This window comes from Sminthopsis crassicaudata, chromosome 1, assembly GCF_048593235.1.
Source record: "Sminthopsis crassicaudata isolate SCR6 chromosome 1, ASM4859323v1, whole genome shotgun sequence".
Taxonomy (NCBI): domain Eukaryota; kingdom Metazoa; phylum Chordata; class Mammalia; order Dasyuromorphia; family Dasyuridae; genus Sminthopsis; species Sminthopsis crassicaudata.
Window position 1 is genome coordinate 233,491,386 of NC_133617.1, and position 288,358 is coordinate 233,779,743.

General features: G+C 34.4%; 1 protein-coding gene and 1 long non-coding RNA gene across 2 annotated transcripts; one reads left to right on the top strand and one right to left on the bottom strand.

The window, feature by feature from the left end:
* The first annotated feature begins 45,591 nt into the window (after window positions 1-45,591).
* MIB1 (MIB E3 ubiquitin protein ligase 1) lies at window positions 45,592-198,299 on the top strand. The gene is made up of 21 exons (XM_074276439.1): window positions 45,592-45,821; window positions 74,301-74,472; window positions 81,693-81,822; window positions 88,325-88,429; window positions 90,983-91,049; window positions 99,530-99,734; window positions 102,022-102,205; window positions 103,848-103,992; window positions 105,007-105,140; window positions 107,486-107,593; window positions 114,863-115,060; window positions 120,292-120,443; window positions 142,727-142,859; window positions 146,271-146,357; window positions 163,255-163,416; window positions 167,408-167,589; window positions 171,292-171,484; window positions 179,351-179,429; window positions 183,345-183,458; window positions 187,678-187,778; window positions 191,501-198,299. The coding sequence occupies exons 1-21, from the start codon at window positions 45,593-45,595 to the stop codon at window positions 191,639-191,641; spliced, it is 3,021 nt and encodes a 1,006-aa protein (XP_074132540.1). The 5' UTR covers window position 45,592; the 3' UTR covers window positions 191,642-198,299.
* LOC141547836 (uncharacterized) lies at window positions 126,368-132,967 on the bottom strand. Its single transcript, XR_012483642.1, has 4 exons — window positions 132,864-132,967; window positions 132,523-132,601; window positions 132,208-132,328; window positions 126,368-131,011 (listed from the first exon to the last, which is right to left on the bottom strand). It is a non-coding gene; the product is annotated as an uncharacterized LOC141547836 (long non-coding RNA).
* Window positions 198,300-288,358: the final 90,059 nt, after the last annotated feature.

The following is a 288,358-nucleotide window of genomic DNA, read 5'->3' on the forward strand; positions in this document are numbered from 1 at the left end:
ATTTGGAAGAATAAAAAGCTATTATTAAAAAAATCTTTAAAAAAATGCCTGGAGTCAGCAGATGGAGCGTCTTATTTGAGGAACTGAAAGGAGGTCAATGTCCCTGAATCAAAGAATATATGAGGGAAGGGAAAGTATAAGACTGGAGAAGTTAGGAGGCAAGTTATAAAAGGTTTTAAATACCAAACATTAGATTGTGAAGTCTTTAAGAGCTCAAAAGACAATTATGATCTTAGCATTTCTCATGGCACCTGGTATATCCTTAGGCACTTAATACATGTTTAATGACTGACTAATAGAGAATTTTATATTTGATAGTGGAAATGATAAGAAGCCTGCTAAAGTTTATTAAAGGAGGACCTGGGAACATTATATGACCAAACTTTTTATTTAGAAAGGCTGTTGTGACAGATGAGTAGAGGATGAACTGAAGTGGGAGAGAGATTTGATGCAGGGAGACCACCAGCAGGCTATTACAACAATGAAGACATGATATGATGAGGGTCTCAGCCAGGATGGTGACAATGTCAAAGGAAAGAAGTGGACATATATGAGACATTAAGGAGGTAAAATCGATGGATCATAGCAATGGATTGGATGCAGGTGATGATAGTGGGGACCTGAGGATGACACAAGGTACCAAGTATAGAGAATTGGAAGATAGCTAAACTCAAAAGTAATAGGTAAATTTTGGAGAGGGGAAGGCTTGAAAGAAGAAAGAAGGGATCTTGAGTTAAGTTTTAGACATTCTGAGTTTGACATCCATAGGTTATCCAGTTCAAGATATCTAATAGTCAAATGGAGATATTAAGACTAGAAGTCAGCAAAGGTCAGAACTAGATCAATATGTTGAAGAATGATCAGCATAGAGATGAAATTGATTCCACAGGAGCAGATGAGATCTCTAAGTGAAATAGTATAGAGGGAGACGGAGAAGAGGGACCAAGACAATAGAATTCTGTGAGATACTTGTAGTTAGTGGGCAAGACCAAGACAAAACCCAGCAAAAGTGATTGAGAAGGAATATTTCTATAAGTAGAAAGAACACCAAGAAAAAATTATGTCCTGAAAACCTAGAGAGAACAGAATAACAAGAAGAGGGTGGTAAATTGTGTCAAAGGATACAAAGAAAATGAGGATGAGGATTGAGCAAAGGCCATTCATTTTGGCAAAAATAACTACTTTCTTTGGAGAGAATAGTTTCAGCTGAATGTTAAGTCAGAAGCCAGATTGTAAAGAGTTAAGAAGAGAATAAGAGGGGAAAAAAAGATGGAGCCACCTATCATGTATGACCTTCTCAAGGAGTCTTGCCCCAAAAGACAGGAAGGAGAGAAGGAACCTATTGATGCATTGGACCTGTGGATCATGGAAAAGCCTGTGAACTTGAGAAGAAATTTGGAATTACACACAAAAAAGTTTCTAAAACGTGTGGGCCCTTTGACTCAACCATACCAATGCTAGGTCTATGTTCAAAAGAGATCAAAGAAAGAGAAAATAGCCCCATGTGTATGAAAATATTTATATCTATCTATATCTATATCTTATAGTGAAAAATAACTGTAAACTTAGAGAGCCATCAAATGGGAAATGGTTGAATATATTATGGTATATAAATTTTAATGGGATACTGTTGTAAAAATTGAAGAAAGAAAGATTTGCACAGACTGACAAAGTGTAAATCCTCTATTTGTCATTTAAAACCCTTCCCAAACTAATTTCTTCCTATATTTCCAGTCTTCTTATAATTTACTCCCTATATATCATTATATACTTCAACAACAATACTATGTGATGATCAATTCTGATGGACGTGGCCCTCTTCAACAATGAGATGAACCAAATCAGTTCCAATAGAGCAGTAATGAACTGAACCAGAGAAAGAACTCTGGGAAATGATTGTGAACCACTACATGGAATTCCCAATCCCTCTATTTTTGTCTGCCTGCATTCTTGATTTCCTTCACAGGTTAATTGTACACTATTTCAAAGTCCGATTCTTTTTGTACAGCAAAATAACTATATGAACATGTATACATATATTGTATTTAATTTATACTTTAACATATTTAACATGTGTTGATCAACCTGCCATCTTGGAGGGGGAAGAAAGGAGGGGAAAAATTGGAACAAAAGGCTTGGCAATTGTCAATGCTGTAAAATTACCCATGGATATATCTTGTAAATAAAAAGCTATAATAAAAAAAATTTACTCCCTATGATCTATGTAAAATGACCTATTTTCTGTTCCTTGAGCACAACATTCCACCTCCAGTCTCTTTGCCTTTGTACTGCCTGTCCCCAATGCCTGGAATGCCTTCTTGATACCCTCACACTTCTTCCCTAACTTCCTTCAGATCAGTTCAAACGCTATAGGTCTTTCCCAATATTCCTAAATGCTAGTGTCTTTTCTTTGAGGTTACCTTTCATATACTCTGCATATATCTTGTGTATAACTAAATGTAAGCTCTCTGAGGGAAGAGATCATGTTATTGCCTTTCTTGGTATACCAAGTGTGTAACAAAATGCCTGGTAACATAATAAGTGTTAAATACATACTTTTTGATTGATTGACTAATTCAGGGGCAGCTAGGTGGCCCAGTGGATAGAGCACCAGCCCTGAATTCAGGAGGACGGGAGTTCAAATCTGGTCTCAGACACTTAACACTTCCTAGCTGTGTGACCCTGAGCAAGTCACTTAACCCCAGCCTCAGGGGGGGAAAAAAAAAAGACTAATTCAGAGTGAAATCACTTTTGAAAAAATCTAAGAGGTATTTCTTCTTTATATCCCTAATTACAATTAACCTGTATAGTCCTTCACATATCTATCCAAATGCATATCTTTGTAGTTATATAAGTATTACTATAAATCAGTTATTTTCATATCAAAAATGCTTTGTTCTAGGATGGGGATGAAAAGATATGATAAGACATCCTCAAGCTACTCCTTTGTAGAAGTGGGAAGTCTGCAAGTGTCAATCATAGCAACATTTTTTCAGACTTTTTCAATGTATCAGCTAATTGTATTGACTTTCTTTTCTCTTATTAAAATATTATTTGTCATATGGAATAGCTCTCTCAGAGAGATAGATGGAGAGATACAAGGAATATTACGGTGATATAATAAACAGAATATTAATTCAAATTTATCTTTATAAAAATAGAGGGGAGAAATCAGCAGAGAGGTTAGAGCGAGATAAAGAGATCGAGATTCATCAGTAAAGAAATGATAATTGAATCTGACAAAAATCACTAAATGAAATAGTGCATTGAAAGGAAGAGAAGAGGGTCCAAGACAAGTCCTATAGATATCCCGAGTTAGTGAACAAGACAAGAAAACTGAAAGGGAATGGTCAGCTGGGTAGAAGGAGGACCAGGAGAGAGTTGTGTCAAGGAGAAAATGATGATCAATAGTGTCAAAAGCTGCAGAGGGGTCAAGGAGCAAGACTGAGAAAAAAATGCTAAATGATTTGTTCATTACGGTATTTTTAGTAATTTTGGAGAGAGAAGTTCCACTTAAATGAAGTTCAAAGCCACCCTATAGAGAATAAAGTAGAAAAGGAAAGAAAGAAAAAGATGAGGAAAGAAAATGAGGGCCGTCTTTTATAGATGACCTCAAGAAGTTTTACTCAAAGTTAGGACGAGAGCTGGCAGGGTTAGACGGATCAAGTAAGGGTTTTTGAGGAGGGGGGAGATATGGGTATGTGTACAGTCAGTAGGGCAGTAGACAATGGACAGTGAGAGATTAAATAAAGATAAAAAGGGATGATAGAAGAGGCAATTTGTTGGGGAAGATGGCATAGAAAAGGGATGTCTCTTCCAGTGAGACAGATGAAGAGGGAGATAGTAACAAAAAGTATCCAGATAATGTAAGATGACAAAAAGAGGAGACAGGCAATGGCCTCAAATTTTTCAATAAAATAGGGGGCAATTCTCTGCCCTGAGAGAGTGGGTGGGTGGAGTCATAGGAGGTTGGAGGAGAGAGAAGACCATTTGGGAGACTTGCTATGGTGAGTGGGAGAGTGAGTTACTCAGGAAGGTAGCAGCAGTTGAGGTTATGTAAACTTGTAGTGGATTCAGTCGGTGCGTTTAATGATTTTATCTCCCATTGTTCAGAAGCACATGCTGAAAGCAGCAAATATTGGAAGTGACCTACATCTGGGGCATGGACTGTAGAGATCGATTATGTGATAAGGAGGCAGGGAACTCCAGAAGAGGGAAAAGGTAGAGCTGAATAGGTTCACCAAGGGATCAAAATAGAGAAAGGAGAGGAACGGATGCTGAGGCGAAGGCCTAGGAGAGAGCCTATCAAAAGAGCAGAAGACTGGAGGTCGTAGGACAGGATTTGGGATTATAGGATAGAGGGAAAGAAGGAACACCAAAACAGTCACCAGATAGGGGGGAGTTCAGAGTTCATGTACATGGAAATGGTGCCTGGAAAGGCCCAGAGTGTGACAATTTTTGTGCATTGCTCAGATGGGGTAGAGGGAGTCATGAGTCATGTAAGGTCATGGGGAGTCTGAGGGGGTAACTCTCTTTGTCTCTCTCTCCTCTGTCTCTGCATCTCTCTCTCCTCTCTCTCTCTCTCTCTCTCTCTGCCTTTCTCCCTCCCTTCCTCTTTATGTGTCTGTCTGTCTCTCTCCCTTTCTCTGTCTCTCTCTCCATTTCTCTCTCTCTGTATCTCTGTCTCTCTCCCTTTCTTTCCCTTTCTCATTCCCTCCCTCTTTCTGTCTCTGTCTCTTTCTCTCTCTGTGTCTCTGTCTGTCTCCATCTGTTTCTGTCTCTCTCCTTTTCCCTCTCCCTCCTTCTCTCTCTCTGTCTCTTTCTGTCTCTCTCCCTTTCTTTCCCTTTCTCCCTCCCTCCCTCTTTCTGTCTCTGTTTCTCTGTCTCTGTCGCTCAGTCTCTTTCTCTCTGTGTGTCTCTGTCTGTCTATCTGTCTGTCTCTCTCCCTTTCTTTCCCTTTCCCCCTCCCTCCCTCTTTCGGTCTCTGCCCTCTGCGTGTCTTTCTCTCTCTGTGTCTCTGTCTGTCCGTTTCTGTCTCCCTCTCCTCCTCTCCTCTCCTCTCCTCTCCTCTCCTCTTTTCTTTTCTTTTCTCTTCTCTTCTCTTCTTTTCTCTTCTTTTCTTTTCTTTTCTCCTCTTTTCTTTTCTTTTCTCCTCTTTTCTTTTCTTTTCTTTTCTCCTCTTTTCTTTTCCTCTCTCTCTCTCTCTCTCTCTCTCTCTCTCTCTCTCTCTCTCTCTCTCTCTCTCTCTCTCTCTCTCTCTCTCTCTCTCTCTCTCTCTCTCTCTCTCTCTCTCTCCTTTTCTTTCCTCCCTAGTATTGGGACAAGGAGATATGGAAGAAAGATTGTGAGCCAGGCACTCACTAAAGAAAGAGGTCAATAAATACCAGCTACCAGAATTTTGATAGGATAATAGACATGGCTTGAGTGAACCTCAAAGGGGAAGAATTTATTAATTCATGGTGGAAGAGGAGAATCTTGAAATGGTAATGGAGAGCAAGCAGAATGCCAACTTCCCTCCTTGACCAGTGAGCGGGGAATGAGTGAAAGCCAGTGCTAGAAAGGGTTATAAGATTAGAGGGGCTGTGTCATCTGGAGGGAGTCAAATGAGGGAAGGAAAGAAGGAGTGAGTAATTTTGGGGTAGTGCATGGGGGATTGGGTTGAGGGCTATAGGAACAAAATATCTTACTAAGGAAATGGAGAATGAGGTTTAAACAGACTGATGAGGTTTCAGAATCACTGGGGAGAGAGGAGGGATGATCAAAGAGGAGTTTATTCATTATTAAGGAGAAAGTTTAGGTAAATTTTCCTTGTCTAGAGGGTTTAGGTTTAGGGTGGAATCCTTTAGGAACTTAGATATTCGGGGAAGGAACTGATGCTTAGAGCTGAAGAAATGGAATTATTCTCCTCCCAAAGCAAAATATAAGGCTGAAGATTTGATGGAATGGCTTTTTTCTTCCCTGGAAAGGAGAAGATAGAATAGTGTTTTTCTTCTTCAGAGGGAGTCAGGCAGGAGATGTGACCAATGGAATAGTGTTTTCTCCCCTTCAAATCAAATGAGATCAAATTTTTAAATTTGTAATTTACAAATATTTGTAAAAGTGTTTGGTACAGTGCCTGGCCATAGTCAGTGCTATATAAATGCTGCTTCTCTTCCCCTCCCCTGAAATATAGGAAAAAGATGAGTAAGTGATGGGGGAAGAACTCCAGGAGAATTGGAGTTATGTAACCACGTTTCTCCCTTTTCCAAGACAAGCTGGAGATTACACAGGAGATCTGGTGCTATAGAATAGTGTTTTCTCTCTATATCCCCAAAGAAGCAGAATGGTGCTTGATGAAATGACTTCCTCCTCTTCCAGCAGTGGTTATAGATATTGTTTTGCTGGTTTGGTTTACTTCACTTTTCATCCATTTATGTCTTTCAAATTTTGTTAAATTCCTCAGAGCAGTTTGTTGGGAAAGAATCTCACAATAAATTTCCAATTAATAAACAAATAAAATGATGAAAGTCATACCATTAAATCATCAAGGAAAGCCAAAAGTTTTATCCTTCACAACTGTGGATAATAGTTGAATTTGTAGTCATAATATAGACTCTAAATGTTATAAAAGTAAAAATATTGAGTACATTGTGAGAATTGAATGAGGGTTTAGTTTTCACAGAGTTATAAAACTTAAATTAGAGAAATGAGACCAATCAGAAAATAATGAAACTGAAATTTAAGAAATGGCATCTAAAAATTAGGAACAAGGAGAAACAAAAACTTATGGAGGGAAGCCATAACTTAGAATAAGAAACACATTTTAAAACATAATCAGGGGGTGAGGATTTCTACTAATGTAGAGAGAAGATGTAATTAGCGGTGGAGACTCACCTGGGGAATTAGGCACTTCAGATGGATTGTAAACTCTGTAGTATCCAGCCAATGTGGGAAAGGGGGCGGGGGTGGGTGGGGGGGAGACTTGCAGTTTGGGATTGGGAATAAAAGGTTTGTTTTTACATTTAAAGGGCATGCCTATAGTTTAAACACTCACTCTTATAAGAACGTAAAATAAAATATTTTCCTGGATTTATCAGCAAGATAGTTTTTGGTAAGATATTTTGTTTCTTAAATACATGAGTGATCTGTAATGTCATCATTTGGGGGAAATCATTTCTCTACCAGCTTACAACATATCCCTATAATTATTAAAGAAATCAAAAAAATCCTAAGGAGCTCCTTGAGGCATAAATGGCTTGCTTAAGATCATACCGCTAGTAGGTGTCAGAGACAGGATTTAGGCCCATATCTTCATGACTTCAAGCTTAGCACTCTATCTCCTAGGTCATTCTGCCTTCAGAAAAGAATAGCTCAAGCAAATGAATATAAAAATTTTGTCACAAATAAAATAAATGCAGCTAGAGTAAAAAGAAAAGTTATAATTTATAGAAAAAGATTTTTTATGAAAAATGAAAAGATTAAAAATCTTTTCATGAAACTTTTCTGATGAAGGTCTGAATCTTAGAGTCGAAAGGGATTATAGAAAGCACATAGGGGATAATCTTTTGGAAAGAGTTTTGGACTTCAAATCAGACCAGGATTTTAATGATAGATTTGATTTTTAAAAGTTGTAGGACTTTCAATTAGTCATTTACTCTATTTAAAACTCATTTTCTTCATGTATAAAATGTAGACAATAATACCTACATTAACTATCTCATAGAATGATTTGGGGGGCAAAGGCTTTGTAAATTCTAAAACATGATTATATTTAAAGGGCATAAGCCAGCAATCACAACTTGTCTACATAGTGATTAGACTACTTCGTGTGGTACTATACTTGAGCAAGTCAATCAGTAACACTCCAAGCCCCAGCTTGAGTAAGTTTGTATACATGGGCTAGACCCTGATATCCAGGATTAGCAGGACCGTGCTCCCTGCATCTTTTAGTCTTTTTCTTCTAATATCTTTTAGTCATTTTTCTATTTCCTAATTCCCAATAGCACTTCATAACTTGCCTAATAACTCTATCCCTTATTCCTATGGGATCTTAAATGGAATGCAAGTTCCTTGAATTTTTGTTGTTATATCCCCTAGCACAGTATAGTAGGTACTTAATGAATGTTTGTTGATTGAACTTAATCTCTGTCCTATGTCAGTATTTCATAGAAAGGATTATGTATTTACAAATAGATTTAAGTACATTTTCTGCAGCAAAACTGAAAATCAATGGGGTAATCAGTCATAGGATCAACAAGATGAAGGACTAGTCCAAATTTTCAAAATTTTCCCAAATAAGAGCTAAAGTAATTGCATCTGTTTCCATAAGCCCAGACACCAAGAAGCCTAATAGGGTAACAATCTGATTGAATTAATATCAGAGAAGACTGATTCCTAATTCTTAATGTATTAATTCAGAAACACTCTTCTGATCATTCAAATGTTCTGGTAGGTTGTCCCAGTCTGACACATAGATTTATGTTTTAGAATCTACTCAGCAATTTCCTCCTACATTCTGCCAGTATATCCTGCACTTGCCCTCACTCCACTATTCTATAGCAATAAACAGCAGAATACCAAGTAGAAGGCCTTCTATAGAAGGTTAAAGCCTGTTCTGCCTCAGGTAGCAGTAGAACTGAAGAACAGTGGGAACTATGGCAGGATGCTAACATGTGCATAGGATGCACAAAGCCTGAAGGGAGAGCTTGGGACCAGTTCTGTTCCCCACCCAGGTCAGTGAAAAGTGAATCCACTGCAGTTGAATAGGGGGAATGACATTGTCAGACCCCTCTGCTTTGGGAAGACCGCTTTGACAATGGAGTGGAGGGTGGACTGGAATAATAAAGGGAGATCAGGCAATAGGCCATTGCAACAATCCAAGGATGGGGTAATAGGAGTGCAAAACCAGGGAGCTGGCAGTGTCAAAGAAAGGAAAAGGGCTTATGCATGAAGTGTTATAAATTTATAGACCTTGGTAAGAGATTGGATATGGGGTAAGGGTGGGGTGATGAATGGAGAGAGAATGAGGAGTTAAAAATGGCATGTAAGCCTGGGTGACTAGGATAATGGCGATAACCTAAAATAAATAGAAAGAAAAAAAGTTTTTTTGAAAGATATAATAACAAAGCAGAATTTAGTGTCTATACAGTAGAAATAATATAAAGAATATAAAAAATTGAATCTATGGTGGGCAATCTCTTTTTTTCTTTTTTTGTGAGGCAATTGGGGATAAATGAGTTGCCCAGCATCACACAGTGAGGCTGTGTAAAGTGCCTGAGACCAGTAATCTCTCTAAAGAAACAAAAGTAAGAACACCAAGTAAAGATACAAATACATAGATTGTAACATGCCCTCTTGGCAGTTACTATTACCAGTCTGTCCTAGGCCCAACAGAGTACCTTTGACCCCTGACCTTTGGAGCGTCAACTCTACCTGGCTCGCCTCCTCTGAGGCCTTCAAAGGTCTCTGGCCACAATCTCTTGAATCTATAATTTAATAACCGGTAGCGCACTCAATAACAGCCATGTGTAATCTTAAAAGCCTTTATTATACCTATTCACATAATGCCCTGACTTGTCAGCTCCCTAGTGAATACCTGGTCAGAAGACCCACGTGTTCACTACCAAACTCCTTACCTCTCAGCTATCCATCAGCTTGGCTCAGCTACCCCAGGCTAGGGAGCCAGCTGTCTGCAGTGGGCTTATAAAGGGCCTGTGAGAGTGAGAGAGTCGTCACCCATTATGAAGCTATCTCAATATGGACAGGATCCCACCCACAGGGCAGTCCTATATCCACAGAGATTACTTCTGTGGCACTCAATCTCCTGTTGCACTGTGGTGCCGCCCATTTAAAGGACCTTCACAATTCCCTTCTCTTGTGTTGCGGGAACCGCATCCTTACAATAGATGTGAAGGACAATCTGAATCTGGAAGGAAAGCAAAAAGCAATAATAATAAAGAATATATGATTTCTGTTCAGATAAAGCATATACATCTCAGAATTTGTGGAGACAACTTAAGGATCATAGCTGTCTCAAGAGAACATGATAAGTTAAAAAAAAAAAAAAAAGACCTACACACCATAATGTGAGAAAAAATGCAACAAAATTAAATCACTGTGACTTAAGTAAGTCATAGCCATGCTATTGTTGGGGGATTTTTCCAGGCTTTATGATGTGTGAGACAAGGCATGGGTGAAGTAAAATAATTTACTTAATTAAAAGTAAAAGTAAAAGTTTATTTTAAATCATCGAGAAATCTCAGTGGACCAGAACTCTCGATGGAATTAGAGTTCTGTCTGTTCTGCCCATCCTACCCATTCTTCTCACCCTGGTATATATGATTTGAGACAATACAGAGCTTTTGGATTTGAATAGGCTTCAGTAAGGCTATAGAAAGTTTGATTAGTGATAGTTCAAATTATATAGAGCTTAAGTGGTGGTACTTAACATTAATTCAGTTCTATTGAGAGTTAAGTAGGGTACTTAGCTTTAGTTTAGCTTTATAGAAAACTTGGGTAGTGTCAGCTGAACTCTATAGAAAGGTAAATTAGTACTTAACAGAGGTGGGGTTAGCTGACTTCCGGGTCAGGATAACTTGGAAAGTGACTTTTTAGGGTCTCCAACCTCAGTTTCTCTCGTCACTATAGTATTAAGAATCTAAACTTTCTAGCTTCCCCCATCCATTATTTTGTGCCTGAGTGCACCACATGTGTATTCAAAGAACTGTGTGAAGAGGAACTCACAGTATTTTCTCCCACATATATCTAAGTCACAATGGAAGGAATAATTATTTCACTACCTCCATGGTGCCACTTTTGGCCAGAAAACTAGGAAAAACCTTTTAATTCTCAATTTTATAACCGCTCTCCACTCTCCCAAGGAGGCAAGCCAGCTAGGACAACTTAGCCAGGTAGTGTAGGAACATGACCAGATTCTTTTTCTGCATCTCCTCACAAGATAAATATTAAATGCCCACTATCAATAGCCATCTTGTTGACCTTGGACATCTCTGTTTTTTATGGTCTGAAAACCTGATAACTTTTATGATCTGACAGAAAGACTGATAACTTTTTAATTTTTCTTTTTCTTCTTTTTTTTTTTTTTTTTTTTTTTTTGAGAGGCAATTGGGGTTAAGTGATTTGCCTAGTAATTGTATCCCCTCCTCCTAACTCCAGGGCTGGGGCTCTATCCACTGGGGCCCCTTAGATGTCCAGTGACTCCTTTTCCATGTCCCTCTCCTTTCATATCATTGGGTCATATCTCTTTATGCTACATGTCCAGAGTCCTCCCTGGCATCAAAGCAACCCAAACAATTTTAAGGAAAAATAATAGTTACTGGCTGATGCAGAAAGTTACATTATAAGTGAAAATCTCTCTTACACTCATAAGACTCAGAATATAGCACATATTCCTTCCTAACAGCCCTGTCTTGTCATTTTCTGGATATTTCCCATATCCTATGCTTGTACTTCCTATTTGATTCAGTGAGTTCTAGCTAGCATTTTACATAACACTTAAAGGTTTGCACAGCAGATTCCATATGTTATCACATCATAGCCCCATGACAATCTTGCAAAGTAGGTGCTATTATTATCTCCATCTAAAGATGAGGAAACTGGGGCTGAAAAAAGTTAAATGACTTGTGCAGGGTCATATGGCTTTAAATGTGAAAGGGAGGTTTTGAACTTGGTCCTCCTGGACTCCAGGCCCATCAATCTATTTACTGAGACACCTATTTGACTTATCCATTACTTCATGACATAATAAGAAACTAGTCAAGTAAGTGACCAATAGCCTCCCTCTCTATTAATCTATAGCTGCGTTTGTGCTTAATTAGAAGCCCCAGATGAATCCGGTATCCTGGATGCCAACTGCAAGTGCACAACTAGTCTGACCAAGCTGAGTATGCTGAATTCAAGAGAAGATTTAAAAAATGGACAGTAGATTCCTCTCCCCTTTCTCATACTGGTCTAAAGACCAGAATTCTCTAGGTTCCAAATGACTTGATAGCATCCTTCCTTTATTGTACTGATTTCTCCACCTTTGGCCCTTAACCTATTCTATCTGAATTCAAATATACTATAATAAAAAGCCAATTACTTTAAACAGAAACATTGGTCTGTATCCTTTTGTAATCTATCCTCTTTCCTTTTTTAAGTCCCTTAATTACTGGGATACCACATAAAGACTAGATAGTTATATAAATATAAACCTTTATAATTTTCCAGAAATCCTCTTTATAGTATATCTAAGAATTGGTCAACCAATTTCTGCCTAAGTATTTCTGGTGACAAAGATCTCACTATTTTACAAGGCATCTATTCCATTTTCAGGTATCTCTAGCTTATTAAAGGTTTGAGTTATATCTCTTTATCTTCTGTTTTAACTTGTATTGTTTTATAAATATTTTAGATATGCTTACTTGTATATGTGCTATTTCTTGATAGAATATAAACCCCTTTAGGGCAGGGATTGTTTACTTTTTGTCTTTGTATGTTCGTGGCGTGACACAAGGTAGATCAGTGATTGACTCTCATTACTGTAGCCTTTGGGAATGCAAGGTTATCTCCATAACATAAGGTACTTATAATAAGGCTTCAAAGGAAAAGCAGTTTACATATAATCTGGAAAAAAATTACTGATTTGGTTCTATTCTTCAAGAGCTTGAATCAATTCCTCAAGACATTCCAGTCTCACTCCATCAAATCAGACATCAAAATAATATTATTTGCATTCTGGGGTGCATATTCATTTAAAGTACAGAATTATCCTTGTACTCTCAGCTGCTCTCACCTTGTCCTGATCTGTTCCATCTACTGTCACTATTTTTAGGTAGAACTATAGGAATTCTTGTATTCTTTTCCTGTTTCTCTATTGGTAACTTCCGCTCTGGACTATAATTATGGTTGCCAGGATTTAAGGGGGAATAGCAAACTGAAACTATACCTTTCTCCACTTCTGTAGGAAAAAAATCATATAAATGCAATATCTATGTTATCAATTCTTCACGTTATGCAATTCCTTATGTTATCTAGTACAGGGATACATATTCTATTTGTCAGTCAGTTTCAGGATGCGCTGATTTTAATGCCTGGAGAAGATGGCAGAAAATTGAGGTGAAGGAGAAAGAAGTTTTCTAACGAGACTGGTCCAAGTGTTGGATAATTAGAGAATGCTAAAGGTTGAGGGGTGGGGATTGGTGATATTTAGAAATTACTGAGATTCAGGGAAGATTTTAGATCTTTTGCAATGACTCAGAACCTTAATATTTCTTGTTCTTTTTTTTATAGTGCAATTGTGATGTCAAGACTCTGTATGACATTTGGCTGAGGATCAAAGGGACTCCAACTTCTGCTTACCTCCACTCCATCTCTGTGATCTCTGTGACAGAATACTCTTAGGGTGACATTCCCTCTCCACAATGGAAAGAACATTGAATCTGAAATCGGAGAACCTGACTTGAATTCTCGTACAATTCTATATGACCTGAATGTCTGTGGACAAATCCTTTGACCTCTCAGGCCCATTCCTGTTTCTTTGAAGTTCTGCATTTGGTGAACCCCTGAAGGGGTACCCTATGATTCTGTATGTTGAATATGTGGAAGGAGATGTAACTCCTGGTTGGTGGAGAATTTTTAGAGAAAAATAGAGTTTGAGAAAGAAACTGAGAAGAGAGATGAAATTAGTAGATGCAAGTCCTCCTTAGATGGCAACCAAGAAGCTTTCACCCCTTGATGCTCAATCCTTGTACCCACTGAGATTACTAAAAGCAGACTTCGTGGGTAAGAGTTTTCTTTCCTTGGATGAGCTGAGATTTCATCTTGTTCCTAAAATGTATGGTCTCATGACTCTTGTGTTTTCTAATACCTAGCCTAATCTGTATAACTTCACCAATTATCTTTTGCTGTTTGCTTTGATACATATTCCTCTTTGATATCTGTGATTATCTAGCATGTAATAATTGTTTGGTGGGAGGGGAACTCATCTATAATTAAGCTGTTACCTTTCCAGCCTAGAGTGACCTGGGAAAGTGGCTTTTATTCCAAACCCCAAAAGAGCTCTATATCCCTAGACTTCAAATGTCTACTTTATAATAAATATAATTCTAAATTCCACATCTCTCTTGAAGACAGAAGAATTCCTGATTGCCCAGTCTTGGCCCTCCTCCACCTAAAATACAATACAACAAGATTCTTGTTTTTTTGTTTTTGTTTTTTTAATCAATCTTACTATAGACATTTTGGTAGTTCACTTTAATTTTTATTTATTATTTGGGTAGTTGCAAATATGTGCTCTACTTTCTTCTGTTATAAGAGCCATGTAAAAAAGTAACTGATACTGGAAGTATTTATTTCTTTAAAATAAAAAAACCCACTGCTCAAAGTCCATTTTCATGGAACTCTCCTTGTTGATGGAAATTTATTATTCAATGCTCTGTGCCTGTGGAAGGGTGAGAATTGGCAAGGACTTAAGAGAGAAGATTTCTGGTTTCTAGTATCAAGAAAGAAAGTGTATGGTATCAGACTCTTTTCAGGTCCCTGAATAAGACATGTAGAGGATCTGGCCTCTCAATCATATCCCTATTCCACTCACTATTCTATGGGCTTCAGAGAATATTCCCTCGGACTTTCTTGATTGAGCTGTTACCTCAATGGGAATGCTCATTCACTTTGAACATTTTTTGATATATTCTCATCTACATATCTTTTCTGATTTCTATTTCCTCTTAGCATGGATAAATAGATTTATTAACTATTTATAGTGTCCCTTCATGGTGGAACTGGCATTTACTGGGAAGTAAGTTAACTTTGGATATATAACTTGGGACATTTCCAAGCTATGAGCTCAGGCTGGACTGAAAAATTATCTCTTGTAGATTAATAATATTGTATGTGCTGTGGTGGTAGAGAACAAATAGATATCATTTTAGTCCAATAGCCTTTCTCAAAGGAGAACAGAGTGGTCAGCCTCTGACTCAAACTTCTTGCTTCTTCTGGCAGGAATTAAAATTGCCCTTGAAGAAGGGTGAATGGAAAAAATACTTTTAATCATCCCTCCCTTCAAGCCACATCTAGATAGACTTATGTGGACACAAACACAGCACACAGCAATCTTACATTTGTTTGCTACAAGCAACTGGTTTATGTTGGTTCCCTCCTGCATTTAGAGATTCTGTGTTGATAGACTTTCAAACCCCAAATAAAGATCACAGAGAGCATTTGCAAATTCTAGTTTGGGAAAATAGGGTTCACACAGAAAACTGTGGACCACTTCTCTTTGATTTCAGTAGGAATCTCTTGATTTGAAATCCTATGAAAATTTTCCTCCACAGGATTTAAAATTTCAGCTCTTCCCGTCAGTCTTTATTCCCAAACTTTTTTTTTTTTTACTTTTCAGTCTTTCAATTTTCTATTCTGCTCATTGCATAGTGAATGATTCTAGGTGCCAAATATAACTGTTGTGAGAGTGAGAAACAAGGTTCTTAAAGGACAAGAAAATCAATAGAATTACAGTTGCAGGCAGAGAAAAATTACTTCATTTTAGTCCACTGTCCTCAAACACAGGATAAATATACACGTACACAAATCATGTAGGATAAAAGCATTAACACAGGTATATAAATATGAAAATAAATATGTATGCATATATATATATATTTATTTTTTAAAATTAAATTAATTTTATAATTATAACTTTTTTTGACAGTACATATGCATAGGTTTTTTTTTTTTTTTTTACAAAATTATCCCTTGTACTCCCTTCTGTTCCGAATTTTTCCCCTCCTTCCCTCCACCCCTTCCCCTAGATGGCAGGCATTCCCATACATATTAAATATCTTATACTAAATATCCTGTATATGTGCAGAACCGAATTTTGTTGTTGTTGTTGTTGTTGCAAAGGAAGAATTGTATTCAGAAGGTAAAAATAATCTGGGAAGAAAAAAAAATTGCTCACAGTTTACACTCATTTCTCAGTATTCCTTTTCTGGGTGTAGCTGATTCTGTCCATCATTGATCAATTGGAATTGGATTAGCTCTTCTCTATGTTGAAGATATCCACTTCCATCAGCATACATCCTCGTACAGTATTGTTGTTGAAGTGTACAGCGATCTCCTAGTTCTGCTCGTTTCATTCAGCATCAGTTGATATAAGTCTCTCCAAGCCTCTCTGTATTCATCCTGTTGGTCATTTCTTACAGAACAATAATATTCCATAACATTCATATACCATAATTTACCCAACCATTCTCCAATTGATGGACATCCATTCATTTTCCAGTTTCTAGCCACTACAAAAAGGGGTGCCACAAACATTTTGGCACATATAGGTCCCTTTCCCCTCTTTAGTATTTCCTTGGGATATAAGCCCAGTAGTAGCACTGCTAGATCAAAGGGTATGTACATTTTGATAACTTTTTGGGCATAATTCCAGATTGCTCTCCAGAATGGTTGGATTCTTTCACAACTCCACCAGCAATGCATCAGTGTCCCAGTTTTTCCACATCCCCTCAAACATTCATCATTATTTGTTCCTGTCATCTTAGCCAATCTGACAGGTGTGTAGTGGTATCTCAGAGTTGTCTTAATTTGCATTTCTCTGATCAATAGTGATTTGGAGCACTCTTTCATATGAGTGGAAAGTTTTAATTTCATCATCTGAAAATTATCTGTTCATATCCTTTGACCATTTATCAATTGGAGAATGACTTGATTTCTTATAAATTAAAGTCAATTCTCTGTATATTTTGGAGATGAGGCCTTTATCAGAACCTTTAACTGTAAAAATGTTTTCCCAATTTGTTACTTCCCTTCTAATCTTGTTTGCATTAGTTTTGTTTGTGCAAAACTTTTTTAATTTGATGTAATCAAAATTTTCTATTTTGTGATCAATAATGATCTCTAGTTTTCCTTTGGACACAAATTCCTTCCTCCTCCACAAGTCTGAGAGGTAAACTATCCTATTTTCCTCTAATTTATTTATGATCTCGTTCTTTATGCCTAAATCTTGGACCCATTTTGATCTTATCTTAGTATGTGGTGTTAAATGTGGGTCCATTCCTAGTTTCTGCCACACTAATTTCCAGTTTTCCCAGCAGCTTTTGTCAAATAATGAATTCTTATCCCAAAAGTTGGGATCTTTGGGTTGGTCAAACACTAGATTGCTATTTTGATTCACTATCTTGCCCTGTGAACCTAACCTATGCCACTGATCAACTAGTCTATTTCTTAGCCAATACCAAATGATTTTGGTGACTGTTGCTTTATAATATAGTTCTAGATCAGGTACAGCTAGATCACTTTCATTTAATTTTTTTTTCATTACTTCCCTTGAAATTCTCGACCTTTTGTTCATCCATATGAATTCTGTTGTTATTTTTTCTAGGTCATTAAAATAATTTCTTGGGAGCCTGATTGGTATAGCACTAAATAAATAGATTAGTTTAGGGAGTATTATCATCTTAATTATATTCACTCGGCCTATCCAAGAGCACTCAATGTCTTTCCAATTATTTAAATCTGACTTTATTTTTGTGGCAAGTGTTATGTAATTTTGCTCATATAATTCCTGACTTTCCGTTGGTAGATATATTCCCAAATATTTTATACTATCGACAGTTATTTTGAATGGAATTTCTCTTTGTATCTCTTGCTGTTGGATTGTGTTGGTAATGTATAAAAATGCTGAGGATTTATGTAGATTTATTTTGTATCCTGCAACTTTGCTAAAGTTGTGAATTATTTTTAGCAGAGTCTTTGTGGTTCTCTAAATATACCATTATGTCATCTGCAAAGAGTGATAGTTTGATTTCCTCATTACTTTTCTAATTCCTTGAATCTCTTTCTTGGCTCTTATTGCTGAGGCTAGCATGTCTAGTACAATATTGAATAGTAATGGTAATAGTGGGCAACCTTGTTTCACTCCTGATCTTACTGGGAAAGGTTCCAGTTTATCGCCATTACATATGATGTTTACTGAAGGTTTTAAATATATGCTCCTTATTATTTTAAGGAATAGTCCATTTATTCCTATACTCTCAAGTGTTTTTAGTAGGAATGGATGTTGGATTTTTATCAAATGCTTTTTCTGCATCTATTGAGATGATCATATGGTTTTTGTTAATTTGGTTATTAATATAGTTGATTATGCTAATAGTTTTCCTAATATTGAACCAGCCCTGCATCCCTGGTATAAATCCCACTTGGTCATAGTGTATTATCCTGGGCATGATTTTCTGTAGTCTTTTTGCTAATATTTTATTTAAGATTTTAGCATCAATATTCATCAGGGAGATTGGTCTATAATTTACTTTTTCTGTTTTCAGTCTACCTGGTTTAGGTATCAGTGCCATGTCTGTGTCATAAAAGGAATTTGGTAGGACTCCTTCAATCCCTATTTTTTCAAATAATTTATATAGCATTGGAGTTAGTTTTTCTTTAAATGTTTGGTAGAATTCACATGTAAATCCATCTGGTCCTGGGGATTTTTTCTTAGGGAGTTGGTTAATAGTTTGTTCTATTTCTTTTTCTGGAATGAAACTATTTAGACTACTTACTTCTTCCTCTGTTAATCTGGGCAAGCTATATTTTTGAAGGTATTCTTCCATTTCATTTAATTTATTGAATTTATTGGCATAAAGTTGAGCAAAGTAGCTCCTAACTATTGTTCTAATTTCCTCTTCATTAGTGATGAGTTCTCCCTTTTCATTTTCAAGACTAACAATTTGCTTTTCCTCTTTCCTTTTTTAAATCAGATTTACTAAGGGTTTGTCTATTTTGTTGGTTTTTTCATAGAACCAACTCTTTGTTTTATTAATTAATTCAATAGTTTTTTTACTTTCAATTTTATTAATCTCAACTTTTATTTTTTGAATTTCAAGTTTTGTGTTTGTCTGGGGATTTTTAATTTGTTCCTTTTCTAGCAATTTTAGTTGTAAGCCCAATTCGTTGACCCTCTCTTTCTCTATTTTATGCAAGTAGGCCTCTAGAGATATAAAACTTCCCCTTATTACTGCTTTGGCTGTATCCCACACATTTTGATATGATGTCTCATTATTTTAATTTTTTGGGTGAAGTTATTAATTATGTCTATGATTTGCTGTTTTACCCAATCATTCTTTAATATAAGATTGTTTAGTTTCCAATTATTTTTTGGTCTATTTTCCCCTGGCTTTTTATTAAATGTAATTTTAATTGCATTGTGGTCTGAAAAGGATGCATTTACTATTTCTGCCTTACTGCATTTGATTTTGAGGTTTTTATGTCCTAGTATATGATCAATTTTTGTATAGGTTCCATGAACTGCTGAGAAGAAAGTATATTCCTTTCTGTCTCCATTTAGCTTTCGCCAAAGATCTATCATATCAAACTTTTCTAATATTCTATTTACCTCTTTGACTTCTTTCTTATTTATTTTGTGGTTTGATTTATCTAATTCTGAGAGTGCAAGGATGAGATCTTCCACTATTATACTTTTGCTTCTATTTCTTTTTGCAGTTCTCTTAATTTCTCTTTTAAGAATTTAGATGCTTCACCACTTGGTGTCTATATGTTTAATATTGATACTGCTTCATTATCTATGCTACCTTTTAGCAGGATATAATGCCTTTCCTTATCTCTTTTAATTAGATCAATTTTTGTTTTTGCTTGATCTGAGATGAGGATGGCTACCCCTGCTTTTTTGGCTTCACCTGAAGCATAGTAGACTCTGCTCCACCCTTTTACTTTTATTTTGAATGTATCACCCTGTTTCAGGTGTGTTTCCTGTAAACAACATATAGTAGGATTCTGACTTTTAATCCAGTCTGCTAACTGTTTCCTCTTTATGAGGGAGTTTACCGCATTCACATTTTTGGTTAGAATGACTAATTTTATATTGCTTGCCATCCTGTTAATCCTTGCTTATGCTTTTCTCCTTTCCTTTTCTCTTACCTCCCTACCCAGTATTAAACTTGTGAGCACCACTTGCTTTTCACAGCCCTCCCTTTTTAGTATCCTTCCCCCACCTTAAAGTTCCTCTTCCATTTTAACCCTTTTTCTCACAATTTCTCTTCCCTTCCTCTTAGCTTACTCCTTCCCTCTCACTTTTCAATGAAGTGAAAGAAGTTTCACCATAAATCAAATACGTCTATTGATACACACTATGTTCATCCCCCTCCTTTCTTTCTCTCAGATATAATAGGTTACCTTTTGCCACTTCATGAGATGTAGTACCACCACTTTACCCTTTTTTTGTGGTATAATTTCCTTTCCACCTCTAGTTTCTAGGACAAATTATACATGTGTTCTTTACATATCTTTATGGCAGAAATATGGTTCTCAAGATTTCTTTTTACCTTTTTAGAAATCTCTTGAGTGATGATGATATTGAAATTATATCCACTCATATGAAAGAGTGTTCCAAATCACTACTGATCAGAGAAATGCAAATTAAAACAACTCTGAGATACCACTACACACCTGTCAGATGGGCTAAGATGACAGGAACAAATAATGATGAATGTTGGAGGGGATGTGGGAAAACTGGGACACTAATACATTGTTGGTGGAGTTGTGAAAGAATCCAACCATTCTGGAGAGCAATTTGGAACTATGCCCAAAAAGTTATCAAACTGTGCATACCCTTTGATCCAGCATTGCTGTTATTGGGCTTATATCTCAAAGAAATACTGAGGAGGGGAAAGCGACCTGTATGTGCCAAAATGTTTGTGGCAGCTCTTTTTGTAGTGGCCAGAAACTGGAAAATGAATGGATGTCCATCAATTGGAGAATGGTTGGGTAAATTATGGTATATGAAGGTTATGGAATATTATTGCTCTGTAAGAAATGACCAGCAGGAGGAATACAGAGAGGCTTGGAGAGACTTACATCAACTGATGCTGTGTGAAATGAATAGAACTAGAAGATCGCTGTACACTTCAATGCTGTATGAAGATGTATTCTGATGGAGGTGGATATCTTCAACATGGAGAAGATCCAACTCACTTCCAGTTGATCAATGATGGACAAAGACAACTACACCCAGAGAAGGAACACTGGGAAGTGAATGTAAACTGTCAGAATTACTGTCTATCTACCCAGGTTACTTATACCTTTGGAATCTAATATTTAATGTGCAACAAGAAAATGGTATTTACACACATGTATTGTATATAGGTTATATTGTAACACATGTAAAATATATGGGATTGCCTGTCATCAGGGGGAGGAGGTGAAGGGAGGGAGGGGATAATTTGGAAAAATGAATACAAGGGATAATGTCATTAAAAAAATTTACTCAGCCATATATAATGTCAAAAAAATTTTATAAATAAATAAAATTTAAACAAACAAACAAATAAACAAAAAAGAAATCTCTTGAGTTCTGTATTTGAAGATCAAACATTTTGTGTAGATCTGGTCTTTTCATCAAGAATAAATGGAATTGATTTATTTTGTTAAACGTCCATCTTCTTCCCTGGAAAACAATGCCCATTTTTGCTGGGTAAGTTATTCTTGGCTGCATACCAAGTTCCTTAGCCTTTCGGAATATCATATTCCAGGCCTTTTGTTCTTTTAATGTGGATGCTGTTAGATCCTGAGTTATCCTTATTGTGGCTCCTCCATATCTGAATTGCTTTTTTCTAGCAGCTTCCAGTATTTTTTCCTTCGTCTGATGGTTCTTGAACTTGGCCACTATATTTCTTGGCGTTTTGATTTTAGGGTCCTTTTCAGGAGGTGATTGATGAATTTTTTCAATGTCTATTTTTACCCTCTGTTTCCAAAACGTCTGGGCAGTTCTCTTTGATAATTTCCTCGAAAATGGTGTCCAAGCTCTTTTTTTCCTCACATTTTTCAGGGAGTCCGATTATTCTCAAGTTGTCTCTCTTGGATCTGTTTTCCAGGTCTGTTGTCTTTCCAATAAGGTACTTTACATTCTTTTCAATTGTTTCTTTTTTCTGGTTTTGCTCGACTACTTCTTGGTTTCTCCTTGAGTCATTCATTTCTATTTGTTCCATTCCAATTTTCAAGGATGTATTTTCTTCACTCACTTTTTTTATATCTTTTTGTAATTGTCTAATTTAGTTTTTATCTTCTATGGAATTTTTTTTCCATTTCATCCATTTTATTCTTTAGAGAGCTGTTTTCTTTTTCCAGCTCACTAATCCTGTTTTCCTTGGAGTTGTTTACCTTTTCCAATTCACTAATTTTATTTCTCAATGATTTGTTTTCTTTGTCCACTCTGTCTTTTAATGTGTGGGATAACTTTTCCAGACTCTCTTGCCAAGCTTCCCTTTTCTTTTCCCATTTCTCTTCTAGCTCTCTTGTGAGAGCCTTTTTGATTTCCTCTATGATATTCTTTTGTGTTGAGGAGCAGATCATATCCCCTGTAAGGGATTCCTCTGGAGACAATCTGCTTTTAGTCTCCTCAGTATTTGAAGTCTGCTCTCTCTCTCCATACAGAAGCTGTCAATGGTTAGAGCCCTTTTAAATTTTTTTGTTCATTTTGTCAGAGCGGGAATCAAAGAAAACAAATTGACAAGAGAAACAATTGGTCTGTTTCTGGGGGGGGAGGGGAGGATGGGGCTGGATGGTGTTACTGAGCTTCCTCTACAGACTGAGGGAGACACAAGGGAGGCACTAACAGGGCAGTGATGGCTGTGCTGCGTCTGGGCTCTGAGCCTCTGAGAACAGGCTGAGTCACTCCAGGTGGGGGTGGGGGTGGCCGGGTCCCGAGAGACGCTGGCTTTTATTCTTCACCTCTGGTGTTTACACCCTCTCTGCTGCTCTTGGCTTGCTGCCAAGATGGAACATCCACACTGGGGTAAAAGTCTTTCTGCAGAAACAGAAGAGATCGTACCCCTCCCCCCTCAGGTCTGAGCTGTGTGAGCTGCCTGCCTCGCTGTCTCTGCCTGCCCTCAGTCTGCGCCCAGTCTGTTCGACCCTCCCCCGAGCAGACACAGACCTCATCTGGTGAATTTCAAGGATGTCTTCCCTTGGTGATTATTTGTGGGTTTCTTTTCTGTTCAAGCATTAACTCCGAGGCTTGTCATGAAGTAAATTCTGAGAGAAAACGCGGAGCTCAAGCAGCTGTCTGCCTCCATGCCTCCATCTTGGCTGGAAGTCTATATATACATTTATATAGAGAGAGGAGAAAGAGACAGAAACAGAGAGAAAGAGAGAGAGGAAAAAAGAAGCAAAAAAGGAAAGAAGGAAAGAAAGAAGTAAGAAAGGACTTCGTAATTCAATGTGTATCAGAAGTTGTGTTAAATACTTCATATACTAATAGAAGCAAAAAGAATACTTTCCATCAAGTTTAAATGTTATTGAAGGAATATATAAAGGGAAACTGAAAAAAGGAGGGAGAGGAGGATGAAGGTAATGGAGGTTTCAGGAGGAACTCACTAATGGAGAAAGAGGTTGGGCCTTGGGAAAGAATATTCCATGATTTCAGGCTGCAGGGATAAAAGGATGCTCCAGAATGGGGAGGCCCAAATGTTCAGAGAAGTTCTAGAGGCAAGGTCAGGAACAGGGCTGGGAGAGAAACAACATTTTTTTTTCCTCCATACAACTATCCATTGGCATCTTTCAAATCCATTACCTAAATATTGTAGGATTGTGAATATTTGGGCTTGAAAAAGCAACATGGGGTACTTTATAGATCATTTCACCAGATTTTAGTTAGAAATCATTCTCATGTTCTTAAATAGCATTTCCTTTAGTGCAATCCCAGGGTCAATTTGCATAGCTCTCAGATGAGATGATGGGCAGCCAGAAGATACAGTGGATACAGTACCAAGTTTAGAGTCAGGAAAACTCAGTTTTTTGAGTTCAAATTTGGCCTCAGGCACTTTTTCTATAACTCTAAGAGTCATTTAACCATGGTTGCCTCACTTTCCATATCTGTAAAAACAGTAAACATTCCAGTATTTGCCAAGAAAATTCTAAATAGGGTTATGAAGGGTCCGTGATAACTTAAATGACTGAACAGATGAGAGGACTGGGCTAAAACTGCCAAACAGTTTGAAACACAGTTAATCAGAGAATACCAAAAGTGGAAAGCAGCCATGTCATGACAATATATATCAGTGGTATCAAATACAAATAGAAACGAAGCCCTTTACACTGAACATAAAGATCCTGTGAGCTTAGAAAAACCCCATATGAGCATTATCTATGTTCTGTTCTGTTTTTATTTATTTTGTTCATTATTTCCTTACATTTTAATCTCATTCTGGCCACACTGGAGAGTGTTGTGGCCCACGGGTTGTATGTTTGTTACATCTGACTGTGGACTATACCTTACCACACCAGATAACCAGATCCTATGTACCATGTCAGCTCTAGAAGATGAAGAATCCTAATTCTTATCGTCAGAAAGAAGGGATGAAGTTCCTGCGCCATGATGACTGGATGACTTCCTGGGCTCCACTTCAGGTTTCTAAGAATGTTTTTTGGATGTTGTGTTTTTTCATCACACTAAGGGGCCTGTTGTTATGGGCAGTATGCTCAGAGTCCCTAGGCCAGGGCAGAGAGGCTGGGTCGGGCCAGCCTGTGTGGGAGGCCCAGGAAGGCCTGGAATTATAGCTCCTCTGAGCCTGAGGTAGCAGTGATCATGGCAGCAGCCAAGGGGCTAAGCTCAGGACCTCCTGAAGAGGTTCTGGGGACCAGGCAGGAGCATCAGCCTTTCTTCCTCTTAGCTCTCATTCTATTGCCTGACTCCTGAATCACAGGAGACCTGGCCACCCAGGGCTTAGCCACCAACCATAGCCCAAAATCTGATTTTAGCAAAGATACTTGTTAAGGTTACATAATGAAAAGAGTGGATATAAAACATCCCCTCCAAAGTCTCAATGCACTCTCCCACAAAGGCTCACGATGTTTCCAGTACAGAAGAGGGGAGAATAGGCTCAAACTTGAAGTACAATAGCAATGATGCACACATATGGAGAACACTTTGGGCAAATGGGTACCTTGGAACTCCTGAACCTTCCCTGGGATGCTGTTTTCTCAGCTGTTCTCCAAAGTACTGTGCCTTTCTGGAGTTTGTCGTTGGAACTTTTTTCTGCCATGATGGGTCATACTCTCTGTAGCTGCCTTTCCTCAAGTGACTACTCTACAGTTCCAGTCCTTGTTGTGTCTTTCGATTCTCAATTCAGAGTTTCTTTCTTTTTTTTATTAAAGATTTTTATTTTTCAAAACATATGCATAGATAATGCTGCGACATTAAAATGCAAAATCTTGTGTTCCAGTTTTCTCCCCTCTCCTAGATGGCAAGTAGTCCAATATATGTTAAACATGGTAGAAATATGTTAAATCCAACATATGCATACATATTTATATTTATACAACTATCTTGCTGTACAAGAAAAATCAAATCAAACCAGAAAAGAAAATAAAATGCAAGCAAATAACAATAAAAAGTGAGAATGCTATGTTGTGAACCATTCTTTGTTCCCATAATTCAGGGTTTCTTTTGTCAGTCGCTGCCCCTTTGTGAGCTCCAAGAAGTCCAAGGAGCCCAGGATGCCTATGAGATGGCAGCTTTGATGTTACCAAAGTCTTCTGGCCTTTCCATCTTGGGATAATCATTAACCAAGAATGAACAAACAGAAAGATTACATGAAAGCCATGTGCTCACATGGCTGCAGAGCAGCATATGTATCAAGCCAGGGGCTTGAACTGAAGGATTGTAGTGATGCATTCAGTCCTTAAATCTACAATGTTTCTTCTTTAATTTATTTTCATGACATGACCCTTTTAATAGTTTTTATTAAAGCTTTTTATTTTCAAAACATATGCATGGATAATTTTTCAATAAATCTTGCAAAACCTTGTGTTTCAATTTTCTCCCTCTTTTCCCCCCACCCCCTCCCCAGATGGCAAGTAATCCAATGTTAAAATGGTAAAAATATATGTTAAATTCAATATATGCATCCATATTAATACAATTATCTTGCTGCATAAGAAAAATCAAATCAAACCAGAAAAAAATGAGAAATAAAATAAAATGCAAGCAAACAACAACGAAAAGAGTGAAATGTTATGTTGTGAAACCTTTTTTTAAATATTAAGATCGTGTAGTCTAGGTCTATTTACCCTTATTCTCTACCCTTTTCCCTGCCTTTCTCCTGCTACTTTTTAAAATTTTCATTTAAAAATGCAGTTTTTGGAAACTGAATGGATGCCCATCAATTGGAGAATGGCTTGGAATAGATTATGGCATATGAATGTTATAGAATATTATTGTTCTGTAAGAAATGACCAGCAGGATGATTTCAGAAAGGCCTGGAGAGACTTACATCAACTGATGCTGAATGAAATGAGCAGAACCAGGAGATCATTATATCAGCAACAACAAGATTATACAATGATGAATTCTGATGGGCGTGACTCTCTTCAACAATGAGATGGTTCAAACCAGTTCCTATTGTTCAGTGATAAAGGGAGCCATCTACAACCAGAGAGAGGACTGGGGGAACTGAATGTGGTTCACAACATAACATTCTCATTCTTTCTGTTGTTGTTTGCTTGCATTTGATTGCATTTTATTTTGCTTCTCTCTTTTTCTGGTTTGATTTGATTTTTCTTGTGCTGCAAGATAATTGTATAAATATTGATGTATATATCGCATTTGACATTTCTAATATGTTTAATATATATTGGAATACTTGCCATCTAGGGGAGAGTGGGGGAAAGGAGGGAAAACTGGAATACAAGGTTTTGTCAGGACTAATATTTAAGAATTGTCCACACATATATTTTGAAAAATAAAAAGCTTTAATTTAAAAAACAAACAAGCAAACAAAAAAACAAAGATGCAGTTTTCTGATTAGTTGTAAAGGGAAGAAAGGCATTTTTTGTTCCTAAAAGTATTTTTATCATAACTTCAGGCTGCACATATCACCTTGATATTTTGTGAAAACTCTACTTCCCTTGAATTCCCAGATAATGGTTTGTTTATTTACATATTTTATAGATAAACTGAGGGAAGTTATATGAATTACTGGGAAGCATATGCTAAAATCAGATCTGAAGTAATGCAACTTCATTGTAGTTGGGAAACAAGTAGAAATGATAGAATCTGCTAATGAGCAGATGGTATTGATGCTCTATAATTACACTAAGAGAACTCCTAGTTAAAAGAATTATTCAGAGTTTTGAAAATAATTCACCCTTATGAGTATAACATATAGGTACGCAAAGGATTTGATTAATCATTCCATAGTATTATAGGTCCAATGACAAAAGGAACTGAACAGTTTCAAAAGTTTTGGGACAACCATTTTCCTTAATGCTGAAGGAAGATGGGGAAAAACTGTTCCATATGTAGGAAGATGAAGAAAAGGATTTTCTTAGAAGATCACCTATTTATGGCAGAAGTAGTGTCTGCCAAGAAACAGCTATGAAGCCCCACAGAGAGACAGAGGTTCAGAAGAGAGAATTACAGTGGAGCAGGGAAGCAAGCAGATCCTAGAGTCAAGACCTTCATATTTTGCATTCTTTATATCATGAATAGGTGTATCCAGGGTGGAATGGAGGAAAAATAAAGAAAGAGGCCGTCCCTCAGATGCCCAAGGCTTGTTTTGGGAATTTACCCTTTTCTCTTCGTGTTACAAGGCTAAAGGACAGAAGGCCTCCAAAATAGAAGAATAGGTATTCTAATAATCTTTCTATGGCAAAGGTATATTCATTAGGGTTCCTGCACTTCCTAGAGTTTCATAAAAAGAAGGGTACTCATCAGCCTTAAACGTGCCAGCTCTCCATGTAGAACCTGCCTTTGGAATGGACTGAAAAGGGAACTGCTTAGAGTATGCATCCTTTCTCTCTTCTCTTAGAAAGACTAAGAAGAAGGGGATGCAAAAACAGATTGCAATCACTCCTCAGTGACTTCCACTAGCACATTGCCTTTAACAGAAATTTATTGTAGTACTGGAGAATCTTGCTTGTTTTGCTGCTTCTAAATATTCTAAAGATCCAGAGTTATTCACCAAATGGGGTTCAGTGGAGAATGAGCATAGAATGGGAAAGGGAGGAAGGAAAGATGGAAGGAAGGAAAGAAGGAAGAGAGGGAGGAAGGAAAGGAAAGGAAGGAAGGAAAGAAAAGAAGAGGAGAGGAGAGGAGAGGAAAGGAAAGAAGAGGAGAGGAGAGGAAAGGAAAGGAAAGAAAAGGAAAGGAAAGAAAAGGAAAGGAAAGAAAAGGAAAGGAAAGGAAAGGAAAGAAAAGGAAAGGAAAGGAGGAGGGAGGAGGAAGTGGGGAGGAAGGAAAGGGGGAAGAAAGGGAAGAATGGAAGGAAGGAGAGGAAGAATGGAGGAAAGAAGGAAAGAAGGAAGAGAGGGACGGAGGAAAGGAAAGGAAGGAAGGAAAGGAAAGGAAAGGAAAGGAAAGGAAAGGAAAGGAAAGGAAAGGAAAGGAAAGGAAAGGAAAGGAAAGGAAAGGAAAGGAAAGGAAAGGAAAGGAAAGGAAAGGAAAGGAAAGGAAAGGAAAGGAAAGGAAAGGAAAGGAAAGGAAAGGAAAGGAAAGGAAAGGAAAGGAAAGGAGGAGGGAGGAGGAAGTGGGGAGGAAGGAAAGGGGGAAGAAAGGGAAGAAGGGAAGGAAGGAGAGGAAGAATGGAGGAAGGAAGGGAAGAAAGGAAGGAAGAAAGGAAAGGTTCTAAAGTTCAAAGGAAGTTAGGAACAGAGTCCTCTGAAGAAGAAGCAAGCCAGCCTCATGCTCCAGGAAGAACACAAACACTTTGAGAAAGGAGGCAGGCCTTGTAAAGGACTAATCCATGGTGTGGGGACCATTGAGGAGATAGGTTCTTGTAGGCAGAGGAAAGCCCACCAGTGAGGGAAGTTCCAGGATGATCTAACAGGTTCTAGAGGAAGTCAGGAGCAATTCTGAGAACTTTTTTTTTTTTTTTTTTTTTTTTTTTTACTCAGAATAGAATTTCTCCTCTTCCCTGTGGTGGGATTTGGGTGAACTAAGGAGTGTAGAATCAGAGCTCAAGCCATATCCCCATGATAAAGGGAATTAGCTCTTTGTTTTGTTAGGACTTCTGGAAGTATTACAGGTCTGTTTTGGAGACCTAGACTATCACCCTGAGCAGCAAATCTCACCCAAAGACTATTGGGCTATTGATGTTTTGACTTGTAGGGAGCGGACCTCCATCTAGAGTCTGCAAAGAGCAGCAACTATAAATGAATTCTATTTGGTCATCACACAGGTTACCTGAAAAGAGCTACTCCTGAATTTTCTTCTTTCTAGAATAGGAAGAGAAAGCCCATTTCACCTCTCCCTCCCCTCTCATCTCTCCGTTATGAACTGCAGGTGTGTTTGCTGAAGAACTTTTTAGTCTTTAGGGAAGATCCAAGATCCAAGAAAGAAGCAGGTGTGGTGGGAAGATAGAATGAGTACTATCTGTTCTGGTGAAGGAGAGTGTTCCTGTTTTTTCTTCACTTAAATTCAGTGTTTTAATAAAGCTGCAATAAATGCACACACTGAGTGTCTGAAGCAATCATTTTGATACAAGGATAAGATACTGTAAGAGTGAACCATTTCAAGATGCAGAGGGCAGAGCAAAATATAATTATATTCCCATTTTAATATTTCATTTTATCCCCTATATTAGGATTTAGAAAAACAAAGAGAAGGAGGCCATGAATATTCTATTCCCTCTCTCTCTCTCTCTCTCCTCTCTCTCTCTCTTTCTCTCTCTCTCTCTCTCTCTCTCTCTCTCTCTCTCTCTCTCTCTCTCTCTCTCTCTCTCTCTCTCTCTCTCTCTCTCTCTCTCTCTCTCTCTCTCTCTCTCTCTCTCTCTCTCCCCCCCTTCTTGCCCCCACTTCATCTCTCCTTCCTTCCTTGGGAAATGGCCTCTCTTCTAGTCAAAACATGGAATCAGCCATCTTTTGTTTGCTCTTGCACTCAAGCCTGTACTACACCTGTTTCTCTACAAGGGTGACAAGCAGATAATCCTGTGTCAGTGCTGCACAAAGAGATAATTCGAGAAGGACATAGGTCAGTCTACAAAGCTAAGGCAGAAAGAAGGTATTTTTCTAAATGTATAACTAGTTCCCCTCAAGCTGTGTTGAGAGGAAATTTCTTTCCTAAGAGTCCTTTTATTGCCGCAGGTGTACATTTTTCTGTACTTCTGAATAAAGGATTCTGCCGACCTGTTCTCAAAAATAGCAAGCTGTGCTCTTTACCACAACAACCCCAAGAAGGAAGGAGCAAAATGACATTAATAATAATTTCTATTTGAGGGGAGAAAGGAACTGCTCAGATAGTTGCTGGTTTCCGGGGTCCTCTAGTGCCCAGAGGAGATACAGCAGCTACCAAGGAAGCCGACCTGTAGAAGATGGGAGAAACATCTTATAGAAGAGTCTCTCCTGGTGGCTAACTCAGATATGGCATGTTGAGTTAATTCAAAAAACTTGACTGGATTTTTACCTATGAGACAATACATTTGAGCCAAAAACAAACAAACAAACAAGCCTCCCCAAACCTCCCAAAACAAAATCCCAGACAAAAAAACCCACCACCAACAAAAAACAAACAAACAAACAAAACCAAATGTAAGTCATACTATTAAAATAATAGAATTTGGTATGGTAAGGGATAGATGTTGTCACTAAAAGCAAATTCTGATAAGTTACCAGGAGCTTTAAAAAATTACCTTTGGAATGCTATCAGGAAGATATAACTTGTTACTTGATTGCCCTGAATTTTTTTCATGGTTAATATAGTACATATCAAGGAATAAACAAAGGGGTAACACAGGGCAGCTTAGGTGGCACAGGTGGTAGGTTGTCAGGTCTGGAGTCAGGAAGACTCATTTTCCTGGATTCACATTTGGCTTCAGACACTTATTATTAGCTATGTGACTATAGTCAAGTCACTTAATTCTGCCTCAGTTTCCTCATCTGTAAATTGAGCTGGAGAAGGAAATAGCAAACCATTCCAGTATCTTTTCCAGGAAAACCCCAAATAGGATCATGAAGAGTTGGACATAACTAAAATGACTGAACCACAACAAAATAGACACAACTGAAGTGGGTAACTGCTTCAAAAATAAAACTTAATATGAGTCATAGCCTCAAAAGTGCTTATTTTTACACATTAATGCATGCTGCAACAGATGATCTCAGGAACCAGGGGGCTCCGAGCATTACACCTGTGTGCAAATTCCACCTTGGTTACTTAGTAGTTGTGTGGCTGTAGGAAAGTCTCTAGTGTCTTATTTTCCATTTCTTCATCTGTAAAACAGTGTTGCTATGAGAATCAAATAAGATAACACGTGTACCTAATTGCATTATTATAAATACTAGCTAGAATATCATTATCATGCAGCCAAAGTAAAAAGATCAGAGAGAAAATGTTGGCTTATTCACTGGGAAACATACCATTTTTGTTCTTGGGGTATGGGTAGGGGTGATTGACCTTAGAGATCATTTAGTCAGTTTTCAATCAAAAAGCATTTCTTAAGTGCTTTCCACAGGCTAAGTGCTGGGCTAAGTGGTGGGGATATTTCAGCAGAGAGGAATGAAAAAACAGAGTGAACAGAGGGAAGTAGAAAAAGCAACTTACCCAAGCTCTCATAATTATTTAATGGCAGATTTAAGATTAGAACCTATGTTTTCCTTAGTCCTTCTCCTGTACACCTTCCCCTTAATGACATTTGCTCTATTTAAACAACTGACATGACCTATTTTGCCATTCAATTCCAAATTTGTTTTGGATTTAATGTAATTTTCACATTTTCCTTGCAGTGACCAATTTAGGCTTTAACTTTCTTTTCCATATTGATCTTCAGTATTCTTTTAAAAATAAAGTTGATTTTTTTTCACATAATTAACTTTAATCTGTGACTTTTGGGTATGTTCACTCTGTTCTTGCTTCTAGCGCCTCTCAATTTAGTATCATCTCTGAATTTCATTAAATTTTTTTCCCTTCTTTTCCCACATCATTAAAAAGGTGTTTCAGTCTTTTTTCAACTATTTTTATTTATGAGAACATTAATAGCTGTTTTCTAGATTTTTAGTCATATTTATAAATTTTACCAACATTTTAATGTATCATTTATAAAATTAGAAAGGTGGAAAAATTTGTTGTGGTATATAAGATCCAAATAAACAAGGAGAAAGCAAGGTGTAGTAGAAAGAACATTGGGAGTGACAGGACTTTGTTCAAATCTCACTTCTGCCAGGTATTGCCTGTGTGACTGAACAAATCACATCCCTTCTCAATTTCATATATAAAAATGGGAGCTTTGGAATAGATGATCCACATTTTAATCCTTTGATTCTGAATTGTGGTGAGATAAATTCCATTAATCTGAGCAGTGTTTCCTTTCCTAAAAAAATCAGATGAAGTTGGCTAAACATGTTTGTGGTTGTTCAGTCTCATTTGGCTCTTAGGATTTTCTTGGCAAAGAAATTAGAGTGGTTTACTGTTTCCTTTTCTAGCCTATTTTGCAGATTAGGAATTTAGGCAAAAGGAATTACGTGATTTATTCAGGGTCACATAGCTGGTATGTGTCTCAGGCCAGATTTGAACTCAGGAAAATAAGCCTTCCTTACTTCAGCACCAGACAGCACTCTATCCACTGCCCCCAAATAAACACATAATAAACAAACAAACAAAAAAAAAAAAAACCATGGTGATAACAAATGCAAACTATTTAACTTAACAATATATACTATTTTGGTTCAGAGTGATCATTCTGACTCAGTTTTCAATTATTAGGAAAACTATTTTTAAAAAAAGTTTTCTTTAAAGGTCAGGTTCTATGTTTGTAATATACATGGAAAACTAGGAGATAAAAATAAAAAAAACCCTAAATCTTTCCATGAAAGCTATTTGATCTTTAAGAGTGCATTTAATTGGATAACTTGGGGAAGGAAAGGAGGGAATAATTGAAACATAAGGTTTTGCAAGAGTCAATGTAAAAAAATTTATCCATCCATACGTTTTGAAAATAAAAAGTTTTAATAAAAAAAAAAAGTGCATTTAAAGAATATTTCAGAGAAGCAAACACAGTGAAAGATTTGTTATGCGGAATTATCTCCAAAATTTCAGGCAATAACTCACATAATTTCTTGAAAGTATTATAATATTCCATTCTTGATTAACTTTTGCCTCAATCATTCAGAGAGTTTTTCATCACTCTGCTCTGGTCTATTTGAAAATCTTTGAGCATAAAAATAATTTTGAAACTATCAGAAACCTTTGGATTTAATATTGCATTCCAAGAGAGCTTTTCTAGGGATAGTTTTCATATTTTAGATGTTTTAATCTGATTGGGAGATTTCCTTGGTTTTATGACAAATGGATAGGCAGGCAAGTAGATGAGTTAGTGGAAGGTAACAGTAGGAAGGAAGCCTATTTGGCTCCTATCCTACCATCATGATACTGGCTTTCCCAATTCCCTACTTTTCTTTCTCAGTGTAATGAGAAATCCTCCGGGATGACGATAGAAGGATGTAAGTATGAATAAATGAGTCCCTACTGTTCAGAGGCATCTCTAAATCCAGTACTCTCTTTGTTATGGTTGATAATGGGATGAAATGAGGCATTCCTAAGTGGATGGGCATTTAACACAAGATTTATTTTGTCCTAACACATCAAGAGTAAGAAACTAGGATATAAGCTTGTGACAAGAACTCACTATTTGACAAAAATTGTTAGGAAAACTAAAAAGCAGTTTGGCAGAAACTAGGTGTAATCCAATATCTTACACTGAATATCACAACAAGGTCAAAATTGGCATGTGATTTGGATTTAAAAGGTGATATCAGGAACAAATTAAGAGAATTGGAACATTTCACCTTTTAGATCTATGAATAAGGGAATAATTTATGACCAAACATGAAATAGAAAGCATTATGGGATATAAAATGGATAATTTTTGGTTACATTAAATTTAAAAAGTTTTCTAGCCAAGATTAGAAGGAAATCAGGAAAAAAAAATTTTTACAGCAAATTTCTCTGAGAAAGGCCATTTCTTAAATAGTTAAAGATTGTCAAATTTATAAGAAAGATACTTTCCTTTTATTTCTTAGCATGAATAGCTTTTGTACTTTGTCAAAGGCTTGTTCTGCATGTATTGATATAATCATATGTTTTTGAATGGTTTGCTTTTTAGGATGATTGTGTTGATTATTTTTCTAATGCAGCCATGCTTGCATCGCTGGGATGTATCTTACTTAATTATTATGAATGATTTCTCAGATAAATTGTTTTAGTCTGTTTGACAGAATTTTGTTTAGAATTTTTGAGTAACTATTAGTGACTCAATAGTAATTGAGTTATTACTCAAATAATTGATTAATAATCAATAGTTATTATTAGTTTTATATTATTATTAATATATAGTGGCCCTTAGTTTTCCTTCTATATTTTACCATTCCTTGGTTTAGATATTAGAAATATATTTTGTCATATAAAAGAATTCTGATAATGTGCTTTCTTTTTCTATTTTTGAGAATAATTTGTGAAATAGGATCACTATTTATTTGTTCTTTCAAAGTTTGATAAAATTCTGTGAATGCATCAGAACCAGATGGTTTTTTTTTTGTTTTTCTTCCCCCTGTGCTTTTTTCTAGATCAATTTTTCTTTTCTGAAATTAGATTATTTTAAACTTATATCTGGACTTTAGATAGTTTGAGCATTTTATATTTTTGAAGAATTTCTTTATCTTTTGTGCTCTTAATTGTTAGCATATAATTGATTATGCATAATATGTTCTATTTTTATTTTTTTCTGGTTTTGTTGTGATTTTATTCTTCCTCGTTTGCTATTTTATTAATCTGATTTATGCCCTCATCTTTTTAATCAGATTACTTAAAAGTTTATTAATTGTTGTAACTCTCCAAAAATAATTAGTTTTGGTTTTGTTGATTTTATCTGTTGTTTTTTTTTTGGGAGATTTCAAATTTATCTATCTCTCCTTTAATTTTCTATATTTTTGGCTTTGTGCCCATTTTAAATTTATTTACTGACTTTCTGGTTTTTGAAAATACATATTCAGTTTGGTAATCCTCTCTTTTATTTTTAAATTTTAAAAAATTAATTTATTTATTTACAAAGGGTAATTTTTCCAACACTGACCATTTCAAAACCTTCTGTTCCAAATTTTCCCCTCCTTCTCCCAATCTCCTCCCCTAGCTGGCAGGTAGTCCAATACATGTTAAATCCATATATGTATACATAGTTATACAGTTATCTTGCTGTGCAAGAAAAATCAGATCAAGAAGGAAAGAAAAGAAAAACTGAGAAAGAAAACAAAATGCAAACAAATAACAACAGAGAGAGTGAGAATTCTATGTTGTTTTGCACACTCAGTTCCCACAGTCCTCTCTCTGGGTGTAGATGGTTCAGCCCCAAATAAGTGGAACTGGTTTGAATCATCTCATTGTTGAAGATAGCCACATCCATCAGAATTGATCATTGTATAGTCTTGTTATTGCCATGTATAATGATCTCCTGCTGCTGCTCATTTCACTCAGCATCAGTTCATGCAAGTCTCTCCAGGCCTTTCTGAATTCATCCTGTTGATCATTTCTTACAGAACAATAATATTCCATAATATTCACATACCACAATTTATTCAGACATTCTCCAATTGATAGGCATCCACCCAGTTTCCAGTTTCTGGCCACTACAAAAAGGGCTGCCAAAAACATTCTTGCACAAACAGGTCCCTTTCCCTTCTTTAAAATCTCTTTGAAATATAAACCCAATAGTAACACTGCTGGGTCAAAGGGTATGTACAGTTTGATAATTTTTTGAGCAGAGTTCCAAATCGCTCTCCAGAATGGCTGGATGTATTCACAATTCCACCAAAAATGTATCAGTGTCCCTGTTTTCCCACATCCCCTTCAACATTCCGCATTATCTTTCCTTGTCATTCTAGCCAATCTGAAAGGTGTGTAGTGGTATCTCAGAGTTGTCTTAATTTGCATTTCTCTGATTAATAATGACTTGGAGCACCTTTTCATATGGTTAGAAATAGTTTCAATTTCTTCATCTGAGAATTGTCTCTTCATATCCTTTGACCATTTATCAATTGGAGATTGGCTTGAACAATTATAAATTTGAGTCAATTCTCTATATATTTTAGAAATGAAGCCTTTATCAGATTTTTAGATGTAAAAATGTTTTCCCAGTTTATTGCTTCCCTTCTAATCTTTTCTGCATTAGTTTTGTTTGTACAAAAACTTTTTAACTTAATATAATCAAAATTATCTATTTTGTGATCAATAATGATTTCTAGTTTTTCTTTGGCCACAAATTCCTTCCTCCTCTACAGATCTGAGAGATAAATTCTACTATGGTCTTCTAATTTGTTTATAATATTATTCTTTATGTCTAAATCATGAACCCATTTCAACCTTATCTTGGTATACGGTGTTAGGTGTGGGTCTATGCCTACTTTTTGCCATACTAGTTTCCAATATTCCCAGTAGTTTTTGGCAAATCGCAAAAGCTGGGGTCTTTGGGTTGTCAAATACTAGATTGCTATACTTATTGACTGTTTTGTTCTGTGAACCTAACCTATTCCATTCATCGACTTCTCTATTTCTTAGCCAGTACCAAATGGTTTTAACGACTGCTGCTTTATAATATAATTTTAGGTTTGATACAGTTAGGTCACCTTCATTTGTTTTTCTCTTCATTAATTCCTTTGAAATTCTTGACCTTTTGTTCTTCCTGATGAATTTTGTTATTTTTTGCAGGTCAGTAAAATAGTTTCTTGGGAGTTTGATTGGTATAGCACTAAATAACCTATCCAAGAGCACTTGATATTTTTCCAATTGCTTAGATCTGACTTTATTTTTATGGAAAGTGTGTAGTTTTGCTCATATTAATTCCTGACTTTCCCTTGGCAGATGAATTCCCAAATATTTTATATTATTGACAATTATTTTAAATGGAATTTCTCTTTGCATCTCTTGCAGTTGGATTTTGTTAGTGATATACAAAAATGCTGATGACTTATGTGGATTTATTTTGTATACTACACCTTTGCTAAAGTTATAGATTATTTCTAATAGTTTTTAGTTGATTCTCTAGGGTTCTCTAAGTATATCATCATATCATCTGCAAAGAATGATAATTTGATTTCCTCATTACCTACTCTAATTCCTTTAATCTCTTTTCTTTCTCTTATTGCCAAAGCTAGCATTTATAATACAATATTGAATAGTAATGGTGATAGTGGGCAACTTTGTTTTACCCCTGATCTTATTGGGAATGGTTCCAGTTTATCCTCATTACATATAATGGTTGCTGATGATTGTAAATAGATGTTACTGACTGTTTTAAGGAAAAGTCCATTTATTCCTATACTTTCTAATGTTTTTATTGGGAATAGATGTTGGATTTTATCAAATGCTTTTTCTCTCTTGAAATAATCATATGCTTTTGTTAATTTGGTTATTGATATAGTCAATTATGCTAATAATTTTCCTAATATTGAATTAGCCCTACATTCCTGGTATAAATCCTACTTGGTCATGGTGTATTATCCTGGGGATGATTTTCTATAATCTCTTTGCTAATATTTTATTTAAGATTTTTGCATCAATATTCGTTAGGGAGATTGGTCTATAATTTTCTTTCTCTCTTTTAATCCTACCTGGTTTAGGTTTCAGTATCATGTCTGTGTCATAAAAGGAATGTGGTAGGAGTCTTTCATTCCCTATTTTTTCAAATAGTTTATATAGTATTGGAGTTAATTGTTCTTTAAATGTTTGGTAGAATTCACATGTAAATCCATCTGGTCCTGGTGATTTTTTTTTAGGGAGTTGATTAATAGCTTGTTCTATTTCTTATTCTAAAATGGGACTATTTAAGTAATTTATTTCCTCTTTCTGTTAATCTGGGCAATCTATATTTTTGTATTTTTCCTCCATTTCACTTAGGTTGTCAAATTTATTGGCATAAAGTTGGGTAAAGTAACTCCTGATAATTGCTCTAATTTCCTTTTCATTGGTGGATAGTTCTCCCTTTTCATTTTTGAGACTAACAATTTGATTTTCCTCTTTCCTTTTTCTAATCAAATTAATTAAAGGTTTATCTATTTTTTTTTCATAAAACCAGCTCTTAGTTTTATTTATTAATTCAATAGTTTTTTTTAGTTTCAATTTTATTGATCTCTCCTTTTATTTTTAGAATTTCAAGTTTGGTATTTGATTGGGGTTTTTTAATTTGTTCTTTTTCTAACTTTTTTAGTTGCAAGCCCAATTCATTGATCTTCTCTTTCTCTGTTTTATGCAAGTAAGCATCTAAAGATATAAAATTTACCCTTATTAGTGCTTTGGCTGCATCCCACACATTTTGGTATGTTGTCTCATTGTCATTCTCTTGGATGAAATTATTGATTGTGTCTATGATTTGCTGTTTCACACATTTATTCTTTAGGATGAGATTAGTTTCCAATTACTTTTTGGTCTATTTTCCTTTTATTGGCCTTTTATTGAATATAATTTTTATTGCATCATGATCTGAAAAAATGCATTTATAATTCTTTCTGCATTTGATTTTGAGGCCTTTATGTCCCCATATATGGTCAATTTTTATATAGGTTCCATGAACTGCAGAAAAGAAAATGCACTCCTTTCTGTCTCCATTCAATTTTCTCCAAAGATCTATCATATTTAGCTTTTCTAGTATTCTATTTACCTTTTTAATTTCTTTCTTATTTCTTTTGTGATTTGATTTATTTAGTTCTGAGAGAGGAAAGTTGAGATCTCCCACTGTTATAGTTTTGCTATCTATTTCTTCTTGCAACTCTCTTAACTTTTCCTTTAGGAATTTAGATACTACACCATTTAGTGCATATATGTTTAATATTGATATTGCTTCATTATCTATGGTACCCTTTAGCAAGATACAGTTTTTTTCCTTATATCTTTTAATTAGATCAGTTTTTGCTTTTGCTTGATCTGAAATAAAGATGGCTAGCCCTGCTTTTTTTTTTTTTTTTTTTTTTTTTTTTTACTTCATCTAAAGCATAGATTCTGCTCTGGCATTTTACCTTTTACCTTTACTCTGTATGTGTTGCTCTGCTTTAAATGTGTTTCTTGTAAATAACATATTGTAGGATTCTGGCTTTTAATCCAATCTGCTATCTGCTTATGTTTTATAGGAGAATTCACCCCATTCACATTTACAGTTAAAATGACTAATTCTGTATTTCCTGCCATCTTCTTAACCCCAAATTATACTTTTCACTTTCCTTTTTCCCTTTATCTCCTCCCCAGTATTTTACTTATGAGCACTACTTGCCTCAAGCAGTCATCTTCCTCTAGAGACCCTCCCCCTTTCTTATACCTTTCCCTTACTATTTCTGTTTTCTCTTCTATTTAGCCTATCCCTTCCTTTTTTGCCTTTCCCCTCTCACTTTTCTATAAGGTGAGAGAAGTTTCTTGGTGAGATCCAATGTATCTAATATTCTTTTTTTGAGCCAAATCTAATGAGAATGAGATTCACATATTTGTTGCCCTCCCTTCTTTCCCTCAATTATAATAGATTTTCTTTGCCTCTTCTTAAGATGTAATTTCCCTCATTTTACCTCCACTTTCCCCTTTTTTCTGTTACAATCTCCTTTCCACTTCTAGTTTCTTTTTTATAACAGTAAAATTAGATTATACATATATTCTCTGTGTATACCCATAACATAAATAGTTCTCTAGAGTTGTTTTTGTTTTTTTTTTTTTTTTCTTTTCACCTTTTTATGTTTCTCTTGAGTTCTATATTTGGAGGTCAAATTTTTTGTTTAGCTCTGGTCTTTTCATCAAAAATAAATGGAATTCATCAGTTTAATTGAATGTCCATCTTTTTCCCTGAAAGAAAATACTCAGTTTAGGAAGGTAATTTATTCTTGGCTGCATTCCAAATTCTTTTGCCTTTTGGAATATCAGATTCCAGGCCCTTCAATCCTTTAAAGTGGAAGCTAGTAGGGCCTGAGTAATCTTTATTTTGGCTCCTCAGTATTTGAATTGTTTCTTTCTGGCTGTTTGTAATATTTTTTCCTTGGTCTGATAGTTCTGAAATTAATCACGATATTCCTTGGAGTTTTAATTTGGGGGTCCCTTTCAGGAGGAATTCAGTCAATTCTTCCTATGGTCATTTTACCTTCTGATTCTATGACATCCAGGCAGTTCTCTTTTGATGATTTCCTGAAAAATAGTGTCTAAGCTCTTTTTTTTCATCATGGATTTCAGAGAGTCCAATAATCCTTAGATTGTCTCTCCTAGATATGTTTTCCAGGTTGGTTGTTTCCCAATTAGATATTTTACATTTTTTTCAATTTTTTCATTTTATTTTTGGTTTTGATTGACTGATTCTTATCTCATTGAATTATTCATTTCCATTTGCTCAATTCTGAATTTTAGTGAATTATTTTCTTCATTTACTTTTACTTCTTTTTGTAATTGTCCAATTGAATTTTTAATGAGTTGTTTTGTTCTATGGAATTTTTTTCCATTTCACAAATTCTGTTTTTTAAAGAGTTATTTCCTTTTTCTATTTCACAAATTCTGTTTTTTAAGGAATTATTTTCTTTTTCTGTTTCACAAACTCTGTTTTTCTGGGAGTTGTTTTCTTTTTCCATTTTATCAAATCTGTCTTCTAATGAGTTATATGCCTTTTCAAAACCCTCTTGCAAAGTTTTCCTTTCCTTTCCCCTTTTTTTCTTCTCTCTCTCTTTTAAGATCCTTTTAATTTCTTCTAGGAGAGCATTGTGTGATGGGGATCAGGTTATATCACCTTTCTGGATTTCATCTGGAGACAATCTGCCTTTAGTCTCCTCGGGGTTTGAAATCTGTTCTTCTGTTTTACCATAAAAGCTGTCTACCATCAGAGTTCTCTTTACTTTTTTTTTTTTTTTTTTTTTAAGATCTGCTTTTAGGTCAGGGGAGGTTTCCAAGCTTCCTCTAAAGCAGTGGCTTCCTCTATAAGCTGCAGTGGCTGTGCTGGGCCAGTGCTGATTCACTCCAGTGCTGAGTGGGTGTGGCCAAGTCCCCTGAGATTCTGGCATTTTGGGATTCACTACTTACCTTTTGTGTTTGTGTTGGATGTTTTCTAACTTCTCTGCTGATCTACTGGCTTGCAACTAGGGCAGAGTGGCCAACACTGCTGCAGATTCCTCCTCATAGATTCTCCACCATGTGGAATCTGCACCACTCTGGTACTCTGCCTGGTGTCTGTGCTCAGCTGTTTGTGTTAGGCTGCCTCCCTCCTGTTTCCAATTGAAACAGTCCTTTTCTGGTGATCTTCAAAATTATCTTCTGCTGATAATTTGTTGCTCTCCCAATATTTGTGGATTCTACCGGTCCAGAGCTAATCCAGAGGCTGGATTTTGTAATTATTGTGTGGGTTGTAACAGGTCAGAGAGAAACGTGTGTTGTCTCTGTATTCTGGGCAATGTCCCTAGAAGTAATCCTCTCTTTATTTTCCTGATGCACGCTTATAGGGATATGATTTTTTTTTTCTCCTGAGGACTGATTTAGCTGCATCCCAGAAATTTTAATATATTTATTTTATCATTATTAATTCCTTTCACATGATTATTGTTTCCATAATTTGTTCTTTGACCCACTATTATTTTAGATTACTTTGTTAAGTTTCCATTTGGGACCACTCCCTTGGTCATGTTTCTTCCTCATGTGTTTCAAACTCTCCTCCCATTGGTCCATGTCTTCCTACTCCCTCAGGTGCCATTGCCATTCGGAGTTCCAAGTTCCCTTTTCACAAAGCAGGAAAAATCCAAAATTTTCAAATACCAATCAGTGCAGATGATACTCAGCATATGGTCTCCTCATCCTTCACAGAACATCTCTCTTGGTCCACTTTCATTAATGGAAGCCTCTCTCAGCACCAAAACAAGGCCTTCCTTTTCCTCATACTTCTTTGATCCTCTCCCCCACCCTCCCCAACTCACTTATTCCCCTTCTATCTCTTCTGCTCCTGAGAGGTCAGAGTATCACCTCACTTATAATATGACTCAGGCATATTATATTTTCCCCTTTATCTGATCAATAATTCTACAGCAACTGCACTTTCTAAAGGTTGTCAAAGGTATCTTAACAGATCCAATAACCTCTTTTCAGTTCTCATTCTAATTGGCTTCTGATACTTTCCACTTGGTAATTCTCTTCTGATTCTCCTTCTAAGTAACTCCTTTCTCCAATATCCTTTGCTGATTCCTCATCCATCTTCTATGCTTCAACATAGATGTCCTTCAAGTCTGTGTGATAGTCCCACTCCTCTATGTTTCTTGATGATCTCATTAGCTCCCATAGGGAGCATCTCTATATGGCTTTTACCTAAGTTTATATATACACAGCATTAACTTTTATTTTGGAAACCAGTTCAGTGAAAGACAAATTGCCATCTCCATCTAAATGATTCATTGTCATCTCAAATCCAAAAAGGGCAATATGGAACTTACTATTTGAGTGACTCCGTATCTGTTGCATTTATTCTTTTTTTCCTCCATTCACAAAGTAACTATCCTATGTCATGATTTCAGAACTAGAATTAGTACATTAGTTCTCTCATTTGGAATATTGGAAACAATCTATTAATTGATATTCCTATTTCCAGTAGCTCTTCTCTTCAAGTAATCATTCACACAGCTGCCAAAATATTTTCCGCTGGATAATTCTGTCATGTCATATCCCTGCTCATAAAATTTTCCCTTTTATTTAAGTCTTTTATTTATTTATTTAAGGGAGATTAGGAAATTTGATTGAGATTAATAAATACTTTTGGGAAAGGGAGTTTCTTCAGAAATAAACAATAATTAGTAAATTGGATTTGAGCTAATTAACAGGATATTGAAATTTTAGTAAGCAGAAAGAAAATATTCAAATATACATATTTCCAGATTATTATAGACCCCTGGATGATAATAAGTATGGTGATTAACCAAGTAGTCATTTCATGGGGCACCATTGCATCTAGGGTATTAGAAAGTGTGGTCAAATACCAAATCTTCCTGTGACAGACTTATGTTTAGGATCTTTGAATATTTTGTAGTTCTTTTTCTCTCATAAGTATTTTCTAGTAGAATAATAAATACGATGACAGAGTGTTGCTGTGGATTAATAATATTAATTTGCCCATTTTAGTTTTATATGTGATATGTATCAATTTTATACATATTTTTGCTCATCATTATATAGGTTGACTGTCTAATGATTAATTTAGCGTTACAGGTTTCCTAAATTTTATATAATCATTACTTTTTAAATGGAAGCTATTTTTAATAAATATTAATGGAGAATGGCAATAATGCAGATTAAATTTAAGTGTTATATCTATACATGTACATATATGTATATAAAATATTTGGAGATCTGGTAGTTAAACATTTACTAACACACCTCTCAAAATAAACCATATCCACCTGGGAAAGCACCATGGGAAATGTGGATCATTCCTATAATTAACTCATTGCCAGGTGTCTGAGAGAAGGGGGATATGTTCGGTAGAGGGAGGGGAAGCCTGATATCATACAGTTAAGAATGCCTGCCACGTTGAGATAGTCAATTTGGTGAGAGACCATGGGAAATACATGCTGTATTCAGCAATCCTACAAGTCATGGGAAAGAGGAAAAATCCACTAGCAGGGTGACTTGGGCAGATGCCAGCTTACAGAGAAGCAGTGGCAGCTGAGGAGGAGGATTTGGTCAGCTTGTGGGAAGAGAAGTTTGGTGTGTGGATAGTGGAAAGAGAAGCGGATACTACCCCATTTCTACCAGGTGATGCACAAACGTGCAGGTATGGAGAGGGATTCCCAATGGGGCGTTCCAATAGGCACTAACTCTAAAGGAGTTGTAGAGCTGTAAAAAAATACAGCAAGATAGTCCCATAAACGAGAGAATCTGTTGAAATATGGAATTGTAAACAATACAGTTCTATTTGTACAGAGAAAAGACCAAGAGAAAAAAGATGACAATAGACTGATGCAAAATAAACACTAGCACAACAGAAGCCAAGAAGCAAAATTATCTTCTGTACATCTGGGGGCTGGATGGATACAGGAAGGCACCCAAGAGGAATGCAGAGCCGGTGTGCGAAGAACGAAAATGGAGCCAGTGATGGAGGTTTTCTCACGCCGCCAAGAATAACCATAACTTCATGTCAGATAATAGCGATTTGACACATTTAAACAGAGAAATACAGAAAATTTTTTCTGCTTTAAATAAGAATTTTAAATATTTTTAAAGGATAAAAATAAAGAACTTTTGGTTTGGTTCAGTATTTAGGGTTTTGTGTGTGTGTGTGTTTGCAAACTAAAGTTTGCCAAGTGCTTGATTCTCAAAACAACTATAAAAATCAAATGTTCTGTTACAGATGTAAAAAAAAAAAAAAAAACTACAAATGTTTTTGTATATTTAGAAACTGTGATGTGTGTGTGTGTGTGTGTGTGTGTGTATGGAATCCTGTCTTTAATTTCCTCAAGGTATATGCTCAAAAGTATTCTCACATTTTCTCTAAGTTTCCGGCTTTCAAAAAAAAATAAGATGTATTTTCAACAAGGGCTTTGCCAGACCGCACGTCCCGTTGCCGGTTTTGAAAAAATAGTCACTAAGCTTTCACCTCGTGACAATCTACCACAGAGTCCATTAAAAAATCAGGACACGTCTACAGCCCCACCCTCTTCCGGTCTAAGCCAATAAGGCGCCGCAGAAACGCCTGCTGTTCCGTGGTGTTTCTCAGGGCCCCAACCCGGGCGCTGCCAGAAACGCTCCCCCGGCAAATCCTAGGGCGAAACTCAGCGGTCCAGCGCGCATGTGTGATCGTTCTCTCCTGGGAGATTTTTTTTTTAATTGATCGATTTAATTCCTTCTTTCTTCCTCGCACCTCCCACCCGTTTCTTTGAACCTTACGGGAAGCTTCCCCATCTCCTCCCCCTTCCCTCTCCCCTCAGGAAAAGCAGCGGCTCCAGCGTTCGGTGCGTCAGTCCCCGGATGTGGAGCAGCCGTCGCTCCGCTGCAGCTCACGGCGAAGAGGCCGCGGTGGGGCGGAGCGCGTCGCCGTGCGCGCGGGGGCTGGGAGCAGGGACGCGTTGGCCGCAAGCGCTCGCCCGACGCTGGGAGGTTCCACCGCCACCGTCCCCTGCCGGGGAGGAGCTGGAGGCGGCGGCGGCGGCTGCTGCTGCAGCTGCAGTTAGGAGCTGGCCCTGGCGAGACGGGGCCGGGGACAAGAGAGCTCAGCTGCAAAGTTTCCCCTCCGCCGCTCCCGTCTCCTCTGTGGGCGAAGGCTCCCCCTCGCTCGCCCGCCCCCCGCGCTCCCGGTCGGGGGATAGCGTTGTCTCCTGGCGGCTGTCGCTGTAGCCTGGCTCCGGAGCCCGGAGGAAGCGGGGGAGTCTCCGCCCACGCCCCCCTTCACTCTCGCAGCCCCCCGCCGCCGAGCCGGGAGCCGGGCTCAGGCCTGAGCGGGGGCCGGGGCGGCGGTGGCAGCGGCCGCGGCGGCGGCTAGGGAGCGGGTGCGTTCGCCGAGGTGACCGCGCCACCGCCCCGCTGAGCAACCCCCGCCTCCCCCGGGCTTCGCTGCTGCAGCCGCCGCCGAGCGTACGGCCTCGGCCCGGTTCCCTCACGGGCCCCCCGGCTGCAGCAGCGGAGCCCCCCGCCCGGGCCCCGATGAGTAACTCCCGGAACAACCGGGTGATGGTGGAAGGGGTCGGGGCTCGGGTGGTCCGGGGCCCGGACTGGAAGTGGGGGAAGCAGGACGGCGGCGAGGGCCATGTGGGCACTGTTCGCAGCTTCGAGAGCCCCGAAGAAGTGGTGGTGGTGTGGGACAACGGTACCGCCGCCAACTACCGCTGCTCCGGGGCCTACGACCTCCGCATCCTGGACAGTGCCCCCACAGGTGAGCTCGAGAGAAGCCGCGGGGAGAGTGGGGGAGGGGAGAGAGCCGTGCGGAATGGGGGTGCGGGGGGGGGGCAGAATCCTCCCCTCATCCGGGCTGCTTTCAGGCTCCGTCCAGACAAAGCTCCTGGAAAGACAGGTGGCCTGTGATTCCCCCCCCCCCCCCTCCACTCCCCGGGAAAGGCCTGGAGGTTGGGGAGCCGGCAGTCTAATGCAAATAAGCTTTTGAAATTAATCAGTGATAACTCCCTGATATGTGAGTGTGTGGAATGGGGGCGTTGCTTTGCCATATGGCAGGCTGGTTTTCTTTGGTCGTGTTGAAGAGGGGGTCGGCTGAGACCCTGAATCTGTTGCGATAATAGAGGTTTTTCCGCTTCATCTCTTGGAGCAGCTTCGTAGCTGAATAGTTGTTGAAAGGTAGAATTGTCTGTGCGCAGTTTTTGATATCCCCAGAGATGTTGCGGGGAGGTGGGAATTGAAAGAGTTGTAGATTTTGGTGTGACTTTTTTGTTTATTTTGACATCCCTCCTCCCAAGTAGTCCTTTGCATGGTCTTTTTGGTTAGTGTCCCAGTCAACAGACTTAATATTAAGTCTGAAAATTTATGAGACTTAAAAAAATGCCACTTAAAAAATTCTGAACTTAGCAAGGCTAACTTTCATTGAGAATATATTAAATTCATAGTTAACATCCTGTTTATAAAGTGAGAGTTTACTTCTTAAATTAATAGCCTGATTCTTTTCTTGTGTACTATAACCTTACCGTTATCTGATAGTAAAAAATAATGATAATCAAATGTGCACTTTTTCAAAGATCTGAATTTTTTTTTAAATTTTGAGGATTTCCAATTCCCTTCCACTCCACTCCCCCTGCTGCTTTTCAAATGATTAGATCGTTCTAAGTTGCAATGCATAAGTTTTAAGAAAAATCATTCAATAAGTATTTATTAAGTGCTTACTACACTGGGGGGTCAAAGAAAAAAAAATCCTTGTTATTAAGGACCTCGAATTCTAAAGGGGAAGACAAATTGCAGACCACTGTATAGATAAGATGTACTGTAGGTAAATTGAAGGTATTCTCAGAGGGAAGGCATCAGCCAATAATGGGGACTGAGAAAGGCTTCTTTTCTGAAGACGGTAAGATTTTAGCTGAGACTTGAAGACAGGGATATATTTTGGGAGTGTATGGTAGATATCTTAATTAGTAAGTAATAGATAATTTTAAACTATTCAGATAAACTAATTTTGATGAAATATAAAATGAAATTATATTTTGATGGTAAAAATTCAGATCTGTTCCCTTACCACAATTCAACCATTTGGTGGGACCCCTGGGATGTAGCTATAATTGTAGGTTATAGGGAAATTAAATATTAACTTAATGTAATATTAAATTATCAGGTAGTGATGTGATTAGTATGTACTTATATTGATTGTTATAATTGCATTTGTCAGAAAACAAAACGTTTTGGAACTCTAACTGATTTTTTTTTTTTTTTAAGACTTTATGGTTCTGATTTACAAGCTAATTTTGCACATAATTCAGTATTCTCTGCAACTGATCCCATTCACCCTAATCATTTTATTAAATATAAAAAATTTCCCTCTAGGAATTTTTTTAAACATGGAAATTACAGACTTTAGTTTTGCTTAAAAATGTGAGAACTTTGGCAAGTCACCGAAGTATTTGTGTACACACATGTTTCTACATGTTTAGTATTGTGTGTCTAATTTGTTTAAACAAATAATTACTTAGTGCCTACTGAATTCAAGGAACTGTCCAAGGTGTTGGGGATATTCCCCTCCCCCCCATTGTAAATTGAAAAAAGAACAAAACACTGCACCCTAGGAATATTCAAGAGCATGTCATCCTATTTGATATTCATTTATATACCATCTTGGAATTCATGATGATAATTCAATAAAATTTTGTCGGGTGTCTAGGCTGTTGAGTAAAAGATAAAGATAAATGATCCCTGGAGCTCCAGGATCTTAACAGTATAGGGGGAATAAAGCATACAAATCAGGGTTACAAAATATGTGCTATAAGATTTTAGAAAATATTAATACATCCTGGAGGCAAAAATTTTTTTTAATATTTTGCAATATTCTAAGATAGTCATCCTTTGATTATTTTAAGGCTCTATACTGTCATTTCATTTCTGTGATTACACCCTCTACCATTATAGATTACAGTCTTAATATGGCTTTCCTCATCATGTGAGACAGTCATACTTATATTAATATAACAACATAAGGGTAAAGAAAAGGCATTCAAGATAGACAGACACTAAAAAAACCCCTGATGTTTGTGTAGTTGATTACCCAATCTTCTAATAATTATTCTTCATCATTGGTAGTCTCTTAAAAATTGCTACTTTAGGAGTGGGAGGCAACAGATCTACTAGATGTAAAAATAAAGTTGCTTGTGCTGATTTATTAATTTTCCTCTTGCTCATAAACGCTCACACAAGAATTTGAAGTGTGCTTTTTAAAGCTTTATTTATTTATTTTTTTTGCTAAGGCAATTGGAGTTAAGTGACTTATCCAGGGTCACACAGCCAGGAAGTATTAAGTGTCTGAGGTCATATTTGAATAATTTTAAATATTTTGCAATGTTCTAAGGGTCATCCTTTGATTATTTTAGGGAGGTATTCTTCCTTACTCAAAGATCTGACAGGCAATTTTCTTCATTATTCCTTTGATTTGCTTATGATGTCACCCTTTTGTATATATCATGTATCATCAGCACTTTGATATTGGTCTAGGTGTTGTGAAATATTGGTCTATGTGTTGTGAAATATTGGTCTATACCAAGTTTCTGCTATACTACATTATTTTACATAGTTCTTGCCTCAGTTAATTGGCATCTTTGGATTTATCAAAAACTAATTAGTATGCTGATTTGCCTCTACAATCTGTTATAGATTGTATAACTGATCATGTAGTTGTACTGATCATTCAGTACATGATCATTCTATTTCTTAACCAGTATCAGTTGTTTAAATGATTATAAGTTTTGATATTGTTTGTGACCTAGTATCTACCCACCCCCACTTAATTTCATTGATATTTTTGACCTTTGCTTTCTTTAAAAATTATTTTTCTAGCTCTCTAAAGTAATCTTTTGGCAGTTTGATTAGTATGATACTTAGTAAATAAATTAATTTAGGTTGCATTATTATTTTTTATTGTATTTGCTAAGCTTATCTTTAGACGACTGATATCTCTCTTAATTATATCTGCTTTTATTTGTGTAAAAAGTGTTCTGTTGTGTTCATATAGTTTCTATGTGTGCCTTGGCATTTAGACTTAAAAGTATTGATGCTGTCTGTAATTATTTTAAATGAACTTTCTCTTCTATTGAATTTTTTTGGTAATATACAGAAATGCTGATGATTTGTATAGGTTTATTTTCTGTTCTGTAATTTTGCTAAAATTGCTGTTTTTATAATGATAACTTTTTGTTTTTCAAAATACATGCAAAGATAGTTTTAAATCTTTTGTTCCAGATTTTTCTCCCTCCGTTACAGAGCAAGTTATTCAATATAGGTTAAACATGTATACTACTATATTTCCACATTTATCATGCTGTGCAAGAAAAATCAGATGAAAAGGGAAAAACCCAAATAAACAAACAACAAGAAAATGGTGAAAATGCTATGCTGTGATCCACATTCACTCTCCATAGTTCTCTCTCTGGATGCCGATTTCATCACAAGTATATTGAAATTGCCTTGAAATCACTTCAGGATTGAAAACAGCCAAGTCTATCACAGTTGATAATCATATAATCCTATTGTTGGTGTGTATGATATGATACTCACGACACTTAGCATCAGTTCATATTAGACTTTCCAGGCTTTTCTGAAATCAGCATTTTGCTAAGATTGATTGTTTCAGTTAAGTTTTTTTAGTTGACTAGGGTTCTCTAAGAAACTATCATATATATATATATATCTGCAATAAAGTAAATGAACATTTTGTTTCTTTTTTGCCTGTGCTTATTTTTGAATTTATTTTTCTTCTCTTTCTAGCACTATATAAAATGGTAATAGTGATAATGCATTCTTGATATATCCTATTTAAAGGACTCTATCATCTCCATTACAGATTATGCTGGTTCTTGGTTTTATTTAGATAGCTACTACTTATTTCAAAGAAAATTTTTCCTAAATTTTCTAGTGTTTTTAACAGGAAGGGGTATTGATCTTGTCAAAGGCTTTTTCTTTATCTAGTGATGTAGTCACATGATTTTTTTTCTTATTTGTTTTTGTTATTAATATGGTCATTTATGTTCCTTGTTTTATTAATTTTGAACCAGCCCCATATTCCTAGTATAAATGCAGCCTGATTATAGTATATGTTGCTGTAGTCTCCTTGGTAATACCTTTATTTAAAAACTTTTGTGTCAGTCTTCATTGTTGGTCTATAGTTTTCTTTCTTTGTTTTCTCTCATAGTTTAGATATCAAGATATTTGTGTGATAGAAGGTATTTGGTAAGATACTCTCTTCTCATTTTTTTTTTTTTTTTTTAGTTTACTATTTGAAATAATTGTTCTTTAAATGGCTTGGTAGAATTTGCTTGTGAATCCATTTATTTTTTATTTTACTTATCTGCGTATTTTATATTTTTGGAATTATTTATTTATTTCATTTAATTGCAGTAAATCCCAGGAAATGAGATTTAATTCACAGTAGGTACATTAGTAGTAGTGGTAGTCAGGCTTCTGTCCTGAGCTATGGGTTATAAACAAGTTCCCCCTCCTGGGATCAGAGCCACACAACTGTTTGATTCTTGAAATTGTTCCTTACTTAATACTCAGCTAAGGTCTAGGACTAATTCTTGATGCCCCATTACTCCTGTTTGCCTTGTACCTGTGACAGGTACAGAGGTAACAGAGCTGCTCATGGCACATATTCCCTGCCCCCTGTTCCAGCTTAGCTCTCCATCCCCTGGTATCACTTTATGCTCCACTACTACTGCTCTCTGACCTAGTCATAGCTCTCTTTCACTTCCTGGTCTGTCATTTGCAGCATGCTTCTGGCTTCTCTCTCCCTAATATGTGTAGACAGACCTTTGTTTTCCCAAGCATCCTAGCCTGGAAAAATGACTCATTGTCATTTTTCTTGGGTTTCCTTCTCAGAATTTAGTTATGTATCTTTTCTAGATCTTTGGAGATTTGATAGGCCAGCTAGTCTGTATTTCTTGCTACCCCACTGTCTTAATTCCACAGGCCACATTAATTTTCAGGAAATGGGATTTAATCCACAGTAGGTACATTAGTGGTATTAAGTGAATCTTATTTAAAAACACATACACACACACACACACACAATTTTTTCATGGAGAGCTTTTCCTGGATAATGAAAATATGACAATAAAACTTTTTTTTTTTTTTTTTTTAGGCTGGGGTTAAGTGACTTGCCCAGGGTCACATAGCTAGGAAGTGTGGCAATAATTAAGTGGCAAAATAGAGCACCAGACCAAGAGAAAGAAGACCTGAGTTCAAATTAGACCTTAGATACTTAATAGCTGTGTGATCCTGGGCAAGTCTCTTAATCCTGTTTGCCTTGTTCTCCTCATTTGTAAAATGAATTGGGGAAAGAAATAGCAAATCACTCCAATACCTTTGCCAAGAAAACCCTAAATTATGTCACAAAAATGGTTACAACTGAAATAACTGAGCAACATCTTTAGTAGAAAGGCATGAGATAAATTAAAGGAGAATTACCAGTATTTAATTTCTCCTGCATATCTGTGGGGTGAGCTAGGGAACAGTTGGTAAAGAGTGATCTTTCAAGAAGAATTTCCTATTTTCTTGGATTCCACCCAATTCTGCAAGTTGGGAAGTAGAAGGAATGGAATACCAAGGCCACACTGTTGGAACAGTGAAAGAATGCTGAACAGCACTCAGATTCATTCCTGTTGAGCATAGTAGGTAGAATCCTGCCTCAGACAATTAATACCTCTTTGACTTTGAACAAGACTCTTAACTTCTCTGAGTCTCAGTTTCTTCATCTCAAAATGGGGCCAATAATAATACCCACCTCAAAGCACAGTAATATGAATCAAATGAGAATATGCATAAACCTTACATGTCAGCTACTTGTGTTACTATATAAAGACTATATACAGGTAAGAAAATTATCAAAGCATTGAATCTGGTCTGTGAGGGTAGGGAAAAATGTGGGGAGCAAACTATCCAGAAAGGAAGGATAAGGCCCCAGAACTCTGAAAGTCTAGTACAGAAGCAGCTCTGGAGAAGAGCTATTTGTTTGTAGCAGAACAAAAGAACAGGAAACCAGCTTTTTCTTGTGTCCAAAGGTCATAGAATCCAAGGGCATCTCAGAAACGATATAGTCCAACCCACAAATTATGCTTCATTTCACAAATGTAATAATGACTCATGCTTATGTAACAATTTAATGTTTGGAAAGGTGTTTCCTATTCACAACTGTGATATAGGAACAAGATCTTTAAAGAATAGAAAATCCTTGCCATATGATTTTCCCCCTAAAAAGCAACAAAACTGTCTTTGAGACTTTTTCAGAGGACTGAGGGCCAAATAGTGGATGTAGCTTCTTTCTTGATTGACACAGTGTAAAAGTCCAGTGCAGGAGATGGAACTCTTCAGTGCTAACATTCTCTAATGAATAGGTGCTAAGATTGGCAAATTCAAAGGCTGTGTCTACTTGAATGCTACATCTTTTCTGAATATCTTTTCCATGCTATTAAATAAATTTCTTTTACGTTAAAGTTATTAGATTTTCTTCGAGAGCTTCATTTCCTTTTTTCCTTTCAATTCCAAGTTGAACAACCAGCTTGAGTTAAGCCTGATTCAAAATGGGTAACCATTTACAGGTATTATCTCAATTTTATTGATACAGAAATTGAGGATTTCAAAAGTTAAATGACCTGTTCATGATCACAGAGCTAACTAAATGCCTGAAGCATTTCAATGTTTGACTTTAGTATTATCCAAAAAGCTAAGGAGTAGGATTTCAACCTAGATTCCCTGACTACAAATTCAATACTCTTTACAATATTTTGTTTAGGAAATGTGGTTCTGAGGACTTAAGAGAAGGTGTTTTCTTGATGTTGCCTATCATGCTGCCCAAATTGCAAAATTGAATAGAACCCAAGACAATATGAGATGCTTCTTGAATGTTCATGTTCTTCCCCACCAATACCCCACTTCCTTCCTTCCAAAGTGGTTCTATAACTCTCTTCCCATTTTTCTGTTCTTGGAATGCATTCTTTATTCTTCTTTTGAAAGACTACTGGTACTTTAAAATTCAACTCAAATGCCATTTTCTTCATGAAAAACCTTCAAACCACATATAAATTTATGTCACTTGCAGTTTTGAATTTTTTTAAAATTAGTGTTCTATGACTTTAATATATATAGAATAGAAAAATAGCATTTTTAATTTTTTTTTTTTTTTTTGCATCAAGTAGCCTGGGATTGTGTTGAAAGTATCACTTATTTTCCCAAATCCAGTCCCACCCATTGGGTTCCTGTTTTTAATTTCTGGGCCTATTTTGTTGTCCATCTGCAGTATCTATGCACAATAAATACACGGACCAGCTGCTTGTTCATTCGCAGGTACTAATCCATCTGCAATTTTTTTGTCTTCTTTGATTTACATGTGGTTAGTTAGGCCAATCTCTTTTAAAGGACCTTGGAGGTTTTGTAACATTTCCGGGCTCAATGAAATTAACACAGTTCTCCTTGCATGTAGAAAATTTTGCTTTATAAAATATTTTGAAGACATTTAGGTAATTCTTTTATTTTGATTTTACTTTGGACATTGTCTATGATTCTGGTGAATGCACCTTAGGTAAACAAGTGCCTCTGTACTGTGCTTTTTATTGATGTTGATACTTAGATTATTAAGAAAGTTACAAGTTATTTTCATATCTGGCATGACATCTTATATAACCTTAACATATGCATCTGTTTGAGGAAACTTCAAGATGGTATTTCTGTTCCACAATGTCAAATGCTATTTAAAGAATTAATAAAAAATAGAATTTTGGAGGAGCTTAATGTTTCCTGTACAGCTTAACTGGGTTATAACTATGAAAATGTGCTGTGAACCCAAATAATCCATATTATTTGGAACTCAAAACTGCTAAAAAAAATTAAAATTGTTTTTAAGATGCATTGGGAGAAACATTATTTTATTTGTAATCTTAAGCTTCATGAGGGCAGGAACTTTCTGCTCGTACTGTATTTATATTCTTCATGCTTATTATTAACACGATTATTATAAATGCTTACTAACAAATAGTAAGCATTTATAATAATGCTTGATGACTACTTTTGTGAATAATTTCCTGATTATATCTGTGTAATTAAGTCAACTTTTGGTTAAAAAAAAATATGCCAAAAAGTATGGTGTGATAGGAAGAATCCTGGTTTTAAAATCATAAGACCTTGATGCTGGGTGATTTTCAAAGATGGAAATAATAGAAGATAATGAAAACTATTAGTTTTTTTCTTAATATTTTAGTTTATATTTTGTATCATGAAGCGTTATTGTTAAGTACTTGTTATGTGTTGAGCATTATGTGAAGTGTGTAAGAGGAGGAGCACAGATCATAAGAAGAAAGATATTCAAAGTGGATTTCATTCAATAACCATTTAATAAAAATTGCCTACTATGTGCCAAGCATTGTGTTTATCATCATTAAAATCACTACAATTTAAAGATATCTGGAAGGACCTCTGTGGAAAGCTGGATTTTAGCTGGGACTTGAAGAAAGCCAGGAGTCAGATAAGGAAAGAAACTTCCCAGGCATGGGACATAGGAGATAGCCAGTGAAAATGCCCAGAGTGAGTGTTTGGTGTAACAATAACAAGGTGACCAGTGTCAGTGGACTGCAGAATATGTGGTAGGGTATGTAAAATGAGGTATGAAGGTATGAAGGTAATAAAGGTATGAAGAGCTCTGAATGTTTAAAAAAAAAAAATTGATCATAGAGGTAATAGGGAGTCAGTGAAGTTCATTGAATTGGGGAAAGACATATGGTCAGACATGCACTTTAGGAAGCTCAATTTTGACAGTTGAATGGAAGCTGGACTGGAGAGAAGAAACTGCCAACCATTAGTCTCAGAGAAAGAGGGGGATGGGAAGGATGAGGATGGATAGAGAAGGCATTAGGAATGAGAAAGGGTGGATAGAAAAGTCCTCCTGCAGAAGGTAGAATCTGAAAAGTATCCAAAAACTAAATCAGGTGAGGAGACAGAGCTTTTGTATCTTCTTTCCCATTTGGCCAGTTTTGCATTTTAAGGCATTCTTATTAGCTTTTTGTATTTGTTTTTGCATCATTCTCATTTCTCTTCCCAATTTTTCCTCTCTCTCTCTCCCCTACTTAATTTTCAAAATCCCTTTTGAGCTCTTCCATATCCTGAGAACAATTCTTACTTTTCTTGGAGACTTTGGTTGGGGGAGCTTTGACTTTATCTTCATCTTCTGAGTATGTATTTTTATCTTCCTTGTCACCATAGTAATTTTCTATGGTTAGAATCTTTTTTCAGTTGTTTACTCATTTCTCCAGCCTATTACTTGGCTTTTAACTCTTTGGTAAGGTAGGGCTCTGTTTCCAGGGTGAATGAATGGTACAATGCCTCAATCTTCAGGGATTTTGTGCGACTGTTTTCAAAGGTCCTTCTAAGAATCACACTATGAGCCAGTACTGCTACCCAGACCTTATTATGGGTAAAGCTACAGAGTCTTGCCATAGTACCAGCAAATTTCCCTTTGTCCACTGTCTGACTCCCTCAACTTGTGAACTGAGATCTGTAGAAGCTGCAGTTGCTGAGGAGCTCAACCCTGTGGCAGATGTTGATTTAATGGCTTCCAAAGCTCAATCCTGGACTGGGATTCCCCTAATGCCCTAGTATGCCAAACCTTTCTTGTTGAATTGTCTTTGGCCTCTGTGGGCTGATGAATCTGGAGATTGTTGCCCTTTCTTGGGGCTTGTACTGCTGCCTCCTGTTCTGAGGTTGCACTCCAGAACCATCCTGATGGAAGGCCACCTTGGTTGGAAAGTTGTTCCACTGTGCCTTTTTGGGTATTCTGACTCAGTAAAATTTATTTAGAGTCATTAATGGTATTTTGGAGGGGGTCTGTGGGGAGAACTTGGTTAAGTCCCTACCTTCATTCCTCTATCTTGACTCCTCTCTTGACTCTGCCTCCCTCAATTTCTTAATTTAAAAAAAAAAAAAAAATAAATAAATATATATATATGTATGTATGTATTCTTTTAAATAGTATTTTATTTTTTCTAATTACACATAAAGACAATTTTTAATATTCATTTTTAAAATAAAAAAAAATATATATATATATATGCAGCCCTATAAATTATATTTGGCCACCTTTGGCTGGAAAGTTGTTCCACTGTGCCTTTTTGTGAGTTCTGACTGTAAAATTTGTTTAGAGTCATTAAAGGTATTTGGAGGGGTCTGGGGGAGAACTTGGTTAAGTCCCTACTTTTACTTCCCTATCTTGACTCCTCCCTCTTGGCTCTGCCTCCCTCAATTTCTAATTAAAAAAAAAAAAAAAAAATATATATATATATATATATATATATATATATATATATTTCTTTTAAATAGCATTTTAAAAAGCTATGCAATTTTAAAAGCACTAAATTAATATTTATAAAATTGCTATAATAATATTTAAAATTATTTTCTCCTTTTTCATATGTATTTGATAAGATCTAACTGGTCTTTCATATCTTGTTTCATTGCTCCTTTTCTTATGTGGTATGTCTGATAGTAGAATAGTAAGAGTCCAACTGTGTGATTCTGCTGACATTGTTAATGAAAATAAATGATTATAGAACACTACGACATCTGTTCCATTTTACATCATTTTTGTTTTCTCTTTTAGCTTTATTGACATATGTTCTTTTTTTAATTGAATCTCAACCCAAGGTCTTTGAAATGTTTTCCTGTCAACTGTCTTTTGCTCTTTAAGAGATTATTCTCTTCCATCTCATTTTCTCAAACTACCTTATATTTATTTTGTATGTAATAAGCAATATATTTATATATTTATGCTGTTTCTTATAGAAAGTAAAGTTCTCAAGATTAGAGATTCACTTCCCATTTGTCTTTGTATTCCAGTGTGTACTGTGCCTGGCACATAATAATTACTTAGTGAGTTCAAATTGATTATCTTCCTCCTTCTTACAAATAAGTTTGTGGAAAAAAACAACAAATTAATTTATGTTCCTGACTAAGGGTGTTTCCCTTGACGGCCATGTTTTTTCTCTTGGCAAAGAGAGCAACTGCTATTGAGATTGTACTTTTAGTCATTCTTTTCATTGGTTAAACTTCAAGAAAACGATGATAGTGTTTGTTCTTCTAGAAATCAGCAGCTTGTTTAAGCAGATCAGCTTTGAATTATTATAATTTTAGCCTTCTGCAATTTCATCTCTCTATCCCCTTTTTTTCTTCTTAATTTGATGCTTAATTCTATCCTTTGCTGTAATTTTTCATATAACTCTGAGATTGGAGTCAGGAAGACTAGAGTTCAGACTTTTCCTCACCTATTTCCTAGCTCTGTGATCCCAGGAAAAGTCACTTAATTGCTGTTTGCTTCAGTTTTCTTAATTGTTAAATAGGGATTAATAACACTACTTATCTCCCAAGATTATTATGCAGATTTAGCAAGTCAGTTGAATTTAATTTTTTTTTAAATTGAAACAGGATATGCCAATTGAAACAATTGGGGTATATGTATGTGTGTTGTGTGTCTCCCATATTTTTGGTCATTTCCTGCCATTATTAATTTTTATTGCTGCTATAACAGCTGAATAAGCTTTTCTGCAATTTAAAAAAAAAGATTTTAATATTTTTTCAATTACATGTAAAAACAATTTCTAATATTTATTTTTTTTTAATTTTGAGTTCCAAATTCTCTCCCTTGTCTCCTTTTTTTTTTTTTTTGAGAAAGAAAACAGTTTGATATAGATTATATATGTGCAGTCATGTGAAACTTTTCCATATTAACTATATTGTGAAAAAACACAAATCAACATCCCCTGCTTAAAAAAAAAACAAAAAAAAAAACCACAAATAAAGTAAAGGGTTTTTTTTTTTTTTTTTTTTTTTTTTTTTTAAAGAAGTAGGCTTTAGTCTATAATATACTCCAATTTTTTTCTCTGTAACTGGAGAGCATTTTTTATATGTCCTTCAAAATTGTCTTGGATCATTGTACTGGTGACTAGATAACCTCTAAGTTCTCATCCAACTCCCAAGTCTATGATCTATGAACTTAAAATAATTTCTTCTTATTTATTTAACAGGAAGTGAGGTGGATATCTATTGTAAAAGGTTTATCTTAATGAATATAGGTTTTAAAAATTATTTTAATAACAAATTATTATTGGTATTGTAGCACTTAATGGGTAGTACATCGCAGGTGCTATGTAAGTGCTTATCCCCTTCTTTATAGTAATAAATATCACTTTTCAGATTATTTATTGATAGTTATGCTAATTTGTATTTGGTTAGGTTTGCCTGGCTTTTGCATAAAACGTTTCTTGAGAGTGTAACACCATTAGGAAATAGCATTTCTTTCTTTCTCTCTCATCTCTTTCTCTTTATCCCTTTCTCCTTTTTTTACTCCTTGTTATGTTCAGCTCCCATCAGGAGCCAGTTTATCTCTGCTTAATAATTGATACATATTGTGTGTGTGTGTGTGTGTGTGTGTGTGTGTGTGTGTGTGTGTGTGTGTGTGTATTTTTTTAGAGATCCAAAAACTGATGAGGGAAAGTAGCTGAATCACACATTTTTTCCCACAGTGGGTGGGTTGATCAGACATCTGCCTTCATTGTCAAAGTTAAATAATCAGATCATCCCTAGCCAGAGTTAACTTCATTATCTTAAGTTTTTTTGAGTTTGTCCTTTTATCTAAAGAAAAACTTGCTAGTAATCTTGACAGAGGAATTATGGGCTTGTCAGGGTGCCTTGAACTGTTAAGGTTAGATTGTTTCTATTGGGAAAAAGAGAAGGAAGGAAGCCTCTTAAGCAGAAAATTATACTATTTCTCCAAAGATTTTAAAAACACACAGTAGCACAAAAAACTGATGGTAGTATAGCCTATGAGACTTTAGACAAATCAATCTCTCTGGGCTTTGCTTATGTATTTATTTTAATAATAGCTTTTTATTTTTAAGACACATGCAAAGAGAGTTTTCAACATTCACCCTTGCAAAACCTTATGTTCCAAAATTTTCTCTCTCTCGCCCTGCCTCGTCCCCTAGAGATCATTAAACCAATATATGGTAAACTTATGCAATTCTTCTATACATATTTATTTTCCCATATATCATGTTAAACAAAAATCAGATCAAAAAGGAAAAAAAATGAGAAAGAAAAAAAAAAGATGAAAACACAATGTTATGATCCACATTCAATCTTCATAGTCCTCATTCTGGATGCAGTTGGTTCTCTCCATCACAAATTTATTGAATTGACCTTAATCACCTCGTTGCTGAAAAGAGCTACATCCATCAGAATTGATCATTCCATAATCTTGTTTCTCTACACAATGTTCACCTGGTTCTACTCACTTCACTTAGCATCAGTTCATGTAAGTCTCTCCAGGTCTCTCTGAAATCGTCTTACTGATTGTGTATAAAGCAGGACAAGAAGCATCAGGGGACTGGATGATATAAAGAGATGCTTCAAAGCAGGTATTTATAGGGAAAAGTAAGGCTGGGGAGGGGTGGTGGTGGCAGAAGATGTTTACTCTTGGCTTATTGGTTAGACCTCAATGGAAATGTGCACTTCTTAACCTTTGGCCAAATTTTGAGAAAAATAAGGAATAGAAACATGTAGTAAGACCCAAGTTTCTTGGTAACATGTTTTCTAGGATGCAAACTCCTCATTGCACTTGGATGTGTGGTTAACCATGCCTTATTTACTATAACCCAAGTCCTCTGCACTTGTCCTGGTGGGCAATAGCAACTTGTTTTTCTTCCCCTGCCCCTAACTAAAAACAGGTTCTTTGTCCCACCATTCCCATCTCTTATGGAGAAGGCAAGTACTTTGATATAGATTATAAAGGTGAAATTATACAAAAAATATTTTGATATTAGTCATGTTATGAAAGAAGACATAGACCAACTCCCTCTCCCCCAAAAAAACCCAAAACAAGAAAAATGAAAAAGTATGTTTTGATCTGCATTCAGACACTATCAATTCTTTCTCTGGAGATGAATAGCAGTTTTCATTGTTAAGTCCTTCAGAACTTTTCATAGATCATTGAATTGCTGGAATAGATAAGTCATTCCCTGTTGATTATCATACAATATTGTTTTCATTTTCTAAAATATTTTCCTGGTTCTGCTCATTTCAGTTTGCATCAGTTATGTAAGAGTTTGGGATCTCTTATGTTTAGGTTCAAATATAACCTTTGTCTTAATTCGTAAAGGTCTTTATAAGTTAACTTATTTATTATTGATATGTTTCTAATTTTTGCAGTCTTCTAACATATTATTCTCTTCCATATACATGATAGTCCAGCCATGGTGGCTCACCTCCTATTCCTGACACATGATAATCTCTTCTCACTTCATCTTCTTTCTCTGTGCTTTCGTACCAGCCCTTCCCCCCATGTTTTTCCTCCTAACTAATGTCTTCTAAAATTACTGGCTTCTTTCAAGACAGTTCAGCATAAAAACTTACAAGAATAAATATTGAAAATTATGTTTACATTTGTTTGGAAAAGTAAAATACTATTGAATGAAAAATTCAGTTCAAATTTTACCTTTTTCAGGTGACCTTTCCAGATTTTTTCTGACTGCTGTTGCTTTTGCCTCCACGACTACCTTATATCTACTCTATCTGTATCATATAATTTTATGTACATGTCATTTCACTTGTTAGAATATAATCTTCTCAAGAGTAGGATATGTTTTTGCTTTTTTTTATCCCTAGCACTTAACCTAGGCTTAATCAGGCACTCCTGATACACACAGTAAGCAGTTAAATCCTTGATTATCAGGTTGCTTTGGGAAGTAGTTGATGAACATACAAATAAAAATAATTATGCAAACATTATTTTGATGCTTTACATGATAGAATAAAATACTCATAATTAAATGTTAATTAAGTTCTCCCTGTCAAGTTAAAATAGCCCCTAAGTTGATAATTTATTCATTTTGGTGGGTTTCTGTTTAAAATAAAGGATGTCTATATTTCTGTAAAGTACCTACATTGTCATGATTTTAAAATAAAATCTCAGTTTAGCAAATCAAAAGGACCTGGCTTCAAAACCCACTTCTGGTGCATGTTGCTTTGTAATTCATTTACTGTTTTGCATTGTAAGAGAATTTTAGAGAGTTTCCTCTGAATAAAAAAAAGAGAGAATTTACTCTTCTGAGATTTCCTTTCACTGATAAAATCACAAATTTGGTCTCCATCTTTATGTGTAAGTATTCATGTTCTTCAGATCTATAGATACAAAAGATGAATAGTCTTTACTCTGTAGAAGATTACATTGCACTGGAAGTGTACATCAATTGGTTTGGTATTGGATGGATAATTTTAGAAAGAAAAGAGCATTAGTAACTAGATCAATCAAGAAAGACTTCAGTACAAAGAGCAGAGCCTTTTAAAAGAAGCTAAAGTTGTTTTTGTTTGTTTGTTTTTTTTAGTTTTTATTTACCAGATATTTGCATGGGTAATTTTACAACATTGAGCATTGCCAAACCATTTGTCCAATTTTTCCTCTCCTCCCCCCCACCCCCCTATGGCAGGTTGACCAATACATGTTAAATATGTTGGAGTATAAATTTAATACAATATATGTATACCTGACCAAACAGTTGTTTTGCTGAACAAAAAGAATCGGACTTTGAAATAGTGTACATTTAGCCTGTGAAGGAAATCTGAAATGCAGGCGGACAAAATGAGAGGGATTGGAAATTCTATGTAGTGGTTCATAGTCATCTCCCAGAGTTCTTTCAAAGAAGCTAAAGTTTTTAAGAGGTAAACGTAGGAAGGGAGTATATTCTAGGCCTGGTGACAATCTTGTGCAGAGGCATATAGACGGGAGATGAAATGTGAGGTTTGGGAACACCAAGGACAGAAGTTTAGCTGAATATAGGGTGCATGAAGTGTATTAATATGAAATTTAAGGTTAGAATAATGGAGCATCAGACTTAGAAAAGTTTTAAATAGCAAATGTGAGGAGTATGTATCTATTGCAATGAAAGATTTTTGAGCAGGGAATGACATGGTGAGGCCTGGGTTTTAAAAAAATTTTGGTGGGGTGGGGTGGGGAGAAGAAGCTATATGGAAGATGAATTGAAGAAGGAAGATCCAAAACAAGGAGGCCAGATAAGTTGTCCCTCCCCCCTAGGAATTCACTATGCATATACAAATGATATACGATGTAAATGGAAGATGATTTCAAAAAGAAAGCACTGGAAGAGTGTGTGTGTGTGTGTGTGTGTGTGTGTGTGTGTGTGTGTGTGTGTGTGTGTGAGAGAGAGAGAGAGAGACAGAGACAGAGACAGAGACAGAGACAGACAGGGTATTTGGAAACTTTTGTGGAAAGTTTTATTTTTTTTTAATAGCTTTTTATTTACTAGATATATGCATAGTAATTTTTCAGCATTGACAATTGCAAAACCTTTGGTTCCAATTTTTCCCCTCCTTCCCCCCACCCCCTTCAGATGGTAGGTTCACCAATACATGTTAAATATGTTAAAGTATAAGTTAAATACAATATATGTATACATGTCGATACATTTATTTTGCTGCACAAGAAGAATCAGACTTTGAAATACTGTACAATTAACCTGTGAAGGAAATCAGAAATGCAGGCGGACAAAAATAGAGGAATTGGGATTTCTATGTAGTGGTTCATAGTCATCTCCCAGAGTTTTTTTTGCTGGGTGTAGCTGGTTCAGTTCCTTACTGCTCTATTGGAACTGATTTGGTTCATCTCATTGTTGAAGAGGGCCATGTCCATCAGAATTGATCATCTAGTAGTGTTGTTGCAGTATATAATGATCTCCTGGTCCTGCTCATTTCCCTCAGCTTCAGTTCATGTAAGTCTCTTCAGGCCTTTCTGAAATCATCCTGCTGGTCATTTCTTACAGAACAGTAATATTTCATTACATCCATATACCACAATTCAGCCATTCTCCAATTGATGGGCATCCACTCTGTTTCCAGTTTTTGGCTACTACAAAGAGGGCTGCTACAAACATTCTTGCACATTCTTTCCCTTTAAGATCTCTTTGGGATATAAGCTCAGTAGTAACATTGCTGGATCAAAGGGTATGCACAATTTGATAACTTTTTGAGCATAGTTCCAAATCGCTATCCAGAATGGCTGGATGTATTCAAAATTCCATCAACACTGATATTCTTTAAAAACATACACACACACACATCTCACAATCTCCTTTTTATGTAGCGAATTTGATTTTTGACACTTTATAAATGTGTAGCTTTGAGAGGATGAGGATAGTAAACATGAAACTTCTAACACAACTGGCACCATAGTTGATCTTAGTTAAGGAAAAATCTTGATGTTTACTGTGCTTTTTGTAAGTCTCAAGAATAATGAATGTGGAACATATTTACCAGCTGACAGGTCATAAAAGGCCTTGTTTTTATTAAAAGTTTTAATTAACTTTGAAACCATCTTAAAATAGTTTACATTAATGCATAGAGAATTTAAAAAACATTAAGAAATATTACGTAAGGCTTTTTTTTTTTTTTAAACAATTTAAATCTTTACCTAGGATTAATTGTCAAAGTTAATAACCTTTTGAGAGGATGACATCTTTGGAGAATCACTGAATGATTAAATAACTATTATAGTTTATAAAGAATGACATCTAAATCTTCTTTCTTCTCAGCCATCCATTTTGCCAGAGATCTTTTTACTTTATAAAAGTTACCTTCTTCATCATTTGATCCATTTTAAGTTACTCTTTTATGAAGTTATTGTTTGTCATCTCACTACCATGTACTACTTTTTGTGAAATTTTCACTAAACCCTCCAATTTATATAGAATCTTTAAATTATTGTTTAACTTAGGATAACATCAAAAACAGGACAGATGGTGGTTTGAATAGTAATAGAATAAGTCAAAAGCTATTGTTTTAGGTAGTTCATTTATCAGTGAAAAGTAGATGGCAGATGTGGTTATAAAACTGAACAAAAAGAGCACAAAGATTCTCCAGGGATCATAGCATTTATAGGAAGCTTTGGAAATGAGAAGAGCTTGAAACTTTGTCAAAGGGAAAGGGATGTAGTCAACTGGTATGAAATGTAAAATTTGTAAGGAGCAATTCTTTTTTTTTTTTTAATTTTATTTTATAATTATAATTTTTTTTACAGTATATATGCATGAGTAAATTTTTTAATAACATTATCCCTTGTATTCATTTTTCCAAATTATTCCCTCCCTCCACTCCCTCCACTAGATGACAGGCAATCTGTAAGGAGCAATTCTTGTAGGGTCATAGAGGATCAGAGTGGGCCTGAATAACTGTGTGAAAAGGCATGAAGGGGGAAAAAAGTGAAAATATTCAAGCTACTTTTCTCCTAATAATTGTGTTTTATGATGCTGTCAAATGGGCAGATTTTCTTTTAGAGCAAATTAATTGTATTCTTGTTTTATCTTCTGTAGTGTTGATTATGGCAGCTTAATGGGTTGCTTTGTTTACTCTTTCAAATTGTTTCACAGCTGTTGAGTAACTTTGTTGGTATTTAAGCTGTAGAAACTTGAGTTTGGATGTGATTGTGTGTGTGTGTGTGTGTGTGTGTGTGTGTGTGTATTGCTTTCTTGCAATATACTTTGAAACCATGAATTATGGAAGATTTTTACCAATTTTTTTTTAACATAGCTGTTTCTAAAAGAAGTTTGGACATTTATTATGAGTTCATGAATTTTATCATCCTTTTGGTTTGAACTAGAAAAATAAAGTATGGAGACTTAAAATATTCAAATAGAGAATTGTGGAAAACACTTTTGGAAAATTTTTGAATAAATGCTTTTTGAGTTTTCTTTCTTATAGTTTTTCCTCAAGTCATCTAGCAAACTGAGAGGCATGCATTGTCAATTTAGAATTTTGATAACTTTATAATGGTACAGCTGCTATCAAATCACTTAACTTTTTAGTTTTCATGCTAAGTATAGATAGAAACTTAAAGATTCCAAAGTTTTGGCATATAGTAATATTACCACTTTATACTTATAAATTGAAGGACTATACAAAATTCTTTAATTTCTGTAATATTATGTAATGATTTGAGGTAGAATAAAAGACCTATTTTATGAGTAAGCAAGTGCACAGAGCACTGGGCTTAGAATTGGGAAGGAAGACTCATCTTCCTGAATTCAAATCTGGCCTCAAACACTTACTAGCTGTGTAACACTGGGCAAATAAGTTAACCCTGTTTGCCTCAGTTTCTTCATATATAAAATGAACTGAAGATGGAAATGGCAAACTACTTCATTATCTTTGCCAAAAAAATCCAAAATAGGGTCAAGCATAGCCAGACAGGCCTGAAAAATGACAGCAACGAACAACTGAACAGGAACTGAGGCACAGAGGTCACTCTTTCTTCCTAAGGTGACACAATAAATAGTAGAGATAAAAAATCTAAAGCTTATATTCCATCACCATATTTGGTGTTTTTTTTCTTTTACATGAGTCAAGATGGATGTTCCAAAAGAGATTGCAGAGCAATAGATGTTTTAAAATTGATGTATGTGATATTTTATAACTGACCCAGAATAAGGTAGTAATGCTTGTTTAGGGTAGCACAGGTAAGGAGTTGTTTTAAGGAAAGGATTTTATAAACTTTTTTTCTTAATAGTATTTTATTTCCCCCCCAATTTCATGTAAAGATAGTGTTCACATTTGCTTTTGTAAGATTTTGAGTTCTAAGTTTTTCTGCCTCCTTCCTTCTCTGCCCTTTTTCTAAGATCATAAGCAGTCTCTGATATAGATTATGCTTGTATGATCATGATAAACATTTCTGTTTTTCATGTTGTGAAGGAGGAATCAAAACAAAAGGCAAAAACCACAAGAAAAGAAAATGTAAACAAAAGTGAAATAGTATGCTTTGATTTTATTTAGGCTATTGGTTCTTTCTCTGGATGTATATAGCATTTTTCATCATGAATCTTTTGGAATTGTCTTGGATCATTGTATTGCTGAGAAGAGCAAAGTCTATCATAGTTGATCATCATATAATGTTGCTGTTACTATTTTCTCATGGTTCTGCTCACTTTTAAAGTGTTTTCAGGTTTTTCTGAAATCTGCCTGTTCATTATTTCTTATAGACCAATAGTATTCTATTTATTTATATATTGTAATTTTTTCAGTCATTCCCCAGTAGATGGACATCCCCACAATTTCTAATTTTTTGCCATTATAAAAAGAGCGACTGCGAGCATTTTTGTGCATGGATGGGAGTCCTTTAACCTTTTTTACATCTTTGGGCTATAGTCAATCCAAACTAGTGGTATTGATAGATAAATGGGTATGCACGGTTTGATTGCCTTTTGGGCATGGTTCTGAATTTCCCTGGAATGATTGAATAACTCCACCAACAAAGCAAAATGTTCCACCTTTCCCACTAGTTCTCCAACATTTATCATTTTCTTTTTCTGTCATATTAGCATATTTGATAAGTGAAGTATTAACTCAGTTTTTTTTTTGCATTTCTCTAATCAATAATAATTTAATTTCCTCTGAGTATGGATACCTTTTAATTTCTTCATCTGAAAATTTTGTCAGAAAACTTTCATATCCTTTGACCATTTATCATTTGGGGAATATCTTGTATTAAAGTTTGATCCAATTTTCTATATGTTTGAGAAATGAGGCCTTTATCAAAAACATTGACTGTAAAAATTAGTTTTCCAGTTTTCTGCTTTCCTTTTAATCTTCATGGCATTACTTTTGTTTGTGCAAAACCTTTTTAATTTAGTGTAATCAAAATTATCCATTTTGTATTTCAAAATGTTCTCTATCACTTGTTTGGTCATAAATTCTTCCCTTCTCCATAATTCTGACAGATAAATGATTCCTTGCTCTCCTACTTTACTTATGATTCCACCCTTTATCTCTAAATCACCCATACCCATTTTGACTGTATGTAGTTTGTGTATGTAGTGTAGTTTATGCCTAGTGTCTCCTGTACTATGACAGAAGCTGCAGTCTTTGGGTTTATCGAATAGTAGATTGCTATAGTTATTTCTACTGTGTCTTTTGAATCTTGCCTGTTCTACCATCACTCTGTTTCTTAGCAGTACAAAATAGTTTTGATGATTGCTGCTTTATAATATAGTTTTAGATCAGGTGTGGCTAGGCCATCTACCTCTACATTTCTTTTTTACCTCTTTCTTCTCTTGAAATTCTTGACCTTTGGTTTTTCCAGATGAATTTTGTTATTTTTTTTTTCTAGCTCTACAAAATAACTTTTTGGCAATTTGGTCTGATACTGAAAAAAATTAATTTAGGTAGAATTATATTAGCTTGGTCTATCTTTGAATAATTTATATTTTTCCAGTTGTTGAAATCTGATTTTATTTATGTGAAAAGTATTTTGTAATTGTGTTCATTTAGTTCCTGAATTTGTCTTAACAGATAAACTCCCATGTTGTCCATAGTTATTTTTAAATGGAATTTCTCTTTATATCTCTTGCTGCTGGGTTTTGTTAGTAATATCTAAAAATGATGTTGATGAACTGATGCTGAGTGAAATGAGCAGAACCAGAAGATCACTATACACTGCAACAGCAATACTGTATGAAGATATATTCTGATGGAAGTGGATATCTTCAACATAAAGAAGATCCAACTCACTTCCAGTAGATCAATGATGGACAGAAACAACTACACCCAGAGAAGGAACACTGGGAATTGAATGTAAACTGTTAGCACTATTGTCTATCTACCCAGGTTACTTATACCTTCGGAGTCCAATACTTAACCTGCAACAAGAAAATTGGATTTACACACATATATTGTATCTAGGTTATACTGTAACACATGTAAAATGTATGGGATTGCCTGTCATCTAGGGGAGGGAGTAGAGGGAGGGAGGGGAAAATTTGGAAAAATGAATACAAGGGATGTTATAAAAAAAATTACTCATGCATATATACTGTCAAAAAATTTATAATTATAAAATTAATTGATTTATATGGGCATAAAAATAATATAAAATAAAATAAATATGGTTTATTTGATATCCTGCAACTTTGCTAAAGCAATTGTTTCAAGAAGTTGAACATAGAATTCTCTATTCCATCTATAAAGAGTGATAGGTTTTTTTTTCCTCATTGCTTATTCTAATTGCTTCAGATTTCTTTTTCTTCTCTTATTGCTGAAGTTAGCATTTCTAGTATATATCCTAGAAATATACTTGTAATAGTAAATAGGTAATAGTAAATAATGGCTATCCTTTTTTAATTCCTGATGTTATCAAGAATGCTTCCTAATTTATCCTTATTACATATAATGCTTGCTGATAGTTTGATACATATTGCTTGTTATTTTAAGAGAAACTCCATTAGTTCTTATGTTCTCTAGTGTTTTTTTTTTTTTTTTAAATTAAGAATGGGTCTTGTATTTTGTCAAAAGCTTTTTCTGTATCGAGATAATTATTTAATTTCTTTTTGTTGATTTTGTTAGTGAAATGGTCAATTATTTGTTTTCCAATATAGTTTTTCTAATATTGATTCCTATGTTTTCCAATATAGTTTTCCTAATATTGAACCATTCCTATATTTCTGGTGTAGAGCCCACTTGGGCATAGTATATTCTTGTGATAAATTGCTATAATCTCTTGGCTATTATTTTATTTCACATTTTTGCATCAATATATTAGGGAAGTTGGTCTATAATTTTCTTTCCATTTTGATTGTTTAGTTATCTACACCATATTTTGTGTCATAAAAAGAATTTGGTAGGATTCCTTCCCCATTTTCCCAAATAATTTATATAGTATTGGAATTAATTGTTCTTTAAAGTTTGATGAAATTCACTTGTAAATCCATCTGGCCTTGTAGATTTTTTTCCCGAGGGAGTTCTTTGATAGCTTGTGTTCAATTTCCCCCCCCCTCCCCAATGGGGTTATTTAAAATACTTTTGTTTCTGTTTCTATTAATCTGAGAAATGTATATTTTTGTAAATATTCATCCATTTCACTTAGATGTTAAGTTTATTGGCATACAGTTGGGCAGAATAGCTCCTAATTATTTCTTTAATTTCCTCTTCATTGTGGCGAGTTCATTCTTTTCAATTTTGATACTGATAATTTGTTTTTCTTTTCTTTTCTTTTCTTTTTAAATCAGTGTAACTAAAAGTTTTATCTAGTTTATTGTTCCCCCTCCCCCCAAAAAAGTTCTTAGTTTTATTTACTTGTGTTCTTTCAGTTTTATTAATTTCTCCTTTGATGTTTAGAATTTCTAATTTGCTATTTAATTGGGGGGAGTTTAAATTGTTCTTTTTCTAGATTTTTTATTTTCGTGCCCAATTCATTGATTTGCTCTTTCTGTTTTATTCATGTAAGCATTTAGAGTTAATTTTCCCTAAGAACAGCTTTAACTGCAAATATAAAAACTTCCATTTTGTCTCATTATTGTCAGATGAAATTTTTGATTCTTTTTATGATTTGTTATTTGACCTATTCATTGTTCAGGATCAGATTAGTTTTCAATTAATTTTTAGTCTATTTTTTCACGGTCCTTTATAATGTAATTTTTATTGCATTGTGATATCATCCGAAAAGGTTGCATTAAATATTTCTGCTTTTCTGCATTTGTTTTTATGCCCTAATATACGCTCCATTTTTGTGTAGGTGCCATGTACCACTGAGAAAAAGGTATATTCTTTTCTGTCCCCACTTAGTTTTTTCCAGAAGTCTATCATATCTAACTTTTCTAAGATTCTCTTCATTTCCTTAACTTCTTTTATTTTGTGATTAGGTTTACATAGTTGTGAAAGGAGTTATGAAAGAAGTTTTGCTATTTTTTCCTATGACTCACTTGAGACTTTCCTATGACTCTCTAAGAATTTGGATGTTATATGACTTGATGAATATATATTGATATTGCTTCATTATCTATAGTACCTTTTTAGTATGATGTATTTCCTTCCTTAACTTTTAATTAGACCTTTTTGCTTTTGATTTGTTTGAGGCCAGTATTTTACCCTGCCTTTTTTTAAAAAAAAAAAAAATTCAGATGGAGCGTAATACATTCTGCTTCAGTCTTTTACCTTTAATATGTGTGTATCTCTATGCTTTAGATGTGTTTCTTGTACACAACATATTGTAGGATTGTTTTTTAATCCATTCTGCTTCCATTTTAAGGGAGAGTTTATGCCATTCACAATCACAGTTATGATTAGTGACTGTATTTCCCTCTATCCTATTTTTCCTTTTGCTTATAATTTCATTATTTATTTATTTGTGATGAGTATGTTATTTATTATATATTCATAATTAATTATAAATTTCACCCTATCCCTCCTCCCCAGTGGTTTTTTTTCCCTTAATCTCGCCTTCCTCAATCTGCCCTCCCTTCTATACACTTCCCTCACTTCTTCCCTCTCTTCTTTTAGCCCCTTCCTTTTCTTTCTTTCCCTTTCCCTTTCTACTTTACCTATAGTATAAGATAAATTTCTATGTCCAATTGAATGTGTTATTAAAGCCAAGGTTTAAGAGCAAGGTTCAAACAATAGTTCTTCCATCCCTTCTTTCTTTCTCCTATGGTAGTTTTTTTGCACCTCTTCATATGATGTAATTAACCTAATCAGCCTCCCCTTTTCTATGCCCCTGTTACAATCCTAATTTTTTAAAAAATCATGTTAAAGTCAACTTAATACATCCGCACCCTCTGTTTCTGTAAACTACTACCTGCCTTAATAGTGATACAATCTCAAGAATTATAAAATATATTCACATGTAGAAATGTACACAGTTTAATCTTATTGAATAACGTGCTTTATTATTTCCTGTTTACCTTTTATGCTTTTTTTAAGTTTTAAGTCTTGAGTATTTGAAGATCATATTTTCTGTTCAGCTTTAGTCTTTTCATCAGGAAAGTTTGAAAGCCTTGTCTTTTATTGAATGTTAATTTTTCCTCCAGAAAGAGTATGCTCAATTTTTCTTGGTTGTATTCTATCCTCTGCCTTCTGGAAGAAATATCATTTTCCAAGTCCTCTGATCATTTACTGTGGAAGGGAAAGCTTGTGTAATCTTAATTGTAGCTCCTTGATATTTAAATTGTTTCTTTTTGGCTGCTTGCAGCATTTTCTCCTTGACCTGATAGTTTTGGAATTTGGCTACAATATTTCTTGGAATTTTCACATAAGAATCTCAAGAAGTGATGAGTGGATTTTTTCAGTGACAATTTTCTCTCTGGTTCTAGGTTATCAGGACAATTTTCCTTGATAATTTCTTGAAAATGTTGTCCAGGTGTTTTTTTTTTTTTTCTTCTTTTTTTATCATGGTACTTCAATAATTCTTAAATTCTCTCTCCTATATTTATTTTTCCAGGTCATCTGTTGTAGAAAAATAATAATTTTTATGATAATCAAGATGATATGTGTAATGAATATACTAATAATTTGGATCTCTCAGAGAAGCCTTTTCTGGTTTAGGAGTCTTGAAGTAATCCATCTTTTTTTTTTTTTTTTTTTTTTTTTTTCCTCCTTTTTGCTGAGGCAATTAGGGTTAAGTGACTTGCCCAGGATCACACAAATAGGAAGAGTTAAATGTCTGAGACCAGATTTAAACTCTGGTCCTCCTGACTTCAGAGCTGGTATCCACTGCACCGCCTAGCTCTGATCCATCAATGCTTCACAACATTGTCCTGTATGTATTAAGTGAATCAAAGACTGTGGAACCTGTTTCTATCAAAATTCTGGGTCTTGTCCCCTCATTAAATAACAATCCCCATGATTTGAAACAATCATTTATGAATTGCTTCTACTGGATTAGAGGGCACCCTTATTCACCCTTATTGTCCTGCATACATGAGTTTGTCATGGGAATCTACTTCTCCCTGCCTTCCCATTTATGATTTATATATAAAACCTCTACCTTTCCTGTAGCAGGAGGAGGTTTCCTGCCCAGCTTCCCTTTTGCAAGTTATATTCTTCACTTCAAAACTGATTAATTAAACTGCTACTTGATCTCTAAAAAAAGCTGTCTGTAGGTTTGCTCTGTGAGCCTCCAGCTATACATAGTTTAGAGACAAAATAGTAAAACTCAATTATCAGTTATTTTTCCAGTGTTTTTTTACATTCTCTTGCCTTTTTTTTTTTCCCCATTCTTTTGGTTTTGTTTCACTGATTCTTGATGCCTCATAGTCATTAGCTTCCACTTGCCTAATTCTAATTTTTAAGGAATCATTTTCTCCAGTTAGCTTTTGTACCTCTTTTTCCATTTGGACAATTCTACTTTTAAAGGAGGTTTTCATCATAGATTCCCACTCCGCCTCCCCAAATTTGACTAATTTTATTTTTTAAGGAGTTGTTTTCTTTAGTCAATTTTTTGAGCTTTCTTTTCTAAACCACTGGCTCTTTTTTCTTAATTCTTCTACATAATTCTAATTTCTTTTCCCAATTTTTCTTCTACCTCTCTTGATTTTTAAAATCCTTTTTGAGCTCTTTAAAGAGCTTTTGAGCTTGAGACCAATTTATATTCCCTTTGGAGGGAGGCTTCACATATAGGGCTTTTGACATTGTTGTTCTCTTCTTCTATGGTTAGGGTTCCTTTTGGGGGTTTTTTTGGTCATTTTTAGAAGTTGAGTTCTGTTTCTGGGGATGGGGGCACTGTCCAAACTTATGCTAGGAACTAGGGGTGTAATTACTGAGTGCCCTGACCTAGTTGTACCTGTTGTGCTGAGGTTCCAGGCTAGCATTTACCCTCTATGCTAGACCTAGAGGCCTCTTAGCTGGCCCCCTGTGCCACTAACCTGCTAAGCCCAGGACAAAGAGATCCTGGTTGGTTGTGTTGTAGTAAGAATCTCCCACTGTCTTGCTTGTATACTATGTGCTTTGGGGCTGTGCTCCCCTTTATCCAAGTGAGAGAGAGCTTTTCTGAATTCATTTTCAATTATCTTAAGGTGAGAAATTGTTTAACTCTGTGTTTTTTTTTTTTTTTTTGTTTTTTTTTTGTGGGTTCTGTTGCTCCTTTCCTAAATCAAGCCTTTAAAGGCTTGATTTAATGTTCCCCTCCCTTTCCCCCCTGGGAAACTCCCTGGCCTCTCTGCCATTTTATCTGTTCTCCATAAACTTTAAAGATCTCTACCGATTTTTGTACTTTAAAAAAAAGATTTGTATCTATTTTGATATTAAACACACAAAAAAAGGGCATTTCCATATACATATATTTTGTATGAAACTGTAGATCTCTATTATATATATTCTTTTTTAAACTAAAACAAATTAACCTGTTGCTTTCAAAGCTCTGCTACTTGTCAATTCTTTCTGATCTTTCTCTATTCTCTTCTGTGAAGAAAAGACATAATAATCTCTTCCTTTCCCTTCATTAACCTTTTTTAAAATTTCTTTTCTCTCTTCCAGTCATTGTCCTTTTCCACCCAAATGTCAAAGCCTCAAAACATTTGCATAATCAAAGACAAATTTGTACTTTGGCTGTGTAAAAAAACAAGTCTTACTATATTCTTGAGTTCATCAAAATGAGTGCTATCTTTGTAATATCATTTTTAATTGTGGTTAATCATTGCATTGGTCAGAATTTTCATCTTTCAGAGTTGTTTTTCTTTAGAATATTATATATTATTCTTTGGTTCTTTCATTATATCGATGCATAACTACCCTTAAATCTTTTTCTTTTCATCTTTTTTGGAGTAGGCCTCCATACTTATCATAATTGAACACTAATTGAAATAACAAGAGAGGATTCAAGTATTCAAATACTTTTTTTTTTTTTTTTTTTTTTTGGTTAAAATGGTTTTTTGTCTTCTTTATTTCTCTAAATTAGGGATGGGGGGAGTCTTCTATGTTCTGCTTGGACAGAATCACAGGCAACTACAACTTCCCACTGCTTTGAATTCTAATAATTTTATATGGCCCATGAATGATGTTATTAATATCACAATGGGCCTTGGCAGAAAAAAGGTTCCCCACTCCTACTCTAAATGAAACTGCCACATTAGGTCAGTTTTGTATAGATGAGGGGAAAAGTGATGAACAATAGCATCTTTTAGTTTGTGAGGTAAAAAGGAATACAATATTGTGGTATATATTAATTAAAATAATGGAATTTTATTAATATTTTATTTTTAAGGAGAATAAACACTCTTATTTACCCATATAATTTGTTACAAATTCTTTAGATATCTTTTGTTTCCCTTGTTCTCAGTAGTGTTCATCGAGTAATAAGTATGCATTATAAAACTTTTAAAAATGTAAGTATGTGTCTTTTTAAAAATAGGCATCAAGCATGATGGAACCATGTGTGATACTTGTCGCCAACAACCAATCATTGGTATCCGATGGAAGTGTGCTGAGTGTACAAATTATGATTTATGCACAGTTTGTTATCATGGAGACAAACATCACTTAAGGCATCGTTTTTACAGAATTACCACACCAGGAAGTGAAAGGTAGGAAGTAAATCTTAATTTTACACACATAAGTTACTTGTATATTGAGAATGTATTTAGTCTTATAAATGACATTAGAAAAATCATGAACTCTTATTATTAATAAGTTTCTAGTGTAATTTTGGATAAGGTTTGCTAGAATGGTAGAGAGAAAAATCACTGAATCTCAAAATTAAAAGGAGCCTCAAAATTCACAGCTGAAATAAGAATACATTTTCTAACATATGTGATAAATGTTCATCTAACTTTTGCCTAGTATGTGAGGAAGAACCTAAGTATACCCAAACAGGCCATTCCACATTTGGACAGCTCTAATTATTAGAAAGGCAGCTAAGCTAGTAAGATGGTAAAATGAATAGAAAGCATTAGGCAGTCTCATCTTCATGAGTTCAAATCTGGCCTCAGACTCTTAACTAGCCTTATAAAGGGAAAGTCACTTCACTCTGTTTGCTTTAGTTCCTCATCTGTAAAGTCATTTAGAGAAGGAAATGGCAACCACTTTAGTATCTTTGTCAAGAAAACCCCACAAGAAAACATGAAATGTTGGACACGATTGAAAAACAATTCAACAAACCAAGAAAGTATTAGGACATTTTTTTCATTCTCTTTCTGTAATCTTGAACATTAATCTTTTTTTAATGAAACCTAACTTTTTTTTTATTTTGACAATAGCTTTTTATTTTCAAAATATATGCAAAGATTTCCCAATATTTCACCCCTGCAAAATCTTGTATTCCAAATTTTTCTCCTTCCCTTCTTTCCTTTCTCTCTCTTTAACCCAATATAGGTTAAACATGTACGATTCTTCTAAACATTTCTATATTTATCATGCTGCACAAGAAAAATCAGATCAAAAAGGGGGAAAAATGAGAAAGGAAAAAAAAGCAGACATATAACAACAAAAGAAACATAAATGCTATGTTGTGATTCACATTCAGTCCCCATAGTTCTCTCTCTAGATGCAGATTGCTCTGCATCACAAGACTGTTTGAATTGGCCTGAATCACCTCATTGGTGAAAAGAGCCACTTCCAACAGTTGATTATCTCATAATCTTGTTGTTGCTGTGCACGATGTTTTCTTGGTTCTGCTCATTTCATTTAGCATCAGATGTTCATTTAAGCCTCTCTGTCCTTTCTGAAACCTTCCTGCTGATCATATCTTATACACCAATAATATTCCATAACACTCATATGCCATAACTTATTCAGTCATTCCTCCACTAAGGGACATCCACTCAGTTTCCAGTTCTTGCCACTACAAAAAGGGGTACTACAAACATTTTTGCACATGTGGATCTTTTCCCCTTTCTTATGATCTCTTTGAGATATGGACCCAGTAGAGATACTGCTAGATCTAGGGGTATGCACAGTTCAAACCTAAATTTGGGTTAGCTTTAGGATGCCCTTTCACATTGTTTACTTGCACTAAATTTGCTGAAATTTGTATCTTAGATTTTTTTGCTTAAATATGTCTGTCTAGCCATGGCAAACCTACAAATACTTATGAATTTCAATTTTTAATTCAAATGTATGATGTTATTTGCCACACCATATTTCTTAATTAGATTTGACCTAATGTTAACTAGGGACAAGCTTTTAAAATGGAAAAGTAGATCAGAAAATTCTAGGTTTTTTAGCTTTCCTCCACAAACAAAACAGAAGATCATAAAATGTAGAGTGGCAAAAATAAACAAAAGTCAGAGTAAAGTATTTGTCTTCCTGAGATTACTTGAGAAGACCTCAAGAAAGATTCTGACTGCTCTAGAGAAGTGCCAACACCTCTACAATGACTTTGTTGTATCAATTAACAACAAACTCTGGGGGCAGGTAGATCTTGAAATAGCCAGGGCCTCAGGAATTTTCGCCTCTCCTGGACAATGTTGGGGTCTGATAGCTGCGTAGGATTTGATTGAAAGATCGACTGTGGATTCCAAATGCCAGGTAATAGCTGTGCTACCAGATGCCATCCTGGGCTGTGGGCACAAAGGAGCTAGCACATACCCAGTGAGTGCAGTAACAAAGGAATTAGAGGGAAAGTGACCCTATTGGGTGGGGTTTTTGCAGGAGATTGGAGTCCCTGATTTAAAGTTATGTAGAGTGGAGAATTGAGCTAAATTTGCAGCTGTTAGGGGACGGAGAAGGAGCATTTGCTGGGCAATGTGCTTAGGGCTTGTGTTAGGGTTAGAGAGAAGTGTCTGAGGTTACAGGTCCTGTTATAAAAATGCAGATTTCTGAATGTAATTGTGAACTCTTTTGACATTCATGTTCATTTTTTTCTTATAATAAGCCTATTTCATATAAGTTTTGATTACCTGTTGACAAATATTGCCAGAAATTATGAAATAAAATTGCCCTTAAGTTTTATAAGAAGAGGGTAAAGTAGATAAAAGAAAAAAATCCACTGATCACTACTTGAAATAGATCTCATGATGAAAATTTACAGGAATAATATAGCCAAGTTTCAAAGTTCCTAGGTTAAGGAGAAAGTATTACAAACAAAACTGTGGCGCTACAATCAGGTAAACATTAAAGACCAGTTATTATAAGGAACTCATTAAGGTCAACCCGTTTACTTCTTATATGTGAAAATGTTACTCCTTTCTTAAGACTATAATTTATTACTTGGATATTTTGGAAGAAAGGTTGTAACTGAGTTGATTATGATTGGATGATTCTAAGTAAGCAAATTGGGTAGGAAAAGTTAAAAAGGAATAATTATCTTGTACAAAGGAAACAGGTGGAGGACTGAAAGTACTCTCATCAGATTAGTGTTAAAGTGGGAACAACATAAACATCTAGGGAAATGAAAAAGTTTTTTAAATGTATAAAGCAATAAAAGGGCATGGTGGAGAATAAAAATGATGACATTTAACTAAATCTATACATTCAATGTCATTCCAATTAAATTGTCAAAATTTTATTTTACTGAATGAGAAGAAATAATAATAAAATTCATTTGGAGGAAGAAAATGTCAAGAACATAAAAGGACCTAATTTAAAAAAATGTAACTGGAGGAGTTTAATAGTACCAGGTCTTAAATTATAGAGCATCAGCAGAACAGAATAGACATGCAATTTACAACAGCAAATCTATAATAACCTTGTGTTTGACAAATTGTAAGATATGTTTTGGGGACAAAAATTATTATTTAATAAAAATTGTTGGGAAAACTGCAGAGCATTCTGACAGAAATTTGGCATAGACCAATATCTTATACTATTTGTTAAGGTAAAGTAAAAATGTATATATGAACTACATATAAAGTTATTGCCAGTAAATTAGGAGAACATGGAACATGATCTTTAGTAGATTTATGAATAGGTGAACAACTTATAAATAAAAAAAGATATAGACAAATAAAACTAATTTAAGATCAGAAGGAAAGCAGAAAATTGAGGAGAAAAATCTTACACAGTTTCTCATATTTCAGCTATATAAAGAACTTTGCCAAATATATAAGAGTACGAGTTATTCCCCAGTTGATAACTGGTCAAGGATATGGCAAATAATTTTTATTGAAGACACCAAAGCATTTTAGTAGTAATTTGAAAAAAATGCTCTAAATCATCATTGATTAGAGAAATATAAATTGAAATAATCTTGAGATATCATTTTACCCTTGTCAGTTTGGGTAACTCATAGAACAGGAAAGTGACAAATGTTGGGAAGGATGTGGAAAAATTGGGACATTAATTCACTGTTTGTGGAATTGTGAAGTAATCCAACCATTTTGGAGAGCAATATGGAATATGCCCAAATTGTTATAAAACTAGTTAAACCCTTTGATCCAGCAATTATCTCTATTAGATCTATTTCCTAAGATGATTAGGGAAAAGAAAAGTAATTTATATATTCTAAAATATGTAATTATAATCATAAAATAAAATAGTTTTCTTTGTGATGGTGAAAAACTGAAAATTGTTGGGATGCTTGTGAATTGGGGAATGGAAAGACTTAACCAAGAAAATGTTTTATATAGTAATAGCAGTACTTAAACAAAAACAATTCTGATTGACTAAATCATTTTTACTATTATAAATACCCAAATGAACTACAGAGGATGTATGAAGGAATATGCTATCTGCATACAGTGAAAGAACTGATAAATTATAAATATTCGCATTCTCATGTGCAACCCTCTTTGTTTAGATTCTGGTTTGTTATAGAAATACTTATTTTATTTTTTAGGTTCAGAATTTTAAAAAAATAATAAATTTTAAAAAGGTATGTAACATCAATAATACGTGACTTTTCAAAGTTCTTATCTGTGCTTCCTTGAGAACGTCTTTTCTTCTTTGCCTTAAAGTGTTTCATTATTCTTCCTTTTTTTTTTTTTTTTTTTCATTTTTGGCATTACATTAGCTAGTTTTCTTTTTCTAAGCCCATTTAAAAATTTTTCAGTAGTATTTTATTTTCTAAATACATGCAAAGATAGTTTTGGACATTCATTTTTTAAATCTTTGTATTTAAAATTTTTTCTCCCTCCCCAAGGTGCAATTCTTTTAAATATATTTCCATATTTGTCATGTTGTATAAGAGAAATCAGACCAAAAAGGAAAAAAAAAAAAACCATGAGAAAGAAAAAAACAAACAAAATATGAAAATACTGTGCTTCAATCCATGCTCACTTTCCATAGTTCTCTCACTGGATATGTATGGCATTTTTCATCCCAAGTCTATTGGAATTGTTTTGAATCACCACATTGTTGAGAAGAGCCGCATCCATCACAGTTGATCATCACATAATCTTGTTGTTGCTGTGCACAATGTTCTTTGATTCTGCTCTTCCAAGCCCAACTTTTGATTTTAAGTCTTTCAGATTTGTTTTGCTGTAAAAATTGTTTTCTTGATTTTTCTTTGGTTCATATATGAAGCCTAAGATTTTCTGAAGTCATTTACTTTCTTATGGTTCAATAATACTCTATTTCAATTATAATTTAATTTGTTCAGCTATTCCCATTGATGGATACCTTTGCTTTTTTTTTCCCCTTTCTTAAAATCTTCCTTTTAGAGTTCAATCTCCAAAGCTAAAATTTGGTTTGTTTGTATCTTTTTCTTAACTAGTTTTAACCTCTCTCTTAAATTTATTCTCTTCCTATTCTTCTTGCTTGCTTTTTTTTTCCTGTTAAATTTGGTATATTTCTGCACCAAACTCTGAACAAGAGTAACATTGGTTAAGGGGGTTTAATTGGATTGAAATCACCATCTGTGGAAGGAACACTTGCACTGATGAAATCACAGGTTCAAGGATAGTTCCGTGAAATGTTCTGTCTGATAAATGGAAACTACAATTATATGATGTTGGATTGAAGGAGAGATACAGTTTACATAATTACTAGTTACTCATTACTGGTTTACCTCACTGTGTGTTCAATTTCTGAAAAGTAACATTGGTGAATTAAATTATTTTAATGTATTCAGGTACTAACCACTGAAGGAAATCCTTTAATTCCTTTTGAAAGCAAATTTTAAAACATTAAACTCTTCCACTAGGTATGAATTCTGTCATCTTTTTTTAAAATGTAAAATTTTATTATTGGTTATTAATTTATTAATAATAATTAATTTATTATTAATTTTACTATATTAAATTTATCAGTAATCATAAAAAATAGTATTTTTTTAAAGAGGACATGTTTTTCTTTATTTTTATTGGCTAGGTTTTCTCTGGCCTTTGTTAGAGAAATAAACAAGGAATACTTTTTGGGGAGTACGGTGGTGGGGGAGCAGGGCCAGAGGGAGAAAAGTACCTTAAATTATGGGACAAATATCAGGAAAAGGTACTCTTGGTTAAATAAGGAATGGAGCCTGCTGTGAAAGGGACTTAAAAGAGTCCCTGGGAACTGCTTCTGAGAAGATTATACCCCTATTCTCAGGAAATCAGCCTGCTTATAGCTTACTATTTTTAACTAATTATTTTGTTACCTAGGTGCTAAGGTCAGTAATTTCATTTTTGGCATTCTAGAAACTTGCTAGAAGGGTAGAAATTGAGAAAAAAAAAATCATAGCAAACAGATGGTTCCTTTTGGGGAGTGGGGCTGGAAGAGGGCTTGATGCTAACATCTTCCAAATTATTGTTAGATCTGCAAAAGACCTTAAGAGGTCATTCGTTCATTGCCTTCCCTCTACAATAAAGGAAACTAAGATCCAAGGCTCACTCAATTTTTAGTGAAATTGAATTGAGCTGAGGTAGAGTCAAATGGGAATCCAAATGCCTTATCACAGATTTTTGGATTTGGAAGGAACTTATAGAAACTACCTTGTAAACATCTCCCCATAAACCCTTGGTCTCATGATCTGCCCTGCCTTGTATGAAATGCACCTTTTCCACCCCATCTGGACAGGTGGTTCTGAGAGATTGACTTTGTTCTGGTGAAATATCTCTCCCTTTCTGGACAATCTGTTATATATAGTTCCCTTGCTATCATAGGTACCTGTTTATACTTAGAGAGGACAGTGTACTGTACTTTTCAACTTGGTCTGCCTTTCCAATTTCTTCCCAAATCAAGCGAGGCTAGAATTCTGCTTCCTACTTTTCCCTTTACTCAAGGAATCTTAGAGTGTTGGGGCCGGGGAGGAGGAGGTGGTCGTATTTCTCCCTAGCAGAGGCCTATTCTTATGCCTGATCCTATGATTCTATTTTCATCATCCTGTCACTGGGCCCTGGCTTTGATTGGCTCCTTATGAAAATCTACTATGTATTGGTGTGAAAATATCTTTTGGGCTATGTGTTGAGAAAAAACATATGCAAAAAACTGAACTAGTTCCCTTCAGTTTAAATTTTTTTTTTTTTTTTTTTTTTTTTTTTTTTGTGGGATGAGGCATTCAGGGATAAATGATTTGCCAAGGTTTCACAGCTAGTGTCTAAAGTCATAATTGAACTCGTGTTTTCTTGAGTCTAGGACCAGTGCTATAATTCACTGCACCATCTAGCTAGCTGCCTGGCTACAGTTTTAATTTTTGAGGGCTTTCTTATCTGAAATTCTGTAATTACAGAGTATTTCTTGGTGGTAAAACATGCTGTTTTACTATTCCCCCTATGTTCTGTTTTGACAAAAAAAATCTAGTGAGAGGATATTTTCAGATCTTCAGTATATAATTTATCTTTAACATCACTTATATTTTAAATGACTTACTCATATTCATATTGTTTTAAAGAACCAATTAGATCTCTTTTTTATTGAATTAATCATATCCACTAAATATTTTTATCTTTAGGGTACTTTTAGAATCTCGTCGAAAATCAAAGAAAATTACAGCCAGAGGAATCTTTGCAGGTGCCAGAGTGGTTCGAGGGGTAGATTGGCAATGGGAAGATCAAGATGGTGGAAATGGAAGAAGAGGGAAGGTAAGGAAGTTTTTTTCAAAATGTCTTGCTCTTGAAAAATCTTGGAATGTTTCATCCAGAATATGTTTTGTTTAACTCATAAGGAATCTTTTATTTCTTTGGCTTAAGGGTATTATTCCCTTTAGCAATATATTTTTTTTAGCAATATATTTTTACCTCTCTGTACTTGAATAAAGTCTTTTTTAACTTGCTTCATAAGTTGTTTTGAATGGAAAAATAAATATCATTAATTAATTAATATTAATTAATATATTAATTAACAATTAATTAATATATTAATGGCCATCTTTTTGGTGATGAGCCTTTTAAGCACTAGACATACTTTTTGTTATCACATCCATACTCAAAAGGCTTTCTTGCTTGAAAAGATTGACCAGAAATTATCTTCTACTAAATTAACTTGAGAGCCCTGAGTCACTAGCATGTTATATAATGAGACATTAGAGAGTAGAATAGATGCTAAAGGTCCTAAAACAATGATAACTTCTCATTAGGTATTTACCTCATGATTTGGTTCAAGTTACCTCATCATTTTGAGGTTCCATTTACCTCATCAATAGTATATCATTTTTGTAATATATTGCTGTAATCTCCTTGCCAGTATTTTATTTAAATTGTTTGCATTGATATTTCCTTATTTCAGTATTCAAATGCAGTGAGCAGTGTCAATTAGAATTCTCAATAAGATTAAGTGAGGTCTAGTGGCAGGATTCGGGGTACAGGGAGTCACATAGAGCTCCCCTGCAACCCCCTTAGGATTCGGCGCAAGGATACAAAGTTAAATCAGGTCTAGTGGCGATGAGAGTCCCCTGCAAATGAATTTACAGGCCGTAAACCTAGATGGGTAAAAAGATGTTTATTGCCAGGTTTGGAAGCAAGGTTAAGGTCTGGTTAGTAAAGGCATTAGATAGAGGAAGATATATGCCGAAAGCGGCGGGGACAGAGAATCTCTGATGGAAACATCTTGGCTGGCATCTTTCAAATCTCTGACCCCCCAAGATGATTCTAGCTTTGCTGTTTTTATCTGCTTGAAGAAGCAATGGGCGGAGCTCAGGTTAATTCCTTGAAGGCCAGATTTTTGGCGGGCTTTATCCAAGTCAGCTCAGATCCGGTGGGGGGGCTGGGTACAAGCCCAAACTAGTTTGACCAGATCTTGTATCAAAGGGGGCTGAAAACCCAAACCAGCTAGGGGCTGGGTACAGCCCAAACTGGCTCAGATATGGATCTTTTCCCCTAGGAATATCTTGTCCCAAAGGTAGATCAGACAAGGAATTTTAAAGGGGCTACGCCTGCAACATAACCCCCCTCAAGCAGTTAACTCAAATTCTTTTAAGAAAAAAATTTTGGGGCAGGGTCTCTTATTTGGGGAAGATTTTCTCCAAGGATCTTCAGAGAAGCAGGGTCCCCTCGTCTTGTTCCCCCCTCAAGCAGTCACCCCCAGATGCATGTGGGAATAGGCATGATGAACTCCTCTTTAACTGCTTCGAGCTGACAAGAGTCGTAGAGATTTGGGGTTTATACCAGGAGGTGAGGCGTGAGGTGTGGGGGATGGCAACAGGGTATCTAGGGGGTGTTCCTGTCAGTTGTCCCATCAATTTTTTCCAAGCTGAAGTCCAGCTGAGAATCCAAGGTTTGAAGCCTAGAGCGGATCTAGGGAACAGATTAAAAGTGGGATGCCATCCAGGGCAGAGATGTTGACACCTGGAAATGGGGAAATATCTCAGATCCCCTCTGTGGGCTGCTGGTAAAATGCTAATGGCCCATCTATTAAAGAGAAGTAGGAGAAAATGCTGAGAAAGTCAAAGCTAATCTCCCACACTGTCTTAGGATAATAGCAATAATTACACAGTTTTAACCACTCCCAACCCAAATTTTCACATACAGTAATAAATAACCCAGACAAGGTTTAAAAGTCATTCATCAACCATTCCTAAAGTCCTCCATAGCAGTCCAAAGTTCACTAGAAGCAGGGTCTATTCCATGGTCTCTTCTAAAACTGCTGCAGGCTGAGAAATGCTTGGAGGCTCTTATTCCATGGGATATGTCTGCAGTGCTTACAATCAAAGCTGATCTAGGTCCCAGAAGCAAGTCAATATCTGTAATTTGGCCCAAAATCTAGAACAAAAACATAAATCTAACAAATAAAGGTTAGAACAGTCTATGATAGAAAGACTTGATCCACAGGAGTGCTGCAAAAATGTGAAGAGGCCAAAATAAATTGGCCAGCAGCTTCCCATGTGAAAAAAATGATTAAAAACCTTAAAACATTTGTGTTTTCTAACAGTAGCAGACAGATGACCAGGCTAAATGCTTATTTGCCCAAGCATTTAGGATACAATGATTGCATATAAAACTGAAAATAGCAAGGTATGACATAATTGAATTGCATTAACAATTCTATTGACCGTTGCTCTTCATAAAATCAGTTACAGGAAGAAAAATGCAACATAATTATAACTTTAGCAGTTAAAACTCAACTTCCAATCAATTGTCCCACTAACTGCCAGAGGGTGGAGCTTTACAACACCCAAAAAAGCATTAACTAATTAATCAACTTTAAGCTCAAGAAAAGTTTTATCGCAATAATAAATTCCATTAATCAGATTTCTGATAAATTTTAAACAGATATTTATCATAACTTTATATTGATAACAGGAATTTGTCTCAATAAGTTCACAACTTAAACAATTATCATATTCAAATAGATGTTTCATAAATAAGCACTATACATACAATTCATATTGCTTTTAAAATGCCCATTACATAGAAAAATATCCCAAATTGCATATTGTCCTTTTGTAGAAACACTTTCAAAAGACAAAGAAAAAAAATTATTACTTTTGAGTCTTAATAAGATGGTCAATAAATTCCTGATAGGGATACATGGTGAACACAGTCTCCTTCCACAAGTCTGGGGTTAGATAGCTGTATGTTTTGAAAATGGCATCAAAGGTAGCTTTAGTAAAGTTGCCCTAGAGTGGCAGTGCACCCTCTTGCAGAAGTGTAGCAGTCATCAATTCCAGCCATCATGAGGAGTTTCTTAGGCACAGGAGTGCCAGTACCAATGCCAGTACCTCTAGGGGCAGGAATGAGGCGCACCAGAACTGATCCACAATGCCCAGTGACCTTGCAAGGCACTGTGTGAGGCTTGCCAATCTTGTATCAAAGGGGGCTGAAAAAACCCAAACCAGCTGGGGGCTGGGTACAGCCCAAACTGGCTCAGATACGAATCTTTTCCCCTAGGAATATCTTGTCCCAAACATAGATCAGACAAGGAATTTTAAAGGGGCCAAGCCCACAACATTATGACTGTTGGAGTTCAGGCGTACAGCAAGATCCCCAAAATATATTGGAATTCCAGACTGGTATTGAAGGTTTCCCAAAAGAATTTGGAAGCTTGGGTAATTTTTAAGTCTAGGGGCAAAGTTTTGTTATAATTGTAATGCTAATTAAAGTGGGCTAAATTCCTAGAGAGAAAAATAACAAATAACAAGAGCAAACAGGTAAATTATAGGGAAAACTGTTAGAGGAGGAGGTGTGGAGTACAAAACAAAGAACAGAGTAGGGAAATGACATCATGGAATTGGGGCTCATATGATTTGGTGGGAGGTTTTGAGAGCTAACAACGATCTCCTTTCTTTTTTCATGAAACCAAAAAGAATACAGTGTCCCAATCCAGGTGTGAGATAGCAGCCCAGACTTTTGGATGACAAACAGACATTCTTGAAGGATTGTTTAGTGGAATAATGATATCAGGTCCAACTCCCTTTTCTTTCAAAAGACACACATTCTCCAAGGTTATGCCATATCATTCCCCAAAGGTATATTCCTATGATGAAATATTTTGAGGATTGGACTACATCATTTTCAAGGCCAGATGGCCTGGGGCTTCTTAAAAAAAATATTGGGGTTTCTGTTACTGTTGGAGTTTCTACTCCATCATGACCAGGTTGGATTTTTTTTCCAGGAATGTATACATAGGACTATACATTAAGAAAACTGTGAGTAATCTATAGAGTTGTATTTCCATATAGGAGCTAGGACTTAGAGAAAGATGATGTTACTGGCCACGTTAGTTGTACAAAATAAGATATTGAGACTCTGAATTGATAAACTGATAAAAATCACCCCAAAACAAGAAGTGGGTTAGAGATAATTGCAAGTACTGAGTGTGCTTGGTTAATAAGTTAATATTAACTTCTCTTCCTTTAAGGAGTTATTTTTCCACCATTTTTGAACTTGGGTTGTGTTATAAGATAGGGGAGAACATGTAAAGGAGGAATATGCAATGGGAGGATCAAGAAATCATAATTTCTTCATTTCATCCCCAGCCAACTGGGGGACCTCGTGCTTCAGGATAGGAAATAAAAGGTTCATTTCTGTCTCTAAGCACAGTTCCACCAGGGACTACCCCTGGGTGGATTGCCTGTTTCTTTCAAGAATCATTTATTTTATTTATTTATTTTTTTCATCTTATTTTTATTTTATTTTATTTTATTTTTTTATTAATTTTTATAATTATAACATTTTTTGACAGTACATATGCATAGGTAATTTTTTTTTTACAACATTATTTCTTGTACTCCCTTCTGTTCCGAATTTTTCCCCCTCCTTCCTTCTACCCCCTCCCCTAGAGGGTAGGCATTCCCATACATATTAAATATATTATAGTATATCCTAGGTACAATATATATGTGCAGAACCGAATTTTTTTATTGTTGTTGCAAAGAAAGAATTGTATTCGGAAGGTAAAAATAATCTGGGAAGAAAAACAAACAAAATGCTCACAGTTTACACTCATTTCCCAGTGTTCCTTTTCTGGATATAGCTGAAGGAATCATTTATTTAAATAAATCAACTTACTTGATATTCTTGAATCATTTTTATTTTTGCAGTGACTTTCTAACAAACTATAAGCATAATTTACCATATCAATAACAAAAAGAACAAGAACCATATGATTTTATCAGTAGATTCAGAAACATCTTTTGACAAAACAAAACACGTTATTAAAAACACTAGAAAGCATAGAAATAAAAGGAGCTTTTCTCAAAATGAAAAAAAGTTCAAAAGTCATTTTCTATTGCCCTCATCCTGGTGTGGAGACTTCTCTTAGTTTCTAAAAGCTATAACAACAGAAAATAAGCCTGCAAATTTTATCATGCTGGGAAGGTTTTGAGTATCAGCATGGTTACAAATTATTTTTGTTAGAAATCCAGTGTAAGTGTGGAGAGTCTTATTACCTGGAGGCTTAAATAGTAGATGGTGAATTTTTTTGACTTGAGGTGACCATTAAGTACTTTAAGTAACATTGTTTAAGCATGTTTGGGATAAATCAACGGAGTTGGAGGTAACCTAAGCAGTTAACTCATCTTTGAAAAGAATCCACGCTAGAATATATCAGACTAGTAGTTACCCTGTCTTTGCTTGAAAGCCTACAATGAAGAGGGGGACTGGTATCTTCTGACATTTGAATAGATCTAATTGTTAAAGTTTTTCTTATGTCTTGCTTAAATTTGCTTCTTTGTAACTTCTGTTCATTCCTCTTTGTTTTGGTCTTTGAAGTTAAAACATGTTTAATCCTTCTCCTAAGTAATAGATAACCTTTTAGATGCATATAAATGGATATAGACAGGTTAGGTGGAAGATAGCATTAGAGAGGAAGGTAGGCACTATCAGCTAAGGGGAAATCAGTAAGCAAGACCACTAGAGTTTTGTCAACTGAAAGAATTCAATGTGACACTGATCACTGCATTTGAATACTGAGATAGATCAAGTTGTCTAAAACCGGGATAAATTAAAATTATGTGAATCTACTATATTTTGCCAAAATTAAAACCACAGGTTGCATCACAATTTGGAAAGATACTATTTTTCTATTTCTTCATAGAATTTCAGAATTTAAAGGTTGGAAGCATCAGCCATTTATCCAACTTATACCTATCACATTCCTGATAAGTGATCATCTAATCTCTCTGCCTGAAGACCTCCAAGAAGGGGAAACCTGTTTTTTGAGGCATCTTGTTCCTGTGGAGTCAGCTTTAATTATTAGGATGATATTTCCTAAATTGAGCCTAAATTTGTCCCTCTGCAATTTCTACCCATCACTTCTAATTCTGCCTGCTGGGGCCAGATATCAGACACCAGGACAATTGTAGTATCCTTATAATTATATGGAAGTAAGCTACTTGAGGCCAAGGTCCCTTTTTTTTTTTTTTTTTTTGTTATCTCCCAGGCCTAGCTGGTGCTGAGGTCATGGTAAGAGCTTTAAAAATACTTCAGTGATTGACTACTAAAATGAAATTTTTTGATTAGCAATATAAGAAAGGCCTGTCTCCATCTGGTCCCTTGATAGTTAGGATTGATCTTACAATGAAATGAATCATTAATGTGACAGTTAACAAAAGGAAATTTTCTTAATCTAAAGCACTAAACTTTACTAAAAGAACTAACTTTTCCTGCCCTCACTGTTGTTTTTTGTTTTCCCCTTAAAACTTATTAGGTAACTGAAATACAGGACTGGAGTGCATCTAGTCCACACAGTGCAGCATATGTTCTATGGGACAATGGTGCTAAGAATCTCTACAGAGTTGGCTTTGAAGGCATGGTAAGTTGGAAAAAAATACAAATGATAAAAATGTTGCATTGGGGAAGGGAAGAATAATAAAAATAGCCCTTCATGTTTTCCTTTTCTTTCTCCTTTTGTTATATCCTTCTGTTCATTTGCTTCCTATTAGGAAGAAGCATATTATTAATTCAATTGGTTATACATGTGCATTGGAATGGAAGTCTGTTCTGTGAAAGAAAATTAGTAAAATGGAAGATGTTTAAACTTTCTCTAAGGCTTAAGCTGAAAGTTTTGATTGTAAACTTGCTATTGTTTTTCTTAGGGAAAATGGGAAACTTTCCTAAGGCTCTTTGCTTACAGCATTATTCTTAATATTTCAGCCAGACCTGACTAAAGTTGCTTAGCATTTCATTTCTATATCTTGTATAACCTGCGTACAAAAATAATTTTTTTTTGTGGCACTTTTTATGTTAGCAAAATATTGTAAAATGCTTATCACAATGCCTGGCACATAAATGTTTGTTCATTGAATGACTGAAAATAGTTGCCTGTCCATTCTGAAATAGCCAAATGTATTGTTATAAATAAATATAGCACAGAGTAAGAAATGATGAATATGAAGAATTAGGAGAAATTTTGGAAGCCTTATGAATTAATTGTAGACTGAAATGAACAGAAGCCAAAGAACAATTTACAAAATGATTAAAATAATGTAAATAAAAATAGAATTGAAAGACATCAGAACTCCATCCTTGAACACTGAGATTATGCTTTTTAACCCCAGCTGTTATCTGGTTGGCTTGCTCCATGCGTATTTTCCTCACTTTTCCCTCTATCTTCTTACTTTTTGCTCTAAATATCATTATTGCAATTTCTTCTATACTGTTGTTCTATTTACCATCCTCCTTTCCTACCCACCTCTTTCCTTTGTTTTGTTTCCAATTGTCAGAATGTAAGCTTTTTGAGGATGAGTATTGTCTCACTTTTGTATTTATGTCTCCAGTGGTTGGGCTGTGTGCATGAGCATGTACACACACATACACACAGTGTTTAATAATCCTTTTAAATTCCTTCACATGTGTACCTATAATGTATTTCCTTCTCACTTTAGTCCTTTAGAATCGTTACCTGTCATGTACATACACCACTTTCTACTTGAAGCCTTTGCTCCTAGTTCTCTTGACCTCCTTAAATTATTTCATGATTTCATACCTGCTTGCATGTGTATATATCTTCCACTAGAATTTAAGTTCCTTAAAAGTCAATGACTGTTCATTTTTCTTACACATTAGAGGTGCTTAATAAATGCTGATTGAAATGGTGTTGTGTTGGACATCATTCTAAGTCATTTTAAACATCGAAAAGATCTCCTCATTAGGGAGGTCAATTGAACACAACTGTGAATGCTGAGGATAGTAGTATTAAGAGTGATAGCCTATTCCCCTATTTATTTCTCTTTTATAATGCTCTTGACTGTTAAATGTATTAGAGGTAAAGGAAAAAAAAAATTAGCTCTCTTTTTATTTAGAAGGTGTGTAGTGTATTTTCTTAATCTTATATCTTATAAGTAATCGTATAAGTGTTTATAACTTATCTTTTAAGTGTTATCTTAAACAACAAAGAAACCACCAGCTAGTGGAGAAGTTGGTTATTGGCAGTATCCAGTGGGATGAAACATACACATCGGTAACTCTTTACACATTCAGCAAGATAATAAGTATAAAACTGAGAATTCTAAATATTCTGGGGTGGGATGATTATAGAGGGGTTGTTTTGTCTTTAGGATTTAATTTTACAATGATATTTTTAAAAGTCAGGATTTTTTTTTAGATAAATGTTTTTTGTCTTTTTTTTTTCTGCTAGTTTAAATGTCCTTTCTTAAAAATGTTAAATTGGATGTGGCTTAAAGTGATAAAGTTATTAAGAAGTGAGGGGAAATAGGTGACAATCAGAGGTTATATAAATATAGTAGGAAGATTTAAAATAGGAGTTAAAATTTTTAAGTTTTAGTGGCTCTTTTATTTATTGATCCTCAGGAAAGTCACTTATTTTTGTTTAACTAGGTTTTCTCATCTTGAAAATAAACATTTCCTTCTAATATCTGCCTTGTCTGCATCATAGTTTTTCACCCTCTAATAAATATTTATTTATTTGTTTTTGCTTAGTAATATTTTATTTTTCCAGTTACACATAATGGTAGATTTCAACGTTCATTTCTGTAATATTTTGAGTTCCAAATTTTTTACTCCTTCCCTCTCCTTTCCCAAGATAACAAGCAGTCTGTTATGGCTATATATGTATATCACTTTAAACATACTTCTATATTAGTTATGTTGTGAAATAAAAATCAAATGAACAAAAGGGAAAAAACGATAAGAAAGACAAAACAAACAAAAAAGGTGAAAATAATATGCTTCAATCCACATTTGGCCTCTGTAGTTTTCTTTTTAGATTCAAATGGCATTTTTCATCCCAAATCTGTTTGAATTGCCTTGGACCATTGTATGGCTGAGAAGAGCTAAGGCCATTATTTCTTCTGTTTTCAGAAATTGTTGAAATTACTCTTTCATATATGCATTTTTTTGCCTTTAGTCTGATTTGAAGTGTGTCCAAGATGCTAAAGGAGGCTCTTTCTACAGAGACCACTGCCCTGTACTAGGTAAGCTAACAGATTATAATAACTTATTGGATAACTGGTTTGGTTTTGCAAGAAATTTAAGTTGAGTATTTTAATTTTTATTAGGCTGACAGTTAATACCTTTGGAAGTTGATTGAAAAAAAACATTATTTCCTAAAACACTTTATTGGCTACTATTTACTTATTAATTTTGGCTCAGTGAGATACATCTTTTCATTTCTGTAGAATTCATATGCTTTTCATGGGTTGAAATAATTTTCTAAAATCTTATTTGTTTTTTTAAACTATAATATGCTAGTCTGACTGCTAAGTAGTTTAATAGTACTTAGACCCCTAAAACTGGAAGTAACAATCATTGCCTGGAGGGATGGGAAGTTGGAATATATGTGATCTTCAGGTAGTAGAGAGTCAGATTAGTCAGTTTTACAGTATATAAGTTTCTTGAGCACAGAGACTATTGTTTAATGTTATGTCTTTGTACTTAGCACAGAACCTTACATATAATAAGTGCTTTTAATAAACAATTATTGGATTGAAAAAAATCATAAAATAGGTCTTATTGATGAGTATTAGGTCTGGGGTAACCCCTTTTGGTTTAGTGCAAGGATACATAGTTAAATGCAGTCTAGTGATGGCTCACAGTCCCCTGTAAAGAAATTTACAGGCCTGAAAAGCTAGATTGATAAAAAAGGTTTATAGTAGGGGTTTAGAAGTAAGGGTAAAGGTAGAAAGACACCAGGACCAAAGTTGGCGCCAGGCAGACAGGAACCCTTACATGGTCAGTGTAAGGACACCATGTTTAGGACTCCTGCAAAAGAGTGGACTCCAAGGTTCTCCTTCTATAATGGGGTTGTGGGGGTTGGGGAAACCTGAGCAGATCATTAGAGTGGGGACTGGGAAAGCCCAAGTTAGCTCAGATCCGGTGGGGGCTAAAGCCGGGATGTCTTTGGAATTCAAAAGGGTGCTTTTGGTGATCTTGAGGATGGGTAGAGTCCCAGATTGGCCTCTGGCTGGAACTTCAGCCAGGGTTAGAATTGAATAGAATTCAATGGGTTTTTAGATAAGGAGGAAACTGTTTGTGGGGATTGGGAATCAGAAAGGAATCTTAAAGCGACCTCAACCCATATCATTTTCTCTTAAAATTTGACTATTAGGAATATTTCATTACATTCCTATAAGATTCTACTCTCCACTCCTAAAGCAACAAAACAACCAAAATTAAGATACCATGTAACACTTACATCATCTATTATAAAGAAACTAATTTAGGCCTTACTGATTTGCTTATTGATGCAAATTGTGCCCAGGGACAATATTTGTAGATTATGTGAACCTTTGCTTAAAATAAGTCTTGTAAAATCCTATTCTCTATAATATCGCATTTTGCTAAAATCCTATAGCTGTTCTTATTGCCCCCCCCCCCCGCCTTTCTAAATTTCTTTTCAAACTTTTCTGAAGATACTTGTCTACAAATGGTAATTTTTTTTTTCCAATGAGAACTATTGGGTGTGCTTATGTTAGCTTAGGTCCTCACTGCTCTTTGGCTTTCAGACTTGATTTTTACCCTTGTATGGAAGAGTAGAAAAAGGCAAGCTGAAAGAGAAAAACAAATTATCCCATTTTTTTTATTTCATAGACATGATAAGCATATTAACTAGCCCTCATACCTGTTTTCATGCTCATAACACATGTAAAGTAAGTAATGCATGTATTTTTATCCCCATTTTACACAAGAAATTATAATTCAGAGATGTTAAATGATTTGTCTCCATTAACATAAAATAACATGGTCAGTGTCAGTATCCAAAGCTGGTTCTTAAGTCTAGTATTCTTTCCTCTTATTCTCCCCTGCCACTGGCAGTGTCTATCTTTCTGCAGGTTATTTTTTTTAATAACATGTACCTAGTTATGCTACTGAAAATAGTCCATGTAATTGGTCTCTGAACATCTCATAATTTGGACTCATAAATAGTCTCATAAAAATGTCTCATATTTATTAGCAGCAGAGACATTTCAAAAAGTTACCCATATGGAAAAGTCACTATGTTCAATAGATAAATAATCAGTAGTTTCATATGAATTCTGTAGTTTTCCTAAAATGTGTTTTTTATGTTTTGTAGTTGACCACCTTTTACTTCTAGTCAACACAATTTAAGCAGAACCCTTGCAGTAAATTATTTGTAAGTGAGCTCTAAAAAAAGTGTCAATTAACATAAGGTTGATTTGAATAAAATATACTTGGAAATATAAGATATTATAAATTGAGTCATAATACAAATAATAGGAAAGTTCTACTGAAGTAGAAGTCACCGAATCCTATAGCTGCTTCTGTAATAGGTCATAGATTTCAAGGATAGTCTTTTCTTCTAGGTGTTTCATATTGTCATTCTCCTTTAATCTTTGACCCCTGGTCTTTGTATTTCCTCTTCCCAACCTGTGACACAGGCTTTTTAAAGGATCCAACTTCACTTTCAACTTGGAAAAACTTGAAGAATTTGCTGCATTGAAGGACCACTGTTGGAGGGGAGGGAGAGGTGTTTAACATATGTACAAATACTAGTATTAGAAGATGCTATAAAAGTATAAAGAAGATTGGTAACTTGCGGGCTAGAATAATAAATTTGAGAATCATTAACATACAGAAAATAACAATCTAATTTGTGGAAGTTAAAGATTAAATATTATAGAGGGAGAAGATGAGGACCCAAAAAGTTCTGTGGAGCACTCAAAGATAGTCCTTGAATGAAGGTCTAGCAAAGAGCAATGATGGGCTGTCATATAGGATGGAGGAAAACGAGAAAAGCTATGACTTTTTATAAAACCTAGGGAGATCAGAATATCAAGGGAAAGAGGGCGATTGACAGTGTCAAAAGTTTCAGAGAACTCAATGGTAAAGATTGAGAAAAGGTCATTATATTTTGCGAGTAAGAGATCACTGGTAATTTTGGAGAGAACAGTTTTAGTTGAAAGATGAAACTGATGTGGGTTCAGGTCCCTTTAAGATTCCTTTCTGATTCCCAACCCTCCCATGGCTGAAGAAGCTAGGATCTTTGATTCACAAATCCTGGTCAAAAGCACTCTTTTGAATTCCAATGAACTTGGGCTTTCCCAGCCCCCACTGGATCTGAGCTAACTTGAGCTTTCCTAGTCCTCCACTATCTTCTCAGGTTTCCCCAACTCCCAAAAACAGCTTCTTCCTTATCTAAAAACCCATTGAATTCTATTCAATGCTAACCCTGGCGGAAACCAGCCAGGAGCCTGGGACTCCACCCATCTTCAAGATCACCAAGAGTCCCCATTATAAAAAGGGAACCCTGGAACCCATTCTTTGCAGGAGCCCAAACTTGGCATTCTTACGTCAGCAATGCCAAGGGTTCCTTTCCACCCGGTGACCAGCTCTGGCCCTGGCGCCTTTCTAACTTTACCCTTCCTTCCAAACCCCTACAATAACCTTTTTTATCAATCTAGGTTTTTGGCCTATAAATTCCTTTACAGGGGACTCTAGACTGCATTTAACAATGTATCCTTGCGCCAAACCAAAAGGGGTTACCCCAGACCTAATTCTCATCATGTGGTGGCCCGTACGGGGAACCCTGAAAACTCCCGAAAACTAATTAACTTTAACCTTTTCTAGTCTCTCAGAACCAATCTGGGTTCTCAGCTGTTCACACAGCTTCAGGAAAGAATATATGTGTTCCTACTCTCATCTCACCCTATCTCTAAAACATAGTGGGCACCCAGACCAGGTCTGGGCTGCAAGCCTTTTGAATATCTAAGATCTGAGATGACCAAGGCAAAGTCTCTAGTGAGAGCAGGATGAGATAGCAAAGAAGGTTTCATTGAAGCACTAAAATTTGATTGGGCTTTAAAATGAAGTTTTAAGAAATGAAGTTTGAGAAAATATTCACAAAGGTATAGATCAGCATTTACAGAGGACATCAAAAATATCCTCTTTTACAAGAACATAGCAAGTGAGGAAGAAAACAAATGTTAAATAAAGCATAAGCCTTTTAAAGCCTTTTGCATAAAAGTGTGATGTGAGTAGATGTCTTTGTGCCATACTTAATGCTAAATGCTAGTGATAAGACATATAGGGGAAAAAAAAAGATAGACCTAGATCTAAAGGAGTTTACAATCTAATGGAAGAGCACAACACAACAATAAGAAGCAGGAACAAAGGAGGGAAAGATGGGGGCATGGTGGAGAAAATGGAGTTGAGTCTAAGGAGTTTAATATGGTAGGGAAAATTTTACAACTTTTATCTAGATGGATTGGAGGGGAGGGGAAGACATAAAGGAATAGATTCCTATTTGGGGAAGTTAATATAATAGTCTTAGCATTTGGTAATAATGAGAAATTGTACTAAAGTAGTGTTAGTGGGAATAGAAGGGGACGGATAGAATAATAGAGGTATTATAGGCAAAATTGAATAGATTAACATATGTCCCTTCAGTTTGGAGCTTTTACTATATATTCCTCAGTTTATAAATGAATCTAAGGCCCCTGAAAGTGAGGAAATAAGTTGTTTAAAGCTTCATGTCTTAAATGGGATTAAACAGAGGGAAAAGTTAAAAGCCTATCTTAAATGATCTATTTTGAATGTGGCAGGTCAGTGGTCAGAAATGCAAACAGATCATCAGGAGTGAAACAGGTTTTGGGAAAAATGAAAGTTTAATCTGAAGTCCTGAGTGACCAATAAGCAATTGGAGATAGGGACTTGGAGGTTGGGAGAAAGTTCCAGGTTGGTTATAAAGATTTAGAAGTCATTTATATGAAAATGATCAGAGTCATGTTAGTGAATGCCTGTCAAAAGAGATAATTTGGAGGGGACAAATTGGATATAGTCTTCTCTTTTTATTGTTTTTTCCATCATAGAGCATTATGCCCTTCATTTTTATCCAGTGGTTTGTTGAATTTATGGTTTATTGTTGATTTACACTTTCTATTACTATGTCAAAGATAGTTCATAGGCGTATATTGCCAGACACGGACAGTGATTTAGTTTGTTTTGCTCAGTTGTAAGTTGTTGCATAGGAGGATATTATGGAGTCAAGGAAAGGGAGGATCATTTAGAAATAATAGTGATGGATAGTAAAGAAATAAAAAAAAAACACAATAAAATACTTGTTTAACATAGCAACAATAACAACAAAATGCTCAATAACTCTTGACTTAATCATCATTCTACTCTTGTTTATTCCTCATCTGACCTGCTTTTCCCAGTAAGAACCTTCCTATTCCCTTACCATATGGTAAATCTTTCTATTTGTATTACTTATGTTGCCTAGGGTTATGATTAAATACTAAATAATTAGGCTAGAATGCCTCTCTTATGGGTGGCCCCAGTGGAGGGAGTAGATGTAAGCAATGAAGATGCTTACCTTATGTTTTTCTTGCTTCCATGGACTCTCTGTGCCCTTAGGCCCTAGGCTTCTGTCTTTTTTTGCCCTTTGGAGGGTTTCAGGGTACAAACACTGTGCCTTGTAGGACCGTAGCTAGCAACTAGGAGCATTTAATTGGGAAGCTTACTTAGGAACAAATATAAATCAATATGTAATACCATAAGTAAAAGTTTGCATTTTACAGTAACTCCCATTGATATGTTGATCATAAAAGAACTTTAAGAATAAGATCCTAGATTTTCATTTTTGTTCTAATATTTATAGTTCTTTTCCATTTCCAGAGATAATACAGTTCATAGTATTTGATTTTTTTTCCTCAATAGTATTTTATTTTTTCAAATAAAGTCAGAGTATTTATTTTGTAAAATTTTGTGTTCCAAATTATTTCTTCTTTACTTCCTCTCTTTCTAAGACAGCAAACAATCTAATATAGGTTATTATATACATACAAAATGTTTTTTAAAAAATGTTTTCTATTGTCATGTCCTCTTCCTAATATGATGAAATTAATGGGTCCTGAGGTTATATGGTACATTGAGGGTTTTTTGGGGGGGGAGGTTGGTTGTATGTTTTCTTCACTTTTAAATTAAAAGGCTTAAACTAGATCTCTCATAGTAATATTTCCATAAGATTATGGTAGAATTTGATTATAATTTAGTAACAATATTAATGTGAAACAGCCATGATTTCATCCTGAGGGTTTCCTGATATGGACATATGCCTGATTATTATTATTTTTTCTTGTGGCTTTGGTTTTCCTTAATAGGCTTTGTGTATATAGGTATCTTTATTAAAATAATGTAAATGGTCTCCTGTACATCATAGAGGTGTCATGTGGCTCAAATGGAGGCAGAATAATAAATGCCTCCAGTCTTTTCTCTTTCTACCCTATTCCAAGGGAGAATTTAATTATTGTCAAAAGGAAAAGACAGAGATTGGAGCCAGAAATTCTCCTCAGGAACATAAATATTATTCATCTAGAACATGGTTTCAGGCTCAAGCTAACTTCTGATAGACACTTTTTAATGGGTTTAATGGGTTTAATGGGTTTTAAAGGAGGACTGAAGTTTATATCCAAGGTTTGACCCCTTTACCACCAAATTCTAGTTTCACAATGAGTATCATATATATATATATATATATATATATATATATATCAGATAACAAAGAAATCCATTTATCTAAGTTGATGATAAAAGAAGCCAGAGAAAATATGCATAGGAAAATATATATATATAATGGGCAGTACAGAGTAAAGGAGCTCTCTGGGAGCAAAGTAACTCAGTTTATCTAAACTAGAATGCTAGATTTCACCCAAGGGGAAATTCCCCAACATTTTGCTTGCTAAAAAAAAAAAATCTTATTCTTCAGCAGCCTGAAGAGAGATGGGCACTTTCCATCTTCTTTCTTGAAAGCTGGAAACCGGAAGTGCCTGAAATGATTTTCTTTAAGAAATTCTTAAAGAAAGGAGCAGAGCTTTCCTTTCTCCTATTCTTACTAACTTTGCTTGCCTTTTACACAGATGTGTGGGGTATTTTGACTTCCACCAGTGAGGCAAGAATCCCTCATTAGTGGACTTTGGGATTCAGTTTACATAAATAAATTATTGGTCAATTAATATCACAAATGTCAGAGAATTTAAACCTCTGGATTAGGTCAGACTCTTAACCAGATTTTCTGGTAATTGCTTATGTGGTATATTCATCTTAATACTTTCCGAGTTTTAGGAGATTGCTTAAAATATCTTTTCTTAGTCTTCTTGTCTCTGCTTAAGTCTTCACAGTGCTTTTGATTCTAAAATACCACTTTGATGATTCTTCAATTCTTTCTATGATTAAAAATAAAAAAAAAATCAAGAAAGTTATTGAAAACCTTTAATAACCTTTTATGTTGCTTATTTCTTGGTTACTTCCTTACACACTTCTTCATTCCAGTCAAAATATTCAGTTAGCTTTTTGTTAACATTTGATCTCTCATTACTGTGCCCTTGGACAGGTTGTCCCCTATCTTTTCAAAGCACTCAGTATATCATCTTTTACAATCTCTGGATTTCTTCAACATGTAGCCCCCATGCCATCTCCTTTAGGGGACCTTCCTCAGTTCTTCCAGTTATAAATTCTGTATTTAAATTACTTGGGATGACTTTGCATTTATTTATCTGTATACATATTCACTGTGTCTCCTGAGTAAAATGTAAGCTGGTTGAGGATTGGGACTGTTTTTGTTTATGTCTTTGTATCCTTGGTGCCTGGAGTAGCTCCTTACAGATAATGGCTACTTAAATATTTGCATTGAACTGAATTGAACTCATTTGAGTTTAATATTTTAAATAAAGGTGTATGAGAGGATGTTTTAGGTTTTTTTAGGGATACTCTTTTCAAAAATTTGGATTTACCAAATTGACAATTAATTGTGAGAACAATTCACCATAAAATTTCTTTTAAAAGTTAGTAAGAGGGGCACGTAGGTGGCTCAGTGGATAGCGCACCAGCCCTGACGTCAGAAAGACGGAAGTTTGAATCTGGTCTCAAGACACTTAACACTTCCTGGTTGTATGACCCTTGAGCAAGTCACTTAACTACAATTGCCTCAGCAAAAAATACAAAAATAAAAGTTAGCAAGAGCTCTTCTGAAGTATGTAATAAAACTTTGTAGAACATACACTTGAATATATACAAGAACATTGTTTGTTTTAAAATTTTAAAATTAGCTACTTCAAATTAACTATATTTTGAGTCATTACCCTATAGCAATATTTCTATTTATTTCATTTTGTAACCATAGAGTAGATTGTGTAATGTTTAAATTTAGGTAGTGAATTGTTTCATTTTTTTCCTCTAATATAAGAGATTTTAGTTAATCACAAAAGGCAAAAAAATGATTTGACTTTTTTTGAAAAATGAGAAGAAATGTTTGATTCAAGCATCTTTTATTTTAGTCTGATTTGATTTTGAGTCTGTTCTTTTTAAACTACAAGATAAAACCCCTCTTCAATGGAGATAGCAGCTAGAATAGTTATTCTGCAGAATGATAATAATTGTGCTTGTTATAATTCAATGGTTATTCTTATGACACCTTCCTTTTGTCCCCCAATTACAGGTGAGCAGAATGGTAACCGGAATCCTGGTGGACTACAGATTGGTGACCTAGTAAACATAGATCTTGATCTAGAGATTGTACAGTCTTTGCAACATGGGCATGGAGGATGGACTGATGGCATGTTTGAGACTTTAACTACAACTGGAACAGTTTGTGGCATTGATGAAGATCATGACATTGTAGTACAATACCCGAGTGGCAATAGGTTGGTGATACTCAATATTAAATAGTGGTACACTTAGAATGTGTACATAAAAGCAAAAAAGAAATGAAATGGATGGAACTAAAAAGCTTTTTAATAATGTAGAGGCCATGTAGAGTTTAACTTAATAGAGGAAAACTGAAAGTATTCCACTTTAGGGGCAAAAAAATAAACCATAAGAAATACTGTTTCAAACTGTGGCTTTGGGCAAGCTTCTTAACCTTTAAGTACCCCAGGCAGCTGTCTAATACTACATATTACAAACATAATGCTGACCTACACTGGTAGAGGAAGTTTCCTTATACCAACAAAATTACAGGTCTATTCCCTCTTTCTATCTCTAAGGAAAAAAAGATTTTATAAGACTAGACAAAAACTAATAAAGTGCCAGAATACTGCTCTGAAATAAGTAATGTTTTACCTTTTTATTTATATTTGCATGTTATTAGAAATATAATAAGAATGTGATATTCAAGAAGTAGAAAATAATTCTGGTTTGGCTTTGATCACGTCCTAAGAGCATCTGATTTGGCAGTCATATTTTAAGAGGCACGATGACCTTGGAAATATAGACAATATAGAAATGAATCAATGTTTTAAAGAGACTTTGTAAAGAAATTGTGAAATAATTTCAAGTTGGTTAGCCATGACAATTTAAAAAACTAGTTATTTTATCCACCTATGCAATAGTTTGAAGAACATAAACTGTAAAAGAATAATAGTAAAATACTGACTTGTCCCAGGACTTTTTTTTTCTGAACTCCAAGGGAAAAGATAGAAAGAGATTATTAATAGTATTAGTTATACAAAGGGACACTTAAAAAGATTTAAGGTTGAAAAAGTACTCTTATGTATATTCTCATTTGACCTTTGAAACAGCCTCTTAAGTCAAGTACTAAAGATATTATCCCTATTTTGTAGATTAATAAATGGAATACAAAAAATTTAATGAAATGCCTAGAGTAATATAGCTAGTATAAGTTAAGGTTGGGGGCAGGGAAGTTAGTTTTTGAACTTGGGTCATAGTAACTTTTATGGCCAACACACTATTGATTATGCTATGTATTATTAAGTGTTATTCAGGTAGAATATTAGCTAGTTTTGTTTTTCCTTATGAAGGCTGAGGCATCTAATTAAATAATTGATTATAGAGACAATTACTGGCTATTTAGGGAAGTTTTGGAATTTCCATTTTTGGAGGTATTTTCAAGATAGAATTGATAGGTATAATATTAATAGTTATTTAAAGTTTATATCATATGTGTCATTTAATATAATGCAAAAACAATGCTTAGAAGAGTTTATTTGTTAGAAATACTATCAGGGTGGAATTTTAATTTCTCAGTAATTGGTAAAGCTCTGAGTCAAATCTGCCTGTGTCTTCCGACTGTAGAATTTTTAGCCATTCTTCTGTGCTGCCTTCTTACATAACTTTGCTTCTGGAATGATTTGCCTTAAACCTGTAGCATAGAATGATCTAGGAGTTACTTTCTGATTCTAATTTTTCTTAATAATTTAAGAATTATTTAGATACTCTAAGAAGATACTTTTTTTGCCCTCCTTTTTGGGAGCCATATGTTGTAGTAAAATTTGTTGCAATGAAATCCCAGTCTGACAGTAAGACAGGAGGAATTTGGGGGTTAATATATTTTGTGTGCAAACCACAAATTATGTTCTGGTGAGTTTAAAAACCACGTGTAAATTATTTTTCACTTAATAGTTTTAGATTTTTTTCTTGCTTATCCATGCTTGTTTTTTTTTTTCCCCCCTAAAATGTGGATAATGAAGAATTGTTATACAGCAGGTGATAAAATCGTCACAGTGAATTTTTTAAAAACAAAGATACTCTAAAAAATTAGTTTTTTCCCTTTAAACTTAAGCTTGTCACCATAAATTTGAATTACAGCCTTTTCATTTTCAACCTGCAGGTTGGTTGTTTCTGTATGCTATTAGATACCATTACTTTTCTTGATCATTTAAGCATGTTTTTTTCATTAACATTATATTGCTTTATGAATTTGCAGCTGTATACTTTAATTTGAGTTTACTTTAAACTTGCATATACCCTACATAATTATATGTAAATTGATTAAATGATTTTTAAAAAATATTATAATAGTTTCTTTTAAAAATTAAAATATTTACAAATATTTTAGAGATTGACTTTGTTACCAACATTTAAAAATATTTTTCTTAGCAAACTCATTGTTTAGAAAAATAGTTCAACAAGTACAATATTTTTAAAAAAATAATTAAATATAGTTTGCCACTTTATTATTTTTATTTGCAGATGGACTTTCAATCCAGCTGTTCTTACTAAAGCTAATGTTGTCCGAAGTGGGGATGCTGCACAGGGTGCAGAAGGGGGCACTTCACAATTTCAAGTGGGTGACCTTGTTCAGGTTTGTTATGATCTAGAAAGAATTAAACTTCTACAAAGAGGTCATGGCGAATGGGCAGAAGCTATGCTTCCTGTAAGTATATAAAAATAGGATATGTGATTAGCCTAACTTGTTTGTTTATATTTTATTAAATTTATAAACAGATAAATTCTCAAAATCATTACAGAGTAAAACTTCCCAGAGTTGGGTGAGCTTTAATTTATTGAAAATGGAGCCTTTAATTTTTTTTTTTAATTAGGATTAATGAAAGGGAGGAAGACAAAGAAAATGAAAAAGTTAAATTTCCTTCCTAGAGACATTTCAGTTATTGCTTTACTTCCTAACAATAGTAATTGCTCAAATTTATCCTGATTTTTACATAAAAGATAACTGAAGTTTTGAGAGGTTAAGTGATTTGATTATGTTTATAAACTACTTTTTAATCTGTCAGATAGAATTCAGACTTAGAATTCACAGATTCCATACTCTCTCATTTTGCCTCATTGATACAAATATGATGCAAATAGAAAAAGGTAGAATTTCCGGTAGCCTTGCTTAGGACATTGAGTAAGAGCATTATTAATTGGTATTTCACATATAAAGTTAATTTTATTTTTGGGAAGTTGTATTTTGGGATTCCTTCTATTGTTACTTATAATGAAAATTTTTGTGACCCTGCTTTGTGATCCTTGAACAATTATTTAGCCTCTCTGGACTTCATTTCCCTCTAAATGCTTTTGAACTACCTGCCTCACAAGAGTGCTGGGAGGAAAGGTCTTGGTAAACCTTAAAGTACTAATAGAAATATGAGTTATGAGAATAATACTTTCTTTTTGAGACTATAGCATTTAGATATTTTCCAGTATTAATAAACACTATTATTGAAGGTTCCAAAGCTTAATTTTTGGTTAAAAAATGCTAGAATTTCAGTATATGTTCCACTTTGAAGATGAGTTTTGCTATAAGACAATATTGTTGTTCTAATTGTATTTTATTGATTTGATACAGTAGTTAGTGTTTCTCCAGATGTACTCACTGTTATGGTGGTTTCTGAGATGAAGAAACATTAACTCTTAATATGATAATATCTCGGTATCTTTTAGGAGAAAACTTGTAATTGTTGTGGTTTAGTTCTTTTAATAATTATTTTATTTGTTTTATGAGAAGATTTCTGCTGCCACTTCAGTGGCAGCTTTACTTGAAGATAGAATATTTTGTATAAACTATGTAACAACCTTAATATGATGTCCTTGAAGAAAAAATCTTAATTGTATAACCTTAATATTTGCTTGTTGTGTGAGGTGTTTGTGGGTTTTTCCCCCCTCCTAATTAATGCAAAAGGTAGGTTGTAAGAAGGAAAAAGGGGTTGTACTCTCTTAGATTTTAAAATAATTTCAGTACCTGATGGGGAATTTTTGTGAAAAATGGTAGATTGAAAGTAAATTAACAAATCAACTTGATTAAATCTTTTGTTTTCATTCTCTGGGAAACTATTCCATAATTATTATTTTATTTCTGTAGTGAGATATTTTAATAAACTACAAGTACTAATTTCTTAGTAAATAGTAGTATTTAGTTCACAGGCATAGAACCTGCTTCAGCAAGAATAACAATTTTTTCTTTTGAGCTAGAAGCTAAAATCAGGTATCATTTAAAAAATGCATTAATATGAAAAGTAAATCATTTTGTAACATTTTATATATGAAAGTTTGCGGCTGTTTGTCATATGTTTCAGACCTTAGGCAAAGTTGGCCGTGTACAGCAGATTTATTCAGACAGTGATTTAAAGGTAGAAGTTTGTGGAACATCTTGGACATATAATCCTGCAGCTGTTTCCAAGGTGGCATCAGCAGGATCAGCTATTAGCAATGCATCTGGAGGTATGTATTTTTTAAAACTTGGTTAATTTAAAAAATATCTTTGAGGACAAGATATAATTTTAGTAATAAATAGTAAGTTACATAAGACAGTTTGGATGATCTACAATTTTACCTTATAGTGTTTTAAATTCTTGTTTCTTTTGTTTTAATTAGGTAAGTTTGCTTCACATTGATATAAATCATCCTCTGGCAATGCTAATTCAATAAAAGAAGTAGATGAAGGGACTACAGTATTGTGTATAATGTCTTTCAATTCTTCTTCTACTTGATTTCCTTTTCAATAATTTTATTTAAAAATGGGGTAGCAAGAAGATTTTTGTTGTTTATTGTGGTTGATGCTATTTTGGTTCCGATTTGCAGGAAGGAAGATTGCTTGTGACAATAGTTTATTTCTAGCTGATTATTCCTTACTTTGATTACCACAAATCAAAGTATAGCTTTAGAAATATATTCTTAGAATTTAGGATTTTATTCTCAACTAAAAAAAGATTGAATTGTCATTTTTACAGAAATGTAATATATGGTATTACAAAGAATTGTTATAATTGTGGAGCTATAAAATTCCTAAAACTTTAAGTAGGACTAACTATAACCCTTGTTGTGCCTGAAAGTGAAAGTTGGGATAATTATTTTCATTTTTTTCAAATACCATTTTAAAGCAATATAAAAAATTTGCTTTTCAATGTAAAATTCTCTCATAGTATGCAGTTTATAATTATCTTGGTTATAAATACTAATTTTTGAATTGCCTTTACAATGCAAATCTGTTTCCAAATTCATGAAACATTAATGGTTTTTGAAGAAACATCTGATGCTGGTTTCTGCAGTTTACTATAATTTCAGGTAGTATAATTATGACTTCTATGATAAATTATTTGTAATAAAGTACCAAAAAATAGGTTGAAGCATAATAATTCTAGAAGTAGTTAAGACATAGGAAAACATGTCTTCTAATGTTTTAAATTATGAGTTTCATCATATTCCTATGCCTGCAATTTTACTTTGTAATTTCAGAGAGACTATCTCAACTCTTGAAGAAACTATTTGAAACTCAAGAGTCTGGGGATCTTAATGAAGAATTAGTTAAAGCTGCTGCTAATGGAGATGTTGCTAAAGTAGAAGATTTGTTAAAGAGACCAGATGTTGATGTGAGCATTGTCTCTAAACTTAACAACCTTCTTCATTTTCACATGGTTCAGTTTTCTTTTGGGGAAGTTTAACATCAAATTTTCTTTTATAAAATATCAATTTGACCTAGTTTTCCCTTTATTTGCTGTTAAGTAACTTGTTCTTGTATTTTCTTAAATAGATGATAAGGTTTTTCTCATTTTTATGTATGAAAACCTGTCAAGCTAAATTGTTTGAATTGAATTTGTGTCTGTGGGTGTGTGTATAAAATAATATATAAGGTATATATGCATTTATAATTACTGTACTGTAAGGTCACAATCAGTAGGACATAGACTTTGGGGTTTTGTTTTGTTTTTCATTAATTTTCTTTGAATCAAATTTATACGCTGTCAAATCCCTTTTGTCATCAAAAACTTTTATGTACAAAATGACTAGCTTGAGTTAAAGGTGAATTCTTTTGTCATTGGAAGTGAATGAAACTGACATTTGGGGAGGTATTTTGAGGGATTAAAAAGAGACAATAGAAGAGTAGTTTGGGAAACAGATCACTAGCCTGACTGGGAAGCATGATCTAGAAGTGGAGGTCTTTGAGGTTTTTTCTTCTTGACTGATCTTTATGATAATTTTATCCTTCAAAATGTGAAGGGACTAACAATGGGAAAAAATACCATTCTGCATCTGATTGTCACTAACAGGGTAGTTCTGTTTGCTGAAGTGGATTTAATGGAGCCACTAGAGGAAATGACCACTTCTCCTAGAATTTTTAGTAGAGGAGAGAAAATCTAGAAATAGATTGCACTCTAGGATTTAGAAAAGCAGATTTCAAAAGATTCAGAGAAAAAAATTAGGTAGAATTCCATGGACTAAAATTTTTGAGGGAAAGAACCATTCCTTTCCAGTCCTTACTTTTTGTATCTAAGCAAAATATAAATTTAGTCTTAGAAACAAATTAATTGTAATTTTCAAGTTTTGCCTTTTTGGTTTTCATCAAGCAGTTGTTATAGACCTAGGCTCTCAATCTTTTCAGATAAAACATTTATTTAACTTTAAAATTTTTTCATATTTCTTACACAGTAGTAATTATAGTAGATGAGACAGTGTATGTAAAAGTGTTTTGCAAATGTTAAAATGCTTCATAAATGATCAGTTATTTGTACTATTAATACCTATTAAGAAAATAGATTGGGATTAAATTCCATTGGCTGTATTCTCCCTTTCACTGTAACATAATATAGTTCCATGGTGATATTTTAATTTAATCCAGTTAAATTGTTTGTGTCTATAAAAAGGGCCTTAATGGAATCGTAATAAACAACTCAAATGGCATAATTTGGGAGGGGTATCTTGGCAAAAGAAAATATCATAGTTTATTCCCAAAGGGCAAAGAAATTTCTTTTCCATGTAGAAAAAGGGAAGCAATTTTAATATAAAATTATTTACAAAAACCCCATTGCAAATATGGTATATTTTTGTGGTGCTAAATAATTAAGTGAATGATAATACTTAGTGCATATAATCAGGTATCACTTGCAATAACTCCTTTGATCCCCCAGGGGTCCTCATCCCACTGTTGAAATTTAAGAGTATAGTTATTAAGTGAGATTGTATCAGCAATAACAGCAGATGACAAAAAGCATTTGTTATATTTATGACACAATGGAATTTCTCAAATTTAAGGGAAGGAGAGAAGTTCTATAAACACTTTTTTGAGTTCCTACAATGTAATAATAATAAATGTAGGAATTCATCTCTTAAGAAGTCATAACTACAAGGAATACTCTTCTGTACATCATACTTGGACTATTTTGGTGGTTTCTGAAAAATATAATTCCTTCATTTTTAGAGTCATGGAATAAAGAATAATGGTTGGGGGAATAATTTCACAGAGGCTTGTTATTTGTTTATGATTTAGAGAATGCTTCTATTAAATCCATTTGAAAACTTCAAAAAAAGATTTATTCTTATATTTAGTAACCATCAACAAAAGCATATTTTTTTAAAAAGCGGAAAAAATGGGATTTCAAAGTATGAATACTATTAAGTGTTTTATTTTGAAATTTTACATTAACTTTAACAAGAAAATAACATAATCTTATTTACTTTCATGACTATGAAGAAACTTTCTGTTAGAAACATAGCTCAGATTTAATAATGCAAATGAAAAAATAAGAATATTATCAAAAACTTTGCTTCATACTGTATTCACACTGCATTTATGGCTGTTAGTAAAGATTTAATTTGTATGCCCACAGATATATAAAAGTAACTGACATTTTAGCATTGTAGAGACCATTGCATATATATTTTGAGTGTTAAGAGTTATGTTTGGATATCCTAACATTTATCTTATTTTGTTTTTCAGGTAAATGGACAATGTGCTGGACACACTGCCATGCAAGCTGCTAGTCAGAATGGACATGTTGACATTTTAAAACTTCTTTTGAAGCAAAATGTGGATGTAGAAGCAGAGGTAATTAAATAACTAGTCTCAACAAAAATATAAGCACATGTGAGATTTGAAGGTAGTTGAATTTAATTTTTACCTTAGGGCCAGTAACTTTTTTTTTTTAATAGCTATTTATTTTCACAATACATGGAAAGATAGTTTTCAGCATTCACGCTTGCAAAACCTTGTGTTCCAAATTTTTCTCCTTCACTTCCTTCCCCCCAGGCAACAAATAATCCAATATATATTAAACATATATAATTCTTCTATATATATTTCCACATTTATCATGCTACACAAGAAAAGTCAGATCAAAAAGGAAAAATAAAATGAGGAAAAAAACTAGCAAACAACAACAAAAAGGTGAAAATGCTATATTGCGATCCATATTCACTTCCCACAATCTTCTCTCTGGGTGTAGATGTCTCTCTTCATCATTGAACAAATGGAACTGATTTGAATCATTTATTGTTTAAAAAAAAAAAGCCACTTCCATCAGAATTGATTATCACAATCTTATTCCAGCAATACTTTTAAAATTGTTTTAAAAGTCAAGTCAATAAGCATATAATAAGTGTCTCCCATGTGTGAGCCTTCAAAGATTCCTCCCCCTTATTCAAAAAAAAATTAAACAAAAAACAAAAAATTCCAAGAAAATAATTACTGTTCTCAAGAAGTTCATAGCCAGTGGGAGTGTCTAGGAGGTGAGGAGGAGGAGAGGGGTATGTATAACAAACAAGATATATTCAGGGTAAATTTGAGATAGTTTTAGAAGCAAGGCATTAATATCAATAAAGAATGGGGGAAAAAATAATCATCCATTTATGTAGTTCTTCAGGGTTTGCAAAGTGCTTTCCTGTGTTGATTCATTTCATCCTTATAACAACCCTGTGAGGTAGGTGATATTATTCTTATTTTGCAGGTAGGGAAATTGAGACACACACAAAAGTTGGAACTTGGCAGGGTCACATAGTTATTAAAAATCTGATCCAAGATCCAAATTCAGTTCTTCCTGATATTATTATAGTATTGATAGTTGAATTTGCTTTAGTAGTATTCATCTTTTTTTTTCTTTTTTCATTAATCCATGAATCTAGTGATTTTTTTTTTTAATGGTCATTGTAAATAGATTTAAGATAACTTGAGCTTTAAGAAGGGAAGGAATTACAAATTTTATTTCATTTTGATCCAGGGTGTGTGAGACAAGATTCCCCATTCTAATTTATGTGTTTCCAAAGTAGGTTGAAAAAAAGTATTGTTTCATCTAATAATATAAAAGGCAATAAAGCTGAGTTCTTTTTATACTTGATTTTTTTTTAAGAATAAAGAAGATTAATTTTCTGATTTTGAATTATGTTATTAAGACTGGTAGCATAGAGGGTGTTGACAAATTTGTATAAACTGCCAGGGTTAGAGTTTTTGAATGATGTGGATTGTGCTATCTGATGGACTTTACTTTTATTTATGTGAACAGAAAGCAAGAAGGGGGTGAAGTCTGTCCTGTGAAGATAAAGAGAACAAAAAAAAAAAAAAGAGTTCTTTTTTTAAAGTGGAGTCTCAAATATAGGCTGAATTGGTTAGCTACTATTAAAAGCCAAGGGAATGATTGTTAATTGTATGAGAAATGGTATAAGATAAAATCTTATGGTTGGAAATCTGAAATTGAGAGAGAAATAGAATATGTGCTATAGTGTTAAAGTTCCTATTTATTATTTTCAGTTTTTTCTTCAAAAATGTGTTGGATTTAGTAGAATAGAAATGATGCAAAAATATTTATAAGTGTGATTAAAATATTCTTTAACAAATTAAAAAATTTTTTTTCACCAAAATAAACAGTTCCATACTATTAAATATACTTTTCTTTGACTAGGATACAAGCATTATTTTTTGAAATCATTAATCAAACGTTATAATATTTTTCATTTTTATAATTCACATTAGTTTGCTAGATCTTTTATGGTTCATTCCTATAATCCATTCATGAGAAGCAACCATATCAACAACTCAATAAAAGAACTTGAAATTTTTATCCGCATTAGCTAGTTTAATTTTTTAAAATTTTGGTTAATTAGTCATCTAGATTTATAGCTTTGGAGATGTCTTTAACTCTTCTTTCTTATCTAATCGTTAGCTAAGTTTTAATTCTACTGCCAAAATAGTTCATATCTATCTCCTCCTCTCAACTCTAATTCAGACTTTTTATCAACCTTTCTAAACTATAGATGAATAATGAATAATAAACATTTATTTATTAAGTACTAATATATGCTAAGGATAATGCTAACACTGTGGATACAAATACAAAAATTGAGATATTCTCTGTTTTAAGAAGCTTATTCTTTAATTGGGGAAGACATCAAATAAAAGAAAATTCACCTGCAGGTTAGATGACAAGGTCCAGGGGTCCTTAGATAATATCATTTGATCAAATGAGAGTGCTGCAGTTCTGCAGGGTGTCAAGGCAGAGCAGAAATGGGCTCAATGGCTTTCTCTCATCAGAAGGAATGGAATTGTTGATTCCCATACATGGATGTGTTGGAGGCAACTAGACTGTGAGAACTGATTGTTAAATGTTCAGGGTGATCATTTATACTAATTAAATCAACAAATGCTTTACATCTGGGCATGGCTTATTGTTTTGTTGCTTGTTATTAAATTTAACTGTCATGTGTATATTCCTCCTATTCCCTTTGACAGTTATTGGTTAAATATGTACCAGGCCATCTCTGCTCTTATCTCTTCTAAGCTGTGAGGTCAGTTAGACAGGCTTAGGAGAGGATAAAAGGGCAGGAAAGCAAGGGAGGAAGGGCAAGTCTCTCTGTCTTCTGGCCATTCTACATGGATTCGGTAGTAGCTTCCTAATTCTTATTTCTCTTCTATCTCATTTTCCATACAACTGCTATGTTTTATTCCTGGGGCATAGCTTCTGCAGTGTCTTTTCCCTGCCCCAAAGTCTTGAATTGCTTCAAATTTTTTGATGCACTCTCACCTTTTCTTTGTGCAACACTCCTTCCATCTCTAATCTCCATGTTTTTGAACTGTCTCTGTGTCAATGATGCTGCCCTGCTGGTTTCTCACTCTGGGAGCATCCCCACTCCAGTGTCCCAGCAGTTACAGTATGCTTGCTCCTGACTTCTACCTTGTGAAACAACTTGCTTTGTTCAGACCTAGCCTATCACTCTCACTTTGAAATACTTTGTATTGTTTTTTGTTCTGTAGCCTTTGTATGTCTGTTTAAATTTGTATCCCCTAGTAGAATGTGAACTTGTTTGTTTTTATTTGGTTAGCATATGTAATAATTTTTAAAGGTTAAAGATTAGACACTTTTCAGCAAATAGCAAGAATAAATTTTATTTTGGTTTGGGAAATATTAGCAAACCAAATAATTTGGTAAATTTTAAATTTTGAGAGGGACAGTTATAGAATGATTATTCTTTCCTATTTCTCTTTAGGGAAAATTCAAAATATTGGGAAATTATCTCTTGGAATTTACATTTCCTTTTCAGTACAGTAAGATATATTATTTCCCTTTTAATTATATAGATATAACTATTGTGGAGTGTGAAAAAATAGCTTAGCTTTCTAAGCATACTAATTTTGGACTCATCAAATTGTCCATATTCCACATAATTGAAATGAAAGCAGTAACTAGCCACAATACAAAGTGTAAGGTGGGACAAAAACATATAGTTTATACTTAAAAAAAAAAAAAATCCAAACCTTCAAGTACATTCTAACCAAGTGCTGCTTAAAATACAAAGTTGAGTGCTGTAAGAGTGTAGCAATTATATACATACCATTGTAGAATTTAATTACAGAAGCACATTATCCAGAGGTCCATACTCCTCAAGCTAGAAGGTTTCTTAGAAATGAGTCTTAATCTCCTATTCTTGTTGAGGAAATAGACTCAGAGAAGTAACTTGACCAGGGTCCCTCAGGTAACAGTTGTCTGACCTGAATCTAAGCACTCTGTAAATCCTTAACATCATAGTGTAGATAAACCCTGGTGCCTGAGAGACTAGGAATCTGTTATGGAATTATTTTATCTATTATTTTATGGTACCTTAAGGTTTTCAAAGTGCTTTCCTCTGGTAGCAACCCTTTGAAATAGATATTGAAAAAAAAGGAAACAGGCTCAGGAAAGATTGTAATGTCCTCAAAATTGTATAACCAGTAAGTATAGGGAGTTCAAATCCAGATTTCTCCTGACTGTATTCTACACCTTTTCCTGTTGTGATATTGCCTCAAATTTACATATCAGTTATAGATTTACAAATGTCTATTCAGAATTCCATGTGTGTCTTTCATCTTATATAAATTATTACAAAACAGTAATAATTACATAAGGCCAGACTATGTGATACTTGTGTTATTTGCAGTGGGAAGAGTGATCCTCTAGAGGGTATGAGGAAAGCTTTCTTGAGAAGGGGGCTTTTGAGTTTGACTTTAAAAAGATGAGGACTCAGGAAGGACCATGGATTTAGCAAATGAATCTTGAGAGAGGAAGTATAACTGGTAGAGGATTTGAAAGGATGATTTTGAGGGGTTAAATAGAAGATTGATGAAAAAAATGAAGGAAATAGTTTTAATGGGCTTGTTTAAAAACTGGCAATGAAAGAAAGGAATGAGATGGACAGTAGCTGAATGAAGGGGGAAAAGAGCAACAAAAGACTTTGAGGGTTGGGGTTGTTTTTTTGGGTTTTTTTTTTTTTTTTGCTTTTAGCATGTTTGTGGGCCTGTTGTAAGGAGTCAGTGGAAATGAAGAGACTAGATAAGATAAATAATTGTTGGAGCAAGGTTTTTTAAGGAGATAGCACAGAATGAAATCAGTGGCACAAGTATACATATTTTTAACAAGAACATTGGCACTTCTGCCTCTCAGGTGGAGGGGAATAGAAATATACTATTGAGGAGGCTCTTGCTGAATGGCCTGAGACTTGATGAAAGTCAGCTAAATTTGTTAAAAATCTTGGGTATGGGATTATATTTTTGGAGATGAGGACGAATATGCATTTGGAACAGTTGCTATGAGCCAGGAGTCAAGATTATAATAGAAGAATTTCTGAGGTGGATTGAGAATCCAGAATTACTGTTTTGAGTCTCAAATTCATATATAGAAAGATTATATACAATATGAAAATGCAAAAAAAAAAGTTTAAGAACATTTTAAATAAATTCTTGCCTACTAGATTAAGGGATGTTTTGTTGTTGGAGCTATATCCCTAGTTTCTTAAGAGTGACCACTTAGAAGGCAATTATTGTTCTTTTTTTCCCACCTAATTCCTGTAACTTAATACTGAGCTTTATTTTTACAACTGAAAAATTTGAAGTGATTATTCAGGAGAGCAATAAAAATTATAAAAAGTTTGAAAAGTAAAGTTGGTAAACAAGTTTAAGAGGAGCTTGAAAAAGAAACTTGGTTATAGTCTTCTAGCTCTTGACAAATAATATATATCCTTGAAACAACACTAAGAGTTAGGTCCCATTGTTATCCCCATTTTCCTGATAGGGAAACCGAGACACAGAGAATTTAAACAACTTACTCAGGATCACACAGCTAGTAAGTGACTTGAGGCCAGATTGGTACTTAACTCTTCCTGACTTTGGGCTCAACACTATCTACTGCACCACCCAGCTTCCTATGCTAAATTAAATATTTCAGTATTCAGTCAGTTAGCAGTTTTTATGAAACATTTGTTCTGTGTCCAGCACTGTGTTGGGCATTGTGGTAAGAATGCAGAGAATAAAATAACTACTTGCCAAGGAGCTTACATTCTAATGGAGACAAGAAATACCTATGTAGATATGAAAAAATATAAAGTTAACATACAAACTTATACAAGGTTGTGAAGTACAAGGTAGTATGTGAGGGTGAACACTAGCAATAACAGTGTTTCATGCAGAAAGTGATGCTTATATTGTGTCTTAAAAGAAGAGCAGTACTCTGATGCAGAGGTAAGAAGGGTATATTTTCCAGGCATTGATTATGGTTAATACAAAAGCAAAAAGAGATTGGAGTATCGGGTGGGAAAATCAAAGAAGGCCATTTTGACTGCATTGAATAATGTTAGAGGGAGGAATATATCCATTGGAAAATAGATTGAGATCAGGTTGTGATATATCTTAAAAGCTAAACAGAAAAGATTATATTTGATTTGAGAGGCAATATGAAGGCATGGATGTTGGTTGAGTAGGGGAGTGACAGTCAAATCTAGGAGAATTCTAGGATGGTCTGAATGAACAAAGACTTAAGTCATAAAGGCTAATTAAAATAGGCAGTAAACTAAGATGCTGAGAGGATTGTATGAGCAGAGACAACAGGTAAGGTGATAGATATGTTGGGAAGCTTTTACAGCGGAATGGATGCATGGGCTGAAGGGAGAGTCAGGAATAAAGGAAAATGATTGGTTACTGTTTGTTTTTTGGTGATCCGATTTATTGTTATTTTGCAATTGGGAGTGAGAAGAGGCAATACTCTTAACTCAGGTTGGGTTAAACAGAAGTAAAGACAAAGTATTTTAGAGAAAGTTACATGCCTCAGTGTTTGCAACACAGGAATTTCATAAGTGCACTGTATTGGAAATGTCTCTCTCCCTATCTTATCTAGCAGGGAAACTGAGGCTTTTCTCTAATATGTATTTTGTCATTTATCTTTCCTTTTAAATGATTCATCCTAAGATAGAAAATTTCAGTCTTACAAATAGATACATTGGGTTTGTCAAGTTCATTACAGAATGATTCTACTTTACAAATCGATTCATTGGGTTTTTAGTTAAAGTTTCTAAACTATTTTAAAATGTTAAATTTATACTCATCTTTTCATTATTATTTAATGTGATGTACTATTCATATTTTTCTTCTGATAGATGACTGGTATTTGATGTTTTAAAAAAGTTATTTTTTCCCCCTTAAAATTCTCTTTATATCACTTCAATTCTTCATATAGTAATGGTCATTTTCCCCCCTTGATTTGAACCTGAAGTCAGAAGGACCTGAGTTCAAATGTGGTCTCTAGCTGTGTTACCCTGGGCGAGTCACTTAACCCCAGTTGCCTCAGCCAAAAAAAAAAAAAAAAAAAAAAAGGACATAGCCTTTAACTGTATACATAACAGGGTCTGTCTATAGACAACTTTTTATATTTGGAAATTACCAGAGTTGGAAATCAGTTTAGAACATGGTGACACTTAATTTTCATTTATAAGCCATTACTGGACTACTCATTAGCAAATTTTAATGATTTTGTTCTGTAAAAACATTTGTCTAACGCAGACTTATTTATTTTTTAATGTTTAGGATAAAGATGGAGATAGAGCTGTTCACCATGCAGCTTTTGGAGATGAAGGTGCTGTCATAGAAGTGTTACACAGAGGTAGTGCAGATTTGAATGCTAGAAACAAACGCAGACAGACTCCACTTCATATTGCTGTGAATAAAGGTCACCTTCAAGTTGTGAAGACGTTATTGGACTTTGGTTGTCATCCTAGCCTTCAGGTAAGATGGGTTTAAAAACATTTCCTTAACTAACTAAAATCTTCATAAAGTGATCATCTTAGATTCCAGTAGCAAATAATCTAATCTTATAAGATTTTACTCTATAAAGCTTTAGAAAAAGTGTGAAATGAAAATAGAATGAGGAATACATAATAAAATTAGCAAATAGTCTTTTAAAATATAGTGTATCTCTTAGGATACATTAGCAGAAAGTAATAAAGTAGGTTTGTGCGAAGGTCTCGGCTAGCTCCTCTGAAGGGCTGAGGGTTTTTGAAAAATATTTAAAATCTTGCATCTTTTGTCAGTCTCACTTATTATTTTAGTTAATTATGTGATTTATGAAAATGAATTCAGGATCTCTCAGCATTTGTGTTGTTTGTCCTGTCCTTCTTGGTAAAATACATATATATATATATATTTCTGTCATTGCCTTCCCATAGTACCCAGAGTATAGAGATTTTTGGTCCAACAACAAATAATCGTCATTTTTGACTGCTGCCAAATTCTGGTACTGAGATGCCTTAGTCCTTGGGATACTATAATAACACATAGGTACTTCCCAGGGATTAAAGTTCAGTATCAGATTCTAGCTTCTTGTGTTCAAACAAAGGAAAAAAGAAAATTGTCTGTTAGCTGTCTTTTATAGATCTTTTATTAAAGGATAGCCTTAAGCTAGTAGGTTGAGCCAATGGATTCTTCCTGAATCGTTGAGACCCATTGAGGACCAGTAGACTTATCCATATCCTCCAATTGAAAATGCATTAAAAGTCCCAAATAAAAACTCTCTCTCTTTAAGCATATCAAATTGATCTGTGAACTTTCATGATCATCCTAGGCTGTTCTTACAAAATACAATAGCTTTTGGCTTTGTGTATGTGTGAGTTTTTTTTTTTTTTTTTTTAAATAGCATTATACCCTCTATTGTTTATATAAAAGGAATTCATCCATTTGAGAAGAAAAGATGAATAAGGACTATTTTTTCCTTCTAATTCTTTTCTTGTTTTCAGTGAACCTTTTTATATATTTCTTGCCATTTTCAGATCTCAACTAAAATTCATATTCTTCTTATAAAATGCATAAGCTTTTTTCCTTGGATTTTTATTTATAATTACAACTGAAACTGTCAAATTGGCAATTACAGTTCAGTTCTTGTTTTCTATTTCTTTGGTAGTAAGATTCTTGGGCCACTATTGTATATCATAGGGACTTTACCCTATGTTGTGTTTTTGTTGCTGTTGTTTTTTTAAAAAGAAGGGGAAAAGAATAAGCAAATGTTACTTTGGGCCAGGTACTGTGCTTATATGTTTTACAGATATGTTTCCTCTTTGCAATACCATATAAAATAGGTGTTATTATTATCTCCATTTGACAGTTGAGGAAACTGAGGCAGAGGTTACTTGAGTTGTCATGGTCTAATCAGTTAATAAGTGAGCTCAGATTGAAACTTAGGTCTTTCCAACTTCCAGTAGTATTGTATATACTACACCATCTCATTGAATGCCTCAGATGATTCATCTTAATTTGTCACATTTATACAATCTTCCCAGACCATTACCCATTATCTCAGGATTACTGAGCTTTCCCTGTCTCTGTAAACAGACTTAGCCAGGAAATCTTCTGGTGGATTACAGCATGTGTACATGTTCCCCAGCATGGATGCAGTGTTTCTTATGCCCAGTGGTAGGTATCATCATAAGTGAAGTCTTGGAGAGTTTTCCCATCTTCATTATAAGTCTCATCCTCTAACCTGCTGAGAAAATGAAAAGAAAAAGGAGAAGGCTCAATAGTTCTCTGCCCCAGAAAGGAAAATGGAAGAGACTTTTCATTCATTTTCTTTTCTGCCAGAACTTGAGGAAAATCATTGTCGACTTTTCTCTAAACACAATTGTGAAACCTCAAGTAATCCCATCATGTCATCTTGGCTCCAAGGCAAACCCTATAGTCATATTCTCAATCATTGTCTTTTATGCCATATATTTTACTCTGTCATTCTTGGGAACAACATGCTAAAGTCTTAACTAAACCACCATTGCTTTTCTATCAACATTTGGGTTATTTGTAATTTCAATTCTTCAGCCATATTTCGCAGCTATATTAATCTCAGGAAGAAAATAATGTTACATGGGGGCTTTTGCAGCAGTAAATAGTATGGGATGATTAAAAACATTTCCTAGGTTTTATCTATCCCCAATTCTGTTAATTTAAATTCTAGGCCCTACTCATTGTCTGTCTGCAATCCCTGCTTAACTTCTGTATTCCTCTTGATGACATAACCATTTCCCAGTCATCTAGCTCAGCTTATTTTTTTCCTTAGTCAAGGGGCAAAGTTTATTATAATTGTAATGCCAATTAAAATGGGCAAAATTCCAAAAGAATTTAGCAGAGAACCAGGAACAAGAAGATAAATTTATAGGAAAATAGATATAATGATCAGATTCAACTCATTTCTTTTAAACGTTGTTCATCTTTTTTCTGTCTCTGTACTCTATAATTTGCTAAGTATAGAGATTTTTCTTCCTCCTTAGCTTATTTTTGTTCTTTTCGTTTCCACCTTCCTTGTTTTACACTTTTGTTACTCTCATCTTAACTACTTTCATAGCTTGTGAATTGATCTTCTATAACCAGTTTCTTATCCCCTGTGGTATATTTTTTCATGCTTCTGGCAAAGTAGTTTTTCTAATTCACAGTTATGATCATTGTCAATTATCTATCCAGATGACTCTCAGTCCTGTATTTCCAAACTTTAATCTTTTTTATTGGATTTTGATGCTTTATCACTAATTACATACAGAACACCTCTACCCAGATGTCCTATTGGCATTTTATATTTGGGATGTTTCTAACTTTTGGAGTCATCCTTGATGCTTGTCTTTCCCACAGTTTTTGTATCCAATCATTGGTGTTTTTTTTAATAGTATTTTATTTTCCCCAATATATGTAAAGATAGTTTTGAACATTCATATCTGTAAAATTTTCTGTTACAAATTTTACTCCCTCCTTCTATCTCCCTTCTGCTCAAGATAGCAAGCAATCCTTTTAAACATATCTCCATATTTGTTATGTTGTGCAAGAAAAAAAATCAGATCAAAAGAAAAAAAAGTACCACAAAAAAGAAAACAAACAAACAAAAAGATGAAAATTTAATGCTTCGATCCACAGTCAGTCTCCATAGTTCTCTTTTTGGATGCGGCATTTTCCTTCCCAAATATATTGGAATTGCTTTGAATTCACCACATTGTTGGGAAGAGCCAAGGCCATCTCAGTTGATCATCACACAATTTTGTTGTTACTATATATAATATTCCCCTAGTTCTGCTCACTTTACTGAGTATCATTTCATATCTTTCCAGATTTTTCTGAAATCATTCTGTTTATCATTCCTTATAGAACAGTAGTATTCCATTACCTTCATTTACCATAATTTATTCTTCCATTCCCCAACTATTCCCCCATATATTACATTCCTCCATATATTCAATTTCCAGTTTTATGCCACTACAAAAAGAGCTGCTGCAAACATTTCTGCATATATGGACCCTTTCCCTTTTTTATGATCTCTATGGAAAATAGACCCAGTAATGAGACTGCTGGATCACAGGATATGCAGAGCTTGATAGCTCTTTAGACATAGTTTGAAATTACTCTCCAGAATGGTTGGATCATTTCACAACTTCACCATCAATGTATTAGTGTTCCAGTTTTTCCACATCTCCTCCAACCAGTCATTTGTTAAATCTTGTCAATTCTGTCTCCATATTTATGTCTTTTATATGTCTCCTATATCTCCTATATATGTCTGTATCATAAGAATAACTTGCTTCTAATTTCTTCCCCTCCATTCTACTCTCTGCTTCCGGAGGCTCAGGCCTTTTACATGAAGCTTTCCTTGATTATCTTGTTGTTAATGTTATCTCCCACCTTAAAATATTTTGAACTTATTTTTGTACATATTATGTCCTCCTAATAGCTGCTTAAGAGTAGGGACTATTTTGTGTATATTTTTGTAACCCTGTTGTCTAACAGTGTTCTATACTACTAGACTGTTATAATAATGAGTGCCTCAATTTCATTTGAATTGAATTGAATTGAAAAACTTTGTTCCTTTGTAATCTGTCCTGATCTTCAGTCTTTTCTCTCTATCTGTTTTGTATTCAGCTTAACTCAGCCCTGTAATTATCTGCTTGAGCTTTCCCACCAGTAAAACCAAAAGGTTCAGATTCAATAATTTTTAACATCAATTCCAGCTTTAAAATCCTATCATTTATACATTTGTGCAAGCCATTGTCTACATTTTTACCCTTTGTCTCCCAGTCTCTTGCCTTTGAAATTCTTCTTTCCCTTCAAGACCCAGCTCAGGTACCAACTCCCAGCCTTCCTTGTATCCTGTAGCTAAGAGCAGCAGTAGTTCCTCACTTAATATTTATGCCATGCTTTTTTTGGGAGGAGTGGGGGTTGTGGTGGTAAATTTTAAAAATTGATTTTAAATTTAAATACAAAACGATAAAGGGGGGATGAGGACATTGCCATACATAGCAGAATTCTCATGCCATGCTTTTTTATCTCTTTTTTTACTTATATTCTAACTTGTAGACTATATTATTTGTCCTTATGTTAAATTATTAACTTCTTTAGGCCAGGGATTATATTTCTTTTCATCTTTGCATGTTTAGCTGGGCAGTTAGAATACACACACACATATACATACACACACATACATACATACATATATGTATGTAGATGAAAAAGACATCTTTTTGATGACTTTAGGTTAATTATATTAGGAGTAGTAACAGACTAATCAAAGGTGGATTCCTGAGGATTTAGGTCAGTGCTAGTCGGGTACCTCTGGACCCAGAGGTACAAATTTGAAAGAGATTTTAAAGGTAGCACAGATAGGGGAAATATTTTCTTGGTCCATTTTCATATTGCTAATTTTTTTGGGAAAACTTTCCATCTCATATTTTACTAGTGAGCTCTAGTGATAGAGATATCTAATGATGGTGATAGTGATAGTGACAGATATTTAGTGATATTTGTGTAAGATAACCTATTTATCTGAAATTCAAAAAACCTCACATATAGTGAAATATTGCATTAATGACAGATGGAATATGATCTTTTCATGCTTTTTTATTAGTTTAATAATTGGATCTCAGTCAAAAACACCATGAAATTAAATATAAAGTTATAAATGGACCTGTAACATTTTTTTTAAAAATTTATTTATTAAGGATTCTGAAGGTGATACTCCTCTCCATGATGCAATAAGTAAAAAACGTGATGATATCCTTGCAGTCCTTCTAGAAGCTGGGGCAGATGTTACAATCACAAACAACAATGGTTTTAATGCTCTACACCATGCTGCATTACGAGGAAACCCCAGGTAAATAATGGAATGTTGCATATTTTATGTTATTATATATACTTGAGTTTTTTTATTTACCAAGTTATGGCTACTGTTAAAGTAACTATAGATTATTTAAAGTGTCCACTGCAAATTTTGGTAATGGTGATTATGATACTGACTAGATTATTTGTTAAATAATCATTCAAACATTCATTATAATTATGCTTAATAATTTTGTTTCCTGTGTATAATCTTTTTCCTTTTGGTTGTTATCCTAACAGAGCTATTGTGAAGCAAATTGAGAGCATAAAAAGCCTTTTTATAAAAATATTTAGTGCATTTATTTAGAACATAATGTTAACTTGAAATTATCTTTTGATATTTGTGTTTTCATGAAATGAATTTTCTCTACTGATGATAGCTATCATAGTTTTAGATAACTGCCTAGTTTTTGTAAGTGGTATTTAAATACTTATTGCCCTCTTATCTTGAACTTTGCTTAGATGTTCCAAAGAATATGTGCCATTTACATTAGCTAGATAAGCTTATAATAAAATAGTTACAAGAAAGGAGAAGTGAAATTCATGTTTATTTACTAGTTCACATCTCTTATGAAGACTAATATTAGACAAATGATTGCAGTTGGAGCTGGTTTTGTATTGTGTGTACTTTGTTTTATTCATGCTACTAAATTAACAGATAGATATTAAATAAACCATAAACATCTTCTTTTCAAAAAATTTCCTTATTTCCATAAATATCACTGCCCTTTTCTCATTCTCCCAACTCACTGGAGTCATCCTTATTTAGTTAGTTGTCAAATCTTGCTAATTTCCATTTTGTAGTATCTTCTACATCTGTCTCCTCCCTCCTCCCCATTCATAAGGCTGTCATTCTGTTTTGGACCCTATTCATATCTTTCAGGGAATATTATAAAAATGTCCTAATTGATCTTCTTGATTCCAGTCTCTTCCTTTTTTTAATCTACCTTGCACATAGATGTCAAAATCTTCTGATAAACATGTTTTACTATTGCACTAGCCTGCCCAGAAACCTTCATTAGCATGTCACTGTAGACTCATGTTTAAAATAAAAAAAATCTATGTTATATATAGTTACATATTACACACACACACACACACACACACACACACACACACACACACACACACACAATTATATACAGTGTACAATGTAGAGGTTGAAGTGAGTTTCATTATTATCATCGTCATCATCATCCTCCTGCATTTATATAGTGGTTTATGGTCTGCAGAGTGATTTAGAAATATTACTTCATTTTACCTTTACCGACAGCTCTTGGAGATAGGTGCTATTATTATCATTATCATCCCTGTTTTACAGATGAGGAAACAAAAGCAGATAATTTGCCTAGGATCACAAATCTAGTTAAGTGATTTAATATCTAGCCTTTGATCTGCTGTTCCATCAAGCTGCTTCCTTTTTGATTAAAGTGTCTGTGTCTGAAAAAAATTATTTTTAAAATCAATTGAAGAAGCACTCTAAGGATGACATTTTTTCTTTCTCCCAAAATTCCTAGATAAAATCCAGATTCCTTCTATTGTCATTTCCCTTACCTCCCCAGTGGAATATAGACTCCTTGAGAAAAGAGACTTTTTTTGGTTTAATCTTTGTGTCTCTTATATCTAATAGTGTCTAAACTATTTCTTGATAAATAGTTATTGAATTGAGAAATTTGAACTTTACTTAGGAGACTCTAGCCTGAATTATCTCAAGCTCCAAATTTTTGGAATTGGGTTAATTTTTATTTTATTGAATAAAGGCAATAATAAAAGATGTTAAGACCATTGGGAAATGCTTTTTTAGATTTCAGAGAGTTTCCTCAGATGTAAAATGCCATTTCAGAAAGCTTGTTAGTGTTTTTTGAATATATATTATATTGCTATATGCTTACACCTACTTCTTACCTCTGTCCTGGCAATCATTCTGGTCATTTCCTCAATGTTAAAATTATTGCAATAGTCTACTGGCTGTTTTTTCTGCCTCAATTCTCTCCCTACTTCAGTATATCTTACACTCAGTTTTCAAAATGATAATCTTAAAATGGAATTCTGACTATATTACCCTCTTATTCAATAAACTTTAGAAGCTCCTCATTAACCTCTAGCATCAAATATGAAATCCTGTGTTAGACTTTCAAACCTTTTCATAATCTGGCCCCTTTATATACTTCATGTATTCTGGGATCCAAGAAATAGTGTCCTCCTGATTGTCCTTGCACATACAAGGTCTGCTCTAATTCTAAGCTTGCTTCTTAAATTGGCACATCTTTAATAAAATATAAACTTCATGTCTTATATTTTGCCATTTCTTTACCTTACTGAACCACGAAAATAACAAGTATTGAATAAAGCCAGAGTAGGAAGAAGAATCTGTTACTGATTGATTTTGAATTTGAGAAAATAATTGTATATGTTCATGTCACTTAGAATTTAGAAAATCAGATTCATATATTCAACAAAAAATTATTAAGTGTCTATTGTGTGTTTAGATTTATTTCTATTTTTCAGATTTATTTTTTCATTTTAGGAAAATTGTTTTGAGTATAGGAAATACCAGAGAATATCTACTTATTTTATTTTGTGTCAGTTTCTTTTATTCCTGTGGTTCTCTGAATTTTCCATATTTATTATTTCTTACTTAAGTGCAGTGATTTTCCATTACTTTTGTGTATTGGAAAATTTTGTGATTATTTGGTTCTAATTTTGTGATTATTATAATTTATACTATTTTATTTGTTTTCTTACACTTTAAGCAAAATGTTTGTTTCCCATGCTTACTTAAATTACTTACATAGTTTAGCAAGATATCAATTTTTAAATTTCCAATATTGATATAAAAATAAAATATTTAATGATAATATAGAATCAGACAAACTACATTCAGCTCAAGGGCCAAATTTACTACCTTTAAATACAATAAAACTTTTTAAAATGCAAAAACTATTATCAGCTTTCTGTGCTGTAATAGAGAAATAGACTATGGGACAAATGAGACTTAGTTTTTCTGACTCCTACCATAGATTATATTCAGACAGGCCTTAGGTAATAAAAAATAACTATTTTTTTTAAATGGATAGCACACATGTATAGTGTTTTAAGATTTGCAGACTGTTTTACATATGTCTGATACAACTCTGGCAGTTGTGTATCCTCATTTTACAAATGAAAAAACCAAGTGAAAAAATTACATGGATTGTTCAGTGTCTGAGGTAGAATTTGGACTCACGTTTTCTTAATCAAAGTTTATTGCATTTTCTACTATGTAGTAGTTAGCAAGTAAACATCTCACTTATTAGCAAAATAACATTTTTATTTACAAATTCATTCCTTAATAGTCCTTTGGGAAAGAAAAATAGGAATTTTGAATTGGATAGGCACTAAGAAATTTGCTTCATATGTTGGCATTTTAAAATTTTCTAGATATGGCAGAAATTACATGTAGCTATTTATAACCTTGGATAAAAATTATTTTAAAAATTACCTTTTTAAAAAACAAATCTGTGATTTTCATTGATGTAAAGAACTAATGATGATTTGGATTTATACCTGAGTTGCCAAACTTTAGAGCATCTCCTGGATTGTTTAGAAGTTGAGGCATGAAAGAGTTTTTAACAAAATTAAAAAAAAAAAAAGTTTTGAGTTCCAAATTCTTTCCCTCTTTCCAGCCCCTTCTTCATCTATTGAGAAAGCAAGCAATATGCTGTCAATTACACATGTCTTTCCCTCATTTTAATCAGCTATTTACAGAAATACTGTTTCTTTATTTTGAGAGTCCCCTGCCTTTAAAAAAAAAAAAAATCGTGTTTTAGGACTAATGATAAATGATGTTATCAGTAGTTTCTTCATTTGTCAGATTGGAATTAAGACATCTATTAAGACTTATCTGAATTGCCAAACAAACTTATAGGCATCCTCTTTTATTTAACTTTTTTTTTTTTTTTTGGGCTGGTAATGGATTTGCTAAAGAGTGTAATATTGTTATTTTTATAATTATTTAACTGTAAGAACTTGAGTCTTTATGTTAATGGTTATATTTTTTTTTCTTTTCTCAAGTAGTCTGTTTTTCTAGGAACTTTACTGATGTTTGATATCTTTTTGATGTAGCAGCTTGTTAGCTAACATTAGAAAAATACTTGAGAAAGGAAATGAAGTTGATATCCTATTCTTATTTGATTGATGCCTGCTTTTATTTTATGTGTAGATATGTCATTAGCATATGAGTCCTTGAAGACATTGATTTTACTGTTTATCTAATTCAAAGCATCCTGAGTTGTATAACATGTAGATATGACATTCAGATAGGCTGTTTTCATCAGCTATCACCTGAAGAAACCTTGTAAATGGAAGGCAGTGTCAAATTACCCATATTTCCTCCTCATAGCTTTTAAGTACACAATGATGGGAATAGATAAATGAAAGGATTATGTGAGCCATTTGTTTGCTGCCCACTTTTCACTAGTTTTCATTAATCTTTGAAATACTTGCCTCCATTTATTAAATAGTTGTTACCTAGAAAGTTTATAGACAAGGGAGTTGCAAAGTTGAATAACAAATGTGTTCTTGTAGGTCTTTTTTGTGAAAAAGAAAGGGGAAGATTTGTCAATGACTGAAAAGTTCTATTTAGCTTTCCCTTCCCCATCACACATGGAGCTTATCTAGCTTATCTTTGTGCCAGGGAAAAGACTTCATAGAATATTGAACAGGGTTGTGGGATGGTATGGTAGTAAGTGAGCCTGGCAGGAATGAACAGAAAGGTTTGGAAGAAATTTAAGTCTGTTGTCCTTTTAGGCAAATGGAAGTTGAGATAATGAGATTCAGCAGGACAGGACTAATTGAATAAAAATTTACTAGTTTTCTGATTCCTTCTTCCTTTCCAGCTTTAAAAAGCTTGCTACTCTTAATTTAGTCCTTTAGCTACCTGGAGAAGGATATAACTTGTTGTGCTTAAAGAGTCTCTGCTACTTTGAATATGCTATTTCAAAGTAAAATTAATTGTTAGGGAGGGTTATGTAGATAAAAACAGTTTTCTGTATTTTTTTTTTATAAAATGTGTTTAATTAAATAGGTAAGAGTTTAAAATTATTGTCTTCAAAACTGTATTTGGAAAAAAAGAAATTTGTACTTATTCCTAGAAATAGATCTTGAAATAGAGCTGAAATGTATAGCTATCTGTTTGGGGAATAATAAATCTGGTAAATTATTTGCATTTAATAGTTAATGAGAATATTTTAGGGGTGTTAGAATTAATCTAACCTCTTTTAATGGTTAAAGATGCATTAACTCAAGGGAGTAATTTTTCCTCAAAGATAATATGGGGCAATCTGGGGCTAGAATCCAGAGCTAAATTATTCCCAGCCTTGTATGTTTTCTTATTTACTATAATTCCTAGGTAGGTATACTGTAGCCTTTAAGTGCCTCTTTCTTTCCTCTCTCTTCACATTCTAATTTTAATCAAGGTGAATTTTAACTGAAAATGAATAATGGCAGAAACTTCAGATTAATGGTATGTAGGCTAAATTCAGTTTTAGAAATTTTGTTTAATCCCTTCTCTAGGTAACCCTTTAAGACTAAGTTGCTCTCAGAATGTGCCAACCTGAACTGTTAAAAGGGAATTTCCTTACCAGAGTTCCATAAAACAGTGAAGTCATAGCTCCAATTCTGATCATTAAGGAAATAAAATCTTTTTTCCCAATATAATTTGATTATGAAATATATAATTTGTCTCAAACTCAAGTATATGTAATGATAAATAGTGTTTTAGTGTGCATAGAGATTTTCAGGTATCTCTATTTTAGAAGAGAAGTTTAGTTTTTTCTGTTATGAAATATGCCTTCATTTCATTACCATTTACCATCTTAAGGATATAAATTTAATGTCAAGAAACACAAAATAAGTAGGTAAAAAGCTATATTTGAGAAACTTAACAGTCAAGATTTATTTTTCATAAAATTTTTAATAAACATGTTTACCATAAAAATTATTCTTAATAAGCATTAACAGAAATATAATTTAAATACAATTTGATAAAATACAAAATCCATATGTTACTGCAAATTATTATCTATACTGTATTTAACCATCTCCTGAAAAACGTAAAACAAGTTGAAAATTGGATGACATATGTTTTTGTTATTATATTCTTTATTAAAAGTTTTTGCTTTCTTGTAGTAATCAATGCATAGCTACAGCTGGTTGAAGGGGACCAAATCCATTGAATAGGTGATTTGGTTCCATTTTACCAGCTTTAGCAAAGCATTGTCATGCTTTAGAGCTGTTTGATTTGAAAGTTTAGGTGTGTGGTGGTTTTGTTTTTTTTTTTTTTTTTTTTTGGTTAGTAACCTGTATGATCTTGTACTCCTCCTGTAAGATTTAGAAATTAACAAGATAGATGTGTACTTTAGTTAAAAGACTTCTGTTTTTAAAATAACTACTGTTTGAATACTTTTTTGTTCAGAAGAATAGAAATGGAGGGATTGTTTCACTATTGCTATTACTGAATCCATCTTTTGAACAACTTAATTATTTTGAAAATAACTTCATTTAGAATAACACACCCTTAATTTAAATCTTTAGGCAGTAGAACAGGTTGCTTAAGCAGTAAAAATTGATGTCTGCATATTTGAAATTGGGATAAGTACTGTTCTTGATTTCAACAGATCACACCTTTACTATCACCACTGCTTTTTTAGTCTTAAAATTGTTGACCAGTAACTAGTAACAAGTTGCTGAAAGGGTGTGGGGGAGAAGGAGGAGGGTGACTTGATGAAGTACCTCTGCCCTTTGCTTTATAAATAGATCATACATATGTTAAAAGTATTGCTTAAGCATATGTGGGTGAAAGGAACTGCCATATAATCCAGGGTTTTTTTCACTTGATTTCACTTATATAATGTTGCTAACCTTATACAGACAGCTAGCTAGTCTTAAAATAATAATTTAATTTCCTTAAATTAATTATATTACCATTTTGGTACAGATACACTAATTTTGAATGCAAGTTACTTAATCCCATCTGATAAGCAAAATGAAGTTTTGGTTAAAAGTAATTTTTCACCAAAAATCTCTGCTACCTTATTTTGTTGTAGAGGTAATCCTGGATTTTTTCAAGGCAAGGCGTGTGGAATAGATCTTGAATCTTGGCAGATCCTACCATGCTGGTGAGATCTAATTAAGGCATAGGATACAGGACTAGTTTTTAACTCTGTAATTTGACAACCTGCTAACTAATTAGTTAAGACTTCATACTAGGTTGACAATCAAGAGACTGATTAGTTTTGATGGAAAGAATACCCTGACCAAAGAAATCTCAATATTAAAAAATAATGTCTTAAAATATAAAGCTATATTCATTTGAACAAGTAAAATTTCACTACTTCATATTAGCATACTGGTGACAATTTTTAGAAATTTTCTAACATGGTTTTCATTTGGATTTGACTTGGCATGGGGTAGAATATCACAACTTGTCTTCTGAAGTATTACTATTTGAATTTAAAGGCTCAAAAAAACCAAAACAGAAAAACAGCCTAAAAGAAGGCCTTAGTTTAGAGGAGTCATACAGGGCTTCAGTAAAAGTTTGTGTTGTTTCTCTTTTGTCTGACCAGAGGGAGTTAAGAAACAAAGGGAGGAGAGGTCAACATTAGTTCAGACTACTTTTGTCAAGTAGACTCTGCATCTGTTGGTAGCTAAGTATAATGTTGCTGAAGATATTTATGTAAATATATTCTTTACACCCTGTATTCTGATAGAAACATAGCAGGTGTCAGGTTGCCTGGACTTAAGCACTGATGATAACTTTAAAATGGGATTCTATTTTTATCAGTTATATGGGAACTACTTAGCAGATCCAGCTGCTCAAGTGTGCTTTTGGATGTCAGTCAGTTCAGTTTCATATACTGGCCATATCGGGGCAAAAAGAGGCCATGGAAAAAAAAAAGAAACACATAGTACAGCATTTGATAATGTCAGCATCTGTTATCCCTGTCAGGGAGACAGTTGAAATGTTTGAGTTACAACAGTGTCAGCAGATGCCCAGAGTTTAATGTGTACTCAGTTAAAAATGAACAGCTGATCTAAGTGATAGATGTGACATTTTAGAATGACCAAATATATTCTTAGATATGTTAAATTGAACTAGTATGCAACAGTATCAATATATATAATTCTACCTTTTGTAATTGATAAGCTATTATTTTGTTTCAAAATATCATGATCTTAATATGAAATAAAAAATAATGGCCATTGGTATGTTTCCAGTAATTTTTAAAAATTACATTTTAGAACATATAAAATAATTTATCTGTAAGATAATCATTGCAAAATTTAAGGAGATAAGCATAGCAAAGTAATAATATTGAGGAATGCTGGAGAAACCACCAACCATTGTTGAGGTGTTAAAGGTTAGCACATATCAGGTAACATAAAATTCTTTAAAAATTGGAATTAAGAAGTGAATATTAGCCTATGTTTGAGGGGAAAAAATGATCTTGGAAATATTTTAAAATGTTAGTTTGGCTATTTCTTCTGTACATATTATTACCCTCAATTAGTCTGAAAAGATTTGTAATACCACAAGATGTTTCTTTTCTCTGCAGATTACAATTTTAATTTATGATTTCTCTATTGATTATTTGACCTTATATTATTGGATGGAAAGAAAATGAACGATAGCAATTTTTAGGCATTTCCATCTGGTTTCTGATACACAAAAAAAGAACACTACTAAAAAGCCAACATTACCCAAACAAAATCCCAAACTCAGGTAAGCTTTTTCCTAGCTGCCCAAAATGAAGTAGTATAACTTGAATAAGTGATACTTTTTTAAGGGGTGAATTGAAATTAAATGAAGGTATTTGTCTCCGAATTTTCTGTGCCTTTGTCTTGCATTAATTTTATAACTTTATTAGTGCTTATTTTTGTTTTTTCTCTTATTGTTTCCTCCCCCATAGTGCATATGCATAATAACTGATGGTTTTAATACTAATTCTTTCTAGATTTTTTGTATTTGTAGTTTTCTACAAATAATTTCTTTAGCACTTATAATAAATTGAATTATAATACTCTACCTTGCAAATAGGGAAATAGTTTAGTATCTAAGAGTTTGATAACTAATAATTAATCCAGTTTGGCTTAGATATAATTTATTGATGTAAAACAAAGCTCAGAGAAACATAGTGAAATTACCTCCCCAAAACTTAGCAATTATACCCTAGAAATCATTGGATTATAATTTTCTGTGTTTAAATCTGACATTTGAGATTATTCCATCAAGACACTCAGTAAAAATTTTTAAGTGGATTTGGTTAATTATCTAATAAATTTAAAAGGCAACAAGGCCAAAACTTTTTTATTTGTTTGTTTTAAGCGGGGCAGAGATTGGGAGAATAAGAGGGTCATTGTTAATCTTCGATCTTTTAGAATTGAAACTATAGCTGTAGTAACAGCTTTAAAAAAAAAAAAAAAAAAAAAAAAAAAAAAAGTCTTTTATTTTAAAATTTCCCCAAATACCTATAGCTCAGATTTGAACAGCTATTTTTATTTCAAGCATTTTGCTAACATTTTTGAGTAAGTAAACCTTTCTTTTGTATGCCAGAATTTGACCAATCAAAAATGTTATTTAAATATGACATACCTAAATTAAAATGTAATGGTTGAATCAAAACATTGTTAGTAGATACCAGATTTAAAAGTAAGCCATTTTCTTTTCTTTTTGTGCTAAGATGACTTTCTCTTTTTTTTTTTGTTTGTTCTTGTTTTAGTCACCTGAATCACTCTGAATCTTTCTTGTTTTAAAAAAGTATTTAAATTGAGAAAGCATGCTTTAAAATGGAAGAAAGTGAACCAAAATATTCATACTTTTCTTTACCTTTTTCTCAAAGAAATCTTTCTTCCTTCACATAAATACAAACTGTTTTTGGAATGGCATATTTTGTTTCATATTTTATTGTGGCAGTACTAAAAACAAAGTCCTCTTTCTTGCCAGTTTAATTTGCCACATGAAGGTCATTCCAAAAGAAATGTTGCTTCTTCCCATCGCAGTCTAGTTCCTTCCCTCTTGGTGGTTTATTACCTACCAAAAATACATACTTCTTTACATTCCATAGCATTATATGTTCATATGGGTACATAAAGAAGTATGTACTCTGAGTAGGTCTAAGTGATTGTCAGATAAACATGGAATGTTTCATTTTCCTTATTCCTTTATCATTAGAGTTACAATTAATTTGCTCATTATTTATACAAATGGTGTAATTATTTGCACAGATTACTTTTTCACAAGATTTGAACTTTAGAGAGTCATTTACCTGCAAATTTGGCATTAAGGCTTACTACACTTCATTGTTCTTGCTGGACATAGTCATTCCAGATATATCTGTTGCTCTTCTTCCTGGTTTGACCACCTTTGTATGATTTATTGATCTGATGAAGTTTTGCAGGGTGTATTTCTGTAATTGGAAAGGTTTCATCTTGGTCTTCTCAGCAGAATTCTTTCATGACTTGTTTGTGCTTCTGAGTTCTAAAAGTACGTAGTCCAGTGGAAAATAGTTTTTCATAAACTACATCCTAATAAAAATTTCCTGCTTTTATTCAATTAATACTTTTTTATAATGTAGATTATATGATTTTTAAGTATTAAAATCTGTCCAAAGTGTCTTACAGACAAAATTTCAAGAGAATGACTATGTTTAAAGAAAAAAGAAATAGTTATTATTGTAAGATTTTAGCTAACAATAGGCTACAGGTCAAAAGTAGTAAATAATGCTTATTTGAAATGCTTTAATTTTTCTTATTGTCATTATTAGTCATTAAACTTATTCAAAGTTTCATGCCATTTTCTAGGATAATTAAAAATTAATTAGATATAAAATATTTATCTAGTTGCTATCAGTTTAAAGTTTCCCTTTTTTTTTTAACCTCTTTGATGAATATGATAGAGCAATAGAACAGTAAATAGAACAGTAAACTAAGTATATGGGTAAGGTCCAATTTAAATGAATTAAAAGGTTTTGGGATAGGATTAGCCCAATTTTATCATCTGCATTTGTCAGACATGAAAATAAGTTATAGTAAGAGAGGACTTAATTCTTTTAACATTGAAGGCTTAATAAAGCATCACAGGAAATTCCATAGTTAAAAGAAGGCCAAGGAAGGCATATTTCCTGCAGCCTGTGACAAAAAAACAAGTGCAGCTGATAGAGAACAAATCAGAATGTAGATATAGAAAGCCCAATACTATAAGAAGAAATAGCAATGCAGTATTAGAATTACAACTTTCATATTCTGAGTTTAAACTGGATTGTCTGTATGGTTATTCAGTGTTAAGCATTTAAAAAAACAACAACAACAACCCATATTTCTTAGTGGCCTGAATCTTGAAATATTCAATTAACAATTTTTAAGATAAAATTTCTGAAAATAGGATATAATTTACTGGAGTGACAGAATGATCCACTACATGACCATTACCAAGAATAAACCTTTAATTTTAGTAATTAATAAATGGCAAGAAAGGACTTTTACATCTTAGAGATAACATCTTTCAAAAAAAGTTGTCTCATGATACGATATTGGGCTGCTTTTTCAAAGCCTCCTTTTTACACTACTAAGGCTTTTTTTTTCCTCTTATCTCAAAAATTAAATTGTGCCCAGATTGTAATTAATTAATAAAAGCAACCATCTAGTAAATTATAGGTAAGCATGCAGAAAGTCAAAGGAATCCGTAAAAGTACAGAATAACATAGGCCTTGTGGTGCTGTTACCTGAAAGCTTAGTATCATGCAGCATTTGCAGTTGGAAGAGAGGTAATGACCTAGAGAGACAGACCATCAGCAGCAGCCATCTCATCCTGAGTATTCGTTCACTCTATTCGCTGATTCAGCTCTTCATTACATAGGATGGGGGAGGTAAGGGGGAAGTGTCGGTGAATACAGTACCTCTCCTTCTTAAATAGATAAAACTTAATCTCTCCCACCCTCCTCATTCCCCCCAAATACTAGTGTCTACAATAAAATTTAATCATCATTGGCTATCTTTCTTGGAATGTCAAATTACTAATACTGCGTAGAAATGAGTACCTTGTGCTTGCTGGACCGAAAGTTAAGGATGCTAGAATGTCCAAGGAAGATGAACCTAACTCATTTCTCAGATGAAGAGCTTCGGAAGAGGGAAAAAAGTTGCAGAGGAAGTTACTTTATAATTTTTAAAAGGCAATAAAGCATACCTTTCTTCCCTCCCCCCCTCAAAGCAACCGCAAACCATTCTCCCCCCAGGCCCTTATTATCCTACCCCCACCATAATGTATTGGATTCTTCTGGCTTCTTAAAAAGTACACTGCATCTTTTCTTGCTTGAGGTTTTGCTTTTGTTTTGTTTTTAGTTTCCAAAATTAATGGATAGGCAGATCTGTATGAAACTACCTTTCCTTCTCCAGAGGTCAAGTCTGCAAGCGAAGTCAGGACTTCCACATAGACACTACAGAGACTAACCATATTTCCCACTCAGAGTGGTGGAGCTAAACTGTTACAGCTTTATAGGCAGCTAAGCATTTAAAACATGCACTCCCAGGCAAACGGGCTCTCTTGTGCCTCTGTCTTCCCTGACCATATTTAGTCAACCATAGCAAAAAATAGTCTCTCAGCTGTCGATTGTCGATCCAGAAGCTGAGGAAGCTTCTATCTTGCTTTCTGCCTATTGATTGTTCATCCTGCAGTCCCAACACACTGCTTTGCCATTTGTCCTGCTATATTTTTTTTTTTTTTTTTTTAGCACTGCCAAATAAAGCGGTCTCTCATGTTTCCACTTATATTTCCCAGATTTTCACTGGGCTTGCACTGTTACTAGTAAAGCCTGATGCTGCTGTCACTATACTTAGAAGCACTGCAGAGCAAAAAGGCAAAGGAAAAAGAAACATATCACCTTGATTAGAGTAACAAGACAGTCTTTAAATATATATGAAACAAGAAATACTCCTTTATTGTCACAAAATGTTTTACATTCTGACTTTTTTTTTTATAGTGATAAGTATTAGTAATATATTATAAAGCTATAGTCCTGAATAATCATAGTTACCTGTTCCTTTATATATTTTTCAATTAATAAATGTTTTGATTCTATTATATTTGAATAGATAAGCTGGTAATATAATTTGTATAGTGGAAGAGAGAAGAAGTCGTAAAAGAAAAAAATGGTCTATTCATATAAAATCGTTAAATTAACCTTGATTAAAATATGCATAATGATAATTTGTAAATAGCTTTTATTTATTTTGGGGAAAATCCCAGGTAATGTTTTTTTCATGGAATAATCTATCTAGTGTACATTTACATTGAAATGAAGTATCAAAGTATATACAGAATATATTTTAATATGAATAAATGCATTGTTATATTTAAAATGTTTTCCTTCAGAAAGAGTTAGAAGTATTTTCATGGCCTTTTTTAATTTAAAAAACAAAATAGAACATTTATTAACATTACAGATTCTTCTACCACAAGACCAAATAACCCACAACTTTATGACATGGAGCTTAATTCTTGACAGCAGTAGTTCTGTTCTAAACATTGGTAGTATATAAAATTTTTTTAATCATTTCTCTCTCTGTCTTCTCACACACTCCTTACCCACCCACCCACTCATGACCATTGCCACCACTACTTCCACCAGGAGGGGGAAAAAAATCATTTCAATCATGATATTTAAAAAAAACAAACCCCAAAACTACAAACCTAGAAAATCAACTGTATCCTTCTTTTGTTAATCAATTTTCTCAGAAAAGAGAACCCTGAAAAAAATGACTTTTCTTGGTTTATTTTGCCCTTGAATCTCTGCCTTTGCAGGTTTAATGCAAATTACAAGAGACATTAGAGGACATCTGATTTAATTCCCTCATTTTACAGATGAACCCAGAGGTTAAAGGATTTGCCTAGGCTCAAATAGTTATTTTGAGGGAGAGCCAGGACTAGAATTCAGTTTATATTGTTGGAGGCTCATTTGGAAAGTTTGAAGGTTTCTATAATATAATCTCCTTGTAGCTTCTGCTATTTGGTTGTTTATTTGTTCATTTCAAAAACTGAACAAATTACACTTATAATATATAATTAAGTAAATAAAAATTTTCAGATTGTTGAAATGCCACAGTTGTGGATCCTTTATAAAATCTTTCCTTGCTACTTATATGTTGTCTCTGCCACAGTGCCTAGTACAATAATCTATAGAAAGACATTTAGTGAATATTGTTGATAAATTAGAAAGGTGGAGAAAGTAACCATGAACAATATATAAAGAAGTGAGTAACCATGTCCTTTGTGCTAACACTAGTGGTGATGGTGGAGGCAGCAGTACTTGGCTATTTAAGATGATTAGTTTTTCTGGTGGGTTGTTCCCATCAGTGAGTGGAAATCTTGGTGTATAGTTACGTCATCTGTCTTTTCCCTCTACCTATTTTATAGAGGAGGCAGCTTGGGCAGATTTTAGAGATTTTTTGTCTGTATGAAGCTATAAATACTGCTTTTTTAAAATGGAATTGAAAAGGATCACCTTCAGTATAGGATGTAGAAATGAGTTCTGGGCTAGGAAAAAAAACTGTATCATTAGAAAGTGGTTGTAGGAAGCAGTGGCAGTTCTGTGATCTATCACCAGTAGATTCTGGCAACAGGAACTTGAGGTTACCATGATGAAAGGTAAGTAGTAGGGTAAGATTATGTGGGTTTTCTGGTGGGCCAGCATTTGGTTGCATTATACTACTGTTCAGCAATTTCTTTTTGGAACAAAAATCACATACCTATCAAATAGTTAATACCGACTAGAGATTTTCAGCCTAGATGAAGTTAAAGATAAGTAACTTGTTCATTTACCTTGCTGTATGCAAATAAGAACTAATTTCAATTGTCTTCAGTGAGAGCATTTATTTATTCATTGTAGAAAAAAATGTATCGAATACCTACAATGTAATTAGCTGACATGGGAAGTTCAAGTAAATAAGACAATTTTTTGGAGTAGTGGAAATAGAAAAGTTCATTTTGCAGGAGAACACCTTTGGCTTTGGGACTGAGAAGATAACTTTTTATTTGAATGTGAAAGAATGAGTGTTATTTTGATAGAAATTTGAAGCAGCATTTCAGGTATAGAAACACCTTTACCTAATAATTTACATAGCATAGTGCCTTATAGTTTACAGGATGCATTCCCATTTTATATATATATATATATATATATATATATATATATATATATATATATATATATATATATAAACTTATTTTTCACATGAAGAAATGGGTTCAAAGAATTTAGATAATTTATTCACACTGCTAGTACTAGAGTCTAGAAACCTTGCCCTGATCTCAGTTTAGTGAGCTTCCTTACTTTCTTGGCTCTTTTTTTGGCTTTTTTTGCTTTGAACCTCTTTTGTGATTTGTATAATATAACATTAATTTGGACTTAACCAATTTAAGAATTTGTGATATTTTAACTGAAGACAGCTAGCATTTTTCTTTATAGTTACAGTGTAGAATTCAATAAACCAAGGTAACAAATAATTAACCCATCAAAGTAAAGAAATACTTAAAGTATTTTAAAAGCTAGTATTATTTGTTTTTTAAAAACTAGTTTGTAGGTATTATAATTAGAATCATTTTCTTAGTGGTTAATTGCTATATTTGGATAGGTGTATTTTTCTCCTTTTGGTGGTTTGAAGGGTACCAACAGACCCAGTCTATTCCATAATTTCTTTTTCTCTATCTTCCTCCTTCATGGTCTACTTTTTTGTGTCTTTCATAGACTAGGTTTGAGACAGTGCCTCCAATTTGTTATTAGTCTTTATTACTTTGCTCTCTCATTATCTCCAGAAGACCTCTATTAAAATTCTGTGTGTTTAAACTAAAAGGGAAAATGCCCAAAATAAATTTAATCTATTTTACAAAATTTCCAAATAATAAAAATATGCTTAAAAATGTTTTTTGTCATTTTCTAATGATTTACCATATACCCTTTGAAGGAGACTAAATTCCTCAAGTAGAATAGAGTTGAAATGAACATTAGTGGTCTCATAGTCCAGTGCTTACTCTTTTAAAGTGAGGCTGTGGCTCAGAGAAATTGTTACTTGTGCATGGTTCAGATAGTAAGTAACAAAGCCAGGATTAATAAATCTAGGTTTTGGCTCTCAAAAAACAGTTCTTTCTCCATCGTTTTACCCTTTCCTTCCTGCAGAAATTGAAAACCACATTGTTTTGATTTTAATTTATATTTCACTTGGTGGAATGAAATGGCAGCCTTTTTGGATGGTGGAGTGGAGAAATTAATGTGTACTTAGAATATTTTCACCTTGCAGTGAAAATATTATACATATTTGAGGCTTGTTTTTTTCTCATTATCCAATTTTTATTTTTATTTCTCAATTCTTTCCCTTTCTCCAACCTTTCCCTATTCATTGAGAAGACAAGAAACCCCTTGTAATTATGAAATCATGTAAAAGATATTTTCTCAGCAATGTTCACAAAAAATTTTTTTTAATGTTTAAACAAAAGAAACGAATTGACAGGGGTCTGCTAGTTTTAATATGATCTTATGTAATAATAAGACATTGATCAAGTTCTTAATGATTGTCATAATTAAAACTTCTTTGAAGTAAATAATTAAGATGGGAGGACTGAATTTTGGGAAAAAATGCCAGTACACTTAATAGTATTCTTATAATGATGTAACTTTTTAGAGGTTGATAGAACATTGTGTAACATAAATAGAATTAGTTTTAAATGCAAAATGTTCTAAGTTCAGGTTTCTCCTTCACTGTAGTCAACCTTCATTTCCTCATCTAAGAAAAAAGGGAATGTTAATGCTTTCATTTCCTATCTTTAAAAATTGCTATAAGAAAATCACTTCATAAATGTTAAAATGCTATATGAATTGGGTTGCTGTCATTACTAGTACCACTAATAATAATAATATAGACTATCCCTATTTTCTCCCTTGAAATTTTTCTAAACATATTTTTCTAACATTCCAGTTTGCTTTAAAAAAATAAACATGTTTTATTCTCTACACATAATTATTCTGAATCATAATTCAGGGGAAAAAACCCAAATTGAATACCTTCGACTTAGTTATACATGCTGAGTCAGTATTTAAAATCCTCTTCTCTTCCCTTTCTCCCCTTCTACTCCCCAATTTTCTTAATCTCCCCCTTTCACTACTGGCTTCTTTTCTGCTGCCTACAAACATACTCAGGTTTCTCTCATCCTAAAAAAAAAACAACAACAAAAAAAACTGTTTCCTTGACCTTGATATCCTTAATCTATAATACTATGTATTCTGTCTTTTAAAGTAATAAACTTGAGTTATCCTTTCTCTTGCCTCTACCTTCTTTTAGAATTTAATTTAAGATTACTTTTTAAAATTATTAGACATCTTTTCTCCCTTCCACCTTAACTATCTCCTCCTTCCCCCCTGCCCCCAACTCAGGAAGTCTTTTTAAAAAACCCTTCTAATAAATAAGTAATCAATCAAAACAAATTCTCACATTAGCCATATCTTAGCTGTATATTTATTTCTGCATGTTAGTTCATTATGTAACATTTTTCACCTGTTCTCTGTATTCTTGCTTAATCATTACATTGCTTTTGTTCATGAATTATTTTTCTCTTTCTCTTTGATCTGTAGGTTTAATAGTGGTATTGCTGGCAAAGGGTTGGCACAGTTTAGTTCTATTTGGGAAATAGTTCTGTATTGTTTTCCAAAATGATTGTACCAATTCATCAATATTGTATCAGTCTTCTTGTTTGCTATACATAATATTATTTTCCCTTTTTGTTGACTTTGCCAATTTGGGAGTAAAGTAGAACCTTAAAAAATTTTAATTTTCCTTTCTTTATTAGTGATTTGAAAATGCTTCTTTATATTTCTATAATTAATTTGGATTTCTTCTCGAGGATTGCTTGCTTTGATCCTGTCTCTATTTTTTAATATCTACTCAACCCCTTGCAATATGGCTTCCAGCTCTACCAAACTATAGATCCAATTCTCTCCAAAGTTTCTAGTGATCTTCCTTGGAGAAAACTAATTATTTTAAGATATTTTATTGATGTTTTTTGAAAGCAAGCACAAGACATCCTAGTGACTTTTCTTTTCCCCTACTCCAAAAAAAAAACAAAAACAAAACAAAACAAAAAAAAAAAAACAATAACTTCTTCTGAGTTCTCATCCTCCTTGATACTGTTTGCCACTTTGTAGTGCATGTATTTTCTTCCTTGACTTTTGTGACACTATCCTAGCCTGCTTTTTCTACTTGTCTCGCCATTCCTTCTTAATTTCTTTTGTTGGTTTCTTCTTCTTCAAGACCCCAAAGTTTGAATATTTCTCAAGACTTTGATCTTCTTTAATTTCTTTGACTCTCTGATCCATTAATATGACTTTGTTTATAATTACTTTATAGATAACTATAGAATCTATGTATCTTGCATCAGTGTATGCTTTGAGTTCAGTCCCTCATCTTATCTCCCATCTATTTCTTGGAATCTACCTTGAAATCTTGTCAGCACTACAACTTGGACTTTTCTAAAGCTAACCTCAGGGAATTTTGATGGAATTCTTATCAGTTGAGCTTAAAAACTAAGTAGCCTTTTACTTTTCTCTTTTATGCACTTCACATCAAAACAATATCAGGTCCTCTCTGCTGTAGTTTGTAGCATTACTACATCATTTTCTGCATGAAAATTTTTTTGTTCTCTCCAATATTTAGTGTTCTCCCGAACTACTACTTTGTATATATTTGTATTTGTTAACTATATACATATGTATGCATAAATATGTGTCATACACACATCTCCCCCACTAGATTGATAGTCTTGGGGAATGTCTAGTTAGAGTGGATGGTTACAGGAAATGACACAGAGAAGGAGTGGCCAGGAGATAGTAAGCTGGAATCATATTGTAAAGTGCTTTAATTGTAAAATAGGAGTGTGTCTTTTATCATAGCCATATCAAGCCACTGGAAATTATGAAGAAGGGAAAGACATGATCATACTTCGTTTAGGAATACCACTTTGGTAGCTGTATAGAGAAAGGATGGATTAGAGAGGGGAGAAATTTGAATCAGAGTCAGAGTCTAATTAGGTTGTTGTAATAATTCAGGGCTTGAATGAGAGTATAGTTATGTGAATGGAAGAAAAGTAGTTGCTTGTGAAAGTAGAGGCTAAATTAGTTTTATTTGACAGCTAATTAATATGGCTGGGTAAAGGAGAATGAAGAATTAGAGGTAACCCATAGATTTGAACTTGTTCTATTGCCTCCAGAATCAAATTCAAATTTTTCTGTGTGACTTTTAAAGGACCTTTATAACCTAGATCCCAGTCTTCTTATAGCTTATTCCCTTCCATTTATTCTGAGATCCAGTGACACAGACCCTCTTGCTGTTTTCTCATAAGACATTTCCTCTCCCAGCCTTACATTCTGTCCCCTATATCTAAAAGTCTTTCCTTTCTCATCTGTCTTCTGCTTTCCTTGATTTAAAATAGAACTCTTTATCTTTCCCCAAAACCTCCCCCTTCTCTTCCTGCCCCACACTTTTTCTTTTTTCTCCTTCAATTTAATTTAATTTATTAAAGCTTTTTATTTACAAAATATATGCATGGGTAATTTTTCAACCTTATGTTCCAAATTTTCCTCTTTCCCGCCACTCCCTCCCCTAAATGACAGGTAATCCAATACATGTTAACTATGTTAAAATATATGTTAAATCCAATATATGTATACATATTTAGTTAACTTGCTGCACAAGAAAAATTGGATCAATAAGGGAAAAAAAAAAACTGAGAGAAAATAGAATGCAAACAAACAACAGCAGAGAAAGTGAAAATGTAATATTGTAGTCCTTACTCAGTTACCACAGTCCTCTCCCCAGCCCACAACTTTTCTTTTACTGCAGAAGATGCCATTCTCTTGTTCCTTCAGGTTTACAACTCAGGAATCTTCCTGGACTTATCACCATCTCTCACCTTCCCTCTTTCCCCCTCCCCCCATCTAAACTATAGTCAAGGTCTGCCCATTTCACTTAGCAACATCTCTCAAATATGCTCCCTTCCTCTTCTCTGACTGCTACTACTCTAGTGCAGGCTTTTATCAAGCCTTATGTCTTGGTTATTACCATAAGCTGGTGGTGGGTCTGCCTGCCACTCTAATCTATTCTCTAAGCCACTAAAGTGATTTTCCTAAAACACAGGTCTGATTATGTCACTCCTTCTACTGAATAAACTCCCCTGGCTTTCTGATGCCTCCAGTAGCAAATACAAAATACTCTGCTTGGCATTCAAAGTTTTCTGTAACTAAGCTTCACTTCTACCTTTCCATTCTACTTATTATGTCTTGTTCCCCAACCTGTACTCTTACATTCAGTGACACTGGCTGCCTGGCTATTCCACCAACAACACAGTTCATTTCTTGGCTCTCCCTCCTCTGTTCTAATTTTTGGCTTCCTTTAAGGCTCCACTAAAATCCCACCTTTTACAGGAAGCCTCTGTTAATTATTTTCTCTTTATCCTACAAAAAGCTGTGTGTGTGTGTGTGTATAAATACACACACACACACATCTGTTTGTATTTTGTCTTTCCTATTAGATTCATTGTAAACTCCTTGAGGTATTTTTTTTTTTTTTTGCCTCTGTATTCCTAGTGCTTTGCTTGAAAAATCTTCATTCATTGATTGATTGACTTCCTTCAAGTCTAAGCTAAAAATTGTGCCTTCAACAGGAAGCATTTCCTGAACTTCTTTAATGCTAATGTCTTTCTTCTCTGATCATTTCCTTTGTATTCTTCAACATAGCTTATTTTCAGATCATTGTTTGTATGTTGTCTTTCTTGTTAGACTGTGTTTCTTAAGAGAGCAAGGACTTTATTTTATTTTTCTTTGTATCCCTGGTGCTTAGCACAGTTCTTGGTACAATATAGTAAGTATTTAATAAATATTTGTTGATGTAGGGCTATCTAGATTGAAATGTCCTGCAGCTAATTGGAGATGTTGGATTGGTGTTCAAAAGGAAGAGGAGGGATAGACGTGTGTAAATTTAAGTCAACTTCAAAGGCAAAGTAATTGAATCCAAGGGAATTGAGATCACCAATCAAAAGCATAGATTTAAAAGAGGGCATAGGACAAAAATGAAAAGTAATAAAAGCCTCAAGCAGAAAAAAAACTTAATCACAAATAAGAAGGCTTTAGAAAAATAATGCCAACTGAAATTAGGAGGACCTTCATATTTGACCTCAGACACTTAACACTTCCTAGCTGTGTGACCCTAGGCAAGTCACTTAACCCCAATTGCCTCAGCAATTTTTGGACACTTAATAAAAATGCAGAAGTATTTTATCCTTTATAATCCTAAGGGAAAGAAATAGCAAATAGAGAAGTTATTATCTTGGAGAAATAGGCTGAAGATGTAGACCAAGAAAAGCCTTTCCATCTCCAGAAAGACTATGAAACATTGAATAGATGATGTCAGAAATGTAGATGTTTTTTCAGGGTACCCTTGAGTCTTAATTTGGGTAGTTGAACAGTAATATTCTTTCATATCATTTAGGATAAAATACTATGTGAACTTGGGTTTGGTAGTTTATGCATTAGAGTCTAATTTTAGTCTGAGATCATATTAGTAGGAATAGGGAGTTAACTTGTGGTTTCCTTGGCTAACACACTTCCTAGATGGGAAAACTTCCTTTAATGATGTAGAGCAGCACATTCTTTGTGATTTATATTCTTAGAGTTGTCTAAAGCACTGTGGGGTTAAGTAACTTATATAGGTTCACATAGGTATTATGTATCAAAAGTAGGCCTTGAACTCAAGTCTTCCTAGTTCTGAGGCTAGCCTTCTTCCTATGTACCACACTGTTTTATAAAGCTAAGAGATGTGATGTTTGAATTTACATTTTTACTTTATTTTATTTATTAGATATAATGAGTAAGATCATTCTCATTTGCAGGTGAAAACCTAAAGCACATGGAAATTAATTAGCTTGATCATTTAGGCAGAATCCACCTCAAAAGGGGAGGTGGTGTTACATTTCCTCATCTCTTCTCCTGAATAATATTGGTTGTCATGATTTCACGGTTTAGGGCTTTCTTCTAGAGTACTTTAGTCTTCCAATGTTTCTCAGAGTTCTTATATTTATTCTTATGGCATAATTATATTAAGTTACATTTATATATTACATGATGATTTTAATATATATGAGAATAGGCTTTTTTAACAAAAAAAAAAGTATTTAAAAAAAACAATCCTATCAAATTTGACTTTCAGTGCCATGCGTGTGTTACTCTCCAAGCTGCCAAGACCATGGATTGTGGATGAGAAGAAAGATGATGGTTACACTGCTTTGCATCTAGCTGCACTAAATAATCATGTAGAAGTGGCCGAACTCTTGGTGCATCAGGTAAAGTATGCAACCTAAGATTTACAGCAAGGTAGTGTAGCAGTAGAACAGTCCCCAAGAGCCAGTTCAGATTCATCTGTGAGCTTAATCTAATAAGATAAACATTCAATTATACTCATAATTTTTTATCATGAAATTCTGTTAGCAGTTTTCATTTTGTAAATTTTAAGCTGGCCAATTAAGAATAATAATAAATAGCATTTATGTAGCTATTTAAGTTATGCAAAACACTTTATATATATCTAATTTTATCCTCAAACCATCCTGATGGGTAGGTACTTGCTGTAAGCCTGGCTATAGCACCAGTACCTATTTGTTCAGTTTTTGATGTTGGGATAAAATGAAGCACTCCAAAAGTCACCACTCATTTAACAGACAAGGTTGATTTTGTCCTAAACCAGTAAGAATGTGCAAGAAGGATAGCTTCTCTGGACAAAACCTCTCTAGTCTCCATTTGGAAATTCCATTTGCTCATTAAGTCTTCACACCGTCATGACTCATGTAATATCTCAGTCACCTACAAGTCTGAAGAGCCCAGATTATATGTATCTTTTTAAAAAATTATAACTTTATTGACAGTACATATGCATGGGTAATTTTTTACAACATTATTCCTTGCACTCACTTCTGTCCCGATTTTTCCTTTCCCTTCCTCTACCCCCTCACCTAGATGGCAGGCAGTCTCATACATGCTAAATATGTTATAGTATATCCTAGATACAATATTTGTGTGCAGAACCAAACACTTCTCTTATTGCACAGGAAGAATTGGATTCAGAAGATAAAAATAATCTGGGGAAAAAAACAAAAATGCAAACAGCAGATTATATGCATCTTGACCAGGAAGCCTTGTGGTAGAAACAAAGCTGGTTCAGAGGAGCTTAGGCCGAAGGAAGTTGTATTAGGAAATTGTTGGTCCTGTCATAGTGCTGTTATTCTTCTCCTTTTACAGATGAGGAAATTTGAAATGGCTGACTTAGGGTCACAAGTTAGTGTCTGATGCTGTATTCGAATTCAAGACTTTCTGATAATAAAAAGTTAATACGTAACTACTTTATATTTATAAAATTTAGACTATAAACAGCCTTTGCCCTTGGGAAATTTACAACATATTAGAGGGAGTAAGATGATGTGAAAAACACAGCATCACATCAGAAAGGAAAGTAGCTAAGAAGTGAATCTGTGCTAGGTTTTCTTGGTTCATTCTAAGCTTCTGTTAAACTAATATAGCCTGAAATTCCAACCATTAGAGGTGATCAATAAAATGAATTTGTCATGAAAACAACTAGAAAATTCATATCATGTCGAATGTATGCATATTTCTTGAGGGCAGAAACTTCTGACTTTGTATTCCCAGGTTTAGAATTATTCCTGGCACACATTATGCACTTGATATATCCTTGTTGATTGATAACCTTTTTTTTTTTCTTTTCATGCTCTGTTTTTGGTCACTTTGTATGAATATTTATTATATTTTAAGGATAAATCATTATTCAAACATCAACAAAAAAGAGGTATTTAGAAGAAGAAAAAATTTCTGAGCCAGACTGCCAGATTCTTTTAATAAAAAATAAGAATACCTTCTTATGATATAATAAATCCCAAAGTAGTTATTAAATTCCTATCCAAGTACCTGGGAATACAAATACAAAATAAGTGAACACATCTCTGCCTTCAGGTAGGTGACATGAACATTTAAAAAAAAAAAGTAAGTGGAAACCAGATAGAAGTTTGTTCAATAAAGAAACTTATCCTTCTCCTAAACCTATCTCTCCTCTAAACAAACTTCTTTGTTTCTCTAGTTACCCTCTCTGTGACCTTCCCACCACCACCCATTCCAACCATTTGCCTAAAGTTTTCTGAAATAGTGTCTTCCTTATTCATTGAATCACTACCCTAGATCAGGCTTTCATAACCCCTGGATTGTGGGATTGTTACATTGCTTTCTTAAGTAGACATTCTCCTCTCATTCATCTTTCACCTCTCTTTCAAACAATTGCCAAAAGAATCCTCTCATGTCATAAGTTAGAACATCATCGTCTTGTTGGAATACTTGGAATGGTTCTTTTTGTCTTTCTGGCAACTTAGCTGGATAGATTGTATATTTAGTTTGCATTTATTATGTACCAGGCACTGTGCTAAGCACTGATGATAGAAAAACCAAAAATGCAATAAAGCCCCTATTCTCAAGGAGCTTACATTTTACAAGACAAAATTTAAAGGAGAGCTAGAAATCAAGGAGGATTTGGGGAACGGGGAGGTGGGCATCAACTTTTTAACAGCCTTAGTCTGAAGTGTTGCTAAGGTACAGCTGACTAGCTTTTTGAAAAGATGGGACAGATTCCTCAGCTTGGTATATAAATGCCTTCATAAATGACTCTAGCTTCCCTTAATAGATTGATTTCCTATTATTCTCCCTCATGCTTAAAGTAATCTCTATGTTTTGGCTAAAGTTGCCTAATCACTGTTTCTTGAACTAAGCACTCTGTCTTGTCTTTGAGCTTTTGTTTAGGCTCCCCAAGGGCCAAATTTTGATGGGAAAATGATTTTTCCCCAGGGGAAAAATTTTCTCCTTATCTGCTCAAGAATTCTTAACTTTACTGGACACTCTGTTCATATGCCATCTCCAATTGGAAGTCTTTCCAGATTTTCCCTCATAATTGATACTATCTCTTTCCTCATAATGTTTTTTGATGCTTATCTAATTATATGCCATATCTTCCTATGAGACAAAATATCTTTGATATCAGGGACTGTTTTAGTTTTTTTCTGTTTGTTAATTCAACATTTAGCACATGAATTATATTCATAGAATTGGCACTTAATAAATGATTATGGCACTGGACTGTGAGCATTCAATGATGTAGACTGAAAGATTTCCCTTAGGATACTCTGAAAAGCTCCTGTGATTCTTCAGTCTGTATGCCTTTTTCCCTTTCTCCATTTCTCTTATCCCTCTCCCAGAATAGTATGATACTATGTTCATTTCAAAGAAGAGAAGAGTAACATTGTTTTATTTTACCTGTTTTGGAAATAAGTATTTATATATGTAAGCTATGTTCTTTCGTAAGGATGTGGCTATGAATTGGAAAAAAAGATAATGGTCCGTAAATAACATTTATTGAATATGTCTGCCTTATGTAACAGGGGCTAAAATGGAAAAGAGAGAAAAAGATATCATTGAGGTCTGATCTGAGGTCTAAATCTGGGGTCTATTTCTGTTCCTTTATTTTTTTTTCTTGTGTATTTGAGGCATTTTCTTCTCTAAATTTTGTTGGTTACCATTGCTTTAATTACTTGTATATTTTTATGAAAGTGAAATTTGAGACATCACTTATATAAAACAATAGTTTTGCTCTTTACTTTTTTCCAGAAATTTGTTATTGTGACATACTTGTCTCCTTTTTTCAGGGAAATGCAAACCTGGATATCCAGAATGTAAACCAGCAAACAGCACTTCACCTTGCTGTTGAACGACAACACACTCAAATAGTCAGGGTAAGGCATTTCTTATATGCACATAGCTATATTTTATTTGGACAGGTATTTTGGACATATCGAATCCTATTTTAGGGTTTATAATTATTGACTTTTTAAGACAGTAGATTTGAGAGTTGGGTAGGCTGATGTTTGGTGTCATTGTGAGAATTGATGTTAATTTTCAGCTAGGAGGAACTGAATAAAATAGTAAAGGGCAATGTGCATCTATAGGAACCTATTAAGTGAAGCATTATTGTGTGACTTCATTATTTTACTAGTCATATTACAAATTCTTTGAATATCAAAAATGTCTGTATTCAAATATCAGATTAAAAATATATTCCCCGAAGTAGCTAGGTGGCACAATGAATAGGGCAAAAAGTCAGGAGGACCTGAGTTCAACTCTGGCCTCAGATACTTAACACTAGGAAGTGTGTGACCCTGTGCAAGTCATTTAGCCCCAATTGCCTCAGAAAAAAAAAATTATATGTAGATATATATTCTCAGTAGTAATATATTTGTTTTTCCCCTTCATTTTTTGGTGCTTCTGTGGATCTGTGGTATCAATGATTTAAGTACTTCTTCCACTCCAACAGTTCATTTCGCAATCTCTCTACCCATTCTTCCTTTCCCATCCTTTGCATCTCTGTCCAAGCTATCAGTGGGGTGCAAGGTGTGTATCCTGTATACCTGGAGGGTAGACGGCTAGGGGAGGAGAATCTTTTGATATCACATGTGCTGGTGGAGCATAGGGTCTGTCGTTTAACTTAAGCTACATGACTGACTGACTTTCTTTTCTGGTAAATATATTTTTTTCTTCCACAGTTATATATTTGTAATATATTGCAGCCTGTATAAGCCTACATAGTATATCTCTCCATTGATCTTTGAGTGAGACTAACAATTGTAATTCTCTGAAGCCTGAGATAGTGTTGGTGTTTTATAATCATATAACATAATATAGAATATATTGGTATTCAAAAAGTGGTCTTCTGTTTCCAGTAAAAGGTAGAAATTTAAAGGACCGAGCAGTTTCCCAAATGTAATGCCATTCCTTCTTCTTTAATTCCATTAAATTTTAAAAAACATTTATTAAGTGTATACTGTGTCTCAAGACTCTCTTATACTAAAGCTATAAAACCAAACAAAATAGACATATCTTCCAAAAAGTAGGTGACTACTCATCTGCACAGTGGATAGAAGACTGGATTTGGAGCCAGGAGGACCCAACTTTGAATTCTGTAACAGATATTAGCTGTGTGAAGTGGGCAAATCACTTAATTGCTATTCGCCTTATTTTCCTCCTGTAACATGGTCATAGTAACAGCGCCTATTATATCAGTTTGTTGGAAGGATCAAATGAGATAATTGTTGCACAGCATTTTGTAATCTTTAAAGCATGGTATAAATGCTACTGCTATCATTATCATCACCAAAATATATTCTAAAATATTGAAGAGTCACCGGTATTCTTATGAATTGAGAGTTGGGCCAAGAATCAAATCCTCACATACAATAGCTTGAGGTCAAGTCCCTTAAAATCTCAGAGTCTCAGGAAATTGTTTTAATTACATTAATTTTAAATTAATTAAATTAATTGAAAAGCCTTTACTGATCTACATTGCTAGAAGAAATTTCTTTACTAAGAATTCTCTATATTACTGAAATTATAGATTGGAACAACAAGAACAACAAAAAACCAAGGAACACAAAATTAATTTAAGAGGGAAGGACAAGGGTTGAGATAAGAATGTTAAGAGAAGGAATAATTGGAATAAGAAAGACCATGTCTATGAGTTGGACAGCCCTGCCTTGAATCAGGCTAAAGATACTGAAATGTGGAGGTGAAAATTGAGTCTATTCTAAACATGGGAAAGCTGCCTTTTAAAGGTAAAGGAGTAAAAGATGGCATGTTCTATATAGGAACAAGCTGATTGGCCAGTTTGGCTTAAATGAAGACCGTAAAAATAAAAAAAAAATCAGTAGTGATTTGGAACACTTTCATATGCGTAGAAATAGTTTCAATTTCATCATCTGAAAATTGTCTGTTCATATCCTTTGACCATTTATCAACTGGAGAATGGCTTGATTTCTTATAAATTTGAGTCAATTCTCTATATATTTTGGAAATGAGGCCTTTATCAGAACTTTTAACTGTAAAAATGTTTTCCCAGTTTATTGCTTTCCTGCTAATCTTGTTTGCATTAGTTTTGTTTGTACAAAGGCTTTTTTTAAATTTGATATAATCAAAATTTTCTATTTTGTGATCAATAATGATCTCTAGTTCTCCTTTTGTCACAAATTCCTTAATCTTCCACAAGTCTGAGAGGTAAACTATCCTATGTTCCTCTAATTTATTTATAATCTCATTCCCCCCCTCCTCCCCCCGCTGGGGTTAAGTGACTAGCCCAGAGTCACACAGCTAGGAAGTGTCTGAGACCACATTTGAACTGGGTCCTCCTGAATTCAGGGCTGGTGCTCTACCCACTGTACCACTAGCTGCCCCCTATAATCTCATTCTTTATACCTAAATCATGGATCCATTTTGATCTTATCTTGGTGTACAATGTTAAGTGTGAGGCCATGCCTAATTTCCGCCATACTAATTTCCAGTTTTCTCAGCAGTTTTTGTCAAACAGCGAATTCTTATCCCAAAAGTTGGGATCTTTGGGTTTGTCAAACACTAGATTGCTATAGTTGTTGACTATTTTGTCTTGTGAACCTAACCTATTCCACTGATCAACTAATCTCTTTCTTAGCCAATATCAAATGATTTTGGTGATCGTAAAACCAATTTTTAATTTTGTTTATTAGTTCAATAGTTTTCTTTCAATTTTATTAATCTCCCCTTTATTTTCAGAATTTCAAATTTGGTAATTAATTGGGGGGGGTGGTAGTTAGTTTGTTCTTTTTCTAGCTTTTTTATTTACATGCTCAATTCATAAATCTTCTCTTTATGTTTTGTACAAGTAAGTGTCTAGAAATATAAAACTTCCCCTAAGAACTACTTTGGCTACATCACATACATTTTGGTATGTTGTCTCATTATTGTCATTCTTTTGGATGAAATTATCAATTATGTCTATTTGTTGTTTCACCCTCTCATTCTTTGAGATGACATTATTTAGTTTCCAATTAATATTTGCTCTATTTTTCCCTGGCCCTTTATTACATGTAATTTTCATTGCATCATGATTTGAAAAAGTTTCATTTATTATTTCTGCCTTTGTGCATTTGATTTTAAGGTTTTTATACTCTACATAGTCAGTTTTTGCATAAGTTTCATGTACTACCAAGAAAAAATTATATTCTTTTCTGTCTCCATTCAGTTTTCTCCAATAGTCTGTCATACCTAACTTGTCTAAAATTCTACTCACTTCATTAACTTCTTTTTATTTTGTGGTTTGGTTTACCTAGTTCTGATAGAACAAGGTTAAAATCCTCTAATAATATAGTTTTGCTGTCTATTTCTTCTTGTAGCTCTCTTAACCTCTCCCCTAGGAACTTGGAAGCTATACCACATTGGTTGATATATGTTTAGTATTGATATTACTTCATTATTTATGGTACCCTTTAGCAAGTATCTCTTTTAAGTAGATCTATTTTTGCTTTATCTGAGATCAGAATCACTACCCCTGCTTTTTTTTACTTCAGCTGAAGCATAATAGATTCTGCTCCAGCCTTTTACCTTTATTCTGTATGTATCATTCTGGTTTAAATGTGTTTCTTGTAAACAATATATTGTAAGATTCTAGCTTAATCCAGTCTGCTGTCTGTTTCTGTTTTTATGGGAGAGTTCATCCTATTCACATTCTCAGGTAAAATGACTAACTGTATTTTCTACCATTTTATTTTCCCCAAGTTATATTTTTCTCTTTCCCCTTCCCCTCCTCACCAGTGTTTTGCTACTGACCACCATCTCCCTCAATCTTCTCTCTCTTTTTATAACCCCTTCCTCAAAAGGGGGTTATATGAGATTAAACAAACTATAAAGAAGGTAGAAGCCAAACTAAGCAGGACTTTAAAAGCCATACTGATTATTTTACTTTTTTTGAAGGTTTTTTTTTTTGAGTGAAGTTATGATATATTCAGCCCTGCTTTAGAAATATCCATTGAACAGCACTGTGAAGAAAAAATTGGAGAGGAGAGCAACTGGAAGTAGAAAGAACAAATATGAAACTATTGCAGTAGGCCAGTTGAAAAGTAATGAGGGCCTTAACTGGTGAAAAGGCTCTGTAGCTCTTTAATCAGTAAGAATTATGAAAGAAGATGCTGAGATAGACTCAAGTTTTTTTTTTTTTTTTTTACAATTGATTGGGTGGGAAGAAGAAAGTGAGAAAGTGGGAAAAGGCCTGGATTACTCGAATATTGCCATAAAATTAGGTGAGTAGAAGGATAATACTGTCCTCAGCAGAAATGGGGAGTTGGGAGGAGGGATAGATTTTTGGGAAATAGAAATTCTGTTTTGAATAGCTAACCTCTCTCTCTCTTCCTTTTAACTCATAATTATAACTTAGTAATCAGGTCATCAGTTTGACTATCTCTGAAAATGAATGTGTCTGTTTATGCATCTAGTTGATTTTTTTTCCAAGGGAGTAGGGGGTATCCTGAAGTCATTGCATTGCTCAGTCCTGAATTCTTTTAAAGTCATTTTTCCTTCTCGTTATTGTGGTCACCTTGTAAATTGTTCTCTTCTTAATTCACATAATATTAATTCATACAAATCTTTATGAATTTGTCTCTCATGTTCATCATTTCTTACATGGCATTTTGTCTCATGTTCATATTTTTATTGTTCAGCAATTTTTTCATTTGTGTACAACTCTGTGTCTCCATTTTGAATTTTCTTGGCAGATATACTGGCGTGGGTTGCCATTTCCTTCTCCAGCTCATTTTACAGATGAGGAGACTGAGGCAAACAGGGTTAAATGACTTGATCAGGGTTATGTAGCTAACAAGTGTCTGAGGCCAGATTTGAACTCAGAATGATAAGTTTTTTCATATACCATATATTATTTAGTCATTCCTCAAGTGAGGGGAGTATCCATTTTGTTTCTAGTTACAGTGGGCAATGTTTACAGACTTGTTATATATATGGATCTTAGGAGGCCTATATTTTCACAGTTGTTCTTGACAACTGTCATTTTTCCTCTTTTGGTCCTCCTTGCTAATATTTTGGGTGTGAAATGCATGCAGATTTGAGTTTGCATCCTGCATTAGCCACTTAGTATCTGGGCAAGTCAAATTAAGCTTTCAGTTTTATAGTCTGTAAAATGGCTATAATAATAGCAGCTATGTTGTGGAGTTGTCAAGTAGCATTTAAGTATTAACTATTACTGTTTTAATTTGCATTTTTTATGAGCAATTATTTCTTTTATATATATATATATATATATATATATATAAATTTTTTTTTTTTTTTTTTTTTTTTGCTGAGGCATTTGGGGTTAAGTGACTTGCCCAGGGTTACACAGCTAGGAAGTATTAAGTGTTTGAATTCAGATTTGAACTCAAGTCCACCTGACTTCAGGACTGGTGCTCTATCCACTGCGCCACCTACCTGTCCCTGAATATTCTTTTATGTGGTTTTGATAACTTGTATTTTTTATTTGAAAAGTATTTATTCAGATCATCTTTTTTCAATAGCAGTAAAATAAATGACTTTTCTAAATGTTATTTTTCCCTCTTTCAGTTATCTTGAAATTTTAATGGTTAATTTAATCTCTTTCAAATTAATCTCCCTAATGCCTTCAAAAAATTATATTACTTTCTAGTATAGACTTCCTTTGTGTTTAGCCAGTTCTTCCTATCTTTATTTTCTTTACTGTCAATTTTACTTTCTCATATAGCACCTTGGAAACTGATGATAGAACCTAAATTTGGTGCTTCATCAATGGAGAATATGTTTTAGTATCATTTTCTGTAAAGTCTGGGCTAGCTCCCTAGAGGCCTCAGGATCAGCCAGAGACAGGATAAGTAAAAGTCCTTGGTCTTTAGGGGAGAAGCAGGCAAACTGCCAGGAGCTTAGTCAAAGACCTCTTCTCATTCTGGAGTCCAGAACCTTTCTCCTCTTCTTCTAATTCTTGCCTATGATTATCTTAACATCAAACATTGAGCCAGCACCAATGGTGAGAAGAGCCATTTTCCCAAACATATGCTAATAGAGTCATTGTCTCATTGCCAATGGGTAATTAGCCTTAAGTCCTTGGTTGTCTGATTCAAGCATACCTTTTTGGAGTTTTAGCCCTTTACAGTTATCTTACTATAACTTTTCCATCATCTTTCCAGTTTAACTTTTAAATGGTCATGGATCAATGAATCAGTGACAGTGTTGGTTTTTTGTTTTGTTTTGTTTTGGTTTTTTCCATTTTATGTTTTAGACATTGTGCTAGGTCCTCAGAATAAAAAGACAAAAAAGTGAAACAGTACTAACATTTCATTTAGTGTGCATAGAGGAAAGAACACACATGCACACATACATGCAAAATTAAAATACAAGCTAACTTTTGTGTCAGAGGGACTAGCTGATAGGGGATTTGCAAAAGGTCTTAAATGGGTCTTTATCTGAATTTTCTTGTTTTTCTCTTCATGATTTCTTATTTTAAGGCCTTACTGTGGTGTGGAGGGAACCCTGGGTTGTTGAAAGCTTTAGCAGTGAATGTCAAATTCTCTCAGGTGCTGGAAAAAAATGAATATCTGCAAAAATCATTCTAGTTAAGTCAGAAAGGGTCATTTTCAGTAGATTGGCCATTAGGTAATAAGTTTGTTGGTCATGGTAATCCATGAATCAAAGAAAAAAACTAAAATGGATTTTAGTTTTGTATAGTCTGTTTCTATTCTTCAGTGATGGTTTCCTAGTAGTGGAAAAGGAGACAGAGAGCAATTAATCATGAAATAGTCAAAAATCTTGCTGTTCCAGATATGAGATCCTTGTTCTGTGACCATTGAGTGAACACACTATTAGTGAAGTTAAATCTTATCAATGTCAATATTCTCACCATGTTTAGTATCAGAAGACAAAAAAGAAGCTACACCTAAATTGAAGGACAGTTCATATTTTCCTAGAAGAAGCTAATAAAAAAAATTGATAGAATCAGTTTGATTGTGTGCCCTAAGCCATAAGAAGAAATATTGGTTGATTATTTTATTTGTCAGTGCTTACAGTTAGCATTTTTAAAAATGTCACCATGAAGATAATGGTACTTAGGTGCCAACATCTTTTTTAGAAGCTGTGAAAAGATGATGAAATTTTATAAAGAATTCAAGATCTTCAAAATTAAATCATCTTAAACTTGAATTTTCAGTGATGTTAGTGTAAAGGTGAGCATAGAAGAGTATGATAAATACACAATGAGGAGGCCACAAAACACCTAGGAATCACTTTAATCAGCAAACAACTAGATATTCTGGCAATTCCAAGCTAGAATAGAAATTAGTTTTAAATTGGAAGGTGACAGATTATAATGAGAATTTGACTATACTTTACAAATCTGGTCTTAATTCATATACTTTTTTAAAAATAATAACTTTTTATTTTCAAAATATATGTAAAGGTAGTTTTCAACATTCATACTTGTAAAACATTGTGTTCTAAAATTTTTTTCCCTTACTTCCCCTCACTCCTTCCCCCTAGACAGCAAGTAATCCATTGTAAGTTAAACATTACACATACACTTTTGCAAATATTAAAATGCTAAAAGATTTATGTTGTAGTAATTTGATTATTGTAATAATGAAATGATTAAATGATTATGTCCTAAAATATTCACCTCAATTATTTTAGATTGCTTATTTTTAATAAGTTTTTCTTTCCTGTTTCTTTAAAAAATTTACCATACCCTATGTAAATATCTGCTATGTAACAGGGATATGAAAATAAAAATGACATTGTAATCCTTGTCCTTAAGGAGTTTCTATCAGGTGAGTTATAAATCTATAAATATAATAGGAAAAAAAGATATAATAGAGACTAAGGAGAAATGTAGCCTAAGTTTTCCAGGAAATCCCTAAAGTACAAATTAGGAAACAAAGAAGAATCAAACCCCATTCTTGTGAGAATATCTTAGAGAGAGAACACTTTCAGCCTTGAGGGTGAGGGAAAACTACAATGAAGAAGGCCACCTGTGCAGAGTTTGATGGAAAATAAGTATTCTGAACAGAGAGCAGAATAAAATATGTAATATTCATGGTTGATTTTTGCTGTGTATGCATAGACATTGAAAATGGGTAGGGGTAAGGACCAGGCTGTGAGAGAATAGTCCATTTTAGCTGGAACTTAGAGAGCTTGAAAGAAAATAATGTGACTTAAGACTAGAAAGGTAGACAAGAAATAAATGTTAGATAAATTTGGCAGTGCTTAGATATCTAAGCAATAAGATACAATACAATGATAGGACAATCTGGGACAATAATGGTATTCAACAGATTGGGGAAGTTGGGAGTAGTGGGTGAGTTTGGGGGGAGGGAAAGGATTATTTTCCTTTTAAACATGTTGAATTTAAGGTACTGGAGCAGATGATAGGAGGAGGAGAAGAAACTAAACATTAAGTACCAGTTAAGAATTTGGGAACTAGTGCTTGGTGGGAGATTAGGGATTGAATATATTAATTTGGAAGTTTTCATATCAATAATGATATTTGACATGTTTCTACATGATTGCAAAGTACTTTATATTTGTTACCTCATTTGATCCTAAAAAGGAAGAGATAGGGATGGTGATACCCTTTAGAACTTGTTTAATAAGTGGTAATTTTTGTTTATTTTTTAACAATAGCTTTTTATTTTCAAAATATATGCATAGTTTCAACAAAACTTTTTATTCCAAATTTTTTCCCTCCTTTCTTTCTTCCCAACCCCCTAGACAGCAAATAATCCAATATAGGTTAAACATGTGCAATTCTTCTAAACATTTAATAAGTTTTAGAGACAGAGTTTGAATCCATGTTTTAATAGTTTAAGTTCTACTTTCTATTAAACTATCTTTGACCTTTCCCTGTAGAGGAACCCATAGAATGGGGGAGAGAGAAGAGAAGACAACCTATGTTGAAACATTGGCAAGAGATGAGTGGTGAGTCAGAACTGAAAAAGGAACTGTCACTGAAGCTAAAGTATCCAAAGGGTAGAGGTTATCAGAAATGAACTACAAAAAGTTCAAGGTACTTGATGACTAAGAAAAAGTCATTGAATGTAGCAATTAAAAGACTGACAACCTTTGAGAGAAATTTCAATTTAATAGTGTGGGGTAGGAGGTGGGGAGGAGATCAATTGCAAGAGATTGAACAATGAAGAAAAAATATCTGAAAGTATAGGGAACAAATGTAAGCTGTTTTAAGCATTGATATAGAAAAGAAATGGACTTAATCCTTATTCTAAAGAACTCACAACTTGGCTCAAAATTTCCTCTAAAATAGAAAGTGAGATGAATAAAAAAAGCTTTCATTGATCTTTTACTTTGTGTAAAAGTACACTACATATAGAAAGACTGTCCCTGCTTTCTGAGAGCTTACTTTCTAATGAGAAAGGTTGTGGTTATAAGACTATAGGAGCTTTTCATGTGCAAATGGTGGAAGCCTGATGCTCCTTAAGTTTAACACCAAGGTATGATGTATTATCTGAAGGGTCATTTATAAGAATCTGGACAGGATAATGCAAATGAGTAGGGTGAAATATTGAGAAAAACAGACCAAATTAGACCCTCCATTATCACAATTAGATTATTAGTATGAAAGTATCAATAGTCTTTTTTACAATTGATGCAATTATCTCACTAGATTTTAATGTTGAAGAGAGAGGCAGAAACTTTCCCAACCTCTCCCTCAACCTGCTCCAAATTCCTTTAAATACTGACTCTAAACAAATTTTGGAGCATCAGAACACCTAAAAAGATGGAGTAGAACATTTTCCAGACAAAGGCAACTTAGAAACTCAGCAAAAAAAAAAGATTTGTAGAACCAGAGTAGGACTCCAGTGTGCGATCTCAGCACAGGCTCAGTGCCAGCTCCAGCCTTGAGCCCAGCATCAGTAAGGTAGTATCTTTGAATCAGCAGCAGTGCTGGAGGCTTCTGGACCTCTGAGCTTGGAGATACCAGGGAGAACTCCAAAGGTCAGTGGAGAGAGTTTATGACAATGGGATGGGAGTCTGGTGTACTATCCAGCACAATCCTGGTCAGCGGAGCCCCAGCTAGCAAAATAGATCTTATAAGTACTGTGGGGAATTGATATTCCTAAAAGCTCCAGGGCAGAAAACAGCTCTGGTCAGTTTCCTAGAAGGATTTCTGAAAACAGCTGCACAAAACTCCTGAACCTTAGGATGGCTCACCCTCCATCCTTGAAATAGAGCCCTACTTTAACAAAAAGTTAAAGTAGAATAGACTAGGAAAATGAGCAGAAAATAAAGTTTCTTACCATTGAAAAGTTATTATGGTGACAAGGAGGATCAAAACACACTTAGAAGATGATAACAAAGTCAAAGGTTCTACATCCTAAGACTCCAAGAAAAACAAGAATTGGGCTCAGGTCCTAGAAGAGCTCAAAAGGGACTTTGAAAATCAAGAGAGACAGAGATGTGGGGGGGGGGGGTGAGAGAGGTGCAAAAGGAAATGCAAAAAACTACTGAGGAGAAGAATGCTTTAAAAAGTAAAATTGGCCAATTAGGAGTGGTCATTTGGGAAAGGAGGTACAAAAGCTCGTTTTGAGGAAAATAATTCCTTAAAAAAAATAGAATTGAACAAATAGAATTTAATGACTCTATGAGAAATCAAGATATAATAAAGTAAACCCCTCTCCCCCCCCCCAAAAAAAAAAAAAACTATGAAATATCTCATTGGAAAAACAACTGACCTGGAAAATAGATCCAGGAGAGATAATTTAAAAATTATGTCTACCTGACTGTTATGATCAAAAAAAAAAAGAACCTTTACATCATCTTTCAAGAAATTGTCAAGGAAAACTATCCTGGTATTCTAGAACCAGAGGGTAAAATAGAAATTGAAAGACTCTACTGATCATTTCCTGAAAGAGAACCCAAAATAAAAACTCAGGAATATTATAGCCAAATTCCAGAACTCCCAGGTCAAGGAGAAAATATCACAAGCATCTAGAAAAAATTCAAGTGTAGTATAGCCACAGTAGAATAACACAAAATCTAGCAGTTTCTACATTAAAGGACAAGAGGACTTGGAATATGATGTTCCAGAGAATAATGGAGCTAAGACTACAGCCAAGGATAACCTATCCCACAAAATTGAGTATAATCCTTCAGCGGAAAAGTTGGTCATTGAAACAGAATTTTCATGTGTTCATGATGAGACCAGAACTGAATGAAAAATTTGATTTTCAGTTACAGGATTCTGGAGAAGCATAATGAAGTAATTAGGAAAGTGATATCATGAATAACTTAATAAAGTTTATTTATTTACATTCCTACAATGATATTTGAAACTTGTTAGAATGTTCTCATTATTATTATTCGAAAGGATATACATACATATATACACATATATACATACACACACACACACAGAGGGCACAGATGGATGTTCAATATGAAAGGATAATATATATATTTTTTTTAATGATGAAATTAAGGGGTGACAGAGGAATGTGCTGGGAGAAGAGGAATGGTGCAAATTATCTGCCATTAAAAAAAAAAGGCAAGAAAACTTTTTTTACAATAAGGGGGAGGGGGAAGGAGAGAGTGAATGAACCTTACTTACTCATCAGAATTGGCTCAAATAGGAAATAATAAACATATTCAATAAGGGTATAGAAATCTATCTTACCCTGCAGAAAGATAGGAGGGGAATGGGTTATAGGAAGGGGGAAAGGGTAATTTTTTTAAAAAGGGCATATTGCAAGGTTGAGATCTCCTACTATTATACTTTTGCTGTCTGTTTCTTTTTGCAGCTCTCTTAATTTCTCTTTTAAGAATTTAGATGTTGCACCACTTGGTGTGTATATGTGTAATATTGATACTGCTTCATTATCTATGCTAACCTTTAGGTATATAATGCCCTTCCTTATCTCTTTTTTTTTCCCAATTTTTTTTTATTAATTTTTATAATTATAACATTTTTTTTGATAGTACATATGCATAGGTAAATTTTTTTTTAACAACATTATCCCTTGTACTCCCTTCTGTTCCGAATTTTTCCCTTCCCCCCCTCCCCTAGATGGTAGGCATTCCCATACATATTCAATATCTTATAGTATATCCTAGGTACAATATATATGTCCCAAACCGAATTTTGTTGTTGTTATTGTTGCAAAGGAAGAATTGTATTCGGAAGGTAAAAATAATCTGGGAAGAAAAATAAAAACAAACAAACAAACAAAAAAAAAAACAATGCTCACAGTTTACACTCATTTCCCAGTGTTCCTTTTCTGGATGTAGCTGATTCTGTCCATCATTGATCAATTGGAATTGGATTAGCTCTTCCCTATGTTGAAGATATCCACTTCCATCAGAATACATCCTCATACAGTATTATTGTTGAAGTGTATAATGATCTCCTAGTTCTGCTCATTTCACTCAGCATCAGTTGATGTAAGTCTCTCCAAGTCTCTCTGTATTCCTCCTGTTGGTATTTTCTTACAGAACAATAATATTCCATAACATTCATATACCATAATTTACCCAACCATTCTCCAATTATTGGGCATCCGTTCATTTTCCAGTTTCTAGCCACTACAAAAAGGGCTGCCACGAACATTTTGGCACATACAGGTCCCTTTCCCTTCTTTAGTATTTCCTTGGGTATCTCTTTTATTTAGATAAATTTTTGTTTTTGCTTGATCTGAGATGAGGATGGCTACCCCTGCTTTTTTGGCTTCACCTGAAGCATAGTAGATTCTGCTGCACCCTTTTACTTTTATTTTGAATGTATCACCCTGTTTCAGGTGTGTTTCCTGTAAACAACATATAGTAGGATTCTGACTTTTAATCCAGTCTGCTAACTGCTTCCTCTTTAAGAGGGAGTTATCCCATTCACATTTATGGTTAAAATGACTAATTCTATATTGCTTGCCATCCTGTTAACCCCTGCTTATGCTTTTCGCCTTTCCTTCCCTCCTACCCCCCTACCCAGTATTAAACTTGTGAACACCACTTGCTTTTCACAGACCTCCCTTTTTAGTATCCCTCCCCCACCTTAAAGTTCCTCTTTCTATTTTACCCTTTTTTCTCACAATTTCTCTTCCCTTTCTCTTAGCTTACTCCTTCCCTCTCACTTTTCAATGAAGTGGAAGAAGTTTCACCATAAATCAAATACGTCTATTGATACACACTATGTTCATCCCCCTCCTTTCTTTCTCTCAGATATAATAGATTACCTTTTGCCACTTCATGAGGTGTAGTATCACCACTTTACCCTTTTTTATGGTATAATTTCCTTTCCACCTCTAGTTTCTAGGACAAATTATACATGTGTTCTTTACATATCTTTATGGCAGAAATATGGTTCTCAAGATTTCTTTTTATCTTTTTAAAAATCTCTTGAGTTCTGTATTTGAAGATTAAACATTTTGTGTAGATCTGTTCTTTTCACCAAGAATAGATGGAATTCATTTATTTTGTTAAATGTCCATCTTCTTCCCTGGAAAACAGTGCTAATTTTTTGCTGGGTAAGTTATTCTTAGCTGCATACCAAGTTCCTTAGCCTTTCAGAATATCATATTCCAGGCCCTTCGTTCTTTTAATGTGGATGCTGCTAGATCCTGGGTTATCCTTATTGTGGCTCTTCCATATCTGAATTGCTTTTTTCTAGCAGCTTCCAGTATTTTTTCCTTCGTTTGATAGTTCTTGAACTTGGCCGCTATATTTCTTGGCGTTTTGATTTTAGGATCCCTTTCAGTAGGTGATTGATGAATTTTTTCAGTGTCTGTTTCTCTCTGTTCCTCTCTGTTTCCAAAACGTCTGGGCAGTTCTCTTTGATAATTTCCTGAAAAATAGTGTCCAGGCTCTTTTTTTCCTCACATTTTTCAGGGAGTCCGGTTATTCTCATATTGTCTCTCCTGGATCTGTTTTCTAGGTCTGTTGTCTTTCCAATAAGGTACTTGACATTCTTTTTAATTTTTTCACTTTTAAGGAGGGACAGGGGAAAGAGAATAAATGGGGGAAATACAGTTCGCAGTAGTAAGTATAAAAAATTTTGAAGCAAGTTTCTCTGGAATATTATTCTCTGGAAAATAATGAGCAGGGTGCTCTCAGGAAAAAACAAAACCTTAAAAAGTCCCCCTTTTATAATATTTTTGTAATATTCTTCTTTAAAATATAGTGTTCTCTGGGAGCAAGTTTCTTTTCAGTTCAATAATCACCTCAAATGCAGCCAGGAGTTAAAAGTCCAAATCCAAATCTTTCCAAGTATTGGGCCCCGTTAGCTTTCTTATAGGCCTCTCTCTCTCCTTGGTTCCAAGAGCTCTTGCCGCTAGTTCTTTGTCTCTGCCAGCTTCTGCCTCTAGCTTTCTCCAAATGTCTCCAACCAGCACAAAGGTGGAAGTTGGAATGAATCTGTCTTCTCCTCTGAGAGTGGACTTGTCCTCTAGTGGGCTTATGTGTCTGGCCCTGAAAGCTTCAGTATACATCAATCATTATATCACTAGGAAACCATTATTTGTTGTAGGATTAAATCAATGCTAAATTAGATTTAACCACTGTCTCCTCAGTTCCACTTAGTATTTTGTTTCAAGTTCTGGCCTATAACCCCTCCTTGTAGGATCAGATCAATCATACTGAACCATGCTAAATTAAATAATTATTGTCTATCAATTCCACTGTCTTAGTACTTTATAAGAATCTTAACACCCTATTGATCAAAGTGAAATATTATATACAAATTAATAGCAATGTTCTGGGATGACCAACTGTAAATAAATGACTGCTATTCTCAGTAGTACAATCATTCATATCTTCTGAAGTACTTAGGATGAAAAATCGTACTTGTATCTAGAGAAGGAACTGATTGAGTCTGAATATAGACTCTATTTCTCTTATCTCTTTATTTTTAACCTAATTTTTCTTGAGTATTTTTATTTTCATTAGGGTAGGAGATCTGTGTTTTCTTTCACAACTTGACTTTTATGGAAATGTTTTATATAATTCCACATGTGGTTTCTTTTTTTTTCCCCCCTGAGGCTGGGGTTAAGTGACTTGCCCAGGGTCACACAGCTAGGAAGTGTTAAGTATCTGAGACCAGATTTGAACTCAGGTCCTCCTGAATTCAAGGCTGGTGCTCTATCCTAGCTGCCCCACACATGTGGTTTCTTAATTTTGGATTGGGAATAGGGAGAGAAACTAGAGCTCAAAAATCTTAAAAACAAAGTAACAAAAATGTTTTGAATGTAACCAGGGGAAAAATATTAAATTAAAAAAAAAAAAAAGGAAAAAGTTAGATCTTAATGTTGCTGCTACCTCTAATCTAATAATATCCTTTCCCCCTTTCTCAGTCAAGTTCTGGAAAGCTTTCTATACCCAGTGCTTCCATTTCCACTTTTTCTAAACACTTTGAAATTTTGCTTCTTTATGCACCTGAAACTTCTTTTTCCAGTTATTTATTTAGGTCTTCCTTTATTTCTGTAAGCGTTTTCTTATAGTTGTATGCCAGTGTAGTTTAGTGGATAAAAAACCAGACTTAAAAGCTAGGACATCTGAGTTTAAGTCCTAGGTCTGACACATTTTGAGCGTGTGAACCCTGGGCAAGTCATTTAATCTACTTGTGTCATAGTTCATTCTCTTAAAACTAAAAGTTGAAGAGGGAATCCTTCACTCCTTCCCTGTTCACTCCCTCCCCCACAAAAAAAGAAAAATCGTACATCTAGCTCTTATTTATATAACATGTAATCTTACCACACAAGTCCTGTGTATAATTAATTTAATTCCTAAGTACTTTATGCTTTTTATGGTTACTTTAATTGGAGTTTAACTTTCTTCCCCCCCTTTTTTTAAATTAACAGTATATACATAAAATGAAGTTAAATTTTGTGGATTTAGTTTGCATTCTTCTATTTTGCTGAATTTAATAATCATCTTCGTTAGTTTTCTTCATTGATTTTCTTAGTTTTTTATGCAAATCATTATATTGCATATAGGGATAATTTTGGTCTATATTGTCTCTGCTTATTTCTTTCCTCCCCATTTAATCTTATTTTAGCTGTCATTTCTGTTATTGTTTCAAATAATTGCAAAAAAGTAAATGTGGTACCAATATAAGCACTCATGATATTTTCCATTTGGAACCCTTTAATGAACTGCAACAGAAGATTGGAAGTAATCCTCTGGGGATACATATAATAGCTACCTGTCTGTCAAAATGTATAAAATTGACATTTGATATAATTTTTAGAATATATATTCAATTTGCTATCTTGATGCTTTGTAGTATCATGCCATAAATTCATTTGTTTTAGATTTTAGAATTTGTATTCAGTGTGAGTGACGTCATTTTGGAGAAAATAGTTTCAAGCCAAGAATTAATGGAGTAGTAGAACATGACTATTATGTCTTGCATATATTTTAACCTGTTTGAAAGGAAATTGACTAGAGAAAAAAATGGATCAATAGCAAGCATTTATAACAAATGAACTAATGATTATTTGCTTTCCTAGTGGAAATTGTTGACATACATTAATTACCCTTCTTCAAAATGAAAATAATAAAACCTGTAGATTATATAATTAATGTGCCCTTGGAGCCAATAGATTAAGTGAATGTGGTTAACATATTTGAGTCATCAAATGTTATCACTCTTCATGTGAAAATCCAGAAATATAAAAAGTAATAGTTGTAATAATAAATAAAAGATATTTACCTTGATGTTAAGGCTTTTTGTCTATCACTTAATGAGACTTTTTATATGCCCTCGATTCTGTATCAACTTTAGTAATTTGCCTTGCCCAAATAAGATTTTTTTCTTCCTTTTAGCTCTTGGTTCGTGCAGGTGCTAAACTGGATATACAAGATAAAGATGGGGATACTCCCTTGCATGAAGCTCTGAGACATCATACTTTATCACAGCTCCGTCAGCTCCAAGATATGCAGGATGTAGGGAAAGTAGATACAGCCTGGGAACCATCTAAAAACACAGTAAGTATATTATTGACTTAAAGTTTCCTTGTTATCATTTTTATAAAATTCTGAAAGTACCTTTATTATTAAATAATTTTACTTAATTCCTCAAAATAATATACTAATACTGTTCTACCTTTTGCCAACTGGCTTTGTAAAAAAACAAACAAAAAATCACCACACACATACACACAACAAAAACATAATGAGTTAATAATTATAGGGTTAATTCATGATCATGAATTTTGATGGTTATTATGGTAACTGATTGGCAACTTTATCCTGGAAAGAGTATTGACTCTAAAGTTAGAGGACTTGAGTTAAGAGCTTAGTCATACTTAATTAATTTTACTCCTTTATGGCATTGAGCAAGACACTTAACTTCCCTGGGTTTCAGTTTTCTTATCTGTAAAATGAGTAAGTTGGACAATATGGCCTGAGGGAATCCTGGGAATGCTTATAGATCTAATATATGATATTCTAGTTTGTTGAACCTTCAAAACATTCATCAGACTTATATTTCCTCTTGAATTCCTGAAGCTAATTCGATTGGTTTTTTTTAAGGCACCTTTGAAACCATTATGGTTTCTTTGTGGTTTTGTCTTGGGGGGGGGGGGGGAAGGTTGAGAAGCTTGATTTGATCACATCACTTCAATTTCTTTTGCATTGTATATATAAGCAGATTTTGATTTGTAGCTTTTGTTGTGACATTATTTCCTTAAAGTTGGCCCAAAGCCTTTGCCCAAAAAATGTTTGCCCATTTGTTATTGCTGATTTCAAGGCTATTTTATCTGCTTCTATTGTTTACTAGCATTCTACACCGTGTATATATAAGCGTGCTCTATACATTTAAAGCTGTGATTCGTCTTAAGCAATTCTCTTTTTCTACCTGTGTGTATACTTTCAGCTCTTCAGAACAGTGTGATATTAGACCGAAAGACACTTGGTTTCTAGAACAAAGAAGTCTGAAGACTATATTATATAAGTATTGGTTAAAGGAACTGAGGGATATTTAACCTTAAAAGTATAAGATTTGCAGGATCAGGGTGGTATCTGATACCATTTAGTAATGTAGTAGAAAACTTGCTGGAAAGAGTTAGATGGTCTGGGTTCTAATCCTGTCTCTACCTCCTAAAATCTTTGCAACCTCAAGTAAATCTCATCTCTTTTCTGATTTCTGTTTCTTGGTCTACAAAATGAGGCTAGTTCCCTCCCATGTATGAATTTGTGATGAGAATGATTACATAATTCTATTTAATATTATTGATTTGTTATATGAAAAAAGAATTAGACATTCTTTCTAACCTACAGAATAGAAATCAAAAGCAATTGGCAGAGCTGTAAAAAGGCAGGCATGTTGACTTAATTGAAGAAAAAAAAAAGCCTTAATACTTAGAACTATCATAAAGCAAAATGGATTGTTTTTGGAATGTTCCCCTTCACTGGAGGTCTTTCAGAAAAGGTTAGAAGACAATATATCGGACATTTTATAGGAAGGATTGATGGGTAGGCATGAATTGAATAACTTGATACCCTTCCAAATCTAAGATTCAATAATTTTATGTTTTGATAAACATTTTAATGCTAGAATTTCATACTTGGCAATGTTCCTAGATATCATTTACTATCCTGTATGGCTGTTTAAATAGTCATTTCTTTTCATTATATCTGCTAAAATTGTAGCCTCAGTGTGGAATGGAAGAACTCCTTTGTCTCACAGGTTATTATAACCTAAGTTCTGGCTATTTATATATATTATCTAAGCAGTGGCTTAGCCGAATATAAAGAGGCCATTCACCAAATCAGCTCCTGGGGGAGTGGCTTAGCTGAATATAGAGGCCATTTAGCTCCTGAGGATTATTTTTACAAAGTTACATAGGAGTTGCAGTCTTGTCTGACAATTGGCCTTTAAGAACTAAAGAGGAAAGTTAGAAGTTTTTAAATTTATGTGTACTGGTTATAGTCATCACAGCTTTAAATAGTAGGATCCCTGTTGCGTGTTTATTCTTTTTCATGTATCATTCTATTAAAAAAAACAAAACCCCAAAATAAAAGGGGAAACCTGATTAATATTTTGAAGGCCTGACAAAATCATAAATTTAGATGTGCTCCCACCAATAAATAAGGGGTCTTCTAAGTACTAGTGAAGTATTCACTGGAAAATTGATGAAATTGTTTAAGAAAACAAAAAAGGTATGAGATATCAGTGATATGTTGTTTTTGGTCCATCTGCGCACATAGTTTGGGAGATCTTGAATTTTCTTTAGAATTTGACATCATGTTAGTAGCAAACTCCCAAACTTCACAACTTTTTGAGTTCTATTTTTATCCTTTCAATTGTTGAGAATTCATAGTTTAAGTATCATTTTAATTAAAGAGTTGATTATGAGATTATAGCTCACATGCAACCAAAAGAGGACTACTTGAATATTTAGCAAAAGTAAGCCAGTAAAAAGTGAAACTTTTTATATATTGAATCTGCTCTTTCTGCTAATACAGATTTTCAGGAACCTTTGATATTCTCCACAGTACCAAAGCAGTGTTACCTTTGGCTTTAAATATTACGGAATTCCAGCAATATCACTTAATTGATGAACTGAGAGCCAGAGTTTTCTGCTAGGAATTGGATTGAGGAGATAGATTAATAGTTACTATATGTGACTCATTCACAGCCCTAGATTTTATTTCTTGATTGGATTTTGTAGATTGGATAGCCTGAATTATTCTGTATCTAGATTTATTTGCCTCTTCCACTATTCCATTTGTTAAAGCTAGAATCTTTCTATCCCATATTTGCAGAGAATTTCATTGATAGTAATTTATTATATAGAAAATGTAAAATAGATAGTTTTTTCTTTAGATTTCTTTAGTTTGTTTTCTAAGAAGTATTAGGAAGTCTTAGGGTTTTTTTTTCCTTTTAAACCTTTGTGTTTCATTTAAGTACTTGATCCTTGAAAAGTCTACAATTGGTCCATATTTTTATCCATACAGCTTAACAAAATCTTTCTTTTAAGTCTTCTGCTGGAAAATTTCTGTTAATACTTTAATGAAATGAGTTCAGAATGCTAATTTTACAAGAATGTTATCATATTTTATTTCAACATAAAAAAGGAACATAACATAATTCAACATTTAAAAAAACCAAGTGATCTTTCTTCTCTCCAAATTATTAAATGAAAATGATGATTGAAAACATTGATTTTTCAGGTAAGATATATATGTACTTCATTCTTGCTAGGAAGTATGTCAAGTTTTCTAGTAATTGTTGGCAGACTTTTAGTAGTTGCCTTTTCCCCCTTCAGCAGTGTTGAAATGAAAGTAATTTATTTAAAATAATGAGAAGGAAATAATTCAGGTGTTGGGCATGGTAGTATTAAATGATTTTGTCAAAGATGTTAACTGAAAGAATACTGTTATACTTAAAAATTTTGTGATTTTCTACTTAAAGGTTAGATTTTAATGTGTGAATAATAAGCACATAACAACGTAAAACTTAATATTTCTGACAAATAGTGTCAGATTAATTTCTTTGCTTTCTACCTCCCCAACTCCCCTGAATTTAACTTGTTCCTACCTCTGTTTATTTGAATCTTATTATTTGTCTATAACTCATTTTCAGGAAACATTTTCTGTTTGTACCTTTGTTCCCTGTCATATTAGAACTTATATGTTCTGTTTATAATACATTAACTTCCCCGTAGTAAGTAAATCACATATTTCTTAAAACAAAACAAAACAAAAAAAAAAAAAAAAACAAAGGTCAGTAAGTCTTTAGTGAATACTAATCAATTTATGATAAATGCATAGAATTTTTTGTCTTAAGGCAAATTATATTGGAAATATAGCTATAAAGCATGTTTTCTCTTTGACTTAGAAAAATAAATTTGAATATATAGAAATTAAACATGAAGGATGAGAAAGCATTTATAACTGTTTTAAAGTTGCCATTTTTTGTGTTAAGATGTGAAACTATATTTTCACAGGGACGATTATTGTTATTTTCTTTCAGTTAATAATGGGACTTGGTACACAAGGGGCAGAGAAGAAGAGCGCAGCATCTATTGCTTGCTTCTTAGCAGCCAATGGAGCTGATCTTAGCATTCGAAATAAGAAGGGTCAGTCTCCACTTGATCTGTGTCCCGATCCTAGCCTCTGTAAAGCCCTGGCCAAGTGTCACAAAGAAAAAGTCAGGTATGGTTAAGTTTTGATCCATTGAATCTAATGTATTTTATAAGAATGTGGTTTCTAGCATTATGCAAGAACTATAAAAAGCTTATTTTTTACTACCAGATTCCAAAATATAAGTCTTTGGAGCTTTTCTCAAGTGAAATGGGAGTCAAAACAAATGCTATGAAATATTTGCTTGAGGTCTCATACTGGATAACCTTGTTTACTGAAATCTTAAAAATTAGTGCATCTAGTAGCCTGCTAATTTATTTCTGTCCTTAAAGATTAGTTGATATTGGTGTCAAGCATGTGTGCACATCAGTAAACATTATCTTCATCACTGAGCAGAATCCAAACTTACACATATTATAGAACTTAAGTCTTTCTCTACCATTTGGATCTTAATAAATATTATGGAGGTGCTTATATCTCTGCCTTTCCTTTATCTGTTTATAATTCATGAGACTCCCTTACTAGTTTAACATGTTAAAAGTATTGCCCATCCTTTTTTTTTTTTTTTTAACCTGTCTCTAACCTCCTCACGATCAATCTGTTGTCAAAGCCTTCTGATTTCACTTTTTTATCTTATGGGTCATGTCAATACCATAATATATACATCAAGATCTCATTTTTTGGAGGATTTTAAGATTAAGATTATGGAAACAATCCTTACAGTCACTGAGTAGCAACTAATGAGTGATTTTGTAAAGTTTGAAAATTAGTGAATGAAACAATAGCACCGTATGATGGTTTTTATTTTAGATTTTAATGAGACTTATGAACATTTAAACAATTAATGTTTCAAATTTTAAAAATAAATTTATAGCCTTTATACTTCCAAAATAAAAAAAAAAAGTATTACCCATCCCTAAGTACTAGTTAAACATGTTAAAGTAATGCCCATCCCTAAGAAACATTTGTCAAACTTACCTGTTCCCTGATGACCAAAAAATTTTGATTTTATCTTTAAAATGTTAGTTCTCAAAGTTAGCACAGCTCTCAATAGATACTATTATTTTCATAATTTCATTTCAGTACCTAATATCGCAGTCTAGTCAAATTTTGTTCACTGTGGATTTTTGTACATGAGCTATCAGTTTTATAATTTATATCTTTTTTTTATGTCATGGTACTCTTTTATTTATTTATTTTATAGTTATAACTTTTTTTTTTTTGACAGTACATATGCATGGGTAATTTTTTACAACATAATCCCTTGCACTCACTTCTGTTCCGAATTTTCCCCTCCTTCCCTCTATCCCCTCCCCTAGATGGTAGGCAGTCCCATGTTAAATATGTTATAGTATATCCTAGATATAATATATGTGTGCAGAACCGAATTTTTTTGTTGCACAGGAAGAATTGGATTCAGAAGGTAAAAATCACCTGGGAAGAAAAACAAAAGTGCAAACAGTTTACACTAATTTCCCAGTATTCCTTCTCTGGGTGTAGCTGATTCTGTCCATCATTGATCAATTTATATCTCTTTTTGTAAATCAAATTTTAAATCTCTTTGACCTAAATTATATAATGCATATTAATACTCCCTCAAATAGCCTAAACTTCAGTATTTCAACTTCTTTTCACATGACCTACTTTTCTATCCTCTCTCAGCAATATAAAAAGATGGTCAAGTCTTTCTCGCTATGCCATTTCCCTTGTTGATTTTATTAGTTCCCATGAGATTTATTAATCATCTTTCTGCTTATAATTCTTTTTTTTTTTTTTTTTTTTTTTTTGCTGAGGCAATTGGGATTAAGTGAGTTGCCCAGGGTCACACAGCCAGGAAGTGTAAGTGATTTTTGAAATCAGATCCTCCTGACTTCAGGGCTGGTGCTTTATCTACTGCACCGCCCAGCTGCCCCCTGCTGATAATTCTTAAATCTACTTATCCAGCCCCAATTTCTCTGCTGATCTCCAAGCTCTGAACAGCTGCCTATTAAACTGTTAAAGACACACACTTCTCCCAGCCCCTCAAGGCTTGAAACTTAGAGGTCTTCAATTCTTTATCACCTTCCCCAAATTCCCTCCCTCCCCCACTCCACTCCCAGAGCCAATTAACAAGGTCTATCAGTTTTGCCTTTGTAACATCTTTCATTTAGGTCTCCCTTGTTTCCTGATGTTGCCACCACCCTCACACGGGTCCTTATTTCCTCATGTTTAGACTATTGTAATAATTTACTGATTGGTCTTCCTGCCACAAATCTTTCTTTACTTCAATCAGCTGTCAAAGTGATATTTCTAAAGTACAGGTTTAGAGATGTTCCACACACTGGCCATTCTGCTCAGTAAATTCCAGTGGCTCCCTGTCACCTTCAAGACCAAATATAAAATCTGTTTGCAGCTCAAAACCCTTCATAGCCTAGCCTTCCCCTTTCCAGTCTTCTCACATCTTATACTTTGATCTTGGCCTCTTTACATTCCTTGAATAAGACACTTCATTTCCTGATTGGGCATTTTCACTGATTGTCCTTTATGTCTAGAATGTTTTCTCTTTCAGTTCTACCTCCTGGCTTCTTTGAATTCCTTCAAGTTTCAGTTAAAATCCTGTATTCTACAGGAAGCCTTTCCCAGTGTCTCTCTCCACCTTACCCCCAATTTCTCTTAATTAGTCTTTCCTCAAAATTTCCTTCTTGTATATAGCATGTTTGTACATAGTTGTCTGCATGCTGCCTTCCAATTTAGATTGTGAACTTCTTGAGGGTAGGGATTATCTTTTGCCTCTTTTTGTATCCCATGTACCCAGTAAGTACATATGTACCCAGTAGCTATGTATAATATTTGCTCAATAAATTGACTCACTGAATAAATTATTGTAATTTAAATTCTTCTGATATTATAATATTCTAGGGAATATTGGGATTTCTTCCCTTCCTCTCCCCCCAGTGTTAGTTACTATATGAATTGTAGGATGGCAGGATTTTATTTCCTTTATATACCTGTAATTCCACGCTGTATCCTTAAGTTCTGTAGCTTTCATCATTTAATAAATATTATTGACTAGCTTCGTTCTATGTAAAGAAATATATGCGTTAGATTTTTAGGTATCTGTGCTCCCTCTGCTGGCTTTATAAGAGATAAAATATTAAGACAGTTTTTAAAAATAACTAAGTTTTACTGGCATCTTTGGTTTTTAACATTACTGCTATTTCATGCTATGATTCTTCCCCCATTCTTTGCAAATTATAGTGATCCTTTCTGGTCCCATATGCAAGAAGCTGCTCTTATAGACTCCTGACTCTGCTGAGAAAAGTAGAATATATTTTATCATCTATTTTATTGGATAATTACAGTGTTTTTTTTTTTTAAGTACTTGAGTTTGGCTTCTCCTTCAAGAAATGTTTTCATTTATGTTGTGTTTAATGAACAGTATTTTTTTGATAATCTTTATCTCTGACTAGTATAATAGTAACTACGTAACTTTTAATTCATTTAAGCAGCCTTCTTCAGTATGACCTAAGTTTTATTTTTTTAAGATTTTTTTTTCAATTTTAAGAAAATTATTTAATAGTAAAAAATGGAGAAACATATACGAGACTCTAAATAAATATTTCTTTTCTCCCATTAAGTAACTAAAATTATTCACCATCCTAAGATTATTTTTAATTTTAATATTTTATTATAATAATTAGATTTACATTGGTTGAAATTTTATTAGAAGTTGTTAAAAGAATAATTAATTGTGATTATGAAGTAACCCTGATTGATGATGTTTTATTTTTTTAGTGGTCAGGTGGGTTCACGGAGTCCTTCTATGATTAGTAATGATTCAGAAACTTTAGAAGAATGTATGGTATGTTCAGATATGAAGCGAGATACTCTTTTTGGTCCATGTGGACATATTGCTACATGTTCTCTGTGTTCTCCACGTGTCAAGAAATGCCTCATTTGTAAAGAACAAGTTCAGTCTAGGACAAAGGTAACTTCTATATATTTTCCTTGGTTTTACCCATTTTTAGCTCTTTAAGGCAGTTTTAATGATAAATGATACTGTTTATGGCTACTCTGTCGATCAAATTATTTCTCAGGTAACAAAGTTCAAGAATGGGAATGGAGTAAGAATATATGTTCCATTACTGTTCTTTGTTTGCATATGTATAGGGTTGGTGCATATTTGAAAAAGGAAAAAATTTATTGTTTCTGTACAAAACCATGATTCTACTTTAGGTATGGCATTTTGAGTAGTCATAACTTTATTTTAAATTTAGAGGTCAGAGCAACAAGCACTGTGTTAAGTGTTGGATATACAAAGAAAGGCAAATAGGCAGTCCTTATTCTCAAGGAATTCACAATCTAATGAGTGCTCCACTAGGATTAAGAAGTATCTATATCTAGTTCATGTAAAAGATGGGATTCTAGGGAGGACTTGTAGAAAACCAAGAGATAGAGATGAAGAAGAAGAGAATCCAGACAAAAGGGAGGGTCAGTAAAAATATTTTGATTTGTGAGGAACAGTAGACATTTAATTTAAATTGACCAGTAAATACTTGGAGATATGAGTTTGGAGTTTAGGACTGAATGTATACATTTTAAAAAATCATTTGCCATGAATCAATGCCATGTTATGCTGAAGGACCTCACATAGTTCAGTGAAACCATGAGCCATCTCATACAGGTTTACCCAAGAGGGACAGGTTGCGCTGGAGAATTCTGACAAAAGGTGATCCCTTAGAGAAGGAAATGGCAAATCACTCTAGTGTTTTTGCCAAGAAAAGCCCAAGGACAGTATTAAAATGATAAAAAATGTCACATTGGAAGATGAATCCCTTAGATTGGAAGGTGCCCAGCATGCTACTGGGGAAGAGTATAAGACAAGTACAAGTAAATTGCTCCAGTTCTTTGAAGCAGCTGGACCAAAATCGAAAGATGTAAATGCATCTGATGACAAAAGAAAAGTCTGATGCTATAAAGATCAATATTGTGAAGGAACCTTGAGTGTAAGATTTATGAATCAAGGTATGCTGGATGTGGTCAACAGAAGATAGAAATATCAAACATCTCAGTGAACCTAAATTTAACTCAGTGATCATTACTTATACTACTATGGGAAAAAAATCCCTTAAAAATGCAGGAAGAAGGAGAAGGGAGTAGCCCACATAATTAATAAAAGAATGAAAAAAGCAATCCTTGGGTATAATCTCAAAAATGACAAAATGATATCTGTTCAAATCTAAAGCAGACTGTTCAAAATCATAGTTATACAAGTCTGTGTTCTAACCACTAATGTCAAAGAGGCCAGAGTTGATCATTTCTGTGAAGATCTATATTGTCTTCTAGCAGTAACACTCAAAAAAGATGTTACATTCATCATAGGAGATTGGCATGTTGAAATAGGAAATCAGAAAATAATTGGAATAAAAGGCTAGTTTGGCCTTGGAATACAAAATGCAAATGAAACCACTCTGAAGACAGAAAGTGAAAAGTAATTAAAAAGTCTCTCAAAATAATTAAGCCTCTTGAGGGTGAAGGAGGAGATTGTGTAAAAGTTGGCTTAGAGTTTAACATTAAAAAAAAACAAAACCTAAAATCTTGACATCTGGTCCCATCACTTCTGGAAAATAAAGGGGAGGAAAAATGGAAGCAGTATCAAATTTTATATTCCTGGGCTCAATGATGCCTGCAGCCATGAAATTAAAAGAAACTTGCTCCTTAGAAAAAGATGGCAAAATCTGAGAGCATATTAAAAAGCAGAGACATCACTACAAAGATCCTTATAGTCAAAGCTCTGAGAGGGCGACTATATGGAGAGCTAAATGCCACAGAATCTATACTTTTGAATTGTGATGCTGAAGAAGACTTGAGATTTCCTTAGACAATAAGGAGTTCAAATCAGTCAATATTTAAATTAATTCAGGCTATTCACTGGAAGGTCAAATACTGAAGCTATAGCTTAAATACTTTTAAATAACACGTAATGAGAAGATGGGACTTGTTAGGAGAGACCTGATGTGAGAAAATATTGAAGGCAAAAGTGGAAGTAGAAGAGGATGAGATGGCTAGTTAGTGTCATGGAAGCATTGAATGTGAATTTGGATATACTTTGGGAAATAGAGGATAGAAGGATCTGGCTTGCTTTAGACTATGAGGTTGCAAAGTGTTGGACACAACTGAATGAATGAATAACAAACGCATAATCAAATCTCCTGGAAGCTGGAGAGATCACCAGGAGAAATAGCATAGAGATGGAAGAGAAAGAAGGTCCAGGAAGAGTTTTGAATAATCCATAGTTATGACCTGAATGAAGATTTGGCAAAGGAGACTGAGAGGGAGTGGTCATACAGGTAGGAGGAGAAGCAGGAGAATGACACAGAAATCTACAGGTAAAAGGAGTATCAAGGAGAAAAGTATGTTCAAAAAAAATCTAGATTGAAGAGAGTGTCAAGAAGATGATTTACAGTGATAAAGGCTATTAGAATTGGTAATTAAAAGCATTGGTAACTTTGGAATGAGCAGGTGAAGTTGGAAACTAGTCTATGGGTATGAGTTTAAAAGAGCATGAGAAGAAATGAAAGTGGAAATGAAGTGGAGGCATCAATGGAAAACAGCCATCTGAGTTTTTTAGCCTAGAAATCTAGTCAAGATGGCCAGGCTAAGTGAAGGCTTTTTGAAGATGGAGGAGACATGGGTGTGTTTGTAGACAATACAAAAATAGCCATTGTCAAGGAGAGATAGAAGATAAGTAAGAGTAGGGGTGCTAAAGATGGGAGACACTGGAGAAGACAGGATAGAACAGTAACCTTTGTGCATATAGAGGGGGTTGGTCTTGAAGGTGAAGGGTTATCTCATTAAGTGGGACAGGGTGAAGAAAGGAATAATGGCAGAACTCATCTCAGTGATGTGTGAGATGAGAAGGGGAGAAGGAGGAGTTCTCAAGGACCTTAAGTTTTTCAGTAAATTATGAGGCAATGATATTTTGGGGAGGAGATACGGGGACACAAATAAGAGCCTTTCTCATGACAGCTTTGTTATTACCTACATTTTATATATGAGTATACTGTTTCTCAAATTTTGTGGCTTCCTCAAGGTAATTCTTGTGGTGGATCTGGAAGATGAAGTCTCTGATTAATTCTTACTTATTATTTTGAAAGGAGAAACTTGCAGTAATCTTTATAAAGTGAATGATGGTTTTGATTTTTTTTTTTTTAAATCTGCAATAGCCAAGTAACTATTTGAGTTGTAGGCATTTTTCCCTTTTATAAGAAAAGGCACAGGGTTGTCTAAAAAATGCAATTTTTCATGCATTGCTTACATGGCTATTCTGTAAAATGTGTATTGTATTAATTGCTGGTGTTACCCCAGAGAAGGAACACTGGGAAATGAATGTAAATTGTTTGCACTATAGTCTTTCTTCCCAGGTTACTTTTACCTTCTGAATCCAATTCTTAACATGCAACAAGAAAATTGGATTTATACACATATATTGTATCTAGGTTATACTGTAACACATTTAATTTGTATGGGATTGCCTGTCATCTAGGGGGAGGGATAGAGGGAAGGAGGGGAAAATTCGGAACAGAAGTGAGTACAAGGGATAATGTTGTAAAAAAAATTACCTATGCATATGTACTGTCAAAAAATTATAATTATAAAATTAATTTTTAAAAATTTTTTAAAATAAATAAAAATATAAAAGACAAGCCATTTAAAAAAAAATTGCTGGCGTTACAAGCAAAACAAAACAAACTGCCTTTATGCATATTAGTCGTATGGAAGAGGGGACCCCAAAACTCTAAAAATCCTTAAAGGAGAAAATCTCTTTCAACTCTGCCTCAGTGAGGGTCCCTGCCCTGAGGGACAAATAATTTCATCCTTGTTATCTGAGTGGAATCTCAGCTCAAGCTGAAACCCAGCAATAAGCCAACTTGGGACTCCACCCAGGAGCCCCATTCAGCTTGTAGCCAAAACCCCTTATTATAAAAAAACCAAACTAAAACCCTTTCTTTGCAGAGGTTCCAAGCATGCCATGCTATGCCATGCTTAGGATGCCAAGGGCCTCTGTCTACTGGAATACTCTTTCCAGTGCCATCCTCTCTTTACCCTCACCTATTTCCTTTTTTTAAAAAAAATTATATATATATATATATATTTTATTAATTTTATAATTATAAAAAAATTTTTGACAGTATATATGCATGAGTAATTTTTTTTATAACATTATCCCTTGTATTCATTTTTCCAAATTTTCCCCTCCCTCCCTTTACTCCCTCCCCTAGATGACAGGCAATCCCATAAATTTTACATGTGTTACAGTATAACCTAGATACAATATATGTGTGTAAATCCAATTTTCTTGTTGCACGTTAAGAATTGGATTCCGAAGGTATAAGTAACCTGGGTAGAAAGACAGTAGTGCTAACAATTTACATTCAATTCCCAGTATTCCTTCTCTGGGTGTAGTTGTTTCTGTCCATCATTGATCAACTGGAAGTTAGTTGGATCTTCTTTATGTTGAAGATATCCACTTCCATCAGAATATATCTTCATACAGTATTGTGTGTATAGTGATTTTCTGATTCTGCTCATTTCAGTCAGCATCAATTCATGTAAGTCTCTCCAAACCTCTCTGTATTCCTTCTATTGGTCATTTCTTACAGAACAATAATATTCCATAACATTCATATACCATAATTTACCCAACCATTCTCCAATTGATGGGCATCCATTCATTTTCCAGTTTCTAGCCACTATGAAAAGGGCTGCCACAAACATTTTGGCACATACAGGTCCCTTTCCCTTCTTTAGTATTTCTTTGGGATATAAGCCCAGTAGTAGCACTGCTGGGTCAAAGGGTATGCACAGTTTGATAACTTTTTGGGCATAGTTCCAAATTGCTCTCCAGAATGGCTGGATTCTTTCACAACTCCACCAACAATGCATCAGTGTCCCAGTTTTCCCACATCCCCTCCAACATTCATCATTATTTGTTCCTGTCATCTTAGCCAATCTGACAGGCTACGTGTAGCCTCACCTATTTCCTAACCAGATTTTATGCCTTTCTGTCAGGATTTCTAATCTTACTTCCAATCCCTGTAATAAACCCTTTTATCAATCAAGGTTTTCAGGTCTGTAAATTCTTTTACAGAGAACCTCTGCGCTGCCAGAAGGGCATCCCCAAAACTTCCTACCCTTGCTCCGAATCCCAAGGGGTTGCAGGGGAGCCAAACCTCTCCATCTGGTTCCCTGAACCCCAAACCTGACATTAGACCTAATCATTTAACTCCCTGACCATCAGAAACCCTAATTTCATTTTGGTTAAAATCTAGACTTTATCAGTATTATATACACAAAGTAAATATAAAATAAATATGAAGCAATTTCAGGGGTAAGAAAAACATAAATAATTGGACAAAAAAATAATTCGATAAATAAGGGAAGATCTCTTGTAGAGATAGAAATTGAGTCAAGCTTTGATGGAAGCTAGGACGTCAGCAAGGTAGAGGCAAGGAGGGGAAAAATTATAGGACAATTGGTACTAAGGCACAGAGGGAAGATGGAAATGTTTGTTTATGGAGTAGCAAAAAGGCCAATTAAACGTGGAACATTGAATGCTCCCCAAGGAGGGAGCATAGTGTGTAGTCACTGTGAAAAAAGTTGGAGCCAAATTGAGGAGGACTTTAAATGCCAAATAAATCCATTTGTATTTTTTCCTGGAGGCCATAAGGAAACCACAGAAACTTGTTGAGCAGAGAAATGATGAAGTCACATTTGTGCTTTATTTAGGAATATACATTTGATAGTTATAGATTGAATAAGGGAAAGAAGGGAATAGAGGAAGGGAGAACAATTGGGAGCATTATAATAATCCCAGAGAGAGGTGTTGAGGGTTGAGCTAGGGTGGTGATTATGTGTAGTGTTCTGGTTGGTTTGCTAGAGGTCTGTAGACCAGCCTTCGTTTCAATTCTGTAATCACCACGAGAGTAGCCAGGTGTTAAAGTCCAAATTCTTTATTGTCTCCTTTCCTGGAGCTGGGCAGCTTTCTGGAGAGCCTTTCAGACCTGCCTTGGTCTCAATGGGAGAAGTGCAGGAGGTCAGCCACCACAGTGTTGTGAGATAAAGTGAATATGTCTTTGAGTTTGTCCCAGCTTTATATGCTCTATTTTAATTACATTATCATAGTTGTGAATCTTGTAGAACTATATTAAGTACTAAGTACATGTATTGAATTACAGAACTGTTAATCACCATGCTAAACTAGATAACCATTGTTATATCAATTCCACTGACTTAACACCTTGTAAGAATCCTTGTTTCAAGTACAAGAGTTCTGGCCCATAACAACTATGAGTGGAGGAAACAGTTTATATTGAGAGAGCTGTGGCTGTAGAATAAAAAACAAATTCCAAAAAAACTCCCCAAACCAAAAAGCTGATTTGTTATATGATAGGTAGTGAGTACAGAGAATGAAGAATAAACATGACTTTGAGGGTCACTAGAACTATAGTGGTGCGCTCACTCAAATAGGGAAATTTAGAGTTAGTATTTGGATTTAGGGGAAAAGAAGTGTGATATGTTTTAGATGCCTACAGGACATCTAGTTGGTATTTGGGATTGATGCTTAGGAGATACCAATTTTAGAGTTATTTTCATAGAAATCATAGTTGAACCTATAGGAACTGATAAGTTCACTTAGAGAGTGTAGAAAAGAAGAAAGCCTAGCATAGAGCCCTGGAATTCACCTACACTTACATGGAGAATGACCTTACATTGGAGACACCAAAGGATGTTAGGTAGGGGGAGAGCCAGGAGAGAGAAATGTTATAAAAACCAGGGAGGAGAGAGACTGTTCAGGAGAAGGTGACACTAAGTTTCAGAGTAGTTAATAGTAATAATAATAGAGACGATACTAATAATTACTCCCATTATAGTATTTGACATTTTGGTCAGCACTTCACTTACATTCTCTCTTAATTGATCTCAACAATCCTGGGAAATAGGTGTAAATGAGGAAATGGAAATTTAATTGTTCTGCCTAGAATCATACAACTAACTATTAAGTATCTGAGGCAAGATTTGAACTTGGGTCTTTCTGACTTCAATTTAAGTGTTTAGTCACTATACCTGGCTGTGATTCAGTTGGGTCAAAAAAAAAAAAAGCACCAAATAAAATACTAACCCAGACAATCTGGAATTGAACTCAGCTGTTAAGAGTAAGAAAAGTGCTCTCTAAACTTAGCTGTTTCTGTGTCTTTATATGAGTTTTATTTTTTCTTAATTTCCTTGAAAAGTTCCTTTAGAAAAATGCCCCATTTTGAGGGGCAGAGAGTATGAATCTAGAACTTAGGGATGATGATGTCAGCAATAGGTGGTGAGTCTGAGGCACAGAGAACTGCCATCATACACTGTTTTGGACTCAGATAACTCCTTCATTTGAGATTTTTGAAATCTTAGTTTTCTACCTGGAATTTATGTGTGTGTGTGTGTGTGTGTGTGTGTGTGTGTGTGTGTGTATGTATGTATATGTGTGTGTATATGTATATATATGTGTATATATGTGTGTATATATGTGTATATGTATATATGTGTGTGTATATATGTATATATTTATTATAAATCCATAAATTTGGATAGAAATGTATGTTAAATCATAGATTTGTGTAATGTTTAGGTTAAATGGAATGAGCTCCTGGAGGGCAGAGATTCTCACATATGTCAGATATATTAAAAATAGCTCCAATATCCAGCACATGTCTTCTACACAGAAAGTTCTTGAATGCATATATATTGCTTGAATGATCTATTGATTAGGATATCTTCCCTAATGCTATGGTTTTCAAAACTCCTGCAGATTGAAGAATGTGTGGTGTGTTCTGACAAGAAAGCTGCTGTTCTGTTTCAACCCTGTGGTCACATGTGTGCTTGCGAGAGTAAGTATTCCTAGGCAATAGTTTACTTACTTTGCAATATGTTGTAATAAAGTTTGGCACCTTGTATCCACATATTGCTTCAGTAAAAACTCTAATTAGTATTTGAAGAGTACTTCACTGTTTAGCATTTACTTCCCTTTGTATTTAGTAAGTCAGTTTTCCCAGTGTTCTTATGTTAGCTAATTCCTACATCCTTCATAGAGTTTCTAAGTAGAACTTACTTACCCTATCTTGCTCAGCATCTGCTGCAGATGTCCAGGACTTCTTAAGCTTTTTCCTCTTACAATCCCTTTTTGTCCTAGAAATTTTTAAGTGACCCTGGATATATAGATATATAAAATAGGTATTCAAATCAAACATTTACTGATAAGTCATAAAGAAATTTATTTTAAAACAATTCTTTGGTATACATATAATTTTACTATTAAAGACCAAAAGAAATTTGCATATTAATGAGATGGATGTACTTGTTTATTTTTAAATAAAGAATTAAATCTTAGTGGAATATTTGATATTTTTACTGCTGCCAATTTTTTCACAACTCCCACATTCAGTTTCATGACCCTATTTGGGGTTGCAAGCCACAATTTAAGAAGCTTTGATATTGTCCACCAAATTCAGGATGCCCCCAAAAGTCTTAGTGCACTGTAATAACTTAAAATTATACTAAGATTCATGGGACATCCTGTATAAATGATCCTTTATCACTCCACAAAGTTTAATTTTAAAAAAAATCTATGCAAAGTACACTTAAAGTGCACTTTGTTTATGTTATTTGTAGTTAATGTCTTACACTAATTTCCTAATGTACCTTTTTTCTTCTCACTTTGCCCTTGTTTCATTTTTCCCTTGTAACAAAGAAAAGCAGGAAAGCATAATTAATTAATATAATAATTAACATTTAGCATCTCTTATCATCTGAGCTCAGAATTCAGTAGCCATCTTCATTTTCATTATGAGTTTAGTGACTTTTTGGTGGTATTTCTAGTTACATTTGTAGGCAGGATTTTGGGGATATTTATTTTTTTTTTTTTAAAGAAAATTATAGATCCACATTTGTATACATATATAGAAATATGTATAAATTTTAATTAATACCATTTTTTTCCACTTTTCTTCTTAAATTTTTTCCTTATTCTTTATAAAAATAAGCCAGTGTGCATGTTGTTTTAATTTTGCTTTCTTTACATCTTTTCATCAAGTTTTCCTGTGTTTACATTCTTTTCATTTGTCATTTCTTATACTATAGTCTTTCAAGTCATATTCTACAATTAACCATTCCACAAACATTGAACATATGGATGATTCTCAGTTTTATGCTGTTATAAATTATGTTGAAATATTTTTGTTAAAAATAAAAAGCTCTTTTCTCCCCTTTGTTTTATACTCTGTGGGTCATATCCTTAGTAGTATGGATACTACCCTACTAGTATGGTTAGAGGTTATTTAAGTTTAAAAAAAAGGTTAAGCCAATCGACAGTCTTATCGATATTGTAAGTGTGCCAGTTAAAGAATATGAACAATTTGGGGTGTGATCTTTAAAAATAATTTATATTATTATAAAGCACACTTTATATATTTTTCTTGCCAATTAATGTATCTACCTGACCAAACTTTGTTTCTGCTCTTAAGCCTTCATCAGCTATTATAACTCTTTACTTTATAATTTTCTGTTACTTTTTGTGCCTTAATAATGTTACAATATAATTTCTTTGGAGATGCTGGCAAAAATTAGATCATTTTATCATGTTTTTTTTTTTCCCCCCTACTCCTCCTAATCCCTGTACTTTTTAGGTCCTATTTTTGTGCTATATACCATGTTTTTCCCTCTATTTTTTTGTTCTTTTCATTAAAGGTTTTTCAAAGTTTTAAAAACCATTCTCCTCACTTGAACAGCCTCAGGGTGAAAGTACAGTAAGTTATACTCTTAAAATAATTTAGTAAGCAGCACTTAATGAACTATCTAAATAAGATAGTAATTAAAGTAGTAAAATGGCCTGATCTTAGCCTATCATTATGAAATATATTTATTAATAGAGACAAAGCTGGAAAGTTTGGGGCTGATCTCTCTATACTACGTGACATACCTTCATTATTGACTTCCCATTTACTGCAGCACTAATCTAAGAATTCAGAATTATTACTAGAATCTCCTGTCAAAATCACAAATAGTAAGGGAAATGTTCTTTGTCAAGTACATTCAGTTAAGATTTCCTATGCCAAAATGAAATTCTGAGTTAGACATAGAGGACAGTGAGCTCATTTTTGTGAGTAGTGAAACTTTTGGAAGATTATAAAAAGTAACTAAAGGAAAGCTCAACTTGAGGTTACAAGTTTATTTGGGGAGTATCCTGTATAGTATCATACCTTTTAAACTTGAAAAATATTTCCCCTAAAACCAGACAATTATTCTACACTAGAGTTTTTCATACTTTGTCATCTATGTAGATATGTTCTACATGAACAGATATGGCTTACCCATTTTCCCCAACTTTCATTGGGTTATATTGTATTTTAGGAGCATATCTTTGTTGCATCCCAAGTCAGAATCCTTTACACTCAGGGAATGTAGAATTAGAGATTGTTTTGTTTATCCCCTGAATAATTTAGTGTCTTTTCCTTTCCAAATACTAATGTGTGATAAGAAACTTCTAGCCAAATTATTCTCCAAGTGAAAGGAATGAGTTTGAAGGCTATGGAATGATCTGCATAGAGTAAAACTTATGTCTAAACTTGTTTTCTCAATTTGTAAAATTAAGAGGATTAAATAAGATCATAATTATGAGTCTTTTTAGCTCTAAATTTTGTGATTTTGTAATTTTCTCCAGTTTTTCCACTTAAGCAGCTTTCACTTTTTCTTTCTTAAGATATGTTTTACATCAATATTTAAATATTGGAAAAGACACTCTTCACTGTGCTTATAATTTTATATATTTGTGATGAATTAAATAAAATATGAATAATATATAAAACTTCTTATTTTATTGTCTTTACCGATGATGTTTTTTTAGGGAGAGAAAAAGTTTTGTTCAAACTTTGTTTACAAGCCATATCTTACCTTATATTTGAGTAGTGGAAAAATGGCATTTTGAGTATGAGTAAGGGGAAAAAAAACCTCAATGGTCATGTAGTTTATCTCCTATTCATATTTTGAATCCATATACAATATTCCTAACAAGTGAAAAGAATTCAGAAGTTGAAAACCTATTATTCCCCATGTGTTCCTCAGCTTCTCCCCCAAGGCAGCCCATTCTATTTTTAAATGGCTTTGTTAAGAATGTTTAATTTTATGGTACTTTTGTGCTATTTTTTTTTTACATAGAAATTATTTTTCTATACATTAGCTTTTTATTTTTACTTTATTGCCTCATTTTGATAGAAACAGCAGGAAGAGAATGGTTCAACATAATGCAGAAATTTTGGAGTACAGTATTTTGCATCAGAAAAGAATTTTAGAGAAAACTACAGTGGGCTTACAAGCAACCAATCACCAACCAGGCAGTACAGTGTATTGGTAAGAGGTGGGGAGTAGCAGGAGTATTCTGGTATTAATTTGCATTTTGAAAGGAAGTCTGCCTTTTCTTTCCTTACTCTATTAAACTCCTGAAGTAAACATATCATTTATTTTTAGAAAAAATGTTTACCAAAAATATTAGGGAGTGTAGTTAATCCTTAAAATATGGACCATCATTGTGGTGTGCTGAAAATATAGGATAGGTTTGATTTTTTTTTTTTTTTTTTTTTGCTCTAGGGTTCACAACATTTTTAGTAGACACAGTTAACCTCCTGGTAGCATATTAGAGTTGTTTAATGGGGCTTATCTTAAAAGTTAGTGAGATTAGAAGAACAGTCAGCTGAAGGGGAAAGAGTAATATGTTTCTTGTCTAAATAATGTGTCTATCCTTGTTTTTTCAGACTGTGCTAACCTCATGAAGAAATGTGTACAATGTCGGGCAGTAGTTGAACGGAGAGTACCTTTCATTATGTGTTGTGGTGGCAAAGGTTCAGAAGATGCCAGTGATGATATTGGTGAGTTTATTTTTTAAAAAATTTTTTCTTCCACTTGAACCCATTTTAATTTAATTTAATTCGATAAGCAATCATTTAGCTCTTGCTTTTAGGAACAAAAGACAAAATTTAAAGCTCTTGTCTTCAAAGAGGTTACACTCTATTCCCTTTTATATCTCCTTATTAATAATAAACTTTTCTCACATATAAAAAAAGATAAAATATGCTTGTTGGTCTGTTGTTATAAATAAAATAGTCAGGAAAGAAAGTTATTTTAATTTCATATGGGGATTACAAAACTTAAAAAGCTTTAACTATGAAGAAAATCTACATTGAAATGAAAAAAGAAAAAAAAGAATATGGTGGGTGGGGCTGGTAATGAAATCAGACACCTTTCTGTCTTCTATTTGATATGAGACTATCTATTTAGCACTCTTTTTTTTTTTTTTTTTTATAATATCTTATACTACTTTTAGCAAGAGTTAAGATTCCTATTAAAAATTATCTCCCTGGAAGGAATTTGTGACCAAAGGAGAACTAGAGATCATTATTGATCACAAAATAGAAAATTTTGATTACATCAAATTAAAAAGCTTTTGTACAAACAAAACTAATGCAAACAAGATTAGAAGGGAAGTAACAAATTGGGAAAACATTTTTACACTTAAAGGTTCCAATAAAGTCCTCATCTCCAAAATATATAGAGAATTGACTCTAATTTATAAGAAATAAAACCATTCTCCAATTGATAAATGGTCAAAGGATATGAACAGACAATTTTCAGATGATGAAATTGAAACTATTTCCACTCATATGAAAGAGTGTTCCAAATCACTATTGATCAGAGAAATGCAAATTAAGACAACTCTGAGATATCATTACACACCTGTCAGATTGGCTAAGATGACAGGAAAAAATAATGATGAATGGTGGAGAGGATATGGGAAAACTGGGACACTGATGCATTGTTGGTGGAGTTGTGAAAGAATCCAACCATTCTGGAGAGCAATCTGGAATTATGCCCAAAAAGTTATCAAACTGTGCATACCCTTTGACCCAGCAGTGCTATTACTGGCCTTATATCCCAAGGAAATACTAAAGAAGGGAAAGGGACCTGTATGTGCCAAAATGTTTGTGGCAGCTCTTTTTGTAGTGGCCAGAAACTGGAAAATGAATGGATGTCCATCAATTGGAGAATAGTTGGATAAATTATGGTGTATGAATGTTATGGAATATTACTGTTCTATAAGAAATGACCAACAGGAGGAATACAGAGAGGTTTGGAGAGACTTACATGAACTGATGCTGAGTGAAATGAGCAGAACTAGGAGATCATTATACACTTCAACAACAATCCTATATGAGGATGTATTCTGATGGAAGTGGATATCTTCAACATAGAGAAGAGCTAATCCAATTCCAACTGATCAATGATGGACAGAATCAGCTACACCCAGAGGAGGAACACTGGTTATTTTTACCTTCTGAATCCAATTCTCCCTTTGCAACAACAACAACAACAAAATTTGGTTCTGCACATACATATTGTACCTAGGATATACTATAACATATTTAATATGTATGGGAATACCTGCCATCTAGGGGAGAGGGTAGAGGGAAGGAGGGAAAAAATTCGAAACAGAAAGGAGTACAAGGGATAATGTTGTAAAAAAATTACTTATGCATATGTACTGTCAAAAAATGTTATAATTATAAAATTAATTTTTAAAAAAATGATCTCTCTGTGCTGAACAAAAGTATTTTTCATATATATGGAAACTAGGAAAATATCCATCCCGTTTGAACCAAAGAGTCCATTACTGGACTTGTATCTCAAGGAAGCCATCAATAAGAAAGTCCTCATTGAACAACAGATTATTTACAACAGCACTTTTTTGTGTTAGCTAAGAATTGGAAATAAAGTAGATATCTATCATTTGGGAAATGGCTAATAAAATTATGGTATGTGAATGTAATAGAATATCACTGGGCTATAAGAAATGATTAATACAGTGACTACTGAAAAGCATGGCAAGGCCTGAATGAATCAATTTAGAGTGAAGTAAGCTGAACCAAGAAAGCAATACACATATTAACTAAAACAACATAAATGGAAAGAACGCCACTTGGGACAACTATAATGATGTTTAAAAAAAAACAAAACCAGAAAATATCAATAAAAATATGTCTTTTAAAAAAAAACAAATAAAAGGAAACTGAACTTTGGGACAGATTATCTTCAATGGCCTCAGTTCAGTCTCTTCCCAAAATCTTCAGATTAATAGTTTTCACTTTTAACTCTTTATATAGCACAGCATATAGAGAGCAAACATAACAGATATTTACGCATCTGACAAGGGGAAGCAAGGAAAGTCATCTTTGTTGAGGCTTATTCTAATTAGGCACTGCAAGTGAAGTAATCTGCTTTTTTATATTGCTGTGCCAAATATGCCCATTATTTAAAAGAGTCTTGTTTTAAAATTCAGCCTAATAATAATGCCCATTTCAATAAAAAATATATATATTTCAATATTAAAAAATTTATGTAAGGGACAGCTAGATGATATAGTGGATAGAACACTGATCCTGAAGTCAGAAGGACCTGAGTGTAAAACCGAAGTTAGACACTTATTTATTTATTTATTCTTAATTTTTATAATTATAACATTTTCTTTGACAGTACATATGCATAGGTAATTTTTTTTAACAACATTATCCCTTGTACTCCCTTCTGTTCCGAATTTTTCCCCTCCTTCCCTCCATCCCCTCCCCTAGATGGCAGGCATTCCCATACATATCAAATGTCTTATAGTATATCCTAGGTACAATATATATATATGCAGAACCGAATTGTTGTTGCAAAGGAAGGATTGTATTCGGAAGGTAAAAATAATCTGGGAAGAAAAATAAAACAAAACAAAACAAAACAAAACAAAACAAAAACCAATGCTCACAGTTTACACTCATTTCCCAGTGTTCCTTTTCTGGATATTGCTGATTCTGTTCATCATTGATCAATTGGAATTGGATTAGCTCTTCTCTATGTTGAAGATATCCACTTCCATCAGAATACATCCTCATATAGTATCATTGTTGAAGTGTATAATGATCTCCTAGTTCTGCTCATTTCACTCAGCATCAGTTGATATAAGTCTCTCCAAGCCTCTCTGTATTCCTCCTGTTGGTCATTTCTTACAGAACAATAATATTCCATAACATTCATATATCATAATTTACCCAACCATTCTCCAATTGATGGACATCCATTCATTTTCCAGTTTCCAGCCATTACAAAAAGGGCTGCCACAAACATTTTGGCACATACAGGTCACTTTCTCTTCTTCAGTATTTCCTTGGGATATAAGCCCAATAGCAGCAATGCTGGGTCAAAGGATATGCACAGTTTGATAACTTTTTGGGCATAATTCCAGATTGCTCTCCAGAATGGCCGGATTCTTTCACAACTCCACCAACAATGCATCAGTGTCCCAGTTTTCCCCACAGCCCTCCAACATTCATCATTATTTGTTCCTGTCATCTTAGCCAATCTGACAGGTGTGTAATGATATCTCAGAATTGTCTTAATTTGCATTTCTCTGATCAATAGTGATTTGGAACACTCTTTCATATGAGTGGAAATAGTTTCAATTTCATCATCTGAAAATTGTCTGTTCATATCCTTTGACCATTTATCAATTGGAGAATGGCTTGATTGCTTATAAATTAAAGTCAATTCTCTGTATATTTTGGAGATGAGGCCTTTATCAGAACTTTTAAGTGTAAAAATGTTTTCCCAATTTGTTACTTTCCTTCTAATCTTGTTTGCATAAACTAATGCAAAACTATGTTTGTGCAGAAACTTTTTAATTTAGTGTAATCAAAATTTTCTATTTTGTGATCAATAATGGTCTCTAGTTCTCCCTTGGACACAAACTCCTAACTCCTCCACAAGTCCGAGAGGTAAACCATCCCATGTTCCTCCAATTTATTTATGATTTCGTTCTTTATGCCTAAATCTTGGACCCATTTTGATCTTATCTTAGTATGTGGTGCTAATTGTGGGTCCATGCCTAGTTTGTGCCATTGAAGTTAGACACTTATTAATACTAATTAGCTGTGTAACCCTAGGCAAATCATTTAACTTCAATTGCCTCTCAAAAAAAAAAAAAAATCATGTAATGATACTATATACTATTAGGGTTAGGAAGAGGAAGATGTAAAGATATTCTCTCTGTTGCAGCAAGTGGAAACATTCCAGTTTTACAGAAGGACAAAGACAATACCAATGTCAATGCTGATGTGCAGAAGTTACAACAGCAGTTACAAGATATCAAAGAGCAGGTAAAAAAAAAATCTTTATGTTAAAATGCTGATTTTTGTGAATAATTTTTAGGAGAAAAGGTCATTTATTTACTTTCTGAAATTAAAGTTCTGTTTCATACCTCAAACATTTGCCCTTTAATCTAAATCTGGTTGATAGGAATTATTGCGTTGGATAAAAACTTGAAATTTCAGTGTTCTCTTGCAGCTGGAAAAAATACTTATCCCTTTCTTTTGTATTTATGCTTATAAAGCAGTCCTAAAATAAATAGTACTATAGAGAAATGCATGTTGTCAGATACTAGATTAGAATTACATATTAAGTACATGCAATCAAGTGATTAAAATTCCTTGACTTAAAATTAACATAATTAGATCCATTTTCTGGATATACTTATGGCCTTGTAAATTCTTGCTTTTGGAAGGAAACTAGATTCATTCTAAAACAAATTTAAAATTGGTGCTAAATTTTCAGAATCTCTTTCATGTAAAAAATTCACATGTACAACCAGCGAGCTAACTTGAAGAAAACAACAGATTTTTCATGAAAGTATTTTGTATTATGTTGGTTTAAAATTTCTTTTACTAGAAGATATAAAAACATATAAAATAGTTTCAAAATTTTTTGAAATAGACTCATAGTGGATTTATAAATTTTGAATTGTAAATAGGGAAAATTTTTATTAAAAGCTCCTCTCTGACATTCAACAATTATGTTTCCATGGCTTATTCACAGACATAATTTTGTATGGAATAGATCCAGGAATTTTGGTTCTTGTGAACTCAATATTATGATCAACAGTCAACAGCCCCCTCTCCCCCCCAAAAAAACCCACGAAAACTTGATGAAATTTTAGACTGCTTTACAAGAAATACATCTTCCAGGAATAAGGAAGTACAGTAGTCTTGTAGGGTGCTGTGCTCACTTCTGTGCACTATGTTTAATGAAAGACAATGAAAAATTAAAGAATAGCTAGAAAAGAATTGTAAGATGACAAAAAATGCCTCAGATTCATGACATGAAGATTGGTTGAAGGAACCAATGAGAGGCAAAATGGTATGGTAGGTGCACAGCATTGTATTTGATCTTTGATCTCCCTATTTTGTATTTGGAGTTAGAAAGACTCGAGTTCAAATTTCATCTCATGATATAACATTGGGCAAATCATTTAATTTTAGTACCTCAATTTCCTCATCTGTAATACAGTAGGAATATTGGTTTTTAATAATATCTGATCTCTTCCATGCTAAGAATTCATGATTCTGTGAGCCATTTCAACTCTAGAGTATGATCCTATGAAATAGAAATGTTTATCTTGGAAGATGAAAAGTGTTGGAGGACATGATAAACTGAAAGTATGTCAGTTGAAGAAATTTTCTGTTTGCCACAGGATGGTAGATTTATGATTTAGGCATTATATAAACATAGCTGACTGATAGTTAAAGCTATCCAAGAATGGAATGAGCTTACTTAGGGAGGTTATAGGTTTGTCCTTGTCAGAGGTCTTTAGACAGAGGCTGTGAATTCTTTTTCAAATATAGGTTGTAATATATAACCAATAAAATTCCTTCCACCTTTGAAATTTCAGGATTCTGTGAGTAGATTTAAGGCATGCAGAGAGATGAAGAGTAGCATGTTGTGATGTTGGGTTACAAAGGATATAGAAGCCCTTGCACCTCTATATATTTAATCTTGGTGGTAACGTCAAAGACACAAAAATCTGTAGTCCATGCCGAATGAAGGAGTAAATCATGAGAGTTGAAGAGATTGACAGATCATAAGTCCAGAATGTTTGAGGGAACTTTGGTGTGTATGTGTACGCACATACACACACACACACACACACACACACACACACACACACACACACACACACACACACACACACACGTTTTCGAGCCAGATTTAGAGTTACTTGAAAAATAAGAGAGGAACAATATGAGACATAGCAGGTGACTACTTAATCATTTAAATAGGGTGATAGAGGTGAAAGTGATGATCTTCAAAGTAAGAGTTGCTGGGTGAAGGTAGCATCTGAAGGGTCTAGTAGTGGCAGTGAAGTCAAAGGGATCGTTTACTTTCTGACTTAGTATATTGGGAGAGATTAGTTTTCCTGAGTTTTAGTTCAGGGAAGGAAAGAACAGGAAAGAGATATAAAGGAAAGATTGTTTATAGAATTGGGGGCTCTGGGGACTTAAAAATTGCTGATATTTTCCATGCTAAACTATCTCTGTTGATTCTGACAATAATTCTGGATATAAGAGACAAGAGATAGTGGTGAATCTAGGGAGACTCTTAGTTTGGAAGCTTGAAGGCGACCTGGAAGATGGTTTTGTCTTTTACAATAATGGGGAAGATAGAAGGTGGGGGGGGAAAGATAAGTTCAGTTTGGGACATATTTAGTTTAACATGTCTTATTGGTCATCTGCTTTGAGATGTCTGAAAGGCATTTGGAGATAAGACTTTGAAAGTCAACAGAGAGATTGGTATAGGACACGTAAATTTGAGAACCATTAGAATAGAGGTGGTAATTACATCCATGGAAGCTGATGTACTTCACCAAGTGAAATAGTGTACAAAAAGAGAAGAGGGCCCAGGACAGAACCCTGAGGTACACCTAAGGATCAAAATAGGTGACTAGGGAATAGTCAGTAGGAGAACCAGGAGAGAAGTGTTGCTTGAAAACTTAAAAGAGATTATCTAGGAGGAAGATGTAATCAGCAGTATTTGAAGCTACAGAAAGTTCAAAGAGAATGAGAATTGCAAAAAGGCCATTAAATTTGTCAGTGAAAAATAAAATTTGGAGAAAGCCAATTTGGTTCAGTGATAAGGCCAGAAGTTTTATTGTAGGGATTAAGAAGAGAGTAAGAATAGAGTAACTGGGGACAACTCTTGTGGAGAAGAAATGTAGATCAACAGTTAGCAAGAGTGGAAGGATCCAAGTGAGTGTTATTTTAGGATAGGGAGGGGAGATAGGATATTGGCATTTTTATAGGCAGTAGGGAATGAATTTAGTAAACAGGAAAAGATTGAAAATAAATAACCGAATGGTGATGACAGAGGGGACAGTCTGTTGGAGGAGAAGGGATGAAATAGGATCACTTGAACAGATATAAGTCTTTGTCTTTTTAAGGTTGAAGCCACCCCATCAAGTGAGAAATTGTCATAAGGCTTCTTAGTGATAGAAGAACGATCTCATTGAATGTCCTCAAATTCATAATTCTTGAAGATAGTGCATTTGTGGATAATGGCCAGATCAAGGAAACCATATTGAACCATTTTTTACATTCTTTATAACATTTCTCATTTTGGTAGCTCTTGTTTTACTTTAGATGTTAAAAGAACATGGGGGGCAACTAGGTGGCGCAGTGGCTAGAGCACCAGACCTGAATTCAGGAGGACCCGAGTTCAAATGTGGTCTCAGACACTTCCTAGCTGTGTGACCCTGGGCAAGTCATTTAATCCCAGCCTCAGGGAAAAAAAAAAAAAAAAAAAAAAGAACGTGGGTATTTTTTCTAAAAATTAAAATTATGGAACCACCCAATAAATACTTTCCACATATAGAGAAGAAAAAAGGATACCTATAATTAAATTCCTTATCAAATTTTTAAAAGGCTATAACAGATTTTCAACAAAAAAAAAAAAAAAAAAAAAAAAGGAAAACTAGTGATATCTCAGTTGTGAGAAGTTGCACTTTAATGTTCCCTCAGTAAATTATTTGTGTTATCAAATTCTTTTATAGACAATGTGTCCTGTGTGTTTGGATCGTCTGAAGAATATGATATTCCTCTGTGGCCATGGAACATGTCAGCTCTGTGGAGATCGGATGAGTGAATGTCCTATTTGCCGGAAAGCCATTGAGCGAAGAATTCTTTTGTATTAAATGAGAAATAGTGTGTTTTGTTAGCTAAATGAAATTTAAATGTATTTGATAAGGCAATTCTAGTGAAATATTGTATAATACCATAGCCTGTGTTCTACATTATAATAACTTTGATTGAATGCGCCAAAACCAAACAAACCACAAAACAGTATTTGGACAGTCATTTTAAAATCTGGATCAAATCCATGTAAGTTACAGTTAATTTAAAACAATTTTTACTACAGACTTGCAGAGTATGGTTTGATTTAAAAATGCATTTAATTCCTAATTCTTTACTACTTCCATTAAATTTTCTTTTACTATTCAGTTTCATCAGCCCTTAGATGATATACTTTTTTTCTGTGTTTTCTCTTATACTTAACATTAATAATCACTTTTTTCCTACACTAAGCCTAACATAGATGCTACAAAATTAACATCTCTTTAAAATGCCATTTACACCAAATGAAGTAGGTAAATCAAACGTTTACCATATTTATATTACATACTCCCAGTAACTTAGTGTTTCAAAAATCTCAGTGTATTTTGAGTGTAGTTCAAAAAAAAGCTTCATTCTGCATTAAGACTTTTGGGACACCCAACATAAAATCATAATTATATAATCTGAACTTTATATAATGTAAGCAAGCTTGAGAAATGTTTTGAGAGAGGTAGTGAGAGAGTAGGAAGACTACTGAACTTAAGAATCATAAGTTTGAATCAGACTTTGCCATATACTACCTGGGTGACACTAGGCCAAGTCCTTTAACCTCATTGGAATTTAGTTACTTTATTTGTAAAATATGGGAATTGAATTAGATGATGTCTAAGGTCCCTTTCAACTCTGGGTGAAAGATCACATAACCTGTACTTTAAAGACATAGAGGTTTCAAATTTAACTTGCACTTTTAACTTTAATTTCCAGTTTTTTTCCCCCAATTTTTCCCCAATAGTATGAGAAAATAATTCAACTTCTTAAGTTCATTTCTTAGATTGTAAAAGAAAAATACATAACTGTTGTTGTCAATTAACCGGAGTAATTGATTGATGATCTTGTTGAAAAAAAATAAGAATGGGCAATCACAGTGGGGAATTGAAGAAAAAAAATTGAGAATTATTTCCCTACAGCATTGCAAAATAGAATTTTGGGGGGGGGGGTGCGCACGCACGCAGCTTCTGGCCATTATTAAAAGATACTGCCCTTCTTCTATGACCTATTATACTGTTATTAAGCCTTATAGAAAAATATGAATACATGGTATATTCACCCCAGTACTCCAGTTACATTATTACCAATTAGTTTTGATCTGACCATTAAGAAGAGTAGTTGCTCCTTTTACAAGCCACTAAGTTTTCTCTTAGTAAATTAACTTTTCCAGCACATTTAGAATAATGAATCTTCCAGAAGGCAGCAAATTTCTTTCTTTTTGCAGATAAGTTCCATTACTTTTGACAGTGTTGCTAATTCTGTGTTATCTGCATAGCTCTTATATGTCATGTTAAAGTTATCTCCCTAAGTTACTGGGAGTATCTTTATGAATTTGCAAGTTTTTGTATCTACATATAATTGCTTCACTCAGTGCTGCTAGCACCCTCCAGAAAATGTTTAAGAACAAAGTAAAAATTTTTTCATCTTTGGGGAAGAGTTGGATTATGGTGGTCATTACAAGCATAGGAATAATTTTTATTGGTGACATCATCTGTTTGGACACTATTGTTGGTTGTGTAGAAAATCTAAAGTTTCTTAGTCTTTAAATGAGCAGAAGCATGTCAAAAAGGAAAATGGACTGAATTATTTTCAGACCTTCCATTGTTGTACAAGTGTGCGTTGTCAGTAGTTTAGAGTAACAACTGGCTGACTTCAATACTCAAGATCTTTGTTTGTGTGTTTGTGTGTGTGTGTGTGTGTATCTTTCTCACACGCATACACCACTCCTCCTGTAGAGTTTAAATTTTTTTAGAAAAATACCTTTATATTAGCAACACTTTCCTTCAAAGTTTTTCTATTATATCTAATTACAAAGTACAAAATCTCTTTATCTGGGGTATATGGATGCCAAATATATCCAATAATAGATTTCAGAAGGTCTGTGAACTTTGATGGGGAAAAAAAGTCTTTATTTCAATATAACTGATTCCTTTGTAAATCCTATGTATTTATATATCTAAAAGCATTATTCTGAGAAAGGGTCCCTAGGCTTCATTAAACTGTCAAAAGGGTCAGTAAAAGTTAAGAAACTTCTATTCTACCAAATACTTTTTTCCAAATATCTAAGTATTATGTTGATTGATTAAGTAAACTCATTTTGGTGAATATAAGGACTGTAGTAATAATTTTAGATATGGAAATAATAATTTTATTCAACAAATCTTTTCTTTGCTCCCTGACTCCTATTTCTGAAATTCACTTTAAAAGTGGAATTTTTGCCCTTTCAAACTATTTTCAGTACTTTTTTTTATGATTTTAAAATACAATATTGTAAACTGCTGTCCCAAGGTTTATAAGTTTTTGTAGTTATTTAATGGATTTATGGATTTGTGTCAGTTATTACATTTATAAAGTTATTTTTGTGAATTGATAACACTTCTGTTTTGATCAATTGAAAGTTTTTATTTTTAATAATTTTGGTTTTGTGAGAGATAATGAGTAGAAATTAACATGTTCTCCAGCTGTTTGAAATTTTGGCCTCCATTTTGTATCTCCCAACAATAGTTCCTAATGAGTTATTTCTCATTCCATTAACCATCTCTTTTTATCCTATTGTCACCAAGGAGATTGTTATTGAAAACAACAATTTTCAGTTGTGTTTAACTCTTACTAGTTGGTCAGAACTCTAGAAAACTCTAGTTTTAGAAAAGATGTAGAAAACTCTAGTTTTAGAAAAGATGTAGTGCCATTTAGATTTTGTTTTGCTTTAATGTTTTTCAGAATCATGGTCACAATTGTGCCATTTCCTTAATTCTTAATTTCTTCAACATAATCAAGTAGTATATATATTCAGTATCAAACTGCACTGAGTTAGGTGACCAACCTTTTTGATGACTTCAATTTGAATTTGGAATTTCCAAACACTAGATATGAAATTGCTATTAAATTGATTTTGAACATCTTTTTCTGTGGTGATGGTTGTTGTTCCTAACTTGAACTAGGGAAGATGGATCTCAAATACTATTAGTGTAACGTTGGTCAATACCATTTTCCCTACTTTTGAAATTTCTGTAGGCATGATCTTCATTTGTGTGTTCCCTTTCCTTCATCACATCCTTCCCAGCAATCTCATTTGATATTCTTTTCAGTGCATTTGATACCTATCTTTTGCGTTTTGGGGTGTTAGGTTTTTGTTTGAGAAAAAATTAAGAAGGGATAAGTATGTTATCATATTTTTACATGCTGTACTACGTAATTTATCCTAGGATAATAAATTATCCCAATTTATTTAGCTGGAAATATGTATTGCATTATCATTAATCCTTTTTATTCATTCCATTAACAAATTAATAAATATCCCAACCTTAAATTATTTCTGTAAGACCTGTCAATCACCAAGCTTTCAAAATCCAGTGATAGATAAAATCTACAGTCCTGATATGTCAGAATTGTCTGAAAGTTGTGTCAGAATCTTAATACTGTCACATTTTTCTGTTAATTATATAATCATACTGTAACTTGATTTGGAATTTTATATTTGACATCTTCTTAAAATTGGCTTTGATAAGAAAAGAGATACAAATTTAACAGCTATTAAGAATCTCTGTATGTTATGCAGAATGCTGGGGAAGATAGAAAATTTAAAGAAAGCATGATCCCTGTTACTTGGATATCATAGAATATGGTTTACACCTTATTTGTCTCTTCTTACAATGTATTATAACTGCAGTTTTCTGTTATAACACTGCCAATTCTTGGAATAATATTAGTAAGTTTAAAATGAGAACTTACTGAAGGTGCTATTCTTTAAAAACAATCATTTTAATGTACTTGTTCCTGTTGCTGTGTACCATATACATATCTTGTAAAAAAACAAAAAACTTTCATTCCCAAGATAAAAACTCTAGTACAAATTAAAATTCTATTAGTATAATATTAGTTCTAACCTATCAGTTAGTTTCATTGGCATAATAGGTAATATAGTTTTAAGTTTGAATTAAGATAATGCTAAACGTTAAAGTGCTACAAATTGATAAATTGTGAAAGTGTTTGTCAAAGTCTAACTTTCCTAAATTATTTTTAAATGACTGATTTGGTTTGCAAGACCATTTTTTAAACATATTTAAATCTGTTACTTTTGTACAACTCAAATTATATCTATATCAAAGCACACTATCTAAGTAACCTAAGAAGTTAATTCTGCCATATGTGCACACAGTGCACCTGTGCCATTTAGATTGTGTATGCTGCCAAATGACTCTTGCCTTGTTCAGTCAGGTTTCCTTCCTTGTTCTCATAGGGTCTCCACTTAAACTTAGAATAATAAAGAAGTGGTAGGATTTCATAAGAGAGATGGTAAAATGCAGAGGAATGGTAGAGTTTGGTGTCTGAACATAGCAAAAAGGGATGGTGGAAGTCTCACCAAGGGGAGCTTGTGAGAAGTATTTAATACCAAAAAAGCCATTTTAATGAATAAAATCAGTTTTTATCATTTTTTATGTTATGGGCTCTTGCTTTGTAAATCACATGCTTAAAATGGCTTTTGATTTGGTCCAAAGGGGAAATAATTAGCCCCTCTCATAAATAACTGAAGTGTTAACAATAATTGTTCATTCTAGAGAAGTTAAATGTTTTTCTTCTGTCTATGTAAATTAGAAAAAAATTCTATCAATAGTAACTTGCTTGTATTTCTTAATGATTTAACTAAAAGATTTAAATTATTGATAAATGTGGTCCTCACAAAAAATTTTTTTGGCATTCCATCAGATTGAAAACAATGTCCTTTCTTTCACTATTAATTACATATTTTCATAGTTATTTTGGAGGAAGTTTAAAAATGTCTCATCTTTGAAACATAGTTGTTTCCTTTCTCCCCCTTCCTTCTTTTTAACCAGAAAAAAATTAAGTTGCAAACAAAAGTTTGGTTAGCTCTGAAATTGAGTGGGGTTATAACATTTTCTCAAATAGATGACTTTTGATAGTAAAAGTGTAAATAGACTTAAAATCTTTGTCAATTTATTTTTGCTGAAACAGAAGAACCTAATTTGGCATTATCCCATATGTTGTAATAGGAATACTCACTGATATCAGTTGATAATCATATAGAGGAGGAATTTTATTCAAGTAAGCAAAATTATAACAGTATTAAGAATATTTTGTGGCTAGTATAAAACAATGTTTGAAGAAGCTTTTTTTTAAGCTGGTTTGATCTGTTTGTTTTCCTATAGTAGAAAAATGTTTAGATTGAATTTTCTCTTTAGTATGTACTGGTGAATAATTTAAGAAACATGGACAATTAGTATTGATCAGTTAATGTTTCTTAGCTTAAGACTTTGAAACTTTCTACCTCCTTTCTGTCAAAGTATTACATTTTGCCGCAATTCTAGTCTTTAGGTCAAAGGAAAATGGAAGTCTGAAGCTGGAGGGTTTGGGTAGTGGTGGTAAAATAAAGCACCATCCCCAAGATACTATTTTGGATTTTTTTAACTTAAGTTTGGTGCCTAAATTCATAATAAAAAGTTAAAACTGATCTTTAAATGTATAATGATAAAATTGCCAAGTATTACACATATTGTTCTCCTCCACTTTGTAGGCTGATTGAATAATTAATTTCCTCCAAAACAAAAAATTTTTTTTGTTTCTTTACATATTTTCTTCCCTCCCCACATGTCACTTCCTTTTAAAATTATAACTGCAGTCATTTAAAATTGACTCAGGGCTTTTTAACAGTTTAAGCAAATTCTTACATGTTTGTTACATTTTTAGAAAACCCCACCTACATCATTGTTTAGTGCCTTGAAAGAATTATTGACTTGGCAACAACTACTAGACTATTACAGTGTGCCTGTGTCTGTCAGTATATGTAGACATATGTGTCTCATCATTTAGATACTGCATATGTGTATTGGGCATTGGTAATTCTGAAAAGGAAGTTTTATAGATTTGAATTTGAAAATCACTCATGTCCATGAAAGCTATACTAGTGGAATATTTCTATGTTTATATTCATACTAAGTCACATGTATGAAATATCTGGGGAGAGGATCTAATTTTATATAATTATGCCTGTGTAGTTTCAAAGGAGGATTCAATCTTTAAACAGTGAGATTTTCCCCTTAACCCTCCTCCCCCCCCCAAAAAAAAAAAGTCTTTTGTGTTCTAACATTAACAATTTTTTAAAAGTCTGCATGGTGTTTCTTAATAATCTTATTTTGTCTTGAGTTCACAAGTTTTTCTTTTTATTAAGTTTAGTATTCTAGTATCATCAATCCAATATACAATATATTCAATAGAAGATAAGTTTTATTGACTCATGGTAACATTTTGTTTCCATCTCCTTCTCTCCCACGATTGTTAGACTTACATGTTCAATGGAATTTGAAGTCTTTTGTGTGCATATAGCTTAATTTCTGTACCAAGAATGATTTTGTTTATTAGTCTGAGTTTTTAAGAAATGCTTAGCAAGTTCTAAGCTTTTAAAATTAAGTGCTAATATCTTTTTGTTAATAAAGTTTTATTATATAATGTCTTAATCTGCTTTTTTGGAAAATATTGTTTTAAAATTATATGCATAAGTGCTGCATACTTAAGGCATTTTTTTTCCTTTCTTACTACACTTGTGATTGAAAACTTTTAACAAGAGAAAGCAAGGAGCTCTTATTGCCTTTTGTGGGCTTTGAGGGAAAAAAATGTCCCTAATTACATTGTAAAAGGAAAAATCCAAAAGAATGTTGTTTGTATACAAAACTGCATTATGAAAAGAATCCAGATTCTTACTTTCATCATAACTGGCCACTTCCCAGCTAGGATTGAGGATAGTGGAAGAGATAAGTAAATGAAGTTGACTTAATAAATATTTTACCTTAGGTGTCATTAATCATCTGGTCTTGATTTAATAATTTTTGATCTTTAAAAAATGTATTATAATTCAAAAGTCAATATGTTTGCTTTTAGGAAATACTTCAGAGCAGTAAGTTATTTTAATATTTTACAAATTCATTTTGTAGCTACATGATAGAATAACAACATTGGACTATTCTGCTTAGTAAAACTAAATGAAAAATGGACCTTTGAAGTCTTTGGGACAAAAAGACCTACCCAAATTAACTACTACAGAGAGCACTCATAACAGAATTATTTATTAGAATCTCGAGAAATGGAACCCATCCTGGTCTGTGAGCCAACTTTCACAACAGGATAGGGGCCAGAGCCTTGAAAATGCTTACAGCTTTTATACATTTCAGACAAAGAACGTCCAAAATCCCACCCTCTATGTTGTGATTGGTCATATAAGTCTACTGTTCTCCTAGTTAGTCAGTGGAATGCAGTAGATAAGGTGATATACAGCTTCTTCAGCCATGTAATCCCTTCTTTGGACAATGGAATGTAGTCCAGGCCTTATATAAAATGACTCCGGAGAAGCCAAAACTGATGCCTATAGGCTTGAACTACTTGGGTAACAGTCTCTGATCAATATGTGCTTAATCTGTAAGTTCTTCACCTTTTCCTACACAGTAGGAACTATTTCTAGGGTAACAAATTAATCATGGATATTTGAAGATGAATTTGCTAACATAGATTAGAATGCTGCTTACTGTAATAACAACAAAATAGATACTTGAACTGCTTAATTAAAGTAAAATTAATGAATACCAGTTCAAGATCTAGTATGTAAGTGAATGATTCATGGTTAATTATATTCTCTTTTTTAACACTGTATAAATCTGTTATGTTTGATTGTATTAAAACTGCATAGGTCTGGTAGGGTTTTTGATTTTTTTTTTTTTTAATGAATACATTTAACAAAATCTTTAAGATGATTTGCATTTTAATTATTGTTTTTTTTTTTAATTTGTGAAGAAAGTTATGAACTTCATGACTTTTGATGTGGAATTTCACATAGCAAAAATTATAAAATGTGGATGATATAATTCTCAATTTGACTGGGAAGTTGAGACTTGGGCAAATTAATGTAATGTAGATCTCATGAACAATAAAATATCTATGACCATGCTTGAAATATTACTAAGGAATCACAGAATCTGAAAATCAGAAGAAACTACAGCACCTCTCTGGCTTGATCCATATACAAAATAATCCCTGCTGTAATTTGCTCAACAAATGGTTTTCCAACTTTTGTTTGAAGATCTCTAAGGAGAGGCAAACCATGACTTCTCAGGGGTTCCAGTTGTAGCAGAGTTTTTTCTGGCCTCAAGCCGAAATTGACCTCCTTTTAAAACTTCACCTATTGCTCCTGATTCTACTCTCAGACTCATCAGAGCAAAGCTAATATTTGATCACAGTTATAGTGTTTCTCCAAGTCTTTTTTTTTTTCAGGTTAAAACATCCTTACTTTCTTCAACTCTTCTTCATGTTACAAACTGGAGATCCTTCACCATCCTGGTTGCCTTTCTCCATATTAGTTTAGCCCAATTGAGGTCTGATAAGCATAGTGCTCTGGGATCATCACAGCCTTATTCCTGGAATCTATGTTCTGCCTAATGTAACCTCAGATTGCTTTTTTTTTTTTTTTTTTTTTTTTGAATGTTGCATCACATTACTGATACATTGAGCTTGCAGTCTATTAAGATCCCCAAATTTTTTTCAGAACAACTATTGTCTTTCCATGGTTTTCTTATATTTGTAGAGTTGAGATTTTTATTCTTTTTTGTTTTTTTAATAAGCTTTTTTTCCCTAAAAACATATGCATAGATAGTTTCCAAAATTCATCTTGCAAAACATGTGCATTTCTTCTATACATACTTCCACAAATATCATGCTGCAAGGAGAAATCGGATCCAAAAGGGAAAAAGTGGGAAAGAAAGCAAAAAGCAAGGAAACCACAAAAAAGTGAAAAGACTATGTTGTGATCCACATTCGGTTCCCACAGTCTTTTCCCTGGGTGCAGATGGCTCTCTCTATCACAAAGACCATTGGAACTGGCCTGAATCACCTCTCTGTTGAAAAGAGCCACATCATGACTTATTATTGATGAAGCTATGTAGGCTCTTTGTAAACACTACTTCCACTTCTATGTAGTTGCTGATCATCTCTTTATTGATTCTAGAATCTTACAAGGAATTGAAGTCAGAACTCACTTGGCCTGTAGTTTCCAGACAAATTTTTTTTAGTCGGAAAATTTGTCCCCCATTTTTATGGTACTAATGTTTTCCATGATATTTCAAATGTTATTGACAGTGGTCAGCAGTCATCTCTTCTAGTTATTTCAGGACCTAAGGATGTAGTTTTTCTGGGTCATGTGACTGGAACTCATAAAGGGGTGATTTGGGTATACACTCTACTTGTTAATAATTTTTGTTCCTTCATTTCCAGAATAAAATAATTTTCTTTTGAATGGAAAACAAAAGAAAATGGGTAGCTTTAATTTTTGTCATGTTACCATTGTCCCATTCATACTAAGCAAACGTCGTATCTCTTCTTTGGTCTCCTTTTCCTTCTAATTTTAAAAGACTTCTCTGCTTTCCTTAGCTTCTTTCTTTGGCTTCAGTCACTTTGTGTTTTGGCACTACTGACATTTCTTATGATATTTTGCCACATATTTATTGTCTTACCTGGCATGTGTTTAAGAATCATAAGTCATGTTTATTACATTTTCTCGTAATGTTAAGAATTATCGAGTGACGATAAGAATAATGATAGGAATCTGGTTGTATGAAGCTTAAATTATCAGCTTGTATTGTAATAGTTTTAATTTGTTAAGTAAATTAAATTATCATACCAATATCAATAATAAAGTAGTTCTCAATTTACTGAAAGCTTAATTTTCCTTTAAGTTTGTGATGTGAAGCTCAGAATTCACTTTTCCTCAAAAACAGTGTTGTATCTAATATACAGGTCCCTACCCAACCAGCAAAAACATTTTAAACATATAATACACTTAAAATTCAGGATTCACTAATTGCAGATAGCTAAGAATTTGTGAGAAGAAGATTCTGGGTGCTCTAAGTTGTAAGTTTTAATGAGTCCACAATTTCATTGCAGCCAGAATACTTCATCTGTGTCTCATAAAGAGAGGCATAATGTTCTGAGAAAAGAATAGTTCCATTATGGCCTTCCTAGTCAAGCAGTATATATAAACTATTGTGTTGAGTTCTAGATATCATAATTTAGGAAGGATAGTGACAAACTGGGAATAGTCCAGAGGAAAGCAACCAGTAAATAAGCATTAAGCATTTGCTATTTGCCAGGTACTTTACAAAGCACTGGAAATGTAAGGTCAATCAATAAGCATTTAAGTGCCTCTTCTGTGCTGGGCACTGAGGTTGCAAAGAAAAGTCTGGCTCTCAACAACCTCATACTTTTATGGAAATATGCAAACAACTATGTACAAGTAAGACGATATACAGAATAAACTTGAGATAATCAGCAGAAGGTTACTCTAGGAGGTGACATTTTAGCTGGATTTAGGGAGGCCAGGAAGCAGATAAGGAGGGAGATTATTCAAAGACATGAGAGACGGCAATAAAAATGGAAAAGTCGGGAGGGTTAAGTCAACAGAACAGCAAAGAGTTTAATGTTATTAGTTTGTATGAGGTGAAGAGAATGATAAAGATGACTCCAAAAGTTAGTTTGGAGTGTGAGGACGATGTCTGGCATCAGTAGGGGAGTTGGGAAAATGGGAGAGTTTAGGGGAAATGAGTTTTATTTTTGATATATTGAGTCCAGATAGTTGGTGATTTGGGGGTAGGGCTCTGGACCACTACTGTGATACAGGAGATTTTGGATAAGAATTTTAATAGGTTTGGTAATTATCTACATGACAAGTGATCCATAGGAATTGATGAGATCACCATGGGATATAGTAAAAAGAGAGGATGACCAATTAGATTTGGCAGTTCAGCTCATTGGTAATTATAAGGAAAGGTCGATTCAGTTGATTGTTGAACTATGAGGCCAGATTTCAGAAAGTTTAGAAAAAAGTGGAAAGAAAAAATAATTGTAGTTGTTCGAAAAATTACTAAACATTATTAGATGGGCTTTTGTGTTTAGTGAAGGGAAAGATTACCATCCATTCACTCGGCCTTATAATTTGGGTATCATCCTCAATTCCTTACTATTACTTTGTACCCTATATTAGTAAATGTTTGTGAAGTGCCTACTGGGTTTCGGGCACTGTGCTAATCCCTAAGGACTCAAGACAAAAAATAGTCCCTGTTCTAAAAGAGCTTACCATCTAATGGGGGAGGAAATATACAAATAGACTATATACAGGATAAGTAGAAAATAACTAAAGAAAAGCACCAGAACTAAGAGGCTAGGAAAGCCTTCCTATAAAAGGTAGAATTTAGTTGCCATATGAAGCAAGGGAAGCCAGTAGGTGGGGGTGAGGAAAGAAAGCATTCCAAGCAGTGTCTTATTCATGGAAGAGTCTTGTGGTCAGTATCAGTGAAGGGCAGATGGTGGGTGATAAGATGTGAAAGACTGGAAAGATAATTACTTGTGATATGGGCGCCACCTGCCAGTGGCTGCTTGAGGTCTAACTCAGACCTGTAGAATGGATCTCTTTATGTGAGAGGAGGATGATGATACAAGGAGACTGAGAGGCAGTTGTGTTCTTTGGCCTGTCTCCTCTTCCCTCTGCCTCCAATTTACTTCATTCCCAATCCACAAGGAACAAATGTGTTAGTAAAGGCTGTTTTACAACTCCTTCAAGTTTATGATTCACAGCTGTGGAAACAGGAGAATTGACTTGCCCCTTCACCTAGGAATGGCTCTTAACAATAAGCTGTTATAATGATAACTGTTATGAGGATAACTTTAAACATATAAAACATGTTAAACAAAATCTATGTGTGTAAGTCTTGTCGATTTGTACCTTCATAATAGCCCCTTCTCTTTTCTGTCAGCCCATGCCTGAACTATTGCAGTAAGCTCCCAGTTGTTCTCCTTGCCTCAATCTGTCTTCAATACATCTACTCAACTGTGAAACTTCTTTGCAGAGTGAAAGTCTGATCAAGTCAGACCTTTATTTAGTAAATTCTAGTGGCTCTTGTTGCCTACAGGATAAAGTCCTCTGTTTGATCTTAAAGCCATTCGTAACTTGGCTACTTCCCCTAGTCGTTTTATCTTCAGTATTCTTATACTTCTCGTCATGTGTTCTGGCATCCAGTGATACAGGTCCCTTACCTAATCTCTAATGGGACACACTATTTCTCAGCTCCATGTATTTTCACTGGCAGTACCTCCTCATCTCTCTTGGCTTCTCTGGCCAAGTGTTTAAATCTCACATTCTACAAGATCCTTCCCTAGTCTTCCTTAATCTTATTGCCTGGGGCAGGTAGGTGGCGCAGTGGATAGAGCACCAGCCTTGAATTCAGGAGGACTGGAGTTCAAATCTTAACACTTCCTATCTGTGAGACCCTGGGCAAGTCACTTAACCCCAGCCTCAGAGGGGAAAAAATCTTATTGCCTGCCTGTGGGGATCATTTCCAATTCATCCTATATATATCTTGTTTGTGTATAGTTATTTGCATCTTGTCTCCCCCTCCCCCCTGCCATTAAACTGTGAACTCCTTAATAAGGACAATTTTGGTGGTGGTGGGTTTTGTTTCCTTTTTTTCCCCCTTTTGTATCCACAGTACTTTGCACACAGGAGGCACTTGATAAACACTCATTGCTTGATTGTGGGGGGAGAGACGTGCTAAGAGGAGACATTGGGGTTACTATCTGAATGAGGGCCAGGGAGTTAGAATGGAGAAGTCACTGTGGGATGGATTCAATAAGTAAAATAAGATTTAAGCTTAGTCTTGAAGTGTAAGGGAGGGGAAAGAACTTTCCACTTGGAGGGAATGGTATCATTGGAATCACATAGGACTAAATATAGAGCAATAGCATGAGGGCCCTAAGACCATTTGATTAAAGCGGAAGATAGGTAGTAGAAAAATAAAATTGGGTATGTAGACTGGGAACCACATTATGAAGAATCTAGAAAGTGTGCCTGTTTAGATCATGTATTGGGGAAACTATTGAAAAATTTTGATCAGAGAACTGAAATGGGCCTAACTCAGGCCAATCCCTTGACAGTTTATGTTCAGTAATGGATTGAAATGAGATGCTCATGGATTTATTCAACAGTTAACAAAAGGAGATTTACTTATATATAAAAAAAAAGATATTTACATTAAGGATACCTTAAGTTTATTCAGCTGAGTGTAGGTCCTGTACCTGACTTGGTTTTCCACCAGTCAAACACTAAATAGGGGTTGTTTTGTACTTAAATAACCTGAAAATGATGCTAGCAGTCTTTAGTTCCCTGAGCCAATCAAAGTGTGAAGATAACTTCAAAACCTTTTAAGGTTTTTAACTTAGCTTGCTTGATCTCACCACAAAAATGCCATGATCTTTAGAAGGCTGCATTGCTTTCCTTTACCATTCTATACCTCATATGTCCTCAACATCTTCCTTTTCTTCTCTTTTTGTTCAAGGCTTTGAGAAAAAGGTAGTTATTCTTGCCAAAGTCAATCACTTTGTGCCTCTTTGAGGAACTTATCCATTCAATTGTCCTCTCTATCCTCTCATTTCCTATTTAAAAGTCTCTTAATTTGCCTCTGCCCTGATATTTAAAAAAAAAAAATCCTTAACTTGATATTTCTATTCCTTCAAACTTCAAATTTCTGCTCTTATTAATGAAAAGCAAAAGATTATGGGCTTAGATAAATGATAAATCAGCAAAACTGAGCATAATGCTTATAAATGAAAAAAAGACATTTAATAAAACAAGGCTTCCAAGAATTCCTCATAAAAAGATCAGAGCTACAAAAAATCTTTGAAGCACAAACACCGGAATTAAGAGAAACATAAAAAGCAAAATAATGGGGATTCCAGAGGATTCATGATGAAATATGCTGCCCACTTCCTGATAGGCAAAGGATTCAAAATGTAGAATGAGATAATTTTTTTAGGGTGTGGCCAATGTGGCTATACATGTGTGTAATGGATTTTGTTTTTCTTGTGTTCTCATTAGGAGGGATGGTATTGACATAGGAGAGTAAGAAGGCTGATTAAAACAAAATGTATTATTAGAAAAAAGAAAATGCAGACTTATTAACACAATGATCAGCCACACTTCCTACATTATAATGAAACATGCTACTCATCTCCAGAGAGGTCATGAACTCAGAGCACAGACTGAGATAGATAGACTTTTTTAGACATGACCAATGAAAAATATTGTTTTTCATTGACTATGTTTTATAACAAAGAACATTGTTTTTCTTTCTCAAGGAGTAGAGACAAGAGGGTGAGAAGACTAATCTATATTTGAAAATAAACTTTAATTTGAAAATTAAAAAAAAAAATCACAGTTCTAATTATGCCTGTCTCCTTCCTAAGGAGCTTTAGCTATTCTCTTACTTCTAGGAGAAATGCCAAACTTTTATGCTTGGCATTTAAAACTTTGCAATGTGACTTTCAACTGATCTTTTAACTAATCTCATATTACTCCCACTCACAGTTTCAGCCCAACAAGGCTCCTACTTAATGTTCTTCATCTACAATGTTCCCATCTTCTGTCTCTCTACCTTTAAACCATCTATCTGGGCTCACAAGACTCTTGAAGTTAGTTCAACAGACATGTATTAAACACCTGCTATTTAAAAACTATGTAAAAACAAAAATGAAACATTCCCTGATTTTAATTTTCTTCAAGGCTCATATGTCACACAAGGGCATTCCTGATTCCACTTTCTCCTATTTGGTTAGTGCTTTTTTCCCAACCTCTGAAATTTTTAGTTAGCTATGTGCATATTGTGCCTGTAATATGTTAATTTTTTTTTTGGTCCCATTCAACTTTCTGTGACCCTATTTGGGTTTTCTTGGCAAAGATATTGGAATGGTTTGCTAGTTCCTTCTCCAGTTCATTTTACAGATGAGGAAACTGAGGCAAACAGGGTCCGCAGCTTAATAAGTATCTGAGATGAATTTGAACTCAGGTCTTTTGGACTCTAGGCCAGCCACTCTATCCACTGGACTATCTACCTTCCTACGTTATAATAAAAGCTTAATAAATGCTTGTTTCCTGTTTGCCAGTGTGTACATCCATTCTTTGCTTTCTTCTCCTGACTACCATCCTAATCCAGACTCCATTAACTAAAGAGATTTTTAATTGGTTCTCATTGTTTCTTCCATATTATTCTGTAGACTTTAGGATTTCAGAAAAATTGTTGTTTTTATAGATATGAGAAAGCATATTAATGATTGTGATGTTGATAGGCACAAATTGAAAACTAAGACATATCCTATTGAGAAATGGCTTTATTAATTGTAGCATGTGAATATAATGAAATACTTTTGAGCCAATGGAAATTATGAAATAAACTATTTCAGAGGAAACTGAGAAGACCTTTATGATCTGATGCAGAGCAGAGTAGCCAGGACCAAGAGTATAATTTTATACAATGGTAACATTTGAGAAAAAAACAATTAAAACAACTTTAAAAGACTAGAACTCTGGTTAACACAATGATAAGACACAAATGCAGAAGAATGATCTTTAGATGATATCTTCCACTTCCTGACAGAGAAGAGAACTTAAAATGCAGGAAAAAAAAAAAAAAAAAAAGGTGTGTGTTTTCAATATACATTTACACAAAAAAAATGTAGGAAATTGTTTTGCCAGACCATGTAGACATTGTATTTCTTTAATACAAAGGTTCTAAGGAGATATGGGATAGGCAGATTGTTAAAAATACTCATTAACCAAAAGGAAAGCTGCAGATTGATGTTACATACTTGAAAAGCAAGCTATATATAACAGAGACCTGCAATTTCATGTACAAACCACTTTTTCTGTTCTATAGTATATATTGCAAATGATTTTTCTATTTTGTGTTTGTTCAGAATACCAACAAAATAAATAACATTAAAAACAGGCCAGAGCTAGACTGAGGATCTTTTAATGACAAATAGAGACTTTGTATTTAAGAGCCAATGAAGAATTTTGAGCAGACAACCTGAGCAGAGTTATATATCAGGAATATCAGTTTGGCAGCTGCATAGAGAATGGATTGGAGGTCCAAGATCATTTAAAAAGTGGTTGTAATTGTTTAAGTGAGGGGCCATTGGGACTTGAACAAGAGTGGTGACCATATAATTGGAGGATAGATTTGAGAGATGTGGAGATTAAAGTCCATAAGGTATTGCAACTGCTTGGATTTGGATTTTGAGGGAGAGGGTTCAAGTTGTGAGTCTGAGTAACTAGAAGGATGGTGCCATCAATAGAAATTAGGAAGTGGGAGCACTTGGTGGTGAAGGGGGAGAGATTTTTTTCAACATTTTGAATTTAGGATTACTGTGGGACAAATTGGATCTTTTAAGAATATATTTTTATTGACACATCCCCTCTCTTGCCCCCAAGAAAACCTTATATAAAATAGCTTTATGTTTAAGCTACTATATACTCTATAAATAAACACTATAATTTCACCAGAAGATGACAATATTCTCTCAATTTTTAAAAACTATTATAAAATAGATATTAGGTTATGTATTCCCATCCTGCTTATTTCCCTTTCCCTCCTCCTTTTTATTTCCCTTCATTCTATATCTGGTAGCTAGGTCAAAATCTTAATTCATAAAGAAAATTTTCTGTGGCATGAGTGGCCTCTAAAAGTAATAAGTGTAGAGAAAGTAAAAGGAAAAAGTCAGCCCTACCATAAAGGATCATCTGTCTGCCCTTGGAACACTGTGGAATCTCAAGCAGGCTATAACCAAATGCCTGTGCTGCTGGATTGGTTGATATGTGAGGACAGAACTAAAAAAGATTAGAATTGGAAAGCCAAGACTATGAGTGATGATAGCATTTGAATCTTTTTTTTTTAACTCAATTTTATTTTCAGTTCTGAATTTTCTTCCATCTTGCTTTCCCCCTCTCAGAAGACAAAAAAAACAAAAAACAACAACAAAAAAACAACTCCTTAGACATGTATATGTATAGACACACATATATACATATATAATTGAACAAAATACATTTATGCATTAACTATGTGAAAGGAAAGAAGGAAAAAAAGAGGGAGGAAGGAAAGGGGGAAGAAAAAAGGGAAGATGAAGAAAAAAAGGAAAGTATAATATTTAAATCTATACATTATGAATCAAATGGATAAGGTGAATTCAGACCTTTTCACCAAAATATCAGGAGAATGAGAGAGTACTTTTTTAGAAGTTTGGGACAAATATATTCATGAAATAATAACTCTTTATAAATTTACAATAAGAATGAAGAAAAAAGATTGGATAGTTCCATAAATGGCTTAGAAACCTTGCAAAGGTTAATGTCAGAGAGGACAACTTTGTCCTCTGTGGCATATCTCATCAGTTTCTGTTGACCAGAGAATACTTGGGCAGTTGGAGTGTACATCTGACTTTGTATGTCAATTCTTGTGTTCCTATCCAAGTGGAAAGGTCTAGTAGGCATTTAGAAATGCAGCGCCGGAGTTAAAAATAGGTAATAAGTAATAGAATCAGGATTGAAGCCCAGGTCATCTGAGGCCAGAGCTCTTTCCCCTATGGCTTACTACCTACCTTCTTGTGAAGGTAACACTTTTCCTGATACACTATGCTAACTAAGATTTTAGTCTTACATTCATCATAATCATTGGAAAAAAAATGGATAATTTATGTATCATTTTAGAATCCCTTAAATGGGATCTGTAGTTACTCTACAGAATTTAAAGGATGTCATCAAAAGAATATATGGCCCCCTTAGTATTCAGCATGGCGTGCCCTCATCAGAGAAGGTGCTATACTCTGTGAGCAAAGCAGAATTGAGTTAGCTCCGAAGAGAGGCACAAAGTTAGACAGTCCACCCCAAATGTTCATAGGGACTATGTGTCTGACCTGTGGCAGAACGTTCCGAGCTTGCATTGGTCTCATCAGCCATAGTTGGACACACTAAAACTTGACTCTAACGCAGCGATGGCATTTTGGTCCTCTTTGAAACAACAGAGGACAATTTGTTAAGAGAAAGCAAGGAAGCTTTCAAGCCCCACCCCCAAACTTTGATGAATTCTCTGACAAAACATAAGACAGGAATATGGAATGGACACATGAAAGGCAATCTCCATCATTGAAAGGAATATCCACATTGCTGACATCACGGATCCACAGGAGCTTATAATTGAATTGAAACATTTAACCAGAACACTTCACCATTGGACTTCCAGCAATTCGGGGTGAATGAGAGTTTAAGAAGAAAGCCCTGACTGATCACAAGCTCTAATTAACTAGGTTTTGTCACCTGCCCCCTTATTTCCATAAACATTAAACAAAGCCCCAATATTTTGCAAGTTTATTTTCTGAAAAAAAAAATCTACCAAAGCATTATGCCATGCATTTATTAAGTGTATTCATATGTCTTGTGCCAACTGAGTATTATGTTGGGCAAGTTAAAGTGTCCTTAAACAGAATCACTGTCTACAAAAAAAAGAAAAGAAAAGGGGCTTGACAACCAACAAGAAAAACCCAGAAACAACATAATGCGGACACAAATACCAAGCCCACACATATCATGACTAAAGTTTGTTGTTGACAGATTGAAATGTTTTGAACTTTTGGGGCAGTTAGGTGGTGCAGTGCCTAGAGCACAGCCCTGAATTCAGGAGGACCTGAGTTCAAATCTAGTCTCAGACATTTAACTCTTCCCAGCTGTGTGACCCTGGGCAAGTCACTTAACCCCAGCCTCAGAAAAAAAAATAATAAATTAAAAAAGAAAAAAAAAAAGAAATATTTTGAACTTTTAAGCAAGGTTTTCCATTTTGAACTCTCTGTATCTTAGCTTGGACAGGAAAAGGAATTTTTGTAAATGTGTGGGATCATTCTTTTGGTTGCATGGTTCAACAACTCTTGATTTAAACTCAGGAAGACGAGTCTTCTTGACACCAAATCCAGTATTCTATCTACTGTGTCTCTTAGCTGCCTTCTTCCCCATTTACCTTTCAAAAATCTCTGAGAAATGTTTAAATAAAAAATAATTCACCTTTTCTACCTGACTTTCTTTTTCTGTGTTCAACTTAAATATGAAAATGTTATAGTAAAGACAGAGATTCGGCAGTATTTCAATAGTAATTCGAATGATTAATGTTTTTTTAAAAAAATTTAATTCTGGATCAAAGATTTAATTGGTGTACAAAACCTGAAATGTGGAAATTTTCCTCATTGAAACGGAGCTATCTGATTTAAAGTCGTAAAGAATTGCTAATGACAATGAAAGGGTTAAGAAACTTAATAATAACTTTAATATATTTAACATGTATTGGTCAACCTGCCGTGGGGGGAGGGGGAGGAGGGGAAAAATTAGAACAAATGGTTTGGCAATTGTCAATGTTGTAAAATTACCCATGCACATATCTGGTAAATAAAAACTATTAAATATAAAAAAAGAAACTTAATAATACTCTCAAAGCTAGTATATATGAAATACTTGGATTTGGGTGCCTTCTTTTTGCTATACCAGACTGTGTCTTAGAGTGGTTTTTTGTTTGTTTTATTTTATTGAAAACTTTGGCTTTTATATCACTCATACCTTCCCCCACTTCCCCTTTCCTATTAGTTGCCAATCCCTTTTATTTCTATCTTTGTAGCATTTCTTATGAATACATCCTTTTGACATTGCCATCACCTCAAGACAGGGTCTTATCACCTCAGGCTTGAACTGTTGTAATTTTTTCCTGGTTGGTCTTTCTTCCCAAGTTCCTGCTTCTCCACTCTACTTTTCCCTTTTCATTAAACTCCAATAGCTCTCCATTGCCTTCAGCCTTCTAAATTTAGTCCCTTCCTACCTTGCTAATTTTTACTTTTTATTCCTTCCCTTCTACATACTCTGTGATCAAATGACATTGGCTTCTTTGCCATTTCTCAAATGAGAACTCTCAGCTATTCACTAGCTTTTTCTTATGCCTGTAACTTTATCCCTTTATCTCCTGCCCTCTTAGCTTCCTTGAAGTCTCAGCTGATGTCCTTCCTACCTTCTGCAAAAAGCTTTTCCCATTTTCCTTAACCTTAGTGCTTTTACTTTGAGATTATTTTCATTTTGTCCTGTATAGATCTTATTTACATATTTTTGTTATTCTGTCATTTTAGTCATGTCTGACTCTCTCTGACCCCATTTGGGTTTTCTTGGCAAAGATACTGGAGTGGTTTGCCATTTCCTTTTTTAGTTTATTTTACAGATGAGGAACTGAGGCAAACAGGATTATGTTAAGCTCAAGGGTAACGCAGCTAGTGTAGGGGCTAGACTTGAATTCATAAAAGCTGAGTCTTCCTGACTCCAGGCTAGGCATTCTATCCATTGTTCCTTCTAGCTATCCATGTTTATGCATAGCCTTTGTACGTTGTTTCTTCCATTAGACTGTGAGCTCCTTGGGATCAAGGAATATTTTTTCCTTTATCTTTCTTTGTATTACCACTACTTAGCAAATAGTAGGTGTTTAATAAATGATAGTTAACTGATTGTTCTTTTCTTCTCCCTTACCTAATGAGTCATCCCTTATAAAAATGATCTTGGGGAAAAAGGCAGTTCAGTATGAGTAACACAATAATGGCTGACAGAATATGCAATATTCCACAGCCATGGTCCCATATTTTAATTTTTTGTTGTTGTACTTTCTTATTACATTGGAGTCATTATGAATATTTTTCTTTGATTTTGCATACTTCATTTTGTATCAGTTCATATTTCTTCTTTTACAGGAGATTGTTGTTCATAAATGAATGATGATAATATTTGGCACTTAATGGCAGGTAGTACTTTTTGTTAGAAAGAACTTCCAAAAAAAACCCTTTCAAACCCATTATTAAATTCAGTCTTCATATAGTATAGGTAAACTCCTCCACAACCTAGTTCATCTTACCTACACAAAAACCACCATCTCTTCCCCCTCCTCATTCCCCAAATAAAAAATTTCCTGTGCATTCAATAAATTAGCAATTAATTTGGGCAATTAACACTTTGAAGGATTACACCTATCTGCCAATTACAATTCAAGAGTTCATTTCCTTATTCCAACTCACAGTTGGAATGATTTTTGTTTAGGGGAAGGAGAAGAGAGAAGTTATTTTGGGGATTCTAACACATAGGAAAAGATTTTCCTCCCTGGCATCAGGTTACCTCTGCTTGAGTTGGGAGGTTAAATATAGTTTGGAAGATTTACTAATAGCCTATCCTGACTAGGCTCAATTACCTCAGACCAAGCTAGTCTATTATCCTCCAGGGCTTTTGTCCAGCTGTGTGTCTCTTTATGGTCCCTGCCATTTCTCCTTTGGTGATAGGGGTGAGGGGAGGAAAAGAAAAAAAGAAAGGAGGAAAAAAATCCACTAGTCAGAGTTGGCTTCTTTACTGAGATAATTTCTAGAACCTATCCCCTGTGGATATAAAAAGTTTGACTTAAAATTTATTTTTTCCCTTACTTTTCTTTAATTGGAAATTCTTGGAAATCCTCTTTTCTATTAAAGGTCAATTTTTTTTTCTATAGTATTATAATGAGTTTTGCTGGGTAAATTATTCTTGTTTATAAGCCTACAACTTTTGCCTTTTGGATTATCATATGATCTCAATTTTTTTATAATGCAAAATTAAAAAGAATTATAAAGGCTTCATTTCCAAATATATAAAAAATTGACTCAAATTTATAAGAAATCAAGTCATTCTCCAGTTAATAAATGGTCAAAGAATATGAACAGACAATTTTCAGATGAAATTGAAACTATTTCTAGTCATATGAAAAGATGCTTCAAATCACTATTGATCAGAGAAATGCAAATTAAGACAACTCTGAGATACCACTACACACCTCTCAGATTGTCTAAGATGACAAGAAAAGATAATGTGGGAAAACTGGGACACTGATACATTGTTGGTGGAACTGTGAACGGATCCCACCATTCTGGAGAGCAATTTGGAAATATGCTCAAAAAGTTATCAAACTGTACATCCCCTTTGATCCAGCAGTGTTTCTCCTGGGCTTATATCCCAAAGAAATCATTGAGATATGACACTCAGGTTCTCTTTTTGTCAAGATTTTTTTTTTTTTTTGCAAAAGATAAAATAGAATATTTTATTTTATCTTTTGTTGAAGCTTTTTATTTTCAAAACTTATACAGAAGGATAATTTTTCAACATTGACCCTTGCAAAACTTTTTGTGTTCCAATTTTTCCTCCCCTTTTCCCCACACCTCCCCTAGATGGCAAGTAAACCAATATATGTTAAATATGGTAAAAAAAAAAAATATATATATATATATATATGCATATATATATATATACATATATATATATGTGTAAATTGAATATAGCATACATATTTATACAATTTAGATAATTTTATTACAATTGAAAAGCTATTATACAAATAAAAAATAATGATCTAGGGTAAGAAGGGTCTTAGTTGCTTGAGGGTAGGAGTCTTTTTTTAAATCAAATCATTGATTAAGGTTTACTATTCAAGCTATAAAGACAAATGATACACATATAAAAGACAAAAGTCACTCATTAATAGAAAAGTTGTCAAATGATATGGGCAAATTATTCTGGAAAAAAAACTGGAACATACATTGGTTATGATTTTCAAATGGTCTCAGATGTTTTACAGGTTAGTTGTTTTTGATATGAGCTAACTTACATTTTCTAGACAATATTTGAATACTTGTTCTTGTCTCATGGACTTATTAGTTTATTTTTGGTCCATTCTAATTTTCAGGAAGCCTGTTACTTGGGGAAGGTTATGTATCTCTTCTTTGTTGTTAAGCTGTCTTTCCACATCTTTCCTCTATGTCTCTCATTTCTCTTCCATTTTTTTCTTTATTGCTCTTATTTCATTCATAATACCATTTTTATTTCTTTGAAAAACTCATATAATTTCTTCAAGAATTATAATTAAATTTGTGGCCAAACAGTATTTTTCTTTGAGACTGTGTTTATCACAATTTTGGAATTTATTTTCTCTTCTTCTCTTCTCTTATGTCTTAGATATCCCTAGTCTCATAATAGCTCTTTAGTTTTGTTTGTTTGTTTCTTGTCATTCTTCCAGCAGTCAATTCTGAGCAACCCAGCATTACTGGCCCGCTGGGAGTTTTTCAGAACTGTCTTTCATCCCAGCTTTCTAGGGAGAACCCCATGTGCTACTTTTCTGGATGGAGAGATAAGTCTACAATCTGCTCTGGGTAATCCTTTGCTGGAGCTCTTAAATCTGAGTCTGTGGGGAACCTGTACATAAGGCTCCAAGCTGCTAGCCTGGGCTGGGGCTTAGTCCAAGATCAGCTTTAAGTTTCCCAATGCAATAGGTCTGGATTCCTAGGTTCTCTGGAAGACCCTCTAATTATTGACTTGGGCCTGAGGCTGAGTCTGTGAGCCTTTTCCCACTCTTTCCTCCATGTTTGTTTATGCTTCTCATCCTACTTATAAGAAATAGCAAGTTCCATTCCTCTATTCTTTTTTTAGACTAATTTCTTCTTTTATCTACTCTTCTATTTTTCCTCTTAAAATCTTCAGACTAGAACCAAGCTACCCTTGGATTCTTTGTTTTTATTAGTTAACTTCTTCAACATCCTTTGAAGACATTAAGATTCAGAAGTAACATTTTACTTTCCTCTTATTGGAATATTAATGGGAAAGTGGATAAAATGCAAGGCCTGGAGTCAGGAAGACTAATCTTCCTGAGTCAAAATTTGGCCTCAGACACTTAGTAGCTGTATTAGCCTTGGCAAGTCACTTAACCTTGTTTGCCTCAGTTTCCTCATCTGTAAAATGAGCTGGAGAAGGAAGTGGCCAATCATTCCAATATCTTTGTCAAGAAAACCCCAAAATGGGATCATGAAGAGTCAGACACTACAGAAAGGATTGAACAACAATTATTGGCCCTATATCATCTTACAACTCCTTCCAATAACTCAAATAAATTTAGGTGTTTTAAGTTTCTTGTAATTTTTTGTGTTTATATTTTAACATTTCTACTTGGGTTTGATATTTTCAGTAGACATGCTTGAAAGTTTGCTTTTCCATTAAAGGTCCATTTCCTACCCTGTAGGATTCTATTCAATTTGGATGAGTAAGTATTCTTAGTTTTGTGGTTTTGATTGGAATTTCTCAATACTTTAACTGCTTCTTTTTGTATTCTTCCAGTATTTTTTATTTGATGTGGAAACTCTGGATTTTGACTGTGCATTCCTGGGACTTTTCCCTCTACTTAGATGTGGATAATTTTCATCTATGATTTCTTAAATTGTAATGTACAGAATTTTTTATATCACAATTTTCAGGAAGTTCAGTAATTCTTAAACTTGCTCTCTATCTGTTTTCCAAGAATTTTAAAAAATGTGATATTTTACATTTTTCTCTTTTTTATCTTTTTGATTTTGTTCTAATATTTCTTTATGTCCAATGGTGAAAATCATTGATTATTATTTTGTCTATTCTAGCTTTCCATCTGGTTTTTTGTTTGTTTGTTTAAGGTTTATACCTTTGGTTCTAAGCTATTATTCTTTCAATTCTTTCCTCAAGAACTTTTATTTTATTATCTCCATTTTATTTCAATATTCTTAGAGTACTTGTGAAAAAAAATCCATTTTTCCTTTCAAAACTTTCACATATTATAGAATTAGATTTACCCAAAGTTTTTTATATGAGTTAATGTTTTCTTTGATATGTCCATTTCTCCAGGTTTAGTTCTTGACGTGGGGCTTTGTGTCAGAGCCAGGCTCCACTTCTTGCTGTATATTTTAATCTCCTAATGGCCAAAGCAAATGCTGTTCTTATAAACTCAATCCCCATCCTTCTTGACATTTCTGCAGCGTTTGATGGTCTTGATCATTTCCTGCTGGATATTTTTTCTTCACTAGGTTTTCATTACTGTCTTCTGGTTCTCCTATCTCACTGTTTTTTCTTAGTCTCCTTTGCTTCTAATCCAAGTTGTCATTGCCTCTTCCTAATCCCTCCCCAGGCTCTGTTCTGTGCCTTCTCTTCTCCCTCTACATTTTCATGCTTGGTGATCTCATCACCCCTTTTTGGTTCAATAATCCATCTCTATGAAAGTGATTTCCAGAAGTAAATATCTAGCCTTAATCTTTACTGAACACTAGTCCTACATCACCAACTGTCATGTATTTCAGATTAGATATCTCATAAGTAACCTGAATTCAACAGATCTAAAACAGATCATTTTCTCCCCCCCAAAAAACATACTTATCCCCTGCCTATTGAGTTCTAATATCTCTCCAATGCCGGAGGATCAAATTTAAACTCTTCTGCTTAGATTTTAAGCTTTAAATAACCTGAGCCCTTCCTATTTCTCTAGTTTTCATTCCCTTCCTTACTTTCCAGGCACTCTGTGGTCCTGCAAAACTAGAACACTTGTGTTCTTTGCATGTAACCAAGGTATGCTGTTGGTAAATATATAGCAACTGAGCTTTGGGGGATGGGGAGGGAATATACAAACTTCTAAATTTAATCTGCATAACAATTTTTAAAAGTCTAGACAGCCACACAATCAAAAAAAGATCAAGCTCTGATTTGCTATTTCTGAGGCATAAATAACCATATTAAAATTTTAAAGCTGGCTCTGACAACTCCTGTACAAATAATATTTCATTTCCTGTCTCTTTATAATAACTCCCCCATGCCTAGAAGGTTCTACTTTCTTTATTCCTTAGTTCCCTTGATTTCCTTCAAGACTCAGCTCAAATCCAATCTAATTGCTGAGCACCTTCCAGATTTCCAGGTGTTAAAATAAGCTTCCCAAGGGCAGGAACCCCCCCCCCCACACACACACACCTTTCTTTGTATCCCTAGCAAAGTAAGGTACTTAGCACATATTAATCCCTTAATATATGCTTGTTGACTTGATTTGATTTGCGTGTGCTCCCTGGTCTGTCCCAGTCTCTTGTGTCTGTGGTGAGATTGCCTAGGTATTGTGGCTTTTTTATTGGAATGGCCACATCCGTTGCTGTGCCTCCAGAAGGGTTTATAGGTACTGAGTTGTACTTATAAACCATGCACTGAATTAGTCTACTGATACTAGTTCCTGCTCTGGATCAATGTCTTCTATTGGCTATATTCTGTATATCTTGAGTTTCCACAAAATTCTGGCAATCTTTTTGTGTAGTTCTGGCGTGATAGAAATATTTCTCTCTGGACTTACATCCACTGATGCTGAGTGAAATGAATAGAACCAGAAGATCGCTGTACACTTCAATGCTGTATGAAGATGTATTCTGATGGAAGTGGATATCTTCAACATAGAGAAGATCCAACTCACTTCCAGTTGATCAATGACGGACAGAAACAACTACACCCAGAGAAGGAACACTGGGAAGTGAATGTAAACTGTTAGCACTATTGTCTATTTACCCAGGTTACTTATACCTTCGGAATCTAATACTTAATGTGCAACAAGAAAATTGGATTTACACACATATGTTGTATCTAGGTTATATTGTAATACATGTAAAATATATGGGATTGCCTGTCATCTAGGGGAGGGAGTAGAGGGAGGGAGGGGATAATTTGGAAAAATGAATACAAGGGATAATGTTATAAAAAAATTACTCATGCATATATAATGTCAAAAAAAATTTATAAATTACAAAAAATATATATTTCTCTCTGTTTTTCTGTATCATTGTCCTCCTAGTGCATTTTTAGAACTTTCCCAAGGTATTTGTGGAGGATTGACTGTCCTCTAGGTCCTAATTGTCACCATCTTCCTACAATTCTCTTTTCTTCTAACTTTTGTTTCTTTAAAAAAAAATTAATTTTTTTTCTTTTTAAATTTTGAGTTCCAAATCCTTCCTCTCTCTTATGCCCTCCTTCACTCACTCAAAAGGCAATATCATTATATATGTGAAATTATGCCAAATACATTTTCCTATTGTCCTCCCCCCAAAAAAAAGGCCAAAAAAATGAGAAATTTGTTGTTCAATTTTTATCAGTTTTCTTTCTGGAAGTGGACAGCATTTTGGAGTTGTCCTTGCATCATTGTTTTGGTTACTGTAGGCAAATCTTTCATAATTATCATTGCAACATTGCTGTGCCACTCTTACTCTACCATTCTTATCTCATGAACTCTTCTAGGAATTCTTGTTGGGCTTGTGTCCAACTAGCATTTTTCTTGAGGCTCTGCTTGTAGATATTTTCAGTTATTGTTTTCTTTTGATTTTTGTGTCTTGGTCTTCCCTGCCACTGTAGTTCTTTATTTGTTGTTTGTTCATTTTCCCAACTTATTTTTTAACTTTGAACTTCTCCTGGGAGTGGGAAAGCATAGTCTCAAACTTCAAGGTTTTTTTGATGCTGCAATTTTGAGAGCTAATTCTGAGGCTCTCAATTTTCAGTGCTTCTGAAGTGGTATGATGCAAGGAGAGGTATGATCATTTCCCTCCTGATCTTTACCCATGAAAGGCCTTTGCTCCCCTGTAATTGCAAATGCTAGCATTCCTCTTGATCCTAGAATTGTGACCAGATCCAGTGATCTCCTAAGCTACCTTGATAATACTCCTCTCTACCTTGGAACTGCTACCGGGGTCTCTGTTCCCCTGTGACTCATCACAGCACTCCTCTATACCCTGAAACTACAAACCAGAGATGCTTATAAACAATAGTTACTAATTCTCTCCAACTATACCCAGTGTCAACAAAAGGCAACAAATAAACAAATACATAAACAAATGAATGAATGAACAAACAAATAAATGAATAACTGAAGAAGGAAGGAGGGAAGGAAGGAAGGAGGGAGAAAAGGAGGGAGGGAAGGAAGGAAGGAAAGGAAGGAAGGAAAGGAGGGAAGGAGGGAAGGAAGGAAGGAGGGAGGGAAGGAAGGAGGGAGGGAAGGAAGGAAGAAAGATCCCTGTAATTTCTTTTTGACCATTTTTCTGACCCCTTCCCATCCCTGGGCAGAGAATTCTCAAAGCTGTTGCTATTGTTTCAGCTGCTGCTGCCACTAGTGATGTTGCATACTGGACAAGTTTTCTTAGGCTACAAAAATGTCTCACCCTTAATTTTTGTTGACTCTGCCATTCCAAAATTTGCTTTTTTTATTTTAAAGTTGTTTGGATCTCTTCTAATTTCTTTTAATCTGTTGTACAAAGATTAACAGTACTGTGGGTGTACCACAGAGAACTTTCAAGTTAGTAGAGGAGATTGGACTCAAGTAGGAATTCTAATCTGAGATGAAATATATAAAAAGTTAGGTATCACAGTAGATTGTGTCAGCTCTGCAGTTAGAAAGATTCATCTTTCTGTGTTCAGATCTGGACTCAAGCACTTCCTAATTGTGTGACCCTGGGCAAATCACTGAATCCTGTTTGCCTCAGTTTCTCATCTGTTAAATGAACTGAGGAAGGAAATGACAAAATACTCCAGTATCTCTGCCAAGAAAATCTCAGATGGGGTCATGAAGAGTCAGACATGATTGAAATGACTGAACAACAAGAAGCATAAATATACTTAGAGAGGCACAACGTACTAAAAGAGTTTTATAACAACATTGATATAAAACTGGGCGATTGTCTTCCTTTTGAAACATTCCTTCAGGTTCTTCTAAGAGATATTTTGTTTTTAAAGGGACCTTTTATGAATGTTCTCTGAGACATAAACTATGCAAAAGGACAGAAGTCCATTCCTCCCAATACTTAGGCATCTTGGGAGAGATTAGCTTCATTTTTCAACAAGGTTTCCCCTTTTTTCTCCTCCATCTAACTGGCTGGTTTGTGCTTTGGTTTTTTTCACAAAACTCCTTTTTTGAATTCGACATGCCCTGAAAAAAAAAATCAGGCTTCTAGGCTTGGAGAAAATAATAGCTTTTCTTTCTTTGTGCATTTTAGCAATGAATGAATGAATGGATTTTCATTCAAAAAGGGCATTTATTAAGTGTTCACTATATTTTAGGATTGTGCTGCTTCAATCTTGAGAAATTATTTTAAATTATTTTTAAAAGAAAAACCATTTTGTTTTCCATCTCAACTTTTAGTTTAATTGTTTTATATACTATGGCAAAACAAGATTACATGAAGATCATTTCTGATAGTCCTGGCTCTTCTCAACAATGAGGCCAGTTCCAATGATCTTGTAATGAAGAGAGTCAATTGGACCCAGAGAGAGGACTGTGGATCATGACGTAGGATTTTCACTCTTTTTGTTGTTGTTTACTTGAATTTTTCTTTCTCATTTTTTTCAATTTTTGATGACTTTTCTTATGCAGCAAGATAATTGTGTAAATATGTATACATATATTGGATTTAATTTTTTTTTAACATCTTTAACATATATTGGATTACTTGCCATCTAGGGGAGGGTGTAAGGGGAAAATTTGGAACACAAATTTGTTGTTTTGTAAAGATAAATGCTGAAAAATTATTTATGCATATATTTTGAAAATAAAAAGCTTTAATTTTAAAAAGAGACAAATTTGGGGGGGAAATTCTAAGTACTACACTAAACGGGGGGGCTAAGTAATTTTATTAATATTTAAAATAAGAACATTGAGATATGTCATCAACATGGATTGACAAATATCCAAAAATGTGATTTATTGATGGATGAATACAATGTATATTTTAAGAAACTTATTTCATTTTTCCATTCAGGATTTTGTGGTTTTAGGATGGTAAGGAAACATGAACAGCACATCTTTTTTGGTTGTAGCCACCTGCCCTTCCCACAAGGGGGCAGGAAAATACTGCTTTTATGAAACCCTCTTCAGATTTTGCTGCCGCTCACCACAACAACCCAGGACCAATAAGAATTATTGCAATAGGGTGAGTAGAGGTGACATTCGTTTGTCCCCTTCACTTTGAAAATTCATCTAAAATAAGTTCATCTACTGACTTCACTAAGCACCTGCACACTTTGCCTTCTATGTGATGGCAACCACTGATTGGCACAAAGTTTCAATTCAGTGTTTGATTTTAATTTTAAAATGTGTCTAAACTTTTAAAAGATGTAAAGTCTATAAACTAGAGGTTACAATTCAGTAAGGATTTGTACATAAGTAATCCAATAGTCCTAGCGTCTCCTAAGACACTAATATCTACAGCATTATTTTTAGGGCTAAACAAATTGTGGCATCTGAATTTAATGGAATGCTGTTGTACTATTTTAAAAAGGACAAAAAGAACAGTTTCAAGAAAACCTGGAAAGAGTAGGATAGAGTGATACAGAGTGAAGTGAACAAAACCAGGAGAACAACTTATACAATAATTACAACAGCGTAAAAACCAACAGCTTTGGAAGCCTGAACAATGTTGAACAGCTTAATGAAAAGCCATAGCTTTTTTCCACAGGACCTATGATAATGAATGCTACCCATCTCCTGACAAAGAAGTAAAGTACGTGGGCAGAATGACTCATAGGTTTTTTGAAAATGTCCAGTGAAGGAATTTGTTTTGTTTGACTATTGATATTTAGTATAAGAGCTTTTTTTTTTTAATGTTGAATTCAAGAAAAAAAATTGTTTCTTTTCCTTAAAAAAAAAAAAACAGCAACACACAAACCATATATTTGTTTCAGCAGATAATGTAGGGATATAGTTTAATTTCTGCTTCCTCAGCTGAAAAAATATCACAAATCTTGTGTGATTGATCTAAGGGTATAAACTATAAGATACCACATAAGTGAATTGCTGGGAAGCATAGTTAGTCTAGTGGCACAGGGGATAGAGTGTCAGGCCTATAGTCAAGAAATCTCATCTTCCTGAGCTCAGATCTGGCCTCAGATACTTACTAGGTGTGTAATCTTAGACAAGTCTTTGTCTAAGGGTTACAACAGGTAACCCTGTTTACCTCAGTTTCCTCATCTGTAAAGTGAGTTGGAGAAGGAATGGAAAACTATTTCATTTTCTTTACCAAGAAAACCCTAAATGGGATCATGAAGAATTGACCCAGACTGATGGAATAACAACAGCCAGTGCAAGAAAGAGCAGCGATAGGATTTCTTTAGATTCTCTTTAAGTCATAAATTTCCAAATGTCCCACAATAATGTGGTAGCTTGAGTAAATGTGTCAGACTGGTATTTGTCATTTTTTCATTGATGAAAAAAATGCTCTCATCTCTGAAACTTTGAGCTTCTTTCAAAGCACAGCTGTGGTACCATTTTCTACAGGAAACCTTTTTTTTACTCCTGGAAAGGACAATTTGATTTTGTATGCACTTTGTGTTTACTGATTTGTATACCTTCTCCTCTGTTTTTCCTGAGACCAGGCTTTCAAATACTGACATCCAGCAATACTGCAATAGACAGAGTAAATGAAAATTGTAGTCAATAGAAAACAAGTTCTTTTCAGTCAGGAGGTATTTCCTTTCTGTCATCCTCGCCCTAGTGCCCAGCAGTGCCTGGTACATAGAAGATACTTCCTGCATGCTGACTTTAGAGAGCTGCCTCCAGAGACATGTACAGGCTGACTGCAAATTTTTCTGCATGAGCACTAAAACCTCAGAAATGGTCAAACAATAGCAGTCTAGGATGGATTTATTATTTTGTTGATTCTTAAGCCTTGAGAAAGCAACAGAATAATGTTAATAATGTAGATTAAACTTAAAAATGTGTTTCATGTACTTTAAAAAAAAAAAAAAAAAAGATATTTTTTCAACATTTACAAGCTCATCCCTGGCTTGCACATCCACAAACTTGGAGTTTGGCCACTTGCCTTCATTAGCGAAGCTTTTCCCAACTATTGGAACTCTGCTTAGATTGTCATAGTCTCACCCTCTCATGTTCTTCTATATTTAGTGAAAATGAAAACGATTGCCAAAGAAGAAATTCCCATTTCTAATCTTGGTTATTCATGTCTTCATTCTCATCCATCTAGATCTTCCTGCCCCTCCCATTGTTCCCTTGGAAACTTTGACTCTATAATTAATAAACTGCCTCTCACTTTCATTCTCTTTCTGTCTTGTTCCTTTCGACTTTTTGTTGTTGTTTAGTGGATTAATTATATCAGACTTTTCATGATCCCATTTGGGATTTTCTTTTTTTTTTTTTTTTTAATTTTATTTAGAATTTTTTCCCACAGTATATATGCATGAGTAATATTTTTTTTATAATATTATCCCTTGTATTCATTTTTCCAAATTATCCCCCCCTCCTTCCACTCCTCCCCCCATGACAGGCAATCCCATACATTTTACATGTGTTACAATATAACCTAGATACAATATATGTGTGTAAATACCATTTTCTTGTTGCACATTAATTATTAGCTTCCGAAGGTATAAGTAACCTGGGTAGATAGACAGTAGTGCTAACAATTTACATTCACTTCCCAGTGTTCCTTCTCTGGGTGTAGTTGTTTCTGTCCATCATTGATCAACTGGAAGTGAGTTGGATCCTCTTTATGTTGAAGATATCCACTTCCATCAGAATACATCCTCATACAAAATTGAAGTGTACAGCGATCTTCTGGTTCTGCTCATTTCACTCAGCATCAGTTGATGTAAGTCTCTCCAAGCCTCTCTGTATTCCTCCTGCTGGTCATTTCTTACAGAGCAATAATATTCCATAACCTTCATATACCACAATTTACCCAACCATTCTCCAATTGATGGACATCCATTCATTTTCCAGTTTCTAGCTACTACAAAAATGGCTGCCACAAACATTTTGGCACATAGAGGTCCTTTCCACTCTTTAGTATTTCTTTGGGATATAAGCCCAGTAGTAGCACTGCTGGGTCAAAGGGTATGCACAGTTTGATAACTTTTTGGGCATAGTTCCAAATTGCTCCCCAGAATGGCTGGATTCTTTCACAACTCCACCAACAATGTATCAGTGTCCCAGTTTTCCCACATCCCCTCCAACATTCATCATTATTTGTTCCTGTCATCTTAGCCAATCTGACAGGTGTGTAGTGGTATCTCAGAGGTGTCTTAATTTGCATTTCTCTGATCAGTAGTGATTTGGAACACTCATATGAGTAGAAATAGTTTCAATTTCATCATCTGAGAATTGTCTGTTCATATCCTTTGACCATTTATCAATTAGAGAATGGTTTGATTTCTTATAAATTAGGGTCAGTTCTCTATATATTTTGAAAATGAGACCTTTGTCAGAACCTTTTCTTTTAAAAAGATTTTCCCAATTTGTTACTTCCCTTCTAATCTTGTTTGCATTAGTATTGTTTGTACAGAAACTTTTTAGTTTGATGTAATCAAAGTCTTCTATTTTGTGATCAATAATGATCTCTAGTTCTCCTCTGGTCATAAATTCCTTCCTCCTCCACAGGTCTGAGAGGTAGACTATCCTCTGTTCCTCTAATCTGTTTATGATTTCATTTTTATGCCTAAATCATGGACCCATTTTGATCTTATCTTGGTATATGGTGTTAAGTGTGGATCCATATCTAATTTCTGCCATATTAATTTCCAGTTTTCCCAACAGTTTTTTTCAAATAATGAATTTTTGTCCCTAATGTTGGTATCTTTGGGTTTGTCAAAGACTAGATTGTTATAAATATACCCTTTTTGTCCTTTGTTTCTAATCTGTTCCACTGATCGACTGGTCTATTTCTTAGCCAATACCAAATGGTTTTGGTGACTGTTGCCTTATAATATAGCTTTAGATCAGGTACACCTAGACCACCTTCCTCTGACTTTTTTTCATTAGTTCCCTTGCAATTCTCGACCTTTTATTCTTCCATATGAATTTTGTTGTTATTTTTTCTAGGTCATTAAAATAGTTTCTTGGGACTCTGATTGGTATAGCACTAAATAAATAGATTAGTTTGGGGAGTATTATCATCTTTATTATATTCGTTCGGCCTATCCAAGAGCACTGAATGTCTTTCCAATTATTTAAATCTGACTTTATTTTTGTGGCAAGTGTTTTGTAATTTTTCTCATATAATTCCTGACTATTCTTTGGTAGATGGATTCCCATTTGGGATTTTCTTGACAAAGATACTGGAGTAGTTTGCCATTTCCTTCTCCAGTTCATTTTACAGATGAGGAAACTGTGGCAAAAAGGATTTAGTAACTTGTGTAAGGTCCCACAGCTAGTATCTGAGGCTCTCTTTGAACTCAGGTCTTAATGACTCCAGGACCAGTGATTGTATCCAATGTACCATCCATCTGCCCTGCTTTCAACTTCTGGTACTCACTAAAGATTGGCTCTTTTCAGAATACACCAAACAATCCTTGCCAGCATGCTTCTGTCCTTTATTACAACTTCCTCAACTTCTGGCTCCCCATTGACACTTCACTCTCTACTTCCATCATTCAGCAGCCTATCCTCCTTTGAATTTTTATGTTATCTAAATTAATCTTCCAATCTACTTCCAAATAGTAGCTTCCAATCAGCTACTAACTTCTGAATTCATAGTCTCTCTAAGTCCTGCCTTATAAAGAACATTATACCAGAACTTCCGAGTTCTTCAATCTACTCAATTCCCTTGACCTACTTCTTTTTTGTTTGTTTGTTTGTTTTCTTTATTCTTCCAGTTATATATATATATATATATATATATATATATATATATATATATATATATATATGTATATATATATATATATATATATATATATGTATATATATATATATTTTTTTAAATACACATTTTAGGGGCAGCTAGGTGGTGAATCTTCCTAGCTGTGTGACCCTGGGCAAGTCACTTAATCCCAATTGCCTCAGCAAAAAAACAAATAAACACATTTCTTTATGAATCATGTTGGGAGAGAAAAATCAGAATGAAAGGGAAAAAACTTGAGAGGGAAAAAAAAACCAGAAGGAAAAGGGGAAAATTAATACAGTATGTGTTGATTTACATTCATTCTCCATAAATCTCTCTCTAGATGCACATTGTGTTCTCTATCCAAAGTTTATTGGAATTGCCTTGGATCATTGAACCACTGAGAAGAACTAAATCTTTCATAGTTGATCTTCCCCCAAACTTGCTGGTACTGTGTACTGTACTCCTGGAGTCACTGAGCATCAGTTTGTCCTTAACCTATTTCTTTATTTTATCTTAGCTAACACAGAGATGATCATATTGTTGATCTTGCTATCACTAACAAATCTAACTAATTAACAAACTAACAAAAAAAGCATGGGCTCATGTTTTAAGAATGCTGAAAGTCCTTCATCTGATAATGTTTTCCTCTCCCTCTTCCTACTGAAACTTGTTCTTCAATCCTACTAAGGCTTCCTATCTTTTACTTAGCCAAGCTATTACCTCAATTCTGACTATACTTACATTACTTCAAAGTCTTGAACCCTTGGTGAAACAGTTTAATTTTGCACTATCCTCTTTTCTCAAATATTGTGTCCTTCCTAATGTTATTAATGTAATGGCATTGGAAGTAATAGAAGGGGGGAGAATTGGGAAGATGTTGGAATAGGTCAGAAATTTCAAGCTCTCCAGATTTCCCCCACAAACAGAACAAATTTGTGCCTCAGGGCAAACATAGATTGATGAAATACAAAGAAGGCTTGAGACAGAACATAGGTCCTCCTGGTACAACACAAGAAGATCTGAAAACCTCAGGCCGGAAATACTGTGAAGTGCAAACATCTCTTGGCTAGCTCTAAACGCCAAGTGGGAATGCCTGGGGCTAATTGGGTTTGCCTGGAATCTTTGCATGAACTACAGCAACTTTCACCTCTGACAACCTGGATCCAGGGTCTGAGTTCGGGAAGATTGAGGGACCCTTGTCTGATTAGGATTGCCAGGTCCAGCTGTGCTGCAGAGACACAGCCTTGGGGGAGAAGGAACCAGCACATCTATGACTGCAGAGGCAGTGGGACAGGGAAGCTGGCTGTGGGAACTTGTAGGAGGGTAGAGTTTTTGGTTTGGGGTTCCAGGTCAGAGGAGGAGTTGAAGTAAAGCCAGAGGTACCATCCCCCCACTCCAACAATTAGAGATGCTTACTCTTTTATATTTAAAAAAAAAAAAAAAATGAACCAGCAAAGAAAGAACCCAACCATAGAAACTTAATATGGGAATAGGGAAAACCAGCATGTAAAACCAATGTCCGCAGAGGAAGATATTGAAGTAAAAAAAAAAAAAAAAAAGCTACTTCTACCTCAAAGAGTAACATTAATTGGCTTCCTGTCCAGAGAGAATTTAGAGAAGAATTTAAAAACCAAATGAGAGATATTGAGGAAAAACTAAAACTAAAAACCGTCCAAGAAAAATTATGGGGAAAAAAGTTAACCAACTAGAAAAGAAAAATTTTATTTTAAAGACAAAAATAACTTTTTGAAAATTAAAATTGGGGAAGAGGAAGCCACCGAAGCAATAAGAGACCAAGAAATAACAAAATAAAAACAATGAAAAAAATAGAAGTGTGAAACCTCTTGTAAGAAAAATAACAGATCTTGCGGCCACTAGATGGTGCTAGGGCACCAGCCTTGAAATCAGGAGGCCCTGAGTTCAAATTTGATCTCAGACACTAATGATTTACTAGCTGTGTGACCCGAGGCAAGTCACTTAAGCCCAATTGCCGCACCAAAAATAAAGAAAAATAAAGAAGGATAAAGATAAAATTGGGGAAAAAAAGAAAAAAAAAAAAAAAAGAAAAAGATCTGGAGAACAAGTCAAGAAGAGAAAATATAAGAATAATTGGACTACCTGAAAGTTGTGATCAAAAAAAGAACCTTGACACAAGAATAATTGGACTACCTGAAAACTGTGACCAAAAAAAGAACCTTGACATGATAATGCAAGAATTAATCCAAGAAAATTGTTCTGAAGTGATAGAACAGAACATGAGGGGAAAGTAGAAATAGAAAAAAATTCATTAATCACTACTTCAAAGAGATCCTTTGTGGAAAACACATAGGAACATTATTGCCAAATTTCAAACCCCCCAAATCAAATAGAAAATTTTGCAAGAAACAAGGGAAAAAAAAATCAAATATACTGGAGTTACAATTAGTTATCAATAATCACAGTAAAAGTCTGCAGGTCCTAGAATCATATATATCGGTAATCAAACAAACTAGCCCAAGGCCAAAAATATCTCCAGCAAAATTATCTATAATATTGAATGAAGAAAAAATGGACGTTTAATGAGCTTGTAGATTTTCAGAACTTTCAACCAAATTTGAACTCAATAGAAAATTTGACATATAAAGAGCCAATATCAAAGATCAATTTAAGGAACTTAACATGGACAAATTATTTGTTTTTTATATGGAAGGGTATTCCATATATTTAAAACTGACATCAACAATTGGATAGTTCAAAAGAAAGATTGGGGCAGAGTTGAGTATGATCTAGCTCTAAAAAGCAAAACTGCCTAGAAAAGATAAAAATAGTAATTATGTAATCAAATGAGGTGCAGAGGAAGAAGAGACACAGAAGTATTGGGGGAGAGGAGAGGGTTTGTAGTTTTGAAAACCTACTCACATCAGGAATGGGTTATATAGACAACTTTACATATATATCATGAAAGATATATAGGACCCTCCAAAATCTATAATAAGGGGAGAAGGATAGTCAGAGGGGAGAGCAGGGGTGGAGGAAGAAGATGAGGGATCCATAAGTGGAAGAAGATTAAATAATAGTAAATCAAGTTAAGGAGCAAAATTAATATAGAAGAGTTAGCAGGAATAGGAAAGAACGAAATATACATAAACATTACATCAAGGATAATGAGCAGAATTTATTAGAAAAAAAAAAGTATGGTTATAATCATTGATCATAGAATTTGAGTAGGGGACTGACATGATAAGATCTATGCTTTAGGGAAAGCATTTTAACAGCTGAGTAGACAATGGCCTGAAGTAGGGAGAAAATTGTGGCAGACTAACCAACAGAATATTGATAGTTTAGGCAGGAGGTAATAAGGGCCTGAAAAGATTTTAGAAGTATCAGAGGAGAGAAGAGGGGCATGTACAAGAAATGTTACAAAGATAAAATTGGGAAGATGAGGGGGAGGTGAGATGGAGTTTAAAGATGATACTTAGGTAGTGAGCCTGTCTGTCTGGGAAGATGATGATACTCTAAAAAGTAGTGAAGAAGTTTGGCTATAGGGAGGTTTTGGGGAGAAATGAGCTCAGGATAAGACTGATCTGAGATAATAGAAATCATTTGAGAAGCCTGGGAAAAGCTGATGAAAGAAACTGCTTACAGAAGGCAGAACATAGAATCTATTGGAACTAAGAAGCTGATTGGAAGTGAGCTTAGCAAGGGGCAGATTGGCCCTTCAGACTACTGATCTACCTAGAAAATAGCTTTGATATTGGGAGCAGATTGGTGGAAGCAATATTACTTCCATTGAAGAAGGGCCTGAGGAGCTTGCTCTCTAGGGCCATCTACAGCTCCAGAGAGGAGAAATTCCTAAAAAGCTTGCCTATATTTTGTTTCTTCCTGCCTTTGTGACCTGAAGGGGGAAAAAATTCCTTAAAGTCTACACAGAGCAAGACCTGAATATTTTTGCAAATTCTGAAATTAAAGAAAACCGCTTTTGTACCTAGATGAACTGATGTTGAATGAAGTGAACAGAACCAAAAGAATTATTATACACAGTAACAGCTAGATTATGTGATGATTAGCTGTGATGGACTTGGTTCTTTTCAATGAGGTGATTCAAGACAATTCCAATAAACTTGAGATGGAAAATGCCATCCACATCCAGAGAGACAACTATAGAGACTGAATGCAAATCAAAGCACAGAATTTTCACCTTTTATTGTGGTGGTGGTTTGTTTGCTTGTTTTTCATTCTTATGGTTTTTTTCCCTTTTTGATCTGATTTATCTTGTGTAGCATGATGACTATGGAAATATAGTTACAAGAATTGTACATGTTTAATCTGTATTGGATTGCTTGCTGTCTTGGAGAGAGGAGTGATAAGGGAGGGAGAAAAATTTGTAACACAAGGTTTTACTAAGGTAAATGTTGAAAATTATGTATGTATTTGGAAAAAATACTATTGGAAAAATTAATTTAAAAAGAAAAAGGAAAATTGCTTTTTAATGAAAGTGTATGCTGCCTTAGCAGTTAGGAAAGAGAGAAGACCTGGGAAGCTTCGAAGATTTCACACATCAGAATCCTGTATTTTTTGACCTTAAGGTGATTAGTCCATAGGCATGGGAGGCTGTTCCAGGGCAAACATGCCTCAGACAGCTGAAGGAAGTTCTAGGATAAGGCAACAGGAAAGTTCAGGGAAAACCAGAAACAGAACCATGAAAAGAATGAAAAATAGACTTATATTTTGATTATTCCTATTTTTGCCTTCTATTTCATTAATTTATCTTATGATTATCCTTGTTTTTACTTTCTAGTTTAGGAAATGCATCATATTTAAAAATCAGTAGAGTCATTGTGATTGATTTGTCTAAAAGAAAAGCACTTTCAAGGCAATCCCAATAAACTTTGGATAGAAAACTCCATCTGTATCCAGAAAAAGAACTACAGAGATTGAATGTAAATCAACACATGCTATGTTCACTTCTTTTTTCTGGTTTTTTTTTGTTTTGTTTTTTTACTTTGTGGTGGTTTTTCCCTTTTGTTCTGATTTTTCTCTCCCAACATGATTCATAAGGAATTTTAAAAGTTAATATACATATAAAATACATATAATATACATATAAAAAAAACAATTAATAAAGAAAAAAAGGAAAAGCATATATATGAGAGTTCAGGAGAGACAGTTATGAATATATATATACATGTATATGTATATATTTTCCTCAAACCAGAGTTATCTCTAGGGCCTTGAGTGTTAAGTTGTAGTCCCCAGGAGGCCTACACCCACCCCTGGAAAAGCCCTCATCTCTGTTAGAATAAGAGTAGGTTGAGATGAAATAAGACAGCCTAAGAAATGAGAAAGGAAATGGAGTGTCATATTGGGCACTATGCCCGCTATGTTCCATGATATATCTTTATAGAATTTTCTCTACTTCACCTTCAGCAGTAAAATGTTGGTATATAAACTTCAAGTTGATTTCCCCCCCTAATATCCCAGATGCCACAAGGCAAAAAACTGACATTTAAATAATTTAAATAAACCATTCTTTATCTTCTCAACCCAGGGGAAATTACAAGTCATTTATTATAATCATTTTAGAAATGAAGAACTGAGGCAGGCTGAGGTTAAATGGCTTACTCAGGATCATACAGCTAAAAAGTATCTGAGGGTGAATTTAAATTGAAGTCTTTCCTGCCTTTGCATTTATCCACTGGATCACATAGCTGCCCACATGCAGGAGAAGCAATAAAACTATGTTACATGTTGCCATTAAACTCAGAGTTAGACTCAGGCTATTATTCTTTTGGGGAAAATTGGTTTTGTTTTCCTAGACCTATGATTTCTCTAGTTTAGAGAGTTCTCCTAGCCAAGGAACTATTCCTAGTGCAGATTTTATTTGCTACCATCCCCTTGCTTTTTAATTCCCTATTAGTGTAATTGCCATATTCTACATTGTAAAAGTTATTCACTTTGAGAATAAGGCAACAAGCATGCTTTAAATATTTTGCTGAATTCTTATCTCTTTAAAACTAGCCCTTATACTTTCTTAGGTATTTGAATTAAGTCTTCTTAGCAAAGGGCAATCCTTCATTACCTAAAGTCTGCAAAGTTTTGTATGACAAACAATGTTTTTTAAATGCATAAAATAAAATTCATAGGGAAAGGAAACCAATTACAATTAGGTCTCTGTTGTTTCAAATAATGAAATGACAAAAGTAGAATCAGCACTGTGGATCTTCATCAGACTAGAACTTTATAATTCCATAATTGCTTATTTAAATATGTGACTGCTTTAGGGAATACATTATTCACATTGATCAGGATTTCTCTACATATCTGACCTAAAAACAAACTATGTCCACACACACACACACACACACACACACACACACACACACACACACAAATTTCATGCATCTTAAGGCTTCTTTTAAAAAAAATTTTTCAACAATCATTTATTCTAAGATTTTGAATTTCAAATTTTTTCTCCCTCTCTCCTTTCAAATCTTCCTCCTCAAGACAGCATGCAATCTGATATGGATTGTGCATGTGTAACCTGTCAGATTGGCTAAGATGACAGGAACAAATAATGATGAATGTTGGAGGGGATGTGGGAAAACTGGGACACTAATACATTGTTGGTGGAGTTGTGAAAGAATCCAACCATTGGAACTATGCCCAAAAAGTTATCAAACTGTGCATACCCTTTGACCCACCATTGCTGCTATTGGGCTTATATCCCAAAGAAATACTGAGGAGGGGAAAGGGACCTGTATGTGCCAAAATGTTTGTGGCAGCCCTTTTCATAGTGGCTAGAAACTGGAAGATGAATGGATGCCCATCAATTGGAGAATGGTTGGGTAAACTATGGTATATGAAGGTTATGGAATATTATTGCTCTGTAAGAAATGACCAACAGGAGGAATACAGAGAGGCTTGGAGAGACTTACATCAACTGACGCTGAGTGAAATGAACAGAACCAGAAGATCTCTGTACACTTCAATGTTGTATGAAGATGTATTCTGATGGAAGTGGATATCTTCAACATAAAGAAGATCCAACTCACTTCCAGTTGATCAATGATGGACAGAAACAACTATACCCAGAGAAGGAACGTTGGGAAGTGAATGTAAATTGTTAGCACTACTGTCTATCTACCCAGGTTACTTATACCTTCGGAATCCAATCTTAACGTGCAACAAGAAAATGGGATTTACACACATGTATTGTATCTAGGTTATACTGTAACACATTTAATATGTATGGGATTACCTGTCATGGGGGGAGGGAGTAGAGGGAGGGAGGGGAAAATCTGGAAAAATGTATACAAGGGATAATGTTATAAAAAAAATTACTCATGCATATATACTGTCAAAAAATTATGATTATAAAAAAAACAATCAAAAAATAAAAATAAAAAAATAAATAAATGGATTGTGCATGTGTAATCATGTAAACTTATTTCCACATTAGTCATATTGTGAAAGAAGACACAGAATAACAACAACAACAAAAGTGAAAATAGTATGCTTTGAGCTGCATTTAGACTCCATAATTGTTTCTCTGGATATGGATAGCATTTTCCATCTCAACTCTTTTGAAATTGTCTTAGGTCATTGTATTGCTGAGAAAAACTAAGTTAATCAGAATTGATCATCACCTAATATTGCTGTTAGTGTGTACAATTTCCTCCTGGTTCTGCTCACTTTACTCAGTTCATGAAAGTCCTTATAGGTTTTTCTGAAATTTGTCTATTCATCATTTCTTATAGCACAATAGTATTCCAACACATTCATATGCCACAATTTATGCAACCATTCCCTAATTGATGGACATTCTCTCAATTTCTAATTTTTTGCCCTTATTAAAAAAAAAAAAAAAACAACTATCACTTTCCCTTTATTTGGTCATATTAGCCAAAATGATTGGTGTGAGGTCTCCAGATTTGCATTAATTTATATTTCTCTAATCAGTAGTGATCTAGAGCATCTTTTCTTTTTCATATGCCTATAGATAGCTTTAAATTCTTCATTTGAAACTGTCTTTCATACATATCTTTTTGCCATTTATTAATTAGAAAATAACTTGTATAAATTTGACTCAGTTCTTCATATATTTGAAAAATGAGGCCTTTATCAGAAACATTTTCTACAAAAATTCTTTTCCATCTTCTTGCTTTCCTTCTAATCTTGGTTGCATTGGTTTTGTTTGCATCAAAACTTTTAAATTTAATATCATAATTATTCATTTTATATTGAATACACACACATATATATGTTAATATCTTGTTTGGTGATAAATTTGTCCCTCTTCCATAGATCTGAGCTGGTAAACTATTCCTTGCTCTCCTAATTTGCTTATAGCATCACCCTTTATGTCAAAATGTGGCTTCATGTTTGAATAGTTATCACAATATTTGAAAAAGCAAGCTTACAGTCCCCTGATTAAAAACCTCTGGTTCTGATAAAATGCAAAGGTTTTGTCCTACAGCATGTAGACACCCCCTTCTAAAAATCTGGTGCCAGAATCAGCTATCACCAATGGAAAAAAATCTCATTTACAAGTAATTTGATTTGGGAAATCTAAAAAAAAAAAAAAAAAATTCTACATCAATTAGGGCAGAAAAAAGAGAAAAAATATTAAGCAACTCTAACAATCCTATATTTTTTGTTTTTCTTTCCCTGAATGTTTTAATTAGCTCAAGTAATAAGGTCCTATTTTCTAGTCTTCAAAAAGTATTTGCCAGTGTTTACACATATGGCCAAAAAAAAAAAGTTTGTTATTATCTCATCTCTTCCCAGAGTCCTTTATGATGTCCAGAAACAGGAAAATATTCTAATTTTCCATGTAACTTCAGCACCACAGTAACCTATTAGTACCATGCTGTGCCACTACATCTTGTATCTGCTGGGCCCCACACTTAAAATATGATTTCTAAAAAATATTTAGAAGACCGCCAGTGCCAAAAAGGTGCTGCTTTGATATTTTCTGGCGATGATGAAAAAGCAGCTAAGTGCATGTACAGAGCTTAGGAAACATAACACTAAAGCACGTAACAACACATGCCAAATCTAATATAGCAGCCAAATCATATCAGGCCCTATCTTTCTGGACGATCCTTCCCCAAAACACAGGCCTGGCACTGTGCCCTGTATGTAGGCCAGCTGGGATATCATTAGACCAGGGAAATCCAGATATACTCCCCCATAAATCTTGGCTATAGCCAACTCTTGATTATCCATGCTGATGGGGGTTTGGGGGTGCTCCATGGACAAATAAAACCTTATAGAAAAAGTCTGAATTTTATTTTATCCAATTGCCTTTACTTCCACTCCCTTTGGACCACTTAGCAGAGGTGTTAAAAAGTGGTAAATTATTTGACCACAATCCTTCAATTTTACCTGGCCCCTCTTCCGGGGATAAGGAGTAGCTCAAAGGTGGGCATCTAAAACTAGAAGACCAAGAAAAAAAAAAAAGGAAGCTAAAAATCAGCCCTTAGATCACTGAGTGTTGATGGCATTAACATAGATCAATCTCAACTTATAGAGAAAATATGGACCAAGAGAGCCAATGTTCAAATCAAAAGTATGGGCTTAGGGTTGCCTCTCTGGCTCCTAGCAGTACAGTTATTTCTTGTATATTGGAAGAGGGGTCAAGTGGATTTGATTTCAGCAATGATATTTGTTGAGCTGAAATGATTTTGTTTCTAAAGAAAGAAATAGCAATCGCATTTGCATTTGCATTTGTGGGAAGTTTCCCAAAACTATTTAATGTTTTTCTCAATACCTTTATGAGGAAGGCATCTGAAACGCTCATTTTACAGATAAAGAAACTGAGGCATAAAGAAGGAAAATAATTTTTTTAGGATCAAATGACAAATCTCTTCTATTTAAGTTTCTTAATTTTGCTTTCCCATAAAGTATCCTTTCTAAAAAAATCCTCATTGAATATCAGGCCCAATTTGTGATTTTATGTGGTGTAGAAAGTCCTGAACTTGGAATCAGGAAAGTCTTTTCAGAATCTGCTTCATATACAAACTGTGTAAACATGGGCAAATCATTCGAAATTTTTACATGTTTCCTTATCTGTATATTGGGGAAAATTATACTTCTAAAATCCTAACCCCTTACTTCCAGGATTGTTATGAGAATAAAATGTGATTTTGTATGCATGGGATTGTCTCAACCCCAGTGCCCCATAAGAACACCAGCCAATGTTTTTATTATTCTAAGGAAAGTACTTTGTAAAAGGATTGCACAATTATGATCTATTATGATCCATACATTTTAAAAAATTATTGTACTTTTCTGGATCAAGGCAATTGTGTAGATTCAGAAATTGCCTCATCTCGGCGGGCAAGCAGAGGGAAGAAATCATTGGAAAGTCACTCCAACCTATGTGGCTAACATAGAGATCTCCCGGGAATTTGTTTCATTGTTCCCAAATGATATATACATGGCAGACCCTTGCTGTGCCAACTTTCCTGGAATGGCATTTGGGTTAGGTGAGCACTGCATGCCTCCATCCCAGAAGGCAGGAAATATTAGGAGGCATCCACTACTAAGTTCTATCAATAATGCTTTAACCTTATATGTTCCATTCCACAAATGCCCTTAGGACAGATCACAATAGTGGAAGGAATGCTATATTCAGAATCAAGATCTGAAAACTTGTCTCTGCTACTAACCATCTGTGTTCCCTCTCTGGGCCTCAGTTTTCTCATGTGTAAAATGGGATTAGGCCAGATGATTACTTCTAGCTAAAAGTCCAAGGATACCAGGATCTCAATCCATATGAGTCTAACTTTTTTGTTTATTGACCAAAGCTATCATTTGCTTTTGTGTGGCTGCATACATAAATGGAGAAGAAGAATGGGAGGAAGGCAAGGAAGTGAGTAATAAATCAAGAATTCTAAGACCAATGATCCCTTGTTTGTATATGTATATAACTACACAATATACATACAAAGATATACATATGTATATCCACATATATATGTACACATATACATGCATATGTAAACGTATACCTATATATACCTACATATACATCCACCTTGACATGTACACATATACATATGTACATACATACACATATAAACATATATACACACAAATATACCTATATGTAATTACACATATATCTACATATAGATTCACATACATATTTATATATATACATAAATAATCTTATACATAACTATATATGCACCTTATTATATGCACACACATATGTACTCATACACATATAAGCAGGCATATAAACATGTATATGCACAAACCCAAATGTAACCCACCATTGGCCAGTTAAGAAAGGTTTTTATATTTTATATATAAATATGTGTGTTTATATATTAATATATATAAATATGTGTGTTTATCTAAATAATTGCTTACACAGTGTCTGGTATAGTGGATACAGAGCTGGCCTTAATGATAAGAAGACTTGAGTTCAAACCTTACCTCTGATACATACTATGTGACTGAGCAAGTCATGGAGCCTGTTTTGTTTGTTGTTGTTGAGGCAATTGGATTAAGTGACTTGCCCTGAATCACACAGCTAATAAATGTCTGAGGCTTGAGTTGAACTCAGGTCCTCCTCACTCTAGCTCTACTAGGCAACTTTTTAATATTCTAAGTTGCCTATATTAATAGAGAGTTTCTTTGCCTGGGAGTTCTCAAACTAATGAAATCATAGGTCCACATCCCTAACCCACTATCCCAAATCCCAACCTTAATCTCAGAATTTATCAATAAAGATAGGGAAATGGCTTTAATGGGTTTTCTCCCTAGATTCCTTTTCCTTTTTAGTATGAATTAAGATTAGAATCAAATAATGGCAATTGTAACATAGATATATCCAAAGGGAAGTCAGAAAAAGCCTCCCACTCCTTACTTCTCCTTTCTTCCCTCTTTCCTTCTCTCACCTTCCCTGCCTCTTTGCCTCCCTTTTTTTTTTTTTTTTTTTTTTTTAATCCTGAAAAAGAGTCTGAGTCAAGAGAGAGGCTCTGACAGGTACAGTATAACTTATCAGGATTTAAAGTAAATAGCTGAGGTGAGCCTTAGTTCAGATATGTCAGGGCTGTCAGAAGCCAGTACTGAAATCTGCAAGACATTACATACTTAAAATCATGTGAAGGACTGGCTGAAAGTCTCAATGGGAATTCCAATACACAAAAGAATCTAGAGTGTCTCCATGCTCAAGCCTGGCCCTTGATAATAGTCAGGATTTGTACTTTTGAATATAAATTCATTATATTTTTTGTTTAGTCAGTCTTCAAACTGGACCATAGTAGAGGGGGATCCATCTCTTTGCAGGGAGAACCAGAGAGTCACCATTGAGGTCCCTATGAATCAAACTTCAGGGTTAGGAAGTAGCAAGTGTGATGAACTCCACTGCTTACGAAAATAGAAGTAAATTTTTTGGATTATTTTAGCAGTTCACTTTTTTTTTTTTTTTCAATCAGTCAGTCAATGGATATTTATTAAGCATCTACAGAACTATATGCCAGCTTAGGCTGGCCTTGGAGATTAAAATAAGAGTAAAAGACAGTTTCTAGTCTCTAGGAACAAACAGACTAATAGGGGAGACAAAATACATAGAATCATGTGCAAACTATATATTTGAAACCATACAGAATAAATTGAAAATAATTAGCAGAGAAAAGTCACTAGAATGAATGGGGATTGAGAAGGGCTTCCTGGAGAGGGTAACATTTCATCTGGGAAACCAGGAGACAGAGATGAAAAGGGATAGTATTCCAGGCACGGGGGATGGTTAGTGAAAATGCTCATATTCAGGACATAGAATATCCTGTTGTAGGAACAGAAAGAAGATAATATCCCTGAATAACAAAATATGTGTGATGGGCATAAGCTATAAGATCCAAAAGACCCAAGGGAGACAAGTTTAAATAGCAGTTCACCTATACACTTAACCAGAAACAACAAACCATAAAATGAACCAATTTGTGTTTGTTTCCTCTCTTGTTCCTTACTTGTATTCTAAAGTTTTCTTAACATGGTAGAATATTCCATGTGTAGTAAAACTTACACAAAAATCCATAGAAGGAAGAGCATGTGTTAGTTTTGAATATTCTACAAGCCAGTCCATCAGTTTTGGTGTTCGTTTCTTATGGATAACAAAGCACATAGATTCTTGAATATGGTCTAATAAGGGTATGACATTTTCAAAGTGTCATATAATGAATATTTGAATTTAGCTTACTTCTGGTTTTTATTCAGGGCAGAGGCTCTTAACTTGGGGGACCATGAGCTTGTTTAAAATATTTTGATAATTTATTTCAATAAAATTAATTTTCTTTGTTTGGAAAAAAATAAAAAGAACAAAATGCCATACAATATTGGAGGAGTAATGTAAACTCCCAAACAGTGTGGTACAGTGGCTGTACTGCTAGACTAGGAATCAGAAGGTCTGGATTTGAGATTTGGAGCTCTCACTTACTAACCATGGGATCACTGACAAGTCATTTAGCCACCTTATACCTTTGTTTTCTCTTACATAAAATCGGAATAATTATGGTATATGAATAAAATGGAATAGTACTCTGCTATAAGAAATGATGAAAGGAATGGTTTTTGAGGAACCTGGGAAGAAAATATATTTATTACAAGGTCTCTGTTTTCTCTCTTTTTAATGTTAGGGGAAAGAGGGGATAAGGAGAAAGGAGGTAAAGATATTGTTGCTAACAACAACAAAAAAGAAACCAGAGAGAGTAATTGAAATATTTTTTTGAAGGAATCCTAACCAAGCAGGATAGCTTTGAAAGTTACATGTTGAATTTATTTTTATTGTTGTTGAGCTGTATCCAGCTCTCCATGAACCCATTTTGGAATTTTCTTGGCAAAGATACTAGACTGACTTGCTATTTCCTTCTCCAGCTCATTTTATTTATTTCTTTTTAAGAGCTAAAACACTATGTTGCGATCCACACTCAGTTCTCACCATCCTCTCTCTGGGTTTAGATGACTCTCTTCATCTCAAGATCATTGGAACTGGCCTGAATCATCTCCTTGTTGAAGAGAGCTACATCCATCAGATCATAGTATAATCTTGTTCTTGCCATGTATAATGACCTCCTGGTCCTGCTCATTTCACTCAGCATCAGTTCATGTAAGTCTCTCCAGGCCTTCCTGAAATCATCCTGCTGGTCATTTCTTACAGAGTAATAATATTGCATAACATTCATATACCATCATTTATTCAGCCATTCTCAAATTGATGGGCATCCACTCAGTTTCCAGTTTCTTGCCACTACAAAAAGGGCTACCAGAAACATTTTTGCACATGTGGGTCCCTTTCCAGCTCATTTTATGAAACTGAGGCAAACAGGATAAATGCCTTGCCCAAGGTCACACAGCTAATTAGTGTCTGAGCCTGGATATGATCTGTTGAACTTGACTCTTCCTGATTCCAGGCCTATTGCTCTATCCACTGTGCCACCTACCTGCTCCAATATACATTTTAGAATTTATTTTAGACTTTAAGAGAAAAGCAAGCCCTGAATGATAGATTCATCATTTCATATGCTATTTTCCTTTTCTGTTCTACTATGGACATGGAAATGCTAATTTTATTTGACATGTGTGAAATTCATTAAAAATATAAGTAGGAATGATTTGTGTTACATTATAATTAGTATTGTTAGGGATAAAACATTTTGTGTAGATTGTATAGTTCATCAATAAACATTTATTAAGTGTCTATTATGTGCCAGTGCAGTGTTAAGTCCTAGGGATAGAAAAAGAGGTAATAAGATATTTCCTGCCCTCAGCAAGATGCCAAGTGTAACAGTTGATTCGCAAAGTGTTTTACATACATTATCTCAAGAGATTCTCATAATATCCTCAAAAATGTTAAATAGTTTGTCCATGGGTACACAACTAGTAAATAATGGGAAAAGGAATTCAAACCCAGGCGTTTCTCCCTCCTAGTCTAGTATCAAATTTAGTTTTGTACCCTCTGCTTAAACATGGTGAAAATTTTTGAAGAGCAGAAGGAAAAGGTATCATCAAGGAAACATAGGGTAGGAAGGAAAGATGGACTGCTCATGGGGTGAGGGTAATAGTGCCAGGTGGTCAGGCATAGTACTTCATAAGAGAAAGCAATGAATCAGCACCTCGGGTGTGCCTTTGGTGGTGGATTTGTAGACAGCACAGAGAGCAGTTTAGGGGATGAATTTCTATCTGCATCATTGGTAGGGACTCCCAAATCAATGAGACAACAGCTTCGTATGAATATTTGAGTGTAATAGCTTAACTTGGTATTGCAAAGGTGACCCATACATACCAGTAAGAATATACGGAAATGTGGTTGGTTATTTTGAATTCTGTTATTAAGATATAGAAGGCAGTGAGATGGTCCAGTGGATAGAAGGCTGCTCCTGGAATCAAGGAGATTTGAGTTCAAATCTGGCCTCAGACACTTACTATCTGGGTCATCCTAGGCAAGTCACTTTACCCTGTTTTCCTCAGTTTTCTCATTTGTAAAATAAGCTGGAGAAGGAACTAGCAAACTACTCCAGTATCTTTGCCAAGAGAACCCTAAATGGGACATGAATTGGACATGACTGAAAAATGTACAACAAAGACAAAACCCCAAATGGAGTGGCAGTTGGATACCACTGAAAATGACTGAATAGCAAAAACAAAATTAGGACTTCTGCTTTTTCTTTTTGGTATTGAGGTCTATATCTTTGAATTGATCCAGAGTTCTGTGTTCATCCGGGGCCAATACCTGGAATGACCCCTCTTGATATCCTTGCTGCTCATCAAAATGGATCACAAGAATGCTTAAGACTTTCAGATTGATCCTTGGAACCACCAGGAACTTTCTCTTCCAGTTATGTAATACAGCAAAAGTCTAAAGATTGAGCTCTCAACTATAAACTAAGGAGCTTGAACCCATTAATGCTTGACCTGCTACCAACTTGCTTTGTACATTGAGCAAATCGCTTAATCACTTTGGGCATCAAATTCCTCGTTTTACAGAGTTGTGAGTAACAAAATCTACCTGATATTATGGCAGTAAAGTGATACAGGACAGAGGGGAATGAAATGAATGTTGGTTATGTGTCTACACTGTGCCAGGCACTGTGCTACAGGCTTTATAAATATCTCATTTGATTGGATTTGATAGATCAACATTTTACAAATACGAAGTGAAATGGATGTGTATAATATTAGATAAGTTGGCACATAAACTGAGTTTGTTCAAAGGACCAATTACAATCATAAAGCTTAGTTTCTCTTCCTGGAGTATACCCTCATAGTTGAGAGATGAGTTCACTCATCTTGAAAACTGCTAAAATTCAAGTCCTTGAACACTTGAATAACCAGGTGGTTTTCATAGAGCTGTGGAATTTCCCAAATGTAAAATCCCCTTCTCATTCCTCTTTTGCTGAAGCTCCAGGTTAATGACCTTTGAGACATGGATGCCAAGCATCTTCTAAATTTGGCTCTAGCTTCATCTCTTAAAAAAAATATATTATCTTTTGCACACCCAAAAGACATGACTTAACCCTCTCCCCACACACATACACACAATACTCTATATCATGGAAATATGTTTTGCATGATTGCACATGTAGAACCAATATCAAATCACTTATTGTCTCAAGGAGGGAGAATGTGAGAAAAGAAAGGAGAAATTTTGCAATTCAAAATTTAAAAACAATGAATTTTTTAAATTGTCTTTGTAAAAAAACAAAATATTTTTTCAAAGACCTATATCAGTGATTTATTTAATAAGAAACATTTCTTTTGTCCTGAGAGAATCCCTCCTTTTTAGTCATTTCTATTTTAGGTTCTGTTTAGATTATATTTGTTTTTATACATTTAGGTTATATTAGATTACACTCTTTTAATGAACTCTCTTTCCCCACCCTTCCATATCTAACTGTTAAAATCTTTTCCTTCTAGGACCAGTTCTCCCACCTCTTCCTCCAAGAAGTCTTTCACTATTCCCTCTATTGCTCACTATTTCAATGCCTCCTGGCATTTTAATTTGTAACGGTCTGCCTTTATTTCTTAGAACTCTCTCAACTTTATTCGATTGTAAGCACCTCGAGGGCAAGAACTGTTTTATTTTGTTTTCCAATCCCTAGTAGCATAATGTTTAATAAATGTCTATTGATTTTAATTGTGCTAAAGAGGGATATGATCCCTCATCTTTCATTCTTAATTGTCTCTATCAATACAAGCTTCTTCTTATCCACAGCAATAGTCTTACAGAGTCACCTAGGGTGCTGAAAAGGCTCAATAATTTGCCCAGGGTTATACATTTCCTAAGGGTCAGAGGTAGTACTTGGACAGAAACCAAGTCATCTTGGATTTCAGTTCGAATGTCCATCCATGATGTGCTATTCATCGTGTGTATCTATCTATCTACATATATGTGTATGTACGTATATACACATGTATATGTGTGTGCTTATACACATATGTGTTGTACACATATATAGAATGATGGAGAGAAAGGGAAGAAGCAGGGAGCAAAGTTTGAAGTAGGGAATCTTTTAAGTTCAAACAGGAAGTTCATCTTCAAACTGCTCCCTGTCTCTTCCCTATCTCAGTTTTTCCTATCTGTCAATCTGTCTCCCTTCTTTCTTTTTCTTCTTTCTTTCTTTATATGTTGATGTTATATATAAATAAATGTATGTATATATATACATATATATATATATGTATGTATGTATATGTGTGTATATTTATGGTAAAAATAAGTATTATATGTGTATTGCAGTAGGGGAGGTTTTTAATTTCAAAATACAAAATCAGTCTACAAACAGAACTGCCCTTCTCTTTTCTCTCCAGCACCCATATATGTATGTGTGTGTGTGTATATATGTGTACTTATCTCTCTCTAGATGTGTATTATGTATGTATATACACATATATCAGTACATATAGACATACATACACACATACATATAAAATAAATATGTGTATAATATATAGACATATATGCTGAGGGTATGTATATATGTATATATACACACATATATATAGATGCACACACATATACAAAATAAATGTATGTGTTACATACATATATGTACTCTCTGTATGTACACATTATAACATAGAAAAATAAATGTTTTTGTAAATACATACATATCCAGGGAAGCTTTTTGTCCTCAAACCTTGTTTCCTGGGTCTTCCCTTTCTTTGCAGAATTCTTCCTATTTTCTGGGTGGAAGTGCTCTGTCTCTTTGCAATGCTGCTTCACCCTCCTGCCCCTGATACAGCCTCTGGGTGTCACTGTGACCATGGGATTGAGAAGCAAGCTCAAGGCTTTGAGGCTGGAGTTAGTGGGGAGGGGAAGAGTGCTCCATGGAAGGAACAAATTGTCACTGGAAAGGAGTCCTCAAAAAGGAAATTGGATGAGGGAGGGAGAAAAGGGAGAGGAGGTGTAGAGAGGTTGAGAATTATAGCATTAAGAATTGAATTCATCTTCATAAACTCCATGATCCCCTTTTCTTTTTTTTTTGATTTTATTTATGCTCATTCACGATGCTATTAGAAAGCTGGAGCAGCTTTTAAAGCCTACCCTACAGAGTTTACAGAGTAAAATTTGTAAATGTAAATGCTAAAGGTCATTCTGCCTTTAAAGCCTCCTCCATCCAAGCCCTAATTCCCCCCCACTTAACTATAATTCTAAAGAAAGTGGTCAGCAAAGGGATGAAACAAGAAAATCAAGGGGGTGGTGGTGTATTTATTCCCCTTCCCCATTCTTCTCTCCTCTCCCCAGTCTTCCATCTCTCCCCCTCCCATCCACCCCCAGACCCCAGCTTAAGCAACTGCACAGGGCTTTGAACTGTTTACAAGATATACATTACCTAACGGGCCTGCACTTTGGGGTTTGGAGAGGCCTCTTTTACACAAGTCGGTTGCTAAGGCCTGAGCTGACTCTGTGTATGTTATCAGGAGGATGACAGTTTAAACAGGCCTTATCACTGTGTGTTCAATCAAGGTTTATGAGGGCTGATAAAGATGTCACCTAGTTGTTTCATGTGTTCATTAAAATACTATTCCCTGGTGGGATAGAAATGCAAAGTTTCTTTTTAAAAAAAAAAGAAATTTTATAAAAAAATTTTTTTCCCTAAAAATCGGTCTTTGGTTTAATATATCTTCCAGGCCTATATTGTTCCCTTGGTACTTCTTGATTGTCTACTTGTAAACAAAGTGGCTAGTCAACCTTTTGGTTTCCTTGACAGAATGCAAGCTTTAATATCATTTCAATTGACCAAACCTTCATTAACCTTCTACTAGGTTACACTCTATATAGATATAAAAACAGAGCATAGAAACAAGCAATTTATTTTAAATTCAAGCAACTTATATTTTATATTTCAATCTAATTAGTGTATTTAACATTTTGTATTTTGGAACATTATTCTGACAAGGTCCATAGGCTTTCAGATTACCAAAGGATTCTGTGATAATTAAGAACTCCTGATATTGGTACATATAGACCTAGGGGGAAAAAAAAGGACAAATAATTCTTGGCCATAAATAATCCAAACAGACATAGAATTTTACTGTCTGTATGACTAAAGATATGTTGAGTCTATACCATTGTTTTTGTAGTGTTTTTCAGTGTAGGTCAGTGATATCAGTCTCATAGAGAAGCAGGGTCCATACAGCTGTATTTAATATAGCTGCAGGTCACATATTAACTTAGAAAGTCTCATATTAACATTATCTATGTTCTATTGCATTTATTTATTTTGTGAAATATTTCCCAGTCACATGATAATCTGGTTCACAGGGCCACAGGCAGAGGTGTTTGACATCTATAATTCTGGCTTTGGGGAAGAGTATGATCTTTCTTTTATTTAGTGCTTTAAAATTCCTTTCTCTTCCTTTGCATTACCTTGATTTCCTGAGTATTATCCCCATTCTAGAGGATAAGGAAACAGAGGCTCATTATGATTTGTCTATGAACCCTGGCCTCCTGAGTTCAAGTTCAGTGCTGATTCTATTATAATACTATGACTTTAAGAATCTTATAGACTAACTGTTAAATTGGGCTTTTCTTAAATTAAAATGAATTCATTCTGATACATTAATTATTTTCAAGTGTCTTAAATATGCAGAACCCTAAGATTTACTTGAAGAGATGCAATGATGCATAAATGAATAAAATACTGTTCTTGACCTTCTAGAGGTAAAAGTCTAGTTAAGAGTTGCAACACAGGAAAATAACTACAATGCAAAATAGAAAATGATTAGTGTATGAGAAGTACTAATAATATGAGTAGAGAGTGAAGTGGATAGAATTTTAAATTGATGGTCAGGAAGTTCTGGCCTCAAATATGGTCTCAGACATTTACCAGATGTGTATCCGTAAGGAAATCATTTAAATCTCTATCTGCCTCATTTGTTCAATCATGATAATAACAGTATTATTGGGTGGGATGGGGGGCAGCTAGGGGGCGCAGTGGATAGAGCACCAGCCCTGAAGTCAGGAGGACCTGAGTTCAAATGTGGTCTCAGACACTTAACACTTCCTAGTTGTGTGACCCTGGGCAAGTCACTTAATCCCAATTGCCTTAGCAAAAACCCCCAAAGAAACCAGTATTATTTGTAGATTGTGGGGACCCAATGGAATATTTGTAAAATTTTTAGTGCAGTGGCATGTAGGCAAATTTTTTGGTTTTGTTTTTTCTTTAACAAATACTTGTTTCTTTCCTTTCCCTAACTTCTCATATGGAGAATCAAGGAAGAGCATTGGATCATTTTCAGTGGAAGAATCAGAGAAGGTTTTCTGGAGGAATTGAAATTGAAAGCCATGAGAGACTCCTGGAGTTCTTATAATTGTACTTGACTTAAATTATATCCATATCTATATGCCTGACTTTATCCACATCCTATAATGTATCCACATCTTTTTATAAAGAGTTATTTTAGTCATATCTGATTCATGACCCTATTTAGGATATTTTTAGCAAAGATACTGAGTAGTTCACCATTTCCTTCTTCAGTTCATTTTACAGATGTGGAAATTGAGGCAAACAGAGTTAAGTGACTTGCCCAGTCAGTGCTCTATCCACTGTGCCAACTTAACTATTCTTGTTTATACTATATATTAGCAACTTCTTTTTCCATTACTCTGACAAAAATGAATTGAATGAAGATTGGATGGTGGGAGCAACTATAAAAAGAGAACCTCAAAGATTCTTAAAGTATTTTAACTCAGTTGTTCAGTTAACTCAATTGACCCCATACATGGATTCAAATGAAAAAAAAAGAAAAAAAAAGAAAAAAAGAAAAAAAAAGACAAAGACAAAAAAAAAAAAAAAAAAGCCAAACCAAATAGGAAATTAATTAAATATTTTGAGGTTACAAAAAATAAGTTCAATCATGTCAGTATAAACCATTTAAGTTGTTTATTCTTTATTCTATTCATTAAAAATATAAACAAAATCAGTGTACATGGCAACCTAGTAACCCAATAAATGCCTGTTAATTTAATTACATTGTAAAAGGTAGATAATGGGCCAGATCCTGACTAAAAAGGCTAAGTAAAATCCCATTATAACATACCATGTAACTTTTTGATTTTCTTTTTGTCATTTCATTTATTTTGCCATAATGAGAATGTTGCTATTACATCACAGAATTTGAAAGTTACACAGAAGTATACATAATTCTTTTTAAAATTTGCAGGTAAAGAGAGTGCTTTGAAATCAATAGGAAAAAAAAATAGACAAATAATTGTTTAAATATTCCCTATCCTCTAATATATTCACCTTTTCTCCAAATGGGTGTAGGTAATATATGAATCTAAGCGGATAAATGGGCCTTTCTGTGGCCAGTAGTTTGGATGTTTTACTATAAATAGCATTTTAGTCTTGCACTTCCTTTATAAACTATGAGTTGTGGTCAGGGATCAAAAAAAAAATATATTGTATAGGATTTCACTTTTAAAAAATCAACAAGCATTGAATGTTGAATGTGTACAAGGCATTTGCCGTGTTAAGCTCTGTGATACAAAGAAAAAAAAAGTAGTCCTTTCTTGAAAGACCTTTCATTCTATTGATAAAATAAAAACATGTACTTACATATTTGAGAGAACAATCATTAACTGGGAGGATCAGAGGAGGCTTCATGAAAATAATACCTGGGTTGAGCCTTGAAGAGAGGGAAGGATTTTGAGAAAAAGAAATATTGGAAAATCAATCTGATTTTCCAGTGCCATTGACTCAAGCCCCCAGGGTTGTAGTTTTTCCCAAGTTTGAGATTATCAAAGAGTCATTTAATCAGCCAGCCATACATAGTATTTTTAGAAATCAATATTTATTAAGGTGGTATAATAAAAATATTTGATACAAAATTTTTTCCCTTACTTCCCTCCCCCCCCCAAAAAAATTGTATAACACTCTCTAGTACATACAAGTAGACTCAATTTTAGAGAACAAAGGATTTACTCAGCTCCTGGTTACCACTATATCTTTTTTTCCTATTTGTGGAATTGTCAAGAAATTTATTCCTCTAAGGTATTATGCAATAATCCATAATATCCTTGACTATAAATAATACAGATACTACTTACAGCTATTCTAAGAATTCTGTTTAGGACACCAAAATGAAGAAACTTTCCTGAGATGGCATAATGCCAGGACAGAGATGAAAAAATAGAGAGATCCAATTGATAAGTTGTCAAGATCAATGAAATCAAGATGGTGGAGTGAGAATCAGACTTTTTTTTTGCATAGTTCTGTCACCACAAACTAGAAAATTCACCAGAACAAATTCTGATGGAGAAAATGAAGAAAAAAATAATAGTAGATCATTAATTTTTTTAGACCAGGGCAGGTTAGAAAGACATAGAGGTCTGTGGACATTAAGGTGGAGACTGATCAGGAGTACAGCAAGGTGGTAATGACAGGACCAGAAGTACTCCAGCACCCAGGAACTGAAAGGGAACTGAGAGTATCAGGATAGGAAGCACCAGGACAAGAGATCCCAGGAAACCCCTGGCCTAGCCTAGGAACAAGAACGGCTTCCAACTGACAGTCCTATCACCTGTTATTCAGTTTTGGGTCACAGATCCAGGTCAGAGAGAAGTAGCCATGACTAAACATGGAGATCTAGCTAAGTGCTGAATACAAAACAAATTCCAGAAACTTAGCTGGGTGGCACTGAGCCCAGAGGCAGAGCCACAACTCAGTTCTAGCCCTTATCCCAGAACATAAGCTTACAGTTGAGAAACCAGGGTAAAAAACAAAACCAAATGAGAGCCCCTCTGTCACTCTGAATCTGCAGGACCTCACAGCAGGCTAATAATGACTGAATCCAACAATCATCTACTGAAACTCAACCATATGGAAAGTGAATAACTGTCCATCAATTGGGGAATGGCTGAATAAGTTATAGTATATGAAAGTAATGGAATGTTATTGGATTACAAAAAAATATGAACAAGCCTATTTTAGAAAGATCTGGAAAGATTTCCATGAACTGTTGCTGAGTGAAACAAGCAGAACCAGGAATACAGTGTATACAGTAACAGAAAGATATACAGTGATCAACTTTGACAGATTTGGTTCTTCTCAGCGGTTCACTTATTTAAACAACCCTAATAAACTTTGGATGTAATATACCGTCTACATCCAGAAAACTATGGAGACTAAATTCAGTAAATCAAAACATTGTTCCTTTTTTTTTTTTTCCATGTGTGTGTGTGTGTGTGTGTGTGTGTGTGTGTGTTTCTCTCACGGTTTATCCCTTTTGTTCTGATTTTTCTTTCCCAACATGATTCATAAGGAAATATGAAAAAAAAATGTACATATATAACCAAAAAATTATTTTTACATGTAACTAGGAAAAATAAAAATTTTAAATAAATTAGAAAAAAAGAAACTCAACTATTCACAAGCTAGAACTTGCAGAACTCACTCCAAGAGGGCTATGACTGTTGTGCCACAGTTCTCTTTTACCGTCCTGACCCCATTTCCCTAATCGTCCTATTCAGTTACTCTGCCTCAGGTTATAATTATTCCCTCTTAATGTTTGATGGGATAAAGGTCTTTATCAATTTTAGACATCATTAGAATATCAGGCATCTCTCCAGTACCTCCCTCCATTATGTCAACCTAGGTGCCTGCCTCCATTATGTCATCCTCATCCTAGGTTCTTCCCCCCCCCCCATTAGATCATCCCCATCCAGGTACCTCCCCCATTATGTCATTGGTCTTGTAACCCTATAAAAGAATCTTGTATCGGATATTCACTGTTGGATTCTTTGAGATGAGAGTCAGCCCTGTGACCAAACCATGGATCCATATGGTCCCAATAAATCTCTCCATTTAATAAATTGTTGAATTGTTCTCTAATCTTTATCTTGCTCAGTTTCTCCGGCATTGCATTTTGGAGGCTTTTCTCCTGGAGTTTTCAGGGGGTTCCATATTTACAGGGAATTTCTCCCCTTTTCAATTTCTAAGATGATATATAGACTATCCCTAGGACTTGATCATGTTTTGAAGCCTTGTTCAAACATGATATTCAATTCAAAAGTCTTTCTTTACTTCCTGTCAGGTTTTTTGATTGATTGACCAATTGACACCTATTTAAGATGTCAGTGCTAAAATAGGTTGGGATGGTTCTGATCTTACCTTTCCATGACAATCATTGCGTAAATTTCTTATTATAATCTGTGCATTTTAAATCTATTGTTATTCCTCTGACCATTTCTAAGGTAGTGATTCTGATCAGAGATTTTTCAGACTCATAGTTTCTGAAGAGATGGGTAATCCTCTGCTTTACCTTGTGGTATTAGTCTTCTTGCTGAAGTATGAGGCTAATATCATCAAATAATAGATAACATCTATTAAACATAGATAACAGATCTAAAGTACCTAATCCCTTATTTATGTAAGTGTTGGGCTATTTTCATTAGGATCTGTTAGCACATCAAAAAAAGTTTACAGTGTCTGGCAAGGGATACTTTGTATTTGTGATAGTTCAAGTCCCTAAATTACATTTTCAAGTCTAACTTTGAGGTACCTTTCATGGGTTGCGCAACACATCAAATTTCTAAAGAGAAAGAATCCTGACTCACGATAATGCTAGAAATTCCCATAAATCATTATATAGAATGTAATCTTGAGAATAGGGACTTTATTTGTCTTTGTACTCTCACTGCCTAGCATAGTGCCTAGAACAACTCAGGTGAATAACAAATGCCTGTCTATTACTCTATCCTATATGAAAAATATAGATGCCTTTTGTATAAAGATATTCCTGGGTTTGAGGATACCCTCTACAAAATTAAGGATATCCCTTATCATCTCAAAACTATTTCTTTCTCTTTTATTAAAAGGGGGGAAAAGCACTTATTTTGGGGCAAGGAATTTGGGAAATAAGGCTTGTTTTCTACTGGGGTATTTTGGAACTGAATTAGGGGGAAAATGGGATAAAATACTTAGCTGAAGAAGGGGGAGGGACAGAGACACATTTCTATAAAACTGTTGATACCACATCTTGTGATTGAGTCTATGACTCAATCCCTCACTTTCCACATTGACAACTAAATATTTCTTGTTCCTTTTAGTCTTCATTAAACTTTATTGGGAGTGAGCTAGATTGGAAGTTTCCCATCTTTCTCTTTCTAAAGTGTAATATATTTGTGTTCATTAGGTACTCTGGAAAAACGAACTCATACATTCCCATCAGAATCTGTAGGTGTCTCCCCCTACTTCCTGACAGAGAGATGGTGGATTCAAGATAACCGACTGAAATTTATATATTCAGACATGATCAATGTGGGATTTGCTTTTCTTGACTAAGTATATTTTAGACAGTTTTTTCTTTGTTTCTTATATTGTTCATTTGAGGAGAAGGTAAATAAAAGTGAAAGTAAATATTAAATGAAAAATAAATGAATTTAAATTAAAAGAAGAAATTCTAGATCCATTAAATCCTCATCTTCTTCAGATTCTGGGCTTATTTAATCATTTGAGGGGAAAAAAACAGATTGGTTTAGTGATCTATTTGAATTTAAGCTAGGACTATTAATTAGTCTGTCATCTTTATTCCCAGAGGCTACAGTGGGTTAGTTGGGATGGATTCCGGGGATATGCTTATCTTTCATGAAGATAAATATGGCTCCTAAGAGGAGACTTTAATGTGATTCCCCAGTCATTGTCAGCCTTTCACCAAGACTTCTTTCTGATCCTTTGATTCAGAGTAGTCCTATGTTTCTTTTTCAAGGATTCTTTTCACTCCTGTGGGATTCTCATATACTTACTGTGGGAAATTCAGGAAGACCTCATTCTTCTCCAGTTTTAAGAAAAAGAAAAAAGGTAGCAAGCAATGCATGCCTCAAGGATTAGTTTTTACTGGGGGGAAGTGAGTTGATAACTTAATATTTCCAGCATGATATATAAATTTTTTTATTTTAAAACTTCCATTATAAAGTAAAGTAATAATTGTATTATATTTACCTAGAGCTTTATATTTATGAATTCACTTGATTTTGACTGATGACCTTGAGAGGTAAGAACTATTGTCATTCCCAGTTTACAGATAAAGAATACTGAGAAGGGGAAGTTAATTGATTTAAAGTAAAATGGATAATAAGTATCTGAATTTGCAGTTCCAGTTGATCAATGATGGACAGAATCAGCTACACCCAGCCAAGGAACACTAGGAAATGAGTGTAAACTGTTTGCACTTTTATCTTTCTTCCCAGGTTATTTTTACCTTCTGAATCCAATTCTTCCTGTGCAACAAGAAATTTGGTTCTGCACACATATATTGTATCTAGGATATACTATAACACATTTAACATGTATGGGACTGCCTGTTATCTAGGGGAGGGGGTAGAGGGAAAGAGGGGAAATTTCGGAACAGAAATGAGTATAAGGGATAATGTTGTAAAAAGTTACCCATGCATATGTACTGTCAAAAAATTATAATTATAAAATTAATAAAAAAAAAAGAAAAAAGAAAATAGTATCTAAATTTGAATTTGAATCTAATTCTTCTCTTTCAAGGAGTTGTAAATCTGAGTCAAGAGCATGAGAGAAATAGAACAATCCCAATATTAAAATAAATTGTACTTTCCACATAAACTATTGTATTTTACAAAAGAAGCAGATCTTCCTTATTAATCAGTTTAGCAGACACTTTCATCCCAGAGAATGCAGCTGATTTCAAAGAGAGAGAGAGACAGAGACAGAGAGAGACAGAGATTTTCTTGGTTTTTTTTTTTTATCTCCAGTCATACTGATCTATATCTTGCCACTGGACCCAAGACTGCTCTGGAGGTAAAAGTGAGGAGACTGGTGACTTTGCACAGCTCTCCCTCATTTAAATCCAAGTCACTTGCATGTCATGGCACCATCTCCTTGATGTCATGGTCCTCTTCAAAAGTGAAGGACAAAAAATTACCACCTCTGTGTAGCTCACATTAAGCTAGAGCTTGTCCAGAAGGAAACCAGTCTATCTTAGGATAAAAGATCGTATTTCATGATGTATGAAGGAATAGCAGTTCAAAGAATTGGGGATAGTAAGTTTGAGGAAAAAAAAAATGCTCAGGTAGTTGATATATCTTTGGGATACAGATCTAAGTAGTGATATTATAAATGGATCAAAGGGTATGCACAGTTTTAAAGTCCTTTGAAGACTGTTATTATTATTTTTTGATTAGGTAAAAGAAGCCATGTTTTGCCTCAATTCTTACCTAGTTTTAGTCAATGATTGAGCATTGCCTCAGTCAAAGTGGGACCTGTTAAAGACCTTGGCTTAAAATGACCAAAGTTCGATTTTCAGATGATGAAATTGAAATTATTTCCATTCATATGAAAGAATGTCCCAAATCACTATTGATCAGAGAAATGCAAATTAAGACAACTCTGAGATACCACTACACACCTGTCAGATTGGCTAAGATGACAGGAACAAATAATGATGAATGTTGGAAGGGATGTGGGGAAACCGGGACACTGATGCATTGTTGGTGGAGTTGTGAAAGAATCCAACCATTCTGGAGAGCAATCTGGAACTATGCCCAAAAAGTTATCAAACTGTGCATACCCTTTGACCCAGCCATACTACTACTGGGCTTATATCCCAAGGAACTACTAAAGAAGGGAAAGGGACCTGTATGTGCCAAAATGTTTGCGGCAGCCCTTTTTGTAGTGGCTAGAAACTGGAAGATGAATGGATGCCCACCAATTGGAGAATGGTTGGGTAAATTATGGTATATGAATGTTATGGAATATTATTGCTCTGTAAGTAATGACCAGCAGGATGAATACAGAGAGGCTTGGAGAGACTTACATGAACTGATGCTGAGTGAAATGAACAGAACAAGAAGATCTCTGTACACTTCAACGAGGATACTGTATGAGAATGAATTCTGATGGAAGTGGATATTTTCGACAAAGAGAAGATCTAATTCAGTTCCAACTGATTAATGATGGACAGAATCAGCTACATCCAGAAAAAGAATCAGGTATACCCAGAGTGTAAACTGTTTGCATTTTTTGTTTTTCTTCCCAAGTTATTTTTACCTCCTGAATCCAATTCTTTCTGTGCAACAAGAAATTTGGTTCTGCACACATATATTGTATTTAGGATATATGTTATAGTATATAGTATATAGTATAGTTATATCTAACATGTATAAGACTGACTGCCATCTAGGGGAAGGGGTGGAGGGAAGGAAGAGGAAAAATTGGAACAGAAGTGAGTGCAAGGGATAATGTTGTAAAAAAAAAAAAAAAAAGTTATAATTATAAAATAAAAAAATATATATTAAAATTAAAAAAAAAAAATAAAATGACCAAAGTTTCCCACTGCCTCTGGGGGCAGCTCCAGTTATTCTGATCTATATCTTGCCACTGGACTCAGATGACTCAGGAAAATAAAGTGAGGCTGGGGACTTTGTTACAGCCCTTTCTCACTTAAATCCAATTCACTCTGATGTCATGCTCCTCTTTGAGAAAGAAGGACAACAATAACAAAAATTATCATGTAAAATTTCTTTTTTTTTCTTTTCTCTCCCTACTTCAGCCTAGAGATAGCTGTCATTAGACACAAATAAGTATATGTATACACACACCACACACATACACACAATTATTCTATACATACTTCTATTAGTTCTTTTTCTTGATATTAATAATTAAAGTAACTTATTCACTCAAAGTCATTCTTATTTCATGCAAGTTTTTTCATGTTTTTCTAAGATCACTAAGTTCATATGGAAATATATTTAAAATGATTGTACACATATAATCTTTATCAGATTGCTTGCCATCTTAGGCAGTTGGGAGGTAAGACAGGAAGGGAGAAAAAAAAAACCTAAAATTCAAAATCTTACAAAAACAAAATGATATTGATTTCATCATTCATAGTAGTATTCCATCACATCTATATACCACAACTTGTTCAACCTGCCATCTGGGGTCAGGGTGGGGGGAAGGAAGGGAAAAGTTGGAACAAAAGGTTTTGCAATTGTCAATGCTGGAAAATTACCTGTGCATAAATTTTTTTTAAAAAAGTTAATGAAATTAATTAATTGAAAAAGAAAAAGAAAAAAGAAAATACCAGAACTGAGAAGGAATTTTGCAGAACCTATTGATTTAAATTTATTTGGACAATTAAAAAGTACCACACCTCATCTCTAAAATATATAGAGAACAGAATCAAATTTATGAGAACACAAGTCATTCCCCAATTGTTAAATGATCGAAGGATATGAATAAGCAGTTTTCTTTCTTTTTTTTTTTTTTTTTAATTTTAGCTTTTTATTATCTTTAAATTATTGTTAATGTTAGCTATTTACCATTAAGGTGCATAAAAATAGGGACCATGCCTTCTGTATCTCCTAGAATATCTGGCACAATTCTGTGCACATTTTAAATGCTTCTTTTCTTTTTTCTTTTTTTTTTTTTAATTTATAATTTTTTTTCATAGTATATATGCATGAGTAATTTTTTTTTATAATATTATCTCTTGTATTCATTTTTCCAAATTTTCCCCTCCCTCTCTCTACTCCCTCCCCTAGATGACAGGCAATCCCATACATTTTACATATGTTACAATATAACCTAGATACAATATATGTGTGTAAATCCCATTTTCTTGTTGCACATTAAGTATTGGATTCCGAAGGTATAAGTAACCTGGGTAGATAGACAGTAGTGCTAACAGTTTACATTCACTTCCCAGTGTTCCTTCTCTGGGTGTAGTTGTTTCTGTCCATCATTGATCAACTGGAAGTGAGTTGGATCTTGTTAATGTTGAAGATATCCACTTCCATCAGAATACATCTTCATACAGCATTGAAATGTACAGCGATCTTCTGGTTCAGAATAAGCAATTTTCAAATATTAAAGTCATACATAATCATATGAAATAATTATCTAAATCACTATTGATTAGAAAAATGCAAAATTTTATGTTCTTTTATTTTTATTCTGGTTGTCCATACACATTATTTTTAAAATATACATATCTTTGTGGATAATGATTAGAGATAAAAATCAGAACAAAAAATCAGAAAAATCATGAGAGAAAAAACAGAAAAGAAAAAAAAAAAAGGTGAACAAAGCATGTATTGATTTACTCTCAATCTCCATAGTACTCTCTGTGGATATAGATGACATTTTTCATCCAAAGTTTGTTAGGAATTCCTTGGGTCACTGAATGGCTAAGAAGAACCAAATCTTTCATAGTTGATCATCATGAAAAATGCAAATCAAAACAACTCGGAGTTACCATTTCACACTTATCAGATTGGCTAATATGACAGAAAAGGAAAATGATGAATGCTGTATCCAACCATTTTAGAGTGCTGTAAAAGTCTGCATATCCTTTGATCCAGAAATATCACTATTAGGCTTATATCCCAAGGAGATCAAGAAAAGGGAAAAGGATTCATATGTACATAAGTACTTATAAGAGTTCTTTTTGTGATGACGAAGAATTGAAATTGAAGTAATGCCCATCAATTGAGGAATGGCTGAACAAGTTGTGAAATATAAATCTAATAAAATAGTCTTGTGTCATAAGAAGTGATGAGCAGGTGAATTTCAGAAAAACCTGGATTTAAGTGAACTGATGTTAAATGAAGTGAGCAGAATCAGAAGAACGTTGTCCACAGTAAGAGCAACATTTTGTGATCAACTTTAGTTGACTTAACTATTCTCAGAAATACAATGATCTAAGAAAATTCCAAAGAATTTACAATGAAAAATGCTATCCATACCCTCAGAAAGAACTAAGAAGTTTGAATGCAGATTGAAGAACACTTTCTCACTTAAAAATTTTTTTTTTAATTTTCCTGATGCTTTTTTCTTTTGTTCTGATCCTTCCCTCTTTCCCAAAGACTAATATGGGAATGTTTAATATTATTGTACATATATAACCTATATCATATTGCTTGCTGTCTTGGGGAGGAGGGAGGAGAAAGAGAGGGCCAAAAAAAAAAAAATGTAACTCAAAATCTTATAAAAGTGAATATTGAATTAAAACAACCCTGAAGTACCATCTCATACCTCTCAGATTAGCTACAGGAAAATATGATAAATGTCACAGGGGATGTGAGAAAACTGGGACATTAATGTATTGTTGATGGAGTTGTGAAATGATTCCACCATTCTGGAGAGCAAATTGGAACTATACCCAAAGGGCTATAAAACTGTGTATACCCTTTGATCCAATGGTGCTACTTCTGGGTCTGTATCCCAAGGAAGTCAGAGGACAAAGGATCCACATGTACAAAAATATTTGTGGCAGCTCTTTTTGTGGTGGAAAAAAATTGGAAAGTGAGTAGATGCCCATCAATTGGGAATAGCTGGATAAGTTATGGTATATGAAACTAATGGAATATTATTGTTCTATGAAAAATGATGAACAAATTAATTTTAGAAATGCCTGAAAATATTTACATGAACTGATATTGGGTGAATTCAATATATAGAATCAAGAATACAGTGTATCAGGAGTGAAACAAGGTTGCCCACTGTCACCATTACTATTCAATATTGTATTAGAAATGCTAGCCTCGGCAATAAGAGTCGAGAAAGAGATTAAAGGAATAAGAGTAGGTAATGAGGAAATCAAACTGTCACTCTTTGCAGATGATATGATGGTATACTTAGAAAACCCCAGAAATTCTAATAAAAAGTTATTAGAAATAATTCACAACTTTAGCAAAGTTGCTGGATACAAAATAAATCCCACATAAATCCTCAACATTTTTATACATCACCAACAAAATGCAACAGCAAGAGATACAAAGAGGAATTCCATTCCAAACAGATGTCGAGAGTATAAAATATTTGGGAATCCATCTACCAAAGAAAAGTTAGGAATTATATGAACAAAATTACAAAACACTTGCCACAAAAATAAAGTCAGATTTAAATAATTGGAAAGACATTCAGTGCTCATGGATAGGCTGAGCGAATATAATAAAGATGACAATATTCCCCAAACTAATCTATTTATTTAGTGCTATACCAATCAGAGTCCCAAGAAACTATTTTAATGACCTAGAAAAAATAACAATAAAATTCATATGGAAGAATAAAAGGTCGAGAATTTCAAGGGAATTAATGAAAAAAAAAAAAGTCAGATGAAGGTGGTCTAGATATACCTGATCTAAAGCTATATTGTATAGCAGCAGTCACCAAAACCATTTGGTACTGGCTAAGAAATAGACCGGTGGATCAGTGGGACAGATTAGATACAAAGGACAAAAGAGGGTACAACTATAGCAATCTAGTCTTTGACAAACCCAAAGATACCAACATTAGGGATAAAAATTCATTATTTGAAAAAAATTGTTGGGAAAACTGGAAATTAGTATGGCAGAAATTAGATATGGATCCACACTTAACACCATATACCAAGATAAGATCAAAATGGGTCCATGATTTAGGCATAAAGAATGAGATCATAAATAGATTAGAGGAACAGAGGATAGTCTACCTCTCAGACCTGTGGAGGAGGAAGGAATTTATGACCAGAGAAAAACTAGAGATCATTATTGATCACAAAATAGAAGATTTTTATTACATCAAACTAAAAAGTTTCTGTACAAACAATACTAATGCAAACAAGATTAGAAGGGAAATAACAAATTGGGAAAATACTTTTACAGTTAAAGGTTCTGATAAAGGTCTCATTTCCAAAATATATAGAGAACTGACCCTAATTTATAAGAAATCAAATCATTCTCCAATTGATAAATGGTCAAAGGATATGAACAGACAATTCTCAGATGATGAAATTGAAACTATATCCACTCATGAAAGAGTGTTCCAAATCACTACTGATCAGAGAAATGCAAATTAAGACAACTCTGAGATACCACTACACACCTGTCAGATTGGCTAAGATGACAGGAACAAATAATGATGAATGTTGGAGGGGATGTGGGAAAACTGGGACACTGATACATTGTTGGTGGAGTTGTGAAAGAATCCAGCCATTCTGGAGAGCAATTTGGAACTATGCCCAAAAAGTTATCAAAATGTGCATACCCTTTGATCCAGCAGTGCTATTACTGGGCTTATATCCCAAAGAAATACTGAGGAGGAGAAAGGGACCTGTATGTGCCAAAATGTTTGTGGCAGCCCTTTTTGTTGTAGCTAGAAACTGGAAGATGAATGGATGTCCATCAATTGGAGAATGGTTGGGTAAATTATGTATATGAAGGTTATAGAATATTATTGCTCTATAAGAAATGACCAACAGGAGGAATACAGAGAGGCTTGGAGAGACTTACATGAACTGATGCTGAGTGAAATGAATAGAACCAGAAGATCGCTGTACACTTCAATGCTGTATGAAGATGTATTCTGATGGAAGTGGAAATCTTCAACATTAAGAAGATCCAACTCACTTCCAGTTGATCAATGATGGACAGAAACAACTACACCCAGAGAAGGAACACTGGGAAGTGAATGTAAACTGTTAGCATTACTGTCTATCTACCCAGGTTACTTATACCTTCGGAATCCAATACTTAACTTGCAACAAGAATATTGGATTTACACACATATATTGTCTCTAGGTTATACTGTAACACATGTAAAATGTATGGGATTGCCTGTCATCAAGGGGAGGGAGTAGAGGGAGGGAGGGGAAAATTTGGAAAAATGAATACAAGGGATAATGTTATTAAAAAAAATTACTCATGCATATATACTGTCAAAAAATTATAATTATAAAATTAATTTTAAAAAATACATTGTGAGGTGATCAACTATGAATGATTTGGTTCTTAGTGCTTCAGTGATCCAAGGTAATGCCAATAAACTTTGGACTAAAAAGTGAATATTGAAAACCGTCTTTACATATAATTGGAAAAATAAAATGCTATTAAGTGGGGGGGGGGAGTAGAAAGGGGAAATGCTACATAATGTATTAGAAGATGGAGATTCATAGTTTCATACATAATCATTCTTTTGGCTTAGGGTATATGGCAATGCTTTTTTGGAGGATTAAATTCATAATAAAAAATTAAATTAAAAAGATTATTTGGGAGATTTTCCTTTCCTATATAGGTAACTAGGTGGCATAATGGTTAGAATGCCAGGTGGTATTATGTTACTGAGAAGCTTTTCAATGTCTTAATGCCTTTGAATGATAGGGAAAGGAGTTAAATAAGTTAATATTTAATAAGAAATAATATAACAATATTTATGAGGACACAAGTCATTCTCCAAGTGCTAAACGGTATAAATATAATAATAAATAATAAATACGTTAAAAAATAAGAAAAAGGGAGTTAAATAATAAATAAATGAAATAAAAAAGAAATAAGAAATAGAAAGATGTTCTGAGATTATAAGAGAGGAAATATAGAAGGGTCACCTATTTCATTCCTCCCAGAAGCTAGTTTAAAACTTATTTTCATATAAATTAGATAAAACTATATTTTGATTTAATACAGGAAAAATTCATTAGGAAATAATATTTTAGAATGAAAATGAAAACTCCAACATGATTCTCAATAGATACTAAATATTTTGACCACATATTTATTATTTCTAATTCTTCCTAAATTTTCTTCCATAATAAACCTTAAGTAACTTTCAAATTTATGACCTTGCTCTCTCATAACATTTTTGCCTCCTCCTTGCACATTAGGAGGATATACATTGGTCACATGGACCATATTTTTTAAATGTTTATTCATTTATTTTACTTAGGTAAGTATTATCTTTCCTTGTTTCTGATTATCCCCCACCCCCATCCCAGCCAGGATTTGTAACTTTACCAAGAAAACTGAGACCATTTACAATGAGCACCTCCTTCTCCCTTTCTCTTCATCTTACCCTTGACATCATCTCTCACCTCTAACCCCCTCTTTTCCTTCAGTCTCTGATAATGAGATAGTCTTTCATTTATCCAAGGATAAGCTATATCCTTCTACATATTCTTCTAGTGATATATCACTACAGTTTCTTTTCCTAATGTTTTCATACATTTCCTTTTCTCAGGTATTTAAAAAAAAAAAAACAAAAACTACACTAGATTTATTTCCTATCCCTTCAAGCTATCATTCTTTATCTCATTTTACTTTCTTTTAAACTCTTACAAAAAGTTGTCTATCCTCCAATCTTCACTTCCTATCCTTTCACTAACTCAACTGAAACTATTGTCTCTAGAAGTAGCACGTCAGATAATCTTATCTTAGTCTTCATCCTTCTTTGACCTCCTCGTTGCATTTGACTTTGTTAACCACTCTCCCTTCCTGGATACACTCTTCTCATTAGGTTTTCCTGACATAACTTTCTCTTGATTTATCTACCTTTCGGAAGGCTTCTTTCTTCTCCATCTCTTTCATTGGCTCCTCAGCCATTTAATAGCCTCTAAAAGTCATCATGCCCTAAAGCACTACCCTGCCCCCCCCCTTTTTTTTTTTCCTTTCTCTTTCACTTAGTGATCTCATTAGCTCCCAAGGGTTTGATTATTCCCTTTATGCAGATGACTCCTAGATTGATGTATCCGGCCCTTGGATCTTTCCTTTAGTCTTAGGCCATCAGAAGCCATCATGCTTATCAAATGATTCCAAAGAAAAGTAAAAGACAGTCTTAGTCCTTGGAGGAGTTTACGGTATAATGGGTTAGAAAACAAGCACACAACTATGTCCAAACAAGATACATAAATTTGAGGTAATCAACAAAGGGAAAGCACTAGCATTAAGGGGAATCAGGAAAGACTGCTCCCTAAATTTTTTTTCCTTCCATAATAAGTCTTGGATCACTTAAAAACCTATGACTTTGCTCTCTCATTACATTTTTGTCTCCTCCTTGAATATTAGAAGGATGCAATTGGGTACAAAAATATTAGTTTTTAAGTTTTTTGTTTGTTTTTTTACTTAGGTAAGTATTATCTGGAACTTTAGGGAAGCTAAGGAGCAGATGAGGAAGGAGAGAATTCCAGGCATGCATCACAGCCAATGAAAATGCTAGGAGTCAAGGATAGAATACAGAGTATGTGAAATAAGAAAGATATAAGAACCTTTTGATCCAGCAGTGTCACTACTGGGTCTGTATCCCAAAACTGATCATAAAAGAGGGAAAAGGACCCACATGTACAAAAATATTTATAGCAGTTCTTTCTGTGGTAGAGGGGATGCCCATCTATTGGGGAATGGCTAAACAATTATGGTAGATGAATGTACTGGAATATTATTTTATAAAAAATGATGAGCAGGCTGATTTCAGAAAAGCCTGGAGAGACTTACATGAACTAACTGATGCTAAGTGAAGTGATCAGAAAACAGAATATTGTAGATAGTAACAACTAAATTATATGATGATCAAGAATGATAGACTTAGTTCTTCCCAGCAATACAGTGATCCAAGACAATTCCAATAGATTTGGGATGAAAACTGCCATCCACAACCAGAGGGAGAACTCTGGAGAACAATGAATGTGGGTAGAAGCATACTATTTTCACCTTTTGTTGTTTGCTTTTTCTTTCTCATGATTTTCCCTCTTTTGTTCTTATTTTCTTTCACAACTCGACAAATATGGAAATTTAAAAAAAAAAAAAAGAAAGAAAAAGAAACGTCTAAAAAGACTGCAAAGGTAGGAAGGGGCCAGAGTAGTTGGTTATTGTCCTTCGTTCTCAAAGAGGACCAAAATTACATCACTATGTTAAAATCGAGTTACAGTGGCTGATGTGACCAATAGAAACTCGGAGTGCTCTGCCACAGGTTGGACAGAAATAGTTCATATGAATGTTTGGGGTGAACTCTGTGCACTTGAGTTTTTTCTGTGCTAATTCAATTCCTCTTTGCTCACAGAGCACAGCACCTTCTCTGATGATAGCATGTCACGAAGGACTTCGAATACCAAATAGAGAATTTTACATTTGATCCTGGAGACTTGTTTTAAGAAGATGAATCTGATGGTTAAGTGAAGGAAAGTCTAGAATGGGGAGATTAAGGCAAGAGACTATTTCAATCACACCAAAATAATAGTCAAAGACTGAAGAGGAACTATATGAAGGATGTTAAGAAAATAAAGGATAGTTAGGTAATGCAGCAGATTGAGAGTTAGGCCTTGAGTCAGGAAGATGTCTTTCTGAGTTCAAATCTGGCTTCAGACACTTTCTGGGCAAGTCACTTAACCCTTTTTGCCTCAGTTTCCTCATGTATAAAATGAGTGGAGAAGAAAATGGCAAACTACACCAGTATTTTTGCCAAAAAAAGCTCAAATGGGATTATGAAGAGTCAGACATGACTAAAACAATTTAATACCAACAAGATAAAATTGACAGACTGTGGCAACTGATTGGATATGGAAGTGGTGAGAGAAGGTGATGAGCCAAGGATGACACCTGGGTGGTAACTTTAATGACTGGGAAGACAGTGATACCCTCAACAGTAGAAGGAAAGTCCAGAAGAGTAGGGTTTCATGAGGAAAAGGAATGAGTTCCATTTTAGATGTATTGAGTTTAAGATGACTTAGGACCATTTTGTTTAAGATTTCCAATGGGTAGATGGAGATGCAAATCTGAAGACTAGGAGAGAGATTTAGAGCTGGATAAGTAGATCCTAGAAACATCAATATAGATGTGACAATTGAATCAATGGGAGAGGATGAGATGACCTAGTGAGGGAGAAAAGGAAAGATTCAGAATGACTGTACCCACAGTTAATGTTTATGACCTGGCTCTAGAGCCATCAAGGTTAGTGGAAAGGATGAGAGATATAGGAGAACCAGGATAGACAGAATCAGGAAAATTTAGACAGGAAAGTATCTAGAAGATAATTAACAGTGTCGAAGTCTGTGAAGAGGTTAAAAAAGCATGAAGACTGAAGAAAAGCCATTAGAAATGGCTGTTAAGAGCTCTTTGTTAGTTTTGAAGAGAACAGTTTCAGTTGAAAATTAGGATGGAAGAGAGATTGTAAAAGATTAAAAAGAGAATGATGTATAAAAATGTTGAGGATTTATGTGGATTTATTTTGTATCCAGCAACTTTGCTAAAGTTGTGAATTATTTCTAATAACTTTTTATTAGAATCTCTGGGGTTCTCTAAGTATACCATCATATCATCTGCAAAGAGTGTAAAAAGAGAATGAGAGGAGAGGAAATGAAAGCATTGATTACAGATGAGAAGTTTAAATATAAATGGGGAGAGAAATACAGGATGATAGCTAATGAGGATAGAAGATAGACTCAGGAATTTTTGAAGTTTGGAGTTATATGGGCATGTTTATAGACAATAGGAAGAAATTGAAGATAAATGAGAGACTGAGGATGATAGAGAGAGAATTTTCTGGAGAAGACAGGGTAGAAGGGGATCAATTGTACACATGTACCCAAAAGGTAAGAAGAAGGGCCATCACTTCATGTGAAACAGATGAAGGAGGAGATAATGGCAGATGGTATCTGAATGAAGTCAAGAACAGGAAAGAAGAGGGAACTCTTAGTGAATAGACTAAATTTTTTTTCAGGGAATTATGAAGCAAAGCTCTCAGTTGAGGAGGTGGGTGAGAGATATGAGGAGAAATGAAAAGATTGGAAAAGCTGCTTTTGCAAGTGGGATAGTAAATCAATTAAGTATAAAAATATTGCCTTGCCTTGGTGATGGTCCAGTAGAGATTATATAACATAAATTTGTCGTAGACCCAGTCACCATAATTTCATGATTTTCTTTAGCTTCACTCAACAGAAGCAGCAGCCTGTAAAAAGAAGTGAAGGAAGTGGATGGTGGAAATAATCCAAGGCTGAGTTTAGCAGAGCAAGATCATATATAGGATAAAATCCATGGATCATCCAAAACATTCAAGAGGACAGTATAGAGTTAAACTGGTTCACCAAAAGATCAAGATGGAGAAGAAACAAGAGAGAAGCCAATTCAGGGGTGATAGTTTGGGAAAGAACTAGGAAGATAAAGGATTAGCCACCAAAATGTGAATGAAGGGTCTGGGATTGTAAGGAAAAGGGAAAAGTGGAATGACAACAGAATGTGATCAGATAAGGGAATTTCATGAACATGGAAGTGGAATTCTCAAGGGTAGTGATGACACAATCAAGGATATGACCATCTTTGTAGATAGCTGAGGTGGGGGTGAAAAGTAGGACATGGAAATTAAATAAACTGAGGTCTTAGGAGGTTAGGGAATATCAATATATATCTTAAAGTCCTCTGGTACAAGGTTAGGAGTTGTGGATGAAAGAAAGATTATTAGCCAACCACTGAATTCATTGAGAAAGAAGGGAAATATCCTGGAGGTCAGTGGATAACAGAATCACAGTATTGTGATTCTGATGTGGAATTAAAAATGGTTTTAGTATAATCTTGTATTTGTTCATATTATCCTCTCTGATCAAACATTAACTCCTTGCATGTAGGAATGGTTTCTTCCTTTGACTTGATTAGCACAATGCCTGATACTTAATAGATGGTTAATAAATGCTTGTTGATTGAATGATTAACAAATATTATTTGAATTGAATTTTTACCAATAATCCAGGTGTCAAATTTCTGAAATTTGAATCTTTACCCTAAATAGTTTCCTGTGATCCTCTGAAAGAAGTGGAATGACTTATGCATTAGACATAAGGTGACCATATTGCCAGGCTGACCTATTTAAGTACAGGTTGTGACCAAACTAATGGGTAGTGAGATATACAAACAAGGGTCCTATATTGCTCAGTAAGTTTTGCTGGGGTTTCATTGCTGTGGGCAGTTCTGTAAATCACCCTATCTAAACTAAGTCAGGGAAATATTTACAAGGTAAATCTATGTGCTCAACAATTACTCTCTGGCTTGGAGCCTGGGACCCTGCTTCTTGGCTTGGGACAGTTATTCTATAGAGTGTGGCTCAATAGATCAGAGTACACTTGAGACTTCTTTAGATTTCCAAAATGTCTGCCCTTCACTGCGAGAACCACTCAGCTCATCACCCCTCTCATCTACTGTATGTAACCTCCAATCCCCATTTTCTGAACAACTACCAGGCCGGGAGTCAGCAAAACCTGAATTCAAATCCATCCTCAGACACTTACTAGTTGTGTGACTATATGCAAGTCACAATCCCGTTTGTCTGAGTCTCCTCGTCTGTAAAATGAGCTGCAGAAGGAAATGGCAAATCACTCTGGTATCTCTGCCAAGAAAACCCCAAATGGGGTCATAAAAGTTGGGCATGATTGAAACAACTGAACTACAACAGCCCTGTATTCTGGATTCAGTGAAAAGTGTTGCTTTAATTATACATCTAATTTGTAGTTTCTAAAATGTTAAATGATTAGATGGGATTGGGACACTACTAATAGTGAGGAAGGGAGCACATTACCAGCGGGAGGTTGAATTAATGGCATTAGAAGAGGAACACCTCCTGAAACAATTGGGGAAGGAGAAAGAACACTGAGGGGAAATGTAACCAGAACATACTTGTTACATTGTATGATTGGGATAGAGAGAAACAATAGGAGTAAAGGTGAAGTGAGAATGAGAAAGGATTGTTGGAAGGAATTATAAACTAAGGAGTTTGGAATTCCTTGGCTTGGCAGTGGGGAATAATTGAAGTTTTTTGAGTAATCAACTCATTTATTTAGCACTTTGAAATTTACAAAATATAACAATCTTTTGAAGTACATTGTGCATGCATCATTATCCTATTCTTACAGATGAAGAAATTGGGAATAGATTTGTTCATGGCCACATAGCTAGAAGCATCAAAATGAGTATTGAATCCATGCCCAATACTCCCTCCACTACATGACTCAGATGTGATAAAAGTAATGTTTTAAGGATTTTTTTTTTTTTCTAACAGTGGTAGGGGAAATGGAGAGGATGGAATAAATGCAAGAAACATTATAAAGGAAGCTAGGACTTAGTCATTAGATATGGGGGAGAGAGGAGTTAGTTGGAAAGGAAAAATTAGAACCCTGGAGAAAGGAACATAAAGATGAGACTGATGATGTATGTTTATCTTAAATCATTAACTCCTTAGGGAAAAGGTTTGAGTTTTTCTGATTCTTTGCACAATTTTTAATTCTCTGGGTCTGTGATTCAATGGTGGGATACTCCTTCAATAATACAGATCATATCCTATCCTATCCAATCCTATGGGATTCTTTCTCAATAGTTTATAATTTGATGAAATATTTGGGTGCTGAATCATAATATAGACATGCATATATACTTGTATAATGTTATATTGCATATATATGCATATTAATATATGTATCTATCATCATACATTATGATATATACATATATGCATGAAATGGCTAATTTGTTTCAAGAGCTGTGGAGTATGTAGTATGTTAAGGGAGATCTAGCAATTCTGATGTGAAGACTTACTGTTCCTCTTTTGTTGTTTCACTTGTAATTCCAAAGAACTGACATGCACAATAGCCACACTTAAGGTTTCTACTTAAAGGATTTCATTTTCTTTAGAACTGGTTCACTGTGGATCAGATGAGGCAATGCATGTAAAAATACTTTGCAAACTAGTCATTGTGAAACATTAGCTCATATTTATGTAGCACTTTGCAATTTGTCATTCAAAAAACATTTTTCTTGTTAGCTTAAGAGATAGGTAGTTCAAATATTATTACTGTCCACTCTTACCTGTGACTTCAAGAAATTGTGGCATGAATAGTGGCCACACATCAGTAAACCATCTCATCTCATCATAGTCAAGCTAAACCAGGTTGAAGGTAACCAATAGGTCTCAAACCTGTTGGGGAGCTAGGAAAATGTCTACCCCAATACATATAAAGACTTCCCCAGCAAAATGGACAGATGAAAACTATGTGTTCCAATAGCCATGAAGGAAGATGAAGTAGATATTGTGGGATGCTTAGAGCTTGGTCAGACATCTAAAGTTACAATGTCAGTGCCAGGCATTCTGACTTTGTCTTGCTCCTGGATTTTGACTACTCAGAGTGAGGCTGATGACTGTGCAACTTTGCCTCCCTTAAATCCAGTTCACACACACAAGTCAAGATATTATCTCACAATGTCATTGGTCCTCACCAAAAATGAAGAACAAACAAGAAGCATTTTATTTTTCTTCTTTTCCAAGTTGGGCTAGTGGGCAAGATGGAGGGGAAAAAAAGTTACTTTGGAAAAAAAAATTAAAAATAATTCATCACAAGGGAGAAAAATAGTAATTTTGGGAAAAAACTTTGTAAAAATAGTTCATTAGAAGGGGTTCATCTAATTTCTACTGATATTTTGAGGGGTTACCCTTCATATATTTCTTGCTTTGCCTCATGGCTCACTTGGTTAGAGTGAAATCATCTGAATTAAAGAGGAGGCAGTGTTGGATTATGGTTCCTGCCACCCTTGGAGCAATGAATGAGAAGTTTAATTTCAGGTGCTGAAGTCTGGGCTGAATCTTCCAAGTTTCTTTGCTTTATTTTTGTGATCTGTTCTCTTTTTCTCTTACCATGCTAATTGTCCTCTTCTTGATCCATATGTCTTTTCTGAAAATACAGTACCCAAAATTGAAAGCAATCTGAACAAAAATGGGCCCACTGTGAGCTTTAATCCCAAACTGCTTTCACTTGGGAGGAACTCTGCTCAGTGCCTCTGGTCTTCTCATCCTTAGAGTATCCCTTCAACCCCTGGCTCTCTTCTCCCACTAATGAATTCTTTTTAGGGGCCTCCCTTCTGGAGAGGTGCCTGTCAGCAATAATTTACCCCTCTCCTAGCCTGTGCTTCCAACTCTCCAGACTCTGTCACCATACCCCAGCTTCCTCCTCTCCCTCTCTCTCAGTTCCCTTTTAGGTGTAGGCCTTTTCCGTAGGAATGTAAACTATTTGTGGACTGCTTTTCTGATACCTGACACATATTAAGCGATTAATACATTTCTTTTTTGCCTTTCTTCTCCTGTCTTCTTTTTTCATCAGAAATTTTTTTGATGCATCATTTTCTCTGGTTCTCTTTAAAAATCCCTTTATTTGATATGTGTTGCAGTCACAGGTAAGCTGGAGTCAGCTCAAACTGTCTAGTAAGAGCCAAATGAATAATTTTCAGTGTGAGCATTCATACTCTTGAGAACTACAAATCGAAGCTTGATTTATATTATTATTGATTGTCTAGATTTAAGAAAATAATGGAGAAAATAGTGTGGGTTAAAAATCAAAAAGTATGTTGAACATCAAAAAGCATGTTGAACATCAGGCAGCTAGGGGTTGCAGTGGATAGAGTGCTGGGCCCGGAGTCTGGGAGACTTGAGTTCAAATGTGGCCTCAGATACTTACTAGCTGAGAGACTCTGAGCAAGTCACTTAACCTTTAACTATAAAAGGAACTGGAGAAATGGCCACAAAAGGTATCACAAAAGTTAGACTTGATTGAAAATGGTTATCTTCTCTCATTTAAATCCAATTCATTTGCATACCATAGTATCATCTCCCTGATGACGTGGTGGAAGTTAAGAACTTAGGACAAACAACAATAAGTCACTCTGGAAAAAGCACTTTCAGTTCAGTGATTAGAAGTCCTAACTTTGGACAGTAAGAAGAGAGGGACAGGTATAGATTGTAGACAGCTTTCTCAAGTTTGGCTACAAAATAAAGGAGATATATTAAGTAATAGCTAGTGGGGGGGGTGTGTGTGGACCAATTGAGAGTTTTTAGAAGAGAGGGGGAATACAAGCCTGTTTGTAGGCTGTGTGGAAGCATCCAATAGACAGGGAGAGACAAGATAAATTCGAGAGTGAGAATGATAGAATTTTAGCAATCTGCTGGAGAAGACAGAATGGAATGGGATCATCTATCATGCAGATCACACACACATATTTTAGAAAGCTAGCTATTAAACATTTACTAGCAAATCTCTGATTGCAGTGATCTCATATCTATGATAGTCTCCATTGCCCTCCAGTGATACTCATTTTAAATTCTTTTTTTTTTTTTTTTTATTGTTAAAGCTTATTTTCAAAACATATGCATAGATAATTTTCAGCATTCACCCCTGCAAAACCTTAGGTTCCAAATTTTTTCTCTCCCTTTTCCTCACTTCCTTCCCTAGACAGCAAGTAATTCAATATGTGTTAAACATATACAATTGCTCTATACATATTTCCACAATTATGCTGCATAAGAAAAATCAGATCAAAAAGGAAAAAATAAGAAAGCAAAATACAAGCAAACAACAACAAAAAAGAGTGAAAACACTGTGTTGTGACCCACACTCAGTTCCCACAGTCCTTTCTCTGGGTGCAGATGGCTCTCTCCATCACAAGACCATTGGAATTGGCCTGAATCACTTTATTGTTGTTGAGAGCCTCGTCCATTAGAATTGATCTTTGTATAATCTTGCTGTTCCCGTGTATAATTATCTCCTGGTACCACTCATTTCACTTAGCATCAGTTCATATAAGTCTCTCCAGATCTCTCTGAAATCATCACAAGACCATTGGAACCTCATTTTGAATTTTATACTGTGTTCCTTGACTTGTTCCTTGACACAGCAACATTAGTGTGAGAAGAATCTGTATGTGATATGAATCTACATAATATGTTCCTGTTAGTGCTTAACAGATTTTCTCCTTCCCACTCCTCATCTTGGATAATGAAGATTGACCTCTTCTGAAAAACTGCATCTAGCTTGTGCAAGGCACTTTGCTAAGGGGTGCAAGCAAAAGACCAAGAAATGGCTGCTCTCTAGAATCTATAGTTATTAAAGGAGAAGACTTCAGGCAAAATAATTGTGTACAAACAAGTTATATAACAACAGTGTAATTAGGATATGATTTTAGAGGAAATGAGAGTAAGGGATGGGTTAAGGAGAGAATCCAAGGAAAGTCTTCAGCAAATGGTGGGATTTTAGCTGGGTTCTGAAGAAACTCAAAGTAGCCATGAAATAGAGGCAAGGGGGCTTATTCATCAATGAAAAAGCATGAAATTAGGAGATGGATGGCATATCCTATGTTGAGGACCACAAGAAGGTCTATTTCTCCAAGATTAGTACTGCTGCTTTGAATGCTCAGTGAGTCCTTGATGCTTTCTCCTAAACCCCTCTTTCTCCATTGAGCCAGACAGAGGTTCACAGAAAGAGGAAGTGGGGGATTGGGAGAGAGTGAATGAGTATTTACTTAGCATAAAGAGAGGCCAAATTGAAGAAATTCGGAGTGGAGCGGAGAGTGGGAGGGGAAGCAAGATTTGCATGTCCTTTCTTTTGGCCTAGCTAGCCTAGTTTAAGAGACCTTGGCAGAAGATCTCAGAGGTAAACCGAGTGGCCTTCCTCACAAAGGGGACCGGTGGGGCGTGTGAGGGGGAGGGGGAGACTCAGTCTCAGCCTGGCCACAACCTCCTTGAAGATGCAAATTGATAAATAAACATTAAAACAATGGGGCCCCAGCTAATCCCCTCACAAAGGACAAATTGCTAATCTAACCTCACAGCCGGGATGGCTGGTCTAGTCTAACAATGGCTGCATTTATAACTTATGTTTTATTTGTAAACTGACAGTGCCCAGCCTGGTTAAATGGATTTAGTCTCACCTGCCTTGGAGGGGGAGGGAAAGGTCTGGGTAATCCTTTCATTCTCTTTTCGCCCCAGTGAAACAGTCACCTGATCTGAGCAGGCCAAATTTTAGCCATATTCCTCCAGTTACTGCTAAATCTCTATTCAACAATAGGACCAGTGTCTGAAGGAGGAAGAGTTGGGGTTGGGGAGGGTGGTGCACTTGGGGGGTGGGGAAGTGGAGTCATCGCTTCCAACTCTAGGAAATGTTCTTGGCTCCTCAACCTCCTCCGATCCTCCAGCAAGTTTCTATTGTTCTCTTTTTTTCTTCACGAAGATCTTTTTTCAGTGTCCAGTCATTGACATCTGTCAACTGGATGCTGCCCCGGGATCTAGGCTACCGATTTTCTATATATACCTAGGCCCCTAACTGGGTGTCTGGAATGATTGTGTGAAAGAGTTCACTATCTTAGCCTGCCTCTACTCTCAATGCCTAATTTTCTCCTTCCCTTCCAGAGACTGTCACTAAGGTGAGAGCTCACCAGCTCATTCATTATTCCAGCTGACTTGCCTGAGGTGAAAGTCTGGCACTTAGGGCTGACACCAGGGCACCTACAGTGTTGGCTTGAACCTAATTATCTAAGGGGAAAATCACAAATAAATCTCGCTCTGTAGTCTTCTCGTCACCCTAGGCCCTATTTCCCCACCTTCCCCAAATATTAGTATTTGCTGCTTCTAGAAACCCCATCTCTTCTGTCCTCAGTTCTAGAAATTCTTCCAGCTGGGGTGAATTCAATGTGTGCTTTTGTTGCTGCTATTTGAGGGGAAAGAGAATGTTTTTCTAGAATATCTGTTTCCCTCAGGACATCCTGTCTTCCACTGCTTTGAACATTACCACCATCATGCCAATGAGGACAAAGTCTGGCCTTTCAAGTCAGGGCCATTTCAGTCAGTGTGATCTCCAGGAAGTCTGCATATGTTGTGTACCCTGCACCAGAGGGATATGGGTGAGGAGGAAGGTTGAAATGCCCCAGCAAGAACCCCTTTCTTGCCACAAAATTTGAATTCAGATCCTGATCCCAAATTACTAATCGTGATCCCCAAATAATTAAGAATAAGTGGGTTTCTCTTGGACTCAAAGGAGTCTTTCTTTTCCTTCACAGTGGTAGAGGTAGAGGTAGTCTTTTGAGAACTTACATAGTCAGATGAAAAATTGGCCTTGAAGAAGGATGGGAAATATAGAGTACAGGTTGGAACAGCCAAAGAAACTTTATTTTCCTCCTTTTCTCTCTGCTACCTTCCCAACCCCCATCTTGTATGGGGTGGCCTGATCTATCTTACTTGCCTTAAAATCAGATCCCAAAGATCAACACCCTCCACACATTGTCTGATATGTTAAGTACCACTGGATGTCTGTGTAGACTTAGACCTCCCTCCCCATTTCTATTATCTGATCAAAAGGTCACCTCCTGGGCCCAGCTTCCTACTCCCGCCTCTTCTCTGTCCTCTTAGTCCCCAAATTGCCTGGTGTCTGTCTCTCTGAGATAAAGGTCTGAGCTCAGTTGATTCTGATTCTTCAAGAAACTTGGTCTCAGTCTGAGGTTTTGATCTCAAAGGTCTTCCTGTCTGGGAGAGAAAACTCTACTCAAGTCACTCCCAGAGGTTTGATGCCTCTTTTACTGTTTTTTTTTTTTTTTTTTTTTTTTTTTTTTTTCTGAAGTGATACAATTTCTGTGATTTCTTCTTTTCTCAGAACAGCTGAGAGGCCTGTGATTTCTAGATGAGGGGCTTATATTCCCAAGATATTCACTTGATTTTTTAAAAATTGTTATCTCAAGGTCTTGCTGCTATAGCTAGTGGTTCTGCTTGTAGAGTTAAAAAACAAATAATTTTAACATTTCTTTTTCCATTGTTCTTCACTTCTAATTAGCCATCAAGTCCTGCTGATACTTCCTTTGCCATGTTTCTTAGCTTTGATCCTTATTTCCATAGTCATTATCCTAGGCTATCTCCATCCTGAAGCAGCTTCTTCTCATTAATAATTAGTCTTCCCAAGTTTAGTAACTTGGCCCACAGAAATCTGCTAGAATCATCTGTGCTTGGGTGATCTAGTTAAAATCATTAATCATCCTGGTCTGAGTTTCCTCACCCATGAAATAAGGGAGTAGGGGGACTCCATGACTTCTAGGTCTTTTCCAGTTCTAAATTTGTGCTACTTCTTTGAGACAGGGATTGGATGTATAATTTCATTGATCTACTGAACTCCTGAGAAAGAAACTACCAGTGGAGATGGAACTTTCTCTTCAACCTGGAATCTTATAAAAGCAGCAAAAGAGTAGTGAACTGGGGAATAATTTGAAACGAGGCCTTATAAACTCTAAAATTGTGCATACCCTTTGACCCACCAATACCACTATTAGCTCTGTATTGCAATGAGATTTTTTTTTTTTTAGAGGAAAAAAGACCTATGTGTACAAAAATATTTATAGAATTTTTTTTTGAGTTGGCAAAGAATTGGAAATAGAGGGGATGCTTATCAATTGGGGATTGGTCCCACAAATTGTGGTCCCAACAAGTTGTGATGCCGTTCTATTGTGCTTTTAAGAAAAGGCAAGGGGGCCGGTTTCAGAAAAACATGGCAAAACTTATATAAAACTAATGCAAAGTGAAGTGAGAATGAGATCATTGTGCTCTAATAGCAGTGTTGTAATGATGATTAACTATGAAAGACTTGATCCAAGACAATTCCAAAGGACTCATAAGGAAAAAAATCCTACCTGCCTTCAGAGAGAGAACTGATAAACTTTGAGTGCAAATTAAAGTATAATTTTCTCAGTCTCCCTACCCTATATAATCAAGATAGAAATAGGTTTTGCATGATTGCAAACATATAACCGATATAATTTTGCTTGTTTTCTCAGTGCCTAGGGGAGGAGTGAGAGAAATTAGAACTCAAAGTTTAAAAAGAAAAGAATGCTAAAAAGAAATAAATAATAATTTAAAAAAGAAACATATACTAAGATAATAATTGAAGAGAAAGAGAATTGTGTGCAAGATTGTGTCATAGTCAACTTTGATCTTCTCAGAAATACAGTGATTCAAGATAATTCCCATATATTTGGTATGAAAAATGTCATCTGCATCCAGAGAAAGAACTATGAAGACTGAATGTGGATCAAATCATATTGTTTTCACCTTTGTTGTTAATGTTGTTTGTTTCATCATTTGCTGTTTTTGTTTTTCATGTTTTTTTCCCCTTTTGGTATGATTTTTTTTTTTTTTTTTTTTTTTTGGTACAATATGATAAATATGGACACATGTTTAAAAGAATGGCACGAATTTAATCTACATCAGATTGCTTGCTGTCTTGAGGAGGGGAGAAGTAAGGGAGGGAAGAGAAACATTTGAAACACAAAGTTTTACAAAAATGAGTATTGATGTGTATACCCTTTGATCCAGCAATGTCTCTACTGGGCCTGTATCCCAAAGAGATCATAAAGGAGGGAAATGATTGTCCAAAAATGATTGTGGCAGCCCTTTGTATAGTGGCAAGAAACTGGAAACTGAGTGGATGCCCGTCAATTGGAGAATGGTGAGCATTATACATGGCAACAGCAAGATTATAGGATGATTAATTTTGATGGACATGACTCTTTTCAACAATGGGATGCTTCAGGCCAGTTCCAATGGTCTTGTGATGGAGAAAACCATCTGCACCCACAGAGAGGACTGTGGGGATTGAATATGGATCACAACACAGTATTTTCACTCTTTTTGTTGTTGTTTGCTTGCATTTTGTTTTCTTTCTCCTTTTTGATGGGATTTTTCTTGTGCAGCATTATAATTGTGGAAATATATATAGAAGAATTGTACATGTTTAACCTCTGAAAGGTTAAACATCTGGGGAGGGAGTGAAAGGAGAGGAGGGAAAAAAATTTGGAACCCAAGGTTTTGCGAGGTTGAATGTTGAAAATTATCTATGAATATGTTTTGAAAATAAAAAAAAAACTTTAATCATCATAATAAAATAAAATGGGGATAACAATAAAAAATGAATGTTGAAAACTATCTTTACATGCATAAAATACCATTGAAGGAAAAAAAAAAGGTTGGCGGCTCTTCTCCATTTCTATCCCTATTCTCTCTTTCCAATTTTGACTTGATATGAGACATCTAAGATACACAAGCAGAGGTGGTTGTGGGGAAAAGAAGCAGCTGAACTCCCATTTTTGTAGGTGAAGAGAACTTATTTAGGACAACGTCACAGAGAATATACAAGGACTAGTTGATAGTGTCAAAATGGTCAAATAGGTGCTGGGGAACAATTGTTTGCTGGAGGAACCCTTTTATTTTTGGAAGATAATCCTGACCTTCTGGAATCATTTTCCTATGGGTAGATCTATTACTATACACTTTGTAGTATATAATTTTGTTGACTTTAGACATATCTGGGGCCAAAGCTCTAGATATTGTTTGGGAACCAAGATTTCACTTCACACTTATATATTATGTTGTAGAATTATTATTATTATTATTAATTTTTATAATTATAACTTTTTTTGATAGTACATATGCATAGGTAAATTTTTTTTTTACAACATTATCCCTTGTACTCCCTTCTGTTCTGAATTTTTCCCCTCCTTCCCTCCACCCCCTCCCCTAGATTGCAGGCATTCCCATACATATTAAATATCTTATAGTATATTCTAGGTACAATATATATGTGCAAAACCGAATTTTGTTTTTGTTGTTGCAAAGGAAGAATTGGATTCGGAAGGTAAAAATAATCTGGGAAGAAAAACAAACAAAAAAATGCTCACAGTTTACACTCATTTCCCAGTGTTCCTTTTCTGGGTGTAGCTGATTCTGTCCATCATTGATCAATTGGAATTGGATTAGCTCTTCTCTATGTTGAAGATATCCACTTCCATCAGCATACATCCTCATACAGTATCATTGTTGAAGTGTATAATGATCTCCTGGTTCTGCTCATTTCACTCAGCATCAGATCATGCAAGTCTCTCCAACCTCTCTGTATTCTTCCTGCTGGTCATTTCTTACAGAACAATAATATTCCATAACATTCATATACCATAATTTACCCAACCATTCTCCAATTGATGGACATCCATTCATCTTCCAGTTTCTAGCCACTACAAAAAGGGCTGCCACAAACATTTTGGCACATACAGGTCCCTTTCCCTTCTTTAGGATTTTCTTGGGATATAAGCCCAGTAGTAGCACTGCTGGGTCAAAGGGTATGCACAGTTTGATAACTTTTTGGGCATAGTTCCAGATTGCTCTCCAGGATGGCCGGATTCTTTCACAATTCCACCAACGATGTATTAGTGTCCCAGTTTCCCCACAGCCCCTCCAACATTCATCATTATTTGTTCCTGTCATCTTAGCCAATCTGACAGGTGTGTAATGATATCTCAGAGTTGTCTTAATTTAAATTTCTCTGATCAGTAGTGATTTGGAACACTTTCATATGAGTGGAAATAGTTTTAATTTCATCATCTGAAAATTGTCTGTTCATATCCTTTGACCATTTATCAATTGGAGAATGGCTTGATTTCTTATAAATTAAAGTCAATTCTCTGTATATTTTGGAAATGAGACCTTTATCAGTACCTTTAACTGTAAAAATGTTTTCCCATTTTGTTACTTCCCTTCTAATCTTGTTTGCATTAGTTTTGTTTGTGCAGAAACTTTTTAATTTGGTGTAATCAAAATTTTCTATTTTGTGATCAATAATGATCTCTAGTTCTCCTTTGGACACAAATTCCTTCCTCCTCCACAAGTCTGAGAGGTAAACTATCCTATGTTCCTCTAATTTATTTATGATTTAGTTCTTTATGCCTAAATCTTGGACCCATTTTGATCTTATCTTAGTATGTGAGGTTAAATGTGGGTAAATGCCTAGTTTCTGCCGTTATTATCATTATTTTTTTAAATTTCCCAGTTCATCTTTCACCTTTTTTCTAGTCAGACAATGAGGTGGTATAGTACATTGGTTACTATGGTCTGAAGTCAGGAACACTGAGTTCAAATCCTACCTTCCAAAATTATGGGCCATGTGATCCTGGGTAAATCACTTAACCTTTATCTGTCTTTTTTTTTTTTTCCCCCCTGAGGCTGGGGTTAAGTGACTTGCCCAGGGTCACACAGCTAGGAAGTGTTAAGTGTCTGAGACCAGATTTGAACTCGGGTCCTCCTGAATTCAAGGCTGGTGCTCTATCCACTGTGCTACCTAACTGCCCCCCTTTATCTGTCTTAGTATCTTTAACTTTTAAATGGGATAATAATAATATCTATGTCTTAGAGTTGTTGTGAGGATCAAATGAGATCATATATGTAAAGTACATTGTGCCTAGCACATAGTAGGCTCAACATAAATGCTTGTTTCCTTCTATTTTCCAAATATACTCTAACAGGTGCTAGCAGATGTAAGACACATTAAATGATTGTGAATGGATTAGCCAAATTCATCATCTGGTTTGGAGAAGAAAGAACAAAATAAAAGAGCAGGAAACTTTGTTGCAAAAGTCTGGATTTTACCCATTTTGGAAATGGAATTTTTTCAAATGTAGTCATATTAGTAACGGCTCACTTATGTATTTTTTTTCTTAGAACAGTTCTGTGAAGGAGATAGAACAAATATTATCCCCATTTAACAGATGAAGAAACTCAGACTCCTAACAATCTCATAATCAGTCATTTTACTTGTGGACATATTGGTAGCAAGAGCCAGTGCCAAGAATTGATCCTAAAACTTTGGACTTTGAGAGAAGTGCTCAATCCATTACATCATGCATGCACATGGGAATGATTAAATTAATGTTGTATGGCCTCAATTTATAGTGTTTTTTAGAAGGAGTTACTAATTTTAAAAGTTTTTAAGAACTTTGAAAAATATAAAGCTAAAGAGTTTTATATATATATATATATAAAATGTGTGTGTATTTAAATAGATAATTCATTTATCTATCTATATGCACATACAATATAAGTTTTGTTTTCACACTTGGACTAGTACATGTATTAGTTCTAGATACTAACCTATTTCTATGGATCTATGAATGTTTGCATTCCTTAGATGAAAATTGCAGTTACCTATGCCTTCTCAACATGTGTCACTCATGATTCATGATTCTCCATAAATCCTTCACAAGGTGTGGGAATTTTCCCCCAACATGGTAGGAACTTTCTTCTAGAGCTCTTGACATTGTATGGATTATAATGGAGCATACAGGCACACTTATTATCCCTCACTCTTCTTACAAAAATGCCTTATTTCCTTTTCCAGTTAATACAGCTCTAAAGATATGCTTTATACCATATCCTTCATATCATTCTTTTTTGGCAACATGTGGTAAACTATTCAATCCCATCCCATGATTCTCCATTACACTTTGGATGTTCCTCCTCAGCTTTAATTCCTTAATTTATTAAATAAATAAATTTAATTAAGTTTAATTCCTTAATTTTTTTTTTTTAAAGTTGTTTTAATCAGCTAAGATTCTTTTTTTGTTGTTATTGTTGTTTAACCCTCCCCCTTACTTCAACTGAGATCAAAAGAAAAACTAAACCTACTGGAAAAATGTATGGTCAACCAAAATAATTTCCCGCACTGCCCATACCTGAAAAAAATTTTTGTCTCATTCTAAATCCTTTCTGAGGACCCACCCCTCTATCAGGAAGTAGGTAGCATATTTCCTTAGTTCCCTGGAATCCTGACTGGTTGTTAAGTTGAGAAAGAGTTCAGCACAATAGTACTCCATCATATTTATATATTTTAACTTTTACAATCATTCCTCAATTTATTGGCATTTCTTCAGCTTCCCAGCCTTTGACACTTTAAAAAGAGCTATAAATATCATTAAATATCCTTACAATGCGTTATGCTTAGGATTAATCCCTCTCTTAACTCTTTTCTAATTCTCCCTCCCCTTGTTCCCTTTGCCTCTTGTTTCTCTGTTGAGTGAAATATATTTCTGCATCCAGCTCTCTCTTTCCTTCCTTCCCTTCCTCCTTTCTTCTTTCCTTCCCTTTCTCCTTTTTTCTCTCTCTCTCTTTTCTTTCCTCTTTCCATCTCCTCCTCTTCCTTTCTTTCTCCTTCCCTTTCTCTCTCTCTCTCTCTTCCTCCCTTTCTCTTTCTCTCTCCTTACTTTTCTCCCCCCCCTCCTCCCTTCTCTGTCTCTATCTCTCTTTTTTTTCTCCTTTTTCTTTGAACCAGTTCAGATATGAGTGAGGTTCAAGTGTCAGTCTTTCCCCCCACCCCTTCCTCCTTATTTGTATAATTGTCTACTTGTACAACCTGATTACATGAGATAATTTCCCCTAACTTTCCTTTCCTTTCCCCATCCATTCTTCCCTCTCTTTCTATCCTTAAGATCATTAAGACAGTAGAATCAACTTTCAGGGCTGTCTAATTGGATTCCCTATTGAAGACAGGTCTCAGAAAGGACACATGTATCATCTCCTCATATTGGAATGTAGTCAGCTTTATTTCTTTAGGAATGGAATTTCATGACTCACAACCATACAGCATCACTGAAAGAATATTGATGTATGAGAGATTGGCTTTTGCTTCAGGAAGAAGTTTGATATTATTAAAAGTATCACAAAAATTTCCAAAGACAATCCAACCAACTGTCCTCATCTGTTCAATTCTGGATACATGAGAAGTATCTGTATAAGATATAAATGTACCGGTGGACCAGCTTTGTGAGTTTTAAGTCCATCTGCATATTGTAGTGTGGGAATAGACAACCTTCATCCACTTCTTTTCCCCATGTTTATAGATAATGGCTGAACTTTTTGAATGATCATGGATATCATTAAGAAACCCTTCAATTCATAAAAAAAAAAAAAAGAGGGGGGAAGACTTATGGGTGTAAAAATGTTTATTATAGCTCTATTTGTGATGGAAAAGAATTGGAAAATGAGTGGACACCCATCCATTGGGGAATGAATGAATAAATTATGATATATGAAGTTAATTGAATACTATTATGCTATAAGAAATGATGAGCAGGTGGATTTTAGAAAAACTGGAGAAATTTACATGAACTGATGCTGAGTGAAACAAACATCCCTGGGAAACTGTATATAACAATGACAAGATTGTGTGAAAATCAGCTGTGATAGATGTAATTCTGCTCAGCAATTCAGTGATCCAAGGCAATTCCAATAAACTTTGGATAGAAAATACCATTTGCATCTACAGAATAAGCTAAAGAGACTGAAGTGAATCAAAGCATAGTGTTTTCACCTTTTTTTTCCCTTCTTTTTTTTTTTCTCTGTTGTGTTTTTTTTCCTTTTGTCCTGATTTTTCTCCATCACTCATGTGGAACTATGTAAAAATGAATGTACATGTATAACCTAAATAAATAATTTTTAAAAAAAGTTCTTCAATGTCACCTAGAACTTCATACAGTTAGCACAACCTCATCTGCAAACAGAAGAATCCAGAGCATCTCACTTTCTATAGGGAATCTTTTTTCCATTTATGTCAAGCATAGGTATTCCTGCTTCATATCTCAATAGTAATAAACAATGTGTCCTCAAATGCTCAGAGTATTCTCATACTCTGGGATATTTTGTTGGACATTTTTCAAGGAATCTTATATAATTTTGATATGTTCATGGAAAACACCTTGAAAATGGAGAACCTTTAAGACCTTATTTTCCCCCACTCAATCTAAAATTTTCTTATAGAAAAAAAAATCCATGAGGATCATGTATTTTTCATATTTCCCAATGAATTGTTTGTAGACTTAACTCTTTTCAGCAATACAACAATCCAAAACAATTTTAAGATTCATGATAGAAAATGCTATTCACATCCAGAGAGCTATGGAGTTTATTTCATAAAGAATTTTTAAAAGATGGGAAAGCAAGATATAGATGGGTAGTATAAACACATATGTATATGCACACACAGATATACTTAATATTATTTTATTTTTTCCAATTACACATGAGGATAGTTTTTAACATTCACTTTTGTATGATTCTGAGTTCCAATTTTTTCTCTCTCCCTTCCTCCCTGCCCTACGCCTCAAACTAGTAAGCAATCTAATATAGGTTATATATGTATAAACATTTTAAACATATTTCTACATTAGTCATATTAAGAAAGAAGAATCAGAACAAAAGGGAAAAAAAATACTTTAAAGAAAAAAAAATTTAAATGAAAATGTATACTTCAATCTACATTTAGACTCCATAGTTCTTCCTCTGGATGTGAATAGCATTTTTCATCATGGGTCTTTTAAAATTGTTTTGGATCACTATATTGCTGAAAAAAGCTAAGTCTATCAAAGTTGATCATTGCATAACATTGCTGTTGCTGTGTACAATGTTTTCCTAGTTCTGCTCAATTCATTTACCTTCATTTCACGTAAATCTTTCCAGAATTTTCTGAAATCCACCTGCTCATCATTTCTTATAGCACAATAGTATTCCATTGCATTTCTATACCACAACTTGTTCAGCCATTCCCAAATTCATGGGCATCTTTCATTTTCTCGTTCTTTGCCACCACAGAACCGCTGTAAATATTTTTGTCCCCCCCCCCCTCCCCCCCCCCCCCCTCTCTCTCTCTCTCTCTCTCTCTCTCTCTCTCTCTCTCTCTCTCTCTCTCGGCATCTAGCTGCCCCCTTTCTTTTTTCTCTATGATCTCTTTGGGATATAGACCCAGTAGTGATATTTTTGGATCAAAAAGTATGTGCAGTTTTATAGCCCTTTGGGAATAGTTTCAAATTGTCCCCCAAAACGGTCGGATCATTTCACAACTTCAACAACAACACATTAGTGTTCCAATTTTTCCACATGTTCTCCAAAATTTATCATTTTCCTTTTCTGTCATATCAGCCAATCTGATAGGGGTGAGGTGACCCCTCAGAGTTGTTTTAATTTTTATTTCTCTAATCAATAGTGGTTTAAAGCACTTTTTCATATGATTATAGATAATTTTAATTTCTTCATCTGAAAACTGCCTGTCTATATCCTTTGGCCATTTATCAATTGGGGAATGATTTGTATTCTTATAAACTTATATAAGGGACTATGTACAAAATGTTTGTATGTAAGGGACTAAATTATTATAAGGAAAAATCTTTTTTTCCCTAAGATTTTTCTATCCTCCCTTCTTTCAGCTATCTTGAGAAACAATCCTTCAATGTTCTCAAAACTACAGCCCTTCAGGCAGCTAGGTGGCGCAGTGGATAGAGCACCAGCACTGAAGTCAGGGGGACTGAGTTCAAATCTGATCTCAGCCACACTTCCTAGCTGTGTGACCCTGGGCAAGTTACTTAACCCCAATTGCAAGTTCGGCTACTTTCCCCAACTCTCGATTCCTTAGGGCAATTTCAACTTCTTCAGATAGCTCATCAGGGGCTATGATGTCAGTCTATGTTGGCTTCACAGTTATTGATGAAGGAAGGAGTTTATTATAAAAATAATTAACATATCTTTTCTATTTTGGGGTTTGTTTTCCTTCCAGTTCTACCTTAAATAACATTAGGATGCCTTGTTCAATCTCTCAGCAAACTTTTTGTAAACATTTTTTCTCCTCTGCTGCTTCTTGTTCATTTCTGTGGCAAAACTGCTCATACTCTTATACTATCTTCCCTCAGAAAATTTTTACAAATGAATTATATTCTAAACTAGAGTTGCCATTCTCTGTCATATTTCCCTACTTGGCAAGGAGACCAAGTATTCACTGGATTGTTTTCTCCTTGGATAATTGATTTGCATAAATTAAACTTCCCTAGAAAATGATGATGTTCTGGGTCAGTGTCTGTTCTTTTATGTGTTTCCATTTTTTTTCCTCAGAGCCAACAGATTGTTTAAATAGGTCAGGTTGGAATTACCTTAATTGCACACCTTATTATCCACTCATATTTATTTATTTTTTTTATTTGGCATTTTTTACATTTGCTCTAACAAAAACAATGGTTTTGTTGTTTACCAACAGTTATTTCAGAAAACATTTCCCATGTCAATAATGAGTGTTTTTTAAGTCAGTTAAAATATAATTATTTCCATTTTTTAGATGTTCCCAAATTTTTTAAAAGAAAGAAATACATATTATAGATTTGAATTTTCTGTACAACATATATAAACCATCAACCTATCTCGTTTTTTGCTCTTGAACTATGTCTTCCAAAATATTTTTGCTCTTCTCTCTAAAAACCATCTTTGTAATGAAGTCAGCAAATATTGGGGAGTATACTAATTTAATTTAAAATCCTTGTAGAATTTCTCTTTCTCCTCATTTTTCTGCCATAGATGTTGGCACCATAAGCTGCAATTATTTTAAAATTCAAATCCTGCTTGATTCTCTGCATCTATTAGCTTCATTTTCCTAATTTGTAAAATAAAAGAAAGGGTTGGATTTGATGGCCTCTATGTTTCCTTCCACCTCTGACCTATGATTCCATAATTCTATGATCCTGTAATCATTGTCTGAATCCTGACTCTGCCACTTACTACTTGTAATTAAAGTATTACTTATTCAATACTTAATTATACAATTTAAATTAATGATAATTTGGTTTAATTTAATAATAAAGTAAATAAAAGAAGAGCTACAAAATAAATACAAAATATGATTAGGTTTTCCTTCTATTTTCTTCTGTGAATTAAAAAAAATCCTTTAAGTGACACTTTTTTTCTTTTGTTTTCTTTTCTATTTTCTCTCTCTCTCTCTCTCTCTCTCTCTCTCTCTCTCTCTCTCTCTCTCTCTCTCTCTCTCTCTCTCTCTCTCTCTCTCTCTCTCTCTTTCAATTTGGTAACCATAGTACAAGTTTCCCTCTCTTCCTGCAACCCCTTCACTTGAGGGAAAAAAAAAAGTAAAACTTGTAGCAAATATGATAATCAAACAAAACAAATTCTAACACTGGCTCTTTCCAAAAACTGCATGTCTATTCTGCATCTTGAATCTACATCTCTCTGTCAGGAGGGAGGAAACACACTTCATCATGGGTCCTCTAGAACCCAGCTTCTTAAACTGTCATCCCATATAGATGGGCTTTTAACTGAATGTAGGAATCATTAAATTATGATTTACTATCACTAAATGTTTGATTTGTATCTCTATCTTATATACTTATATACTGGAGTCATGTAAAAATTTCTTGGGCAACAGGACTCATGAGTGGAAAAAAGTTTAAGAAGTCCTACTCTAAAATAGAAGTTGGCATTGCAATAATCACAGTTTCCCCCCCCCCCCCAAATGGTATCACCCTTTATGCCCAACTCGTTTTATTTTTTATTTTATGTTTTTTTTTTTATTTACAAAATATATGCATGGGTAATTTTTCAGTGTTGACATTTGCAAAACCTTCTGTTCCAACTTTTCTCCTTAGTCTCCCACCCCCTCCCCTAGATGGCAGGTAGTCCAATACATGTTAAATATGTTAAAATATGCTCAAATCATTTTGACCTTATTTTGGTATGGGGTGTCAGATGTACCAAGTTTCTGATATATTATTTTTCAGTTTTCCCAATAATTTTTGTGAAATAGTGAATTTTTATCCCAGAAGCTAGAGTTTGAGGGTTTATCAAATGCTAGATTATTATAGTCATTGGTTTTATTGTGTCATTTGTTTCTAATCTATTTGATCCACCAATCTATTTTTTATTCAGTACCAAATAGTTTTAATGATTGCTGTTTTATGATAGAGTTTTAGGTCTAGTCCTGCTAGGCCACCAGTATTTTTTTTTTTTTTTCATTAATTCCCTTGATATTTCCTTTTTTTTTTCCAAGAAGAATTTTGTAATTATTTTTCCTAGCTCTATAAAATAATTTTTTTGGCAGTTTGATTGGTATAACATTGAATAAATAGGCCTACTTAGGTAGAGTTGTAATTTTTATTATGTTAGGTTGGCCTATCCATGAGCAATTGATATTTTTTCAGTTGTTTAGATCTGACTTTATTTGTGTGAAAAGTATTTTATAATTGTGTTCATATAGTTCCTGGGTTGGTCTTTGCATATAGATACCCAAATATTTTATTTTGTCTTTGGTTATTTTAAATTGACTTTTTCTTTTTAATCTCTTTCTGCTGGTATTTGTCAGTAATATATAGAAATGATAATGATTTGTGTGAGTTTATTTTACATCTTGCAGCTTTGCTAAAGCTATTAATTATTTCAAATAGGTTTTGGGATGATTTTTTAGGATTCTCTAAGTATATCATCATATTTGCAAAGAGTGATAATTTTATCTCCTCATTGCATATTCTAATTCCTTTAATTTCTTTTTCTTTTCTTATTGCTAAAGATAACATTTGTAGTACAATATTGTATAATAATGGTGATAATGGGCATCCTTGTTTCACTCCTGATCTTATTGGGAATGGGGTCCAGTTTTTTGGGTTTTTTTCCATTGCAAATAATGCTTGCTGTTGGTTTTAGATAGATGTTGCTTATCATTTTAAGGAAAACTCCCTTTATTTCTATTCTCTCTAGTGTTTTTAATAGCAATGGGTACTGTATTTTGTCAAAAGCTTTTTCTGCATCTATTGAGATTATCATATGATTTCTATTAGTTTTATAATTGATATGGTCAATGATGGCAATAGTTTTCCTGATAATGAATCAGCTCTGCACTCCTGGTATAAATCCTATTTGGTCATGTTATATTATCCTGCTGACAAGTTGTTATAATCTCTTTGCTAATATTTTATTTAAAATTTTTGCATCAATATTCATTAGGGAGATTGGTCTGTAATTTTCTTTCTCTGTTTTGATTCTTCCTGGTTTAAGAATCAGGGCCACATTTCTGAATGACAATGTGTCATTTAAATATATTATCTTATACATTGATCATGAGCACAGCATTATGAGATGAATAAATATCTCATGAAAAAATAATTTCTTATCATTGCATAAATGTGAAAATTCCTATACTTGCCTAAGGATAACTTGAGAGCCATCCTCCTTCCATATGGTTGTAATTTCTTTTAGTCTTTTGGATTCAATGATAACAAGAATATCATTATTGATATGATTGAGTTCCTTTATAGTGTGGTCATTTGTTGGCCAATGAACAAGAGCAAAGTTGTGTGGTTTTTTTTTTAATCCCCTCTCTCCCTTTCTGGCTGTCTTGCCTTTGTCACTTCAGGAGTAGAAGAGAGCTAAATAGGAGTGATGGTCATTTTATGCTTTTTTTTTTTTTTTTTTTAATTTCATGTATTACCACGGTCAAAGCATTTGTAACGATGTGACTGGTCTGCTGCTGACTCATGAAATCAGATATGGTCTGTTATGAAGGACAGAACTATCACAATGTAATATCACATTGTAGTCTGTGTTCTCTATGTTGTTGTCCCAGTGGGTCACATTTTTCATCTTTTGTTTCTTCAAAGCTTCTTTTCCAGACCTTCCTGTTCCCTCACATGGTCCTCTTCTCCCAGGGTATCAAACTTGAGAGTTGAGCAGTACTGTGCTCTCTCCAACCTCTTCAATATCAACAGCTTCATTTGAGGACTTAGGTCAAATGAAATTCCATAGAACCAGTGTGGAATCAGAGGAAAGGCAAATTGATGCTGCTCAATGCAAACACCCATTGTAAAATGCCCGAATCTTTCCCAAGTCACTATTCTCTTCTATGCTCCCTTTTAATTTTTCCTTAATCTTTTCCAAGTCACTATCCTGTCTCTGCTCCCTTTTAATTATCTTTTCAGAATTTTTCCTTTTCAGAATTAGATTCAAAGGATCTGAATTCAAATCCTGATTGTCCTAACTATACTGACTTGATCAAGCACTTCACCTTTCTAGGCCTCAGTTTCTTCATTTGTGAAATCATACAGTTGTGATCCTTATTTTGGGGTTTTCTTGGCAGAGTTACTGTAGCAGTTTGACATTTTCTTCTCCAGCTTATTTTACAGAGGAGGAAACTGAGGCAAATAGGCTGAAGTGATTTGTCTAAGGTCACACAATTAGTGTCTAGGGTCACACAATTAGTGTCTAGGGTCACACAATTAGTGTCTAAGGTTAGGAAGATGGGTCTTCTTGATTCTAAGCTCATTGCTCTAATCACTATGCCATCTAGTTGCCCTCACTGAAGCCTAGATTTCTTTTAAAGATAAAAAATCCTTTCCAAGTTTCAATGTTCCTTTTATTATACCCCTTGGCACAGTGCCTGAGAAGGAATTGTCTTGTTCCTTGCTCTTCACCCTCATTTTAAGATCCCTGTCCCCTCATTCAGTAACTCTCTCTCCTTCTTTA

Bases quoted from the DNA above. Each gene is read 5' to 3' on its own strand.
- MIB1 (XM_074276439.1), top strand. From the start codon at position 45,593: ATGAGTAACTCCCGGAACAACCGGGTGATGGTGGAAGGGGTCGGGGCT. The intron at 167,590-171,291 runs GTATGGTTAAGT...TTATTTTTTTAG, and splicing joins TGTCACAAAGAAAAAGTCAG to TGGTCAGGTGGGTTCACGGA. The intron at 179,430-183,344 runs GTAAGTATTCCT...TTGTTTTTTCAG, and splicing joins TCACATGTGTGCTTGCGAGA to ACTGTGCTAACCTCATGAAG.